Source organism: Zalophus californianus, chromosome 8 (assembly GCF_009762305.2).
Source record: "Zalophus californianus isolate mZalCal1 chromosome 8, mZalCal1.pri.v2, whole genome shotgun sequence".
NCBI lineage: Eukaryota > Metazoa > Chordata > Mammalia > Carnivora > Otariidae > Zalophus > Zalophus californianus.
The window spans coordinates 113,360,687-113,585,041 of NC_045602.1; the positions used below are offsets into that span (position 1 = coordinate 113,360,687).

General features: G+C 47.2%; 5 protein-coding genes, 1 long non-coding RNA gene and 1 other non-coding gene across 18 annotated transcripts; 4 read left to right on the forward strand and 3 right to left on the reverse strand.

Annotated features, from left to right (window-relative positions):
* Nucleotides 1-21,040: 21,040 nt before the first annotated feature.
* On the forward strand, nucleotides 21,041-22,268 carry ID1 (inhibitor of DNA binding 1, HLH protein). Its single transcript, XM_027622162.2, is given in 6 exon segments — nucleotides 21,041-21,197; nucleotides 21,199-21,360; nucleotides 21,362-21,430; nucleotides 21,432-21,515; nucleotides 21,517-21,576; nucleotides 21,818-22,268. Coding segments are annotated over 6 exon segments (708 nt in total). The 5' UTR covers nucleotides 21,041-21,149; the 3' UTR covers nucleotides 22,103-22,268.
* A 20,729-nt stretch (nucleotides 22,269-42,997) lies between these two features.
* On the forward strand, nucleotides 42,998-52,165 carry LOC113936988. Of its 2 annotated transcripts, XM_027620589.1 has the most exons (6): nucleotides 42,998-43,047; nucleotides 44,330-44,366; nucleotides 47,428-47,509; nucleotides 48,848-49,012; nucleotides 49,962-50,093; nucleotides 51,924-52,165. In XM_027620589.1, exons 1-6 carry the CDS (start codon nucleotides 43,013-43,015, stop codon nucleotides 52,058-52,060), a joined length of 588 nt encoding a protein of 195 aa, XP_027476390.1. In that variant the 5' UTR covers nucleotides 42,998-43,012; the 3' UTR covers nucleotides 52,061-52,165. The 2 variants fall into 2 exon arrangements, with proteins under 2 accessions (XP_027476390.1, XP_027476391.1); XM_027620590.1 differs by lacking the exons at nucleotides 42,998-43,047; nucleotides 44,330-44,366 and adding an exon at nucleotides 46,209-46,340.
* On the reverse strand, nucleotides 50,688-65,107 carry LOC113936989. The gene is made up of 3 exons (XR_003524443.1): nucleotides 62,247-65,107; nucleotides 51,918-52,032; nucleotides 50,688-50,708 (listed from the first exon to the last, which is right to left on the reverse strand). It is a non-coding gene; the product is annotated as an uncharacterized LOC113936989 (long non-coding RNA).
* A 253-nt stretch (nucleotides 65,108-65,360) lies between these two features.
* On the reverse strand, nucleotides 65,361-117,779 carry BCL2L1 (BCL2 like 1). Of its 6 annotated transcripts, none has more exons than XM_027620588.1 (3): nucleotides 117,647-117,779; nucleotides 115,422-116,097; nucleotides 65,361-67,602 (listed from the first exon to the last, which is right to left on the reverse strand). In XM_027620588.1, exons 2-3 carry the CDS (start codon nucleotides 115,983-115,985, stop codon nucleotides 67,465-67,467), a joined length of 702 nt encoding a protein of 233 aa, XP_027476389.1. In that variant the 5' UTR covers nucleotides 115,986-116,097; nucleotides 117,647-117,779; the 3' UTR covers nucleotides 65,361-67,464. The 6 variants fall into 6 exon arrangements, with proteins under 6 accessions (XP_027476389.1, XP_027476388.1, XP_027476385.1 ...); XM_027620587.1 differs by having other exon boundaries at nucleotides 115,422-116,115; nucleotides 117,647-117,768; XM_027620584.1 differs by having other exon boundaries at nucleotides 115,422-116,115; nucleotides 117,533-117,683.
* On the reverse strand, nucleotides 73,210-73,282 carry TRNAW-CCA. Its single transcript has one exon. It is a non-coding gene; the product is annotated as a tRNA-Trp (tRNA).
* An 11,496-nt stretch (nucleotides 117,780-129,275) lies between the features above and the next one.
* Nucleotides 129,276-188,968, forward strand: TPX2 (TPX2 microtubule nucleation factor). 6 transcript variants are annotated; one of them, XM_027620580.2, is made up of 17 exons: nucleotides 129,276-129,379; nucleotides 144,532-144,708; nucleotides 146,554-146,676; nucleotides 151,594-151,720; nucleotides 159,110-159,238; nucleotides 160,560-160,688; nucleotides 162,638-162,759; nucleotides 163,838-163,989; nucleotides 165,032-165,200; nucleotides 167,600-167,741; nucleotides 168,411-168,627; nucleotides 179,223-179,318; nucleotides 180,345-180,521; nucleotides 180,911-181,057; nucleotides 183,957-184,068; nucleotides 184,994-185,160; nucleotides 187,298-188,968. In XM_027620580.2, the coding sequence occupies exons 2-17, from the start codon at nucleotides 144,603-144,605 to the stop codon at nucleotides 187,406-187,408; spliced, it is 2,226 nt and encodes a 741-aa protein (XP_027476381.1). In that variant the 5' UTR covers nucleotides 129,276-129,379; nucleotides 144,532-144,602; the 3' UTR covers nucleotides 187,409-188,968. The 6 variants fall into 6 exon arrangements, with proteins under 6 accessions (XP_027476381.1, XP_027476376.1, XP_027476382.1 ...); XM_027620575.2 differs by having other exon boundaries at nucleotides 184,973-185,160; nucleotides 187,298-188,967; XM_027620578.2 differs by lacking the exon at nucleotides 129,276-129,379 and adding an exon at nucleotides 129,390-129,633 and having other exon boundaries at nucleotides 184,973-185,160; nucleotides 187,298-188,967.
* A 14,004-nt stretch (nucleotides 188,969-202,972) lies between these two features.
* MYLK2 (myosin light chain kinase 2) lies at nucleotides 202,973-215,799 on the forward strand. The gene is made up of 13 exons (XM_027622817.1): nucleotides 202,973-203,024; nucleotides 203,496-203,573; nucleotides 203,628-203,970; nucleotides 204,889-205,190; nucleotides 206,800-206,905; nucleotides 207,515-207,608; nucleotides 209,840-209,949; nucleotides 210,034-210,175; nucleotides 212,457-212,527; nucleotides 212,651-212,779; nucleotides 213,347-213,499; nucleotides 213,716-213,848; nucleotides 214,847-215,799. Exons 1-13 carry the CDS (start codon nucleotides 202,973-202,975, stop codon nucleotides 214,925-214,927), a joined length of 1,794 nt encoding a protein of 597 aa, XP_027478618.1. The 3' UTR covers nucleotides 214,928-215,799.
* The last annotated feature ends 8,556 nt before the right edge of the window (nucleotides 215,800-224,355 follow it).

The following is a 224,355-nucleotide window of genomic DNA, read 5'->3' on the forward strand; positions in this document are numbered from 1 at the left end:
GGAGGTTATTCAACCCATACCTGTCTCACTCTTAAAAATGTCCTAAGACCCCTGAAGCAGCCCTGGGCCTGGTGAGGTGCCAGAAAGATCCTAGGTTTCTAGGCGCCTGGGTGGCTCGGTCAGTTAAGCATCTGCCTTCCGCTCAAGTCATGATCCCAGGGTCCTGGGATCCAGTCCCACGTCAGGCTCCCTGCTCAGCAGGGAGTCTGCTTCTCCCTCTGCCCCTCCTCCCACTCGTTCTCTCAATCTCTCTCTCTCCCTCTGTCAAATGATAAATAAATAAAATCTTAAAAAAAAAGCCTAGATTTCCAGCGGTTTGAACTGACAGGACCCAGGACCAGAGTGCAGGACAGGGTGAATTGAGATGGTGTCAGCATCTCCCACCAAGAGGCTCTGGGCCAAAGACCTGGCTCCTGTTTGCATACACTTGTGCATGTAGCTGATGCCCCACACTTTGGGGGGACCTTTATGCGAGCGAACCTGCGTGTGCGGTCAGCCTAGGGGGACTGGGGCAAACCCTTCCCTGCAGGCACCCAGGAGGCGTGCAGTCCCTACTGGGCAGTATAAACAGAAACCTGCACTGGAAGATGAAGAAGAGCAGCTATCCTTGGGGCGAAATGGGTGGTTCAGTGGGTTGTGTCTGCTTCGGCTCAGGTCATGATCCCGGAGGAGTCCCAGGATCGAGCCCCAAGACGGGCTCCCTGCTCAGCCGAGAGTCTGCTTCTCCTTCTCCCTCTGCCTCTCCGCTTGCTCACGTTCTGGCTCCCTCAAATAAATAAAATCTTTTTTTTTTAAGATTTTATTTATTTGACAGAGAGAGACACAGCGAGAGAGGGAACACAAGCAGGAGGAGTGGGAGAGGGAGAAGCAGGCTTCCCGCAGAGCAAGGAGCCCGATGTGGGGCTCGATCCCAGGACCCAGGGACCATGACCTGAGCCAAAGGCAGACGGTTAACGACTGAGCCACCCAGGTGCCCCATAAATAAAATCTTAAAAAAAAAAAAAGGTGCAGCTACCTTTATTGAGCACTTACTGTGTGCCAAGCACCACTCCAAGTGTTTACATGCATTACATCCTTAAAGCTCACGTCACCCTCCACATGACAAGTCTCCATTCCACAGATAAGGAAATAAAGGCCCAGAGAAGGGACCTGCTCACACAGCGATCAAGAGCCTGCCCAGGCTCTGGGCTCACGTGTGGCCACCCCCTCGTCATTTTTTATATCATTAAATAATCATTTACAAAAACCTTTCATTATCCAGAAGCTGTTTCCATGCCTTGGAGAAGATTAGAATATGTGTAAAAAAAAAAAAAAAAAATGGGGGAAAAAAAGCGGTATATTCCTGTCACCCAGAGATTATTGCAATTGACACTTTAACATACACTTAAGATTTTTTTTAATGCTTATTATGTCTTTTTTTGTAACGCAAATTATATCTACTGCGCATCTATTTTGACATCTATTTTGTTTCCACAGTTAACAACCTTCCCCTTCCCATTTTGGTCAGTGGTCCTCTCATCTAATACCCTGACTGCATCCAACCCTTTTGTCATTTAAAGGCAGACCAGGTGAGACAAACAGGCTATCTGCATGTGAAGGCAGACCCCTGCGTGGCGGATGAGGCCCGCTGGGCTCTGCGGTGAGCCCTTCCTCCCCTCCGCGCCCTGCCCGCCCCAGAGCTGTGGAGTGGGGGGGCCGGCCCTGTGCCCGCCTGGCAGCAGCCCAGCGTGGGGAGGAGAGGGGGACCGAGAAGAATGAGCCCCTTGGCTCTGCATTCAAGGCCTCCACGTGCCTGTCCCTCGCAGGGAAGGGACCTGCTCACACAGCGATCAAGAGCCTGTCCAAGCTCTGGGCTCACGTGTGGCCACCCCCTCGTCATTTTTTATGTCGTCAAATAATCATTTACAAAACCTTTCATTATCCAGAAGTGCATGCAAGAGCTGCTGAGAGCTGGGTGCCCACCGCTTCTCCGGCTCCCCCAGGGTCCAGTGAGGGCCCTGGAATAGGGGGAGGGGAGGTGGAGGCACCTGAGACCCTCGCGTCACGGATGTGGGGGGGGTAGAGAAGACCCCAGGGGCCAAGGCTGGGAAGTGGGAGGGCGGGGAGGGGCCGAGCCCCTGTCTGCCTGACCCAGGTGCTTTCTGCAGGAGAGGTCCTCTGCGCTTCTCTGGGGTATGTGTGTGTGCGCGCGAGAGGGAGACAGAATGTGTTCTTGGGAGAATCCCTGCCTGCCCGGGTCTGGACAAGCGTGCAGGAAGCATGAGGGTGCTGACATCTTCTGTGGAACAGTGTTGTGCATGTGTCCCCTCCTGGTTGCGTGGACGTGTACTTGTGTGTTTAAGAGTGTGTGTCTGTGAGGACACTGTGAGCAAAGCAAATAACTGCATTGGTGTGCGTGTGAGAGAGAGCAAGATCATGCGTGGCTGGGAGAGTGTCTGGCTTGTAAAAGGGTTTTTGGAAAGGCTCGGCGCAGAGGAGCTTCTACAACCCCCTTCCTGTCCATGCGTGTGTGAGTCCGTGTTCCAGGTCTCATTCTCTGGTCCCCGCTCCCCTATGCACGGGTCACTCCGAAGCCTCGGTTCCCTCATCCGTGAGATGCAGATCCTTAGTCACTGGACATCGTTGTTCTGATCACTCCTACTCTCTCGCCACGGCCTGCCTCCTTTCCAAACTCTGGCCAGTCCTTTCTGCTGCAGCCAAACTGATGACATCTTTGTTTCTGAAGCCTAAAACCTGCTTTTCCCAATTTGCTCACCAACTATTGGCTAATCCCCCTGGATTTACCTAGGACAGATTTTACAGGAATGAAAGAGCCATTCAGGGAAGAACAGACTGGAAAATGCCCCCACAGAGCTGCTGATCGGGGCCGCATGCCGCACAAGGCTCGGACTTCAACTGTTCAGGCCCAAATGTGCACGCTATCAACGGGAAGGGGAAAAAAAGAGGGTTTTGTCCTTTAAAAAAATCTTTTTGTTTTCAGCCTGTGTCTCTCTCAAGCCCCACAGGATGGAGATGTCCTAAAATAAGAAATTAAACAAGAGGGGAAATCCCATTATCTAGGTTTTTGTGATGAGTCCCTTAGGATTCCACGGGGACCCCCTTCCCAGCTGCTGTGTGGTCCAGGCCTGAGAACGCCAAGCCCCCCGCCCTGGGGCCCACGCCCACCCACCACCCAGCCCTAGCGGCAGTTTCCCAGGATTCACATGGTAATGAAGGCATCCATCTCCCAGACACACACTGGGCCCTCCGACCCTCCCAGGCCCCCCGCACAATGGCCCCCAGCGCCTCGGCCTGCCACCTGTTGGACTTTCCCAGGGAAGGGAGGGAGAGGGTGGAGAAGAGCCCCTTCCTCCCAGCCCCCAGCCCCATTTGCCCCTGGTCCTGGGAGTCAGACAGGGAGAGCGCCCTTGTCCTCAGCTGCCCGCCCTGCTCAGCAGTCTAAGCCCTCAGTTTCCTCATCTGCAAAATGGAAGTGAGGGTCCCTGGGTCCCAGTGTGGCTGGAAGGATTCCTGGGGTAATGGCGCTAAGAGCCAGGCTCCAGGAAGCATGGACTGTGGACAGCGGAGGGCCTGACAGATGACAAGCTGTTAGTAATCACTGCGTCCTTGTCACTGTGTGTCCCCACCACAGCCCTTCAGAGTGGCGCCGCTAGGATCCCGTTTGCAGAAGAGGACACGGAGGCCCAAGGAAGATGGGCGGAGTGCCCCAAGCACCACCATCCCCCAAAGAAGCAGAGCCACAGTTGGAATCCAGTTTTGCCTCACCCCAGAGCCTGAAGTCTTAACCACATTAGATCATTACCATCATTATTACCATCACAATTACTGAGTTAGATAATGATCCTGGAAAAGGTCACAGAAAGTCCTTCAAGAAGCTAGGAAGGGAAGAAGGCCAACATGTTACTCATCTCTGTCTCCCCAGGACTTGGCCAGAGAGCCTGACACACAGTAGGTGCCTAATAACTGAGGCCTGAATGGGGGAGGTAACTGAGAAATGAAGCAGAAGCCTATTCTCTGGGTAGTGGAGCCGGCTTCCTCATCTCCCCCACTCTGCTGAGCATCTCCCGCATGCCGGGCCCTTTGCCCTGCCTGGTTTCCCAAACTCTCCACGTTGCTTACTCTTTGAGTGAGACTAGCAGTGTTATCCCTATTTGGTTTCCACCCCCAGGAACTCAAATGCTCCTGAATAAATGATTCTGCCTTGCGACAAGTTACAGAGACGAGAGTGGGGCTACAGGGGGAGAGCATTCCCAGCAGGTCTCCGGGAGGAGGGAAGAGTTACCAGTTACAGCAAGCAAGAGAAAGTCAAAATCACTGCCTCTTTATTTTTTTATTTTTTTCACTGCCTCTTTATTTATTTTTATTTTTTTAAAGATTTTATTTATTTATTTGACAGAGAGAGACACAGCAAGAGAGGGAACACAAGCAGGGGGAGCGGGAGAGGGAGAAGCAGGCCTCCCGCCGAGCGGGGAGCCCGATGCGGGGCTCAATCCCAGGACCTGGGGATCATGACCTGAGCCGAAGGCAGATGCTTAACAACCGAACCACCCAGGCGCCCCTTCATTGCCTCTTTATTTATTTATTTATTTATTTATTTATTTATTTATTTTTAAAGACTTTATTTATTTATTCATGAGAGACAGAGAGAGAGAGAGAGGCAGAGGGAGAAGCAGGCTCCCAAGAGGCAGGGGGCCCGATGCGGGATTCGATCTCCTGGGATCATGACCTGAGCCAAAGGCAGACGCTTAACCATCTGAGCCACCCAGGCGCCCTTCACTGCCTCTTTAAATGGAGTCTTGGGGGCACCCAGCTGGCTCAGTCCTTTAGAGCACGTGACTCTTCATCTCAGGATCCTGAGTTCAAGCCCCACACTGGGCGTAGAGCTGACTTAAAAATAAATAAATAAATAAAGATATTACCTATTCGAATAAATACATAATAAATAAATGGAGCCTTGGGAATCGCTGGATTCTGCCCCCACCACCCCTGCTGCTCCCCAGTGGAGAAATTGCCTTCCTGCAACTTGCCCCAGTCCAGCACCCCAGGCACACATTTGAATATTCAGAGGTTTTCTCTCTGCATTTATGAGTGCAAGAATAGGATTAAGGATGATTTTAATTTTGTTTAGAGTTGATCTGTATTTCCAAATTCTCTATAATGAGTATGTGTTATCATTTTAATCAGCTTTTATACAAAGAATACATTAGTATGAGAAAGCAGATCATACAGAAGTACACACAATGAAAAGGAAAGGTCCACCTTCAATCTGGGACCTCCGAGTCCCCCGCTTATATGAAGTATCCAGAATAGGCAAATCTAGAGACAGAAAGTAGATAGTAAGGGGGTGCCTGGATGGCTCAGTCGGTTAAGCGTCTGCCTTCGGCTCAGGTCGTCCTGGGATCGAACCCCGCGTGGGGCTCCCTGCTCAGCCGCGGGTCTGCCTCTCCCTCTTGCTCTGCCCATCTGTGCTCTCTATCTCTCTGTCAAATAAATAAAATATTTAAAAATAAGTAAATAAATAAATAGATAGAAAAAAGAAAGTAGATATAGGTTAGTGGCTGCCAGGGGCTGAGAGGTTGGGGTAAATGGAGCGTGACTGCTAAGAGAGTGGGGTTGCTTTTTCTTTAGAACATCTTGATGAAGGGACGCCTGGGTGGCTCAGTCGCTAAGCGTCTGCCTTCGGGTTCAGGTCGTGATCCCAGGGTCCTGGGATCGAGCCGCTCATCGAGCCCCGCCCACATCGAGCCCCGCCCACATCGAGCCCCGCCCACATCGAGCCCCGCCCACATCGAGCTCCGCATCGAGCTCCGCATCGAGCTCCGCCTCAAGCTCCGCATCGGGCTCCCTGCTCCGGGGGAGGCCTGCTTCTCCCTCTTCCACTCCCCGTGTTTGTGTTCCCGCTCTCGCTGTCTCTCTCAATGTCAGATAAATAAAATCTAAAAAAAAAAAGAACATTTTGATGAAAATGTCCTACAATTAATTGTCATGAAGTTGTACAAATCTATGATAGACTGAGAACCACTGAGTTGTACACTTGAAGTGGGTACATTGTATGATATGTGAATTGAAATTCAATAAAGCTGTTAAAGAAAAAAAGGAAATTCTAGAGAGGCCCTTGTCTCTGGGCCCTTAGCCTAGAAACATGGGGGGATCGTTCACTACCTCCAAGCGCCACCCCCTTCTGGGTCCCACTTCCAGGTGGTTCTGATTCTGAGGTGCGTTTCTCGTACTCAGTGTTCCCAGGTGTCTCCAAACCACACAGTCCCTCCTGGGATACAGCGCTAGCACTCTCCTTTCATCTTGTCTGGGTCTAGACCTCTCCCCTTTACGTTTTCATTTCATTTTTGAATACATAATACAAGCTTACAGTACAACACTTTAAAAGTGTAAACATCTCACTTTTCCTCCTCAGAGGCAGAGACGGTGATCAGTCTCAAAGTGAGATACAAGTAAACTTGAAACAGGTGTATGTTGTATGTTGTTCTTTTCTTTTTCTTCTTTTAATTATTTGTTTATATTTTTTAAAGATTTTATTTATTTATCTGAGAGAGAGCGCGTGCCCAAGTGGGGGAGGGGCAGAGGGACAAGGACAAGCAGACTCCCTCCTGAGCAGGGAGCTCCATATGGGGCTCACTCAACCCCAGAACCCCAGGATCATGACTTGAGCCGAAGGCAGACACTTAACCGCTTAACCGACTCAGCCACCCAGGAGCCCTTCTTTGAATTTTAAAATATTTTTTTCTTTTTAAAATATAAATGGTGGCAGTCTATGCATACTGTGCAACTCATTTCGTTTGGGGTTTATTTCCACTTAACAATGTACCTTGGAGATCTTAGCAGATGCAGATAGGAGGCAGCTTCCTCCTCTTTTACAGCTGCTTGTATTCCGTTATATGGGGAGAACATCCTTAATTCAAGCAGTCCCCTAGTGATGAACATATGGGTTTTTTCCAATTGTCTGTTCTTCCTGTACATACATCATTTCCCACATCGGAGTGTGTCCTTAGTATAAATTCCTGAAAGTGGAAGTGCTGTCTCATGATTTCCCAGGGCCACATGGTATTTCATAGTTTATTTAACCATTCTCCTTTTGATGAACACTTAGATTGTTTCCAATTGGTTGCTCTTATGAACAAATCTGCTATGAACACTTTAGACAGCCCTCCCAGACCCCTCTGGCAATGTGTTAGAAGCTGTGGATCCTTCCCCACACACACACCGGAAAAAAAATGCATCAAATTCACCCAACTTTGGGGTGCCTGGGTGGCTCAGTCGTTAAGCATCTGCCTTCGGCTCAGGTCATAATCCCAGGGTCCTGGGATCGAGCCCCACATCAGGCTCCATGCTCAGCAGGAGGCCTGCTTCTCCCTCTCCCACTCCCCTTACTTGTGTTCCCTCTCTCACTCTCTCTGTCAAATAAATAAATTTTAAAAATCTTAAAAAAAAAAAAGAATCCCACCCAACTTTGACCTACCCAGAAGCATCAAAGTGAAGAAACTCTGATCTAAACCAAGGGCTGTCATCATTCAAATGGAGAAACATAAGGCCCCAGGTGGGCAGGGCCATGCCTCACACAGTGGGGAGAGAAACCTTGCAGCGGTAGCATCAGAGCTGAGATTCAGCACAGAGTCAGGTCACTGTCCTCTCTGCTCAAAACCTGCCCATGGCTCCTGCCTCACCCAGAGTAAAAGCCAGAGTCCTCACTGGGGCCTACATGATGCAGCTATGGCCACCACCCACTCCCTCATATTTCCTTGACCTCACTTCCTAGCACCCTCCTCCTTGCTCGGTCAGCTAAAGTCACACTGGCTTCCTGAGCACACCAGCACAGTTCTTAGTCTTAGCCTCAGGACCTTTGCACTGGTTGTGACTTCTGCATGGAATGTTTTTCCCCTGACAGCGGAAGGATGTGAGAGAACAACTTCTTTACTGAAATATCACCTTCTCAGAGAGGACTTTGCCGACACCGCCCCGCCAAACCTCAGCCCTCCCTATCCCCTACTTCCCTGACTTACTTTTCTCCACAATATTTATCACCAGATAAGATATACTGCACTGACCCTGTCCACTGTGTTCCTCCCTCTCCCAAATACAAGCTCCCCAGGACAGGGACTTGTGTCTGTTGTGTTCACGACAATACCCCGGCGCTGGCTCAGAGCCAGGCATGCAGTAGATGCTCCACGGACACTAGACGATGGAGCGAAAGAAGGAGGTTCCTAAAGCACTTAGCCCACAGGAAGAGAAAAGAGGTGTGGTATCCAGGAACCCACATGCTCTGAGAATCCTGAACGCCAACCCTAGCCCTGCCACAAAATTGCTGGGACCTTCCCCGAGTCACTTATCTACTTCAGGACCTCCATGTTCATCCTCCCCCAACTGGAAGCGGTACTTAGCGCAACTTCTGCACGGGAGCGGGGGGGGGGGGGGGGTGGTGGTGACTGTGACAACTTAAATAAGGAAATGATTTAAAGCCCGATAAATGCTTAATAAATGCCCGCCAGCATTGCTGCTATGACGGCGACGGTGGTGTAGCCCCGGGGGTGCGCACGGACACCTCCACCTGTCCACCTGCAGGCGGCCGCTCCAGGACCCGAGGCTGGCGGGGGTAGGGCGGAGGGGCAGGGCGCTCCGCCCAGATTCCTCTCTGGCGCTTCACAGCCGAAGAGTGGGACGGTTGAGGGCGGGGCCAGAAGTAAACTACTTTTCGCGAGAAGCCCTTAAACGCCCGCCCCCGTCTCCCCCTTCCTGGTCGCCCCCGGCGGTGGACACCCCAGCCGCACCTTGCTCGCGGCACGCCCTCGGCCGCCGCAGGGGGAGGACGGCGGGAGAGCAAGCTGGGTTTTCCCAGGCTCCCCCCATCCCGCGAACATCTGGCCGCGAACATCTGCCCCGAGCCTTTGTCGCACGGCCCCAGGCCGGCCTCGCACCCATCTGCCGGCGCCCGCGGCCCCCGCCCCCATCTGCACGCGCCCCCCCACCCCACCCCCGGCCCCCGGGGCGGTTCCCGGCGCCCTCGCCCCCGCCCGCCAGGCTCGGTTCCCACGGGTCGAGCGCGGGAAGCCGGGCGGCCCATCTGCCCGGCGCGGCTGGTCCAGCCGCCAGGCGTCCCCAAGGGGCGGGGCGCCGTGCCCAGGAATGCCTTTCAGGCGGGTGCGCGCCCCGAAACAAAGCCCGGGGTGCGGGGCCCCGGCTGCCCGGCTGGGCCCCCAGTCCCCGCCCCAGGCTGCCCGGCCAAAGAGCGGCCGGCGCTAGCCCCCCCCCCCCCCCCCCCCCCGCCTCCCTCTCGTCCCGCTGGGCCCGTTTGCCAACCTGCCCGCCAGGCGCCCGCCCCCACCACCACCACCACCTCTGCTGCCCGCAGCCAACCGTCCGGGTGCCGCTGCCCTTTTCTCCGAGACTTTTTGCCACCTCCTCCCCAGCTAGCACCATGACCGGGCATGTTCCCTTATACTTTTACTGCACATAAATGTGTTAGCGTTGCTTGTGTGTGTGTTTCTCTGTTTATGCTTTTTAAAGAATCGTTCTGCATGTTCCCTAAGCAACATCAGATTTTGCGTGTATCCAGCAGAATACACACGGGGCTCATTCATTCCCACGAACTGCTGTCTGTCGACGTGCCACCCCCGTTTTATGTGTCCATTCTGTGGTGGGACGCTTGGAGGGGGAGGTTTCCATTTGCTGCTACTCTAGACACAGCCGCAGTGTTTCATGCCCATGTCTTTGGTGTCTTGGGCGCAGGACTTCGAGGGGAATGTCCGTGGGAGTGCACTGCTGGGTCAGAGGGTGCTCCCGTGTTCACTTTTACTCAGTATTGCCAAACTGAGCTCTGAAGTGATCCTACCAGTTTATGAACTCACCAGCAGGGGATGGGAGTAGTTTTCCCACATCCTCACCACATTTTATATTATCAGACTTCCAAGCTTTTGCAGTTTGATGTGGCAGCTGGGTCCCTTGCACATCCCTGATGTGCAAATGCTGGGACTCAGGGGCATCTGCCTGGTCCTTCCTCCCCTTCTCTCTTCTCAGCTGGGGTAGGGATACTGCCTCCTCCTCCAAGAAGGCCCTCCCTGACCTCCCTTGGTGAACTGAGGCCTCTCCCCGGCCACACTTCCCCGGCCCCTTGTGCGTCCCCATCACAGAACTGGGGATTGGCAAGTGGCCGGCTCCCCCACCGGACTGGGAGCTCCCCGGGCAGGCCCAGATTTGCAGGGCCCCCGAGCAGGCTGTGTGCAAGGAGCACGAAGAGGTGACAGAGAGTGCCCTTGGGAAGGTTTCATCTACTCAAAATAAAGGGCTTCTCTTTCTAATTCCTACAAAAGTGCCCCCTTGGGCTGGCAGCAGCCCACATTTCAGGGGCATCCATGTCCCCAGCACGTGGACTCAGCTGCCAGGAACCAACCACCTGGTCAGTGCCGTTCATTTCCACTTGGTCACTCCCAGGTGAACACGGCTGGCTCCCTGAAAAGCGTGAACCCACATCGTGTTCTTTCACTGCTATGCCTAGTACCCAGTGGTGCGCGCTAATGGTTTATGGGATGAATGGTTGGCACTTAACGATTCTGAAGTTTTGTAATTCTGTGGTGGAGCATATACCCAATTGCTTAACAGGGGTTACCTGGAGGAGAGGCAGAAGAGTTACAGCTCTAATAACAACTAGAGTCGGAGCACCTGGCGGGCTCAGTTGGTGGAGCACGTGACTCTTAATCTCAGGGTCATGAGTTCAAGCCCCATGTTGGGCAAGGAGCCTACTTTAAAAGGAGGGGGGCAGTAATAACAACTAGAATCTATTGAAGGTTGACTTTGCCAGGCACTGTTCTAAGCTCTTTGTGTGACTTAACTCTTTTAAGCCTCATAGATATGGGAGCTCATACCACACTCACGTTCACAGATGGGGGCAGGAGGCCATGAAGTGACTTGCGGTCCCACAGCTCAGCCAGCAGTCTTCAGGATGTCACCCCAGGCTCTTTGGCTCTCTGAGAGACCTCACACTTGCAGTCTTCTAGGAAAAGGGTCCCTTTCTTCCGTAAGTGTTTCTGAAATGTCACTTCCTTTTAACCAGGACAGCTCTGCTTTTGCATCAGCAGAAAATAATAAGCCTTTTTAAAGACTTCAGAGATTGTCATGAGTCATAGTATTTGAGGAGTATAACCACTCCTGTGACCTGAGGCAAGGGTGCAGCTGGAGGTGCCACCCCCTAGTGACAGGGTACTTAGGGTTGGGGTGAGCTGAGAGGGTGGGGACCGCTCCAGGCTCTTCTGGGTGGGCAGGGAACAGGGCTGGTCCTGAGAGGCGCAGCCTCCTCCGGTTCCAGGTTCCAGGTTCCGGGCCCTCAGGCAGCAGGAAGAGCCAGGTGGAAGGCAGGTGAGTCAGGGGAGGGCTTGGCTGGGCACCTGGCAGGAGAGGTGGGAGAGGTGCTACTTCTGGGAGGGGGGGCCTCTGGGGCCTCCTGCCCATCCCCCGGACGGCACGGGGGGAAGCCACTGAACCCCCCCGGAGGCCTCTTGCCCAGTCTCCCCCATCCCACCTGTAGCCCTGCATGAGCCTTACAGCAGGGCCAGTGATCTCTGCCGGGCTCTGCAGGGCCCCCGACTTGGGGCGCTTCTGGCTGGTGGCATCAGCTTCTGGCTGCCACGGTCAGACCAGGTCCCACACCTCTGGCCTGGACAAGACTTAGGCCTGCACTCCCTGGCCTGAGTTCCCTGGGGTCTGGAGGGGTATGTTGGAGTGGTGTGTATCCTCGGGGTTTCTGCAGGATTCTGAATTGTGTGTGTGTGTGTGTGTGTGTGTGTGTGTTGTGGGGGGGGGTTGATGTCTACACCTAAAAAGCCTGATGTGGGAGGAGGCAGTATGGGGGCTTGAACTGGGGAAGGTGTGTGTGGGCCGGTGTGTGCATTGTGGGGAGGAGGTGCGTAGCAGAGGCTGTTTTGTTGATTTGCAGAGGGTTGTTTGCTCTGAGGCTGTGGGCATGGTCTGTCAGCACTGTGGTGCGAGCGCTCATTGTGTTTGGTGAGTGCGCGTTGCAGAGTAGGGGGTGTGCGTCTGTGCGCTGTGTGTGTTGAGGGTACCGGGGTGGTGTGTTGCTTTACTGTGTCTCTGTGTTGCCTTCTTAGTCCCTGTGTGCTCACTGGTGTGGGTGTGTGGGTGGTGCAGATTTTGATGGTCAGCGTGTTGGTCGTATGCACGGTGTGTAGCCATGTCGTGTGCATTGGCAGGTTGTGCATAGTGAGGTGCTGCTGTCGATGGACGTGGCAGTTTGCACACATGTGCTGTGTAGGTTGTGTAGATGTGTGCCTGTTTCGCTCTGTCGGTGTGGGTGTGGGTCGCATGTGTTTGTGTAGCCCTGCGGGTTTGGCTTGTGCTGAGTGACCTAAGATGGGGGCTCCCTGGGCCCCAACTGCCCTTCCTCTCGGCCCCTGAGACCCCAGGACAGCAGTGGTCCTTTGTCAGGCCACAGGAAGGCCCCACCCCCCTCCATCTGCAGGGGACCCAGGGAGGGGCCCAGACTGGCGGGCTCCAGCCTCCCTGGCCATTGTTCTGGGGCCTCTTTGGAAAACAGGATGAGAGGCAAAAGGTGGACCTAAACCTGGACCCCTCTCCTCTCTGAAATGACCCAGGAGTCCAGCAAAGAACCCCTGGGGAGGAGGGTCAGCAGCAGATGGGGAAACCAAGGTCCAGCATGAGAAAGAAACTTGGCAGAGGTTTCACAGCTGTTAAGGACAGAGAACTTGAAGCCTCCACACCCTCATGTGCCCATCCATGGCCCCTGCTGGGTTTGGGGGACAGAGAAATGAAACCCCTGGAAGGACACACAACTGTGTTCTGGTTCCCATTTCTGAGTGCTTACCATGTGCTGAGGACTGACTCTGTCATAACTGTAGGTTAAGTTGAAATTTTGTCCCCATTTTGTACATGAGGAAACCGAGGGCCATAAGGTAATAATTCATTGGTTCAACAGATAGTACTCTAAATATTACTCTATTCTACGTACCATGCTGTGTGACTTTGACATCACTGATAATTAGTGCAATCTCACACCTGTTTTTTGTTTTTTTGTTTTCAAACTCACAACCCTGAGATCAAGAATTACATGCTCTACCAACTGAGCCAGCCAGGTACCTCCTGTGCTGTGTGACTTTCAACAAGTCACTTACCCTCTCTGGGCCAGGCCCTGCGCTTAGCTCTAGGGACATAGCACTGACCAAAGGAACCATGGTTCCTGCCCTCCTAGAGCTCACAGCCTGGGGAGAGCATGGGGTGGAAGAAGATGAACAATACCCAAGAAAACAAAGATCATTTCAGGTGGAGATAAATTCTATGAAATATTAAGACCATGAGAATGTGCAAGAAAATGAATACCCAAGGCAGGTTCTGAGAAGGCCTCTGAGGAGGTGACATTTAACCTGAGACTTGAAGAAGGAGAAGTCTTGTGAAGATCGGGATGAGTGTTCTAGGGAGAGGGAGGAGCAAGGGCAAAGGCCCTGAGGTAGGACCTGCTCGGTAGTAAAGGAGGCCTGAGGCCTGCGAGAGAAAGGGCGGGCCAGGCACTGAGGTCTGTAGCGGTGGGCAGGGGCTGCAGGCTGGGGAGGGGTTTGGATTTTATTCTCAGTGTGATGGGCAGAGAGGCAGTGTTGGCAGAGACATGGTTCTGGGGGAAGAGTTGGGGGGGGCTTGTCGTCTCTCGTTACAAGGGAGGGGGTGGGGACAGTCAGAGCCAAAGGTCTCTCCCCCGCAGCTCCGGCAGTCCCAGCCCAGAGGCGCCGGCCTGGCGGCTGGAAGACCATGCTGTGGGCACATCTGGGGAGCAGCTGCCGGGCCGGGGCCAGGTCACGTGGCACAGGCAGGCCCGCCCTGGAGCCTACAAGGCCAAGACTCCGGGGCGGGGGGGGGGGGGGGGGGGGGGGGGGGGTGAACGTGCCGGACATGAACCCGCGTCAAAAAGGATGCACTCTGCAGTGTAGACACGCATGCATGCAAGTCCCTCAGCCCCACACAGCCCCTGCCTTGGGAGCCAGACCCCCTAGATTCAGGGTCACATCCCAGCTGTGTGATCTGAAGCAAATTGCTCAACTGCTCTGGGCCTCAGTGGCCTCAGTGGTAAAGGGAACATGATATCACTACATAGGTCATGGGTTGTTTTTCCTTCGTTCGACAAATATTCCCTGGGTACCTCCTGGGTGCCAGGTGCTCTACCGGGCCCCGGGTGACAGCAGGGAAGATGACAGTGTGGTCCCTGCCCTCCTGAGCTCACTGTCTTTGGTTAAAACTTGTACTCATGCCTGATACAGAATGAGCACTTAGAAAATGGGAGTCCCTGAGCCCTGGAGGCCACAAGAGGGAACTTGAAGGCAGAAAAGGAGATGTGGAACCGGAGAAATAATGTCCCTTCTCAGCATAGCTTATTCACTCCCCCAGCCACTGTGCCAAAAGGGCTAAGCATAATCTCCATTTCACAGATGAGGAAACGGGTACAGCCTGCTCCCAGTAGAGGAGCCAGGATGTGAAGGTGTAAAGGGCCGGTGGTCCCTCTTCCTCTCCGGCCCCAGTCTTCCCATCTGTGAAATGGCACGTGAGTAACAGAGCTGCTGCCAGGCCCCGGGGAGGAGCTGGGGAAATCAGATGGTGCCAGGGATGTGTAAAGGGCTTCCAAAGAGACCACGGCCACGAACCCTGGGTTGGGACCACGGGGGTTCTTTTAATGAGTCCTCCAAATTTCCTGGCCATCAAAAGACTAGTCTGTTTTCCTCAGCTGACCTGGTACGTAGGACTGGGAGAAGAATGCCCCCCCCAGGGGACACCCCCAGGGAGAGGGCAGGAAAAATGCCCATTTGGCAACCAGATAAACAGGCAGTCTTTATTTAAACTCCTTGTCAGGCCTTAAAAATGTAAGAGATGATAACCAATGTCTGGGAGTACTGAACATTTTCGGGAAAGGAATGAAGCCAACTTTTCCCCGTGGGCCTGGGATGAGTGTGAGTACAGGAGGGTGTCACTATTTCAGTTGGGAAGTCTGAAGGCAGCACAGTGAAGAGAACATTTCAGGGGGCTCTGGAAGCCCATCTCAGAGCTCCCTCAAAACCCCTGGAAGTAACCAGATGGGTCCTAGCGGCCTGGCCTGGAACTGGCCAGTTGCTACTCCCATCCACTGTTTAGTAAGCACCTACTCTGTACCAAGACTGTGGCAGGCACTTTACCAGCCTAATCTCAGTGACTCCTCACAGTAACCCAGGGAGGTGGGAGCTTCTGTCATTTTGCCAGTGGGGAAGCAGAGGCTCAGAGAGGTGAAGGGTGTTCCTCCAGGTCACACAGTATAATAAGGATTTGAAGCCTGACCTGATGGACCCTGAGCCCCAGCCCTTTCCACTTTTCCACAGCCAGGTGTCTCTCCTCAAATTGTCAAAGTTTGTCCAGACACCAGTGCCCCCACCTGTCTTCATTCAGGCCATTTCTCCTTGTGCTTTTCCTACATAGAATGCCCAGAGGATGAGTCACCTCCTCTAGGGAGCCTCCCTGATTTCCTCCAAGGTAGAACTCTTCCTTTCTTTGTGTTTCTAAGGCACCTAGCAGGAAACTTTCATAATATAGTCTTGATGTGAGAATAATTCCTTTCTAGAGCCCTGCGGCCAGCGCCGGACCTGGGAGGAGGCAGGTGTTCATGAATGTTAAGTGCATTTAACTACTGGGGGTCCCAATTGTCCCTTGACTTCCTTTCCTATTTGTCTGCAAAGTGTCATTGACATTCAGTCTCATCCTGACCAGCAGTCGGGCTAGAAGGAGGTACACTAAACATTGAGAGCTGGCTTTTTATTACACAAAGTAGTACATGAATACATTTTTGTTTAAAAATATATTCAAGAGGGGTGCCTGGGTGTCTCAGTTGGTTAAGTGTCTGCCTTCAGCTCAGGTCATGATCCCAGGGTCCTGGGATCAAGCCCCACGTCGGGCTCCCTGCTTATCGGGGAGCCTGCTTCTCTCTCTCCCTCCAACCCTCCCCACTGCTCATGCTCACTTGCTCTCTCTCTCAAATAAATTAAGTGAAATATGTATATATTCAAGAAATGCCCATGTGGGGCACCTGGGTGGCTCAGTTGGTTAAGCGACTGCCTTCGGCTCAGGTCATGATCCTGGAGTCCTGGGATCGAGTCCCGCATCGGGCTCCCTGCTCGGCAGGGAGTCTGCTTCTCCCTCTGACCCTCTTCCCTCTCGTGCTATCTCTCATTCTCTCTCTCTCAAAATCAATCAATCAATCAATCAATCAATCTTTAAAAAAAAAGAAATGCCCATGTGTAATCGATCATAGACTAAAATGTAAAACCTAACACTATAAAACGTCTGGAAAATATAGGAGGATATTGTGATATTGAGTGAGGCAGCGATTTCTTAGATATGACACGAAAAGCGTGAGCTATAAAATAAAAAATTGATACGCTGGATTTTATCAGAATTTAAAACTTCTGTTCTTCAAAAGATACTATTAAGAGGATGCAAAGGACAGACACAGACTGGAGAAAATAGTTGCAAATCCTATGTCTGGGGATTTTTGTCCAAAATAAATATTTTTATTTTTATTTTTATTTATTTATTTGAGAGAGAGAGAATGAGGGATAGAGAGCACGAGAGGGAAGAGGGTCAGAGGGAGAAGCAGACTCCCTGCCGAGCACGGAGCCCGATGTGGGACTCGATCCCGGGACTCCAGGATCATGACCGGAGGCGAAGGCAGTCGCCCAACCAACTGAGCCACCCAGGCGCCCTATCCAAAATATATAAAGAACTTATAACTCAATAAGAAGAAAACAAACAAATGAAAAGAAACGGGCAAAAGATTGGCAGGTAGCACAAGGGACCTCTGTGATGGAATTGTTATTCTGTGTCTTCACTATGGCGGTGGTCACGTGGATCGGCATGTGTGATAACATCGCATAGAACTAAACACACGCAAATGAATACGCTTAGTAAAGCTGGTGAAATGCAGTTGGAATATTGTACTGCCAGAAGCTGCCATTGGGGGAACTGGGTGAAGGCTATAAGGGATCTCTTTGTATTATTTCCTTTTTTTTTTTCCTTAGATTTTATTTATTTATTTATTTGAGAGAGTGAGAAAGAGAGAGAGAGAGAGCACATGAGAGGGGGGAGGGTCAGAGGAAGAAGCAGACTCCCTGCTAAGCAGGGAGCCCGATGTGGGACTGGATCCCAATGTGGGACTGGATCCCGATGCGGGACTCGATCATCATGGCCTCAGCTGAAGGCAGTCGCTTAACCAACTGAGCCACCCAGGCGCCCCTCTGTATTATTTCTTATGACTACATGTGATTCTACAATTATCTAATTTTTTTTTTTTTTTTTAACGAACAAGTGAATGACCCTTCACCTAAGAAGATATATGGATGACATATAAACACATGAAAAGAAGCTCAACATCTTTGAGTCATTAGAAAAATGCAGATTAGGGGTACCTGGGGGGTTCAGTCATTAAGCGTCTGCCTTCTGCTCAGGTCATGGTCCCAGGGTCCTGGGATCGAGCCCCATATCAGGCTCCCTGCTCGGCGGGGAGTCTGCTTCACCCTCTCCCACTCCCCCTGCTTGTGTCCCTGTTCTCTCTCTCTCTGTCAAATAAATAAAATCTTTATATTAAAAAAAAAGCTGAGGAAGTATATGTTAATGTTCTTGATTGTGGTGATGGTTCATGGGTATATATGCATGTCAAAAGTTATCAAATTGTACACCTTAAATATATGCAGTTAGCGTGTGTCAATTACACTTCAATAACACTGTTTAAGGGAAAAATGTAAGAATGAAATACCTATGTGAAGATAAGAGTGAAGGTCCTACTTCATATTGTTCTTCCCTGTCTTCACAGTGGTGAGTGATATCAGGAATTTGATGTTTATCTTTTTTTTTTTTGCTTTCTAATATTTTTTGTTGAATGCAATTTATTTATTTATTTTAATTTTTTAAAAGTAATCTCTACACCCAACGTGGGGTTTGAACTCACAGCCCTGAGATCAAGAGTCCCATGCTTCACCGACTAAGCCAGCCAGGCACTCCTATTGAGGTGCAATTTAAATACAAATGTGCAAAAGTATATAATCCACTGTGTTTTGACTAATTCATGCACTGTGTACCACACACCTCATCATCATATAGAACATTTCCATCATTCCAGAAGGTTCCCTCACACCCCTTCCCTGGCAAGCAACCACCATTCTGATTTCTTTCACCAAAGATCAGTTGTGCCTATTCTAGAACTTCATATAGGAGACATCACACAGTACTGTGCTTGAAATTTTTCCCACAGCTTGATTGCCTCTCTTTTTAAAAAATTTATTTACAGATACACTTGTACTTGGGAGCAGTATGTTTGCTGTTTTACATGTAAAAGGTCCTACCTTGACCCCCAGTCTAACACTTGGTCTCTCCACCAACAGTAGAATCTAGATATCTCTCAGTCCCACTTTCCACCTGCTACATAGACATTCCACAGCATGGATGTTCCATTCATAGTGCATATGTTTCATTCATAGTTCATATAATGCCCCTGTTGAAGGACATTTAGGTTACTCTGACTTCCCCTCTTGAAAATAGGGAACCTCAGTGAACATCCTTGGGCAGACATCTTTGTGTCTATGTGTGTAGGTTTCTCTGGAATTGATGCCAGCAACTAGAATTGCTGGGTCAATTAATAAACACTGGGTAATGAATTAATATTCTAATTTCCTCTGGCTGGTCATTGTCTTTCCAATTCTTTAGCAATAGTTTTGCACAGGAAAATGTTCTCTCCAGTCATTAGAAGATTACTAAACAAGGCTTAGGGAGTTTGGAGAGTTTGGGGGGTGTGGTAAAGGGGATGAGGAGTCCAGTTAATTAATTAATAATGTTTCTCCCCTTTGAAGCTGATCTCACTGATCAGTTTTCCTGGTTCCCCCACGTGGAGGCAGAGGCCAGGTTTACTGGCCCTTGCCTCAGACTTCTGTGGGAAAAGGAAACCTGCTGATACCCAGTGAATTAATTGCTGGGGGGTGGGGAGGAGGAGGAGGGACCATAAGCATAGTATCAACTCACTCCTTGGTGGGCACAGTATTTTAGTCCTGCTAGAGTTGTGTGCCCTCGGGTGGCTATTCTAAACCTCGGTGTCCCCCGCTTTAGCCAATCTAGGGCTCTGGAGGCAGACTGCCCACCCTGGCAGGAAGAGATTGCATTACAATACAGTGTCCCTGTTATAATAATGCAGCCATTACAATAGCTATGGCTCTTGGGAGGCTTTTTGAGCCTCAGTTTCCTCCTTTGCATGAAGAAACCAAAGAACTGGGCACCTGGGTGGCTCAGGTGGTTAAGCGTCTGCCTTCGGCTCCGGTCGTGATCCCAGGGTCCTGGAATGGAGCCCCGCATCGGGCTCCCTGCTCAGTGGGGGGCCTGCTTCTCCCTCTGACCCTCCTTCCTCTCCTGCTTTTTCTCTCTCTCAAATAAAATCTTAAAGAAAGAAAGAAAGAAAGAAAAGAAAGAGAAAGAAAGAAAGAAAGAAAGAAAGAAAGAAAGAAAGAAAGAAGGAAGGAAGGAAAGAAGGAAAGAAAGAAGGAAAAAAGAAAGAAAGAAAAAGAAAGAGAAAGAAAGAAACCAAAGAGCTCCCCTCTAGAGCTGTGGCCAGGGTTACAGATGATAAAGGCAAAGGCTTCACACACAGTGAAGTACACAGTGCCTTGCAAGAACTAAGAGATCGATAAACCACTTCTGCCATTATTATCAAAATACCAGGCAAATACTGTATGAGGAATCAGAGAGGGTCGGAGACAACTAACTTCACCCAGCAGCAGAGTTGGGATCAGAACTCTCCCCCAGCGGGAGGGGGAACCTAGGGGTGCGGCGGAGGAGGTGAAGAAACGTCCCAGTGGTCTGAGGTGTGAGCCTGGGGGGGCGAGTCCCAGGTGTGGAGCCCGGGAGGTAAGGTGACCCTTGCCCAGCGACCGCGCCCGCGAGGAGCGCATTCCCAGCTTCCCGCCAGAGGTCCGCAGGTGACTGGTCGAGCGCGGCGCAGTGGGGGAGCGCTCTAGCCGGGTTTGCCGTCTCCATGGCGACCGCCCGCGCGGCGCCAGCCTGACAGCCCGTCCCGGTTTTATGAATGGGTGACGTCACGGGCCTGGCGTCTAACGGTCTGAGCCGCTTGTTCAGACGCTGACACAGACCCGCCCGGGAGGTGTGGGGGGGAGACTCGAGCTCCGCAGCTGCCGCGCCGTGGGAGGGAGACCCTGATCGGAGGTCTTTGGGGGGGGGGGGGGAGGAGGGACAGGAAACAGCCAAAAAAGGGAGAAAAATTCTAAAATCACTAGTTGATGCGGATTTGGGGAATTTTTGCAGGGGATGCAAATTCAGGATAGCATAAGGGGTGCAGCTCCTCTCTGGGCGCCTTCTATCCAGTTCATGTCCCAGAGGATCCGCCCCCAATCCCAGAGGAAGACTTTCCGGAATTAGTTGCTCCCACCCCGAGGGGCCTGGGTAAAGCCTCCCTGGTTCCAGAAACATTAACCAGCAACTTTCTCTGGGAATTGAGGAGCAGAGTGTAAAGGAGGGCCCGCTTTAAGTTTCGGCCCAAAGAGCCGGGAGGTCAGGCTCCCAGAAGCCCAGGCTCTAGTCCTGCACTCTCTAGATAACCCAGAGCTAGCCGCTTCCCCAACCGAGCCTCAGTTTCTCTCATCTGTAAAATGGGGCTGGAGAGGTGAGAAAATGAACCTGAGAAAAGTGATTCTTGAAGTCTTTTCGTTGTCCGCAATGCCTCCTTTGCGAGAAGCCCAAGGTAGCCCTCGCCTCCACTAGCCACCCCGCCCCGTGCCCTCCCACTCTCTATTCTTGAGACTCGGGTTCCCTTTCCAAGGCCGGGAGGGTGCACTAGTAGAGCGGGAGGCGGGACCCAGAGGCACCGGAGGCCACGCCTCAAGACCGCCCATTGGCTGCTTTTTGAACCTCTGAGCCCGCCTCTGGCGGCTGGGGCTGTGGGCGGGGTGGGCGGGGGGGGAGCTGCGGCGTCTCTATAAGAACGGCTGCGGGTCTCGGCCTTCGCATTCGTACAACCGTCTTCTTTCCACTCCGAGGTTTTTGCTCTCGCCCGGCGTCCGCGTTCTCCGTGCGCTTCGCCTCCCTCCTCTTACTCCGACGCCAGAATCATGAAGGTCGCCAGTGGCAGTGCCGCGGCCGCCGCGGGCCCCAGCTCGCGCGCTGAAGGCCGGCAAGACGGCAGGCGGTGCGGGCGAGGTGGTGCGCTGTCTGTCCGAGCAGAGCGTGGCCATCTCGCGCTGCGCGGGGGGCGCCGGGGCGCGCCTGCCCGCCCTGCTCGACGAGCAGCAGGTGAACGTGCTGCTCTACGATATGAATGGCTTGCTACTCGCGCCTCAAGGAGCTGGTGCCCACCCTGCCCCAGAACCGCAAAGTGAGCCGGGTGGAGATCCCTCCAGCACGTCATCGACTACATCTGGGACCTGGAGTTGGAGCTGAACTCGGAATCTCAAGTCGGGACCCCTGGAGGCCGGGGCTCCCTTGCCCCGGGCTCCGCTCAGCACCCTCAACGGCGAGATCAGTGCCCTGGCGGCCGAGGTGAGATCCGAACTGGAGACGCGGGAACACATTTTCTTTCTACAGATGGGTAAACTGAGGCCCAAAGGGAGGCGGTTGGGGGGGGGTATTTGGCTCTGCGTCCGTCCCATCCTTTCGGGTACCTGGCTATGCAAGGATGCCCAAGGAGATCGGAAAGAGCGCTCTCATTAAAGTGTCTCCTGGGGAAGGGCTTGCAGTTTTGTCCCCTCCGACCCGCCTGTCTCACCTCTCTCTTTCACAGGCGGCATGTGTCCCGGCGGGACGATCGCATCTTGTGTCGCTGAAGCGCCTCTCTCAAGGACTGGCGGACCCCAGCCCTCCAGGGGGCGAGAAGAATTCATGCTCTCTGATCCTGCCGAGCGCCTTGCCGGAGCTGGGGAGGAACAAGATTGAAATCAGCGACCGTGGGGGCGCTTGCTGGATCCAGCCCAGGGCCGGGGGACTGACGAGGGCAGGCCGACCCTCCCTCCACACCTACCCAGATACCAGAGACTTGGGGGACCCCCAGTGTGTTTCTATTTTTTGAAAGCAGGCATTTTAAAAAATGGTCACGTTTGGTGCTTCTCAGATTTCTGAGGAAATTAATTGCTTTGTATTGTATATTACAATGATCACCGAGAATATTGTTTTACAATAGTTCTGTGGGGTGGTTTTTTTGTTGTTGTGTTATTAAACAAATACTTTAGACTGCGGTAAGTTGCAGTGATTTCTTGGATTGAGGGGAGGGCCTTGGGATGCTGGTGACCCCTGACCCTTTTCGCAGCTGGTGCTGGGGAGGGGGGAGGGGGACTAGAAGGCCACATCTGGACTGTCGCTTTATACCGACCTGAACTGAGCGTTTTCCGGTGTCTTTAAAGGTCCATTCTTTCCCCATCACTGGCCATTTCCCCGCTCCTCCGGTGCCATAAAATTAAATCCTCTAGACCTCTAGGGTCTCTCCAAGTGGTCTTGGGCCATCTGGGCCACCTGGGGAGGTTGTTAAAATGCAGATCAACCTGCCAAGTTCCCCTCTCGGTTGAGTATTCCACAGGCTATGTGTAAGTTGGAGAACCAGGTGACTGAGCCGCCTCCATCTTTGCCAAGATAGGGGAAGGGGAGGACCTTAGAGGAAAGGCTTGCCCAGAGTTTATCTGAGGCAGGACTTCTGTCGCCCCATTCCCCAGTAGGAGGTGCTTCCCCTGTTGCGGCTATCTAGCCCTGGATTGTAGCAGGCAGCCCCGGGGCTCCCAGCTTGTCCAAGTGGGTGAGCAAGTTGGCAGGGCCATCCTGGGCACAGCTGCTGGGCCACCTGCTCTGGGTCCAGGCTCGGCCCCCTCATCCTGGCCTGGGTATGCGAACAGCTCACACAGACCTCTCTCCCCCAGGGTTCCCGTGTGGGCTGAGGAGGATGGGAGTCAGTCCCCAGCTCTTGAGCAGGAGAAAGATGTCATTGCAAGGGACTATCTGCCTGGACATGTTGCGAGTTGGTACACGGGGGGAGTGCCTATGAGTGTCTGGGCCTGTGTTAGTGACATAAGTGACTGGCAGATCCCCCCTTTGGGGCTGGGTCATCTGCTGGTATACAGGCCTAGGGGTGTGGGTAAGGATAGGCATGGGGGTGTATGCAGAAGGGCAAATGCGAGCACATGTGTTCTGCAGATAAGTGCAACCTCCAGCTGTTTGGGCTTGTGTGTTCTGCCTCAATGCATTATGGGCATCTCTGCATGGGTTTGGCTTGATGTGATGGGTCTGTGTGTCCGGGAGCTTCCGAACCACACTATGGGTTTCTAAGTGTGTAATTGTTCTGTAAGTTGGCTGGCGTTCCTGGGTCTCTGCTGGTCTGGAGGTGGGGGGCAGCCTGTGTTCAGGCAAACCCTCCCTCAGAAGTTCAAGTACCAACCCTCTTGAGCAATTGTTAGGCCCTGGGGACACCCACCCCTCAAGTATCCCTACCACCTCAGTTCCCATGTAGTACCCAGGGAAAAAACCGAGCCCCAGCAAGGGCAAAGGTCTTATCCCGAGAGGGCAGGGACCATTAATGCATTTTTGCCAATAAACAGAATAAACTAGCACCTAGCACCACCAGCCGGATCCATGCTCAACTCTTTACATAGGGGATCCCACGGATCCCTGCGGGGCTAAAGGCAGGATTCTGATCCCAGGTTTACAACAAGAAACCGAGGCTTGTAAGAGATGAACAGCATCAGGGACAAATGCAAGATCATCACCCGCTGAGCACTAGCACTGAGCCAGGTGCCACTCCACCCCAAGCACGTTATGGACTTAAAGAACACAGTATATGGAGGTAAATTATGCCCCTTGCTACTCCCCACTCAACGCCCCACCCCGCTGCTGTTTTGCAGCATTCACCTCTCCGAATTGTAGAGAATAAACGGAGTGAAGCATTTAGCACACAGCGTTGGATAGTTACAAATTATCATTATTAACTGTCGCCTGTGTGTCCTTGGAGTGTCCTCAGAGGGACACGTGCGCACCCATTCCCTCCCGGGGCGGCCCGGCTGCGAGCCCACCCACGGGCACGTAGGCGTGTCCCCCGCGCGTCCTCCCACACGCGGCAGGGCCTCGTTCCAGGAGAGGAAGGGGCTGTGGCGGGGGCCTCGGCCACCTCCCCCCCACCCCCCCGCCGTTCAGGGCGCACTCTGGCTTCCACGTTTCCCTCTTTTCCCCTTTGGCCGGGGCCCAGCCCATCTGGAGGCCGGCTCGGCGGCGGCCTGGGAGCGTTTCCATCAGCTGGGCCCGAGGAATGCGGAGCTATTTAACCTGAGCATCCCCAGGTGTACGGAGGCGCCTGGCTGTCTGGGGCCCGCCGCCTTTGGCACGGCCGCGCTAGACAAACAGCGCCGCCCCCGCCCTGCCCCTCCGCCCGCAGCTGCAGCCGGGCCTGGGAACGGGCGGGCGCTGGGCTTGCATCAGGCTCGCCTCGCGGGGTGGGGGTGGGGGGCACAAGGGGCGGCGTGACAGTGTAGTGTGTGTGTGTGTGTGTGTGTGTGTGTGGCACGCACGACCCTGCTGTGTATGGAGTATGCAAAACTCTTATGTGTGTGTAGCACCCAAACCTCTGCTGCGTGTGTGTGTGTATCATGCAAAGCCCTGCTCTGTGCGTGTGTGTATCATGCAAAGCCCTGCTCTGTGCGTGTGTGTGTATCATGCAAAGCCCTGCTCTGTGCGTGTGTAGCACACAAAACCCCCGGGGAGGGCTGTGTGTGTGTGTGTGTGTGTGTGTGTGTGTGTGTTGCAAAGCCCTGCTCCTTTCAGTGCTACTTGGGAAATCATTAACTCCTTAACCCCTCCTGAGCAGGGTGCAGGGAGGAGCTAGGGCAGAGGCCACGGAAACCCCCAGGTTTTCTTGAAACAGGGTTTTTTTCAGGAAACAGGGTTTCTTGGGCCTTGGACCCTGCTTGCCCAGGGCTGTGGGCCTAAAACCTGAAATATTTTTTTATTTTCTTTAACAAACACTTATGGAGCACTTATTATGTGCCAGGTATCATACTAAGCTCTTTTAAAACTTAATTCATTTAAGCCTCCTCACAGCTGTACAAGACTGATGCTGTCATTCTCGTTTCAATAAAAATAACCAGAGCAACAACGGTAATAATAGGTTCACGCTTCAGTCAGGAGGCCGCCAGAACACAGCCTCTGGATCAGCCTTGATGCTCATCCCTTCACCTGTTTCCACCTCCGTTTTCTCATCCGAGAAATGGGACCCAGAACCGTGGCTCCACGGATCAACTGAACCAGTGGCGCATAAAAAGTTTAGCACCATGGGACGCCTCAGTGGCTCTGTGGTTGAACGTCCAATTCCTGATTTCGGCTCAGGACATGATCTCAGGGACCCAGGATCGAGCCCCGCCTCCAGCTTCGTGCTGAGCAGAGCCTGCTTGGGATTCTCTCTCCCTCTCCCCTTCCCTCCACTCTAAAAAAAAGAAGAAGAAAAAAAAAAGCTTAGCACCGTGAGTGGCTCATAGTGGACACTTCGTGTACCTCGGTGTAAAATGTTCTAAGCCCTTACTGTGGGGACTGACTCAGGCCTGTAGGCCATTGCTAGTTCTGCTTTTCAGCTGTTCACCTTCAGAGAGGTGAGGTGACCCACTGAACGCCACACTGGGATACTGACTTAGAGGGCTTTTCAGAAATCAGGTTGGTCTGATCAAGGCTTATGAGGGGCTTCAGGTTCTCATAGGACATCCAGCTGAGCTGTTTCATCATATTTCCAATTGAAATCATACCTGGTCAGTCTATATTTTTGTTTTAAATGCATTAGCTGGAAAAATGCAAGACACATAATACCTATCAAAATTTTTGCAACCCACGTTTTGGCATTTCTTTAAAAAAAAAAAATCTAACTACAGCCTCAAAAGATGGAAATGGCCGAGGCTCTGTTGACCTCTGAGAGGTGCTGGGCCAGGTTCTGTGTGACTGGGTCATGAGAAGCAGGTCACACAGCTAGACACGGGTCTTGAATCGGGTAGCGACCAACCAAATGGTGGAAATGTCTACTTCTGTCCCAGAGGCTGAGGGGTCACCCGGGCCGCCACTTCTCCATGCACACCCTCCCCTCCATAGGGGTAAGGGTGCTTCACATGCAACCAACCTTATACCTGCCTGTTTGAGTCACCCAGAGCTCAGAGTTGGCTTAATAAGGAGATGCCCTGGCGCCCCCCACATTTTGTCTCCTGAGACTAAGTCTCAGCCATATAACCTTTACCCGTGCCAGCTACTCATGCTGAGCTCCAGGAACTCCTGGCCAGATAGGGCTATCCTCAGCACAGGGTCACACAGCAAGGCTTTCCTGGGACAGGCGGGCCTATGATCCCAGCCAGGCTGCCAGAGGGAAAGGGAGGTGAGTCATGGCCAGGCCAGGGTCCGGGAAAGGGAAGGGAAGGGAAGAGAGGAAACCAGAAGGCCTGGAGGCACACGTGGTTGGAGGGGGAGCCCTTATCTTCCCAGACCCGCCCCTGGCTGGTGCTTCTGCCCCAGCTCTTGCAAAATCTTTTTCCCAGCGCTGCCCCCAAGGTGGGCGCCTTGGGCTAATACATAGTTGCATCAGGGGCTTGTGCAAGGGGCAGCTGGAGAGTGGGGAGTGGGGAGGCAGTAGCTGCAGGCCAAGAGGGGCAAGAAAAGGCAGACTTGGCTTCTAGTCCCAGTGCCACTTCTCATTGGGCACTTGCTTCACCTTCCAGACCCTTGGCATAACTCAGCTTTAAAATGGGTGTTATGGTCACTGTTCTGAGCCTTCAAGTGAGATCATCCTGATCCCATCCACTCGTCAAAAGTCTCGGTTGAGTGACTGCCTTTGGCTCAGGTCATGATCCAGGGTCCTGGGATCAGTCTGGCATCGGGGCTCCTTGCTCAGTGGGGAGCCTGCTTCCCCTGCTTGTGCGCGCTCTCTCTCTGACAAGTAAATGAAATCTTAAAAAAAAAAAAAAAGCCCCAGGCTTGGCCATTGTCATCTCTACCTGGAAAACTGTGCCAGCCCCAAGTGGTTTATTCAACAAATAGTTATAAATCTTCTCCCATGTGCTAGGAACTAATGGGGTTGCAGGAGCTAAAAATTTAGGTAAAAATCCTTGCCCTCTTGAAACTTACATTCAACTGGAAGAAGACCTACAGTAAATAAACATGCACACGTGGAATCAGAGGCGTATTTACCCTGCAATGACTGAAGCTTAAACTTCAAGCCTTCTCGTCTGGAAAGAGTCTTAGCAACAAGCGTTTTTCTATGCAATTTTGTAAAATTTTGTAAAATTGGGAAACCATTGTGTCCAGGTTGCAAAAATCTAGTTTCCACAAAACCTAGATTCTCCTCTGTATATCCAAAGGGGGTGGTGTGACAGGATCCAAGCTTGAAGGCTGCAGGAGGCGCAGCAGAATCAAGTCTACGGGTGTTATTCGTTTCTTCAGCTTGAGACCCCAAGCTCCCCGAATGGCAGGGAAAACCGGGTAGATTATTATTATTTTAATAAAAAATATTTTATTTATTTATTTGACAGAGAGACACAGCGAGAGAGGAAACAAAAGCAGAGGGAGAGGGAGAAGCAGGCTTCCCACCCAGCAGGGAGCCCCACGCGGGGCTCGCTCCCAAGACCTCAGGATCATGACCCCAGCCGAAGGCAGACGCTCAACGACTGAGACACCCAGGCGCCCCAAAGCCGGGTAGATTAAAACACTCCAGCGCATAGCTGAACTCGCTCGCGCACCAGCAAACGTGGGCGCCCCGTCCGCTTCGGCTTTCTTCGGGTCACTGGCGCCCTCTCCCGGAAAGATCCAGAAGTGCGCCGGCGCGGGCGAGAAACGCTGCCAGGGGCCTGTGGGCGGCCAAAGTTGGTGCCTTGGCGGCCTCTCGCGGACCATCTGGGAACTGCAGCTGGAGCTGTGCGTGCGTTGGAAGAGCATTTCTGTGTCTCCTATGTGGTGTGTCTGCCTTCTTGTACACAGCGAGCGACCAATCTAGAAATCTCCGCCCTCAGCCCTTGCTTTTATCAGGGCATTAGCTACCCTTTCGCCCACTATCTCATCCTCTTTGTTCTCCCTTGCTGTGTGACAGCCCCCTCTGAGACTTCATTACCTCATCCATAAGAACAAGAGATCTTGAGGGCGCCTGGGTGGCTCAGTTGGTTAAGCGTCTACCTTTGGCTCAGATCATGATCCCAGGGTCCTGGGTTCCAGTCCCACATTGGGCTTCTTGCTCCCCCTGCTTGTGTTCTCTTTCTCTGGCAAATAAATAAAACCTTTAAAAAAAGGGAAAAAAAGAGCAAGAGATCTTGGGCAAATCCCTGAACTTTTTTAAACAATTGTGAAATGTATATATACAGAAGAGCAGATACTGCTGATGTATACAATTTAAAGGTAATAATAAAAGGAACACTCAGGGACCAGCCACCCAGCTTAAGAAATGAAATATTAGTTATTTTGAGGCCCCTGTGTGCCCCTCTGGATAAAATCCCCACCCTCCCGGCAATATATCTCGCCAGTCTTCAACTTTGTGATGATCAATCATTTGTTCTTTTATTTTTTTCCACATACGTACCAGTATGCATTCTTAAATAAGAATTGTTGCTTAAGGGCGCCTGGGTGGCTCAGTTGGTTGAGCGACTGCCTTCGGCTCAGGTCATGATCCTGGAGTCCTGGGATCGAGTCCCGCATCGGGCTCCCTGCTCGGCGGGGAGTCTGCTTCTCCCTCTGACCCTCTTCCCTCTCGTGCTCTCTCTCATTCTCTCTCTCTCTCAAATAAATAAATAAAATCTTTAAAAAAAAAGAATTGTTGCTTAATTTTACCTGCTTTTGCCTTTTATATAAATAGAATCAGGGGCGCCTGGGTGGCTCAGTTGGTTAAGCGACTGCCTTCGGCTCAGGTCATGATCCTGGAGTCCCGGGATCGAGTCCCGCATCGGGCTCCCTGCTCGGCGGGGAGTCTGCTTCTCCCTCTGACCCTCTTCCCTCTCGTGCTCTCTCTCTCAAATAAATAAATAAAATCTTTAAAAAAAATAAAATAAATAGAATCATACTCTGTGCAATTTTCTGTCCCTTGTTTTTCTCATGCAATGTGAATGACATGAGGGTCATCCATGGTGATGTGTGTAGCCTTAGTTCACCTCTTCCACTGCTGTATCGTATTCCACAATGTGATTTACTTACCCAGTCTCTTGTTGGTGAACCTTCGGGTTGTTGCATGAGTTTTGCTATTATCAGTGGTGCTGCTCTGAATGTCCTTGTGCACGTCTCCTGGTGAATGTGTGTGAGAAGGATGGGCATGTCCAGTTTAAATGTTACTAGGTTGGACTGGAGTCTGACTAAAGTCAGAACTGGGAGGTCCCTAAGGCATCACTTTACCCAACACACCTATTGTAGTGATAAAGAAAGGGAAACCCAGAGAGGTGAAGTGACTTGCCCAAAGTCCCACAGCTTTGGTGTCCTGGGCTAAAGTCATGCCCCAGGAATAATTTGGGGGATATTTCCTTCCCATTTTGAGGATTAACAAGATTATTTTACATTTATTTTGTTTGTTTGTTTTAAAGTTTATTTATTTAAGTAATCTCTATACCCCACGTGGGGCTCGAACTCATGACCTGGAGAACAAGAGTCACGTGCGCTTCTCACTGAGCCAGCCAGGAGTGCCTATTTTACCTTTAAAATTTTCCTCTGGGCTGGTTTTAGAATTCTGGACAAAGTAGAAACACAGACTGCTCCTTGGACACCGTCCCACGGGCAAACACACACACTCATCCAGTCTCCAAGTCCTGCCAATTTTTTCTTATTTTTATTTTATTTTATTTATTTATTTTTAAAATTTATTTATTTATTTATTTGAGAGAGAGAGAATGAGAGACAGAGAGCATGAGAGGGAAGAGGGTCAGAGGGAGAAGCAGACCCCCTGCTGAGCAGGGAGCCCGATGTGGGACTCGATCCCGGGACTCCAGGATCATGATCTGAGCCGAAGGCAGTCGCTTAATGAACTGAGCCACCCAGGTGCCCTCTTATTTTTATTTTTTAAAGTTTTTTTTTTTTTTAAGATTTTATTTGTTTGACAGAGAGAGACACAGCGAGAGAGGGAACACAAACAGGGGGAGTGGGAGAGGGAGAAGCAGGTTCCCTGAGGAACACTCCATCCCAGGACCCTGGGATCATGACCTGAGCCGAAGGCAGACGCCCAACAACTGAGCCACCCAGGTGCCCCTATTTTTATTTTTAAAGATTTTATTCATTCGGTGATTAACATAACAATAAAAAAATTTAAAAAAGATTTTATTCATTCATTTGAGACAGAGATACAGAGACAGAGCACAAGCAGAGGGAGAGGGAGAAGCAGACTCCCCGCTGAGCAGGGAGCCCTACATGGGGCTCGATCCCAGGACCCTGGGATCATGACCTGAGCCGAAGGCAGTTGCTTAACTGACTGAGCCACCCAGGCGCCCCTCCTTGTGGAAGTTTTTTTAAAAATAACCACACACACACACACACACACACACACACACACACACACACACACACACACAAACCCACAAATTCTTTGACACTCCTTCCCATCAAAAGGAGGCTCTATATCCCCTCCCCATGAGCCTGGATGGGCTTTTGTGACTGCTTTGACCAACCGATGACAGCCAAAGTGATGCTACCTGTCTTCCAAGGCCAGATCATGAAAAGCCATTCAGCTTCTGCCTGGTTTTCCTGGGGTGCTCACTCTGGGGCAAGCAGCCACCCTGTAAGCCTGCCATGAGACTGTCACCCTGGCAAGGCCCTGTGTAGGCTCCGGAGGACACTTCCAGCTGAGCTCGCCTTCCGGTCACTCACGTCTGAGTGAAGCTATATTGGATCCTCCAGACCAGCCTGTCCGTCAGCAGAGTCCCACTGAGAGATTCCGGTTGATGCCACAGGGAACAAAAGAATCACCCAACCAACCCCTGCCAGAATTTCTGACCCACAGAATCTCTGAGATATAATAAAATGGCTGTTGTTTTAAGTCATTACGTTTGGGGGTAGTTGGTTGCAGAACAGTATATAACCAGAACAATCCTGTTTGCTTCCTCATTTATCCTATCTCCTTTCTCTAGAATAGGTGCTCCATGAGATGCTTTGTTCTCTGCTGTATGCCCACCGTCTAGCACAGAGCCTGGCACACAGTTGGTGCTCAATAACTACTTGGGGAATAAATGAGACAATGAGTGAATAGATGTATGCACACCACACTAGGGTCCAGCTCCATTCACCCTGCAGGGTAGAGTTTCTGGGATAATCCTGCAGATACCTTGGCCTTGGGAAAACTTCTAGCTTCTGCCATCCCCTGGCAGTCCAGTCCCTAACCCTGGAAGGGGGTACTGAGAGTAGCTTTGTTCACTAAAAGTCACGGTGGCATCATTTCTCCCCACTAAGCACCACCTGCCATGGCCTCTTTTTGGTGTTCCAGCCTCCAGTCTTCACCTAAGGAGGCCTCCTTTATCTGAGGTCACCTGCTCCAGAAAGCTAGTCAAGTTTGGGAACTCTCCCAAGCTCCTTCTGGCTTCTAGAAACCCTACTCCCCCTGCCCAGCTTCCTGATCACAGACAATTGCTGGGATTCGTCTAAGATCATCCCCACCCAGGGCCTTCAGAGCATGTCATTGCCCCATGTTGCCACCTCCCAAGCTGCACGTAGAGCCCTCTCTTCCACAGTTCAGCCCTCCAACAATGACAGTCCCATTCCAAGATACCTACTATGTGTCATGCCCTGTGCTGGCTATTTTGCTGCCAGTACCTCATTTCAACATCTCCACACCCCAGTGGGAACAGATTCATAATTACCCCATTTTACTTATTTATTTTTTTAAATTTTATTTTTTTAAGTAATCCTGACACCCAACGCAGGGCTTGAGCTCAGCCTCGAAATCAAGAGTTGCACATTCCACCAACTGAGCCAGCCAGGCACCCCAACCCCATTTTATGAGTGAGAAAGCTGAAGCTTCAAGAGGAAAAACTAGTTCCGGGTCATGTCATGACTGGCAGGTGCTCTTCTGGGATCCAATTCATCATGATCATCATCATCATCATGACTGAGGCTCTTTTTTTTTTTTTTTTTTGGTAAGTTCTACACCCAACATGGGGCTTGAACTCACAACCCCAAGGTCAAGAGTCATATGCTCTTCCACTGAGCCAGCCAGGCCCCCATGACTGTAAAGAGAATGATCCACTACAGGATGCTAAATTTAATGGGTTAAACTTGAAGTGGACACAGGATATTTTCATAATTTCAAAGTATCTCCCTTAATACATTTAATAATTACAAAGAGTAAAACAGTAATTTTATAGTAGAGAAATCCAGCAGATAACACCTCAGCCAAGTGGTCAAGGTGAACATCACCAGTTAAACACGTCAAACTCAGGGACCCCCAGTGGAGGGAAAGAGAAAGGCATGACATCAAGTCTGGGGTATTTTCCCCGACAGTGCATAACCTCAACCTGATCGTGAGAAAAACTTCAGACAAACCCAAACTGACAGACATTCTACAAAATAGCTGGCTTGTCCTCTTCAAAATTGTCAAGGTCATGAAAAAGAAGGAGAAACTAAGGAACTGTCACCGACCGGAGGAGCCTAAGGAGACATGAGGACTAAATGTAATATGAGATCCTGGATCGAATCTCAGAACAGAAAAAGGACGCACACTGATAAAATCCAAATAACTTCTGTACTTTAGTTAGTAGTAATGTACCGAGGTTAATTTCTGAGTTTTGATAAGCGTTCTCTCATGTGCGACGCTGACAAAAGGAAAAACCGGGTGAAGGGCATACAGGAACTCTCAGTAACTTTTTTATTTTTCTAACTGCTGTAAGTTTAAAAATTATCTCAAAAGGAGGGGCGCCTGGCTGGCTTGGCCGGTGGGGCACACAATGCTTGATCTCGGGGTCATGAGTTCAAGCCCCACTTTGGGGACAAAGATGACCTAAAAATAAAATCTTAAATAAATAAATAAATTTATCTCGAAGGGGAAAAAAAGACATTTAAAATTAAGAAAGAGGGGGAAATAATAAAGACTAAAGCAGAACCAGGAAACTAAGCAGGAGCAATCCTACTACAGCCTATCTCTCCACAGATTACAACTGAAAACTCAACAAATACAAAAAGCAGTTACTGAAAGAAGAACTCTGTAAAGTAATAATAGAGAACAGATTGGGGTGAAAGGTCAAAATGTGAAGAACAACTAGTGTGGCAGCAGTGAGTTTCCTGGTAAATTTTTTTCTTGTGGGAGCCTGGGTGGCTCAGGCCATAATCCCAGGGTCCTGTTTTCGAGCCCCCCCACCCTGCCACATCGGGCTCCCTGCCCCTTGGGAAGCCTGCTTCTCCCTCTCCCACTCCCCCTGCTTGTGTTCCCTTTCTCTCTATCTCTCTCTGTTGAATAAATAAATAAAATCTTTAAAAAAATTTTTTTCTTGTGTCTTCTTGCTTTGACTTAGGGTGCTCTGAATCAGGAAACTGCGTGGTTAAGCAGGGCAGCAAAAATGCCAAGCCTGACGTTCTGGCCAGAGAACCAGGAAACTACCCCATCCTGCCCCCAGGAAGCTGGAGGGTGAGGGGAGTCCTAGTCACGATTTGTATTTAATCTTGGTTGCCATCTGGTCCTGCCCCAGGGCAGCCCCAGTCTGCTCTGCTGTTCCCAGTCCTGTTGACAGAAAACCCACCCTCTAGAAGAAAGAACAGGGAGATGGGTTCCTTGGGATGTGAGTAGTATGGGAATCCTCCAAACGCAGGCCCAGCAGCTAGGAATTGGGAGACAGCTAGCAGTTACAACTCCAAGAGAACTTCATTTTTTTTTAAGATTTTTTTTTTTTTTTTGAGGGTGGGAGAACCAGAGGGAGAGGGAGAGAATCTTAAGCAGGTTCCACCCCCAGCACAGAGCCTGATGCAGGGCTTGATCCCACAACCCTAGGATCATGACCTGAGCCGAAATCAAGAGTCAGACAACTGACTGAGCCACCCAAGTGCCCCAAAGGTTTTATTTTTAAGTAATCTCCACACCCAGCATGGGGCTTGAACTCACAACCCCAAGATCAAGAGTGGCTTGTTCTACAAGCTGAGCCAGCCAGGTGCCCAGAGAACTTCATATTTTTGACCAGAGGACCAGTAAAAGGGGACCCTGGGAACAGAGAACATCCAGAAAATCTTGGAGAGGAGAAAGCAGATAAAGGGAACCCTGTAACTCTCTGTAGGAACCAACACAAATCCTGGGCTCAACCTCAAGCTGTGCCTGTGTGGAACACACCCCAAGAAGGATGACAAAGGCTTTGCATACTGAGTCACCATCGAAACCACTGCCCAAGTCCCAGACTAAGCCCTGCACCAGGGTTTTGAAAAGAAAATGGATATTAGAATCACTGCCCCCAGAAGGTGACATAGAACATGAAGTCTGAACCTAACTAGGTTTTCCTGCTAAGAAAAAAATTAAGTTCTCCAGAGGTTTTTTTTTAAGATTTTATTTATTTATTCATGAGAGACAGAGGAGGAGAGAGAGAGGGAGAGAGAGAGAGAGAAGCAGAGGGAGAAGCAGGCTCCCAAGGAGCAGGGAGCCCGATGCGGGACTCGATCCCAAGACCCTGGGATCATGACCTGAGCCGAAGGCAGACGCTTAACCATCTGAGCCACCCAGGCGCCCTCTCCAGAGGTTTTTAACAGTACCCAGAGTCACACAAGATAATATTTAAAATATCCAGGATACAATGCAAGGTTATTCAATAAGGAATACCCAACTGATTCTCAAAGAAAAAGACAATCCATAGTCACCAACCATGAAGAGACCCAGATGTTGGAATTGTCAAAGACATTTGTAATCATTCTCCATGAGGGAAAGATGAGTGCTTGAGAAATGAATGAAAGAACAGGTATTCTCAGCAGAGAAATAGAAATTATTATTATTTGTTAAGATTTTATTTATTTATTTATTTATTTGACAGAGAGAGAGACAGTGAGAGAGGGAACACAAGTAGGGGGAGTGGGAGAGGGAAAGGCAGTCTTCCTGCTGAGCAGGGAGCCCGATGTGGGGCTCGATCCCAGGACCCTGGGATCATGACCTGAGCCAAGGGCAGATGCTTAACTGACTGAGCCACCCAGGTGCCCCGGGGAAAACATTTTTAAAAGATTTTATTTATTTATTTTTATTTTGAAAAAATAAAATAAAAAAAAAGAGAACCCTTTATGGGTGCCTGGCTGGCTCAGTTGGAAGAGCATGTGACTCTCGATCTCAGGTTGTAAGCTCAAGCCCCACGTTGGGTATAGAGATTACTTAAAAACAAAATCTTTAGAGAGAGAGAGAAAGAAAAAAACCACTTTACAAATAGGTTAACAATCATTCGAATTACTATATATTTCTCATCAGAAACCATGGAGGCCAGGGGTCTGCTCAGGTCAGTGATCTCAGGGTCCTGAGATTAAGCCGTGCTTCCAGCTCTGAGCCCTGTGTTCGGAGCTCAGCTCAGAGTCTGCTTGTCTTTCTCCCTGCTCCTTCCCTCTTACATTTGAGTTGTTTCTCTCTCTTTCTCTCAAATAAATAAAAAAAAACACCTCAAAAATAAGAAAGAAAGAAAGAAAGAAAGAAAGAAAAAGGAAAGAAAGAAAGAAGGAAGGAAAGAAAGAAAGACAGAAAGAAAGAAAGGAAGGAAGAAAAAAGAAAGAAACCACGGAGGCCAGAAGACAGTGGAACAACCTCTTTAAAGTGGTGAAAGGAAAAGAATGGTCAACCCACAATTCTACATCTGGTAAAAATATTCATTCGGGAATGAAAGCAAAATAAAGACCTTGTCAATGAAGGAAACTAAGAGAATTTATCATCAGTGAGTTTTTTCTAAAAGAATGGTAAAGGAAATTCTTCAGGCCAAAAGGATATGATTTCAGAGGGAAACTTGGAACTTTGGGAATTAAAAAAAAAGCAACAATTTATTTATTTATTTATTCATGAGAGACAGAGAGAAAGAGAGAGAGAGAGGCAGAGGGAGAAGCAGGCTCCCAAGGAGCAGGGAGCCCGATGCGGGACTCGAACCCAGGACTCTGGGATCATGACCTGAGCCGAAGGCAGACGCTTAACCATCTGAGCCACCCAGGCGCCCCTTTCTTTTTTTATTATTATTATTTTTTTTAGTAGGCTCCACACTCAGTGTGGATGGAGTCCAATGTGGGGCTTGAACTCAAGACCCTGAGATCAAGACCTGGGCTGAGATCAAGAGTAAGGTGCTTAACCGACTGAGCCACCCAAGCACCTGTCATGTCAGATTCTTGAAAATATATATGCCTTAAAAAAAAAAAAAAAAAAAAAAAAAATATATATATATATATATATATATATATATATATATATATATGCCTATGCCTTGCAAGCGCAAATCGGCATTTTCTGGGGTGTTTCAGTGAATGTAGATGTAAGACATATGAGAGCTGAAACATGAAGGGAGAAGGTAAAGGCACCCATGTGGTTGTAAAGCTTCTTTGTTTTACCTGAAGTGGTTAATTATTAGCACTAAATAGACTGTCAAAAGTTAAGTAGGTATAGGGGCCTGGCTGGCTCAGTCAGTGGAGTGTGGGACTTCTGATCTTGGGGTTGTGAGTTCGAGCTCCACATTGGGTGTAGAGACTACTTAAAAATAAAATCTGAAAAAAAAAGAATAATAACCTAGCAGACCTAAATTTGCACTTCAATAATTACATAAACATACTAATTATTACATAAATGCACCAATTAAAAGCCAGCAATCGTTGGATTAAAGTTAAAAAAAAAAGCAAGACCCAACTATATTCTGCCTACACAAAGCCCACTTTATTATTTTTTTAAAAGATTTTATTTATTTATTTAATTGACAGAGAGAGACAGCGTGAGAGGGAACATAAGCAGGGGGAGTGGGAGAGGGAGAAGCAGGCTTCTGGCTGAGCAGGGAGCCCGATGTGGGGCTCGATCCCAGGACCCCGGGATCATGACCTGAGCCGAAGGCAGTTGCTTAACCAACTGAGCCACCCAGGCACCCCCAAAGCCCACTTTAAATATAATTATATGGGTAGATTAAAAGAAGGATGGAGAAAATATACCATGGAACCACAAAAAAAAAAAAAAAAAGTTGAAGTGGCTATATTAATAACAGACAAAGCAGAATTCAAGACAAGAAAAATCACCAGGGATAAAGAGGGACATTATATAATGATTAAAGGGTTAATTCACCATGAAGACATGACAATCCTGAGTGTGTCTATGCTTATCAACAAAACTCCTAAATATGTAAGGCAAAAACCGATAGATCTGAAAAAAGAGGGGCACCTGGGTGGCTCAGTTGATTAAGCGTCTGACTTCAGCTCAGGTCATAATCCCAGGACCCTGGGATCAAGGGCTCCTTGCTTAGTGGGGTGGGGGTGGGGGGAGGTGGTATCTGTTTCTCCCTGGCCCTCTGTCCCTCCTCCCTGCTTGTGCTCTCTCTCTCTCTCAAATAAATAAATAAAATCTTTAAAAAAAGATCTGAAAAAAGACATAAAGTCACAGTTATACTTGTGAATATCAACACTCCTTGCAGTCACTGATAAAACAGTAATTTAGCAAAAATATGAAGGATCTGAACAACACTTTTAGTGAACTTGACCTAATTGACATTTATAGAGAACTCGACCTAATAGCACAGAACACATTCTTTTCAAGGACACATGGAACGTTCACCAAGATAGACCATATTCTGGGCCTTTTTTTTTTTAATTTTTTTTAAGATTTATTTATTTATTTGAGAGGGAGAGAGAGAGAATGAGATCATGACCAGAGCAGGGAGGAGCAGAGGAGAGGGAGAAGCATCCCCACTGAGCAGGGAGCTCTGGGCCTTCTATATTGAACAAATGTTTAAAACTGTAAATGATACAAAATATATTCTCTGATCATAGAGCAATTTAAATTAGGAATCAGGAACTGAAAGATATCTGGAAAAAAACCCAAATATTTGGAAACTGAACAACACACTTCTAAATAACCCGTGGGTCAGAAAAGTTTCCAGAGAAGTTGAAAAATGTTTTGAGCCAAATTAAAATGAAAATGTAACATAACAAAATTTGTGAGAGGCAGCTAAAATAGAGAATTTTATGGCATTAAATACTTATATATCAAATCAATAATACAAGCTTCCATCTTCAGAAACCACAAAAAGAAAAAGCAAATTAAGCCCACCCAAATAGAAAGAAATGAAGAGCAGAAATCGATGATAAAGGACACAGATAAACGATGAAACCAAAAGCTGGTTCTTGGAAAGATCAGTGTGACTGGTCTCCTTATAAAAAGGGGAAATTTGGACACAGAGACACTCCTAGACAATATTAAGAGGCACTGGAAGAAGACAACAAGCCATAAACCAAGGAGGTCTCTCTTCACAGATGCCGGAAGGAAGAAAAGCTGCAGACACCTTGACTTTGGACTTCTAGCTCCCAGCACTGTGAGACAATACATTTCTCCTGTTTGAACTACCCAGTCTGTGGTACTTTGTTATGGCAGCCCCAGCAAACTACTACAACCAATTAATGAATTTTACAGGGTCAGAGGATCTAATGTCAACATACAAAAGTCAATTGCATTTCTATATAATAGCAGTGAACAACTATAAATTGGAAAAGTTTTATTTTATTTATTTTTTTAAAAGATTTTATTTATTGGGCGCCTGGGTGGCTCAGTTGGTTAAGCGACTGCCTTCGGCTCAGGTCATGATCCTGGAGTCCTGGGATCGAGTCCCGCATCGGGCTCCCTGCTCGTCAGGGAGTCTGCTTCTCCCTCTGACCCTCTTCCCTCTCGTGCTCTCTATCTCTCATTCTCTCTCTCTCTCAAATAAATAAATAAATATTTTATTTATTTATTTGACACAGAGAGACACAGTGAGAGAGGGAACACAAGCAGGGGGCATGGGAGAGGGAGAAGCAGGCTTCCCGCGGAGCAGGGAGCCCGATGCAGGGCTAGATGCGGGGCTCGATGCGGGGCTCGATGCGGGGCTCGATGCGGGGCTCGATCCAGACCCTGGGATCATGACCTGAGCTGAAGGCAGACGCTTAACGACTGAGCCACCCAGGCGCCCCGACAGTTGGCTTCTTAATTGCAACCCCACAGGGCAGAGGGGAAGAGGAAATTCTCTGGGATCTCTTTTGTAAGGGTCCTAAACCCTTTCATGAGGGTTCCACCCTCATGACTAATCACCTCCCAAAGGCTTCACCTCCAAATGCCATCACATTGGGAATGTGATTAGCATATGAATTTTGAGGGGACCCAAACATTCAGTCATGGCACCACGAGATCCCACTTCATCCCCGTCCAAGAAGTGGAGGGACATGAGGGAACAGGCCTGGTATATAAAGCATGCAGGCCACTAATGCTGTGAGTTTCTGTGTGCACTTTTGGGAAACAAGACGTGCTGGGAAGAAAATAGATGTAGACTGATGAGGAAGGGCACTTTCCATAATGTCAGGGACAGTCTCTCGGAGGTGGTGTTTGCGCTGAAACTTAGAAGAAAATGGTTGGGTTTGGGGTGTCAATACTTAACATCCTCTTTCTTGCTTAAGTTCTGAAACAACTGCGTCACATGAGGGGTCAGGTACATGGAAATCAAAATAACATTCGATTCCTGTTGCGGTTACTGTTGCACATAACCAACCACCTGAGGGGCGCCTGGCTGGCTCAGTTAGAGGAGTGTGGGACTCTTGAACTCAGGGTCGTGAGTTCCAGCCCCACGTTGGGTACAGAGATTACTTGAATAAGTAAGTATTTTTATAAAACAAAACAAAACCACCTGAAAACTCAGTCTGTAAAGCTGTGTCTGATGCTGATGGATCCTGTGGGCAGGAATTGAGAAAGGTCACAGCAGAGATGACTTGTCTCTGCGTCAGTGTTTGGGGCTTCAGCTGGGAAGACTTGGCAGCTGAGGGAGCCTGTGATGGCTGGGGGCTGACATCATCTGGAGATGTACATGACTAGAAGGTGAGGCTGGCTGTGGGTTGGCATCGAAGCTGGTCTGCCAGCCAGAACACCTACAGATGACCTCTCCATATGTTCTCTCCACGTGGGCTAATTTGGCTTCTTCACAGCATGGCTGCGTTTGAAAATCGTGTCCCACATCAGGACATGGCACTTTTAGGATCTAGCTTTAGAGGTCACAGAGCATCATTTTCACTATGTTCTGTGTTTAAGGCCATCGCAAAGGTACACCCAGGTTTGAGGAATGGGGACATAGATCCCACCACCTGACAGCAGGAGTGTCAAGGTCACATTGTAAAGAGTCATTTGGAACTGGAGCTATTGTTGAGGCCACAAGTACTGACAGACTTGTTTGTGGAGCATAACTTAGTCTGTGGGTGTTGGGCCAGTAAAGCTTTCTCAGATGGAAACATGAGAGTGGAAATAAACGAGTCTTGCTCTTGAGAGAAGAGCATGTCAGCAGAGGGGAGAGCAATTACAAAGGCACTGCTGCGGGCAAGAGCAGAGTGTGTTCCAAGAGCTAAGGGGCAGCATGGCATGGGCAGGGTAGGAGAGGAGAGGTTGATGGGGGAACTGCATTTGGAGAGCTTGGCAGGGGGACCTTGAACATCAGGCTAAGGAGTGTATTGGGAGGCCAGTGGGTGCTAATGAAGGTTCAAGGAGGCCATGAGGCTGTCCCCACAAATGCCTGGGCCACATCAGGGGGCCTTATGACCATGCCCATGAGCCCCCCAGAGAAGACAAGAGCCCAGGTCTTGGGGTTTGGCCAGGTCCCTCCCCCTGCTCTGTGCGCCCTGTTTGGCCTGTGGTACAGAAGGCGCTGGGAGAGCCGGAGCAGAAGCTGCAAACCGTTCTAGGTTAGTGTGGGGCCCCAGAGCAGGATCTGCAGGGATCTGTGCCTACCCCAGGACTGGTCTGAGCCCCCAACTCCGCCCCACCCTTTGCCAAGTTGGACTATTTCCTGGTGGTGATGCTGCTGCTCTGCTCTGAGGTGGTACCCACCCCACCCACAGCTCCATCCATAGCTTGGCTGATATGTCACTGGTGTGGGCGCCTCTGCGACAATCCCTGCTCAGACCATGCATGGCATTCTCCCTCACAGCCCATAAGCAGAGCTTAGGTTTTTTTTTTTTTTTTTTTTTTAAAGATTATTTATTTATTTATTTGAGAGAGAATGAGAGATAGAAAGCATGAGAGGGAAGAGGGTCAGATGGAGAAGCAGACTCCCCGCTGAGCAGGGAGCCCGATGCGGGACTCGATCCGGGGACTCCAGGATCATGACCTGAGCCGAAGGCAGTCGCTTAACCAACTGAGCCACCCAGGCGCCCAAGCAGAGCTTAGGTTTGACTGACATTGTGAAGATGTGGAAACCGAGGCCATGGGGGGAGTGGTGGGGAGGGAGCGGGGAAGAGGGACTGAAACCAGCAGAGTATGGAGCTGAGACTAGAATCCTAGACGTGGGCCTCCCAGGGGCCCAGCTTCACCGCCCCAGGTATTAGTTAGGGGGTCGTTTGCCTGGCGTTTGTATATATCTGCCCAGGTGAGGGGGCGGTGATGAGGACCCAGACCCCGGGGTTTCATTGCAGCAAGTTCTGACAAACCCTCACCCCCTTCTCCGGCTGGTGGCGAGCGGCCGCTCCGCTCTCTCACCGCGGTCAGAGCCAGCCCCGCCGTGGGACCGCCTCCGACTCCTCCGCCGCTGCAGCCGCCTTCCCCTGCTTCCCTACTGACCGCCACGCGGGACCTGAGCTGGCCGGGGGCGGGGCTCGGGGGATGGACAGGGCGAGGCTGGAGCTGGCGCCGGCCGGAGAAGACAGAGGAGTGACTGTCCGCTAGAGCCTCCGGGGGCGGGTCCGGGTGTGTGTGTGTGTGTGTGTGTGTGTGGCCGGTGTGTGTGTGTGTGTGTGTGTGTGTGTGTGGCCGGGGTGTGTGTGTGTGTGTGTGTGTGTGTGTGTGTGTGGCCGGGGTGTGTGTGTGTGTGTGTGTGTGTGTGTGTGTGTGTGTGTGTGTGTGGCCGGGGCGTTAGGCGGCGAGCAGGATGACAGCTGGGCAGGGCAAGGGAGTGGAGGCGGTCGCCGTGGGGGGCCAGAGAGGACTGAGAGAGCAGGGCTGAGGCCAAGGGCAAGGGTTTAGCGTGGCTGGTGAAGCAGGGCCGGACGCACTGACAGGGCCCAGGCGGCCCGCGGCTGAGGGATGGAGGAGGAGCTTGTCACGGTAGGGGCGAGGCCAGCGACCCGGTAAGCCCGGAAGGCCCGCCCGGCTGGGCGGGGCCGGCAATGACTGACAGGACAGGGTCGGGCGGGAGATGGCCGCGCGCTGGGCCGCCAGGTGGAGCCCAGCAGGAAGGGGGCACAAAGATTGTCCGAGGGCCTGGGTAGGGATGACCCGCAAGCTCGAGGTCGGGAAAAGAGGGAGGAGACGAGGGACGTAGGTGGCGTAGTATCAGTGACAAGGCAGGTGGCGAGACCTGGAAGAAGGACCGCTTGTGGGCGGGGCGGGAGGACTGACGCCTCTGGGGCGGGGCTAAGGGGCCTTGAGTGACAGGCAGAGGGGTCCGCCCCAAACATATCTCCGGCTGCTCGGCAAAAAATTCCCCTTCCGCTGAACGCGGCGAGTTTCGCGCATTTCGTGTGCCAGGTGGGGGACCAGTCGCCGTTGCTGCCTGGCTGCCACCAGCCGGACCCCACCCTCAGCCCCGCCGCCTCCTTCAGGGGGCTTCGGCCCTGGGGCCGGAGCGGTGCAGAGAGGTCAGACCCGCCTGAAGGAGGTTTCCTCCGCCTGCCAGGCCAACGGTCCCTTCCCGTCCCAGCGAAATCCACCCAAGGCGTCGTTCCCAGGGCCGAGATACCCGCCATTAGAGGCCTTCTCCGTGGCAGCCCTGCTTCGGCGTTGGTTATGACCCGGCCCGCCTGCCCACAGTTGCGGAAGCGCTTTCTGGACTGGCCCCTGGAGCTGTGGGTCTTCGCGTGACGTTCTCCGAGCCCGCGCTGCAGCCTGGGCATCGTCATGCTGGCGCAGCCCGTCTCCCCGCAGGCCTCAAGGTTGGGGAATCTCAGGCCCATGCACTTAGCCCGCCTTCCTGCGGGAGACCTGCATAGGCCTCGCCCTCCAATCCTGACCATGCCTTCTCTGTTCACCCACCCGTCCAACTAGCCCCAACCGCTTTGTGCCTCCGTTTCCCTGCCGTTCCCGGGCCCAGTTCTTACACTGCAGTCCCCGCACCTAAGGATGTCGCTCACCCTCGCTTCCCTCCCCCCCCCCCCTCCCCCCCCCCCCCCGCTCCTCTGTCCTAGACTCGGCCTATCCTACCTCTCTGGCCCCGCCCCTCCTGTACCAGACCTCCCCTTATTCAACAGGCTCCTAGGGCTCCTGAGAGGTGAGGGTAGGGGTCCCCGACGTTTTGTCCAACACCTTTTCTACTTTCGCCTTTGGGTCCTGCGTGAGGCCTAGGTCTTCCTCAGTATTCCCTCTGGGTTGGGGGCCCGGAGGTGGGTCCTGTCCGAAGCCTGAATAGGCTGGGGGGAAGTGGGGGTCGGGGGTCCTACCAGCAGGATGCTGAGGCCGTGGCTCAGGTCTTTGTCTTGGCAGAATCTCCGGGCCTCCCTGGATCTGATAAAATGAGTGAGAGCTGCCCCTTTCTATAGCCTCCCACTGAAGGGTCAGAGCAGCGGGGCCGGTGGGGAAGGGACAGATTCCTCTCACCTCCCATCCCTGCTGTTTATGCAGCCTCAACCTGCATTTCCATGTAGGGGCCATCGCAGTAGCTAGCCTGTAATGTACCATCGGGAGCCCCTCCCTTCTAGTGCCCTCCAAGGTTCCCAGGGGAGACTCCTGCTCCTCAGCCAGGGCCCCCTGAGTGACCTGCCTTATGAGGGAGCCTGACTATTCCCAGGTTCCGGACCATTGCCCTGCAGGCGGTTGTGCTGCCCCATATCCATCTTGAGCCGCCTGAGGACTGCCTCCCTCTCCTCATCCTCAGCCCTGGGACTGGCTTCTCCTACAGATGTTCCTCATCATAGCATCACCCAGCATCTGGGGCCTAGAGTTCCGACAGAAGCGGGGGTTGGGGGGAGCGGGCAGGGCAGAACAGAGGGTCACATTCCCCAAATGCCTTTTCGTGCAAAGCCCTGTGAGGGATGGGAAGACTGAGGCCCAGAAATGATGCAGCTTGGCCACCAGCATAGCAGCATCAGAGCCTACACATCAGCCACTCACTCCAGTGCAGCCAGTGCTAGCCTACACCCTGGAAAGGTCTGACAAGACTTACGGCGTGCTGTCCCCAGGTTGTCTGAAGGAGGGTCTTCCTTTGTCCTTGGTCCATAGGGCTACTCTTCAGGACACCCTGGTTAGCATCCAAGAGGTAAGGTGGTCCCCTTGGGGGGTCTCTCAACTCGAAATTCTCTTGGTCATGGGGAAGAGGGAGGAGCAGCTCCCAGGAGTAACCATGGCCAGTCCTGGGAGCTGAGGGTTTCATGTCGTGGAGAGCCAGGAGCCTCCCACACTGCCTTCCCATGGCTTTGTGCCTGTTGCTGCTGAAGTTCAGAATGGAGACGCACATCCTGCCCACCCTAGGGTCTCCCTAGCACCTTCCCTGAGTCCCTGCCCTTCTAGGCTCATCTACCCCCTGGGGATTAAGCCCCTCCATCCAGACACTGGCTAGAGTGGGTCCCTGTAGCCAGTGAGGCCACAGGGACCCTGATGGACAGGTGGGCACTGACCCATCTTGTAGGCCCAGAGCTGGCAGACATAGAAAGCTCTGGACCCAGGCCACAGAAGGGACCCACAGCCTTCACTCATCAGTCCACCATTAGTATTCTAACAATCGCACAACACATTTCCTGAACTCATGCTCTGTTCCATTTTACCATATCACTTCCAACTTACCTCTGGTGGCCTCCCATCTTTAAAATAAAATCTAAGGGGCATCTGGGTGGCTCAGTTGGTTAAGTGTCTGCCTTCAGCTCAGGTCATGATCCTGGGGTCCTGAGATTGAGTCCCACAGTGGGCTCCTTGTTCCGTGAGGAGCCTGCTGCTCCCTCTGCCTGCCTCTCCCCCTGCTCTGACGAATAAATAAATAAAATCCTTTAAAATAAAATAAAATAAAATAAAATCTAGGATCCATACCACGGCCTATGAGGTCTAGCCCCTCTCCAACCCTTTTCTTTGCCTGTCACACTCAGGCCAAGATGGACTCTCTCTGTTCTTTGAAAACACCTGTGTTTTTCTGCCTCTGGGCCTTTGCACAGGACTTTCTCACTGCTTGGAACTGGATTGTGAGCCCTAAAAGTTCAGGGACTGTTTTTAGTTTTGTTTGGCTCTATATCCCCAAGCACTTAACTTGGTAAACAACAGACACTCAAAATGCCAGTAATAAGTCTTAATAAATAAATCTTGGGTTAATGTGCCTGATGCTGTTCTGTTGACTTATTTAATCTTTACAACAGCTATGTCAGGTAGGTACTATCATTAGCTTCCTTTTCTAGAAAATAAAACAGGAGCTCAGAAGTTAGGCCATTTGGGACACCTGGGTGGCTCAGTCGGTTAAGCCTCTGCCTTTGGCTCAGGTCATGATCCCAGGGTCCTGGGATCCAGTCCTGCATCGGGCTCCCTGCTCAGCGGGGAGCCTGCTTCTCCCTCTGCCTGAAGCTCTCCCTGCTTGTGCTCTCCCTCTCTCTCTGACAAATAAATAAAATCCTATAAAAAGAAGAAGAAGGAGAAGGAGAAAGAAGAAGAAGTTAGGCCATTTGTTGAGGGCCACACAGCTAAGATTTGAACACCAGAGGGAGGCTTTTTTCACCTCCTCTGGGTATATGGAGGCATGGGAGCAAGGTGATACGCTACAGACCAGCTCCCAGGTTCTAGATGCTTGTGGGCTTCCTGGAGCAGGAGGTGTTGAGCCTGGGCTGGAAAGTTGGCCACACTTGGGTCTGCAAAGTCCCTAAGAGAGCATTCCAAGCGCAAAGAACAGCAATGAACAAAAGGTGTGGAGGCAGGATGATCCAGCTCCTCGGACTACCAGACTCAGGGCTGGGCCGGCCCAGGACACACCGCCAGCAAAGTCCCAGGCGCTGTTGGCGGGAGGTCTCTAGAGACAGGACGCCCGTGGGCGGAGAAATTGAGGCGGAGAGTCACTTCGCAGTGCCCCTCCCCAGGCTGGGGGCCGGGGCGCCGCTCCCAGGGCGGGCCGAGGCAGGACGTTCCCACGCAGGGGCTGGCCTTGGGGAAGGCTGTGGGCCGGGCCCGGGGGCGGGCGCCCCGCGCTCTGGTCCCTCTGCGGCCCATTCTCCGTTACTCGCTCTGCAGACCCAAGTCGCCCTCGGCGCTGAGCCGCGAGGTGAGTGAGTGGGTGGGTGGGAGAGCCTGGCTGCCCGAGCCCGGCCGGGTGAGGGATGCGGCTTGGACCCGAACTTTCGTCACCGGTCGGTCAGGGCCGGTGTGGTTCCTGCCATCGAGGAGGATCAGGGGGCTTCGGGAAGTTCAGAGTCGAGGACTCCTCCGGGAATTATCCTCTGTCCGTATGTGGGGCGCCATCTCTTTCCCCAAATGTAGCTTACTCTTTCCCTCTCTCCATATGTGGGGCTACTTATCACTGACAGGGAGCCCTTCCTTCCTAGATGTGCCCCCCACATATGCTACAGCCCCTCCTCTCTAGTTATTGGGTGCCTCTCTCTTTCCCCAGATGTGGGGAGCCCCTTTTCTTTCCAGAAGTGGGATACTCCCTTCCTCTCCCCAGATGTGTACTCCTCTTCCTCCTTCTGACCCAGTTGGGTCCTTACCCTCTAAATCCTCTCCCCACCCCCACCCCCAAACCCGCTGGGATGCCAAACCCTGAGACTTCCCTGGGGCGGTAGGGGGTTGGGCTCAGCCTGTCCCCTCGCCCCACCAGATTCAGCAGAGCAGGCTCTGTGAGCACGTAGGCAGCCAATTAGGGGGGAAGGGGTGGGGGCCAGACCGGCTGTGCGGAGACCTTGGCAGATGGCCCTGTGAGGAAGAGAGGTAGCACTGGGACCTGCTCCCTCCCTACCTGGACTCCCACCCAGTTTCCTCTGGGAGGGGGAGCCAACAGCTGAGGGAGGATTCCCAGCTTGGCCTGGATGAGCTGGGGCTGGAACCAGAACCCAGGCTCCCAGCCCCAAACTGTTGAGACCCTGCCTCAGGAGTTAGGCCTCCTCCCACTTCTCAGAAGGTTAATTGAGGTTCCAGGAGGGGGGCTCCAAATGTCTAGGACCCCCATCCACCTCTATCAGGATAGCAGACAAAAGTAGAAGGGTCAGGGGCATGAGGGTGACTTTGAAATTCTGGGACGCCCCCCACCATAGCACCTGTGGAAAAGTTTCTCTGTCTGGGCTCCGTGGGTAGGGGCAGAGGGCAACGTGGGGCAGAACTCACACACACACACACACACACACACACACGCACAGATGTTCTTCAGAGCTGCCTGGAGCTTGGTACTGAAGAAAGCAGCACCCGGGCCGCGGTGGATGCACAGCCCAGGAAGTGCTGGTAAGACCTGCGCGCCTCATCCCTGTCCAACTCGGAGGCAGGGTGGGCTCCTGCCTGCTGGCTGCCCTGGGCCTGCCCCAGACCATTTCCCACAGTCCCACTCCTTGGTCCTGGGCCACATGCCTCCAGGACATGGAGCTCTCATTTGACAGCACCCCCTTCCATTCGAAGCTTCCTCAGGGCCTGACCCCCAAACCTCAGGCCCCTAAGGACTTTGTGTCCTGAGGCGGAGGGTGCTGACAGAAGCTTGCACCTTCTTTCCAGACCCTAGTCAGAAGAAAGGGGCCTAAAACAGGAGAGACTTCAGCCGGATATTCTTCCAGACCCCCGGAAGAATAACATTTATTGAGCCCTTACTATGTACCCCAAGCTGTGATCAACATTTCACACAGATTACACACTCAGACTTCATGACAGCCATGTGAGGTGGATGCTGTGCTATTATCTCCATTTCTCAGATGAACAAACTGAGGCCCGGGGACCTAGATATTAAAAGGGTCAAAGTAGTCCCATGCCGTCCTGGCAAGGTAGTACCAAGGCCTTCCATGTGGGCGTCTCTGGTATCAATAAACAGAAGCTTTATCGAGACCCTCCAGCCTTGCTCTGGACCCCCTGGACACCCACGCGGAGCCCTTGAGGGCTTAGCCATCAGGGAAAGCTTGCAGGAAAGGAAGCCAGTAGTAAAACCGACCTCTAGCAGTATAACTTACGGAGCATCTACTGCAAGGCACTGTGCTAACCCTTTCAAGTATAGTGTCTTGAAACTTCCCACAACAGGGTGAGGTAGGCTCTCTTACTATCCCCACTTTCCAGAGGAGGACATCGAAGCACAGTGAGGTCGAGGGGCTTGCTGGAGCTGGGGTGGGTGGAACTGGGGCTCAAACCCAGCTGACTCCAAAGGCGTGCCCTCAACCAGTGGTCAAAGGCATGTGGATAGCACCCTACAGTTTGCAGAGCAGTTACACATCTGCCATCTCAGGTTCATCTCACTCAGCCTTTGTCCACCCATTGCCTTTACCTCACCTCAAATCTTCCCAGAGAGCATGAGATTTGAAGCCAGAGGGGCTGAATTACAGCCCTGGCCATGCTCCTTATTGCTCTGTGAGTTTCAGCAAGTCACTTAGCTGTTCAGTTTCTCCATCTGTAAAATGGAGAGATAACCGTCTCAACCTGGCTCGGAGTGATGTGGAGTAAATGAGTCAATTCACCCGAAGGCCTTAGAATGGCTCCTGGCACAAAGTAAGTGCTCAATAAATGCAGCCCTCTTTTGAAATATTATGGGTAGAACTGGGATGTCCCAGGGGCAGCCTGAACTCAGCTGTTCCGTTGTGCCTGCAGCCCACAGTGAGCAGAAGATGCCCCCTTACAGCAACTACCATGCCCAGCGCTCCTACCCCATGCCTGATGAGCCCTTCTGCACAGAGCTCAATGCTGAGCAGCAGGCCCTGAAGGAGAAGGAGAAGGGCAACTGGACCCAGCTGAGCCATGCCGAGAAGGTGGCCTGTAGGTGTCAGGGTGGGGCTGGCTGGGGAGGGTGGGCTGGGGGGTGACTTTGAAAAGAAGGGCCTCCACCCAGGGCACCTGTGTGGCTCAGTCAGTTAAGTGTCAGACTCTTTGGTTTTGGCTCAGGTCATGACCTCTCATGCTGCATCTGCTTGAGATTCTCTCTCCTTCTCTCTCCCCCTCTGTCCCTCCTCCACCTCTCTCTAAAATAAAAATAAAAGTAAATAAAATCTTAAAAAAAAAGGAAGGGCCCCCACCCAAGACCCCAGAAATCCCCAAACACCTGAATGCCTACCTGAGGGGTGAAGTTCATCATTTGTTCATTTATTCTTTTATTCAGTCAGCTGTTTGTGCACAGCCAGATGCTAGGTGATGCTGGGGACATAGCTGCCCTGGTGCTCCCAGGTCAATGGGAGAGCTGACACAAACCCGGATAACCGTAATACAGGCTGCGTGGCTAGGGTGAGGTGTGTCCAAGGGGTTGTGAGGACCCAAAGGAGAGAGAGAGAGAGAATCCTGGTGGGCCTCCCAGAGGGGGGCATGTCCTGGCTGGCCTTGAATGGTGAGGCAGAGGGTGTTGCCTGGCAGTGGGACCAGCGTGGGGAGGGATATGGAAGCAGGAGAGCATGGAGCATCCTGGGTATCACTGAGTCGTGCGGGGAGATGGAGCAGAGAGGCAGGTAAGGTGGGTGGGGGGGAAGGACCTGACCCTGGGAAACAGGAGGGATGTGTCCTGCCCACCAGACATGCCCCTAAACGACTCTGATATTTGCAGCCTGCTCCTGGCCACGCTTTGCATACAGTAGATGCTCAATAAGAATTTGCTGAATGGACAGTATCTGCTGCAAGAGTGGGGAGGCTGGGGATTCCTGAGGCCAGGACTCGGCCCAGGGTTCTTAGAAGGGATACATGCAAGGCCCCTCCTTCCCCACCCCTCCTCTGCCTCCAGTGTACCGCCTCCAGTTCCATGAGACCTTTGCAGAGATGAACCGTCGCTCCAATGAGTGGAAGACAGTGATGGGCTGTGTCTTCTTCTTTTTTGGATTCACAGCTCTGCTGATTTGGTGGCAGCGGGTCTATGGTGAGTGGCAACCCCTCACCTTGCTGCAGGCCTGGGCCGTGCCCTTGGGGTCAGAGCCACCAGCCCAGCTCTTATAGGGCAACTATGCTGGCACTCCTCTGCAGAGTTTTGAAAAGTCCCCCAAGGAGGTGTAGGGTGAAGGGCAGATCGTGGCTGCCCGGGTTGGGATGTAGAAGCTCTACCCCTCTGGGCCTCAATTCCTTCATCTGTAAAATGAAAATAATAGTGCCCACATCACAGGGTTCTTGTGAGGATTTAATGGCTGTAAGCCAGTGCCTGGCACATAATCATGAATGGTGCTCTTACTGATTGCTGTTATTAACCATTAATTTTTCTGTAACAGAGAGTCTCCAACATACAAGAGCTTAAACAAGATACAGGTTTTGTTCCTCTCACAAAAAAGGCCAGGGAGAGTATGGAGACTCTGCAACGTCAGGCTCCTTCTGTGGTGTTGCACTGCCGTCCTCCACATGTGCTTCCTTCTTGCCATCCAAGATGGCCGCTCCAGCTCCAGCCAAGAACAGGGAAAGGGATGCACTCCTCTTTAAGGTCCAGAAGTTGCACTTGTGCCTTCTTCTCACCTCCTGTTGGCTAGAAATGATCACATGACCATGTCTAGCCACAAGGGAAGTTGGGAAATGTAGTTTTTAGCTAGCTGGTCACATGCCCAGCTAACAGCTTATGACTACAGAAGAGGGATTCTCAAAGTGTGGTCCCTGGACCAACATCATCATTTGGGAACTTTTAGAAATGCAGATTCTCAGCCCCAGTCTGGATCTACCAAGTCATACACTTTGAGGGTGAAGCCCAGCCATCTGTGTTTTAACAAGCTCTCCAAGTCATTCTGATGCCCACTTAGCTCTAAGAAGCACTGCTCCGGAAGCAGGGGAGGGGCTGTTGGGGAAGGGCTGACAGTTTGTGCCCCAGCTCTTCACCTCCAACGGCCTCACCTTTCTTCTTCTGTAAGACTGTGATGGGAATTCCCACCTCCATGAGGATGAAATGAGGATGAATTCTAGTCTAGCCCAGTGTTTGGTGCTGATGGGTGCCATAAAGATCTTTTACTTCTTTCCCACCCACTGGGCTAGAAAGTTCCAGTGAGGAGGTCAGACAGGCTGAGTCAGCCTCAGGGGCAGATGGACCAGGAGGTAAGGTCTGAGCAGTGTAGGGAGCTCCACCTCCCCTGATGCACACATCAAGGCACCTAGAATGCCTCTTGAGTGCCTCAGCCTTTTAGTTAAGTACTGCCCTCCTCAGATTTCTAAAGTGAACGCCCCTTCCTCGCCTCCTACCTCCAACCCCCTTAGGAAGCAAAAGAAACCATCTCATCCTGGGCTCTTCCCAGTCAGTGGGAGCAAACTTAGTAATTATAATCACTACCATATATTATGTACTTAATATCTGTCCCACATTGTACCAGTTGCTTTATACATACTCACTCATCCAATCCCCACAGCTGTAGGAGATAGGACCTGTTTTTGACAGGGAAGGAAACTGAGGCTCAGAGAGATGAAGTGACTTGTTCAAGGTCACACAGCAAGGGAGGGTGGAGCTGGGATTTGGATCCATTCCACTGGGCCATAAAGTAAGGAAGCAGGCTGAGAAAGGGGAAGGACCTTGGCCCAATTCCCACAGTGAGTCTAAGGCAGAGCTGGGACCAGAACCCAGAGGTCCCTGGAATGAAGCTTTAGCAGGGAGTCTGGTGGGGGGACAGACAGGGTGGAAGGGATGTCCTAACCCTGTGACTGGAGACCCTGGCTCAGGGGGACAGGGTGGAAGACTTGCAGGGTCCTGAGCCACCCCTGTCCCCACCCCATGCCTTACCTGCAGTGTTCCCAAAGAAGCCCATCACCCTGACGGATGAGTGGAAGGCCCAGCAGCTCCAGCGCATCCTGGATATGAAGGGCAACCCTGTGCAAGGCCTGGCCTCCCGGTGGGACTATGAGAAGAAGGAATGGAAGAAGTGACGTGGCATCCGGGCTGCCCTCCCTGCAGTTCCACCCCGGCCTAGAGCCTGTGGAGGGCCCTTTCCTCTTCTTAACGCCAATAAAGCTGGCCTGTTCTCTTCTGTCTTCAATCTCCACCTCAGTCTTTACCTGCCACAAACCCTACAGTATACCTAAGATTGAGTACTGTGGTGAAGGAAGGGCAGGAATAAGCCACTTTCCAGGGGCCCAGAGCCCAGCCAATCAGGGAGGGCTTCCTGGAGGAATAGGGGCTAGGTTTTAGTCTTAAGGGATATGTGGCATTAGGAAAGGGAGGAAGGAGAAGGGAAGGTATTCCAGGTGGAGGGAGTGGCTTGAGCAAAGGCAAAGACACTCCTTTATTCAGTCAATTATTAACAAATATTTGTTGAGCACCTACTGTATGCCAGGTACTAATCCAGGCCATGGGGATGCGGCAGTGAATAAGATAAAGTCTCTGGCCCCATAGAGGAGGCATTCTTTTATGGAGGGAGACAGAAAAATGAATATGTGATGAGTGCTGTAAAGGAACAAAACAAAGCAGGATAAAGGGACGGAGTTAAGGGGCGTCTGGGTGGCTCAGGTCATGACCTCAGGGTCGTGGGATCGAAACCTGTGTTGGGCTCCATGTTCAGCTCCAGACACCAGTTGGGTGTATGAAAATTCAACTCAATTCTGACACGCACTTCAAAAATAGCATCAGCTACCACAGGTCAAGGGTTCAGTCCTACAAGAAGCCCTGCCCCCGACTTTTAGACACCAGTCCCCAGCCCAGGTTACCTGTGCTTCCAACCGACTGGCTAGAAATCAAAGGATGCCACAATCCCCTCCTTGGGTTTGATTAGTTTACCAGCACAGCTCACAGAACTCAGGAAGCCCGTTTACTCACTGGATTACCAGTTTCTTATAAAAGGACAGAACTCAGGAATAGCCAGATGGAAGAGATGCAGAGGGCAAGGCACTGGGAAAGGCATGGAGCTGCTGTGTCCCGTCCGGGCACTGTTCTCCCCCCGTCTCCACGTGTTCACCAACTCAGCAGCTCTCCGAAAAACCTGTCCTTCTGGAGTTTTATGGAGGATTTCATTACAGAGCCATGATTGATTAAATCATTGGCCATTGGGGAATGATTCAACCTCCAGCCCCTCTCTCTCCCCCCGGAGGTGGGGTGGGTGTGGGGGTGTGGGATTGAAAGTTCAACCCTCTAATCACATGGTTTGTTCTCTGGGCAATCCTTAGGTGGGGTTCAAAAGTCACCTCGTTAACATAAGAAAAGACACCTTCCTTGCTCTCATTACTTAGCAAATTCCAAGGGTTTTAGGAACTCCGTGCCAGAAACTGGACTAAGATCAAATATATATATTTCTTATTATAAATCACACTATCACAGGCTGCCATAACAAAATACCACAGGCTGAGTGGCTTAAACAACAGAAATGTATTTTCTCACAGTTCTGGAGGCTAGAAGTCCAAGATCAAGGTGTTGGCAGGATTGGTTGCTTCTGATGTCTCTGTCTTTGGCTTGCAAATAGCCACCCTCTTGCTATGTCCTCACATGTACTTTCCTCTGTGCATGCGCATCCCTGGTGTCTCTCGGTATGTCCAGATTGCCTCTGCTTATAAACACGCCAGTCCGATTGGGTTAGGGCCTTTCCTTTCATTTTAACTTCATCGCCTCTTTATTTTTATTTTTATTTTTTTAAAGATTTTATTTATTTGTCAGAGAGAGAGAGCACGGGCGAGAGAGAGTGAGCGAGAGTATAAGCAGGGGGAGAAGCAGGCTCCCTGCTGAGCAAGGAGCCCGATGCGGGACTCGATCCCAGAGCACTGGGATCATGACCCGAGCCGAAGGCAGCCGCCCAACCGACTGAGCCACCCAGGCATCCCTTCATCGCCTCTTTAAAGACCCTACCCTAAGACCCACAACATGCTGAAGTATTGGAGGTTAGGACTTCAATGTATGAATTTGCAGGAGACACGACTCAGCCCGTAACAGTTGGGTTCAAAATTATTCCATGTGTCTCCTTGTTCTGGGAGCAGTGGGCACCCAGGGCATTTTCTTCTCTTGGCAGAAGTCAGAGACTGCCGAGGGGGCATGGGGATGATTAGGGACCCAGGATCCTCTTAAAGCCCAGGCTCAGAATGAGCACACACAGAATCGGCACCACATTCCACTGGTCAAAGCAGGTCCTATGGTGTTCCAGTTACTATTGCTATATTACAAACTACCCCAAAACTTAGTGGCATAAAACAGCCATTTTATTATGCTCGCCAATTCCGTAGGTCAGGAATTCAGTCATTACTGTTTGCCTCTGTTCTAGAATGTTTGAGGTCTCAGCTGGAAACACTCAAAAGGCAGTGGCCAGAATCTTCTGGAGGTGTTTTCACTCTGGTGGTTGATGCTGGCTGTCAGCTGGCTGAGCCTGACAGCTCAGTCAGAGCTGTCAACCGGACATCCTTCTTTTGTGGCATCCCCAGGTGGTCTCTCTGTGTGGGCTAGTTTGCACTCCCTCAAAGCATGTTGGGTGGGTTCCAAGAGTGAGAATTCCGAGAGAACAAGAAAAAAGCGTATTGCATTTTTATGATCTAGCCTCAGAAGACACATAGCATCCCTTCTGCTGAACCCTGTTGGTTAAGGCACTCACCAAGTTCCACCTACGTTCACGAGGGAGAGGACATAGACTTTCCTGCTTGATGTCACAATGCGAGGTGTAAGATGCATATGAGATGGGAGATACTGTTGTGGCCATCTTTGGAAAATACAGTCTTCCCACCCACAGCCAAGCCCAACATCAATAGGCAGAGAAGTATCCTCCATCAGATTACTCATGGTGAGTGTGGAGTAGGGAGAAAGGCAGAATTGTGAGCAAATACTACATCCTATCACTGATGGTGTAGAAACAACCAACACAAAATTATGTTGATAGAAGCTAAAACTGACCACATCTAATCAGTTGATATACTAAAATTCAAACAGATAATAACATTTTGACATTTAGATAATCAAATTTGACCTGAAAAATCAAACCAAATGGAAATAAAGGACAAGAGCAGATAATGCACAATGGCAGAAAACCAGTGAAATCAGATGTGGATAAACAAGAGTGAAAGAATCACATCCTCGTGGTGGCATTCCCTCCATGAAGTCAGGTTGGTTGCAATGAAAAAATAATTTTGTAAAATTAAATTTATAATAGCAAACATTAGAAAGAATTTAACTTTGGTCATAAAATAACTGATTGAGGAATAAAATTGACTTCATGCAGCTTGCTCAAGAAAGGGCTTTCTTAAAAAAAAAAAAGCACTATTGCTCTATTAGAATTAGTGTAATTCTGGGGCACCTGGCCCGGTCAGTGGACCATGTGACTCTTGATCTTGGAGTTTAAGTTCGAGCCCCACGTTGGGTGTAGATATTACTTAAAAATAAAATATATATATTTTTAGATTTATTTACTTATTTTATTATTTATTATTTTTTTAAAGATTTTATTTATTTGACAGAGAGAGACACAGCGAGAGAGGGAACACAAGCAGGGGAGTGGAGAGGGAAGAAGCAGGCCTCCCGCCGAGCAGGGAGCCCGATGTGGGGCTCGATCCCAGGACCTGGGATCATGACTTGAGCCGAAGGCAGACGCTTAATGACTGAGCCACCCAGGCGCCCCTATTTATTTATTTTAGAGAGAGAGTGCCTGAGTGTGGGCAGGAGCAGAGGGAGAGAGAGAATCCCAAGCAGACTCCCCACTGAGCATGGAGCCCAACTCGGGGCTCAATCTCACAACCCTGAGATCCTGACCGGAGCCGAAATCAAGAGTCAGATGCTCAACGAAGTGAGCCACCCAGGCACCCCCTAAAAATAAAATCTTTAAGAAAAAAAAAAAAGAACTAGTGTAATTCCGATAAAAATATTTGGATTCAAAACTCACAGTCAAGGGGCGCCTGGGTGGCTCAGTCGTTGAGCATCTGCCTTCGGCTCAGGTCATGATCCCGGGGTCCTGGGATCGAGCCCCGCATCGGGCTCCCTGCTTGGCGGGAGGCCTGCTTCTCCCCTCTCCCACTCCCCCTGCTTGTGTTCCCTCTCTCGCTGTGTCTCTCTCTGTCAAATAAATAAACAAAATCTTAAAAACAAAACAAAACAAAACCTCACAGTCAAAATAGTCTTGGGATAAACACATCCATGAGGTCAAAACATTTGGGTCAAAACGTCCTGTAATAGTAAAGTTCTCTGTAAAAAAAAGAGAGAAAGAAACTAAAAGGAACTAAAAAGGTGAAAAAGGACTGGTTTCCTTAATACACTAAGCAAAACAAAACAAAACCAACAACCTAACAAATCAGTAAGAAAAAGATAAATGCACTAGAAAGTGTTGCAAAAGTTATGACCAGGAAGATTACAAAGAAAAAGGTGTCCTGGGGCACCTGGGTGGCTCAGCTGGATTAAGTGTCTTCCTTCAGCTCAGGTCATGATCCCAGGGTTCTGGGATTGAGCTCCACATCAGGCTCCCAGCTCGGCAGGGGGGCCGGAGGAGGGTCTACTTCTCCCTCTCCCTCTGCCTCTCCCCCTGCTTGTGCTCTCGCTCTCGTGAATAACTAAAATCTTAAAAAAGAAAGAAGTGTCCTCCAAAGTTCTTTTTTTTTTTTTTTTAAGATTTTATTTATTTGATAGAGACAGCGAGAGTAGGAACCCAAGCAGGGGGAGAGAATTGTTTATTTTTAATTTATTTTAATTTATTTATTTATATTTTTTAAGTTTTGTTTTTTTATGGGGGGGAGAGAGAGAGAGAACGCAAGAGTGCATGCACACGAGGTGGTGGTGTTGGGGTAGAGGGAAAGGGAGAATCTTAAGCAGGCTCCATGCCCAGTGTGGAGCTGGACACAGGGCTCAGTCTCACAGCCCTGAGATCATGACCCGTGCTGAAATCAAGAGTCGGACGCTTAACCGACTGAGTCAACCAGGTGCCCCTAAGATTTTATTTTAAAGTAATCTCTGAATCCAATGTGGCGCTTGAACTTACAACCAGGAGATCAAGAGTCGCACATTCTACCGACTAAGCCAGACAGACATCCCACCCCAGAATTATTTTAAATAACTCATGTCACATCATTTCATCTGCAAATATTTCAGTGTGTGTCTCTAAACAATAAGGACTAGGGCACCTGGGTGGCTCAGTTGGTTAAGTGACTGCCTTCGGCTCAGGTCATGATCCTGGAGTCCTGGGATCGAGTCCCGCATCGGGCTCCCTGCTCGGCAGGGAGTCTGCTTCTCCCTCTGACCCTCCCCCAACTCATGCTCTCTCTCTCTCTCAAATAAATAAATAAAATCTTAAAAAAAAAAACCAATAACGAGGGCGCCTGGGTGGCTCAGTCGTTAAGTGTCTGCCTTCAGCTCAGGTCATGGTCCCAGGGTCCTGGGATCGAGCCCCACTGCTCGGCAGGAAGCCTGCTTCTCCCTCTCCCACTCCCCCTTCTTGTGTTCCTGCTCTTGCTCTCTCTATCTCTGTCAAATAAATAAAATCTTAAAAAAAAATAATGACTATTTAATGTATACAACTATAATAGTATTAATATACATAAAAGTTTTAACAATATGTCCTTAATATCAAATATCCAGTCAGTATGCAAATTTCTCTAGTTGCCTCATAAAAGTTATTATTTATTTGAATTTTTTTGGAATGAGGATCCACCTTTTTTTTAAGAGTGGGGAGGGGCAGAGGGAGAGGGAGAGAGAGAATCTTAAGCAGGCTCTGCACTGGGCTTGTCAAAGGGCTGGATCTCACGAGCCTGAGATCAGGACCCTGAGTTCATGACCTGAGCTGAAATCAAGAGTCGGATGCTTAACCGACTGAGCCACCCAGGTGCCCTAGGAATGAGGATCCACCTTAAAGCTAAAGATTGCAGTTGGTTCATCTGCATCTTTGGTTTTGATACCAAGGTAATTCCCTTCCTTTTTCTTCTATTTTCTGGAAGAGATTGTGTAGAAATAGCGTTAATTCTTTACACACTTCGTAGAATTTTCTAGTGAAATCATTGCGGGTGGTGGGGGTCTGTGGGTGTTTAAATTACTGAATCAATATCCTTGATTGTTACGGGGTTATTCAAATGACCGATTTTACATTGCGTGAATTGTGGTAGCTTGCACTCTTCAAGTACTAGGTTGCATTTACTGCGAAAAATTTCCCTCTAAGCACTGCTTTTACTGTATCCCATAAGTTTTGGTATTTTGTTTTCATTTGTCTCTAAGTTTTTTCTAATTTCCTTTGTGATATCTTCTTTGATTTATTGGTTATTTAACAGTGTATTGTTTAATTTCCACATATTTGTGAATTTCCTAGTTTTCTATTATTGATTTCTAGCTTCATTCCACTGTGACTGGAGAAGAAACATTATATGATTTCAATCTTTTAAGTTTATTTAGGAGTGCCTGATTGGCTTAGTCCTAAGAGCATGTGGCTCATTATTTCAGGGTCATGACTTCAAGCCTCAGGTTGGGTGTGGATCCTATTTAAAAATAAATAAATAAATTAAATTAAATTTGTTGAGACTTGTGGTTTAACATACAGCCTATCCTGGAGAACATTTCATGTGCACCAAAGAATGTGTTTCTGCTATTGTTGGGTGGTGTGTTTTACAGATGTCTGGTAGGGCTAATTGGTTTTTTCTTTGTTTTGTTTTGAAGATTTTTATTTATTTATTTGACAGAGAGATAGAGCCAGAGAGCACAAGTGGGGGGAATGGCAGAGGGAGGGGGAGAAGCAGACTCCCAGCTGAGCAGGGAGCCCGACTTGGGACTTGATCCCAGGATCCTGGGATCATGACCTGAGCCGAAGGCAAAGGCTTAACCAACTGAGCCACTCAGGTGCCCGGGGCTAGTTGGTTTATAGTGATGCTTAAATTCTTGATTTCTTCTTATTTCCTTTTGTGTGTATTTTTAAGATATTTTCTTAAGTATCATGTCACCATGGGGATTACAATTAACATCTTTTTAAAAAATTTTATTTATTTGTTTGCTAGAGAGAGAGAGAGAAAGAGAGAGAGAGAGCACAAAGCAGGGGGAGTGGCAGGCAGAGGGAGAAGCAGACTCCCCGCTGAGCAAGGAGCCTGATGTGGGGCTGATCCCACGACTCCAGGATCATGACCTGAGCCAAAGGCAGACATTTAACCAACTGAGCCACCCAGGCATCCCACAATTAATATCTTAAATTGACAACAACCTTGCACTGATATCAATTTAAGTTGAGTAACATAAAAATTGCTCCTACATCGCTCCACGCTCCCCCTTTCTATAGCAAATTTTTGTCACAAATTGTATCTTTATACATTACGTGCCCATTAACATAGATTTCTAATTTTTTTATGCATTTGCATTTAAAAAAAATTTAAGTAATCTCTGCATCCAGTGCGGGGCTCAAACTCATGACCCTGAGATCAAGAGTCACATGCTCCTCCAACACAGTCAGCCAGGTGCCCCTTTAATGCATTTGTGTTTTAAATCATGTAGGAAACAGAGTTACAACCCCCAAATACAAGAATGCTTCTTTTATATTTTCCGATGTAATTACCTTTATCTGATAAGAGTTCTTTATTTCTTTGTATGTCTTCAAATTTCACTGATTTCCCTCCACTCTTTTCCTGATTATGTCCTTCCTTCTGCTTGCTTTGAGTTTACTTTGGTCTTCTTTTTCTAGTTTCTTGAGGTGGGAGCTTAGATTATTGAACTGAGATTTCTCTTTTCTGATGTGCCCATTTATTATACACACTTCCCTCTCAGCATTGCTCTCACTGTGTGCTGCGAATTTTGGTATGTTGTGTTTTCATCTCATTCAGTATATATATTTTTATTTCCCTAACTCACCACCGTGTCATTTCTAGGGTCCTGAGGTCCCTGGCCGGTTTGCCTTCTCATCACCTTTCAGGGTTTTCTTACGCTTGTCCAGGGTTTTTAGTTAGCAAGAGAAAGAGGGAAAAGTAGATCTGCTCTATCTTCCTGGAAGAGTGAGTTTAGAAGCAGGGTCACTTGTCCTGACTAGTTTTCCCCCACCCCCATCTGCATTTTACTGATTACATTCCCATGTAACTGTGCCCCTCCATCCCCTGCGTTTTCCATCAATGGTGGTTACATTTAGAGGCTTTGGTCACATTTAGATCTGACTTTTTGACAAGAATATTTCATGGGTGTGCTGTGTTCCTTGGCCAGGAGGCACACTATGCTTAGCGTCTTTGTGTGCCATTTGTAGCCTTCGCTGGTCATTGTGTGGATTCATTAACTTATCAGGGATACAGATGGCTTTTAAATTATTAAAAGATGTCAACCTCAGTTAGAGTTTTGCAAATGAAATTTTAAAGTATGGGATATGGGGCGCCTGGGTGGCTCAGTCGTTAAGCGTCTGCCTTCGGCTCCGGTCATGATCCCAGGGTCCTGGGATCAAGCCCCACATCGGGCTCCCTGCTCAGCAGGAAGCCTGCTTCTCCCTCTCCCACTCCCCCTGCTTGTGTTCCCTCTCTTGCTGCGTCTCTCTCTGTCAAATTAAAAAAAATCTTAAAAAAATAAAAATAAAAAAATAAAGTATGGGATACTATTTTTTCATCAACCAGATTGACAAAGATCAAAGACTGTGAATGCGGATGTTGGCAAGGGTGCAGGAGACACGCAGTTCCACAGGATGACAGCTTTGGCTGTCTCCAGCAAAACAAATGCGTATATCCTTTGGTCCAGCAATTCTGCTTCTATGACTATCCCGTGGGTATACATGTATGTGTGCAAAATGATGGATACACCAGGTTGTTGACTGCAGTATTGTCTGGATTAGCAAAAGTTGATAACTAGGAAATTGTTCCTCCCTCAAGGCGGGTTTCCCAGCTGGTGTGCTACACGGTTTCACAAGTTGTGAAGATCTGTTGTTGCCACGGCCATGTGCCCTCCGCCCATCCTCAGAAGTCCTGTGCAAATTTGGTGGACAGTTCTCAGTCAAGGAAACAGTCACCTTGTCTTTTAGACATTAGGTTTACTTAAGCTTGGGCCAAGCATGGGGCAGGCAGGAAGTGCCAAATGCTGAGGAGAAATAACAGAGAAGTGGCCCTCAACCAATGAGGGATGGGAGTTGGTGGAGAAATGCCTCGAAGTTCTTGTCCCTAGAATATTCCACAGGTTTTTCAAAGGATCCCCTGGGAAGGAGCCCCATTGTCTGAGGTGGCAACTTACTTGTCACTGCACCCTGTCTTGGCTTCCTGTCCTTCCCTGTCTCACTGTCCCCGCTGTCCTGGGACCACCACTTAAACGACTTGCACCTGAATCCTTACTTTTAGACTTTGCTTTCAGGGGATATGCATACTAAGACACAGAGCCTGGGGCAGGTGGAGCCCCAAGACTAGTCCCCTCTACCACCCCTCTGTACAGCAGTGGTCTAGCCGGTGTGGGAATGGTCTGACGGCATAGCTTAATAACACATGTACAGTGCCGGATGCCATTCTTAAGCACTTAACAAACATACAACCTGCATTAAATCTACACAACCACCCATTACTATCATCTCCATTTTACAGGTGATGTCAAGACACTTGTCCAAGGGCACCCAGCTATCCCAGGAAGTATGGTTTTAGAGCTCTGCTCCTAACCACGACACAGCCTGTCTCTCCTCTAGCCCTCATTGCTTCATCAGGATGAGCTGAGCATGGCCAAGGTTGGGCTCTTCCTGGATATCTACTACAGGGGTCAGCCACAGAGCGCGTGGCCATCCATCTCCACAAGGACCCTCCACAAAGTCTGTGGAGACTCTGGAGGAATTTGTTTTCCAGGTGCCCAAGGAGCTTGGCACGAAGCCCAGGTGAGATTGATGTAAAAGGGATGGCCATCCAGCTGCAGAGCGATGTCCCGCCACATAAATGGTTTGCAAATAAGGGCTTTATTGTTATTTTCATTTATTGCTATTATTTTTACAAGGCAATAGGACGGGGAACAGTTTTTTTGTTTTATTTTGCAGGGGGTGGGGGGCACTGTTTTTTACATCAGTGCAATTTGAGTCAAGCCTTCCTGATGTGGGGACTGGTCATTTCCCCACTCATCAACAAATTTACAAACTATCTTGTTGGCTAGTCACTACATTGTTTATATTCCTTCTTAACAAAGTGGGGCTCAAACTCACAACCCCAAGATCAAAGTCCCATGCTCTACTGACTGAGCCAGCCAGGTGCCCCTTGGTACCTTAGTGTTTTAAGAGTGACTTCCTCAGCACCTGGCTGGCTGTCCGTAGAGCAGGCAACTCTCGATTTCAGGGTCAGGAGTTCAAGCCTCGTACTGGGTTGTGGAGCTTCCTTAAAAAAAGAGTGACTTCCTTAAACTTTAAGATTGACAAATACCATCTCAACACATTTATGTCTTATTTGATTTTTTAATAAATGTCCATGCACTAATGTTAGAATTCTGGTCATATGAAGTATTAATTCCCTCCTAAATTATTTAAACCACCTCATTTCAGTAGGTTCACACATGATTAGCTTGAATAATTACATGTAAAAAGCCTTGTGAATTCTTATGAAATTTAAATGGTCTTACTACACAGTCTGTCCCTTTCTTCTTTCCTTCCTTTTGCACTCTTTCTCTCCCTCCTTTCCTCTCTCCCTGTGCACTGTATGGCCTTGCCCAGGTTTAATAACAGTTACAATTTTCTCAAAAAAAAAAAGGGGGGACTTGAAAGCTTTACATAATTTCCTGTATTCTGGAGCTTATCATTAGTTTAAAGTACCTGAAATGAGGGGCGCCTGGGTGGCTCAGTCGTTAAGCGTCTGCCTTCGGCTCAGGTCATGATCCCAGGGTCCTGGGATCGAACCCCGCATCGGGCTCCCTGCTCCGCTGGAAGCCTGCTTCTCCCTCTCCCACTCTCCCTGCTTGTGTTCCCTCTCTCACTGTCTCTCTCCGTCAAATAAATAAAATCTTAAAAAAAAATACCTGAAATGAAAAAGTTCATTTGGATTTGAAATCCACTTGAATACAACATTATACTTGTCAATTAAATAAAGGGAAGAACTGTTGGAACATTTAAATATAATTTCAGTTGTAAGCTTTAGGATGGTTAAAATTTTTCTTTTATCACCTACTTGTGGCTATGAAGTCTCTTGTTGATGCTGACTACCAAGAATTTGAAGAGATCATCAGTAATAAGCCTTGATCAAGAACTGTGTGAACCATTTTGATTATAAAAGCTCATATAAAATAATGTATTCGTTGTTTCAAAGTTAATACTTCACTATTAAATATATTTCATTTTTCTCCTCATCAAAACTAGTATATAGAAATGGAATGGCTTTTCCCCTAGGACCCACATGGGCAGTCTGAAATCCCTCCCAACTTTCCCTCAGTGTGCAATTTCAATATTTTATGCATGTGCCACGGCACGTTGGGTATCACTGAGTTAGAGGTCTGGCTAAAACACCACAGCTAGAAGAAGTAATGAAGCTGCCGTGAGTGTTGATAACTTGAAGCTGCACGATGAGTACACAGGGATTCATGTATGAATATGGAAACTTCTATAAGATACATTATTTAGGGGTAAAAGGTAAGGCAGAGTGTGTCTGTTACCATTTGTGTAAAAAAAGGCGGGGGGGGCAGTGCGGTGAGGATCAAAATATATTTATATCTATGTATTTGCCTGTATGTGAAAAGATGTTTCCAGAAGGATCAAAAATCTGAAGAGGGGTCCTGAGTGGCTAAGGTAAAAGGTCAGGGGCAAGGGACGCATTGCAGGGGTGGGGGTAGGGGGTAAGGCTGGAGACTTCGGTGTTGAACTAAGGAGAATGATTACCCCGAGTCCCAGGAGAGCCGTGGCAAGCTCTGAATACGGTACCCCAAGATTGGAAGTGTAAAGGTCCCTCTGGTGAGCAGGACGGAGGACAGACACCAGGGAACGCTGGCCTGCTGGAGACAGAGGTCCGGGGCGCCACCGAAGGGCAGCTGCAGTGGGCGTGGCCTCAGGGCTCACCCCACCCTCGGCCACCAGAGGGCAGTCAAGCCCGCTCCTGAAGGCCGGCGGGGCGGAGCGTCCGAGGCAGGCTCCTGCCTCCAGCCCCGCCCCCGGGTGGAGCGCCCGCCCCGAAGTCCTCGCTCGCTTTCCCAGACCCCTCAGGGACAACGACCACCGGCTGCTCCAAGTGGAAGGGCTCTCCTCTGTGGGGAGCCTCTTCTTGTACCTCCGGGGGAGCCCGCGCGATGGTGGGGTCATCGTTGTCGCGCCCTCCCATCCAGTCCTGCCCCAAGCTCTGTTGGGTTATTTCATTGAATCTTGACCACAATCGCGTGAGATGGGTACTGCCCTCAATCCCATTTATAGAGGGGAAAGTTGGAGCAATAGAGAGGGTAGGTAACTTGCCCAAAGTCACAAGCCCAGGAATGGTAACCTAGGAGAACCTGGCCTGCCCACCCTGAGAACCAGAGCCTTAACCAAACCATGGCTTCTTCACTGGTCTCCAGGTTTCCACTGTTCCCTTCCAGAACCTTCTACACACGGGGTGTTTTGTTTTGGGGGCTCTAAAGGGGCGTATCACTCCCTGACTTACAACCTCCCTTTAGCTCTCACTGCCCTCAGGATCAAGTTCACTCCCCTCACCCCACCTCTCTGGCCCAGTCTTGACCCAGGAGCTTCTTTTCAACTCCACACATCAACTTTCCTTCTGCCTGAAGAAAACTCTTACTCACCCTGTGCACTTGCTGCTTCTTGACCAGGACCACTCTTTATGCTTCCCTCATTCTTTTAGTTAACTCATATGGTCTTCTGGGCTTAACTCTCATTATCACTTCTTCTAGGGAGCCTAGACAAGCTCAGGTCCCCATATTAAATACTGTTGGGCACTCACTATGAGCCTCTTGGGTTGCACTGGCCTCAGACATGTGCTTCACTTTTGTAATTATAATGGTGTCATCATTCCAAAAACAATCACCTTTGATTCTTCTTTCTTTCTTGAACTATCTCTATCAGTAAATGGATTGTGGGATCTACCTTTAAAAATGTTACAAGTCTGGAGGTGCCTGGGTGGCACAATCGATTGAGTGGCGACTCTTGGTTTCAGCTCAGATAAAGATCAGAGTTGTGAGATCGAGCCCCACATCAGGCTCCCCGTTCAGCGTGGAGTCTGCTTGAGATTCTCTCTCCCTCTCCCTCTGCCCCTCCTGCTCATGCTCTCTTAAATATTTTATTTTAAAAAATACTTATTTGAGAGAGTGAGTGAGAGAGAACACGAGTGGGGGTAAGGGACAGAGGGAAGGAGAGAAGCAGACTCTCCTGCTGAGCAGGAAGCCCAATGTGAACCTTGGGATCATGACCTGAGCTGAAGGCAGATGCTTCATGGACTGAGCCACCCAGGTGCCCCAATAAATACATCTTAAAATAAAAATGTTACCTCGAGTCTGACTCCTTCCTACCTCCTTCCCACTAGGTCCTTCATAAGTCTTGCCATTCTTCCTATGGTCACTCAGCTTCCACCTTTGTCCTCCAGCGCCCGGACCCATCCTTATATGTTTGTCTGTCTCCCCAAGAATGGGAGTTCCATAAAGGAAGAGCTTTGTTCACTGCAGAATCCCCAGTGCCTAGGACTGTGCCTGGGCAGAGTCCTTGCCAAGTGGCTGTGTGTTCCCCTAGAATGTCAGTTCCCGAGGGCAGAGACTGTGTCCATCCTGGGCACACACACCCCAGTGCTCAGCACACAGCAGCTGCTCAATAAAAACCCTATCAATGAGCAGGTGGAGACATGCAGGTCCAGAGAGAAGAAGGGACTTGTCCAAGGCCCTCTCCTGAAGGCAGCAGAGCCGGCAGCGGTGCCCAGCTCCCCCGCAGAACCTGCTGGCAGCTGCACAGCCCCTCCTTCCCCAGCCCGGGGCACACAAGAGCCCAGGCCCTTTGCTCACTGAGTCAACACAGTTTATTACTGAACTGCACTTTCACCTTCACACAGACTATTTCAAAGAGCTGGAACAAGTGTGGGGTGGGGGCTGGGGGGGGGGGACAGGTGCCCCTCAGGAGCCAGGACCCCCAGCTGGCTTCCCCAGACCAGGGCAGGGGAGGGAGCATCAGGCCGCTCAGTCTCCGGGCACCAGCTCTCCACGTGCACACGCACAGCAAGCCAGCAGCTCCTCACACATAAATACAGACACGCTTAACAAAAATAGTATATCATCTTCACAAGGAATAAAAACTAGTCTCGAATATGTACAGCAGAGAGCCCGGGATGGCCAGGGGTAGGCCGGTACCCCCAGGGACGAGACAGGCCATGGGTGGAGTAGAGGAGAGGGAGGCCTGAAGGACTCCTGGCCAGGCCACTCTGACCTTGGCAGCCCGGCAGCCCAGGCTGAATGGGGGTGGAGCACACAACTGTTTGGCCAGGTAGGACTGACCCCTCCTCCCACCCCCACCTTCACCCCGTGCATCACGGTCTCCCTCCTGCCCTTCCTGCCTGAGGTAGGGAAGACTCTAGGGCTCCCGCAGCTGCTCCCTGTAGCTCCCCTTCACCTCTGGGCCAAGGCCCCCAAATCCCTGGACTCCATGGGCGGCAGCCCAAGGCAAAGGTGCCACAGGCTGATCATCTTGCAGGAAGTGAGGCAGCTGAGGCCATCAACAGCTCTGGGGCACCTGCCTTGGGCCCAGTTGGTCCCTCAGTTACGGTGATGGGAGCCAAGGGAGGGGGAGGGGAAAGGAACTGGGGTGGTGCTAAACTGCAAGGGCCACCCCAACTTTGGCATGGGGCACTTCCTGCAGCTACAGCCCCCTCCTTCCCGGGCGGGGCTGGCCTTTAGCCAGAGGCTTCTGGAGGACACTGGGATTGGGGTCAGGGACTTTGGCTAGGCCAGAGGTGGGGACGGGGTCCTGGTCCTTGTTTCTTTATTCCAAGCAGCTTGAATCCCTCATTAGTCAGAAGTGGCCCCTAAGTGGCTCTTGGGAAGGTGCGGATGAAAGGAAGGGGAGCCCAGGTCCTGGAAGGGGAAGGGAATGATCAATTCTGAGGCCACAAACATCAAAACGAAGGCAATCTAGTCTCTTCTTCTGGGGAAAAAGGTCAGAAAGCTCTCCAGCTCCCTGGCAGGAAAGCATTCTTCGGAGGCTAAGGGGTCGGGGGTTCCACTAATCAGGCAGGGCCCTCCAGCTCCCAGCTACAAACACCCCCATACCTGCCAGCTTCCATGGGGCAGATTTTGGGGAAACCTTGTGGGTTCTGAGGCCAGGAGAACTGAGGTGTAGGGAAGGCGGCTCTCACAGAAGCATGGTAGATTCTAGACAACTAATTGCGGGGGACCAGGTCTAGGCCCAACCCTGTGATGGGTAGGTGGCCAGAGGCTGCATGTAGTGGTTCTCCTGGTGGCAATAGTGGCTGGACAAAGGGATGTGGTAGGGGCAGGACAGGTAGGGTAGGAGGTTAAGTGGGTGGTCAGTGTCTGGTCATTTCCGACTGAAGAGCGAGCCCAGCAGAACCACGCCAGCCACAGTCATGCCTGTCAGGAACCAGCGGTTGAAGCGCTCCTGACCCTTCCGGCTCTCGGCCGCTGCATTGTTCCCGTAGAGTTCCACAAAAGTGTCCTGAAGGGAGAGAGAAGAGAAAGGAGGGTGCTGTTTGAGTCCTACATCAGTAATGTGGGTGGGTGGCAGAAGGGTGACACCTGCATGCAAAGATGACTTGGAGATTTTTATTTTTCTCTTTTTAAAATTTATTTGTCAGAGAGAGAGAGAGAGAGAGAGAGTGCACACAAGCAGGGGGAGCGGCAGACAGAGGGACAAGCAAGCTCCCCGCTGAGCAGGGAGCCTGATGCGGGACTCAATACCCGGACCCTGGGATCATGACCTGAGTCAAAGGCAGGCGCTTGACTGACTGAGCCACCCAAGCGTCCCTGCAATGGTGATTTGAAAAACTATAGCCATCCATGCCCAGTCTGAGCCAGATAAAGGGTTCAAAGGCTGCCCTCCTTCCTGCTGTCCAGCTGGGAATGACCACCGCACTTTATTGCTGAGATAACAGTGCAAAGCTGGGAAGGGCTTTGTCCAAGGTGAGCTGGCTAAAAGTGGTACTGGAGGACCCGCAGCGGGAAAGAGAGGGGCAGGGAAGTGACAGGAGGCTAGGTGGCTGGAGTGGAGGGTAAGAGAGAAGGGGATGGGGAGATGAGGGTGAAGCGGTGAGCAAGAGCAGGCCCATGTGTGGTCTGGAAGCCGAGGAGGAACATGGGGTTGAGTCTGTGCACAGTGCAGAACCACTAGGCCTTAGCCTAGTGGAGGGAGAGGGGGCAGGGCTAAGTTCCCAGTGATTCAGGGGCAGGCCAGGTCTGGGGACTATTGGCCTGAGGCTCCTCCCTCTGGAGAAGGGAGGGCAGGCTGATGGGTAGACAGGGCAGAGTAGAGGGACAGCTACTCTGATGCAGGACTGGGATGGGGTCTGGGAGGTCCTGTCCCTGTCCCCGGCCCCCCGGGGTGTGACTCAGGGCCCAGAAGGAGGTGAGCAACAGCCCTCAGCCCTGAGGGCAGTCAGGAGGGAAGCACATGATATGGGGATGGTGGAGCTGTGGGTTCAATTACCCAGCCCAGGGTGGAGCCAGCCCGTGGGGCAGGGAGAGGGGGGCTGCAGCACCCTTTAATGAGTAAGCTTTGCACCCCATTTGTCCTTTAGTCCTCCCAACAGTGCTGCAGTGCAGGCTATCTCTCCCCATTTACAGACCAGGAGCCTCTGGGCCTAGGAGTGTGTGTGTCCAGAGTGTGCATGGACCACAGACGAATGAACACAGAGCCCATGGGCCCTCATTTCCACCTGGTCCCAACTGGCTGAGTGGTGGCTGCCCCCTCAGACAACACCTGCCGTCTCCAGTTGGTTCCAAGTTCCACCAGGCCAGTCTGCTCACTGTGAGACCTGCCTGGTCCTACTTCTGGTCTTTATAACCCCACTCAGTTCATGCTCCACACAGAGGATTTTTAAAAACCATAGATCAGATCACGGCACGCCTGGGCTTAAGGTCCTCCAACAGCTTTGCCTTGCACTTAGAAAGCCGGTGTCATTTCTGCTCACATCCCTGGTACCTAGCAGAATGTCATGCACACTGAACTGCCAAGATGACTCAAAGACGCCTCAATATTTATTAAGCCATTAGCGAGGTGGCAGTGACACATAAGCTAGAGCCCTTACCAGAATGTTTACCAGGTATTGGGGGGAAAGAAAACACCAGAAAAAGCCCATTCAGACCATGTCACTCCTTCCCATCTCATCCCAAGCTCTCAGCCTTCCCAAGGCTTCCCATCACCCCTGAATAAAGTCCCCACTCCTTACCACGGCCAGCGAGGTCTAGCAGGACCTGCCCCCTCCCCACTGCATACTCCACTCATCACACCGGCCTCCTTGCTTTTTCTCGAACATCTGCTCGGGAGCTTGCTGTTCTCGCTGCCTGGAGCACTTGACCCCAGATCACCACCTGCCTCACTCACTCCCTCATTTCACTCCTGAATCTGCTCAAATGTCATCTCCTCAGGGAGGCCTGCCTTGGTCACATCTTCTAAAATGGTGCCCATTCTCATCTCTACTTTGCTTTATTCTTCCCAGCACTTTTCATAACCAGATTCGACACGTTGTTTTTGTTTTGCCTCCTGCACTAGGTGTGGCTTGACAAGCGCAGAGATCTTGTCTTGTCTCTATATACTCAGTGCCTGAACAGCGTCTGGCACATGTTGGTGCTCAACAAATACATGAGTGGAGCGAAGGTACTACAAGTCTACTAAGTGCCAGGTAGTACCCATTTCACCTTCATCAGGTAGATTTGAGCCCCACTTCACACTGGATAGGGAAGACCTTGCCTGGGGTCACCCAGCTCACAGGCGGCAGAGCCAGGATCAGAACCCAGGGCCACTCAGCTCCAAAGGAAGTATGGCTAGGGCAGGACACTTCCCTATGTGGGGGGCTGGGATGATCTGTCCTGTCAGTAGGGCTACAATGGATTCTAGGAAGAGGGGTGTGGGGTGGGGTTGAGAGGGAGCCTTGGGTCTGGGGAGAGAAGGGCAGGGTTGTGGCAGCAGGCAGCCTCCTAACTCTTTGGCCTTGTTGCTGCCCAGGCATCGCTGGTGTGGATATGCTTCCCTCTCTTTCCCCCTTCATCCTGGCTAGCCTCATGGGTGGTGGTGGACAAGAAAATCCTTACAAGAGTTACAATTTTTTCTGGTGCTAAGTAAAGTAGGCCCAAATGGAGTCACAAAAAAGATGGATCCATAATGGGGGAGAGTCCTGGACTGTTGGGAGCATGGGAGAAGTGAGACCAAGGCCAGAAGGACCTGACTATCCCAAGGGGCCCAATGTCTCACAAGAAACCAGGGACACTGGGGTTGCAGCCAAAGTGGGAGAGGCCTGGCTCCCTTGATGGGAACTTTCCTAAAGTAGAGGGCTGGCAGCCACAGGAAACTTTCCTCTCTGGGGCTGGGTTGGAGTAAACAGGCCCTGTCCCTGCAAGGGCACAAAGCACTCACTGTCCAGGAACAGTCATTCCAGGGTGGAGGGAACATTCTCATTTTGGTGTCATAGAGAAGAAGACTGACCTGCCCAGCCCCCAACTCACACATTCCTGGCCAGGACAACCTTCATCTCCTTTTCAGGAGCTCCTTCTCCTGGGGAGGGGGGAGTACGATTTCCAGGGGCTGTGGATTCTGGGGACTGCTTCTGCAGACAGAACATGAGCAAAATGGGGTGTGCTATTCCGGGGCGGGTGCTGGGAGGCAGTGGTGTGGGTATATTTAGCTCAAGGTTCACACGACACACTTGGAAACAAACACAGCCATTTTCTCAGTGGGCGGTTGCCCTGGATAAATAAACAGCATTGCAGGGCAGCCTGGTTCTGGAAAAGCAGAGATAAGCCCCAGTGTTCTTCAATGGTTCCCACTAGTTTCAGCCAGAGCTGGCATGGTGGGCAGGGGATGAGATTGTAAGGGGAGGTTGCAGGGAAGGCTCTGATATCACAGAGGCTTTCAGGAGACCCAGGCCTGAGGCTGTCTGCATCCTCAGCTTGGGTGAGAGCAAAGTAGAAGTTTCTCTTTGCAGCTGTGACCACTGACATGGGATCCATGCAGGGGTTTTCAGGGCCACTGGGGACAGACAATGGCTAATGACCTCCATGGCAAGATCATGGACTCCCAGCCAGGCAGACCCCACAAGTTAGTAAGGCCAACCCACCTGCCCATTCTATAGTTTCACATAGCTGGTTTGTGATAGAGCTTGGACTAGGAATTGGTGTCTTCTGACTTGGCATCCGGGCCCATCAGAGGGATGAGCCAAGAACCAGGGTCCCCAGGAGAAGCCAAGGCTGGGACCACTTTCAATGTCCTGCCTCCAACAATCCTGGCCCCGTACGTGGAATGGCCCAACCTGACATACTCCAGTGTGCTTCTCACCCCTGTGTGTCCTTTAACTGGTCACCCTCCCCACATCATCTTCCTCAGTAAGCCAACCCCTACTCAGCATGTAAGACTCCACAACGAGTATCTCCTTTGTGCTTGCAGGGTTTTGGACTCTTATTTACACCATAAATATTTCCTGAGTGCAAACCATGCTCCAAGCCCAGCACTGAAGACACAGCAGTGAATAAGACAAACAAGATCTGCCTTTATGGAGCTTATGTTCTAGTCCACACACTCTCAACAGGAGGGCAATCACCTCCAGTGGGGCAGAGCAAAAAATTCTTGGATACTACAGTGGTTTGTGGCTTTCCATGGGGCCACAGCACATAAAAAGATACAGAGTACAGCTGTGGTATTCAAATGTCATGGGAAGGCAATTAGAACAAGAATGTAGAAAAAGATGCCTTGGGGGGGGTGGCGATAAGGAAAAAAGGTTGAGAAACACTGTCCTGGTGAGAAGCAGAGAGGATAATAAGAAACAAGACAATTTCAGAGATGATGGCGTTTTGAAGACAGTAAGTCATGGGGAGGTGATAGAGAACACCTGCGGGACTGACTGATACAGGTGGAATGGTCAGGGAAGGTCTCTCGGGAAGTGAGGTTTGAGCTGAGAGCTGAAAGACAAGGTGGCAGTAGCCAAGGGAGGATCAAAAAATCTTGGGTAAAACAGAGCATGCTCCAGCGGTAGCAACAAGTGCAAAGGCCCTGAGGCGAGAATGGGAGGCAGGGTGTCCTTAACTTGAGGGCCGTTTGTGTGTCAGTTCTTCCCCCTTAGTCTGGGGGCTCAGTGTAGGCAGGGACCAAGTCTGACCCAAGTCTAAAGCCAGGCCCATCCAGACAGGCACAGACTGACTACAGCCAGATCTCTGCCCACAGTCCAACTGAATAACACAGGCCACAACAACTCCCCTAAGGCAGCGGCCCATCCACCCAGTCAGGGGCTGAAGCACAGTGCCTACTTGAGTCTGATCAGTCCTCCGATGCCCGCCCTTCTCTCTAACCTCCCAGGTTTCCTTTTTTTTAAAGATTTTATTCACTTCTTTGAGAGAGAGAGGGCATAAGCAGGGAGGAGAGGCAGAGGGAGAAGCAGACTCCCTGCTGTGCAAGGAGCCCGATGTGGGGCTTGATCCCAGGACCCCCAGGATGATGACCTGAGCCAAAGGCAGACGCTTAATCGACTGAGCTACCCAGGCGCCCCTGACCTCCCACGTTTCCATGCTGCTTCCTAGTGGTGTGACCTTGAGCAGCCCAGTGTCCTCACTTGTTAAATAATAAAATAATAACAAGTGCTATTATGGCAGCTGACCCTTTATTACACATTTGAATGTTTTACGCTGAGCACTGAGCTAAAGCACTTTACCTTGACTAGGTCATATTCCCTGATTCCATGTATAATCACATTCATTTGAGTATTTTTTGTCCTGTCTCCCCCACTAGACTGTGTCTGGTCTTGTCCCTTGTATCTCCAGAACCTGATGCTGTACCCTGAGCACAGCAGGTGCCATTCTTAATGAATCTATTTTATAATTTTTTTTAAAGATTTTATTTATTTTTTTGACAGAGAGAGAGAGACAGCGAGAGGGGGAACACAAGCAAGGGGAGTGGGAGAGGGAGAAGCAGGCTTCCCACTAAGCAGGGAGCCCAATGTGGGGCTCAATCCCAGGACCCTGGGATCATGACCTGAGCCGAAGGCAGATGCTTAACGACTGAGCCACCCAGGCGCCCCTGTTTTACAATTTTTTTAAAAGATTTTATTTTTAAGTAATCTCACACCCAACGTGAGACTCGAACTCACAACCTTGAAATCTGGAGTCACATGCTCCACCTACTGAGCCAGCCAGGTGCTGCTATAATTTTTTTTTAAGTAAGCTCTATGCCCAACATGGGGCCTGAACTCACAACCCCAAGATCAAGAACTGTATGCTCTACTGACTGAGCCAGCAAGGCACCCCCTAAATAAATCTATTTTATTTTTAAAGATTTACTTATTTAAAGATTTTATTTCTAGAGAGAGAGAAAGGGTGAGAGTTAGCATGAGTGGGGTGAAGGGAAGAGGGAGAAGCAGACTCCCTGCTCAGCAGGAACCCCGATGTGGGACTCGATTCCGGGACTCGGGGATCATGACCTGAGCCAAGGGCAGATGCTTAAGCAACTGAGCCACCCAGGCGCCCCTAAAACTTCTTTATAAAGATTTATTTACCCGAGAGAGAGAGAGAGAGAGAGAGAGAGAGAGAGAGCGCGTGCGGGAGTGCGCATGTGTGTGCAATGAGGGCGAGCGGGGTGGGGGGGGAGCGGGGCGGGGGGGGGACAGAGGGAGAGAAGCTCCAGCCAAGTCCCCACTGAGTGTGAAGCCTGATGCAGGGCTGCAGAGCTCCATCTCACAACCCATGAGATCATGACCTGAACTGAAATCAAGAGTCAGACACTCAACCGACTGAACCACCCAGGCGCCCCTAAATGAATCTATTTTAGGTGAACATTTAAATGAAGGACTATTTTCATTTAATCCTCATACTATTTATCAATGGCCTCGTTTCACAGATGTGAAAACGGAGGCCTCAGAGTTCACCCACCCTCTATCATGGAAGTGGAGGCACTGGGATTTGTCTGAGTTCTGACCTGCCCATTCTGATGTCTGACCCTGCCACCCCAGTCCCTGCTGTGCCTACCTACAGAGAACCTAACCTACACAGTGGCAGTGGCAGCAGATGCTTTCTGAGCACTTACCCTGCAAGGAAAGCACTCTTCTCGGTCCTTTTTGTAGATCAGTTCACTGAACTGTCTCCATGCAGGGCAGTGGGTACTGTCATTAACCCATCATACAGCTGATGGACCTGCAGCCCTCAGATAATCTGTGACTTACCCGAGGTCACACAGTGGCTGGGTTGCCTGCACCAATAGTCTGGCTCCAGTGTCTTTGCTTCCAACCTCCATAAAGGACTGTGTTCACTTTCTTTCTTCCTTTTTTTAAGATTTTATTTATTTATTTGACAGAGAGAGACACAGCCAGAGAGGGAACACAAGCAGGCGGAGTGGGAGAGGGAGAAGCAGGCTCTCAGATGAGCAGAGAGCGCAATGCGGGGCTCGATCCCAGGACCCTGGGATCATGACCTGAGCTGAAGGCAGATGCTGAACCAACAGAGTCACCCAGGAGCCCATGTGTTCACTTTCAAAAGGACGATACTTTTCAAGGCCCCATCGTGGGCCCGGTGCATGCACTTCTATTACTGAAGGAGGACCTTGATCTACACCCAGGTAAACGGAGGCTCAGAGAGACCAAGAGACCTGCCCAAAGAGGGTATGTGGGGAAGTCAGTTGCAAGGTCCAGTACATGCAGCAGCAAACCCCATATTCCGGGCCAAGGCTATAATCCTGAGTCCCTCTAGGAGGGGGAAGGTTGCCCGAGGCCACCAGCTGAATGAATGAGCTCTGGCCCCTAGCCAGCTGAGGGGAACTGGGTGCCACAGGAAAAGGGTGTGACGAAGACCAGGAGGGAAAGTGAAACCCTTCCGTCCTGGCTTCAGTGGGGGGAACAAGTGCTTGTGCCAGACGGGCCCTTCCTTCCTCTAGGGTGACTCTGGATGGCCCAGGCCCACCACTTCCTTCCTGCTTGGTTATTTTGGGAAAGAGGTAGGTGGAGAAGAGGAAGGGGCTCCTAGCAGCCCAGGGAGGTGCCAGAGACATCAGTGCTGTACTTTGTCTTGGCCTCGTCATGGCCCTGCATGGGCAGGCCATGAGTCACTTGCAGAGTCACTTTCTGCTGCTAGCCTCAGTTTCCCTGAGGGAGAGGCTGATACATGCTTGCTGAATAGATAAATGAGGCCAAGTTAGGAGATCCCTGGGAGATGGCAGGAAGGGGGGATGGGGCAAGCGGAGAGGACTTATCACTCTCTTGGCAGGGAGGTGCAGGCGGAGACTCGGAAGAAATGAGGTTTGTGGTTGGAATCCACTTCCCTTGGCTTTCCTGGGGGAGCTGTTGCCCTCAGCAATGTGAAAGGAACACAGCCTCTCTCTTCCACCAGGGGTGGGGTTGGATTTGGATGTGGGCAATTTAGAGGGGCAGCTCAGTTAGGGCAGAGGCAGAGATGGGTGACCACACCGTGCCAGGGTGACACCAGTCTAGCCAGCCCAGCTGTGGGCACTGTAGCAGGCCTCTCTACTTTGGAGCCTCAGTTTCTCCTACTTTGACCTCCCAAGACAGTGGTGGTAAGATCAGGGGATGAAAGCACTTAGTAAAGCAAGGTGACCTCGCTGTTACTGGCTGAAGTGGGTGTCATGGGGGGCTCAAGCCATCTGGGCTTTAGGGAATATTTGGAGACATCCTCGCAGCAAACTTCATGTTAATCTTTCTCCAACTCTGCCCCTGTCAGCTGCCAGCTTCCCCTCCCCCGCCTCCTCCCTCACCATTAGTTCTCAGAAGCTAAGCCTGACAGATGTGCTCATTTCTCAGAAAAGGAAGTGGTTGTGCAGGGAGGAGATAACACCTCCGCTGGGGAATTGAGAAAGCTATCAGGCCCAGCAGTGCGAGTGTGGGCTCTCCACCTCCTCAGCTCAGAACCAGGGTGCTAGTCTTACAGGCAGAGAGAGACAATTCAGAAAAGCATTTATTGGGGGCACAGATGCTCATTTAGGGGCTCACAACCTCCTTCCCTGGGAGTGATGACTGATATTTACTGAGCACTTACCAGGTACCAGGCATAGTGCTAAGAGCTTAGTTCTGGATACGAATTTACTTAATCCTTGCAATAACCCCATGAAGTGTTATTGTTACTTTCCATGTTAGAAATGAGGAAATAAGGGCAGAGAGGTCAAGGGACCCTCCCAAGGTCATTATAGCTCATAAATCGCAGAGTTGGGATTTGTAATGCGGCAGTCTGGCTCTAGAGCCTAGCACTTAATGGCTCCTGGGAGGCTGCTACACGCTCATATGCATTCATTCTCTGGAATTTTGAGGACTCCCTCATCTCAACCCTCTCTCATCCCATCCCTGGTGATGCCTTATTTTCTCATGAGTAGATAGATGGCCACAGCCTTTCATTCTTCTCCCAGTGTCCTGGATGAGGACCAAGGCTCACACTTGAAAAAGAGTCAGAGACTCAAAAGTGATCTTATAACATAATCATCCAACTTCCCATGTGATACACAAGCTATCCCTAACATCCTCATTTCCTAGACAGGGTTCAGAAAGGTGGAGTGCCAAGGTCACGTAGTATAGTAGGTCTGTTTCACTCCAGATGGTCCAAACTCGTGGGAGTTCACAGTCATCTCTAGGGCATCTCTGCTTTACACACCGAGTGTTTCACTTTTGGACAGCTCTCTGGGAAAACATTTGCCTCTTTCCCTCTACCTCCCCCCACTGGCTGGCATCAAGTTTGGTCCCCTTTCTTCTGCTGCTTTACTCCAGCTCTGCCCCAAGGGCTGCCTAAGAAGTCACCACAGCCTGGCAGAGGAAACTTTGCTGGCCTTGCTCTGGGCCCCGGACTGGTTGTGCTCCTCTCCGATAGAATTTCCTCACTGGTAAAGCGGCAGTGCTATCTAGATGAGGCCAAGGCTGGTGACAAATTAACTTCTATTTCTCTACTGAGCAGGGTTGCCAGAGCAAAGAGTAGGCAGGTACCCAATAAGTCCTGCAACTAGACTTAAGATGTGTTGGCTTTGGACATCATCTATAAAATGGAGATTAAAGATGTGCTTATTTCACAAGAATACCATGAGGATTCAACAGGAATACACATAAGGCTCTTACAGCTCTGCATGGCACAGAGCAGACTTTGGAATAAATGTCAGCTATTATTACTGTTTTTATTATTAGACCAGGGCTCAGCTTGTGTCTTAGAGCCTTCTCCGGGGTCTGTAAGCCCCTGCAGGATTTCCTCAGCTTTGTCTAGGGCCAGGCTGCTTCATTCTTCACATACCATGTTCTCTTCAGCCTCAGGACTTTTGCCCATGCTGATCCCTCTGCCAAGGTATCTCCTATTTATCTCTTAAGTCGTCACCTCCAGGTCACTTCTTCAAGGAGGACTCCTGCTTTCTGCCTCCAAGTCTCCTTCAGCTCCCTTGCCAGTTTGTTGAGCTGTTCATTTTTTTAAAAGCTTTTGTTTAAATTCCAGTTAACATATGTGTGGTATTAGTTTCAGGTGTACAATATAGTGCTTCAGCACTTCCACACATCACTCCGCTCCTCACGACAAGAGCACTCCTTAACGCTTCACCTGTTTCACCTAACCCCACCGCCCCAAACTTCAGTTCTCTATAGTTAAGAATCTGTTTCTCGGTTTGCCTCTATTTTTCCTCTATGATCGTTTAAGAATCTGTTTCTCGGTTTGCCTCTATTTTTCCTCTCGGTTTGCCTCTATTTTTCCTCTATGATCGTTTAAGAATCTGTTTCTCGGTTTGCCTCTACGATCGTTTAAGAATCTGTTTCTCGGTTTGTCTCTATTTTTCCTCTATGATCATTTGTTTCTTAAATTCCATATATGAGTGAAATTATATGGTATTTGTCTTTCTTTCTCTGACTTATTTTGCTTTGAGCTGTTCATTTTTGACCATGAGCTCTGTCTCTTCAGGCCTAGCCCAGTGCTGGGCCCAGAGAAGGTGCTGATGAGTATAGCTGATTGGTGGACAGTGAGGAGGGTAGGGAAGAAAGGCCAGTTCCCTCTCTCTTCATCCTCACCCTCACTGCCTAGCAAAACTAGGAGGAGGCCCCGAGACACCAGGTGATTGGGCAGGGTAACCAGGACTCCCCAGATACCAAGTTCCTCCAGGCTTAGGGAGGGGGACAGGAAGTTTATGGGAAGGTTCTGGAAAAGGCATCTTCTGCATTGTGTTGAGGCAACAGGCAGAAGGGACTGGGGTTAGCAACCATCAAAGAATAGGGACTTGGTCCCTAGGGCCAACCCTCTCCCTAAAACTTGTTTCCTTCTGGGGTCTATGCCTCCAAGTACTCCATGGTCCAAAACAGCCGTTCCCTTCTCATTTCCCAAAGCTATCCCCACCACCTCATCTGGTGCTGATCAGTGCCGCATGCTGTTAAGAAGAGAACACCAGGCAGAGAGTCAGCAGATGTGGGTTTCGTGTCCCAGCACTATCACTGGCTTGCTTAGGCCCCCTATCTGGGATACTGGGAAAGTCTGGGACTTTCCCCATCTGTAAAATTAAGGGGATCATCCCAAGGGCTCCTACTAGTGCTGCAGCATGAAGAGGATGAAAGTAGCTCACCCAGGGACAGCTGAGTGACTACTTGAGTTGTCTCTGAAGGGTATTCAGAAGACGGAGTAATTAGTGTGGAAGGTAAGAGGCAACATTCTGGAATAGAAGGACATGTTGCCATAAAAGAGTCTGATTCTCCTCCACATCGAAGCCTGCTGAGTCTTGCCCTCAAACCTGTAGGATTCTAGGGGGAAAGGGCAATGCACATCTGTGACCCAGGGCAAGCTCCTCAGAGGCCAGATCTTGCAGGGGCCTCAACCTCTTCACCCTAGCACCACCTCCAACCAGTCCAAACAAGTCCCGGGTATTTTCAGCCACCTTTATCTGATCGGAAATGTTTGGAATTCCACAGCAGAAGGCAACAGCTCTGGAGGATTTGAGGATGGGAGCAAATCCCTGTAACACCCTTCCCTCCCCCCTATACATATGAATGCTCACACATACACCCCTTGTAACAAAAAACTCAGAGCTGAAGGTTCCTGCTAGGTTGCATTTCCTACATTCTGGTTCCGTCTAGTCTTCTCAATTCATCCCCAGCCTAGTCCAACAGTGGCCTCAAGGTACGGAATAGCAAGATGCCTGAGATGGTCCCAGGAGAGCTGGACTACTGTCTGCAGCACGGTGATGGGGGGGAGGTTCAGTCAACACCCAGAGCACCAATAAACTGCACAAGACCACCACCACCAGGAGGCCCCAAAGCAAACTGCTGTCCCATCTGATGCGACACATGGATCACTCAAGAATTCATGTGTCATGATCCTGTGGTTCAGAGATGTCTAGTTCAACTCCCTCCCTCAACAGATGGGAAACTGAGACCCATAGGGAGTAAAGGGACTCCTCTGAAAGGCCTCCTGACTCCTGGAGTCGGACAGTATGGGTTTTGGCCTCAGCTCTATGACTGCCTACTTGACAGACCTGGGGCAAGACCCTTTACCTCCCCAGGCCAGGGTTCCTACCTATAAAGTGACAGCACTGTGGGGCACCTGGATGGCTCAGTCGGTTGAGCGCTGGACTCTTGATTTTGGTTCTGGTCGTGATCTCAGGGTCATGAGATGGAGCCCACATCAGGCTCCGTACTCAGCAGGGAGTGTGCTTGAGATTCTCTCTTCTCCCTCTCCCTCTCCCACCCCCCCAGTCCCCGCGTGCATGTGCACACGCTCTCTTAAATAAATAAATAAAATCTTAAAAAAAAATAAAGTGAAAACACTGTGCTTACATCACAGGCTTGGCAGCAAGAAGTAAATGGTTCACAGAACTCAATAAATGTTAGCTGTTGTTATTTTTTTTTATAGCTAAAAAAGAGTGGCCTCATTTGTGCCTCTGATCATGCAACTCAATTTTTACAGCTACAAATACACAAAACAGCTAATATTTACTGAACCCCTGCTTGAATTCTCAAAATCTTGCAAGTAAGCACGGTCCCCATTTTACTAATGAGGAAGCTAAGATTCAGAGAGGTGATGAGATTTTGCCTAAGATGACCAGCTACTGAGTGAGGGGGTCTGACTCCAGAACATGTTAAATTTGCCAGTGCAATAGGACAGATGCAGAGGGATGTTGCTAAGCTCCTCCTTCCTTTCCCCTTTCACCTGCCCACTATTTCATGAAGATCTGCTATTTTCGGGCCCTGGAAGTCAGAGATAACTTTGAGGACAGGGAAGAGAAGAGGCATGCTCCCTGGGTCCCTGGGTGCTTTGTGGGTGGGAAAGGGAGAGGTGTGCCATGGCTGCTCAGAGCTGCCCCCCACCCAGCCTCTGCAAGGCCAGTCCCTCCCTTTATCTGCCATTATCTTGGAAATAAAAGTGTGCCAAGTAGCTCTGGTGGAGCTCTTACCTGAGTGAGTTTTCTAAGACAGATCATGACCCCTTTGTGGGTTGAGCTGTGAGGCTATAGGAAGGACCAGACAAGCTGCCCTGCTAGCTCTGGACACTCATTCATTCCATAAATCTTTACTAAATACTCACTAAATGCCAGGCACTGGTGATAAAGCAGTGACTAAATCAGATGAAAATTCCTACCTACATGAGTTTACAATTTAACGGGAGGAGATAGGCAATAAATAAATGTGTCAGATGGTGATAAGCACTAAAAGGGTTAGACAGAAACATGGAAGACGTGAGGATTAGAACTTGTAGTCTGGGAAAGGTTCTTGAGGAGGTGACATTTGATCAGGGCCCTGAATGAAGTGAGGGTAGAGGCATCACAAGGATCTGAGGAGAGCAGTGGGAAGAACAACTGCAAAGGCCCCAAGGCAGGAATACAGGCACTCCAGGAATGCCAGCCTGACTACAGTGAAGTGAATGATGGGAGAATGGTAGCGATGGGGTCTAGCAGTAGACAGACTATGCAGGGCCTTGAATGCCATTTAAGAACTTGGTTTTGTCCTTCGAGTGACATAGGAACACTGCAGGGACATGATCTAACTTTGATTTATTTTTTGTTTTTTTAAAGATTTTATTTATTTATTTGTCAGAGAGACAGCGTGAGCACAGGCAGGGGGAATGGCAGGCAGAGGGAAAAGCAGGCTCCCTGCCAAGCAAGGAGCCCAACGCGGGACTCAGTCCCAGGACCCCGGGATCATGACCTGAGCCGAGACGCTAAACTGACTGAGCCGCCAAGGCATCCCACTTTGGTTTTAACAGGTTCCCTCTGGCTGCTGGTGGAGACCTACAGGGTCAAGGGTGGAAGCAAGAAGTCTGGTGAGAAGGTGATGTAGTCATCCAAGGGAAATATGGTAGCGATTTAGCTAGGATGGTGCCAGGGAAGCTGGTGAGCAGCAGTCAGATCAGAATTTATTTTTAAAAGTAGAGGGGCCGTGCTCACTTCGGCAGCACATATACTAAAAGTAGAGGGGTGCCTGGGTGGCTCAGCTGGTTAAGCGTCTGCTCAGGTCATGATCTCAGGGTCCTGGGATGGAGCCCCGTATCAGGCTCCCTGCTCAGTGGGGAGTCTGCTTCTCCCCCCTTCGTGCTCTCTCTCTGAAATAAATAAATAAATAAAATCTTTAAAAAAATAAAAGTCGAGCTGAGGTTGGTAAAGCATATGGTTCTTGATCTCAAGGTCATGAGCTCAAGTCCCAGGTTGGGTATATAGCTTACTTAAAAAAAAAAAAAGAAGAAGAAGTAGAGCTGAAAGGATTTGCTGATGGACTAGTTGTGGGCTAGGGGAGTTGCTAGTCTCTCTGGCCTTGTTTCTCACCTACAAAAGGCAGGCGGAAAGGCCTTTGAGGGTTTTTTTTTTTTCTCCAGCTTGATAACTATGGGAACTCTATGGGATGAAGAAAGAGACAAAATCATTTCTCTCATGGAAGCAAAGCCATTTGCTCTCCAGGCCCCGAGGGGTGGATGGCAATGAGAGGAGGAAGGCAGGGGCTGGACAGAGACAAAGGAAGGGCAGGGTCTGACTACACTGTGGCCACCCACTTTCAGCAGACACATCACCCAACCACTAGGGACCTGCAGGGCCACAGAGGAGCCAGACCCGGGTGGGGGTGGAGGTAAAGATAGAGAGCAGGGGCATCAGAGCCGTGCCGTGTCCAGGGCCTACTAGGCAGAAGGTGCCCAGTGGGTGAGCGAGTGAATGAGGCAGTGCCTGCAGGCCAGGATGTGTGCAGGAACTTCCCAAGTCGTTCCAAGGGGTAAGCCTGACCCAAGGGATTCATCTCCTGTCATTCCTTCTGCATTGATTACATTCTAGGCTGAGTCTCAAGTTCCCATTCTTCATGAATGGATGACTGCGCGGTCTGAAATCACCAAAGCAGCCTTTTAGAGCTGAAAGGAAGCACAGACACATCTCGTCCACTCTATCCACAATTCCAGCCATCACTGTTTTGGCCTTATTCATATATCATTGTTCTTATTAGCATTTTCCTATCAATTGATTCAACTTAAAAAAATGTAAATAAATATATTGAAAATTCTCAACCCCCTCTCCCTACCCTCCAAAAGGGACCCTGTTCTTTCTGCAATCTTTTCCCTTTTTAGTAAATGGTGGTAGTTTCACCCTTCTAGGTGCTGAAGCCTGGAACACCTTAGAGTCATTGCTAAATCCTCCCTAGTTCTGATCTATTAGCAAATTCCTTTGAATTTGTATTTTTAATTTATCCAGAATCCCACCACTTCTCACCACCTCCACCGCGGTCATTTGGTTCAAGCCAACACCATTTTCTGCCTGTATTGTTGTAACAACCTCCTTACTGGCCTCCCAGCTTCTCACCTCCTCCCCCAGGGTCCTTCCCCAGAGCAGCCACATTCCGTCTAGTCAAAACACTCCACTGCCTTCCCATCTCACCCAGAGGAGGAGCCAGCGTCCCACCACGGCTCACATAAACCTTCACCTTCTACCACTTTCTCCTCTGCTCACTCTGTTCTAGCCACACTCACCTCCTCTGCTCTTCCTCAAACATACCAAGCATATCCTTCTCAACTTGAGGCCTCTGTACTTGTTCCCTGTCTGGAATGTTCTTACCACAGATTGATACATGGTTTGTTCCTTCAGATCATGTAGATGTCTGTGCACATGCCTCCTCCTCAGAAAAGCCTTTTCCAATCACTCTCTATTTAAAACAAGAAACAAAAGGGACGCCTGGGTGGCTTAGTCAGTTGAGTGTCTGCCTTCAGCTCAGGTCATGATCCTGGGGTCCTGGGATCAAGTCCCGCATCAGGGGGGAACTTGCTCAGTGGGGAGCCTCCTTCTCCCTCTGCCTGCCGCTCCCCATGCTTGTGCTCTCTCTCTCTCTGACAAGTAAAACCTTTAAAAATGAATAAAATAAATAAATAAAACAAGAAACAAAACCCAACCCCTCCCCCAAATGCTGCCTCGCCACCCTCCATTCTCCATGATCACTCTATCTTTTTAGAATATAAACTTCACGAAGGCAGATATTCCCAGTAGCTAGAATGGTGCTTGGCATGGAGTAAGATACTTAGTAAGCATTTGCTAAATGAATAAATGAAATGAAAAGGCAACATATGTTATTGCTACTATAACTAGAACACCAATATCATTTGCCACATATGGAAATCAACAGAAAATAAAAACAGAGACTATTAGAAAAATGCCTATTTGCATATCACCTGTAAGTTACCTTGAAGGTCAATGGTATACGTACTGATCTTGGTCCTACACCTTTACAAAAGAGACACATGAGGTCCAGGGCAGGAGAAAGCTCCGGACAGAGCAGCCAGCCAGCTGGAGGTCAGTTCAGAGCAGCCACACAAGTAACCCCTCAGTGCCTTGAAACCACAGCCCCACCCCCAGAGCGTACACAAAGCAACTAAGTCTTGGGAAGGGTACAGCTAGGATGAACCAACAGAGCCTGTCTGAGGGGCCAGGAAGTCTCTCCTCTGGGCCAGGCACAGAACTGGAGGCTCTGCTGGAGAGAACAAAGGCCAAAGAGGAGTCTTCCAGGCTGGAGGAGTCTCATGGGGCTGCACTGCGGGGGACGGGCACGCACAAACCTGTAGGTGAGGTCCGTGGAGACCAGACAGCTGAGAGCAGAAATGAAAACAGGCTGGGTCCCAAAGGGTAGTAGCTTCAATCCCGTAAACACCAGACAGGCACGGGGGTTCCGGTGCAGGCCTGGGGCCCAGCTGAACTCAGGGGGTTGGATGGGACCTTCCCAGCCTCCTCTGTCAGTGACGATGACTCTAAGCTGTTATGGAGTAGAGACACTGCCAATCGTGCCACTAGTCACAGCAGATGTTCAGGGGGAAAGAGACAGAGAGCTACCCTCCTAGTCCCCACATTCCTGATGGTCTTCTCCAAGTCCCAGCCAGCTCCACCCACATGGGCCCTTGAGGATTCAATCTCTGTTCGGAGGGGAACATCCCTTTCCCATCCTCATGGGGCTTAGCAAACACGGCTGCAGGTGCAGGGAGTAAAGCTATTGCTGTTGTAACCGCCAGGCCAGCAATGCCTGACCTACATCTCTATGGTTGGTTGCATGTGAAGAAAAATACCAGGGATTTCCGTTGGTGTTCACCAGATGCAGCTGCCAAAGGAAGGTGGGCCTTCTGAAGGCCTGCTGTGAGTAGGGCAGGACAAATGGTGCGGTGGCTGGGATAGATGAGGCGGCCGGCCTCTAAATCATTTCCTGGCTTTCCTCCCTAGATTTCAGAGACTCTATCAAATGTTTATCTTTTTTCTACCAAGGTCTTCCACTGAAGCTTTTTTCCCCTCCTCTTCTAGTATCTTACCCTAAAAACTGAGAAAAAGAGGGAGAGAGAGAAAGAGAGGGAAAGACAGAGAGAGAGAACAAGATTCTAATTTGGAAAAAACTACCCAAACTCAACAGTTGTTCCAGCTGTAAATTATTGGCATTGGAGTGAGGCTTTTTAGATCTGCACAGAAAATAAGCCATCTGGAAGTTTTGCATGGCAGTGTAAAAAGGCCCTGGGACTTCAGAGTCAGGACACATGACTCTTACTCCCGCTCTGCGGTGGTTCCATCTGGCTGCAGACATGTCAACTGAGGACCCTCAGCCTCACTTTCCTCATCTGTCAAGTGTGGACAAAGGACCAGATGATCTCTCTGGCTCCAAAGTGCTGTGATCCTATCCCCAGGCCTTCCCCCTGAGCCCTCTCAGGGGTGCAGTGTACAGAAAGAGCTCTCTTAAGGAGACAAGAGACTCAAATTCTAATCCCAGGGTTGCCTTTTATTAACTCACTGTGTGATCTTGGGCAAGTCACTTCACTTTTTTTTTTTTTTTAAGATTTTATTTATTTGACACAGAGAGAGAGAGAGAGAGAGAGAGAGACAGCAAGAGAGGGAACACAAGCAGGGGGAGTGGGAGAGGGAGAAGCAGGCTTCCCGATGTGGGGCCAATCCCAGGACCCTGGGATCATGACCTGAGCCGAAGGCAGACACCTAATGACTGAGCCACCCAGGCGCCTCCACTTCACTTTGTTCATAGGTAAACCAAAGACTTGAAAGTGCATTGAAAAAAAGCACTACAGGAACTTTGGTGTTATGTCTCCCTTATGTCATTCATCCCTTAGCATATGGGTGCTTCCCAAAGGGCTTGTTCTTTACTTGGAATCACCCCAGTTTGCAAACCTTAAGATCCTAGAGACACAAAATGGAGGAGGTAGGAGTTCAAACCCAGGTCTGTCTGATTGCAGAGAATGTGTTTTCCCACTCTAGAAATGTGGAGGGCAGGCATGGATGGTGGAAAGGACTTAGGATTTAAAGTCAGAATACCCCAGTGCCCTCCAAGGCAAGAAGACCTTCTCTGCTTCCTAGGATAGTCAGAGGCTCAATGAGATAACACATGGACGCAAAGAAGTACTAGACAAACCTTAATGATCCTGTGCTATTACTTTATGACCCGACCCTGGGTTTCCCCACATTCAAAAGGAGAGCTTAAGGTACAAGCCATATCATCTTAGGAATATTACAGCGCCACATCTCAGGCTTTCATCCTACATCTTGACCTCCCTTCTTGTCCATATGAGGCCCATCCTTCCAGACTCCCTTTACCTGGAGCTCCCAGGACACCCAGCACAGAGCACACAGTGCTCTCCCTTGAGAGGCCGTGGAGGGTTCAGAGTCCTCACTCTGATACTTATTTGCTGTACAACTCTGGGCTTATCACTCAAACTCTGAGTCTCAGGGTCCATGTTTATAAAATGTGCAGAAGAGCTACCCTATAGTATTCCATGACTGTTTGCCTCTATTATCATCATGCTATACTTCCTCTCTCCTATGAACTCTTCTGATCCTTTTAGTGTTTTCCATTTACTTTGGTATTTGCGGTCTCATAATCTAAATTATTGAGAGCTAGGCCTATACTTTATACTCCTCTCCCACTGGAGCAGTGAGCACACGACAGGTGTTCAAAGAACACCTGTTACACAATTGGGAGATGAGTCCTTTCTGAGACAGTATCAGTGGGTACAGACAGCCATCACCAACCCTCAAGTGTCACGTGGCAGCCTGCTCTTTGGCTACCCTGTGCTAAGCAGTGGGGGTAGGGGTAGGGGATATGGGGTAAATGGAAGCTAAAGGGCCCTTTCCTCTAAAGTATTCAGCATGAACTGGAGAAGCCAGACTCACCCTCTGGAGAGAGCACCAAACAATATGGACAATTAGAAGAGGCAGAGAGAGCCAAGGGAAACCCATGGACACCAGAGTGAGTGAGGGCTTCTGAGTCTAACAGATTGGATTTGGATTCTGTTCTTATTAGCATTCGACCATGGGACTATTACTTAACTTGTTTTATTCTCAGTTTTCTAATCTGGACAATGGGAACAATATGTTTCCCTGGCCTTTTATATAGCATCTTACACATGGCAGGTACTCAATAAATAGCAGCAACTATATTGTTATTAGTATTATTAATCACAGATTGGTTTTGTCTATGGGCACCTCTAACAGTCAACAGATGCACACAGAGAACAGGTGACTTATGGCTCTGTATAGCAACTGGAACTCTGGATGGAGAAGTTCTTTTTTATTTTTTAATTTTTTATTGTTATGTTAATCACCATACATCATTAGTTTTTGATGTAGTGTTCCCATGATTCATTGTTTGTGCATAACACCCAGTGCTCCACGCAGAACGTGCCCTCTTTAATACCCATCACCAGGCTATCCCATCCCCCCACCCCCCTCCCCTGTAGAAACCTCAGTTTGTTTTTCAGAGTCCATCGTCTCTCATGGTTCGTCTCCCCCTCCGACTTACTCCCCCCTTCATTCTTCCCCTCCTGGAGAAAGTTCTCTTAACAGAATCCTAATGAGATCTGGACATTCCTTTTTTTTTTTTTTTAAAGATTTTATTTATTTGACAGAGAGAGACATAGTGAGAGAGGGAACACAAGCAGGGGGAGTGGGAGAGGGAGAAGCAGGCTTCCCGCAGAGCAGGGAGCCTGACGCAGGGCTTGATCCCAGGACCCTGGGATCATGACCTGAGCTGAAGGCAGATGCTCAACGACTGAGCCAGCCACCCAGGCGCCCCGAGATCTGGACATTCTGTCCATGCAAGGAAGGGAGGCAGCTCAATACAGACCATAGGCATTAAACGGACGTTATGTGGGTCTCCCCTGGGGACTCCATAGCTTCCTGGCTGTGTGTTCTCTTGGACAGTTAATTCTCTCTGAGCCTGATTCCTCACCTCTGTTAGACTCAGACCCTCTGTTATTTCTCCTGAGAGGCAGTCAAGGGTGTTCTTTAAGAGCACAGGTGTTAGAGGATTCAAATCTGGGGTTAAATCCTGCTCTGCCACTTACTAGCTTGGGTCAGTGGCCATGGCACCATTTAACCTTTCTGAGCTTTAGTTTTCCCACCTAAAAACCTTCCTTGTGGGCGACTGGGTGGCTCAGTCAGTTGAGTGTCTGCCTTGGGCTCAGGTCGTGATCCCAGGGTCCTGGAATTGAATCCCACATCGGGCTCCCCGCTCCGTGGGGAGCCTGTTTCTCCCTCTCTGTCTCTCCTGAATAAATAAATAAAATCTTTAAAAAATTAAAGTAAAATAAAATAAAAACCTTCCTTGTGGTATTACCAGATAATGTGCCTGTGCTTGCTTGGCATACAGTAACAATTTTACTTGATACATGAAAGTGTTATCTTTGTATCCAGGACCTGGCACTGGAAGGCACTCAATAAATGTGCTGAATCAAACCCAGACCCCGTGGAAGAGGTGTGTAGAGAAAAGATGCTCCTGTAAACTGGCACCACTGCTACACGCCCAGGTTGACAATATCTATCAAAATCATAAGTGCATACATCCTTTGGCCCTGCAATTCCACTCCTAGGAATGTATCCCCCATAGGCACCCTGTATTCACACATGGACCAAATAACAAATACGGCAGAGCTATTCATTGAACATCACTATTATAACTGCAAGAGACTGCAAAAAAAGGGCCTACCAATGGGAACTGGTTAAACAGAGGATAGTACCATGTATAGAATACTATGCAGCTATCAAAAAGAATGAGAAACCTCTTGAAGGACTGATACTGAATGATCTCTGAGACACTGTTAAATGAGAAAAATCAAGTTACCAAACTGTGTGCATCAGTGCATGACTATCTGTGTAAAAACTGGATGAAACATATAGGTGTTTGCTTAGGTCTACCAAGTCTATTTTCCCAGGAAGGGAACTGTAGCTAGGAGACACAGGTGGGAGAGACATTTTGAATTCTGAATTTTGAACCACATGAATATATTACCTATTCTAAGAAAATACATCAAAATTAAAGAGCGGGAGAGAAAGAATTTGGTTCTCCCATGAGAAGCATTTGGGCCTCCCCAGAGACTGACTCTTTGGCCAGTTATTACACTATGAGAAGAAAAATGACAACTCTGGTATTTGCATGCTGTGATGCCAAAATAACACCACTACTATGTGATTAACTGCACCAGGGTTGCCACCATCTCTGACCCTTTGTCCCAGGATGCTGTTAAGATGGAAGAAGACCAGAATCCTTGATGAGGCTCCATTATCTTCTGGATTAAGGCTGTCCAGGTAGAATAAGAGGGAAAGAAGGCTCTGGTTAAAATAAAAATCATCCCTAATAGCTTAAACAAAATGAAGGGTGGGAATGAGCCTAGTCCTGGAAGGAGTAGGGGTAGACTGGCTATGGCCTGATCATGATGGCACATACCATCTTTTTTCCCCTGAGCCTCTGCTGCTGTTTTCCTTAACAATTACTCTCCTGCTTGCCTGCTGGGAACACTCTATTGGGGACTCCTGGAAGTAGATGGAGACCTAACTGGCCCTGGACTAAATACAAATGGCTAATAAAGTATAAGAAAAGATGCTTTACAGGGCACCTGGGTGGCTCAGCTAGTTAAGCATTGGACTCCTGGTTTTGGCTAAGGTCTTGATCTCAGAATCATGAGACTGAGCTCCATGTTGGGCTCTGCACTCAGCGGGGAGTCTGCTCCAGATTCTCTCTCCCTCTCCACCTCCCTCTGCTCCTTCCCTGGCTCCCATGCATGTACACGCGTGTGTACTCTCTCTCTGTCTCTCAAAATCAATCAATCAATTAAAAAGAAAGAAAAGATGCTTTATCTCGTAACTCTGGGAATAGTCCTTGGATATCTTACATTTATTATAAAACTATTTAAACATGGGGGCACCTGGGTGGCCCAGTTGTTAAGTGTCTGCCTTCAGCTCAGGTCATGATCCCAGGGTCCTGGGATCGAGCCCCGTACTGGGCTCCCTGCTCCGCGGGAGGCCTGCTTCTCCCTCTCCCACTCCCCCTGCTTGTGTTCCCTCTCTTGCTGTCTCTCTCTGTCAAATAAATAAAATCTTAAAAAAAAAAGAATATTTAGACATGTACAAAAGTAGACAGAATGATAAAATGAACCACTATGTACCCATCACTCAGCTTCAATAATGATCAACTCAGTACCAATCTGATTTCATCTGTTCCCACTCTCTCTCACCTCTGTGTTATTTGGCAGCAAATTCCAGATATAGTTCAGTATATACATCTAAAGATAAGTAATATTAAAGAGAAAAAAACATAACCACAATACCATTATCATATTTAAAATCTGAAAAAAATCTCTAAAAAAATCTTAGAAGGGCTTTAAATGTGATCAAAACTCTTTCCCAAAGAGGGCACCTTTAGGGCGCCTGGGTGGCGCAGTCAGTTAAGCGGCTGCCTTCAGCTCAGGTCATGATCCCAGGGTCCTGGGATAGAGCCCCTGCGTCAGTCTCCCTGCTCCGCAGAGAGCCTGCTTCTCCCTCTCCCTGCCGCTCTGCTTATCTGTGCTCTCTCTGTCTCTGTCAAATAAATAAATAAAAAATCTTAAAAAAAAAAAGAGGGCACCTTTGTTCAATATGAAATTTTAATGCAGTGTACATAATAAGCTCTAGCTACAACTCAAAGTATAAATAATTCAGATTTGTAGACGTTTAAAACCTACTGAAATAAAGGTATCCCACCAACAAAAATATTAAGGTGACATGAGAGTCAATTCCAGATCTATTAAGGACTTAAATGTGAAAAGTAAAACCTTAAAACTTTTTGAAGAAAATATAGGCAAATGTCTTTAGGACCACTGGTTCGGGGATGATTTATTTCTTCAATAAAACATAAAAGGTGTAAATCAGGGGTGCCTGGGTGGTTCAGTCGGTTAAGCGTCTGTCTGCCTTTGGCTCAGGTCATGATCCCAGGGTCCTGGGATTGAGCCCCACATCCAGCTCCCTGCTTACGGGGAATCTGCTTCTCCCTCTCCCTCTCCCTGCCACTACCCCTGCTTGTGCCCCCCCATCAAATAAAGAAATAAATCTTAAAAAAAAGTGTAAATCATAGAAGAAAACACTAAACTAGGTTAAATTAAGAAATTCTAGTCATGAAAAGAACACACAGAAAGTGAAAAAACAATCTACAAACTGAGAGCCTGTATTTTAACACATGTAGATAAAAGATCAGTATTCAGAATATATGAAGAATTTCTACAAATCCCTGAGAAAAAGCCAATCAAAAGAGACAAAGACTTGAGCAAGTACTTTACAAAAGAGGAAACATGAATGGTCAATAGAGTAAGGAAAGATTCTCCACCCCACTTGTAATCTGAGAAATGCAAATTAAAACCACAAGATACCATCTCACACCTACCAGCTCTATAAAAATTTTAAAGTCTGACCTTATCAAGTATTATCAAAGATGTAAAGCAATGGAAACTCATGTGCTGCTGGTGGCAGTGTAAACTCTTAACACACAGGAAAGCAATCCAGGCATTACCTTCCATCAAGCAATTCCATTCCTGGGTGCACGCCCTACAGCAATGATTTTCACGGGGCACCTGGCTGGCTTAGCCTGTAGAGCATTCGAATCTTGATTGCAGGATTTTAAGTTTGAGCCCCATGTTGGATATAGAGATTACTTAAAAACAAAAACAAAAACAGAAACACCAAAAAAACAAGCCCTCCAGGTGATTCTAATAGGCCATCTAGTCTGAACCACTGCACTAGAGAACATGTGCACGTGGAGGAGACATATACAGATTGTTCAAAACCCCATTTGAAAGAGCAAAAACGGGCGCCTGGGTGGCTCAGTTGGTTAAGCGTCTGCCTTCGGCTCAGGTCATGATCCCGGGGTCCTGGGATCAAGCCCCACATCGGGCTCCTTGCTCGGTGGGGAGCCTGCTTCTCCCTCTTCCTGCCGCTCCCCCTGCTTGTGAACTCTCTCTCTGACAAATAAATAAAATATTAAAAAAAAAAAGAAATAGCAAAAACAAGGGAACCCAAATAACCATGACAGTGGAATGAATGCATTAAACTGAGCCATAATCATACAAGGGGCATGAAAATGAACAAACTATAGCTATACACTTAATACTGGTGAATAAAAAAAAGGAAACTGCAGATGAATACACACACAGTATGATATTTAAATGAAACTGAAAAGCATGCAGAATACTCTTTATATATAGTAAAGCTATTTTTTTTTTTTAAAGGCAAGGGAGGGGTGCCTGGGTGGCTCAGACGGTTGAGCGTCTGACTCGATTTCGGCTCAGGTCATGATCTGGGGTTGTGGGATCCAGCCCTGCATGGGGCTCCATGCTCAGCGGGGAGTCTGCTTGGGATTCTCTCTCTCTCTTTCTCTAAATGAAAACAATATTTATTCATTTTAAAGATTTATTTTAGAGAGAGAGCAACAAGCGGGGGGGGGGGGGCAGGGAGAGAGGGAGAGACAGAGTCCTGAGCAGACTGCATTGAGCTCAGAGCCCGACATGGGGCTCGATCCCACAACCCTGAGATCATGACCCAAGCTGAAATGAATAGTCAGTCGCTCAGCCACCCAGGCACCCCTAAAGAAAATTAAAAAAAAAAAAAAATTAAAAGGCAAGGGAACAATAAACACAGATCTCAGGAGAATGGGTAGGGGATGGCTGTGACTAGCGAGGGGCACATGGGAGTTTGAAGATATTCATAAATGTTTAATTTCTTAAACTGGGAGGTAAGCTTATAGGTGATCATTTTTCCCATTCCTGAAACCTTATACATGCATTACATATTCTGTTGTATTTACAATAACTTTCTTAAAAATGGTGTGCTGGGGGCGCCTGGGTGGCTCAGTCGTTAAGTGTCTGCCTTCGGCTCAGGTCATGATCCCAGGGTCCTGGGATAGAGTCCCGCATCCGGCTCCCTGTTCGGCGGGAAGCCTGCTTCTCCATCTCTCACTCCCCCCACTTGTGTTCCTGCTCTCACTATCTCTCTCTCTGTCAAATAAATAAATAAAATCTTTAAAAAAAAATGGTGTGCTGGAACAGTGCAATACTCAGAGTCAGAACTGCAACCACTAACTCTGGCTACATCTGCGGTATCCAAAGGGTTAAGCCTGTTTCTCTGCCTGTGGGTGGGAGGGCAGGCAGCAGCTGGGGCACAATGGGAGTCCCTGGCTCCAGCTGGCTCCAGCCTGGATCCGCCTGGATCAAGCGCCACGCCTAGGAACTGGCACCTGGGGGTGGGGGGGGGGGGGCTCTGGACAGGTGGCACCTGAAGCCCTTGGTGACCTGATACATGAGAGCGACTCGGCTCAGTCAGATAGATGGCAGCTTCCTCCTTTTGGAGCCTCTCCATCTGGTAAGGAAGTGTGCTGGTGACAGTTGGAGCTGGTGAGAAGGGGAAGAGGGTCTGGGACTCACGGTGGGGGTGGAAAAGGAACTGGGTGGGCTGGGCTCAGATACCAAGGGAGGCTGCTGGGATTAGCACCTGCTGAGAATGAGATTAAGTTTCTTGGGAAGGGCTCATCTATCTAATGCCCCCCGAAAGCTGTCTCCCTGTGGCTTTTCTCTGCTGGACAGATGGTGTCTGAGCTGCTTCTTGGAGGGTGGGCTCCTTCAGGGGGTGGTGGAGGTGGGGTGGGACCTACAGCCTGCTTGGTGGTCATGGGATTCCCTGCCCTCCACAATAATAATAAGAGCTAACTCCTGTTGCTGAGGACCTAGTATACACCAGGCAGTGTCGTAAGCCCTTCAGAAAAATTACCCCCATTTAGTTTCCACAGCACCCAACTGCCGGTGGCCCAGACAGAAGGTTTACATTTGAGGAAACTGAGGCTTGGTGAAATCAAACACTTAACAAAAGTCAAACAGCAACCAAACTAGGACTTGAATGTAGGCAGTCTTACTCCACAGTCCTTTCAGTAAACTACTACCGGCCATGACATCCTCCCCTTCTCATTAAATGGCAGCAAGCTCCTTCTAGGTGCTCAGGCCAAAAACTTGGGGACTCCTGTCTCACTCCTCTTATCCAATCATCAGCAAATCCAGTTGGCCCGACCTTTAAAATATACTGAAGCTCTGACCACTGCTCACCACTTCTGCCACACCTCCACCCTGGTACAAACCAGCAATGTCACCCGCCCAGCTTCTTACTGGTCTCTTACTCCTGCCCTTGCTCATCTGCCCAGTTTCTTTTTAGTCTCCTGCTTCTGCCCTCGCTTGTACAGTGAAAATAGGGGATTTGGTTTGTTCACACTGTATGCCCAACCTATAGCTCAGTGCCTAATGCATGGCAGGCACTCAATAAATATTTGTTAATGAACAAATGAATGAATCACCAACATCTCTCAGGAAATGACTCAGATACAGAGAGGAGGAAGGAAGGCCTTCCTTGGCTTCCTCAGCCCTGTTGACCTTCAAGAGCCCCAAGGCAGTGGTCAATGTCCTTCCGTATTGTGAACTGTCCTGGGTGCATAGCATCATCACTGTGTCATCCACTTGTGCCTGCACACAGGCACACACACAGGGACCTGGGAGCAGGGCTGCTTCTGAGAAGGAATAAGCTGAGGGCACTTATTTCTAGGGAACTGTCCTCCATCTGCCTCTGCACTGTATACACTTTTATTCTTGTGAATGACGAGTCTTTGGAGGGTCTTGAACTGAAGAATGACAGGATCTAACTTCTATTTTAAAAAGATCACTGGTTGCTATATGGATGACAGATTAGAGGGGGGCAAGGGCAGAAAGAAACAGAGAGACAGCCAATCGAGTCGCCCAGGGGAGAGAAGGAATGAGCAACAGCTAGGCCTTTCCACATCCCACTTCCAGTCTTTACCCAGGCGAGTTCCCCTGCCAAATTAAGAAACAGCAATAGCACATGCTGGAGAGGGACTCTATTCAGTGGTTTCCATTATTCATATAGCACCTTATTAACCCCCTCAGTAGCCCCGTGAGGTGGATTCTAGCAGGACCCACATTTTACAGAGAAAATCGAGGCTCTGAGAGGTAAAGTCAACTGTCAAAAATTACACAGCAGACTATCAGCATCTATCCACAGTGTGTCCAGGCTCCAAAGTCCAGTTCCAAGCCCACTTTTCCCAGAAAGCCCTTCCCGACCTTACCCAATGGCCTGGCCCTCTTTTGAGAACCTATCTGCAGGGCTACCATTTATTGAACACCCCCTGGGTGCTGGGTGCACTGCTGAATGCTCTGCATGTGTTTGGTAATATTCTAATGACCCAAGGAGCCATCACCCTGGTGAAATCCGTTTTACACATGAAAACAGTGAAGCTGAGAGAAGCAAAGTCATAGAGCAAATAAGCCATCTGTTGTCCTACTCACCTGGCACTGAGCCATCTTTTTATTACTTTCTTCTGATTTTCTTTCTTGTTTAAATGTATTTCACTTATTTTTTTCCTTTACAGTCACTGGGTCAAAGGGCGGAGGCTGGTATCCAATAGAGCATAGTGTGGTGGATGCTCCGCAAAGAAATCTAAGTTTTTTGTCCCCTTGACCAGAGACTAAATGCTATAAGGCCAAAGTCCACAAATAACATTTTTGTTTACCTATCCTATAATGCTGGGCCTGGGCCTCGGACTTACGCAAAAGAGATCACAAGGGTCAGGAGTTCTTGCTGAGGTCACATGGCTGAATGAAGGTGGAAGTGAGGCACCGGGGCTCTCCTGGGAATTCCGCTATTCCTCAAGGGCACTCTGATCCTTTCGCTTGAGAAGCTTTCAGAACAGCTTTCTCCAAGAAAATGAGCTTTCCAGCTCTCTAAAAGTGGGGATCACTGTTCCAGCCAACCCCCTGCGGACAGGCAGAATACCTGTACTCCAGGCTTGTTCTGAGACTTGCAGAGCCGAAAGGAAGGGGCAATGACTTTCAGTTCCTGTTAACGTGTCTAGAAGCAGCAGCTGATTCAGCTAGATGATGTCACCTTCCCAAACCTCCTGACCAGCAGCTGAGATGGTATAAGCAGGAAACTGGGGGATACTCAGCTGGGTAAGTCCGAACATGCCTCTGGCAAAGGCCAGCAGTAACCCCAGGCTCTGGGGGCATCCTCCTGAAGACGAGCAAAGACAGTCCTCTCAGTTGGCAAGGATAACTGGCATCTTTCAAGACCCTTATCCCAAGATGCTTCCCCAACTCTCCTTTTGCTAAGCAGCTTTCTGTACATCTTGAACTAACAATGCTTCATTTATTCCAAAGGTGGGGCAATGGAAAGAATTCTGGTTTTAGAGCCAGACCAATCTGGATGTGAATCCAGGTTCTCCTGTGTACAAGCTGCAGGATCCTGGGCACAGAACTTCACCACTCCAAACTTGTTTCCTCACTGGAAAAGAAACTGGAGCCAACAGACCACTTAGACCACTTACCACACAGGCTGGGTGGGAGAATGAAATGAGAAAACGCATAGCGTACTCGACATGGGCTACGTGCTCCAGTAAATGGCAGTTACCATTATTCCCTTTGGATCTCTGTGAGGGAGGTGTAAAGATGTAAAGATCATCTTCATCTCTAACATTTCCAAGGGAAACAAAGGCCCAGGCTGGCTTGCCAGTGTCAGAGCTGAGTATCTTTGGCCCAAAGCTTTGACAAGCCAAGTTCAACCCTGTCTTTTCTGTTTGCAAAATCTTTGCTTCAAATCTTCCCAGGCTGGCTCTTTCTCCTTAATCTACTCTCAGGTCAAATGTCACCTCCTTGGAGAGGCTTTCCTTGACCTCCCTATATAAAGTTGCTTCCCTAGATACTCCATTACTCAGTTTCATTTTCTTTACATTGTTTAACCTTCTATTTGAAATCATCTTATTTGTTTGTGTTTCAGGCTAGCTATCTTTCCCACAAATATAAGAGTTCTGTGACAGCAGGGTCCTTGACTGCCTTGTTCATCACCACACCCCCAGCACTTAACACAAGGCCTTGGCATGTAAATGATGCCCAATAAACATCTGCTGAATCACCAAAATGAATGAATGCACGTGGGATGGCCAAAGTCTGAACTGACAAATGCCCCACACTTACTCTTCTGTTCACTGTCAGTTCAAGGTCCTGGCTCCCATTTCAGACGCTGGCACTGCTACCTGGGAATCCGTGGACTGACAGGCAGTCAGGACGGGCATCAATGCTGGGCAATGACTCATCTATTGGGATACCAGGGCTGCTGAGGGCCTCGGAGTCTTTCCTTGGCATCTGCAGCTCCCACAGACCTGGCTCCAGCTGACCTTTCTGGCTTTATCACCCAAGAGGGGCCCTTCCACGCATATCCAAACTGGATTACTACTGCTTATGGGTCTCTTTTTTAGAGTCCATCCCAGCTGGCACATCTTAGCTAACATGGACCCCTTGCTGGGAGCACCAGCCCTCTTTTTCCCTGACTACGCTAAGCTCCAGCTCTAATGGTCCCTCTGCTGTGACGTGCTTCTCTTATTTGGCAGTTAGCACTTATTGGTGGGTTTCACAAGATCTCTTTTCATGTACATTATGTCGTCTCTCTCTAATTCTGTTCAAAGTGTCTTGAGAGAAGAACTGGGTCTTCAATGGCAATATCTCAGTTAATAAATCTTCTGGGGAAAAGGCTCTTTGAAACAAAGTTGGCTGGGTCCACTGAGGGGTTGGGACAAGAGCCAGGCTCCTCCCTACTGGACTGGCTCTTTTGGTAAATGAGAAAGAAGAGATCATGCTGTCTCAGTCCAGGAGCCCAGCTGATGAGGTGGTGAGGGAGCCAACAAATCCTGGACTATTATATGCAGTCTGGGACAATCCCAAGGTCATGTGTGTGCTTGGATTTTATTTTATTATTATTATTATTTTAAGTAGGCTCCACCCCCAAAGTGGGGCTTGAACTCACAACCCCAAGATCAAGAGCCGCATGCTCCACCAACTGGGCCAGCTGGGTACCCTGTGGTTGGATTTAAAAAAAAAAAAGAAACAAAAAAACATTTCAAGAATCTGGGCATACTTTACTTATCAATCATAACAACAGTAGAAAAACTTTGCTCAGTTCAAAGTGACTCATGTATCCATTTCTGTGGACTTATTTTAGTTCTGGCTCTTGTTTTCTTACCCATACTTTTCTTTCACCTGACGCCCCCAGCTAAATCCTTCTAGTTACATGAATTTTCATAAGTTGCCTCCAACTCTTTGTAGAACAGAATGAAGTTCCAATAAAAAATAAGAGTTGGTCTAGTTTTCTTTTAAATGCTGTAAAGGTATACAAAAAATGGTGTTCCAAACAACTCATTATAAACAATTAAAGATAAGTGACAAAAATAATGCAAATAAATCACTGAATATAGTGCTTGGCACTTAGTGACCATTCAAAAAGTGAGTTGAAACAACCCTCTCAATTCTTAATGGCTTCACTTCTCTGGGCCTCAGTTTTTTCATGTGTAAAATGAAAACAGTATCTCAGGTTTGTTCATTTATTCAATCCTTCATTCCAAAATCATCGTTGAATGTTTACTACCTGCAAGGAACAATTTTAGGAACTACAGATAAAATGATGAACAAACGAAAGTCTTTATAATCATGAGGCTTGTATTCCAGGAGAGGAGACAGACAAAAACCAAGTAAACACACAAAAGGAAAATGTCAGATAGAGGTCAGTGCTATGACAAAAAATACAAGCAGGTAAAACACTAGAGAATGATTTAGAAGTAACTCAACTGGGTGTTATACGCAAACAATGAAGCACGGAACACTACATCAAAAACTAATGATGTAATGTATGGTGACTAAAATAACATAATAAAATAAAATAAATAAATAAATAAATAAAAGCAGCTCAGCTACTTTAGACTAAAGGTCAAAGAGAACCTCTCAAAGGAGGTGACCTGGGAGCTGAGTCAAGGGAAAGAACCAGCAAGGCATACAGCAGGGCAGAGCATTCTAGGTAGTGGGAAGAGCAAATACAAAGGCCCTCAGGCAGGGACAAGTGTCACAGGAACCAGGGAGAGCAGAAGCCCCTGTGGCCAGAGTATAGAGAGGGAGTGGTGGAGTGGATGGAGGATGGACAGGCAGCCAGGACCAGATCATGCAGGCCTTAGAGGATTTGGTAAGGACTCTGGGTTTTATTCGAAGTGGATGGGGGGCTGTAAGCAAGAATGTGCTAAGATCTGAACCTGGTTTTTATTTTACTTTTTTAAAAAGATTTTATTTATTTATTTGAGAGAGACAGAGATAGCAACAGAGACAGAGAGAGAACGTGTGGGGAGGAGAGGGGGAAGCAGGCTCCCTGCTAAGCAGAGAGCTGGATGCAGCGTTCGATCCCAGGACCCTGGGATCATAACCTGAGCCGAAGGCAGACGCTTAAACAACTGAGCCACCCAGGCGCCCCCTGAACCTGGTTTTTAAAAGACCACTCTGGCTGCAGTGCTAGGGCAGTAGTGATTTTTTTAAGGTCCCTTCCCAGCTCCAAACTTCTGATTCTTTTTTTTTTTTAAAAGATTTTATTTTATTTATTTATTTGAGAGAGAGAGAGCACATGAGGGGGGGAGGGTCAGAGGGAGAAGCAGACTCCCCGCTGAGGAGGGAACCCGATGCGGGACTCGATCCAGGGACTCCAGGATCATGACCTGAGCCGAAGGCAGTCGCTCAACCAACTGAGCCACCCAGGCGCCCCGAAACTTCTGATTCTTTCCCTGTCATTCTAGGCTCCCACAAACTGGTTGCAAGAGCAAGAAAGATGCACCTTCTTCACTCGAGAGGGCGCAAAGAGGAGTGGTTTCTGCCTAGGGCAGGAGTAGGGAATCTGTGCCACCTTGTTCTGCAGGAGATGGAGGGAGTGGCCCAGTGAGGGAGGGGTGGGAATCCCAGCTTGGAAAACATCCCCAAGCCACCTGTATTGTTTCTGCCTCCTGTGTGGAAGTTTCTGCCAATGACACAGAGCTCTGGAATGCCTCCCCCCCCAACCATACACACACCCAGTCTTCCGTTTACAGAGGCACAGTTGTACTTTGCATTCCTCCCAGGATTTAGCTCAAATCTACTCTACAGGAAATGGTCGATAAAGAGCTACTGATTGATTAATGAAGACAGGGAATATTCTTAGCCATTAAGCAAATATTAATGAGTACTATGTTGGTCTTCGGGGATGCAAGGTGATTAAGATGGGTTTCTTGCCTTCACTGAGCTCAGAATTCAGTAGATAGACCAAAAACCAGAGACAGCTACAATGTTGGATACAAGGTAACAGCAGCAACATTTACAGGGCCCTCATGCAGTGGTAGAACATGGGGGCTTTGGAGCCAGCAGGCCTGGGTTCAAATCATGCCTTTACCACTTAGTAGCTGTGCATCTTTGGGCAAATCCCTTAAACTTCCTTATGCCTCACTTTTCTCCTCTGTAAAAGGAGAATAATAAGAGTACCTACCTCAATAGTACTGTTTTGAGAATTCAAAGAATTAATAATGTGAAACACTTAAGTGTAACTGCACAAGAAATGTTAACTATTGTTGAAGTTACTCTAACATCTGTGCTGAGTCTCACATGTATGAGAAAACCCTTTGAGGTACATATTACTGTCTCCATTTTTCAGAGGCTCAGAGAAGGGGGGAAAGGTGCCCAAGATGACAAAGCTGGTACATGATGGCACCCAGATTCAAACTCAGCTCTGTCTGACTCCATAACCCATACTCTCCCAATAACAAAATGATCTCATTTTCTTAAAAAGCCCCCACCACAGTGCTCAACCCACAGCAGGGGCCCCATAAAGGGAGCTATGACTATTATTCCACTGTCTCTGGAAATCTTCCAGTAGGAGTGCTGTGGAGCCCAGAGTAAGGACTTCTTTCAACTGGAAGGAGGCTGCTAGGGGTTCAAAGGTACTGACCGGAGTACCAATAACAGGCTTTGCTCCGGAGTTCCATGGGTTTCCCTCACTGAGGCTTGGGGTACTAATTTGGAATGCCAACTTCCACCACTAAATCAGACCAGAAACTGCCTCCAGGTGCCCAGACACCTGCATGGACAGGCAGGCAGTTTCCTCTGGGTTGACTTCTTGTCTGGCCCTACACATCTCTCAGTTTCGTCACTTAGCCGCCAGCCTGGGGCCTCAGGCCTGCACCTGCTGCTTGACCCGGTCCCAGGAGACCCTGAGCCTTAGACTTGGGCTCCCTCCCTTGACCCTAAGGGACATTTCTGATGACTCCCTGAAGATTTCTTTGATATGGTAACCCCTAGGGTTCCATATGAATGTGGGTGCTGTAAGCAAAGGGAAATTTTTCTAGCTGAGTAGCAGACAGAACAAGGGGTGGTTGTTCTTGTTCTGAATCAGAGGTGAACGTGGGGTGAGGCCTGCTGTGCCTCACAGTTTTATGTTTAAGCAGCACTGATCCTGGCTGGGTCAGAGTTCCCACTCAGCAGTCCAACCTAGGCAGGCGAGGACATCCTGAGGTTGGGAGTTAATACTAATTTCTATTTCCCATTTGAATCACACTCAGAATTCTGGCCTTGTCTGCAATGGCTTAATGTCGCTAAACACTCAGCCACCAAGTGCTAGGCCGAATAGTAGTTGATAACAGCGAATGAGACAGTTTTCAGCTTCAATAAGCTCAGAGTACCTTACTTTAGTCTTTCTCCCAACAATCCTGTGAAAAGAATATTATTTCCATTTGATAGATGTTCAGACTTAAAAAACTAAAGTAACTGTCCAATTTCATGAAGCCAGATAAGAGAGAGCTACCTAGGGGCGCCTGGGTGGCTCAGCTGGTTGGGCGACTGCCTTTGGCTCAGGTCATGATCCTGGAGTCCCGGGATCGAGTCCCACATCGGGCTCCCTGCTCAGCAGGGAGTCTGCTTCTCCCTCTAACCCTCTTCCCTCTCGTGCTCTCTCTCATTCTCTCTAATAAATAAATAAAATCTTTAAAAAAAAAAGAGAGCTACCTATTGTTTCCATTCAAAAAACGTTGGTTGAATGAACGAATGAACGAATGAAATGACATAGCTATGGCTGTGACCTCAGTCAAGGAGCAACAACAAAACCAAATATTTATAGTTCTCAAAGTGCTTTTTCATCTATCATCTCCCCGAGTCTCACAGCTAGCCCATGAGGGAGGCAAGGCGGGTGTTATCTTTCTACAACAGATGAGGCAATAGGCAGAGCTTGGGCAAGAGGCTTATGGCCACACAGCAAACAAGGAGTGGAGCCATCCTGGAAAAACTCAGAGTCCTCACAGTACCTTGTTTAATCATTCAAACACGTGTCATGCACCTACTATGTGCTAGGTGTGCTCCTATGTACTTTATTTATTATTATTATTTTTTAAAGATTTTATTCTTATTTTTTTTAAAGATTTTATTTGAGAGAGAGAGAGACAGACCGAGCAGGGGGAGAAGTAGGGGGGAGGGAGAAAGAATCTCAAGTAGACCACGCACTGAACTCACAGCCTGATGTGGGGTTCGATCTCACAACCATGAGATCATGACCAGAGCCGAAAACAAGAGTCGGATGCTTAACGGACTGAGCCATCCAGGCACTCCTAAAGATTTTATTTTTAAGTAATCTCTACATCCAACATGGGGTTCAAACTTACAACCCCAAGATTAAGAGTCACATGCTCTACAGACTAAGCCAGACAGCACCCCAAGTCCTATGTATTTTAATATTCAACTAAGCCTTCCACTCAGTTGACAATAATGACTGAGTGCTTTCTATGTTCCGTTCTGTGGCAGGTTCTAGGGACACAGCAGTAAATAAAGCAGAGGAGGAGGTCCCTGCCTTCTTGGAGGCACTTGGCAAAGATCGAAGAAAATAGGCCCTATTGCCAAATGCTGGGTCGGCAACACTTACTGTATACAAAGCATGACTTGGGGCACTTGTGGAGGACATGGAGGACAAGGTTATGGGCCACAGTCCTCAGCTTCAGGAATCCTATAATCTCCAAAGGATATCCACATACTCTCTCAGCCTAAAAGTTTGCTCTTGGAGAGTAGCTCCAATAGTGATCACAGCAACTTGATCACCTGTGAAGACACTGAACAATAGCAGTAAGAGTAGCTGTCATACTGAGTAATTACAATATGCTAGGCTCCATGCTAAGTGTTCCATGTATCTTACTAGTTATTTTCATGCTCCCAAGAGTCTTTCAAGAAAAGCACTACAGGCAGCATTTTCTGCCCACAGGTCCTGTCCCCGAGCTTTAATAAAACCACCTTTTTACACCAAAAAAAAAAAAAAAAAAGAAGAAGAAGAAGAAAAAAGTCCTATATATTATCATCTCTTTTTTATAGATGAGGAAACTAAGGCTGGGGGAGACTAAGTAACTTGTCCAAGGATAACTATAGAGCAAGTAGGATTCAATAATTGGTTTGGCAAATTTTGTACCTAACTTTTTTTTTTTTTTTAAAGATTTTATTTATTTATTTGACACAGAGAGATAGCGAGAGAGAGAGAGCACAAGCAGGGGGAGCGGCAGACAGAGGGGAGAAGCAGGCTTCCTGCATGAGCAGGGAGCCCGATGTGGGGCTCGATCCCAGGACTCTGCAATCATGACCTGAGCTGAAGGCAGCAGTTTAACCAACTGAGCCACCCAGGCGCCCCATGTACCTAACTCTTAACTGATGGAATTTGTCCTAGGGAGGCCATGGAGAGGCAGACACCAGGAATACCAGGAGTAGCTACTGCCTGGGAGGGCTGGAGCCTCCAGAGCCCCCAGAAGATTCTTCCTCACCCCCTTCCATCAAGTCTGAACATCACACAAATGAGAAGGTAAGGAGGAAATGGGTATGTATACTAAAGCTATTTCTAGGGCAATAGGAGTTCTCTCCCTCTCTGCTAAACCTCCAGGGAAGTTTGTGACCTCTATTTGCCACCCATCAACCCCCAGAGAGAGAGAGAGAGAGAAGTAGGCAGAGGTGGGGGTAGGGCAGTCTTTTCTGGGATTGGGTAGGTGGGGGGCACATCAGGGAAGAAGGGAGAAGCCTGATTGGACAAGAAGCCTGTACATGTGATATGGTTGATGTCCTTCACATGGAACCCTCTTGGGGGAATGCCAGGACACCTTTTGGACCCAAGAAGCCTCAGAGAGGAGAGACTGGTACAGCCCTAAACTGCAAGTTAAGCTAACAAATTCTAAGCAGTGTAACTAGGTCATCAGGTTCCTAGAGAAGCCAGCTGTGGCTGGGGGATGGGGAGGGAAATTTTGTAGTCTACCAAGATCCCTACTTCCCTTCAGGCCCCGCCCTCCCTGAAATCTGCACCTGCTCCCAAACTGACCCCTTCCCCCAGCTGGGCCCAGCTGTCAACGGCTCCCAAAGCCCTACCCCTGCCTTCCATGGGCCAGAACCACAGGGCCCTCTTGGGCAGGAGGTATCTAATCGCCACCTGAGCCCTTCAGAAAGGGGGCTGTAGGACAGGAAAGGAGCGGCCTCTCCTGGTGGGTACTTCTTGCTCCATGAGGGCAGCAGGAAAGTCGGGCCCCTTGGGCCTGCCTAGGGTACCTTCCTGGCATTGTTGCCACAGGTGGCAGGAGACAGGTGATGTTTACCCTGCTGAGACAAGAGTTGCCAAAAGGCTTCAATCAAGCCTTTGAATCTGCACCTGGCCCAGAGCCCCAAAATAACAACCAGGGCAGTCTACCTGATCCACAGGTCGCAGGTGCCTCTGGCTTTTATCTCCCTGCAGTTCTGCCTGCTGTGCCCCAGCTGGCAAGGGATTCTCTTTCCCAGGGGTTACTGGAGACCTGGCTGCATCCCTCCAGTGTTGGGCCTCTCCTCATTGGCCCCACCTGTACTGTCAACCATCGCCATCCCTCTGCCCTGAAGCCTCCACCATCAGTCACTGCTCCCTTTTCCCTGACCAGCTTTACTGACAACCCAGACCATTTCTCAGCCAGTCTGCCTTCTCACTGCCTCCCAAATGCATCATATACTTTCTACCCTCCAGATCTGCCTGGGAGGTTCTTACCTACTGAGGCTGCCTTCATCACATTCTTTCCACCTACTGAAAGCCTTCAAATGGTCCACATCTTCCTAACAGGTAATAATGATGCCTAACATTGACTGAGCATACTATGTCAGGCACTGTGCTAGGTGGGCTACAGGGTCACTCACTCACTCACTCATTCAACAAATATTTGCTGAGTGTCTCCTATGTGCCAAGCACTCTGCTAGATGCTGGGGAGGAAGGAAAAAATGAGACAAAACCCCTACACTCTGGGCGCTTAGATCTTACTGGAGGAGACAGACAGTAAACATGTAAATATGCGTGGCCTCTTGAGAGGTGATATTTAAGTTGAGACCTAAATGGTAAGATGACAGCTCTGATCAGATCTAGAGAAGAGTGATCCAGGCTGAAAAAACACAGCACGCCTATGCTCACTTCGGCAGCACATATACTAAAAAACACAGCACGCTTATGAGAAAGAGATTGCTATTGTCTTCATTAAGGGATGACTATTATCTTCCTTTTACAGATGGGGAAACTGAGGACTCAGTGTGAACTACACAAAGCTACAATGCTAAGAAAGTTATTATTCAAGCCTTTAGTGATCTATCCCCTTCCTGACACTTTCCACTATTGGCACAGAAGAGGGTCTGGGTTGGCGATGCACCTGGCAAAGGAGAAGGTGCATACTGATGATGCAGCCTGAGAGTAGAGGCCTTGGGACCGAGTAATCAACTGAATAGCTGATGGTGGAAGTGGGCCGGTTTGGCAGAGGTCCAGGGCACCTGTGGGATGCAGCCAGTGGGTTTGTCCTCTTCTACTTCTGGAAACTACACCACAGACTTGGCACAATTTGTCTGTAGTGTTTTGGGTCTATTCCTCCTGCTGCAAATGAGTTTGCTTCCTTAAGGACAGAGACATTTTTGTCACCTAACCTGCATCTAATAATAACCCTTCACGTTCATTGAGCAGATGCTGGCTGAGCCCTTACCCAACCTCAGGCCCTGTGCCAGGAACTCAGGGTAAAATAAGCCAGTCTGGACCTGCAAAGAAGCAATGACACAGTGGCTTGAGGGTAGGCTTTGGCACCAGATACATCTGGGTGCAAGACCCAGATCTGCCTCTTATAAGGTATGTTAGTGTGGACATGTTATAGAGCCTCTGGAAGCTCTGGATTCCCTGTCTTTTTTTTTTTAGATTTTATTTATTTATTTATTTGACAGAGAGAGAGAGAGAGACAGTGAGAGAGGAAACACAAGCAGGGGGAGCAGGGGAGGGAGAAGCAGGCTTCCCCCTGTGCAGGGAGCCTGATGCAGGGCTCGATCCCAGGACCCCAGGACCATGACCCAAGCTGAAGGCAGATGCTTAACGACTGGGCCACCCAGGCGCCTCAGGATTCCCTGTCTTGACACAGTTGTGAGGACCAAACAAGATGATTATGTCAAAGGGCATAAACATAGCACTTGGCACAGAGCAAACACTCAACACACAGTATTTGTTATTATTATTAAAAAATACTTTTGCTTATTCTGATGGGTTGGTATTATTGTCTCAGATTTAAGGGTGAGAATTTGAAGCTGATAATGCCTAGTACTATACCACAAGCAACAAATCAAGCTAAACTTCAAATCTGAGTCCAGACTTTTACCTATGGGTGTATGGAAGGTGATCAATACACACCAAGTATAATGAACCTTGCTTGGTGTGTCTGGCAACAGAGGGGGTGGATGGGTGATACACATAGCCTGATTCAGATGGCAGAAGGATATCGGCAAGGCCCAAGGTATGGGGGGCATGGAAATAGACCACTGAGGGATGGGACCCAGATCCACTCACCACAGCATCCATAGCATCCCCAGCACTTAGCACATATAAAGCATTCATCAGTATTTGTTGATTTAACAAATGAAACAAAACTCTGAGGACAGCTCCAAGCAATGAACAGCCTTAGGGAAGGCAGGCATGGTCAATAACACTGCGTTAAAAGTCAGAACACGGATTCTAAGTCTGATTCTGCCATTTACTGTGGGACAAGCCCCCTTGTCCTGAACTGGGACTGAACATACCCACCTCACCTACCTCACTGTGAAATGATGTATACAAAAGAGTCTGGTAAATTATAGAAAAGCGTTCACACGCACATAAAAGCTACTATCATCACGCTCCAGACTACTAAAGCAGTAAAGTGCTGAAGGTGTCATCTCAAGTCTGAATCCCAGATCGCCCTGGTATTTATTAGCTTGAGGTCCTGAGCACATGTCATTTTTATCTGAGCCTCAGTTTTCTCAATCGATAACCTTGTAGGGTTTTAAAGGAGGGTAGAGATAAAGAACACAGGCTTTGGAGTAAGGCAGTCTTGGTTTGAAATCCTGACTCTGCCTCCTGCTAACTAAGCCCTCCAAATCTCAGTGTCTTGTAATGATCAAGTTGGTTGGGACAGTAACACAGAGATGATGTTGGTAAAAGGCCTGTCGCATAAGTGGCACTGGATAAACACCCACCGTCATCTAGCTGGTAGTGAGGGGGAGGGGGCAGAGCACAGAATTTAAAAGTGGGAGCTTGGAGCTTACTAACCGTGCTACCTTGCATAAGTTGTTTAACCTCTCTCTACCTCAGTTTCCTCATTTGTAAAATGGGGATAATAATAGTACCAACTTCAAAGTGCTGCTAAGCGAATGGAATAAATAAATACATGTAAAGCACTTTGAACAATGCCTGGCATAGAGTAAGCACTTGATAAATGTTAGGTACTATTAATAGTAATGTTAACAATAATATTAATCACCAAGTGGAATAAAAGGGAGGGGCTGTTTAATCCTGCGATGTGGGCATCCCGTGGAATAATTCCAGGGAAGTCCCTGGACAGCTGTTTGTAGGCAAGTTTTCAGCCTCTGAGAGAAAGGGTCCCCATGGAAAGGACAGGAGACTGGGGGGGGTCCCTGAGCTAAAATCCCAGTCCTGCTGACCAGGAGGCCAGCCTCTAGGGAGGCAAGTCAGGCTCCTTGGAAGGGACACTGTGTTCCTGGCTCCGCCTGACCGGGGGAACAAAGGCACGTGTGTGTGGCCAGGGAGGAGGGAGGGGAATGTTTCCCTTTCAAGAGCGGAACAAAGGATCTGAGGCATAGTTGAGTGCGTTCCAATCCCCTCCCAAGCTAGCTCCCATTCCTCAGATGATTGTCCAACAAGGTTTTCAACCTTTCTAGCTTCCTCCTGAAAGGTGAAGGGGGGAGGGGCCGGCTCCACTTCACTCTATCCTCTGTCATCAATCTCCAAGAGGCAGGATTTACATGTGCCAAACCTCTAAGATCTCTCTTAGGAGTCTCCATCCTGGGCAGGGGGAACCTCTGAGGAAACTCAGGGTTAATGGATGAACAAGGCACTGCAAGTGACAGGCTTAATGTCCCTCTAGGGGGAGTCCCAGACTGAAACTGCTACTGAGTGATGGAGCCATGGAGAGAGCTCAAAGAGTTCTGACCAGCCCCCCAGCATGGGATGAGGGAAAAAGCCTGACAGAACTAAGTGGAAATGCATTTTCAAATCTTAAAGGGGCGATCAAGGGCTGGAGAGAGAAGCTAGGTGAAAGGTGAATGGGAGAGGGAGCAAAGAAAGTAACTGACAAGAGGAAAGGGAGGGACATGTCCAAAAAAAGCAGCTTGTGGGGAGCGGGGGAGCCTTTAGGGACATGACTTTCCAGTTTCTACACTCTCCCCAGCAGGAATCGGCTGCAGGGCTGGGACAGGAAGCAGTCCATGGAAGTCATTGCAATGGCATTTCCTGAAGAGCGAGAGAAAAACCTCTAGTTCCGAGGGGAGCTCTGGAGTCTGCCCAAAAAGCCCTGTAGCTTGGAGCTAGCTGTAAGGCTCCAGCTTGCACCGAGAGCCTCATCAGAGATGAAACCAAGTATCAGAAGGTCCCAAAGGCAGTTTCTTTCTGCAAAAACACTTATTTGCAAAAATCAGTATGTAATAAATGGGAAGCCAGAAGGAGCCCTAGGATGCAGCTGATATTCACTGCTGATTCGAATAGTCACTGTTTCGAGGGCCTTAAGATATGGATTAACTCACTGAGACTTCAGAACAAGGCACTATTATGGCCATTTACAAGTTAAAAGACTGGCCCAAGGTCACAAAGCAAAGAAGTGGTCAAGCGCAGATCTGAAAATCCAAAGCCTTCCTCTTCCTCCTGATGTGTGACCTTGGCAAGCCACTTCACCTTTCTGAGCTTGACTTCCCTCCTGCTCACCTCCCTGGGTGGCTATACACATAAAAAGGCATGGTGGATATGAAAGCGCTTTCTGAGCTGTAAGTGCTACATAAATGTGGTTTATTATTATTATTGAGGGGTCAGTGAGAAACTACCCTACATTGACACTGGGATTACTTAATTTTTGCAGTTAAAGTGTAGTAGCTATTGATAGAAAAGAGCCATCCTCAAATGTAACTAATGTGAAATAGGGCCTTACTGGAGGAACTGGCCACAAGGCTTAACGCCAGTGACAACCAGGATTCACAGAGTTATCAACTTCAACCCTCCATCCTACAGATACAGTGGAAACTAGAGCCTGGGGGTGAAGTGAGTTGGCTAAGGCAAGACAGTGAGTCTGAGCAGATTGACAGAAGAACAGGGATCCTGACTTTAAGACCAGTGCTTGTACCACCATGATACAGGAACACCAAGAGCTGCTGCCATGACAGAACACTGCTAGGACCGGTCTGCCTTGAGGATGTGTTGGAGGGGCATGCAGTCCAAAAAAGGAGAATGGATGCTGAATGAGTTTCTGATGTGAGTTCTGTGGTGAAGATAAGAATTATAATACCAACATGTGCCAGGCTCTACACATCTCAGGCATGCCTCATTAGGTCTTTGCCATGACCTGATGAAGCAAGTATTATTTGCCCCAAGGTTCAGAGAATTCAAGGAGCTTGCCCAAGGTCACACAGCTAGATGTGGGTGAGCTGGGACCTAGGCCCAGACAAGCTGCAGTTACTCAGACCGAAATATTCCTAGAATGGAGGAGGACCATTCAGGATACCACATTCAAAGAGAACGATCCCTGAAGAACATCTAGCTTATTTAGCCTTGATTTCATGACCTCCAAGTGGTTAAAAAAGGTGGCTTCCATCAATACACCAAGTGCAAACCTGGCCATATTCTCTAGTCACTTCTCACTACTTCCACCTCAGCCTCCTGATCCAAACCACTCTTCTTTCTCACTGGGCAGTTGCACCAGCCTCATCACTGGTTCCTCCTGGCAGCCGCCCTTGCCGAATTCAGATCACTTCACCCCTGCTGCAAACTCTCTCCTGGCCTCTCTCGCATTCATCCACAGCCAAGTCCTCAGCATGGACTGTAATGCACTGTGTGATCTGGCCTTTGGCCACCTCTCTCCCCTCTCAATCCCAACCACTTTTCCCTCTTGCTGTTTCTTCTCTAGCCACATTCTTCAGGTCTTGGCTCAAACACTACCTTTTGGTGATGCCCTCCCTAACCTCTCTTAAAACTGCAGCCCTATCTCCCTTGCGAGGCATGCCCTTGACCTGCTTTATTTTCTTCATAGTGCTTACTATCACCTGATATGTTTTATATACGTATTTACATGCTTATTGTCTATTTCTCCCCACTGGAATGTGAGCTTCATGAGGACAGAAACTTAATTTAAGGCAGTAGTACCCCTAATATCTGGGACAGCCTGGACATAGGAGCTCAATAAATATCATTTGAATCAATAAAATTCCCATTACTATTATTCTGGTTTGATAACTGTTTCTTCAGAAATTTGGTGGGCATCTCTCATTAGATACCTGCTATGCCCAAGACCTCTGCTCAGTGCTGAGGAAACAAGTGTGGACAAGATGTGGACTCCAGGGGCACCTGGGTGGCTCAGTCGGCTGGGTGTCTGCCTTCGGCTCAGGTCGTGATCCCAGGGTCCTGGGATCGAGCCCCATGTCGGGCTCTCTGCTTGGCGTGGAGTCTGTTTCTCCCTCCCCCTCTGCTGCTCCCCCTGCTTGTGCTCTCTCTGTCAGATAAATAAATAAAACCTTAAAAAAAAAAAAAAGATGTGGACTCCACCTTCAGGAAACTGCTAAATCTGGTAGAGATAAAATAATGTGAGAAATGTCTTCTTTACACTAAGTTCATGCTACCACTGTTATTTTCCTCTCATTCATCCAAGTTCTGTTGGGTACTCTACCAATAAAAAAGGTGTAGCCCCTTTTCTTCCAGATATTTGAAACTGGTGATCATATTCTCTTGAGTCTTCTCTTCCCTAGGCTAAACAAAAAGACCCAGTGGATTGTCTGACTCAGGTCTGCCAACTGGGAATGGGGAAAACAGACTGTCGGCTGGAGGGACAGAAGAGAAGCTGCTCCAGGAGTAGAGTGACTCCTTCAAAGAAAAGAGAGGGAGTCCCTAGGGAGGACTCTGTGCAATTAGGTTGGGGGTAGGAACAGGGCCCTGCTAATTAAGGAAGTAGATTATACTTCTGTCGAAGAGCAGCTCACTGAGAATACCCCTAAATCTATCCATGCCAAACCCAGACAAGACCATGGTTGCTGAAAGAAAGCCCCATGATGGAAATCTGAGGACACTGGAAAATGCTGAAGCCTACTGGTGTGAGGACAGATACCTGCTGGGGAAAGGACAGCTGACAACCGCTGCTTCCTGCAACCCAAACAAATCTGGTGACTGCCCACACAAAAGTCAAGAAAACCCTCTGGGTTCTGTTGGGACCCCCTGAAAAAACACCTGGGTAATTTTCTACCAGAAGCTAAAGGGCTCTATGGGGCCACTGGGGAAATTAGTCCCAGGAAGTCTGGAAAATCCTGTGATGGTGACAGGGTTTCAAGAGCAACCTCAAATGTACATCCAGAAGAACTGGGTGTTTTGAGGTGGAGTCCTTGAGACATTTCTACCTCACTTTAGGACTTGAATGAGATTACTAAAAATTTCCACGTTTGGGGTTTCTAATGGGGTTTCCCCAAGAAAACCACAGAATTGCCAACAGCTGCTGAGATCTGCAAAGGTCACTGAGGTGCTTCAGCTAGCATATACCCATGCCAAAGAAGCCAGAATAGGCAAGAAGAAACCTATAGAAACTAGAAGATCACAGAACCATGCAGCCTGGGAAAGGCCAAATTATGTTTCCTCTCTCCACACACCGTTCATTGCTCCTGACAATGGTTTTCCATCAAGCTAAGGGGTTTCCCAGGGACTTCGAACCCAAAAGGGCTTGCCCACCTGGGTCCTCACCCTAAAATTGTCCACATTCCCATTGGAAAGCCCCCAAAACACTCTGTCCCTACAGAGAAGGTCATATCATATTCCATTCTAGATGAATATCTCAGGAGTTGGCTTTGTCTCTTGAGAACTCTGGGGCCAAAGTTTTCTGAGGCAGATGGTCCACTCATTAAAAGAAGTGCGTCCACCCTACAATTAAGGCCCAGGAAGGGCTTTTGTTCTAGATTCTTTACTAGAGTCAAGCTATGGCAGGTGGCTGTCATTATTCTATTTTACAGGTAGGAGAGATGGATGGACAAGAGAGACAAACAGGTTGAGCATTTTGCCAGGTGACTCCAGGCAGGCAGTGGTGTGGCTACATGTGGAATTCCAGTCCTTGGAAATCACCCACAATTAAGTAGATATATCTGAAACAGGTCACCTTCTCCCCCCGCCCCCCACGATTCTTATCTACTGGCAGGGCCCGAGAGGGTTTAACAGTGAAAGAATTAACAAGAAGGCCACTCTGGGCAAAACCCTGATGCCTACTTGAGTTTTACCAATGCCAGAATCTGAGGCTACTACACACGTGCCTTTGGGAACCTGCTACTGCCAACAAAGGCACTGTTCTACCTGAGGCTTCCGGAACAATGTCACGGACCAGAGTGAGCACCTCCACGGGCATGTTTTGTTTGGCCCAACAGCATTTCTGCCCTTCTGTGCCAGCCTGTCTGGGTCACTTTATTACTCCTAGGACAACCTTATGCCGATGGAAAAGACTTTAGGCTTCAGACTGAGGCCGACCTAGGTGTAAATTCTCACTCAGTCACTTAACTGGCTGAGGGATACCTGGAACCAGTCATTGAGCTATCAGGAGTTTCACATGTAAACTGGGAATAAACCCACCTACCTTGAAAAGTTATTGTGTGGGATATATGAAATAGCACATCATTTCCATGAGGGAAGGTATCGTGTGGCTTACTGTCAGCACAGTGCCTGCCTCATAGTAGACGCTCAGTAAATTTTGGTTGCATAAGTAGAAGACCCAACACAATGCCTCATACATAGGATGTACTCCATAAAGGCTCATTTCCTTCCTCTTTTCTGCAGGGATGCTAAATTTAGAGTATATCTCAGGGTGGTAATGGCCCATAAGTCCTATACTCGTGGATCCGCCACAGCCTCCAGGAAGGTTTTGAGATGCCACTGTAGTAGCCAATCTGCGCAGCTCAAACAGGATGGTACTTGACAGGGAAGTGTGTGGGTAGCTTCTATCCAAAGGATCTCTACTCAAATGTTCTTTACCTCCTGGCCTCAGGGAGCATGTATGCCCAGAAATGGTGCTGACATAACTGGCTTCTGCACACATCCCCTCTGTTCACCAGGAGGAAGTAGCATATGGTATGTTGTCTAACGGGCTCTGAAAATTCTTGGGCAAAAGACAAGATGGAATTTCAATACAGGGGTGATCTAATGAACTTGCCTGGTGTTGCCGTGTCTAAAACCTCTTTCTGTATACAATGCTGGGCGACTGGCAATCCTCTGATCCTGGTAGCCCTCTGCAGAGGCTGGCCGACAGAACAGGCACCTCTCCCAGACTGCCTTTTGTTAATAGCTGGCAACAACCCACCTGGTATTAGCACCCCTGGCCAAAGACAATAGTCAGGCAAGGTAGGCACAAGGCCCATGTCTCTACTAGGAGATGCCTCAGAGGCTGCGTCTAAAGTGCTGGAATCCTGTCCCTCCTGTAATCAGCTGAACAAATATTTGCCCCCAAAGAGAATCAAAGCAGAAGGGAACAGGCGAGGTCATCACACAAACCAACAGGAACTATTTAATCATTTATCCCCCCAGGGAGTTCATTTACAGAATGGCTTTCAAGTCTGGTCAGCCTTAGCTCCGAGAGCTCTCCACTTTTACCTCCCCCAACCCCACCCCAGTCATCTGACCTCTATTGACTTGACCCCTTTGTATTTTACAAGAACTGGCAGCAAGAAGAGTTAATGAAGTTGCAAAGAAATGGGAAATAAGACAGGGGAAGGGCAAACTAGGCGGTCTCTGGCTCAGAGGTAAACTGAAGTGCCACGCCCTAGGCCCAGCCTATGGATAATTTGCATTCTTGACATTCCTGAGTCCGTGCTGCAAGGCCCCTTCCACCTCAGCTCCTTCAATAGATGACTTATTTCCACGGCCTGCTCAATTTTCTGGATATTCTGAGGGGACCGAATACCTCTCATAAGCCCTGCATCTCCCCTAGGTAGGGAGATAAGCAAGGAAATCAGGACTGAGTTTGCTGTAGAAGAGCAAACATTGCCTACAATGACCACTGGTAAGAACCTCTCACCACTAACTGCTCTGAAGTTGCTGATGGGCAAGAGAATTCTCCCTCCTAGGAAAGGAATGAGGGCACGACTCCTTCGTCTGGAACCAGTAACAACTACTACAGGGACTTGCTGGTGCCAGTCACTGCTCACATTAGCTCCAAGATTTACAATATTCTGCAAGGCCAAGAGAGCTTGCCGCCTTTTTTTAGTGGAAGAAACTGAGGCTCAAGGTAAACTGGCCTGTCCAAGGTCACACAGCTGGCTGAGTGACAGGGCTGGCACTCACACCTATGTCAGTTGTTTCTGAAGTCTGTCACTGAATCTCTATATCCCAAAGAGTCCCAGAGACCAGGTTCTTGCTTTGCCATCCAACAGTGCTCCGTGAAGAGGCCCTAGGGCCCTGGCTGCAAAGCAACAGGCAGAACAGCTGGAGCTCCCCAACCGACCCCAGGCAGTGAGGTGCAAAGTCCCCGGGCTTAATGCGTGACACAGCAAGAGCTCCACAAACAGGCCAACCATGCAGAAAGTTGCACACTTCAGAGCAAATGAACAGAGGGGTGCAGCACAAACACAACCAGCCCAGTGGCATAGCTTACACTGCCCTAAAAATCTGACAATCCTCAGCCATCCAGGCCAGTGGGAACTTCTGCCTGGCCCTGCCCTGTTCTGAGAGTAGAGGAACACGTATGCAAACTCTGAAATAAAGGGAACTTGATTTGTGGGAGGGAAGCCTAGGACAAGACTGACATCCCTGGGGGTTAAGGATGCAGGGGCTCGGAGGCATTACACTCATCAGCCCTTACTGTGGTGAGCCATTTTGTCAGGGTGAGGGGGAACACTGGAATAACTTTCCACTCACAAAGATTTGGGGCCAAATAAACACACCGGCTATGTTTTCCTCTGCTGAGAAACTGGAACACAAGTATGAAAGAGTAGGGTCATGAAGGTGACCAGAATGAAGGATGCCTGGTCCCTCAAGAACTAGGTCATCTGTATTTGAGAACAGTTAACCTCTTGTGGTGCAATGAGGCCGGTCACATCTCCTTAACAAACGGTCTCCAATAACCACCCAGCATAACAGAAAGAGATACGGGGCAGAGGCTGTTAGACATCTCTCTGACTGGAGGCCAAGGGAAAGGTACATACAAGGGGCGTGGTCCTTACCCAGCCGCCGTTCTCCTGGATCCAAGGCTCTAGGTGGTCGTTCAGGTAAGTGGCCATCCAAGTCGCGATCCGACTCACCAATACCTGCATCTCCTTGTCTACGCTCTCCACGCACAGTGCCCCACCGAAGGAGAAAAAGGCCACAATGCGACCCCAGTTCACCCCATCCCGGAAGAGTTCGTTCACTACCTGCTCAAAGCTCTGATATGCTGTCCCTGGGGTGATGTGAAGCTGGGATGTCAGATCGCTGAATGCCCGCCGGTACCTCAGTTCAAACTCATCGCCGGCCTCCCTCAGAGCTTGCTTCACCGCTGCCATGGGGATCACCTCCCGGGCTTCCAAGCTGCTGCTGTGGCCAGTGGCTCCATTCACCGCAGGGCTGTCCGCCAAGTGCCAGGATGGGTTGCCATTGATGGCACTGGGGGTCTCCATCTCTGATTCAGTCCCTTCTGGGGCCTCAGTTCTGTTCTCTTCCACATCACTAAACTGACTCCAGCTGTATCCTTTCTGGGAAAGCTTGTAGGAGAGAAAGTCAACCACCAGCTCCCGGTTGCTCTGAGACATCTTTATAATAGGGATGGGCTCGACCAGTCCATTGTCCAAAACACCTGCTCACTCACTGAGTCTGGTCTCTGCTTAGGGGTTCTCTTCTGAGATCCAAAGCCAAGATAGGGTTCTGATGGGAGAGAAAGAGCTTCAGGAAAAAAAAAAATTAATATGCATGCCATTTACCCTACAATATCCCATTCCCCTTCGAGGTACCAGAACTGGTTTCTTTGTGGCTCTTAGGAAGGTCTGGGTCTAGCTTCCAAAAGACTTCAATGAAGTCAAATTGAAAGCACCCGTGGGCTCTTTCTGAATCACCACACCGGCTTTTTTTTTTTTTTTTTTTACCCCAGCCACCCCCTTTTCTCCGAAATGCCTTCGTTCAGAAAGTCACCCCCACGAGCAGTCTGCCCCCCACCCCCACACCACCTACATTCAAATCCGTCTCAGGCAACCGCAGGCAGGTGCAACCCCCGGAAGATCTTTTGTAACATAGGTCGGGAGAAGAGGTGGCAGCCGGGATGCCGGCAACTCAGCCGGCCTCACGGCGGCTGGCAAAAAAAGGAGCTCCGGCTGGAGGGATCATGCGACCCGGCAGGCTGGGAGCCCAGAAGGCGACACAGGAATTACGAAGCTCAGGAACCGGCCCCCTCGCTTGCTTCCTCCTCCATCGCCCGGATCGAGGGCGGCCACTCGGCAGCGGCCTCCTGCCACCCGGGAGCCCAGCCCCCTCGCTCTTGCACGCCCCTTGGCTCTCCGCCTCCTACTGGGAGCCAGGAGAACTCTCCCGGAGGTGGCTGGTGTGGGGTTTAGGGGTTTTTGTTGTTGTTGTTGTTGTTGTTGTTTCTATTTAAGTACCAGCTCAGGGTAAGGCTTCCGAAACCCTGCAGGGACTTCTCAATGGGGCTCAAGGTTTCGAGAAGGGACAGAGGGAGGGGAAAACTGCCTCGGATCTGCGGTCTGACTTCGGAAAGGCCATCCCCGGGCCTTTCCGGGAGGCTGACGGCCGGGGACCCCCCAGAAACACCGCTGATTTTCTAATTCCCCAAAGGCCCTGGACGTGGCGGCGGTGGAGGGGGATTGCCGGGTCCTCCATTCCCCGCACGGACACAATGGCCGCCGGCGCCCTGCACAAAGACGGGGTGAGGGTGAGGCGCTGGGCCTCTCCTCGGGTCAGGGAGAGGGACTGAGGCCTGCTCGAGCCTCCCCCCACCACAACAGCTGAGACCACGTTTTCCTGAGGACAGGCCCAAGGCGGCTTCCTGGCGCCCCCGGGAGGGCTTAGGGGCCGGGGGCTGCACCTCTCCCGAGCCCGGGGCGGGTGGGCTGCGGCCTGGCGGCTTCTCCCGCGCGCTAGGCCGGGTACCCGCCAGGCCACCGCCCCGTTGCCAGGCAACAGCTCTCCCTCAGGGGCGCCCCCTAGTCCTTTCAGGGAGGAGGGGTCTCGCCCCCGGCGGCCCGCCCCGGCGTAACCAATCAGCGAGCCCAGTCAGCACAGAAGCGGGACGGCGAGGGCTCCCATTGGGCGCAGCGCCTGCCACGCACAGGGGAGGCGGCGCTCTCACCTGCGAGCCCCGCGAGCCATGGGGGGCCACATCCCCCCTTCATCGGCCAGGTCGTTTCCAGACGCGAGGGCTCTTCGTGGCCAAGTTCCGCGCCGCGGACCCGGGCCGGCCTACCTGGCTGACGACTCGCGCTGTCTCTTCCGAACGAGCCGGCCTCAGTTTCCCCTGAAGAGACCGGGGGGAACTTGCAAGCTCAGTCACTTCCGGTGCCGCGGCAGCGCGCGCGAGCCCGAGACGCAAAGGGAGTGCGCGCCTTAAGGACTGGCGTCAAGACCTGGGAGAGGGCGCCCCCTTGCGGCAGATCTGGGGAATCTGGAGACACACAAAAAATCAACGTTTATATTCATATTTCCATGAGTTCGTTCGTTTAGTCAGTTTCATCCATCTGCGAGGTTATATATCTAAAAAGCGTCGTGTTGTAGCTAAGAACCTTGTGTCTTGGATTCCAACTCTGTTAGTTGGCAAGTTCTTCAACCGCTCCGTGCCTCAATTTCCTTAACTGTAAAATAGGTAAAAAACCAATCTCCCTCATTGAGTTATTGTGAGAATTGGAAGAGTTATTTATAAAATCTGTAGCACAGTGTATGGTGTGTAGTACGTGTTGCATAAATTTATTCAACAAATGTTTATTATTTGGGTTGCTGAAGATAGAAACAAGACAAGACATGGCCCCTGCTTTCATGGAGACAAACGGAGAGAGACAGTAAACAACTAAGAAAATACACAAACAAGGTAATTTCAAATAGTGACTAGTGCTATGAAAGAAGTGAATCAGGGTATTGTTATAGAGAGAGTGAAGGGAGGTACTTATTTAGACTGGCTGGTCAGGGATGTAAACCCTGCCCTGCCTGCTCAGCGAGTGAGAGGCATTTATTCAACAAATTGTTTATGTAGGGTGGCCAGGGATGGCCTCTTTGAAGAGGTGACACAGAACGCAAGACTTGAAATGCAAGAAAATGCTGGGGCACCTGGGTGGCTCAGTCGTTAAGCATCTGCCTTCAGTTCAGGTCATGATCCCAGGGTCCTGGGATGGAGCCCTGCGTCGCGTTCCCTGCTTAGCGGGAAGCCTGCTTCGCCCTCTCCCGCTTCCCCTGCTTGTGTTTCTTCTCTTGCTGTGTCTCTCTCTGTCAAATAAATAAATAAAATCTAAAAAAAAAAAAAAGAAATATAAGAAAATGCTGACCCATGGTAAGAACCTAGAGAACAGCAGCTTGGGAAGACGGAACAGCTTGTGCAGAATGTCCTGAGGCAGGAAGATCTTGGAATGTTCCAGAAACTGAAGGAGAAGCAAGTTGACTGGAAGGTAGTGAGGGAGAGGAAATGTGGCATGGGAGGAGGTTGGAAAGTTGACCATGGAAGTGAGTTAGACTTGATCCTAAACATTGAAAGGTGTTTTATGTTAATTTAATTGATTAAAAATAGGTGTACAGGAACACCGAATATTAAAAATATGCAAAGAGCATAGAATGGAAAAGTTAAGTCCTTTTCCCACCCCTTCTTTCCAATCCACGGGTCCCCCCACAGCGATCATCATTTTCGTCTGAGGTCTTTCAGAGATGGTCACTGTAGTCACAGGCAAATTACTTGTACAGATTTTTTTACACAAATGATAGCTTGCTATAAACACTTCTACATCTTGCTCTTATGACTGAGCTCCACATTTTCGATCTGCCTCAGTTTTTTAAATTAATACACAGCTTTATAAAGACAAGCCATAATTTACTTGCCTAATCTATTTGTGAACACTTAGTTTCCATTCCTTTCCTATTACAAATAGTGCTAGAACTTGTCCATTTGTTATTTTGCATACATGGGAGTTTATCTGTTAGGTAAATTCCTGGAAGTGGAATATCAGTAAATGAGTATATGAACTTGTTTTTGTTTTGTTTTAATGGATATTGGCAAAGTACTCTCCATAGGTTGTACCAGTTTGCCCTCCCATCAATAAGAGAGTGCCTCTTTCCTTACATCCTGAACTGCAGTGTGTTATCAAACCTTACTTTCCTTGCCAATCAGAAAGATAAAAACCAACAGGCACTTTTATTTTTCATTTCTTTTTTTTATTAAAGATTGTATTTATTTATTTGACAGAGAGAGCGAGAGAGGGAACGCAAGCAGGGGGAGTGGGAGAGGGAGAAGCAGGCTTCCTGCCAAGCAGGACCCTGGGATCATGACCCTAGCGGGGAAGGCAGACACTTAACAACTGAGCCACCCAGGCACCCCTCATTTCTTTTTATTAAGAGAGAAGTTGAGCAATTTTTCGTATTTATGAGCCTTTTTTGGGGGGAGTTCTGGCGAATTCTCTGTTCACTTCATTTGCCCTTTTTTCAGTTGGTCTTTCCATTGAGCTTTTCCTTGTTGATTTATAGGAATTTTTATCCTTTTTTTCTACACCTAAGATGTAAAGATTTTTCCAGTTTATTATTTATTACCATGGACAAACTTTTATTTTGTATGTATCTCAATTTATCAGTCTTTTCCTTTGTGGTTTCCAGGTTCTATGTCATTCTTAGGAAAACCTCCAATTCAATATTAGAAAACAAATTCTCTACTTTCTTCTAGTTTTTACATGGCTTCATATTTTACATTTCAATCTTGTGCCATCATAAAGTCACTTCGGTGTGAGGCAGGAATCCACAATTTTTTTCCAAATAATCAATCACCTAGTTATCCCAATAATTTCATTTTTTCCCAACTCGTTTGAAATGTCTCTATTATCATAATCTTCATTCCCAAGTGTATTGGGGCCAATTTCTGAACTTTCTATTATGTTCCACGGAAGAGTTTTGTTTTGTTTTTTAAGATTTTATTTATTTATTTGACAGAGAGAGAGAGAGCACAAGCAGGGGGAGTGGCAGAGGGAGAGGGAGAAGCAGGCTCCCCGCTGAGCAGGAAGCCTGATGTGGGACTCCATCCCAGGACCCTAGGATCATGACCTGAGTCGAAGGCAGAGGCTTAACCAACTGAGCCACCCAGATGCCCCCCATGGACGAGTTTTGAACTGAGGCAGGATGTGATCTGATTTGTGTGAATCTGTGAAACCTCCAGTGTCACAATTATTTCAACGTGAAAATTATCATTATGGAAGTCTATGATGTGCTTTGGGGGCCCAGCAGAGGGCAGATCAGCCCTGCCCAGAGACATGGGCTTTATTGAACTGGTCCTTAAAAGAATAGGATTTTGCCTGGAAGAGAAAGGAGGTAAGGGGCATTTTAGGTGGAGGGCGCTGCCTCAGCAAAGGCATGGAGATCTAACGTGAGTGTCCATGGTGTGATCTAGAAATAAATTGGGATGGCTTAGAGGGCAGTGGTGGTAGCAGAGACTGAACATAAATGTGCATCTGCATGTGCAGGACACTGCATACACACCAGAAGAACCAGCCAGGCTTTTTGAAGGGAAAGGACATGAAGAAATTTATATTTTGGAGAGATGGATAGGGTCTTTTGGGAAGGGAATTTTGCAATATTTACCAAAAGCCTTAAACACAGGTCTGGAAAGATCATTGAGAAATGATCTTTGATTGGAATTGAATTTAAGTGAAATGCATCCAAAGAGTTATCTACAGAGATGTCTGTGCAAGGTTATTTATAACACAGGAAAGAAAATTAAAAATTAAGAAGGTCAATAAATAAGGTGATGGTTTACATGGGTTAAATTTCCACATTAAAATTGTAATTGAGTAATATTTAATGAAGTGGGAAAATGCTCAAAGCATAACACTTAAAAAAATAAATTGCAAAACTATACTGAGGATTATGATTTATAAAAAATGTACATTACACACAAAATATAGTAGAAGGAATTCTGCCAGAATGCAAAAAGGTAGTTATTGCTGGGTACGCAAATTATGGGTAATTTTCTTTTCCTTTTTATACTTTTCTGTGTTATCTAACGTGACTATTTTGTTTTAATTGGAAAACACTGTTTTAAAAATTTTTTTTTAAAGATGGTATTTATCTATTTGAGAGAGAGAGAGAGAGCACAAGTAGGGGATATGGAGAGGGAGAAGCAGGCTTCCTACTGAGCAGGGAGCCCAACATGGGGCTTGAAACTAGGACCCTGGGATCACAACCTGAGCCAAAGGCAGATACTTAACCGACTGAGCCACCCAGGCACCCCAGAAAACATTGTTTTAAAAACATGTTTGCTGAGATTTAGATGATGAGGAAATGCTTGTGGTGTAATGTTAAGTGAAAATAAAAGTATACAAAATTAGTTGTGTGACACTCTAAATACCATGCATAGGAAAAAGGCTATAAATCAATATGATAAAGACAAAACAAAAGTGGAGAAAATCCTTGCATAGATGCTACAGAGAAAACAGAAACAGAGTGGTCAATAAATCTGAAAAGATGCTCAACCTCACTAGTTATCAAGGAAAATGAAAACTAAAACCTCAGTGAGATGCCATTTCACACCCACCAGACTGGGAAAAATGGGAAAATCTGATAAAATCAAGTGTGGTTCAAGAATATGGAATAACTTTGGAAAAAAAATGTATTGTTACCTAGTAGAATTGATGATGCCCACAACCTATGACCCAGCAATTCTATTCTTTGATACATGCTCTAAAATAACTCTTGCACATGTGCAGGTATAAGAATGTTTATAGCAGCAGGGGTGCCTAGCTGACTCAGCTAGAGGAGCATGCAACTCATGATCTCGGGGTGGTGAGTTCTAGCCCGACATTGGGTGTGTAGAGATTACTACTAAAAAAAAAAATAAGTAAACTTAAATAAACTTAAAAAAAATGTTTATAGCAGCACTACTTGTTTTTTTTTTTAAGATTTTTTTTTTTTTTTTTTGTCAGAGAGAGCACAAGCAGGCAGAGCAGAGGGAGAAGGAGAAGCAGGCTCCCTCCTGAGCAAGGAGCCTGATGCAGGACTCAATCCAGCCTGATGCAGGACTCAATCCCAGGACCCCGGGATCATGACCTGAACTACAGACAGATACTTAACCCATTGAGCCACCCAGGCGTCCCAATAGCAGCACTACTTGTAATAGCAAAAATTTGGAAACTACTCATAGGTCCATTATAGCAAAACATTTAAACAAATAGTAGTATATTTATACTTAGTAATATGATACAGTGAGAAAATAAGTGGATTTAGTTACACACAACATAAAAGAATCTTAGAAACATGTTGCATAAAAAAATTGTAAGAGAACAGTGAAGTATGATTCCATTTATATGTAGTGTGAAAACAGGAAAAACTAATCTACATACTGTGTAGAGTTTGTGGTAGCCAGCCGCATCCAAGATGGCCCCCAAAGATCCCTCCCTCTTGGTATTCACACCCTTGTATGGTCCCCTCCCACAATATACCAGAGTTGTTCTATGTTATTGATGGCAAATGGCAGGGATGATGGTATGTCACTTTCAAGACTAGGTTATCTCTTTCTCTCATCAATCATTCTGGGGGTAGCCACCTGCCATGTTATGAGCAGCCCTACAGAGAGGCCCATGTGTGGTGAGGAACTAAATGAAACCTCCTGCCAATAGTCATGTGAAGATCCCCCTGCCCCAGCCAAGCCTCCAGATGATTATAGCCAACAGCTTGACTACAACCTTATCTGTGACCCAGAGCCAGAACCACTGTTATTAACCACTGAATCTCTGACCCTCAGAAACTGTATAAAATAATATATATTTGTAATTTTAAGCTAAGTTTGGGGATAATCTGTTTTGTAGCAATAGATAACTAATACAGGGATATATATCTATGTGGTAAAATTATAAAGAAATAAATAAAATCTTTAAAAAAAACAAAATTCAAGATAGCTATTGCACATTAACAGGGGTGGGTTCAGGATGAATTGGGGAAACAAATAAAATTGAGAGTTTGAAAGATAATGGAAATGTTCTTATTAAATTGAATTGTACATATGTATATAGAATTTGCCTCTCTTTCTTTCTTTTTCTTTCTTTCTTTCTCTCTTTCTTACTTTTTTTTTTAAAGATTTTATTTATTTGAGAGAGAGAGAATGAGAGACAACACAAGAGGGAAGAGGGTCAGAGGGAGAAGCAGACTCCCTGCTGAGCAGGGAGCCGGATGCGGGACTTGATCCCGGGACTCCAGGATCATGACCTGAGCCGAAGGCAGTCGCTTAACCAACTGAGCCACCCAGGCGCCCCTCTCTTTCTTCCTTTTTAAAGATTTTATTTATTTATTTGACAGAGAGAGACACAGCGAGAGAGGGAACACAAGCAGGGGGAGTAGAAGAGGGAGAAGCAGGCTTCCTGCAGAGCAGGGAGCCCAATGCAAAGCTCGATCCCAGGACCCTGGGATCATGACCTGAGCCAAAGGCAGACGCTTAACGACTGAGCCACCCAGGTGCCCTGTTGCCTCATTCTTTATACAACCATACGTTTTACATACATATATTTATATTTGTATCTACTGAATATCTAATACATTTTAAAAAGACTGGAAGGAAATATACTAAAATGCTAATAGTGGAGATGGTGCTTCTTCTAAAGTCTATGTAATAGTTATTTTTTGTTTCTTCTTTATTATTTCCTATATTTTCTAAGTATTATAAATAAGAAAGTATTACTTTTAAAGTGAGAAATTAAAAATATATAAACACATATATAAAAATATAAAAATACCTAAATGTGTACATGTATGAATATAGATATATGAGGGTTTGTATTTTTATGCAAAAATCTCTGAAAGATACATAATCATCTTTTAACACTAATTTTTTTTAACCGAGGGAGAGGGATTGGCAATGGGGTGTGGCAGGAGGTACAGGGCTTTTTCACTTTTTACTTCATATATGTTTATGAACCCAAATGGACCTGGCTGCAAATCTTAACTCTGCTATGTGATCTTGGGCAGTTCATGTCACCTCTCTAGAGCCTCAGTTTTTTCCATCTGGAAATTGGAAATAATTGCACCTACCTGGCAAAGGTGTTGCAAAGATAAGTAAAGTCATGAATGTACAGCACCTAACATATACCCTCCATTCTGTCATAGGCATGTATTATTTTTGTAATTTTAAAACATATTTTAATATAAAAGATCTCAAATATTAAAGTACCTTGCTGATGTACCAAGCCAGTGCCCACTGCAAATGCAGAGGATGGGATTTCAAGAGATTCTCTTTCCTACTCCCAAAAGACAAAGGCCCCACTTGGGCCTGGCTAGCACTGATTTTACATGAGCTTAAAAGAAACCCCTGCATCATCACTCACTCTCCCTCCCCCCACCCAGGCCCTAGCAAAAATTAATCTACTTTCTGTCTCTATGGATTTGCCTCTTCCAGAAATTTCTTATAAATGGAATTATACAATATTTGTCACTTCCAGTCTGGCTTCTTTTATTTGTATAATGTTTCAGGTTCATTTATGTTATAGTATGTATCAGTACTTAATTCACTTTACTAAAATATACTATTCCATTGCATGGATTTACCACCTTTTATGGATGCATTCATCAGTTGGTGGACATTCAGGTTGTTTCCTATGGTCTTTCATTCTTAATCAGGTTGCTAAGGTCTCTGTAATCCTTCCCCCAAAAGAACTCCACATCAGCTGTGAAGAAAGAGACCAGGAAACACCTGCAGATTTCCCTTTGCTTGGCTGGATGGGAACTATGGAAGACAGAGTGGTGCTCCCTTCTCCAGGGATCCTTTTGATGGCTGTCACCAATGGCTCACACTTGCAACCTTCTCCAGGGGGGTGTTCTTGGGTGATTGCAGCCACCCTGCCTGGAGGTGTCTGAGAATTAGTTGCCACCCAGAGCCAATGGGTGGCTGGTGTCCATTCTCCATGAAGTAGGAGGCCTCCACAGAGCTGGAAGGCAAGTACAGATTTTTGGCCTGGTGGCCACTAGTTTAGATGGCGGAGGGACTGACAGACACAGAGTGAAGGAGCAGATATGGAAGCAGCAAGGGTAGAAGTTGGTTCTTTCTTTCTCCCTTGCTTAAAAAAAAATAAGAGTTTGAAGAGCCTGAATAACTTTCTGATCCACTGGCTCCTTCTCTTCTCTCCTTTGCAGATTTCTCTCCCCTACCAGATTTCCACTATAAAAAACAATAAATTCAAATCACACAAAACTACATGGCTACATTCTTTTCTAAAACCAAGATAAAACTCACATTATCTGTCCTTTCTGTCCACAATCCAGTTTAGTTCCTCCCCTCTGAAGTTCCCACACTTGTCAGTTTGTTGTAAATTTTCCATACCTTCTGTCATATATATATATATCTCTGTTTAGGAGAGGCAATGTAGGGCAGTGGTTAAGGGTTTGGTCTCTGGAGCTGGACTTCCTGTGTTCAAATTCTGGCCCTGTCACATACAAACTGTGTGACCTTTGAAAAGTTGTCTACCCTCTCTGAGCCATAATTTCCTTAATCTATTAAGTGGAAATGATGACATGACCTCACAGAGTTAGTATTAGGATAAAATAGGTTATTATATGTAAAGCACTTCAAACCATGCTTGGTATACGGTAAGTGCCAGATAAGTGCTAGCTGACACTATTTATACACACCCACAAGAAAAGTGGAGTGTTGTTTTGCATATTTTTAAAAAACATAATGGTTTCGGGAGTGCCTGGCTGTCTCAGTCTGTGGAGCATGCAACTCTTGCTCTCGGGGTTATAAGTTCGAGCTTCACAATGGGGATAGAGTTTACCTAAAATAAATTAAGTTAAATTTAACAAAACATAATGGTTTCATAATGAATTTATATCAATCAGCAGCTTGTTTTCTAACCAAAACCGTGTCTCAAAAATACTGCCCCATCAGTCCAGATCAGTTGAACTTTTTTGAACTGAACTGATGCTTAGTATTCCATTCTATAGACAGTTTATTAAAATATCCTCCTACTTATGGACATTTAGGTGGTTTCCAATTTCTCACAACTACAATGCAACAGCCTACTAATTGATTTCCCTTTTTCCATTCCTGTTCTCCTTCCCTCTGTTTCCAGCACAGCAGCCAGAATTATCCCATTAAAAGCAGAGAGCTAATCAATGCTCAAAACCCTCCCAGGCCTCCTACCTCATTCAGAGTAAAAATCAAAGTCCTCACTATGGCTCAGTTGGTCTGCCAGAATATCTCCTGACATTCTCCTCCTTGTCCAGTTGATTCAGCCACTGACTTGCTAGCTATTTCTAAAACATGCCTGCTATGCTCCTATCTTTACACTTGTGGCTCCCGCTGCCTGGAACACTCTTCCTTCAGCTATCTATATGGCTCACTCTTCACCTTCTGGTGGTCTTTTTCCAAACGTCCCTGAACTACTCTACTTAAAATTACAAACCCCCTTCCCATGGATAAGGCCAAAACAGTGATGGCTGAAATTGTAGGTAGAGTGGACGAGATGTGTCTGTGCTTCCTTTCAGCTCTAAAAGGCTGCTTTGGTGATTTCAGACCGCGCAGTCATCCATTCATGAAGAATGGGAACTTGAGACTCAGCCTAGAATGTAATCAATGCAGAAGGAATGATAGGAGATGAATCCCTTGGGTCAGGCTTACCCCTTGGAACAACTTGGGAAGTTCCTGCACACATCCTGGCCTGCAGGCACTGCCTCATTCACTCGCTCACCCACTGGGCACCTTCTGCCTAGTAGGCCCTGGACACGGCACGGCTCTGATGCCCCTGCTCTCTATCTTTACCTCCACCCCCACCCGGGTCTGGCTCCTCTGTGGCCCTGCAGGTCCCTAGTGGTTGGGTGATGTGTCTGCTGAAAGTGGGTGGCCACAGTGTAGTCAGACCCTGCCCTTCCTTTGTCTCTGTCCAGCCCCTGCCTTCCTCCTCTCATTGCCATCCACCCCTCGGGGCCTGGAGAGCAAATGGCTTTGCATTTACCACCTCCTAATACACTATATTTATTTACCTTGTTTAGAGTCTGTCTTCTCCGGTAGAATGCCAGGTTCCCAAGGACAGAGATTTTGTCTGTCTTTTCATGATTCTACCCCCACATTTAGTACAGTGACTGACACATGGTAGGTGCTCAGTTTATGCTGTGGTGACTGTGCCTCTCTGTGCCTCTATGTGAAAGTAGATGAGTGTGCCTTTTGGAACTAAACCTAGAAATAGCAGTCCTAGGTCACAGGGCATACATGTTTGACATTTTAACAGATGTTGCTAACTTGCCCTCTAAAGCAGCCAAACCCATTCATTCCCTACCTTGCAAATCCTTGATACCATTGAACTTTTAATTTTTAAACAATATGACAGGTGAAAATGGTACCTTCTTGTTTAAATTTAAATCTAATTTAAATTTCAGTGTTGCTAGTTGAGGCCAACTACCTTTGCATGTCTTTTTTTTTTTAATTTGAATATCTAATTGGCTTTATTAAGTGATTCCTGAATTGGGCAGCATCCCATCTAGCAAGTAGAGGGGAGTCCCCATTTGCATTATCTTTAATGGCCAATTTGTTTCTTCTAAGAACTGCCCATTTCCCCCATTTTTTTCCTATTGAGTTTTTGTCCTTTTCTTACTGATTCATAGACTTTTTTTATTTATACAATTAACTATACTTTAAAAATTACGATATTTTGGGCGCCTGGGTGGCTCAGATGGTTAAGCGTCTGCCTTCGGCTCAGGTCATGATCCCAGGGTCCTGGGATTGAGTCCCGCGTCGGGCTCCCTGCTAGGCGGGGAGCCTGCCTCTCCCTCTGCCTCTGCCTCTCTCTCTCTGACTCTCACGAATAAATAAATAAAAAATAAATAAATAAATAAAAATTATGATAATTTAAAAATATGTTAATGTTCATGAGAGCTGGTATGGCAGTCACCCTCCTTCCCCATTATTTTTCAAAATTCAGATGCCACATCTTGTGCTTTCCTCTTCTAGATAAATTTTAGAATCAACCTGGCAAGTTCAAAGACAAAACCTATTGCGAATTTCATTGGAATTGCCTTGAACTCTTCATATGGAAAATTAACAGCTTTACAGTATTGGATCTCCCCATCCACTAATAAAGTATATAATCTCCTTTACTTATTTTTATAGTTATTTAACTGTTTTACAGTTTTTAATTTTCAGATAAAGGTCTTAGGCTTATTTTCTTAAACGCTGTAGTTTTTTTTACAGTGATCTTTCCCCCCTTGTAGCTGCTATTATTTTCTGACTGATTATTGATGATGGGCAGGACCAGACGTCCTTAACTCAAATTCCACCTCCTCTACTTATTTATCTTAGACAATTCACTCAACTTCTCTGAGCCTTTGTTTTCTTTTCTAAAATACGAGGATGATAAAGCAAGGGACGTAAATGGAATTGAAAGGGAAGGACCAACCAATCATAAAACGCCGCTTTAAGCCAGTAATATCAGGGCATGGGCTCAATAAAGACTTGGAGAGACTCCTTCACGGTTGGGAGAATAGCTGAGGGCGAGTCCATGTTGTATACAGGGGATTGTATTAAAACTCGAATTCCTATGAACATTCAAAGCACCATGCACCACTGTAGGAAGAATAATAAAAAATTTTCTTTCGTGAAAGTTTTGGGGAGGTCCAGGTGCGCGCCGTTCTGTTACCTGAAGCGACTCCTTATTTCTTCAGTTGGTACCACCTCTCCCGAATAATTTGGAGTCGAGCATTCTGGGCTTTGTAGTAACTTCCTTATTAGAGTTGTTCCAAAGGGCTCACGCAGTTGCATGAGACTACATTTCCCAGGAGCCTTCCGGGTCGGTTGTTTGCTTGTTCCTCATCCTGACTTCCGGCGTCCTTGGATCCTCTGGGCCAATCCGGAGGCTAAGGATTGCCGGTTCCCGCACTCTGATTGGTGCATTCGACTAGAGAGCCTGGGTTCAAATTTTCAACGGTACTGAATGAAGTCCCGCGGCTGATCTTCCGGGCGCTCGGTTGTCAGAGCTGAGGCGAGGTGAGCCTTGGGGAGAAACGGGGAGCAGCTGGGGCGCGGCCTGCCTTTTCCCTGATTTTTGAACGGCTGGAGGTCGCCCCCAAGCCCGTAGCGCCTCCAGGAGCCTCTTGACACTGGCGTCTGAGGCGGTCGTATTGTGTGGGCGCCGCCCTGGCCAGGCGGAGAAGGAGCCGGGTATGGGACCACCCTTCTCTTGGTGACAGGATTTTCCAGTGAAGTGTGTCCCGACCGAGACTAGCGGGCTGCATCTGGAGGTAGAGGCCGTGGGAAATAGGGGGAAGTAGGGGTTGCTGGAGGCTGTAAGCTAATAACGGTAACTACCATTGTTACCACGCACAGATGAGATAAGCTTTCACTGGACTAAGCACTCTGCGTGCGTTTTCTCACTTAATTATCGCACGAAGCCAATGAAGCAGGTGCTATTCCTCGTCCCACTTTATAGAGGAGGAAACTGAGGCTCACAATCTAAATTTCAAGAAATGGGTGAAACAGTAGCCCCGCCCTCAAGAAGTGTGGCTTTGGTGGAGGAAAACAGATGTGGTCACAGACAACTAGATTTACAAAGTATTGTGTGGGATAGAAAGGTAATAGAGATGGTGTGAGAACATAATTGCGGGACTTTAATTCCAGTTGGAGTTGTTTTTCTGTTTGGGATTTAAAATTCATCCTGTTTATTAGCCCACCCCCTTTGTAACGATTATCTAGGTATTATTGCCTTTCTAATTTTCTGTCCTAGAACATTTATAGATTGAAGAAGAAAGGAAAAGTGTGAACCAGACTATAATATGGTAGGATTGTTTTGCCCCCTTTTTCTTGATGTATGGTTTCTTTGTCTCATGTACAGTTTTCTTCTCCTAGTTAAGTACCAAGGGTTTGCCCAATCAGCCCTGCTTAGGACGAGGCGGCATTGAGTGCTCTGCTGATTTTGCTCGGAGGTCATCCTTTATGTACTCCTAGGTTCATTCAGTTTTACCTTGTCTTGACATCCTATGGCCTTTCTTTGTATTTGTCTCACTCATCGGATGTCAGAATTTGAACTATTTACTGCTATAATAAGGATATTGTGTTGTGTCCTCAGTGTATCATACATACGCTGTCAAGCCACCCCTATATCGCCCTTGGTTTTTTGGAGTAGCACTGTTGGGTGTGGTAGCTCAGTATTAAGTTACCAGTCTCAGGATAAAAATTTTTGTGGCTCCCAGCTCACTTAGCTAATTAATTGACTTGAGGGTGTACTGTGCACTCAGATTGGTGTTAGATACTATGGATATTCAGATGTATGATGTTCTCATGGGTTTTCTGGTATGCTTGAGGACAAAAGACTGATTCAGATTGACAAGTGACAATCAAGGGGCGCCTGGGTGGCTCAGTTGGTTAAGCGACTGCCTTCGGCTCAGGTCATGATCCTGGAGTCCCGGGATCGAGTCCCGCATCGGGCTCCCTGCTCGGCAGGGAGTCTTCTTCTCCCTCTGACCCTCTTTCCTCTCGTGCTCTCTATCTGTCTCTCAAATAAATAAATAAAATCTTAAAAAAAAAAAGTGACAATCTGAACAAGATATGACAGTGTTATGTATTGTAGGTGCCCTGGCAATGTAGAGGTGAGGGAGATAAATGAGGCTTAAGACAGGCAAGGATGTCTTTGTGAAGCAGATGGGACACAAACTGGCTCTTGATAAGCAGAGTTTGGGCGCCTGCGTGGCTTGGATGGTTGGGCGTCTGCCTTCGGCTCAGGTCATGATCCCGGGGTCCTGGGATCGAGTCCCACATCAGGCTCCCTGCTCCTTGGGAGCCTGCTTCTCCCTCTGCTTCTCTCTCTCTCTCTCCCTCTGTCTCATGAATAAATGGATAAAATCTTTAAAAAAAAAAAAAAAGCAGAGTTTGGTTAGACAAGAACTAGAACAGTCTTGGTGCACAGAAATTGCCCACTTACTATCTGCTGAACTGGATAGGCAGGAGGGCATTATCTAAATTGACTACAAAATTTCAGGTATGAAAAACTGGATGTAGGGCGCCTGGGTGGCTCAGTTGGTTAGGCGACTGCCTTCGGCTCAGGTCATGATCCCGGAGTCCCGGGATCAAGTCCCACATCGGGCTCCCTGCTCAGCGGGGAGTCTGCTCCTCCCTCTGACCCTAACCCCTCTTGTGCTCTCTCTCTCTCTCAAATAAATAAAATAAAATCTTTAAAAAAAAAAACTGGATGTATTCAACTAGGTTGGTAAATTTGTTTAAACTTTTGGTTTTGGGGTGCCTGGGTGGCTCATTTGGTTAAGTGCCTTTGACTCAGGTCATGATCCCAGGGTTCTGGGATTGAGCCCTGCATCATCGGGCTCCTTGCTCAGCAGGGAGCCTGCTTCTCCCTCTCCCTGTGCCGCTCCCCCTACTTGTGCTGTCTCGCTATCTCTGTCAAATAAATGAATAAAATCTTAAAAAAAAAAAAACTTTAAAACTTTTAATAAAATAGGGTTGTTTTGGCCAGGCTTATGCTTAAGTCTGTGTATTCGAAGCTTAATAAAGTTAACTTACCCTACATTTGCAATTAAGCTTCTCCAGGAGACAGAATTATGTAGGAAAGTCCTTCATTTTTTGTTTAGGTGCCAGGAGATGTTCTGAAGTTTTTCTATATCTCCTACATATTTTTTTCCTTCAGCCTTTCCTGGGTCTCTTCCCTAATTCTTTTTTGAATTGCTGGGGAAGGAAGGAAGAAAGAAGAGATCTAAATGCCCTTTGGCAAACTGAATTTTCTTTGCAATGAGTAGAGTTAGGAAATAGAATGACCACTGGGAGACTGAACAGCCCAAACAATTCTATGAATAGGTCTGTATTTGAGACAGAGACCTAGAGATCAATGGTTCAAGGTACCTTTTTTTCATATTATAAGTGTGCCTACTATTTGTCCTGATGTTTGAATAGAAGTGTAGCCTATCACCCCTTGGTGTCAGTGTTCCTAAATTGCAGATTTTGGAAAGGTAGTTTTAAAACGGGAGTGTATAATATTAAAGACACCATGAGACAGCATATGTATAATCAAGAAACTTAAGCTGAAACAACAATTAAGTTTGGCATTTGGGTAGATTTATGCTATTTAGATCTTAGCTCCCAGAAGCACTCTTTGGTTTTGAGAGTGGGTATCCTTGCTGTTTTGTAGCCCTTTCCTGTTCTCTGTTTACCATTTTTACTACAGAGAACATGAACCTGTTATATCACCTTTCTCTTTCTAATAGGTTCTTGATAAGAAGTATTTGCTAGACTTCAACATTTCAGAAGAGAGGTGAAAAAGTATATTGCAACTCTGAATCAAGCCTGTAGGCAGGTGGACTGATAGATTAAACCACATGTAAGGCTATGTCCACAGTCAGTTACATTAAAAAGGAATAAGAGGAACATTAATATATTACCATCAAAAGTGTTTCATGTATCTTCAAAAGTAACATTTTGGAAGAAAATTTATTTAATACAGAAAAGCAAAAGAAAGCTATCACTCACTATCCTACCTCTCAGATAAAGTATTGCTAATATTTTGATAGATTTCTTTCCAAATTTTTCTGTGCCCATATTTGGTTTTAAAAATTCATACACTGGGCGCCTGGGTGGCTCAGTTATTAAGCATCTGCCTTTGGCTCAGGTCATGATCCTGGGGTCCTGGGATCGAGCCCCACATCAGGCTCCCTGCTCAGTGGGAAGCCTGCTTCTCCCTCTCCCTCTCCCTCTCCCCTTGCTTGTGTTCCCTCTTTCACTGTATCTCTCTGTCAAATAAATAAAATAAAATCTTAAAAATAAAAGTCCTACACTAAAAATTTTCATTATTTTTTTCAACTTAATAATTAGGTTATGAACATTTTTTCATGTCATTAAAATTTGCTACAACTTTTATTTATTATTTAAAAGATTTTATTTGTCAGAGAGAGAGAGCGAGAGCACGTGCACAAGCAGGGGGAGCAGCAGGCAGAGGTAGAAGCAGACTCCCTGCTGAGCGAGGAGCCTGATGCGGGACTCTATCCCAAGACCCTGGGATAACTGACTGACCCACCTAGGCATCCCGCTACAACATAATTTTAATGGCTATGTGGTATTCCATTATATGGTTCTGCCATAGTTTTTTATGCAGTAAAATCATTGGTCAAAGGTTCATATTTTTAAAGCTTGGGTATGTAACACCAAATTGCTTCATAGGAAAATTATGCTGATTTACATACCCACTTAATAGTGTATATTCACACAGGTACAAATTTATATTTTAAAAATATGTGAGGGCACCTGGGTGGCTCAGTTGGTTGAGCGACTGCCTTCGGCTCAGGTCATGATCCTGGAGTCCCGGGATCGAGTCCCGCGTCGGGCTCCCTGCTCAGCAGGGAGTCTGCTTCTCCCTCTGACCCTCCCCTGTCTCATGCTCTCTCTCTTTATCTCATTCTCTCTCTCAAATGGATAAAATCTTTAAAAAAAAAATGTGATACATTCATTCACATGGTACAAAAATCAAATAGTATAAAAAGTTTCATAGTTAAAAATCTTCTTTCAACCCTGTCACTATCTACCTCACTTCCTGGCATCTCATAGGTAATCACTCTTTGAGGTTCTTGGGTATCTGTGTATCTACATCCCAAGAAGGATACCTTTTGAACGATATAAATCTTTACAAGACTGAGTGATTGAGATTTCACTAGGAATGTAACCTCCTGCTGCCCCACTGTCAACCCTTACAAACTCTTTCAGCTTGTTACTACTGAAACAGCAGAACATTTTGATATTCTACAAAGATTTCCTGATATTCTACAAAGATTTCCTTTTAGTGTTCTACAAAGATCTGTGTCATTATTTGGTTTGAAGGTAAATGGCATCATTGATTTTTATCCAGGTCTTATTAGTTGTATAAGAGCAGTTGTTTATAGAGTTGTATGGATAAATTAAATAAAGCAGAACTGAGTTCATAATCCATAACTCACGAGTTTGGGAGAGAGATGATAAAAAATATATGTGCTTGAGGTTTCTAGACAGTGATGAATTACAACAAGTGTCCATGTGTCCTGTGCTGACTTGTGAGTGCTTGGACAGTGAGGGATTGTCATTGGATTTTAAATTGACCCAATTTTGGAAGCTTCGCGGATCTGTTTCTGTAAACAGATCCAATTTCAATGTAGAAGTTAGCAAACATAAATGTGGAAGCACAAAGTCCATTAACTTCCTTTAGACTTAGTTTGTGACTTTGATTAACAGTTAAAATTGCATGCTGGATTATGTTGCCATTTACTGACTCGTGCTAATCCCTTATGTACAAAAAAAAATGTAGGTGTTTTTTCCCTGGGTAAGATGAAAATAACTCAACTCTATTTAACTTGTGGTACGGTAACAGGATCTCTTATCCCTTGTGAAAGTAGGAGAGTGTGTGCCTGGGGAAATGGCACCATTTGGGATGGGACCATTTAACTAATACACTTCTAATCTTGACTTACTCTTACTCTGTTTATTATATTATCAGTTAACTCATGATTTTTCTTCCAATAGAAATAGGTACAATGCAGCTCACAAGGTGGATAGTGAAGTGCTTCAGAGCATCTGTCACACCAAAGTCTTTGTTTTGCTTAGGAGCTGCTAGTCTACTATTTCAACCTTGCTTAGAATGCACCCTTTTGCAGTTTTCCCCCACCTCCTCTGAACCTGCACCTTTTGATTTATAGAGGTTGTCAAGTCTAGTTATTTTTGGTTTGAGAGTGAAGAGGGACAGGGCATGATGGAGGTTAATTTCAAATGAATGTGGAAACAAGTTACATTGCTTCTTTTGCAGTCTTCCTCAATTAAGTGCTTTTCCCACATTTGTTTCCCCTTTTCATTTATCTCTTCCTTTAGAAAAAGTCAGTATTCATCCTTAGCTTTTGTTGTTGTTGTTCTTGTGCATATCTTTTTTCTTTTTTTAATTAATTAATTTATTTGACAGAGACACAGTGAGAGAAGGAACACAAGCAGGGGGAGTGGGAGAGGGAGAAGCAGGCTTTCCGCGGAGCAGGGAGCCCGATGTGGGGCTGGATCCCAGGACTCTGGGATCATGACCTGAGCTGAAGGCAGATGCTTAACGACTAGGCCACCCAGGCGCCCCTCTTTTTTTTTTTTTTTAATTTTTGACTTGAGTATAGTTGACACACAATGCTACATTAGTTTCAGTTTCCAATATAGTGATTCATCATCTCTATAGGTTATGCTATGCTTACCACTGTCTGTATCTTTTAGGCATCACTTCTACCAGGTACCTTTCTCTGACCCTCCTGGTCCCCTTCTCTGTACTTCCACAGTGGCCTTGGTTTTTCCCCTGTTGTAGCAAGGATCACCCTCTATCACAGTCGTCTGTATTCTCCACTCAAATACGAGTTTCTTAAGGAAAGAGATTATATGCATCCTTTTAGTCTTTGTTTGCTGGAAACAAAAATGAGCTGTATGATATGATGATGGCTCTTAATAGGCAGTTTTAAAAGGAACCTAAGTAGTTCATAATATGGGAGAGGCTTTTTCCTCAGTTCTGTTGTAGGATTATTGGTCTGAAAGAGCTATTTCTTCACTCAGAATGTTCCTAGTTTTGCAGGAGTCTAGAGCTGTGGTAGATTCAGATAGTTTTGAAATGTGAAGCTGGTTCTCTTGCTTGGCAGTCTGATTTGTTCAGGGGAATGTGGTTGACGCATGTGCCTTTTTTCTTTCTTTTTTTTTTTTTCAGTGAGACCTGTTGACAGAAATTCAATCTTGATTAAGGGGTGCAGGAAGGCATCCAGTTCCCATCATGCCTGGGGTGCTCTCATTTAAACAGTTGGCCCAGGCCCTAGTCTGTTCCATTTCCCACTAGGCCTTGTGCTTTTTTTTTTTTTTTTAAGATTTTATTTATTTATTTGAGAGAGAGAGAAAGAGAGAGAGAACACATGAGAGGGGGGAGGGTCAGAGGGAGAAGCAGACTCCCTGCCGAGCAGGGAGCCCAATGTGGGACTTGATCCAGGGACTCCAGGATCATGACCTGAGCCGAAGGCAGTCGCTCAACCAACTGAGCCACCCAGGCGCCCGGCCTTGTGCTTTTTAATTTTTGAAGGTTTCACATCTTCATTTTATTCTTTTTTTTTTTTTTAAGATTTTATTTATTTATTTATTTATTTGAGACAGAGAGAATGAGAGAGAGAGAGAGCACACGAGAGGGGGGAGAGTCAGAGGGAGAAGCAGACTCTCTGCCAAGCAGGGAGCCCAATGCAGGACTCGATCCAGGGACTCCTGGATCATGACCTGAGCCGAAGGCAGTCGCTTAACCAACTGAGCCACCAAGGCGCCCATCTTCATTTTATTCTTTGTGGGAGAAGCAGCACGGTGAAACCAGCATAACCCAGTAGTTACTTTTGTTTTTATTCATGTACTTGTGCTATCACCTTTTATTGAAGAGAGTCCGACTTCTCAGTGGATATATATTTCATTTACTTGTTCCCTTTTTAGGGGGTTTGTGGGGGTGGTCTCCTGAGTTGGTCATACTGGACCAAAAGATAGCTTAAAAGAAGCTTTTTAAAAAAGAGGTCATGTTAGAAAAATAGTATTTTGGTTTTACATTTTTCACCTAAATAAAGATAAGGTATATTTAGTTTTGAGTCCCTTGCCTTTTGACCCCCATCAATCAAATGCACTCTTAGACCTCAGAAGATATCCCTCCTTCTGATTGTTTAAATACCGTCTTCTTTGTCTTTTACTCTAGAATATCCACTGAGAGGTTCAGACTAACTTCCATCCTACGTAGAGCAAAAACTTTATATGCAAGAGTACAAACTAAGAAAAAGAGAAATTAAGGAGTGGTGTTTTACTTTATGGGATGATTCAGCTCAGAACTTTCCCAGTGTATTTAGAATAGGATTCTTAATTTACCAGTATTCTTTTATGAGCAGTTTGTCAGGGATGCTTAGTTTTATGTAAAGCAGAGTTGATTTTTGCATTTGTCTGACAGATTAGTATGATTTGGTTACCTACCTCGTCTTTAAAGTAATGTTATAGGAAAAACCTGTACATTATAGCGACTCTAGATTTTGGAATCTCACAGACCTGGTCTTAAAACTCAACGCTGTTACATACAAAGTTGGTCATCTTGGAGTAGCTTAATTACTCTGAGCCTGTTTCCTTATTTGTAAAATGGTGATGAGGATGTATATCTACCTTGTATATTGTTAATGAAATTTAAATGAGATGATTTATGTCAAGTGCCTGGTCAGGTACTTGGCCTGTAGTAAACAGTATTTGGAAGTTATTATCTACAAATGGTTTTATCCCTTGTTCCTTGACATTTCATATTAATTACATAAATATCTATCTTTTAAATAAATATGAGAGTAAATAAATAAAAACAAACAAATGCATAAAAATACACACACACACACACATGCACGCACACACGCACAAGGGGGCCTGGCTGGCTCAGTTGGTAGAGCACATGGCTCCTGATCTTGGGGTTGTGAATTCGAGCCACATATTGGGCATGGAGATTACCTAAAGAAAAAAGTTAAGTAAATATGAGAGGTAGTAGATAAGGACACACCCTTTAGGGCCTATGTGAGTTCAAATGCTGACTGTGCTACCTCTTAGCTGTGTGGCCATGAACAAGTAGTAAAAAAAAAAAAAAATCTCTCCTTGCCTCAGTTTCCTCATCTGTAAAATGAAGATAATAACAGCGCTTACTTCATAGGATTATTGGAAGATTTAGTGAGTTAATACATGTAAAATACTGTCAACAATGTCTGGCATGTCATAAGTACTCAATAATTAATAGCTATTATTATAACTTTTTTCAAGTTTATATACTTTTATTAAGTCAATACCCAGGAGCATTTTGTTTTTATACAGAAACATTAAAAAAAGAAAGGATGGATAACATATGGATAAGTGCAGTTAGTAGCCAATTTATAGACCACGTAAATGGGAAACCTTATTTCCAAAATCAAGAGGTTTAGCAATTATTGCTGGATTACCAAGAGTACATAATAAATAAAAAATTCCAGAAAGCCCAGTGACTTATGGGCTGTAAACACCAATGTAGGGGAAAATAAATACTGCTTAACTAGTTCTTTAAACTGAAAATGTGTGTGTTTATAAAACATATTCAAAGAGTATGAAAGTTCATATAGTGGAAAGTCTTTTTTTTTTTTAATTTTTAAGATTTTTTATTTATTTGACAGAGAGAGCACAAGCAGAGGGAAAGAGAGGGAGAAGCAGGCTCCCTGCTGAGCAAGGAGCCCGATGTGGGACTTGATCCCAGGGCCCTGGGATCATGACCCGGGCCGAAGGCAGCTGCTTAACCGACTGAGCCACCCAGGTGTCCCCATATAGTGGAAAGTCTTCACCTGACCCAGAACTAGCTCTCTTCCCAGACCCAAATACCGTTAACAGTTTTATGTCTCCTTCCACAATAGTCTTATGTGTGTACCAAGGTATATATGAGTATATATTACCCCTTTGCTTCTTTTTAACATGAATGGGAGTATGTGCTTTTATATTTTACTTTTCTTAATAGCTCTTGGAGCTCATTATGTACATATCATCACATATGCAAAGTTACCTAATATTAAAGTTACTTAATATTTTATTATATGATTGTGTCATAATTTATTCAACCAGTCTTCTATTGGTGGAATTTTGTTTTTAGTTTTTTGGCTTTTATGAACAATACTATAGTATTTTTACATTTGGCAAAATCAAAAAGAAAGATGCAGTTGCCCTCCAAAGAGGGTAGCCATGTAGCTCCATAATTAAAAAAAAAAAGAGTGTGAGGGTTAAATTTGAATACTTTCCAGGTGGTTTTCAGTAGCATGCTGTGGTGGAAATCATGATTTTTAGGAAGCTAAGTGGGGTTGTTGCATATTACATTCCTGCCTTTTCCCTCCCCCAACTTTTTCATTACATTCCTGGGAAGTGTTCCCAGTGACCTGGGTTAGGCATTAAGATCATGGGAATCCAAGATTTTCCCATGTCTTCCAGCATGTTTGTTCACAAGAACAGGAAAACTTATTCCTTGCAGCAGGGGAATTTTAATCACTGTCAGTCACTGGGGAATCTTTCAGTGAGGGTCCTTTGAATACAAATGTGGTCAAGGAGAGGAGAGGTATCAGTAGGTCAAAAGGCAGTGATAATATCTTACAGTAGTGTATTTTATAGCACTTGAAATGCTTTCTCATTTGTTTATGGGAAGTAGGTAGGCAGAAAGGTAGAGTGACTTGCCTGTTGTCATCTACATCTAGTAAATGACAGAGACAGACAGGTCTAGAATTCTGGACTTCTATGTTGGGATTGTTTTGGTCTCTAAGTGACAGAAAATGTGACTATAATGACTTATACAAAAAGAGTATTATTGTCTGGAGGTAGGTGGTTGCTGATATTTGATCAATGGTCAGTATCTCAGCAATGTCAGGGCAAATGTTATTTTCTTGGCCAACCACTTGTGTGCATGATAGCAGCTATATCTCTAGCCATTGCATTTGCAAGAAGAAAGGTGAAGGGAGACGGCAGGAACAAGGTTGTGGTTGTATCAGGAGAGTAAGTTTTCCTGTGAATCCCTCAGCAGATTCCTGCTTTGTTCTCTTTGGCCAGAACTGTCCATGGCTACTCCAAGCCTGGAAGGTGGTGATCAAGGTGGTGACTTTCATTATAACAGTGGGTACTTCCTATTATTTAGATGATGTTCAATGAAAAATATTTAATCATAACTTAAGCCATATTAATTTCTAATTCTCTTTATACCTCTAGTTTATACAGTGTAATTTGAATATTTTTAAAAAGTTGAATGAAAGTTTATTTTTTTATTTATTTTTATTTTTTAAACATTTTTTTATTTAAATTCAATTAACATATAATGTATTATTGGTTTCAGAGTTACAGGCCTGTGATTCATCAGTCTTATATAATACCCAGTGCTCATTACGTCACATGCCCCTCCTTAATGTCCATCACGCAGTTACCCCATCCTTTCATCCCCCTCCCCTCCAGAAACCCTCAGTTTGATTCCTATGGTTTGTCTCCCTCTCTGGTTTCGTCTTGTTTTATTTTTTCCTCTCTTCTCCTATGATCCTCTGTTTTGTTTGTTAAATTCCACATATCAGTGAGATCATATGATAATTGTCTTTCTCTGATTGACTTATTTTGCTTAGCATGATGTAATTTATTTTTTATTTTATTTTACTTTTTTAAAGATTTTCTTTATTTATTTGAGAGAGAGAGAATGAGTGAGAGAGCACATGAGAGAGGGGAGGGTCAGAGGGAGAAGCAGACTCCCTGCCGAGCAGGGGGCCCGATGCGGGACTTGACCCAGGGACTCCAGGATCATGACCTGAGCCAAAGGCAGTCACTTAACCAACTGAGCCACCCAGGCGCCCAGCACGATGTAATTTAAATACTATATACTATCTTATTTATTGGGTGTGTTGGGACCTTAGCTCCTATCCAGATTTTAAATTCCTTTGTATCTGAGACTAGATCTACTTTGTATGAGACATAAGTGTCTTATTCTTGAGTATTAGTGAGAAGGGAGCTCCAATATCATCAAGCCCACATCTTAAGGCCCCTAGTTAGTGTGTAATAAGAGTGGACTGCTAACAAATAGCTTATTGAGTTAAATTGAATAATGAAAGTAGAAATAGGGGAGAGTGAAAAATTTAGAATGAGAATAATAAGGACTCTATTCAGGGCAAAAGACTATGGGGAATGGCTTTACTAGGAAATACAGTACTATTATGCAATTAGAGGCCTTAATTATGTTAATATGCTTCTCTGATTCACAGGGTGAGAGGGCAGAATATGGAAAGAACATTGTATTGGAATTAGGAGCCTCAGTTCTAGATCTACTTCTACCATTATATAACTGTGTGATATTGGGCAAGTCATTTCTCTCTTCAGCTTCCTCTTGTAGGAAGGGAATAATAACTTCTGCTTTACAGGATTTTTGAGAGTATTAGAAATAATATGTATTTAGTACTTCATGGTACCTGGTACGTGTAAGTACCTTTGGTAACTGTTTTTACCATGGTTGTTAGTATTTCTGTTGTATGATCTTGAAAGAGCCTTCTTTAATCCATTTCTATAAACTGCAAAAGTTAGGTGTTATTTAAGGTTCCTCCCAATTCCAAAATAATCATGTTTCTACCTAAGTACCTCAACTGGGGCATTGTTATGAATGTATCTGTGGAGTTCTGGCTGCAGTGAGTTCATACGAGAGACCATGGGAAGATGAAGTTCTCTGGTATATAGATTGATGTCACTATATAAACCAAATATTTATTAGAACAAATGTTCTGAAGCACTCAAATAACCTTCGGAATTACCCCAGTCCACTGAGAGAAGCTACTGAAATACTGGCCAAACCACTGAGCAATGAAGTTGGGTGTAACTAATCTCATGATTTATCTCAGAGTATAGGCATAGTGGTGTAATATAAAGAAAATGAGCACTTGAGAGTTATTAGTGCCCAGAATTGGTGATGGTTTGGGGAATTGGCATACCTCTCTGGTAATATAAGTGATTATTGCTCTTTTGAGGAACATTTTCACAGTTTGAATCAAGAGCCAGCAATTCCATTTTTTTTTTTAAGATTTTATTTATTTATTTGAGAGAGAGCACAAGCTGGGGGGAGGTGAAGGGTCTGAGGGAGAGGGAGAAGCAGGCTCCCCACTGAGCAGGGAGCCCAACACAGGGCTTGATGCCAGGACCCTGGGGTCATGACCTGAGCTAAAGGCAGATGCTTAACTGACTGAGCTGCCCAGGCATCCACCCCCACAGCAATTCCATTTTTAAGAATTTATCTTAAGGGTAAGATTATGGATGTGTACAGAAATTGAGCTATAAGGATATTCTTCTTCTTCTTTTTAAAAAATTTTATTGAGAGAGCACATGAGAGAGAGAGGGAGGGAGGGAGGGTACTTGCATGTGGGGAGAGGGAGAGGCAGGAACAAGAGCAGACTCCCTGCCGAGCAGGGAGCCCAACACAGGGCTCGATCCCCGGACCCTGGGACCATGACCTGAACCAAAGGCAGTCACTCAACCGACAGAGCCACCCCAGGCAACCCCGGATATTTTCCTAGTAGTGTCTTTAAAGTGAAAATATTGGGAAATGCCTAAAAATAGGGGATAAGTAAATTATGGTACAGCCATCAATTGATAAAATATCTATATGTATTGACATGGAAAATGCTCACAATATGTGAAACAGATTCATATATATGTATGTATATTTATATATAGAAAAAGAATGAGAAAGAGATAGACTGGAATAGTGTGGCATTGTAGATTTTTTTTTAGATTATTATTATTTTTTAAAGATTTTTATTTATTTATTTGAGAGAGAGAGAATGAGAGATAGAGAGCACGAGAGGGAAGAGGGTCAGAGGGAGAAGCAGACTCCCCGCCGAGCAGGGAGCCCGATGCAGGACTCCATCCTGGGGCTCCAGGATCATGACCTGAGCTAAAAGCAGTCGCTTAACCAACTGAGCCACCCAGGCGCCCTAGATTATTGTTTTTTTAATAAGAGTTTTTTTGTGATCTAATTTCCTTAATGAGCATGTATTTTTATAATAACATAAAGGCTTAAAGAAGGTACTTAATTTAATAAATGTGTATTCCAGTGATTACTGGTATCTACTTCTCTTCCAAGATACAGAATACTTTAAGTACATGTTGTTCCTGGATGAAGACAAATGGCTCATTGGGTTTCATAGGGAAATTATTTGCCAGTGAGTGTGTCCTTCAGGCTGTTTTTCAGACTACTTCCAGATATTTTCTTAACCATAGAGGGCCAGAGTGGGGGTTGACTTTAAACCTACACAGGTTTCTATAGGACAGTGTAGAACTTTGTACATATGACTAGGGATGGGCCCATATCTTTGACTTGTTCCTTTGACCTAATCTGCATAGTGTGCCTTTTATGTTTTGTTTTTTTTTTTTTAAGATTTTGTTTTTAGCAATCTCTACACCCAATGTAGGGCTCGAACCTACAACCCCAAGATCAAGAGTCACATTCTCTACTTTGCCAGCCAGGCACCTCATTTTATGTATTTCTTAAAAGTCTTTTTCTTCATGCCCAGGAATAGTATTTTTATGAAGATATTTCTAAGGAAAGAAAGCCTGTAGTTGGCAAAATGTATTGAGCTCTTACTATACATAAGATACTGTTCTAAGCACCTTGACGGATGAGGTATACACGAGTGAGTAAAATCCATCCTTGACTTCAGGAACTTACAGTCTGCTAGGAGAGTCATTTCCATAGTTAACTAATATAAAATTAGATGGTAAACAAAGCACTATGGCTTTGGAGAGACAACAGTTCATATGATAGGTGGAAACTGGGAAAGTTTGTAGAGAATTGCAGTCAAATGCTCTACCACTGAGCTATACCGCCAGTTTGTAGAGAATTGAATTGTACTTTGAATGATGAATAAGATTTTAGTTGGCAGGTATAAAATTTAATGGTGTGTTTCAGAAATTGGATTATTCAGGGCAGAGAGAGAGAGAGTAAATTGGTTGTGGGAGAGGCTAGAAGTGAGAAAATGGTAGATTGAGGGAAAATAAAATAATGAATGTAAAACACCTAGTATGGTGCCTCCCTGGCATGTTGTAGGTGCTCACCAAACTTTGCCTCTTTCTAATTCCAACATATTTATCTCAAGGGGTGTCTTCAAGTTACCAAAAAAAAGTTGACTTTGGGGTGCCTGGCTGGCTCAGTTGGTAGAGCATTCGACTTTTCATCTTGGGATTGTGAGTTCGAACCTCACGTTGGGTGTAGACATTGCTTAAAAAAAATTTTTTTTTAAAGCTTTTATTTATTTGACAGAGACAGTGAGAGAGAGAATACAAGTAGGGGGAGTGGGAGAGGGAGAAACAGACTTCCTGCTGAGCAGGGAGCCGGATGCGGGGCTCGATCCCAGGACCTTGGGATCATGACTTGAGCTGAAGGCAGACACCTAATGACTGAGCCACCCAGGCGCCCAGCTTAAAAATTAAAAAAAAAAAAAAATCTTTAAAAAAGAAAAGTTAACTTTTAGTTTGGTTTGAAAAGTAAGGCAACTTGTCCAGGTCATTTTCAGAATTGCACATGCAGTAGTAAAAGTAAAGTAATTGCTGGGGAATCAGTAGATTAATGTGCAACCACGTTTCTGAACCATTTCTTTCATTAGAACGTGATCTATTGAAAAAAGTGACACGAGTATTGGGAAAAACCTGCTCTTCTGTGCCAAGGCAGGGGACAATGTCACAAGTTAAAACTTCCTATTCTTATGATGCACCCACGGACTTCATCAATTTTACCTCTTTGGACGATGAGGAAGATACCCAAAACATAGATTCTTGGTTTGGTAAGTGTCTGCTCTCTCTGGTTATTTTAAGGGTTTGTGGCTTGCTTTGTTCTGAGTACCTTTCAAAAAATAGAAGGAATTGTAAGAAAATAACTAAAATATAAATTCTTTTTTGCACCAAGATAGTTTATCATCCATGATATGATAGAAATAATTGAAATGCCCAGTGTTTTGGAAATGGACTATCAGTACAAATCAATGTTATTTTGCAGTTAAGAATGATAAGTATTAATCTTTAGGGATATATGGGAAAATCCATATGAAACAAAGTTGAGTGAAACTCTAGGGCTCAAAACGTTTGTAGTGATGGCAGCCACATAAAAACTTGCTCTACTGTCATTGGGCACAGAATATAATATTACAGCTAGGATATTGACTTTGATACAATCTACCTATCTTACTCAGATTTCCTCAGTTTCACTTGTACTCATATTCATTTGTGTAGTAAGTTCTATGCAATTTTATCACCTGTGTAGGTTTGTGTATCTACTCCCACTGTCAAGATACTGAACAGTTCTAACATCACAAGGTTTCTTGTGGTGCTTTTTTGTAACTATAGTTACCTCCCTCTTGCTTCCCTTTACCAATTCTTTTTTGGTGGGAGGGATTATGCTACTCAGAACCCAATCCCCAGACAGATGAGATTGCCTGATGTTGGGCCATATGATTTGACACAAACTCTGACACCAGTCCAACAATAAATAAGGATGTGGTTATGTTTTCATATTACTTCGTAATAATATGGTGAGGCCACTGATATATCAGGCTAGTAGTTCCTGGGATCTCTTCATTTTATTCTTTCTCATGTCCTTATCCTCTGTATTAAAAAAAAGTCAGTATGTGATGGGAGAAAAAAATGAGTCCATTGCAGCTGCACTTATTACTAATAATGCAGTATCCAAATGTGATGGTACATGCCATTTCTTCTTTAATGGTATGCAGTGGGGATCCTGAGAGGAGGGATCTGTTGGAAGTGGTGTTGAGGAAAGGTGGAGAAGGGGGCCAGCTGCCCTACAGGGGTGTTCCCTGTGTCTTTGCTTTACTGAAACTCCGAGGAAAAGTCTGGGTTGTCTATTTCTTTTTTTAAGTTTCTTTAAAAACAAAATAGGAAATATTAGTACAATGATACTATTAAATATAATGTAGAAGAAAAAAAATTCATCCCACTATTCTTTCAAAACCACCTTAGTTCTAATATATTATTTTCTAATTCTCTTCCAAATAATCATCTTTTTACAGAGTGCAGTCGGGGTATGCATGCACAGTGTTATTGCTGGGGCTCACCACATTCCTGAAGCTTCTGTCTATTGGTAGGCTGTTGGTAGAAGAGACGTTTCACTGCTTTGGGCTAACTTTTGGGCTAAGATAAAATTCCTTGAGAGAGCCCTAGGTCTTTTCCATCCCCACACACCCACCTCTTGCCATTCCAGCTGAAGAAGAACCTCAACTCAAATAGACCATAAGATGTCCCTTGTAAGCCCTGCAGATCTTAATGGCTACAGTTTTCTTTAAGAGGAACATGATGTATTAGGCCACTTCATACGTGTATGGTCCAAATGTATATCAAGCAAAGATAAGTAGCTATTCACAATGCAGAGTCTGCACTTCTTTTCTATGATACATTGTTCAGTGTTGCCAGTGTTGTAGTGATAGTTTTGATAGTTTTTATAGTCTCTATCTCTGACGTATAATGTGTACTCATTTCCTTTTGATCAGTGGAACTTTGTTTGTACTTGCCAAATGAATTAGAAGTGTACGAGTAGAGGGGTTTAGGCCCCATTTTAAGTGCAGGGTACTGATTTATTTTGCTTCCTTGCTGATTGTGACACTCTTACCTTTTCACAGAAGAGAAGGCCAATTTGGAGAATAAGTTTCCTGGGAAGAATGGCATAGCAGGGCTTTTTCAGGGCAAAACTCCTCTGAGGAAGCCTAATCCTCAGCAAGCTATTGTCACACCTTTGAGACCAGGTAAGAAAGATCATCTTAGAAAAAAGGTCCTTGGTAGAATGGTGGAACAGTGTATTAAGAGCCTGAGGGATCTGGAGGAATTACCTAAATGCTGTATCCTTTGCTTTATTATTGGTGAAGTGGGCTAATTCATTTCATGGTGAATGTGACACTAATGATGCTCTATACTTTTTTTTTTTAATCTCTTGGAACTTAAGCTAACATCGACTTTTATTGCCAGATATATAATTCTTTTCTTTTTATGACAAGATTTAACCTAACCTGAGTCTGACTGGGAACAAAAGAGTAGGAGAGAAGAATGTACTGTTTGTCATTGTACAAGGATTCTTTGAGTCATGTATCTGATTTTAAAAGATAATTGACATTTAGACTGGTGGTTACTAAGTCTGCAGAATATTGTCTGTTTGATCAGAACAAAAGAAGCATTTTTAAAGAGATCATAAATACTTAAAAATGATTCTTTTTTAAAATAATAGCTATATTTAGATAGAATTCACCTGTACAGATCACCTAAAGTTACGTTTCAGTGTTTTTTATATTACATTCATAGAGTAGTTATACAACCATCACCACAATTAATTTAGAACATTTGAAAATTACTCTTATAGGTAAATCTGAAACTGGCTTCAATTAGACCATTAACTAGAGGAGCCATACCAGGAAATAGCTGTATTTTTAGTGAACTTTTCTAGTTTAGAAAGTCTAAGCTGCTAGGATGACTTTCAAATAATTAATTCATGAGCACAGATGACATCTGTTGAATTTGGGGTCAAGAGAAGGACACTGAACTTTTGCATCCATTATCTTTCTTGCAGAAGGGATTAGAACTGTATGGCATGTTTCACTTGACATGCTTGGACTGCCTGTGGCCTGAGTGCTGTGTTCTCAGGTGAATTTCATTAGTTCATTATGTGTGGCAGATTTTCTGTTGCTTTGGTGGTCTTTGTGCTCTTCTTGAATTGAACGAATATGTAATACTACCTAATTTGTCAGTTCAAGACTGTTTTGTCAACAGTGTGCCCCAAAGCAAGAGACTTCTGCTGGGCCTGTCATGTGCCAAAGACCATGGACATTGCTTACATACATGCCCCTTAGGCCCCTCAGAGTCTGTGTTCTTTCATATTGCATATTCTCACCTGTCTATTAGTGTTGTTTCCTCTGCCTCTTAATATATCTGAAAAGTTCCTACTCATCATTCAGGGTCCAGCTCAAATACCCTTTTTTCTCTAACTGATTTCCTGTATTTGTATTCCCGAAGTTGTTTTCATACCTCTATTTTAATTTCAGTTTCCTATTGTATTGCTAATACAAAGACATACAATTAATTTTTGTATACTGATCTTTTATCCTACTACCTTCTAAACTGACTTATTAGTTTTAGTAGCTTTTTTATAGAGTCCATCAGAGTTCTTTTATTTATTTATTTATTTATTTATTATTATTATTTTTAAAGATTTTATTTATTTGAGAGAGAGAGAATGAGAGATAGAGAGCACGAGAGGGAAGAGGGTCAGAGGGAGAAGCAGACTCCCTGCTGAGCAGGGAGTCCGATGTGGGACTCGATCCCGGGACTCCAGGATCATGACCTGAGCCGAAGGCAGTCGCTTAACCAACTGAGTCACCCAGACGCCCTTTATTTATTTTTAAAGATTTTATTTTATTTGAGAGAGAGAGTGTGAGTTGCGGGGGGAGAGAGAGAGAGAGAGCACAAGCTGGGGGGAGAGGGAGAGGAAGAAGCAAACTGCCTGCTGAGCAGGGAGCCCAATGCAGAACTCAGTCCCAGGACCCTGGGATCATGACCTGAGCCGACGGCAGACGTTTAACCAACTGAGCCACGCAGGTGACCCTAGATTCCATCAGACTTCTAAATAGATGATCATGTCATCTGCAAATATGCCTTTTATTTCTTTTTCTTGCATATTGCACTGGCTAGAGCCTTTAGTAGGATATTGGATAGGAGTGGAAAGGGTAGACATGCCTGTTGTTGCATTTAGGCTTTCACTATTAAGTATGACATTACTTAATGTAGTTGGGGTACCTGGGTACCTGGGTGACTGGGTACCTGGGTGACTTAGTCAGCTGAGCATCTGAATCTTGATTTTGGCTCAGATCGCGATCTCGAGGTGGTAGGATTGAGCCCCTCATGAGACTCTGCACTCAGCCTGGAGTCTTCTTGTCCCTCTCCCTCTCCCTCTGCCATCCCCTCCCGCAACCCCTTGTGTGTGCGTGCACGCCCTCTCTCTCTCTCTCTCAAATAAATAAATAAAATCTTTTAAAAAAAGTATGATGTTAACTATAGTTTTTTTCATAAATACCTTTAATCAGGCTGAGGAAGTTCCCGTCTATTCTTGTTTTGCTGATAATTTGTAATGTACGTGAGATTTTGTCAAATGCCTTTTCTGCTTGTATTGAGATGATTATATGATATTTTTCTCTTTTTTTGGTCTGTTAATATGTTGAATTGCACTGATTTTCCAATGTTAAGCCAGCATTTCTGGGTTGAATCCCAATTGGTCATGATGGTATTTTTCTTTCTATATGTTTTTAGGTTCAGTTTGCTACATTGTTGCTGAGAACTTTTGTTTATATTATTCATGAGGGATATTGGTCTGTGGTTTTCCTTGTGATGCCTTTGTTTGATTTTGATAGAGTAATGCTGGCCTTACTTTAAATATTCCCTTCTTTTCATTATTCCTGGAAGAATTTGCATAGAATTGATACTATGTCTTAAATATTTGGTGGAAGTCACCATTGAACCCAAATGGATCTGGAGTTTTCTTTGTAGAAAGGTTTTTTGTTTTTTTTTTTTAACATTTTATTTATTTATTTGTCAGTGAGAGAGGGAACACAGGCAGGGGGAGCGGGAGAGGGAGAAGCAGGCTTCCCGCTGAGCAGGGAGCCTATGTGGGGCTCCATTCCAGGATGCCGATCCAAGGACACCGGGATCATGACCTGAGTGAGCCAAAGGCAGATGCTTAACGACTGAGCCACCCAGGCACCCTGTAGAAAGGTTTTTAACTACAAATTCAATTTCTTTAACAGATATAGGTTATCTCTTCTTGAGTGAGTGTTGGTAGTGGTATTTCTACTAGTTCCAAGTTACCTAAGTGTTATTTAGAAGTGTGTTATTTAATTTCCAAGTATATGGGGGGGGGGGCGGTTCTAGAAATTGTCTCTGTTACTGATTTCTTGAGGGATTTAATTCCATTGTGGTTAAAGAACATTACTTGTGTGACTTGAATCCTTTTAAATGTATTGTTTCATGGCCCAGAATATGGTCTGTCTTGGTATATGTTCTGTGTGCACTTCAAAAGAATGTGTATTCTGCTGTCATTGGGCGGAGAGTTACATAAATGTCAGTTGGGTCAAGTTGGTTGATAGTGTTGCTCAAGTCTTCCATTTCCTTATTGATCTTCTATCTAAGTGTACTATCCATTATTAAAAATGGGGATATTGAAATCTTCAACTATATTGTTAAATTGTCTATTTCTCCCTTTAATTTTTTTCAGTTTTTCCTTCATATATCTGGGGCTTTGTTATTTTATATATATATATATAAATATATATGCATATATTTATATATACACACACACACACGTGTGTGTGTGTTTGTAATTGTTATGTCCTCTTGATGAGTTGACTGCAACATATTTTTGTTAATGAAGTTTTATTGGAATACAGCCATACACGTTTGCTCATGTTATTTATGACTATTATATTCTTATGATTTTTCTGTCAATGTGGTCCATAAATTAGAGGGAGAGATTGAAATTTCAGGCTATACTTATGGTTTTATCTATTTCTTACACTTTTTGCTTTGTGTATTTTGAAGCTCTGTTATTAGGTACATAACTGTTTAGGTTGTTATGGCATCTTGAGGAATTGACCATTTTATCATTTTGAAATGGTCATCTTTATCTTTGATGATATTCTTTGCTCTGAAATCTGCATTGTCTGATGTTAATATATCCTTCCAGCTTTCTTTTGATTAGTGCTCCATGATGTGTCTTTATATTTTAAGTGCATTTTTTATAGACAGTTTATAATATATATTTTTTTAAGATTTTATTTTTAAGTAATCTCTACACCCAACATGGGGCCTAAACTTACAACCCTGAGATCAAGAGTCATATTCCCTACTGACTGAGCCAGGCAGGTGCCCTGTAATCTTTTATTAATTAATTAATTAATTTATTTTTATATATTTTATATATATATTTATATATATTTTCTCCCCTCCAGAAAAAAATTTCTTTAGGGAATGAGCCAAATGATTGTTTTCTGGAATAAATAATGCATGAAATGTGTTTTCATAGCCTAACTTTTCTTCCATTTATTTGGTTGGATTCTTTTTCTTTTTCTTTTATCAAGGCTCAGTTCATAAGCTATACCAGCAAATGCTATTTCTTTCATGAAGCCTTTACTTGATTGTTCTTTCTTCTTCTTTTTTTTTCGCTCCTTATTCTTATAGTACTTTTTTGTTTCTGTTCCATGATGGCCATAGTAACATCAGAATACTTTATGATAAAATATTTCCTTCTCCTTCCCACCCCTACTTCCCTTCTCAAATGCTACATCTTTTAACTCTTAGTGTTTTTAATTTCTGGAGGGGAGAAAAGCTGGTGATTATACCCATAATGCCAGATAATATGATTGTATCAGCATTAAATGTCAGAGATGCTTTTTTCTAAGGTGGTGACTTAGGCTGGCAGATAGGTCCTGGATCCTACATTTCTGCTTCAACCAAAGTAGATTTTATAAATTGGTCTTCTCTATAAGATGTCACTGGAACTAATGGTTCCACTGCTTAGAAGGGATACACACACACACACACACATATAGATATGTATGTATAAATATGTCTCTCCAACTTTTTCCTTGGGATTTGAGTGCTGATTAGTTTTTGCTCTCCCGTAGTTGACAACACTTATTACAAAGAGGCAGAAAAAGAAAATCTGGTGGAACAGTCCATTCCATCAAATGCTTGTTCTTCCCTGGAAGTCAAGGGAACCACCTCAAAAAATACTCCAGTGCAGCCTCAGAGGTAAGACTGTTTCAGGGCTCAAAGTGGTGGTTATATTAATGGTGTTCAAAGAATAATTATTGTCAGAGTACCTATTATGTGTCTCATACTATATTAGACTCTTTATATTACCTCATTTAATCTTCATAACATTTATGGGTTGTAGACAGTATGCTTAATTTATTGATAAGGATTTAGAGGTACTAAGTTGCTTAAACTTTATATCAGAGCCAGAATTCAGACTGATCAGTTTGGTTCCAAAGGCCTTGCTGTTTGCACCATCAATATGGGTTGCAATTTACTTGTGTGGATATATGACAGATATTTTTTTCCTGTTTATAGGTTGTAAGTCGATTTCATAAGGGCAAGCATTATGTATTCTTACTGTGTCTAACAGTGTCTGGCAGGAGCAGAAGCTGAATAAATACTTGATGAATGAATGTATGGATGGATGGATGGGTGGGTTAAGCTGCAATCTTGGCACTGTGATCTTAAAACATTTAATCTCTTTGAATGTTGTATTTGTATCAGTATCTTTTTTTTTTTTTTTTTTTTTAAGAGAGGGAGTGAGTGTGTGGTGGGGGGCAGAGAGAGAATCTTAAGTAGGCTCCATGCCCAGCATGGAGCCTGATGCAGAGCTCAATCTCACAACCTTGAGATCATAACCTGACTGAAATTAGGAGTTGGATAGTGGTTGATAGTGTTGCTCAAGTCTTCCATTTCCTTATTGATCTTCTATCTAAGTGTACTATCCATTATTAAAAATGGGGATATTGAAATCTTCAACTATATTGTTAAATTGTCTATTTCTCCCTTTAATTTTTTCAGTTTTTCCTTCATGTATCTGGGGCTTTGTTGTTTTATACACACACACACACACACACACACACACACACACATATACAGATAATAATATGTATTGTTGCTCAGAAGTGATAAAATTACCCTTTGCAAAGCTTCATGTTGGCATAAGGGTATTGCCTTTTGAGGATAGTATCATACAAGCTTATCCTAATCTTTTTTGATAAAGAAGCCCATTTTATTATTTTTTTATATTTATGTTTTTATTATTTTTTTAAAAGATTTTATTTATTTAGTTATTTGTGAAAGAGAGTGGGCATGTGAGTGGGGGAAGAGGCAGGGGGAGAGGATCTCAAGCAGACTCTGTGGTGAGCGTGGAGCCAGATGTGGGGCTCGATCTCACATTATGAGATCATGACCTGAGCCAAAATCAAGAGTCAGATGCTTATCCAACTGAGCCACGTAGGTGCCCCGAGTAAAGAATCCCGTTTAATCAAAGAGTTCTATGAAATCTCAACCAACCATATATCACAAGAGTCTTAAGAGATTACTACTGGTTGAGTCTGTGGTTTCCGTTCCATGTTTAGATTGTGAATGAGGCCTACAGAAAAGGGATCCAGTGTCTTATAGATTTCTTCAGAATTCAGGAAATTGTTAGTGTCTTCACTTCTCCATTTTGTGTATGATTGCTAAAATTGTCTTTCATCCTGACTGAATTCTGAATGCTTTTTGGAAGTGATGGTGTGACAGGAATCCAGCTATTCTCAGAGTTAGAAGACCTGAGTGGTTTTTTGTTTTGTTTTATTTTTAAGGCAAGTACCTCTACCACTCAAAATCTCAGTTTACTGAGAATAACCAAATCCCTCAGGCTTCTTGTCAGAAAGGGCCAAATAAGATGGCATGTGACAGTACTTTGTAAATGATACTGCATTATGAAAATGCATAATAAGAGGTAAAACATTAGTGCCATTAATCTCAGGTCTCAGATTTATCTGAGTCCAGAGTTGCCTAATCTGGAAAGGAATGGCAGCTGGGATAGAAAGGTATAGTCTTACAAATTCCCTACTATTTTATTTTCACATGGTTTCAATAGATAGTCTAAAAGATGGCCAAAACTTTATTTTTTTTTTAAAGATTTTTATTTATTTATTCATTTGAAAGAGAGAGAGAGAGATAGCGAGAGCGGGAACACAAGCAGGGGGAGTGGGAGAGGGAGAAGCAGGCTTCCCGCTGAGCAGGGAGCCCCATGTGGGGCTCAATCCCAGGACCCTGAGATCACGACCCGAGCCGAAGGCAGACGCCTAATGCCTGAGCCACCCAGGCACCCCGGCCAAAACTTCTTTGACACAGAATAGTTAAGAGTCAATAAGGCATTAGTGTGTCATAATAATTTTTCCATGGAGGTGTTGCTTTACCACAAATAAATGTTTTAATTTTTGGTATCTCATCCCTTAGCCATTTCTCCCTAAAGACACCCAGCAATTCTTCTCTTGACTTCATAACATTACTGTATGTTGAATTTAAGTCATGGTCCGAAATGGTTCTGTATTAATGTGCTTTGCCTTCTTTCTTTCTAATTTTTATGACTCCCAGTTCATTTTTAAAAATTAACTAATTTTGCTGGGTAATAATTTGCATATAGTAAAATGTACAGATCTTGAGTGGTATGGTCTGATTAGTTTGACAAATACGTACCAGCATACAACCATAATCTCACAATCAAAATATATAGAACATTTCCAACACTTCAGAAAGTTCTCTCATTCCTACCTCGTTATAGTCAATCTGTACTGCTTTGTCTGCCTTCTCACTCTCTCACCTCCCATCCAGAGGCAACCACTGTTCCAATTCCTGTCACCATTGATTAATTTGTCCTGTTCTAGATATTTTTTTAATTAATTTATTTGAGAGGGAGTGAGAGCATGAGGGGGGGAGGGTCAGAGGGAGAAGCAGACTCCCTCCCAGGTGGAGAAGGGAGCCTGATGTAAGGCTCGATCCCAGGACCCTGGGATCATGACCTGAGCCGAAGGCAGACGCTTAATGACTGAGCCACCCAGGCGCCTCCAGATATTTTTATAAATGGCATTATATGTACTCTTTTATATCTGACTGCTTTCATTTACCATGTGTTTTTGAGATTCATCCATGTCATTGCATGTATTGGTAGTTTGTTCCTTTTTATTGCTGATAATAAGTTCTATTGAGTGGATATGCCACGATTTATTTATCCATTCAACAGATGATGGACATTTGGGTTGTTTCCAGTTTGGGGCTATAGAAAGCTGCTATGAGTAGTTGAGGACATGCATTTCTCTTGGGTAAATACTTAGGAGTGCAGTTGCTGGGCCATAATGTTAAATGTATGTTTATAAGAAATAGCCAGAATGTTTTCCAAAGTGACCGTACTATTTATATTCCCACTAGCAATATGTGAGAGTTTTTTTTTTTTAAGATTTTTTATTTATTTATTAGAGAGAGAGAGAATGGTAGAGAGAGAGCATGAGAGGGAAGGAGGTCAGAGGGAGAGGCAGACTCCCTGCTGAGCAGGGAGCCCGATGCGGGACTCGATCCTGGGACTCCAGGATCATGACCTGAGGCGAAGGCAGTTGCTTAACCAACTGAGCCACCCAGGCACCCAATATGTGAGAGTTTTAGTTGCTCCATATCCTAGCCAACTCTTGGTATTGTCAGCCTTTTCAATGATATTTCATTGTTTTTAATTTGCATTTTTCTGATGACTAATGATGTTGATCCACATTTTCATGTGATTATTGGCTATTCATGTATTTGCATACATAGCTTTTTTAGTCTGGCTCCCTGCGGTCTCCTCTGGGTCTACAAAGGTTAGAGGTCAGCCAAGACTTTGAGTTTATATTCAGGTTTAAGTGTTCATCCTCTCTGTGGTTTTCTTGCTTCTGGAGTTTTGCCTCTAAATTTTCAGCCCTCTTGCCAGCTCTGATATTTGTCTACTGACAATTCAAGCTAGTAAGATGTTAGCTTTGTGCTATCCTACTATATACACAGTGGGGAATACACTTAATAAAAAAAGCAGCAAACTCACCAGTCTTATCTAGGCAGTAATGTCTTTTAAGTTGGACACCTCACCAGTTTCTGCTTGCCTTTTTGCTGGACCCCCTAGGTTTTCTCTAACGGTTTAGCCATCAGGCAGGAATTGTACAGAGTTTTTGGTCAGATTTTGAGTGAAATCTTTTCTGTAACTCTTTTACTTTCAGGATTTTCCTCTAAATTTCCAGCTGTTATACTGGCCTTGAATTCTATCTTCTGTTATCTCTAACCAGTGAGACTGGAATTTTCTGCTATTGGAGGTGCTATGTTTGGGGAGTACCTCGGGCAAAAAAGCTACTAACTCATAATTCTTACCCTTTGCAGTTGCTGTTTTTCATGGATAAATGTTCCTCTGTTTTCTGCCTGCTTTTGGTCACTTTCCAGTGCCTTCAAATAGTTGTAGTTTTGTGTTTTGTCTGTGTTTTGTAATATGTACTCTTTATTACTCATTCAGTACATCCATTACTTCATTCCTTAATTGAATAAATTTGCTCTTTATTACTCCATGTATTTTTTTTTAATGATTTTTATTTATTTGAGTGAGAGTGAGAGAGATCACAGAGGAAGAGGGAGAAGCAGACTCGCCGCTGAGCAGGGAGCCCAATGTGGGGCTCGATCCCAGGATCCTGAGATCATGACCTGAGCAGAAGGCAGACGCTTAACGGGCTGAGCCACCCAGGCGCCCCTCCATGTATTTTTTAACATGTAATTTCTTTTAGAGATTATTAATATGAAATATTTGCAGATGAAAGATAGACATTTAGTTAGGATTTGCTTCAAAATCCAGAAGAGTGAATGGAGGGAAAACTGATACATGATTGGCTATGAGGAGATAATTTCTGAAACTAAATGAGTACTTAGTAGTTTATTATATTATTCTCTTTATTTTTAAAATATGCTTGATATTCTCCATAATAAAGATTTATAAAAATTGTTACTCTATGTAGTAGCATAAAAGTCTGAATATGTAATAATGTCTTTACAGTGTTTAGGACTTTTTTTTTTTCAAGATTTTATTTATTTATTTGACAGAGAGACACAGTGAGAGAGGGAACACAAACAGGGGGAGTGGGAGAGGGAGAAGCAGGCTTCCCGCTGAGCAGGGAGCCCAATGCGGGCCTCGATCCCAGGATCCTGGGATTATGACCCGAGCCGAAGGCAGAAGCTTAATGACTGAGCCACCCAGGCGCCCATACAGTGTTTGGGACTTTTATAAAGAAAATGTTGAGAGAAATTAAACAAGACCTAACTAAATGGCAGGGCATACCATATTTATGGTTGGGAGACTCAGTATTGTAAAGATGTCAATTCTCCCTAACTGATCTAGAGATTCAATGCAATATCCATAAAAAACCCAGTGGTTTTCACTTTGGACATTGATAAATTGATGCTAAAATTTATTGAGAAATGCAAGGGTCTAGAAATAGCCAGATACTTTTGAAGTGTCTGGTACATAGAAAGGCATATTATTATGAAGCTGCAATAATTAAAGCTTTATGGTAATACTCAAGGATTAATGAGACCAGTGGAATCAAATAGAAATTCACCTTCCCATATATGGCCATGATTTATGACAAAGGTGGTACCACAGATCTGTGGGAAGCAGTGCTCCCTCCCCCCCTTCAATAAACAATGCTTGGCTAGTGGATATCCAGATAGAACAGAATGAAACTTGGTCCCTACCTCACTCCATATAAACGTCAATTCTTTCTTTCTCTTTTTTTTAAGTTTATTTATTTATTTCTTTAAGTAAACTCTATACCCAACATGAGGCCCGAACCCACAACCCTGAGATCAAGAGTTTCATGTTCCTGACTGAGCCAGCCAGGCACTCTAAAACAGTCAATTCTATGTGGAATTATAGATCCAAATATGAAAGCTAATGCTCATATAAGGAAATATGGGTGAATATCTTTATGACCTTGGAACAGGGAAGATTTTTTTTTTTAATAGAATACAGTAAAGCACTGACCATAATGGGGAGGGCTATTGATGTATTTGAGACATTTATTTAATCAAATGATACCATAAAGAAAGTAAAAAGCCAACCCCCAAAGTAGGAGAAGATACTTGTGACACATAAAATCTACAAAGGGCTTATATTCATTATATATAAAGAATTCCTACTAATCAGGAAAGGATTGACCACCCAGTGGAAAACAAATAAGAGACTTGAACTAGCACTTTATCAAAGAGGATATCCAAATGGCCAGTAAAAATGTGAAAAGTTGCTCTGTCTCACTGGTAATCAGAGAAAAGCAAATTAAAACCACAGTGAGGGGTGCCTGGGTGGCTCAGTCGGTTAAGTGTCTGCCTTTGGCTCAGGTCATGATCCTGGGGTCCTGGGATCGAGCCCCCGCATCAGGCTTCTTGCTCAGCGGGGAGCTTGCTTCTCCCTATCCGCTTGCTCCTCCTCCCTGCTCATGCTCACTTGCGCTCTCTCTCTCTGTCAAATAAATAAGTAAAATCTTTAAAAAAAAAAACAAACCCACAATGAGATTTTACTAGATACCAGCTAAATTAAGTCATCTGACAATATCAAGTGTTCAGGGGGGTGTAGCACAATGCAGACTATAATGTAAACTTGCCAGGGTAAGCATAGATTGGTACAGTCACTTTGGAAAACAGCTTTAGTTGATATAACCAATGTCCTTATGACCTAACAGTCTTACAACTTATTACACCCAACAGCAACATGTGTACATGTGTACCAAGAGACATATGTGAAAATTGGCAGTAGACTGGATAAATAGTGGCACATTACTACAGTGACTGTTATACAACATTGAAAATCAGTGAATTAAAGCTATGTGAATCATGGTGGTTGAATCTCATAAACATAATGTTGAGTGAAACAAACCAGACAGAAAAAAATACATGCAGTAGTCTGATATATTATCTAAAGGGGTTTTTTGTTGTTGTTATTCTTTGCTTTTTGTTTTCTTCCCAAACTAATGTACCATGTTTATGGAATGCATGCTAAATGGCAAAACGATAAAGAAAAAGTAATGATTACTATAAAACAAGTTAGGATAGTAGTGCTGCCAGTGTTCTGTTTCTTAGCCTGGGTTGTGATTTCATGAGTCTTTACTTTGTAATCATTTAACTTAATTTTTATTTTGTGCTCTTTTTGGTATGTGTTATATTTTACCAAAAAGGAGTGATAAAGGAAAAAATAAGCACCTTAGTCAGTTACCAGGAGACCCGATCTCAAATGTCAAGTCTGACAGCAATTAGCTATGTAACAGGGTCAAGTCACCTCATCTTTTTTGACTTTTACCAATAAAAGGAGGGAGTTGTACCAGGTGATTGCCAGTACCTAAAAAAAAAAAATCAGCTGCATTTAAGTACCAACATTTTATGATGAAATTTCAAAACCTATCAGTAAGACAAGACGAGATTAAGTTTTTAGAGTGGAAATAATACCATTAAACTCTTTGTAGCCTTGGCAGTTTGACATACTTTAACATTTGTGGGGCACAATTGCATATCTGTAGTAGATGTATTCATTTGAGATAAATTTTGTCAATTCCTGTATCATAGAAGATCTACTAGACTCTCTGCTCAGAAAGATTTGGAACAGAAAGAAAAACATCATGTAAAAATAAAAGCCAAGAGATGTGCTACTCCTGTAATCATCAATGAAATTCCACCCTCCAAAAAAATGAAAGTGTAAGTAGCTACAGCTTCTGTCAGTTGGCATAGGTTTTTAACTCCTGTTTGCTCCTATGGTTAATAGCAATGGTGCTTGTTCTTATTTTTATTAGTTAGGAATGTATTTTGCTGTAAGTAATAGCCCATTCAGCTAGAGTAGTCTATTTTTAATTTTAATTTTAATTTTTTTTTTAAGATTTTATTTATTTATTCATGAGAGACACAGAGAGAGAGAGAGGCAGAGGGAGAAGCAGGCTCCCAGGGAGCAGGGAGCCCGATGCGGGACTTGATCCCAGGACTCTGGGATCATGACCTGAGCCTAAGGCAGACGCTTAACCATCTTGAGCCACCCAGGCGCCCCTAATTTTTATTTTTTTAATATTTTATTTATTTATTTGAAAGAGAGACAGCAAGAGTGAGAGAGGGAACACAAGCAGGGGGAGTGGGAGAGGGAGAAGCAGGCTTCCCGCTGAGCAGGAGTCTGATGCAGGGTTCGATCCCAGGACCCTGGGATCATGACCTAAGCCGAAGGCAGACACTTGATGACTGAGCCACCCAGGCACCCCTCTGCTAGAGTAGTTTAAAGAATAGTGATTTCTTTGCTTCACAGAAGTTTGCTGTTGGCTTTGGTTCAGTGACTGAACAATGCCAGGGCAACATCTCTGTGTTAGCTTTTTTTCATGCTTGTTACTCAAGATGGCAACTCTGTGTTTCTCAGCTTCTTCCTTGTGCTTGTTGCCACATTCTCACAAGGTAGCTGCTATATTTCTAGGTATCACATCCAGTTCAAGAGAAGAAGGAGGGTATGGCAAAGGATAAGGGACAGCACCCATATCACAAAAGTGAAAATATTCCAGAAACCCTGCTTATACTTCAGTTGCCCTACTGTGTCACTTGGATTCTCCCTAGTTGCAAGAGAGGCTGTTGAAAGAAGTACAGTAATTTTGCCTTTGGACATTGCTGCCCCAAACAAAATTGGAGTTCTATTAATAAGAAAGAAAGTAGAATAGATTTTGGGAAGATGGTTAGCTATCTGCCATTTGTGCATGTGATGATGAGCAGTTGGAATCCCTCCCCACCCTTCTGAACCATCATCAGACAATTCTCACCTTGACTTTTATTGGTGTGTTCTCGAAGTTTACCCATTGTATCCATTGGTACATATGATCTAATGGTGCTATTGGAAGAATCTTGCGGTTGAGACATGCTTGTTGTCCTAAAGAATGAGAAAATTTAAGCCGTATGTGGTAGATTTGGGGAGGAGAGTACAGCAGGGTATGCTTTAGGGAATGAGAGTTTTTTTTTTTTTTTTTTTTTTTTTTGTCCTTTTGAACTGAAGTTCTAACAATAAAAAGAAGCCAGAAGAAGAGGAAGAAGGCAGTGCTCATCAAGATACTTCGGAAAAACATGAATCTTCCCCAGAGAAAGCCAAGGGCAGACATACTGTGTCTTGTTTACAGCCTGTGAGGTATGCTTCTTTCCTGAATTTAAACTTTAGAGTCAAAAGAGTAAAATTATAAGTGGGTATGTCTGCAGTCTGGAGCACATGGAACTTGGGAAACTCATAAAGCTGTAATCATGGTGAGGTGAATTGTTTTATATCTTGGGGGATGCTCATCTTAAAAGTTGAGAAGAATATGCTATTAAAGCAAATTAATCTGGGAAACAAATTGAGGGTTATCGAAAGGGAGGTGTGGGGGGGGACGGGGTAACTGAGTGATGGGCATTAAGGAGGGCATGTGATGTGATGAGCACTGGGTGTTATATGCAACTAATGAATCATTGAACATTACACCAAAAACTAATGATGTACTATATATTGGCTAATTGAATTTAAATTAAAAAAAAAAATTAAAAAAAGGCAAATTAAAAGAAATATAAAAGGAAAAAGTTAGTAAAGGTTTTTACTACCTGAATTGAATGGTTTTTATTTTGCCAAGCTCCCTTCTGGTCTTTACTCAAGCAAAAAATATATTTTCATAATCAGTATATAAGCAACTTTGGATTCTGTTTTCCTTGCTTGCCACGAGAGTATTTCATTTTTTTTCCTGTACTACTATAAAATCTTCACATTTATCCTTTTTTAATAGTTAATAGTCTATCAAATTATATTTAACCATTTCCTGTTGAAAATGCAGTTACCAATTTTTCACTATTACAAAGAATCAGCGAACATCTTTATTGGCAGGGACTTTTCTTTGAGTAGTCTCTTCGGGCTAAAGAAAGAAAAATTCCTTGATTAAAGGATATGACTGGTGTTATGGCTACTGATATTAATTGCCAATTTTCTTTTTTTAATTTTAATTTTCTTTTTTAATACATATATATTTTTAGAGGGGGGAGGGGCTGAGGAAGAGGGGGAGAGAGAGAATCTTAAGCAGACTCCCCGCCCAGTGCAGAGCCTGATGCAAGACATGATCTCACAACCCTGATATCATGAGCTGAGCCGAAATCAAGAATCAGAGATCCAACTGACTGAGCCACCCAGGCGCCCCACCCAATTTTATTTCTGAAATGAATGTATGAACTTACAGTGCCATCAGCTTTGGATGAATATTTTTATTTCTTTGTACTCTCATCCACATTGAATTTGTTTTTTTACATTTAAAATTGTTTCAAATTTACTTGATATAATGTTGATGGCATCAACTTATTTCAATTTTTACTTGATTGCTGATAGGATTGTGTTACTGTAATTGTAAACATCTTTTCCATATTTCCTCTTGGGTGAATTGTCTGTTTCCTTTTCTATTTATCTGTAAAGTGGTCTTAGTGATAGTCTCATTGCTAAGAATGGCTACTCTAAATTGAACCTTTACTATGTGTCAGGTACTTCGGAAATATCCGATTTAATAGTCACAAATATTCTGTGAGAATAAATATTTGTATTATTCATTTTACAGTGGAGGTAACTGAGGCTCAGAGGGATTAAATAGTTTTCTCAAGAGCACATAGGCAGAAAATGAAATGTCAGGGTAGGCTTTGAGCTCTGGTTGGTTTCCCTCCTAAGTCTGTCCTTTCTTATCACAATGTATATTTTATGTATAATAGACTTTTGTCATATTTCTTATAAATATTTTCCCCATTCTGCTGGTATTTTAATCTTACTTCTTCTTGTGGCCTAAAAGCTAATGACTGTATAGTCAAATTTATGAGTCTTTTGTTGTATCTTCTATAGTCTGTTTTAGCTTTTTTTTTTTTTTAATTTTCGATATTTTGGTATAAATTGTGAATCGGGTTTTTTTCATAGTGTTCCCTAATTAAGTCAATATCAGTTTATCAGATAATACTTTTTGGTTTTGATGGTTATTTTATCACAGGTTAAAAATCTGATCTATGTAATACCTTTAGACTCTTTTGAATCACAAACCTCTTTCTTCTCTCCTCTCTCATTTCCTTTACTGATTTGCCCCTTAGGCAGAAGATTCTCAAAAGTACTGAGGAGCAAGAGTTGGAGAAGAGAATGAAAATGCAGCAGGAGGTGGTGGAGATGCGGAAAAAGAATGAAGAATTCAAGAAACTTGCTCTTGCCGGAATAGGTTAGCTTGGCTCTCGTTGAGTCTGATTTATGAAGGGTGCTTCTCATTATCTTGGTAGGGTTTCTGAAGTCTCTAAAAGGGAAAAAGGCTTTCCTGGTTAGTAGTCAGTAGAAAAAGATGTGTTTATTGGACAGCTGGTACCCTTTATATCCCAATGACCGTTCCCTAGAATGTTTTATATACATTGGACCAGGGTCCCTGGCTGGCTCAGTCAATAGAGCATGTGACTCTTGGTCTCAGGGTCGTAAGTTCAAGCCCCAAGTTGGGCATAAAGACTACTTAAAAAAAAAAAAAGGCATTACATACATCGGGCCTTTCTTAGAGCACACTGTTGCTCTCTGCCTCTAATTATGGGACTCACACCCATCTTTTACGGCCTTTTTCCGTGAGGTCTTCCCTCATTTCTTCAAGTAAAATTAATTCCTCCCTCCTTTTTCTTCCTAATTCTTTTTCTTTGTATTAGAAAAAGAAGGCATTAGGATTGAGACAGAAGATAAAGCCATTGGGCAGGCCAGGTTTTTGTTGTTGTTTTCCCATTTTAATCCTAGACAGAGGAAAAGAAAGCTGAGCAAATTCAGTTGTAGCTACAGAGGAAGAGTAGGACTGAGGGAGCCAAGGGGTCAGAGTTCTGCTTTGCTCTTAACTAGAGTTATTATTGGTGGAGTCAAAGCTATAAAATAGCCCTGCAAAAAAGCACCCCTGGAGTTTATAGGGTTTCCCTCTTAGACATGTTTAGTTAAGTATGCTTTTTAAGTCAATTCATAGCTTTTTCTGTCAAAAGAATTCCAGTTACTGTGTGTCTCCAGAGCTATGACCACACCTGGGAGATGGGATTCTCCCCTTGTGCCACCTCTTTGCAGTTTGCATCTGATCCAAGGTCCTCAAACCAATAGTACTCAATGAATAAGGCACATATATTAGTGCCCCTGAGGACTGTTTCAGGGTTTGGGTGATGTGTAGAGAGTGAACAAAGTTAGATCCATGGTGATAGAAATACTGAAAGGACTGGATAAAGGAGATTTACTGATATTCTCTATTCTTAGTGTTACCTGTGTGTTTTACTCTGCTTCTCACTCAGGGCAACCTGTGAAGAGATCAGTGAGCCAGGTAACCAAATCAGTTGACTTCCACTTCCGCACAGATGAGCGAATCAAACAACATCCTAAGAATCAGGAGGAATATAAGGAAGTGAACTTTACATCTGAACTGCGAAAGCATCCTCCATCTCCTGTAAGTTGACGGGATCAGTGGATATTCTTGTTACTGATTCATCAAGGATTCAGGTGTAGTAGTTCTGGTCACTACTTCTAATAATATAATTGAGAGAAGCATGTTTTTGAGTTAAGATAGATCTAAATCCTCACTTTGTCCTGTTTGCTATATGATCTTGGAGAAGTCACTCTGTTATTCTGGGAAGCATCTTACGAAGTTGCTGTGAAACTGAGTTGAGAATGTACATAAAGCACATAGAATTATGTGTGGCAAACTGTAGGTCCCAGCTTGTTGCAGTTTGTGCTGTTACAAAATTCTTTAAAAAAGTCTTGTGTTTACAGAATTGTGTACAATATATGACAGGGCTTATGGGAAAAATGGTGTTGGGGCAGACCACTCAAATCTAACAGAAACAGAAAGAATCCTAAGTGAAAGTTCTAGTACTAAGAATTTCTACTTGCATTTGCAGTGTGCATCATCACTTGTTGAAATCAGTCCTTTGTAGTCTTAAACCCTGGGGTTATGCTTCTTCCTTTGAGATGTCAATCCTTAAAGAGTTTTGTTTCCAATCAGAGATCAATTTTATGAAAGTTAATCATCCAAGGACTAGGCTTCTTCATCTCTTAATTTTGGGAAAGATGTCTGTAGAGATTCTGATTCAGGCAGCTACCTGGCCTGATCCAGATCCAGAACCCAAATCAGCTTTTTCTTGATGGGATTGGGGGTGAGGGCAATACCTTTGCAACTTTTATTTTCTCTTTCTAATTCTCAGAAAACTTGTTCTTGCTAGCTTTAAAATATTGACATGCTTGGGAAAAATCACCTTATTTACTATTGCAGAACAGACAATTTGTTAAGTGCTAGATCCTTTCTCCCTTTTTTAAAAGATGGGAGTGGACTAGTTTTAACCCTTGCTCAAGGACGGACAAATTTAAGAATAATAATTTTGGCTTCACCGCAGGTCTTTTTTCTTTTGATCCTCTGTGCTGAATATGCAGCTTGGGGTAGATCTGAGCTCTTCCATAACACTTCATTGGGAGAATAACTTCTTTCTTTACAGGCCCGAGTGACTAAGGGATGCACCATTATTAAGCCTTTCAACCTGTCCCAAGGAAAGAAAAGAACATTTGATGAAACAGCTTCTACGTACGTGCCCCTTGCACAGCAGGTCGAAGCCTTTCATAAACGAACCCCTAACAGATACCACTTGAGGAGCAAGAAGGATGATAGTAAGTTTCATACCAATGTTATAGCCTCCCCTAGAATTCCCTTTGCTTATACAAATTTGCCTTTAGTTGAAATCCTAGCTTTTGAACTAAAGTATGGCATGTGCCTGTATGCAGACAACAAATGTACCATTGAGCATCTCTGAACTCCCCCACCCCACCCCGGCTATCTGTCTACTTAGACCCATCAACCACCTTGATCCTCCTGATCAGTAATTGGCCAGGGGTTATACCTTCGCCATGTGTCAAAGTGTCATGGTGCAGCTAGTGACCTATAGAAAATGAAAGCATTCCATTCATTCAGGGTTGTGTGCTTTTGTTCAGCCATTCAACAAACTTTACCACTACAAACCAGGCACTGTTGGGTGTAGGGGGTATAGCAGTGAATAAAATGGACTTGGTGCTGCTCAATAGCAAGTTTCTAACTCAGTGAAAGGGATAAATAGATCATTACAAGTTATGGTAAGTACTATGAATGTAGAGGGGGATTAAGAGTCAAGAGAGCGGGAGGTAGGTAGAACATGTCTTTGTCCTGAGAAGTCCCTGGCAGTGAAAGCAGTTGAAGATCCAGAGCAGAAAGGAGATAACCAGTGATTGATACCTGCATGAGCAGAGTAGGGGAGGGATACTTAGCTCCCGAGGAGTGCTTGTTCTCTGAAGGGAGTGTGGAAGCAAGAGGAATGGATGTAAATGCTGGCAGGTTTGTAGTCATTTGTCAAATTTTAGATTAGAAAAATAATGAAATGTTTTTTTTTGTTCTAATGGAAATTTAAATATTAAACATGACTTTCCAAATAATATATGACTTTTAGAGTCTGATATGCCCTGCTTTTAGAATCTTGGTCCTGGTAAATAGAAAAATTATTTTCTGCAATTTAAAAAAACATTTAAATTCCAGTATAGTTAACATATGGTGTTTTATTAATTTCATGTGTGCCAGCAATTCTCCACATTACTCAGTGCTTATCATGATAAGTGTACTCTTAACCCCCATCACCTATCTCACCCATCCCCCCACCCACCTCCCCTCTGGTAACCATCAGTTTGTTCTCTATAGTTAAGAATCTGTATCTTAGTTTGTTTCTTTTTTCTTTTGTTTTGTTTTTTAAATTCCACATATGAATGAAATCTTATGGTATTTGTCTTTCTCTGACGGACTTATTTCACTTAGCATTATACTGTAGGTCCAACTGTGCTGTTGCAAATGGCAAGATTTCCTTCTTTTGTATGGCTGAGTCATACTGCATAGTGTGAGTGTGTGTGTGTGTGTGTGTGTGTGTGTGTACATTATGTCTTCTTTATCCACTCATCTACTGATGGGCACTTGGGCTGCTTCCGTAATCTGGCCACTGTAGATAATGCTGCAGCAAACCCGGGGGTGCACGTATCTCTTTGCTCTGCCTGTGCTCTCTTCTAGGATTTTTATGATTTCAGATCTGACATTGAGATCTTTAATCCATTTTGAGTTTATTTTTGTGTATGGTGTATTTTCAGCAATTTTTATTTAAAACTTTAGTTATAAATAATGGTTGTATGTATACTTGAAGACTGGCTTATTTCTAAAATAAATAGATTTGGCTTTTTTTTTTTTTTGAAGATTTTATTTATTTATTTGACAGAGAGAGAGACAGCAAGAGCAGGAACACAAGCAGGGGGAGCGGGAGAGGGAGAAGCAGGCTTCCCGCAGAGCAGGGAGCCTGATGCAGGGCTTGATCCCAGGACCCTGGGACCATGACCTCTGCCTAAGGCAGACGCTTAATGACTGAGCCACCCAGGCGCCCCTAGATTTGGTTTCTGTCTCCTGCTGTTATGTGTTCAGATCTAAATTAGAGGATTCATTCTACATAATTATGAAACTTGACAAGGTTGCCCTGGTCAGGTGAATCAATGTTTTCCGTGAATGGTAGTGAAGGTCTTAAGATTGATGCTTTGACATATTTTTTTTTACTTTCTCTATTTGAGTTTCTGTGAGAGGTGTTCTTGGTGTTTTGATATAGATGCTTTTAGGAAATTCACAAAATTGGGAGTTCATACTTGATCTTTAGAAAAGTCTTATTTTAAAGCTGGAATAAGCAACAATCTTATGTGTCAAGAACAACCAAAATAGTTGGCATTATCAATAGAAAGGCAGTACATGCCTTTGCAGTGATGACTCCATCAGACACAAATGGATTTTAAGTTCAGAAAATGATAGTAGAGTTACCCAAAGACAGCCTTCATCATACCCCTCAATAAAGAGTGACTGGCGAGGAGGGGGCTGCACGTTTGTCAGGTTGGCTGACATGAGCTGAGTGTGGAGAGCAGCCACTCTGATTTGGCATCATGGGCTGCCTAGCCGAATCAGCACTTACAGTAAACAGGGTCTCAGAGAGCTAGGTGAATGTCTTGGTCTTGCTTTATAGCTCTGTTACCCTCCAAATCTGCTGTGGTCAAGATATCCAGAGACCCACAGACTCCTGTGTTGCAAACCAAACAGCGCACAAGGCCTGTGACCTGCAAAAGTGCAGCGGATCAGGAGGCAGAGGAGCTCGAGAAACTGCAACAGTAAGTCCCATCGGCAGTATTTGAGGAAGAGTTCCAAGTACCTGCTTTCTTTTCGGTTCTATAATGGGGATAGTTGCTGTTTTTCTTGCCATTGGAATTTATGACATTTGAGTTACAGGCTCTCTACAGTCTGTGCCCCTGCCTCAGTGATTAAAAAATTAGAAGTGGGAATATGGAGATATCCTGGAGTATAAACTGGTAAAAAAACAAATGCAGAGGTTGGGGTGGGAGAACTTACTCAGGATTCTAATTAAGGAGTGCCCTCTGAACTTCGTTTAGGTAGATCCCACCCTTTATGGCTACCCAAGGGCTCATTACAGCTATTATTGGTGGAGGAAACTGGAACATAATGTGGTAGCACTGGAGTTTGTCTCCTGTATTCTGCTTTCATTCCTTTTTGTACTTCTTTTGAGGGGCAGCTTCCTCTGGGAAGAGAAACCCCAATCTTTAAAGCGGTGGGAATGTTAGGACTGGCTCCTTTATTCTTTGCTCTGGAGGTAGAGACAGAAACTATGGAGAGAGTTGAAATTTTGCTATGCTTGGGTAATTGTAATAATTACTATTTTTCTGTTTTGGTCTTTGTTCTGTTTTTACTTTGTTGTTTGTGTAGCTTTTATTTTATTAACAAAATTTTTTTTTGTGGTTGTCATTTAAACTCTCATCTTACAGATACAAATTCAAAGCACGGGACCTTGATCCCAGAATTCTTGAAGGTGGGCCCATCTTGCCCAAGAAACCACCTGTGAAGCCACCCACTCAGCCTATTGGCTTTGATTTGGAAATTGAGAAGAGAATCCAGGAGCGGGAGTCAAAGAAGAAATCAGAGGATGAACACTTTGAATTTCATTCCAGACCTTGCCCTACTAAAATCTTGGAAGATGTTGTGGTAAGAACGGTTGAGGCTCTGCATGCTGGCAGAAACATCCTGCTCGTGACCAAATACCCACCTGTTCACAAATGTTTGAGTAGATACTATGATCAGGGCATTGTATTAGGAGCTGTAGGTGATAAAGAGACACATCAGAAGTGGATTTTGCTCTCAGGAAAATAAAGTTGAGTAAGGGAGACAACATATGTGTAAATAATGTAAAATTAGAAGTGTTCTAAGAGGGGTGACAGTTGAAAGTGCTATAGGAACTCAAAGGAGATAATGATTTCTTCCAGACAGAAGGTTCAGGGAACGCTTTGTGGAGGAGGGAGCATATGACCCAAGCCTTCACATCATCATCATCATCATCATCATCGTCGTCTGTTGTTACTGTCGTAATCACTGACAGTTTCACTGTGTGCCAGGCACGCTCTAAGCCCCTTCCATGTATTAACCCATTCATTTTGACCACAACGCCTTCAGGTGATTTACTGTAATTATCACTGGTTTCACATGAGGCAGTTGAGGTGCAGAGAGTTAGGTGGCATTCCTAGGGCACTCTGCTAGTGAATGGTGGAGCAAGGATAAGAATTCAGGCACTCTAGCTCCAGAGTTCCTGATCTTAACACTTCATTATATTGCCTCTCCATTATATGGTAGAATTTGGACTTGTAGAAATGCAGGTGAAATGGACTGGCAGAGCATTCCAGGCAGAAGTAACATAAAAGCCTGAAGGTGGGAAATACGGTGGGGAGGTTACTGGAAAGTGGGTGGGGTCAGTTAAGCTAGAGAAAAGAAGTATATCAAGAGGAGCAAGTGGAAACTAGTTCAGAGAAGTGGGTTGTGTGTTGGTGGGCTTATAGTCAGGATTTTAGAGAAAATTACAATTAGGAAGAGATGCCACAAAGAATAAGTAATAGAGTTCATCTACATAAGTGCAAAGATGGGTTTTAGATAATTTCTGTGCAGATGGGGAAATATCCTCCTCCTGCATTGGACTGACTTATGTCCAGGTACTAAGAATTTTCTTTTCCCATTTTCTTTCTTTTTGCTTGTCCTTTTGAGTCATCATGGTTTTAAGTGAAACTGTGCACCAATATATTACCTTGGACTGTGTACTTAGTTTTGTTTACTCTATTTTCTTAGCACTAAGTCAGAAGCAACCCAGAGTTATATTTTCCAGGCTTTAAAAAAGCATCATAAAGCTTAGAAATAGTTCTTTCCCTGTTCCCACCCCTTACCTTCTTTCAACTGAGAGCTTTCTGCATATGAGACCGCCTTCCTTTCTTTCTCTCTCTCTTTTTTTAAATAAAGATTTTATTTATTTATTTGACAGAGAGAGAGAGCAGGAACAAAAGCAGGGGGGAGTGGGAGAGGGAGAAGCAGACTCCCTGCTGAGCAGGGAGCCCAATGTGGGGCTCGATCCCAGGACCTTGGGATCATGACCTGAGCTGAAAGCAGACACTTAACGACTGAGCCACCCAGGCACCCCCCTTTCTTTCCCTCCCTCCCTCCCTCCCTCCCTCCCTTCCTCCCTTCCTCCCTTCCTTCCTTCCTTCCTTCCTTCCTTCCTTCCTTCCTTCCTTCCTTCCTTCCTTCCTTCCCTCCCTCCCTCCCTCCCTCCTTCCCTCCCTCTTTCTTGCTTTTTCCTTCTTTCCTTCTTTCTTTCTTTCTTCTTTAAGATTTTATTAATTTATTTGTCAGAGAGAGAGAGAGAGCACAAGGCAGGCAAGGGAGAAGCAGGCTCCCTGCTGAGCGAGGAGCCTGATGTGGGACTCAGTCCCAGGATCCTGGGATCATGACATGAGCTGAAGGCAGACACTTAACTGACTGAGCCACCCAGGCTCCCCTGACTTTATATATTCTTAAAATCAACTCATTTTTAAGGTAATTTTAAAGGGAACATTTAAATCACTATATAAATGGAACACCAGTAGTTTTTACCATGAATAACAATAGTAATAGCTAATATAAAGCTTATTTGCCAAGTTTTAGTCTAAGCTCTTCAATTTATATAATAACTTATTTAATTCTCATAATAACCCTATGAGGTAAACACTATAGGTCTTATCATCTATCTGTTTTACAGTTAGGAAATACAGAGATTAAATAACTTGCCCAAGATCATAAACTAACCAGTGGCAGAGCTGAGATACTAGGTAGTATGGTTTCAGGGTCTGTGCTTTTATATTAAAATAGAAGATACATTTTTATTTTTATTTATTTTTATTTTTTATTTTTTTATTTTTTGTGAGTAAAGCGATGGAAGTTTATTAAATGAAGATACAGAAAAAGCTCTCAAGAGTGAGAGGGGTCCTGACAGAGATGCCACAGGGTTGCCAACGAGGGCCTTTAGGGTTGGGTTTTTTTTTTTTTTTTAAGATTTTATTTATTTATTTAACAGAGAGAGCGAGAGAGGGAACACAAGCAGGGGGAGTGGGGGAGGGAGAAGCAGGCTTCCTGCTGAGCAGGGATCCCGATGTGGGATTCGATCCCAGGACCCTGGGATCATGACCTGAGCCGAGGGCAGACGCTTAACGACTGAGCCGCCCAGGCGCCCTAGGGTTGGTTTTTTAAAGAAAGCTAACCAGGGAACTTAAATCCTTTTGACATCTCTATTGATAACACCTTCAATGGCTTGCTTCCTTCTTAGGAGGTGGTTATTCTTTGTTGGTCACAGGTGATTATCATAAAGACACCCACCGCACACCCCTAGGGCAGGGTGGTCCTCCACACCACCCCACACACCTAGGGCAGGGAGAAGGTACCTTTTTAAATGGAAAGGTCTGAGGAAATATGTGACTGTTAAAAAAAGCAGTCTGCATCCCACCTAACATCCCCTTCCATATTATCCGTCTTACCTGAACTTTATTTTTAAGAAATGCTGATTTAGGAAATTGAGCTGGCAGTTTGTTTTACTTTGGACATGCTAGGGTAAAGTGGTACGTGTGGAAGGGTGCCTAGAGTTCAGTAGGAGTTAGTTAAGTGAGATCTTAAAGTAGCCTTGTACCAGGTTATGCCTTGTTGAGAATTCTGGATAAGTAGATCAGCAATGCACTAGGTAAGTAAGTAAGATGCAACCGAATTGACGTGGTGATCCAGGGAAGCGTTTGCCAAATCCAGCAGGTTCTCAGACTCTTCTGGGGATCTTATTACATAAACAGATTCCTGGGCCCCACCCCTGGAGTTTTGATTTGTTATGTGCAGCATAGATTAGAGAGAGCCTCAGTGAGAACTTAGTGTCTGACACACAGTAAGCAGTCATGTTGTTAATAGTAATAACTGTCATTTTATCGCATGCTTACCTCATACCGAGTGTTCTATGTAGATTATCGTACTTATTTCTTGAAAAATTCTTAAGAGATAGGTTTTATTTTTAGCCCTATTTTTGGGATAAGGAAGAGACATTAGGAGGTGTCTAGTATGCAGAACCAGGATTTGAACCCATCATCTCCTCCAGCACTATTATTCTACCCCACAGTGCTGAGTTACCATTGTTTATTTTAGCAAACCCAGTTTTTGAGTTTGACACTGGCCATTTGTAGTTCTCCCTTCTAAAATTTCCAGTGATTTCACTTCAACTCTTGGTTTCTAGAGAAGCAAAGCATAGGAGACCTTAGGTGTCTTCTCTCTCACCCTCTTCAGTTTTTAGAAAGCGAGGCTTTGAAAAGGGAATGTGGCTTGCTCATGCAACCATTTTTAAAAGTTGGTGGCAGAATTGAGATTAGGTCCTGTAACTTCTAGTTTGGGATTCTTCTAGCAGAACAGAGGCACCTGCTTCCCGGATCCCAAATGCAGCTTGTCTGTTTGCCACTGTTGTTCTTCATCCATGTCCCTCTGGTGCTGAAACTCTTTCCCCGTGTCCTTATGGTATTTCTTGTGCTCTTAAACTTGTGGTTGATGGGTGGCAAGGAGACAACAGGGCTGATGAGAGATGGGCTTGGGCAGCAGTGGGCCATGAGGCAGAGATGAAAAAAGGGCTCTTGGGGCAGAGGTGGAGTGATGAAAACCTTGAGCTCAAGGGTGTGAAATGTGAACCTGGTGCCGACATCTAGTGGGGAGCTGGGGCACCACAGAGGTGGATGTGGTATCAGTGAGGCCAGTGAGTAATTTAGCAGTGATATTTTAGGGATGACTTGGGGAGACCAGCAGGCTTTTTTTTTTTTTCCATACTCCCTGAGATAACATTGCCTCACAGTGATTTCCTAACTGCTCTTGTCCCAGGGCATTTGGGGGAATATCCTGCCGTAGGGAGAAGTGCTTACCCCTAACACCCCCTCCCCCATCCTGGGCTGCTTTCCCTAAATGCGCCATCTGTCCACCCACACTGCCCACTTCTAACCACATACCACTTCTCTAGAGCTATCTTCCCAGAGCTTCCCATTAGGAGCTTCCTCCCATTATCCTCTAGCTGCATATTCTGCTAGGTTTCTTCAGAGCACTTTTTGAAAATCAGGGAATACCTGATTTGTTACCTTTTCGTTGTCTCTTTTCCTCCACTAGAATGTGAGCTCCCTGAAAGCAGGGACTGTGTACCTCTGTCTTAGTCACTTTTATATCCGCTGCACCTAATATCACTGCAGAAGCACTCTGATATTGGGTAATTGAGTGAGTAACAGTACCAGCTGAAATATACTGGCCTAGGCTGTGTTAAGTACTAGGAATTCAAAGATGGGGGAAAACACATCACTCCTCAAAGTTTTCCATTTGGTGGAGCAGATTGATATGTAAACAAATAAGGACAGTACTGTTAATCAGCATACATTCACCTAACTAATTACTACTTCTTGTAGGTCCTGTGGAGAATGCAAAGGAATGTAAATGGCGACATTCCTACCCTCAAGGAGCTTACAACTAGGAAAACTTAAAATAGCAAAACAGGAAGCCTTCTGTTTTTAGAAACCCAAAATTCATTTTTTAAATTTTTATTTTTTAAAAAATATTTATTTATTTATTTACCTATTTATTTATTTATTGAGAGAGAGAGAGAGAGCGCATAACCGATGACCAGAGGAAGGGGTAGAGGGAGACAGAATCTCAAGCAGACTCTGTGCTGAGCACGACACGGGCTCAATCTCACAACCCTGAGATCACTACCTGAGCCGAAATCAAGAGTCTGGCACTTAACTAGCTAAGCCACCTAGGTGTCCCTGTTTTTTTAAATTTCTGATTGAGCCCCCAGTTAGTGTTGATTACAGTAGAGATGGGGTGTGGGTGGGTAATTGCTGCAGAGTTGATATTCATAAATCACCTTTTCCTCTCCCCCAATTAATGAGGATTGAGCCCACTCCTAGATAGCTCTTTCGTGGCTTATTTATTAGAGATTTCCGTTGCTCTTTTATTTTATTTATTTTTTTTCAAAGATTTTATTTATTCATTTGACAGAGAGAGAGAGGCAGTGAGAGAGGGAACACAAGCAGGGGGAGTGGGAGAGGGAGAAGCAGGCCTCCCGCGGACCCGGGAGCCCAATGCGGGGCTCGATCACAGGACCATGGGATCATGACCTGAGCCGAAGGCAGATGCTTAACAACTGAGCCACCCAGGCACCCCTCTGTTGCTATTTAAAAAGGCATATCTCTGCTGGGTGGATGTAGAGAGGGGAAGAAAGGAAAGGGGGGATTATTTTAGAACTAAATTAATCCTCAGGTTTTTATTTCGATTACTTTATGAAAAGAAATGAGCTGGGTGGCTCAGTCAGTTAAGTGTCTGACTTTGGCTTAGGTCATGATCTCAGGGTCCTGGGACCAGGCTCCACGTTGGGCTCCACACTCAGCAGGGAATTTGCTTCTCCCTCTCTCTTGCCTCTCCCCCCACTCGCTTTCTCTCCCCCCCACAAATAAATAAAATCTTAAAAACAAAAACAAAAACAGGGTGCCTGGGTGGCTCAGTTAAGTGTCTGCTTTTGGCTCAGGTCATGATGTCAGGGTCCCTGCTCAGCAGGGAGTCTGCTTCTCTCCCTCTGCTGCTCCCCCTGCTTCTGCTCTCTTCTTAACACTCTCTCTCTCAAATAAATAAATAAAATCTTAAAAAAAACCCCAAAAACCCAAGGCCAAAAGGCTCTCTATAATGTGCCCCAAGTTATGCAGATTAGAATCAGAGCAGGGCTGGAACCAACCTCTGAGCCTTGCTTCATGTTCTTCCCACTCAGACATGCCCTGAGTGTGCTCGAGCAAGAGGCTGGTGGCCACTTGTAGAACAACAGACTCTTGTTGTTCTTTGGTAAGCATTATTTGAAAACCCATTTCATGGACTTTTGTCACTCTCATTACAATTTCTGTTATATGGGATTTCACTGTTCCTAGTGAGCCTGGATTTCTTTTTTTTTTTTTTTTAAGATTTTATTTATTCAGGACACAGAGATACGGAGAGAGAGAGAGAGCACGAGCGGGGGGAGAGGCAGAGGGAGAAACAGGCTCCCTGCTGAGCCAGGAGCCAATGTGGGGCTCGATCCCAGGATCCTGGGATCATGACCCGAGCCAAAGGCAGATGCTTAACCATCTGAGCCACCCAGGCACCCCTGATCCTGGATTTCTTTAGAAAACAGCTTCCACAGCAGAATGAGCATTCTCTTTACAGTGGTTACCTTGGCAGGGTATAAATTCTTTTCAATGACTCATACTATACAAAGCATTTTGGAAAAGCCACTTATCTTGGAGCCTGTGGCACAGTCTTAGATCTCTTCAGCAGTGGCAAATGTTCATATTTTAAAGATTAATTTGCTTTTAAGAGCTAATCTAAATCATTTGTAACTAAAACTAAGTAGTCCAAGATAATAGAGCTGGAAATAGTTTTGCTTAATTAAAAGTAAATATTGAGCCACTACCCTGCATTGCTTAAAAATTAGCTTTGAAGGCCACTCTAAGACAGACTTTCCAAACATGTTTTAAGCAGTCACAGCATTGTTGGGATTAAGGAGAAGTCTCTCTCCCAAGGTATAAATTAGAGTTCAAGAGTCCAAGGTAGAAATTGTTATTCAATGAACATTTACTGAATGCCTTATACTTGCCAAGGTCCTTGTTAGGTACTAGGGATTAGTGGAATAACAGTCCGCACTCTTGAAGGCTAGCAGGAGTTGAACATCTAAATACACAAGTGCTGTGAAGTTTTTTATGTACTGTCATAGAACTATATATAGGGAAAGAGGGGTCATTTCATAGGTTCTGGGAGTGGAGAGATCAATTAAAAGCCTTTATAAAAGAAGAGATGCTTCAGTGGAGGCTTGAAAAAAGGCTTAGGTGCTTCCAAGCAGCTGGGACATTTCAGGAGAACACAAAGTTATTGAGAGAACCAGCGTTAACGTTTTGGCAACTGCCAGTAGTTCATAGTGGTTTTAGGGTGAGCTCTAGGGAGGGGCAAGAGATAAGGCTGGAGACTCACGCAGGGCACCGTATCATGAGGCACCTTGTACTTCATGGCAAGGAATTTGTTATGCTATTGTAGGTAGCCTAGGAGCCATTAAAGAACTTTAAGTCAGGAAGTTATGTGATGTGATGTGTCTTAGACAAATAGTTCTGACTGTATATAGGAAGACGGATTGGAGGAATGAGATGCGAACCTGAAAGACTATCACAAGGCTAGTGGAATGGTGCAGGCAATCAGTTGTGTGGCCTTGTATGGTGGAGAGGAAACAGAATAGAGGGCAGAGGGAGGCAGCATACACATGTGAATGTAACATAAGGGTTTGATCTTACCATTTTATTTTGTTTTATTTTTTCAAAATGATAAGTGTACTCTTTAACCCTCATCCCCTATTTCTCCCATCCCCCCACCCAACTCCCCTCCCCTCCAGTGACCATCAGTTTGTTCTTTATAGTTAAGAGTCTCTTTCTTGGTTTCTCTCTCTCTTTTTTCCTTTGCTCATTTGTTTTTTAAATTATGCATGGGAGTGAAATCTTTTGGTATTTGTCTTTCGCTGACTTGTTTTATTTAGCACTCTACTCTCTAGCTCCATCCATGTTGTTGTAAATGGCAAGATTTCATTCTTTTTGTAATGGCTGAATAATATGCCATTGGTATTGGGTGTGTGTATACACCAATACAGATTGGTGTGTGTATACACACACACCACAGCTTTTTTAGCCATTTATCTATCAGTGGATACTTGGACTGCTTCCATGGTTTGGCTGTTATAAATAATGCTGCAGTTTTTATTTTTATATTTTTAAAATTGATCTGGTCATAACCCTTCATTCAAAAAAGCCCAAGAGATGCCATTTTGTAGTTAGGATTAATTGCCAGATTTGTGATAGAGTATAAATTCTGTGAGAATCAGAGAGTGCTTATGGAACAACTTTCTAAAATGTGTTAGTCTTGAATGACGTGCACAGTATCATACATGTAACTCAGCCTGCAAGGATTTAAAATGTTGGCAGTGGGCGCCTGGGTGGTTCAGATGGTTAAGCATCTGCCTTCGGCTCAGGTCATGATCCCAGGGTCCTGGGATCAAGTCCCGCATCAGGCTCCCTGCTCAGCGGGGAGCCTGCTTCTCCCTCTGCTTCTCTCTCTGCTTCTCTCTCTCTCTCTCTCTCTCTGTCTCTCATGAGTAAATAAATAAAATCTTTAAAAAAAAATGTTGGCAGTGTTTTTGGAATCATGAAGGGAAAAATCTTCAGAGTAGTTGAATGTATGACAATTATGGAATATAGAAAATTCATTGCTTCCCTTAATCTACTCTCAAAGAGGTATGAGAGTTAACGACTGTTCTTCCCAGATTTTATTTTCTATGCTTAAATTAATTATATATATTTTAAAAACAAAAAAAAAATTCTCTATTTCAGCAACTTGTCCCTCTCCCCTCAATATTATGAACACTATGTCAGTAATAAAGATTTTTAAATTCTTTTTCATGGCTGTATAATATTCTTTTCTACGGATGCACCACAATTTAAAAAAGGATTTAACTGATCCTTTCTTGATAAGTAATTTAGTTATCTGCAATTTTTAATTCTTTTAAAAAATATTGAAATAATACCTAAAACCAAAAACTAAACTAGAGATCAAATACTAAAGGTGGAATATTGGGTGAGAGAGTATGACCATTTAAAAATTTAATAGGTAATTCCCACCCTCCTCCGTCAAATGAATAAATAAAATCTTAAAAAAAAAAAAAGGAGGGAGCGCTTGGGTGGCTCAGTTGGTTAAGTGTCTGTCTTCAGCTCAGGTCGTGATCCCAGAGTCCTGGAATCGAGCCCTGCATCGGCTCCCTGCTCAGCAGAGAGCCTACTTCTCCCTCTTCCTCTTCTGCTCCCCCTGCTTGTGCGCACTGTCTTGCTCTCTCCGTCAAATAAATAAAATCTTAAAAAAAAAAAAAAAATTAATAGGTAATTCCTAAAGGTTGTACCAATTTATGATCTATACTCTTACCCAACTATATGTGAGTGCCGACTTCTCTTTTGTACATGCCAACACTGGTATTAATCAGTCTTTCAAATATTACTCAATCTTATAGATGAAAAATAACCTGAATTAATTTATATTTTTAAAAATTATTGAGATCGAGTCTCTTGTGTATCTTTGTGAACTGCTTGTTCTTGTTCTTTGTCTATTTGTTTGGCAGAAGAAAATTTAGCTCTTGCCCAATACTTTTTCCCATTTGTCTTTTGAGGGTGATTTTTTTTTTTTAAGATTTTATTTTTAAGTAATCTCTACACCCAATATGGGGCTCAGACTGGCAACTGTGAGATCAGGAGTCACATGCTCCACCAGACTGAGCCAGCCAGGCACCCTGAGGGTGATGTTTTTGAACATAAGTTTTCATTATAGAGTTGTATGAGGAATAAGTTTAAGAAAATGGACAGTATCTATTCTGATCCTAGATACATTTGGAAGTCTTTATTTTTATTTTTGAGTGATTAGAGTTTAGAAAGGAAGAGAAACAAAAAAATACTGGCACTAATTTGTTTTCTGTTGTGGTGTTTTTCATAGGCACTAAAAAAGATTGTGATGAATCCTATTTTTACTGAATATAGGACTCCAGCCATGCCCTTGTTATTTGCTGCTCTTCTGTATGATAATCCACCTTTGGAATGCTACTGTGTTTCAGTATGCTGGGTAAACAGCAATATACTAAAGTACTAGCCTTTTGGGCGCCTGGGTGGCTCAGTTGGTTAAGTGACTGCCTTCGGCTCAGGTCATGATCCTGGAGTCCCGGGATCGAGCCCCACACCGGGCTCCCTGCTCAGGAGGGAGTCTGCTTCTCCCTCTGACCCTCTTCCCTCTTGTGCTCTCTATCTCTCATTCTCTCTCTCTCGAATAAATAAATAAAATCTTAAAAAAAAAAATAAAGTACTAGCCTTTTTTTGATTCCTGGTATGTGAACTCCCCTTTAAGAGAGGGATTTGATCTTTTTTTTTTTTTTAGATTTTTATTTATTTATTTGACAGAGAGAGAGCACAAGCAGGGGGGGCGGGAGGCAGAGGGAGAGGGAGAAGCAGACTCCCCACTGAGCAGAAAACCCAAGCCGGGGCTCAATCCCAGGATCCTAGGATCATGCCCTGAGCCAAAGACACTTAACCGACTGAGCCACCCAGTCTCCCCGAGAGGGATTTGATCTCACCACACAGCCTAGTAGAGATTGTTCTGGGATGTCTAATTGAATTGCTTACTCCTTGCAGGGTGTTCCTGAAAAGAAAGTACTTCCAATCACTGTCCCCAAGTCACCGGCCTTTGCGCTGAAGAACAGAATTCGAATGCCCACCAAAGAAGATGAGGTGATTCCCTGGGATAGAGGGAGTTTTCTTCCTTCTACCTTATCAGTTTAACATTCCTCTTTCTTAAGCTTAATGGAATTCAAAGCCAGTCACTCTTATCTGGAGTTGTCTTTAACAGTGGGTATGAACATTTGATCATCTTTTTTGCTCCCCCAAGAGCAAAGTAATTGGTAAGGGTATGAATCTTCTGGCTTTCAGTAGTGACTGGTTATGCAAGTTATTGGATGCTTGTCCATTTTTATAGCATTGAAAATCAGCCTGTCATAACTTGAATCAAAAGTCGACAAGCCCTGTATTTTATTTTGCCTAAGCTATTGTCACCATTCAGTGAGGGACTTTCAAAATTCACACTGAGCAGTTATGTCCTCCCTGTCTGATCTCCACTAACCCAAGGGTTGCTAAGGTTACTGTGTAGTGATGGTTTATGAAATTAGAATACATAAACTGTCATTGATCAGGCTAGTATCTTGTTACATCTCCCATTTTATCTATAAATATCCAGAGTTAGGGTAATTTTATAGCAGATCTCACGCATAAACCTTTTTATAGGTTCATTTGAAACTAAAATACACCGTAATCTTATGTTACCAGCTTGAACCCAAACAACTTACTTGGTCCTATTCTGGGTTTGGCAACCAGTAACTCCCAGTCACATGTTTTAGTGGAGTCTGGAGGCTGGGTCAAAGAAGAGGCCAAGGTATATGCTTACTTAGTACCTTTCCTCTGTTCTTCATTTTGTTCACACTGTTTGATCTCATTTCATTTTTACAACCTTCCTGTGAAAAACTTTAGATCCTTTAAGAGTAATTGTGTTAGTCCTTTATCAAATGCTTTCACACTGGTCTCACCCCTATGAAGTGGTAGGTGACTTAGGTATTATCCCTCTTTGATAGAAAAGGAAGCAAAGACACCTAGGAGGTTGAGTAACTTGCCTTAATTAATGATTTCTCTCAAATACTGTCTTCTGACACCACATTCTGTGGAGGTGAGAGAGAGCTTGTGTCTAAACTACAGTTTTTCCCTTAGGAAGAGGAGGAGCCGGTAGTGATAAGAGCTCAACCTGTGCCACATTATGGGGTGCCTTTTAAGCCCCAAATCCCAGAGGCAAGAACTGTGGAAATATGCCCTTTCTCTTTTGATTCTCGCGACAAAGAACGTCAGTTACAGAAGGAAAAGAAAATAAAAGAACTGCAGAAAGGGGAGGTAGGTGTTTCAATTTCTGCAAGTAGCATAATACTATCTTTGATCTGTCACAGATAATCTTTTATGTTGCACTTTTAGCTATAAAATCACTGACTTCCTTTGATCCCTGTAAGAACGTTATGAATATAAATAGGGCAAGTTCTTAGTAACCCTACTGGCGCAAGGAGATTAAGTGACTTTCCTGTGATCGTGTTGCCAGTTATTGGCAATATTGGGAGGACAACCTAGATTTCCTTTTGAGCCCCTTACTCTTTCTGTTATACATACCATGCTGCTTTGAAAACTGGCCTTTCCTATATTTCAGATTCATCCAGATATTCGGGAGCAGCTCTTGCTTTCTGGCTAGAGAGACCTTAGGATCTTAAATCTTATGTTTTCTTTTCTGTTAGGTGCCCAAGTTTAAGGCACTTCCTTTGCCTCATTTTGACACCATTAACCTGCCAGAGAAGAAGGTGAAGAACACAACTCAGATTGAGCCTTTCTGCTTGGAGACTGACAGAAGAGGTGCTCTGAAGGCACAGACTTGGAAGCACCAGGTGGGGGATGGGAGAGCAGCTAAAATGTTCATTGCTTCATTATTGGTTTGTTAGAGTAGGTAGACCCACTACACTAAAATTCATCTGAGAACTAACATACTGGATTATTTCAGGGACTCTCACTCTAAATCAGGGATCAGCAGACTTTCTATAAAAGACCAAATAGTGGGCTGCCTGGGTGGCTCAGTTAAGTGTCCAACTCTTTGATTTCGGCTCAGGTCATGATCTCAGGGTCCTGGGATCGAGCCCCACATCAGGCTCCCCGCTAAGCAGGGAGTCTGCTTGTCTTCCTCTCCCATTGCCCCTCCCCCTGCTCATGTGCATGCGCTCTCTCTCTCTCTCTCTCTCTCTCATATAAATAAATAAATCTTTAAAAAAATAATAAAAAATAAAAGACCAGATAGTAAATATTTTAGATTTTGTAGGTTACATATGGTCTCTGTCACATGTTCTGTGTGTGTGTGTGTGTGTGTGTGTGTGTGTGTTTATGTGTTTATGTGTTTCAACCCTTTGAAAATGTGAAAACTAGACTTACCTCAAGTACTATACAAAAGGGATTGCAAGCTGGATTTGGCCTGCAGGCTGAAGTTTGCTGACCTCTGCTCCAAGTGATCATCTGGGGAATGTGAGAACCAACAGGCTCTTTTTGCATCAGGAGTTTAAGATCTCATCTATTCCATCTGTTAGATTTGTTCCTTACATGTTCACTCCTTTCTGTTGGTACTTTGATAAGAAACAGTATGGTGAGAATAGATCCTCAGTATGGTATGCTGTCTTCTTAACATAGTGTGCTCTTTGTAGATGACAGGTGATTAAAAACAATTAATTGGTTGTTGGCTGGTATAATTGGGGTCTAATTCTGCCCTATTTGGAAAAAAAATTCCCCCGAATCCCTAAGTTTGTCAGTGTTTTTATATCATCACTTATCTGGAATCTGTCCAAAAGGAGCTCTGGGCTAATCTTTCTAGGAAGTCAGGAGATGCGATTGCTTACATGACTGCACATAGGTCCCTTGTTGGTGGTGTTCCCTAGGAAAACCGTTGTTTTGGAAGTAGTAATGAATCTCTTTCCAGGACCATGACACAAAATGTCTGTGTGGGGTATTTCCTATCATTTTTTTTTTTTAAGTTTTTCAAACATACCCAAAAGTAGAGAGGATAGTATAATGATCTTCCATGAACCTGTCACTTGGTTCTGTAATGATCAAAACATGGAAAATCTTATTTCATCTGCATTTCTTTTTTTTTTTTTGGAGATTTTTATTTATCTGAGACAGAGCATGAGCAGGGGGAGAGGGAGAAGCAGACTCCCCGTTGAGCCAGGAGCCCAACATGGGGCTTGATCCCAGGACCCTGGGATCATGACTTGAGCCAAAGGCAGATGCCCATCCATCTGAGCCACCCAGGCACCCCTTCATCTGCATTTCTACCTACTTAACCTCTATACTAGATATTTCTACCAACAAAGGACTACTTTGAAGCAAATTCTAGGTATCACGTCATTTCATCCAAAAACAGCAAGTAAAGATATATATGTATCTTTATATCTTCAGTATATATCTTTAAAAATATAAGTATTAAAAAAACCCATAATACTATCACACATAAAAAGATTAATATTAATCCCTTAATAGTGACAAATAGTGTTCTTATATCCCCAAATCTCATTATTTATTTACTTATTTATTCATTTTTAAAGATTTTATTTATTTGACAGAAAGCACAAGCAGGGGGAGTGGCAGGCAGAGGGGGAGGGAGAAGCAGGCTCCCCGCTGAGCGCAAGGAGCCCGATGCGGGGCTCAATCCCAGGACCCTGGGATCATGACCTGAGCCGAAGGCAGTTGCTTAACGACTGAGCCACCCAGGTGCCCCTCATAATTTTTTTAGACAGTCGAATTGCTCAAATCAGGATCCAAATAAGGCCCACATATTGCATTTGTTTGATAAATCTCTAAATCTCTTTTTCTCTGTAGGCTCCTCTAGTTATATATTACTTGTGGAATAAACTGGCTTGTTTGTCCTATAAATTTTCCACAATCCCAATTTTGGTCATTGTATTCCCATGGTGTTATATAATATGTTCCTGTACTTTCTGTATTTCCTATAAATGAGTAGTTAAATCTAGAGGCTTGATTAAATTCTGGTTAGATTTGGGGCACCTGAGTGGCTCAGTTGGTTAAGCATTTGCCTTTGGCTCAGGTCTTTTTTTTTTAAAGATTTTTTTTTTTTTTTTTTTTGAGAGAGAGAGAATGAGAGAGATAGAGAGCACGAGAGGGAAGAGGGTCAGAGGGAGAAGCAGACTCCCCGCCGAGCAGGGAGCCCGATGCGGGACTCGATCCCACGACTCCGGGATCATGACCTGAGCCGAAGGCAGTCGCCTAACCAACTGAGCCACCCAGGCATCCCTGGCTCAGGTCTTGATCTCAGGGTCCTGGGATTGAGCCCCACATTGGGCTCCCTGCTCAGTGGGGAGTCTGCTTCTCCCTCTCCTTCTGCCTCTCCCCCACTCCCCTCCCCATCCCACTCATGCTTTCTCTCTCTCAAATAAATAAGTAAAATCTTAAAAAAAAAATTCTGGCTAAATTCTTTTGGGGGTTGGAAGGGAGAATACTTTATAGATTATCCCATCCAAAAGTATATAATGTCCACACATTTATTTTTGTGATGTTCAGTTAGGCCTTAAAAGTACCTTAAAGATATTCTCTACTTCTCAGTGGATTCAGAGGTTGTTATGTTAGTTTGATCCCCTTAGTGTAAAGGGGGTTTTAACTGGGGTTTAGATGAAGTCATCTCCTGCCTTTATTGATGAAGCCATTTAGAAACATTAATTCTCAAGCCACTGAGGCAGCAGTTATGAAGGATTGTGCTGTTGCTTATCTAACAGACTGTCTTTCTAATAGCTGGAGGAAGAACTGAAGCAGCAGAGAGAAGCAGCTTGTTTCAAGGCTCGTCCAAACACAGTCATGTCCCAGGAGCCCTTTGTTCCCAAGAAAGAGAAGAAATCCGTTGCTGGTAGTATTATATGTACTCTTGGGGGATCAGGGTAGAATTGTCAGACTTCCCAGGGGGGATGCTGGGACTCAGTTATGTCAGTATCAGCTGTGTCAACCAGAAGCATTTTCCTTTAGAGGATCTAGTTCTCTTCTTAGACTGGGTTTTTTGTCTTTGTTGAACCGCACGCCTGTGTTAAGTTTGCAGCATATGTTGAGGCCAGATTCACAGAACAAGAGCCTGGGCAAAAGCTGCTGGCATTTCAACAGCGGTTATGGGCTTTACTTTACAAAGAGTAGTAAGTGAGGGAGGAAGAGCCAGGACTTCTTTCTGGAGTTCACCATGAAGCAAGCCTTAGGTATAAAACGTTTGATTCCTTAAGCTCTGGGTAAGGTGTCAGAAAATTGGATTCTCCTCCTACATCTGTCTCAGAATCACTATGTAGTTTTGAGCAAGCTATTTCATCTGTGTGGGTCTTGCTTTTCTCCTAATTAGATGGTTTCCAGGAGCCCTTCCAACTGTTAAAATTCTAGGATTTTTTGGGGCGCCTGGGTGGCTCAGTCATTGAGTGTCTGCCTTCGGCTCAGGTCATGATCCTGGGGTCCTGGGATTGAGCCCCGCATCGGGCTCCCTGCTCAGCGGGAGGCCTGTTTCTCCCTCTTCCTCTCCCCCTGCTTGTGTTCCCTCTCTCACTGTGTCTCTCTCTGTCAAATAAATAAATAAAATCTTTAGAAAAATAAAAAATAAATAAAATAAAATTCTAGGACTTTTTGTATGTGGTGTGCTCCACCTTTCTGCTAACAGGGCTTCCCTAGAGTTTAACCTTTCTGTTGCCGTGCATGTCTGTGCCACTTGCTGCATCCAGGGGGCTAGGTTTATGTAGGTCCTGCTTGTGCACCAATATTCTCTCTCTTTCTGTACTCAGAGGGCCTCTCTGGTTCTCTAGTTCAGGAACCTTTTCAGCTGGCCACCGAGAAGAGAGCCAAGGAGCGGCAGGAGCTGGAGAAGAGAATGGCTGAGGTAGAAGCTCAGAAAGTCCAGCAGTTGGAGGAGGCCAGGCACCAGGAGGAAGAGCAGCAGAGGGAGGAGCTGGCCAGGCTACGGAAAGAACTGGTAACTGGGCAGCATGAGCACTCACTAACCCATGGTTGTCTTTATTTTGTTTTATCTGTACCTTGCCTTGTTCCAGAAAGGATCTAAGGTGGCCTACCAGGACATATCAAAGATGAATGAAGGAAAATCACACAAACCAAGAACAGTGACAAAGTTGTGATGTGAACAATGTTAAAGATGTGCACATTGTGATCCATGTGTCTGCTAAGTTTGAGCCATAATTTTAGCTCTTTTTAGGAACCAACCTGTTGGTTACAAAACTAACAGTGTTCATGAGATACAAACAAGGTAGTTGTTAAAAAAAAAAAAAATTTAGTCTTGATTCTGAATTCAGATAGAATTTCTTCCAGGGGTCTTCATGAGGAGGGTATCATGTGGTATAACATGCACAGTGATGCATTCCTAGGGTTTGTTTATCTAACTTATTATTTTCTTTAGACTTAAGAAAACCAATGTGGTTTTACAATTAGACAAGAATACATAGGTAGGGAAGGACTTGGGAATTATGTGGCAACTGTATTTTCGTTTTCCTCTTAATAATTGACTCAAATTCCTTGAGGTTATAGCACATATTGGTCCATGTGACCCTCAGTGCTAACACTAGCATAATGATTTAGATATTAAATTATCCAAGATAGAAAGCTTAATTCACATTAAGGACTTTTTCACTCAGAGGGCAACAAGCTGCATTAATGAGCAAAGAGACAGTTTCAGATGGAACTTCATGTGATTGATAAAAGGATGATTATATAAATACATAAGTTTTTGCGGTTTTGTCTAAAAAGGCTAGGCCAGCTGCTGATACAGCTTTTGGCAGTAATGACTGTGGCCTCAGGAAGGCTCTAGGGACAAACTATTAAAGGGACTAGCTTCTTGGCAAAATCCAAGCTGCCGTTTGCTGATTGGATGAAAAAATGATACAGTCCCCACTCTAGATATGCTCACAAAACCAGCCTTTTTTCCAGCCTGAAGTTCTTTGATTTTTCTTCAACACTTGGTACTGCCTCTTGTGTTTGTCCCCATCATAGAGGTGTTACTTAGAGTGATTCTCAGTATAGGCTGATATCAGCATCCTAAAGCATAGTTCAGTCAGTGCTAGTTAGCTCTCAACTAACCTGACTTAATTCAGGATTGTTTTAGACTACCCAGAAGGAAGGATGGCCTTCTCCCAGAAACTCTTCCTGGTTATCATTTTTGTTTGTTTGTCCATGGTTTTGGTGAATATTAAGACTCAATAAGCTTAAGATTGTACTCTGGGAGATTTTTTTTTTTTAAACATATAGTATGTTATTAGTTTCAGAGGTAGAGTTCAGTGATTCATCTGTCTTATATAACACCCAGTGCTCATTACATCACGTGCCCTCCTTAATGTCCATCACCCAGTTATCCCAGCCCCCTACCCCCCACTCTGACAGATTCTTTTTTTTTTTTTAAAGATTTTATTTATTTATTCATGAGAGAGAGAGGCAGAGGGAGAAGCAGGCTCCCAAGGAGCAGGGAGCCCTATGCGGGACTCAATCCCAAGACCCTGGGATCATGACCTGAGCCGAAGGCAGACACTTAACCATCTGAGCCACCCAGGCGCCCCACTCTGACAGATTCTTAACATGTATCTCTTTTCTGCTGCAATTGTGTACAACCCTGTTAAACCTAGTAATAAACAGGGCGCCTGGGTGGCTCATTTGGTTGAGCGACTGCCTTCAGCTCAGGTCAGGATCCTGGAGTCCCGGGATCGAGTCCCGCATCTGGCTCCCTGCTGCGCAGGGAGTCTGCTTCTCCCTCTGACCCTCCCCCTCTCATGTGCTCTCTCTCTCTCTCACTCTCTCTCTCAAATAAATAAATAAATAAATAAATCTAAAAAAAAAAAAACCTAGTAATAAACAGTCAAGCTGGAGTTAGGCTTGATGTTCTTTAGTGCAAGCTGAGGGACCCCCAAGACCTGAATAGAAACCTACGTGGGCTCCAAAGCTCACATGCTTTTCCATTATGCTGTGTTGTGTCCCCCCCCACCTTTGGATGGTGACTTGGATCTCTAAGACTATACAAACATTTTCTCAAGAAGAAAAAAATAAAAACAACTGTATGCATAGTTCTCTAACATCCTGATCAGTGGTAACTATCTTTCCTTATTCTGTAGGTGCACAAGGCAAATCCAATACGCAAGTACCAGGGTGTGGAAGTAAAGTCAAGTGACCAGCCTCTGACTGTGCCCGTTTCTCCCAAGTTCTCCACTCGGTTCCACTGCTAACCTCAGCCAGTGAGCAGCAGGCACCACCTGGGAACAGGAGCTGCTCTTTTCATCAAACCAGAAGCCTTTCTTTGTTACCAGGGCATGGAGAGAACCCCTTTCTCTAGACTTTTACCTGCCCATGCCCAACAGAGCATACCTGACAAGTATGGACTCCGATTTTGTTGAGAATTGTTTTCCTACATTATTGAGGCTAATAATGAGACTCAACTGATGCACGTCTCGCTGACTCCATGTAGTTATTTCCTTTGAACCATCAGTCGACCTTTAATATGTGTCTTAACTCTGCCTAGAGTTTAAAGTCTCTGTATCAGCACAGTATACTTTCTATTGCTTCTTTACCCACTCCCCCTTTTTTTCCTGTTTTAATCAGAAAATAAAGATAGTTAAATACTAAGATAGGATTTAAGTGATGGCTTACCTGAGGAACAGTCAGTATATTAGATTCTTTCCTTATCTGCACAAAATAAATTTAGAGTTAAGGAGCCTGTCTCTACAAGGGTGGAAGCCTCATTAACTGCACTACCACGAAGAAGACGGTGGACCGACCGGGCGCCTCATAGCAGCCATCGGCAAGCTTTGGGGCAGAGCTGCTGTTAAGGCACATTCTTCCCTTGTCAATGCTGATAACGGAATGCTGTGCAGTACACATTTTAAGTCCTCTGATAGACTGGAGTAGAATAAATATGTTTGTCTTCCCCTCCCTGATTTTGTTACTTCATGTTTTTAACTCTGTCAAGCCCCTTTGGAGGTCACATCTTATTGGAGAAATGGGTACTTTGAGAAGAGGAGGGTCCAGGAACTTTTTAAAGCATAGGCTCTGTCCTTAGAGGAAAGTGCTTTGTAACGTTTTTCTGTCCTTCTGTATTTTGTTAACTCCCTTCCAGGAACCACTCTGGAAGGAAGTGTTGTTATGCCTTCTTTGCTAAATGTGTTTTCTCTCATCTGGTAAACTTCCTTATAAGACTAAGGAAAATCTTTTTCATAAATCCCTCCTTGACCACCTGACCTCTGCAGGCAAGATGATCACTTCCTTCTGTGTGCCTCCCAAATGTTTCTTGTATATGTCTCTAGTAGAATAGTAATACTGCTGAATTACTTGTATTTGTTCACCAACTGGTAGAGACCCAGATACCTAAAATTTTCTTAGTCCTCGAAAATAAAAATTATCTTAGTCATCTCTGTATTTTTTGTAGCTGGCACAGAATTTGCTAGATCCATGTCAAATAGTGTATTTTCTTTTAGACTTGGCATTATTTACGAACTCTACTCTTTATTCGTCCTCTACTCCTGCGCTAAAGGATATGAAAGCATCCATATTCTGCCCAGGCCAGTCCTAGGCACCATAGATGATAGTAAACCTATTTTATATTCCTTTTGTTTATTCATTCAATGAGCATTATGAAAAGGCTGTTGTAGATTCAGTGATGGATGACAAAACAAGACATGATTTGCAGATCCCTGAGCCTCTTGAAGACCCACTGACTGATGCAAGATACAGTTCCTTTATAATAATTTCCTAGAAGTCTAGTATACAGGTCCATACCTACCTTATGTAATTCATTTAACAACTGTTTACTTGGTGCTAAGTGTATATACCTTGGGACCACTTAGTCTCTGGGAATACAGCAATGAACAGAAAGAGAAGAACTTGCCTTCATGGAGCTTACCTTTTAGGAGGGAAGACAGACCATAAGCAAGTAACTGTCCTCTCTTCTGTCATGTGGTAAATGTTTCTCTGACTGCTGTGTGGAGAATAGACTGGAATGGGATGGAAGGCATGTAGGTGAGAGCTCATAGGAGCTTGGGCTGGGGTAGCAGCAGTGGAGGTGGTAAGAAATGGCTGGGTTCTGAGTGTATCTTGGAGTTGTAACTGGCAAGAGTTGCTTACATATTGGACGTGGTGTGTGAGAAAGAGGGTATTTGAGATGGGTACACAGGTATCGGTCCTGTGAGAAATCCAGTTCCTCCTCAGTCCTATCTCTTTTGGATTCCTGGAGGGTTTTCATTATTTCTGGTCACCTCTTGCTTGGGTTTTTCTCCTGTTCATCTCTTGAGCCCCTCTGTGTCTGTCCTCTATAGCTTTACCCCCTCTCTTGTATCAGCAGTTTTCTGACAGTTCGCTGTCATTCATGTATTGCCATCTGGTATCAGGTGTTTTACATATGTTGCCCATTTTTTGGTTTTGGTCATTTCAGGTAGGAGAATAAATCCAGCCCTCAAAATGAGGGTCCTGGAAAGAGTATTAGTGAGAATTATGGACCTAGTGGATCCTTCTGAATTACCCTCTCCAGACAGGCCCATGTTGGGGTGGTAATGTGTGACAGTCTTGGAGAGGCAACAGAGTGGGATTACATTACTTCAGAACAAAGAGCTTAGAATTGAGATACAGACATCCATTGCCTCCTGCTTCCTAGAATTCCTGTTTCCCAGCAGTTGGCTGTCTCTCCTCAGCTCAGTCTGTTTGGTACTGAATTCTCTTAACGGGACCGCCTCACATGACCCTCATTTCTAATATAGTCTCCCATTTCCTCCGAAGCTCAAAATTTCCACTTTTATCTCATGGAGGAAGTCAGGTTCTTTATCCCTTCAGGCCATATTCTAGCGAGAGCTTCTCTTTCAACACTCAGAGGTTGCTCTGAAATTTTCCTAAGCAAAGAAACTGTCCTCTGATAGGAATTTACTGAATTTTACTGAGAAATCTGGCTGTCACACTTCGCTTGGCAATTTTGCAAAGCTCCTAGCTCATGCGCACATGCAGATGGTTAGAATTCCCACAATTTCTGGGAAGGACTCTGTTTTCAGTGTTGTTTTGGCTTGGTCATGGTTTCCCATTGCTAATAGTCTTGTGCTCATTAACATAGTTGTAAGATTACTGTTCACTCTTACTGTGGTTGGTCGTTTCGTCCTTGTGTGATTGCTTTGTTGCCATCTTGACTGCTACTTATTCCTTGCCGGTTCTTTTCCACAGAGTTTTGTCCCTGGAAAGTGGAGCTTGAGTGGTAGACAGGCCACCGTTGCAGCTGCTCCCGAGTTTGACGGAGATGATTCCTGTGTATAGGGTGTTGTAATGCAAGATAAGATGTGACTGAGTAATGTGATACACTGAAAGTACTGAGGGAGTTCAGAGATTCTTTTGGAGGTGAGGTTGCAGTTCTTAAAGATATTTCTTTTTCTTTTTTTTTAAGTAAAAATTGCGAAAATAATATAGTATGTCTTTTGGAAACAATTAAAATAATACAGACCATATAGAGTAAACCATTCAAGTGTCCTTATTTCCCTCCTCCCATTTCCCAGGAGTACCCTATTAATAACAGTTGCATATTCTTCCAGAATGTTTTTATGTACACACATAGATTTCTAGAGCATTTTTCTTTTTTTGTAATAATAAGATTATAGCATTCTGCATTTGTTTTTAATTTATTCTTTGAAATGTTATACATTCACATGGTTCAGAATTCACAAGCTACAAAGGTAAAGTTCTCCACCTTTTCTCCCAACTGTTCAGGGTCCATCCTCAGAGATATTGTTACCAGGTGTGCTCCTTTGCAGAGATAGAGTCACCATAGATGTATTTCTATCTCCTCTCTCCTTTTATTTTTATACAAATAGTATCATGCTTTACCCTCTGTACCTTGCTCTTTTCATATGTGTTCTGGATTGAATGATGTTGTTCAGGTGCTACCTTGGACATGTCCTGGCTTTCCCCTGACTGAAGGATGAAGCCTCTTATGAGAACCTAGTGACATGGAGGCAGACCTGTAGAGGGGTCTAGATCCTCTGCAGATATCCTAGGCTAGTGACTTGAGGTTCCAAGGACTTGAGGACAGGTCAGCGACACCTGGTCTTTTACCTCCTCCTGGCCTAGCTGAGCCTTGGGGGCTTGTTGGCTTGAGTATCTGGTTAAACCTGTGCATCCCCTTGGATAAATCTTGACATTGCTTCCTTTTCAGTTCCCTTCTGAATTTTATCTGCTGGGAAAGTTCCTCATTGCTGAGAGTAGCAGTTAAAAAAGCTGTTAGCCACGTGGCTGGGCTCCTATTTCTGCACAGGCAGGCTGAGTTACGGCGTGGTGATGTGGATCCAGGTAGGAACCAGTCAACATTCTGAGTCCTGAGCTGCCATCTGCCTTGCAGCCTGCTGGGATGCTCAGTTTAGACAACATATAAAGTTTCCTGGATATGGGACAAACCCAGGCCTATGGAAAGAGCAGGAAGGTTAAAGCGTGTGGTACTTTGAGTGGTGACGAAGGCGTAACCAGGGAGCTGACATGTTTGCACCAACGCCAAGAATTCCAGGACAATTTGTTATCCAGCTGAAGCCAGTGTAGTTGCTACAAAAAAGAAGCCTGGGGACAAAACATACTTTTCCCTTGTTTTCCTTTGTCTTCTTGCATACCCACTCTATTTCCTAGCGCTGCAGTGAAGGATACTGACATTGAAAATGTCTTATGGTGTTTGTTATTTTCATTCTTGCAAGAGAATAAGAGACGGGGCTCGGGTCAAAGCAGGGCTCTTATGTGCTGAGGGTATCAACTTCCTGAAACGGTTTGGCAGATGCTGACATTTCACCCAGAGAAACCATAGTTGGAGGGTAGGGAAAAAAGGCTTAAGAAAACTCTGGGTTTTATCGGGAAATATTTCACCAGACTTAACCTTGACGTGAAGGCATCAGTTACCCTCTCCCTTTCCCTTAAAATTTTGTTAGCCAGAAAGGAATAAAACCTGGCCTGTCGGATATGCTGAGACCCATGTAGTTATGGGACTAGTATCCCAGAACATCTCAGGCAAGTATGTGAATGTGCTCAGAATTGTAGCCAAGTGCTGTTGCTCAGCTTGTTTTGGCACCAAAGCTATTCCCAGGTTTTCTTTCAGGAGCAAGGGTGGGAGATGTAGTTTTCAGTGGGTCAATATACAAAATAGAGTCAGTGGTCATAAACTGTAATATGAAAAACAGTTTGGGGCAGCATTGTTCAAGCTTGCTCGGTGGTAAGGAGAGTTGAAAAGCCTCTAGCCCGGGGGCACCTGGGTGGCTCAGTTGTTAGGCGTCTGCCTTTGGCTCGGGTCATGATCCCGGGGTCCTGGGATCGAGCCCCACATCGGGCTCCCTGCTCCGCGGAAGCCTGCTTCTCCCTCTCCCACTCCCGCTGCTTGTGTTCCCTCTCTCACTATCTCTGTCTCTGTCAAATAAATAAATAAAATCTTTAAAAAAAATATATAAAAAAAAAGAAAGCCTCTAGCCTGACGCTGACATGCTCCCACTCAGGAGCGCGCGCGCGCGCGCGCGCACACACACACACACACACACACACACACACACACAGCGCGCGCGCGCACACACACACACACACACACACACACACACACACAGAGTGTCCTAGAGATAACCTGCTAAGTGACCAGAAGGTGACTGAATTTGCTCTATGCAAAAATATTGAGTGGGTTTTACAACACTTTTTTTTCCCCAGTTTTTAAGGTAGGGTAGCTAATTATATACCATTCGGACAATACCTGGTAATAGGAAGAAAGAGAAAAAAAATATGTCATCCACCTTGATCACTGGTACTTCTTTGTATAATGTTTTTTTCTTGTATGAAACTTTAGTCTATTTCTTTACACTGAAGGATTTTTCTCTACACTGAAGGGTTTTTCTTATCACATCCACATACTTGCCTGGGATGTTCTGGGATGTTTCTGGGAGATTGTGTGTGTGTGTGTGTGTGTGTGTGTGTGTGTGTGTGTGTGTGTGTTAGCATAGTAGTAATTCAAATGTATTTCCATATTACTGCATGCTTTGTAAATGCCAATTTTAACAGCAGCATACTGTTCCATTGTTTTGAGTTTGCTTCTTTTCATTGAAAATGCTTGTTTTGCAAAGAATTTTTCTAGACTCTATTTATAGGACAGATTTGTTTGTGCCTCTAATGTATCCCATCTCTAAATGAAATGTTTCAAACGATTTTCAAGCTTTGTAATTAAGATTTTAAAAGAAAATATAAACCCCTCCCCAAAGCATAGTTAATGACATTATCCTGGCATACACATTTTCAAAATGGAAAGCTCCTTTTGGCTGCTGGGATGTCAATGTTACTGGCACTCATGCCTAGAGAAAACGCTTATTGGCCTTTGGCAAAGCCTTTCTGGAGACAACTCTCTTGTTATGTTATTTTAAAGTCTTGGAACTCTGCATTTTCAGACAAACTTACATAGTTAATTGTTGTCTCCAAGCCTTCAGATCAGATTTGAAAAGAGAACACCCTTTGTCTTTTTTAACTCTACCTGGGGCTGTGATGTGTCTTTTGGGAAGAGTAGGGGCAGGGAATCTAATCTCACTTCTGTCACTGACACACTGCGTGATTTGTAACAAGCCACTCCTTTTCTGGACTTGTTTCCACATCTTTCAAACGAGGAGATTGAATCGGAAAGATCAGTAAGGCTCTTTCAACTTGAGTATTTTCAGAATTTTTTTTTTAAGATTTTTATTTATTTTTTATTTGACAGAGAAAGAGAGAGAGCACAAGTAGGCAGAGCGGCAGGCAGAGGGAGAGGGAGAAGCAGGCTCTCTGCTGAGCAGGGACCCCAATGCGGGGCTTGATCCCAGGACCCTGGGATCATGACCTGAGCCGAAGGCAGCTGCTCAACCGACTGAGCCACCCAGGCACCCCTATTTTCAGAATTTTTTTTTTTTTTAAAGATTTTATTTATTCATTTGAGAGAGCGAGAATGAGAGAGAGAGAGCACATGAGAGGGGGGAGGGTCAGAGGGAGAAGCAGACTCCCTGCTGAGCAGGGAGCCCGATGCGGGACTCGATCCCGGGACTCCAGGATCATGACCTGAGCCGAAGGCAGTTGCTTAACCAACTGAGCCACCCAGGCGCCCTATTTTTAGAATTTTTAACAGGCCGTTTGTTCTAACCACGCCAGGCCTTTCATATTTATATTTTTCTGTAGCCACCTGGTCAATCACTGCAAGAGGGCACTTCTAGGGAGCTCTCCTGCCCCTGGATTGCCATTTGAACTTCAATGAGGTATGTTGGAGACCAGTGTGGTGTCTTCTTGAGGACTTTCCAAGGGTTGTTCTGAAAGCGGAAATCTAGCCCAGATCACTCCAGGGGACTAATCCCTGAATAATGTCCTCTGACACACACACATATTTTCTGATGTTTCTCTTGACCTTGGAACTGGTTAAAGACTGCACAGAATGTTCAACGAATTCTTACTACCACAAGGAAGTCCCTCCCATCCTTGGCTTTTCCAAGATGTGAGGTTATCTAGTAGTGGTTTTTCTGTTGTTGGAAGCAGTTTAAGGACATCACAGTAAAACTGATACCTTGCCTTGTTGCTCTTCTGTTTGTCTCCACTGCAGGTTTTACATTGTTCATGGTCAAGGGGACTTGGATTGCTTTGGGTTAATTGTCACAGGGTTCAGGAAGAACACAGTATTTAGTGGATAAAGCCCTAGATTAGGAATTGAGAGAGTGGCTTCTGGCTTTCTGACCTTGAGCATGTCATTTGAATTCTCTAGGTTCAATTTCCTCATCGTAGAAGTTAAAACAATGTTTCTAGAAAGGACCTTTTCCAGCTCTTTGGAGGACAGCTTTAACATGACCCAAAGGCACTCGGAGCAGTAATGGTGACTGTCCCATTGGGCACTTGTTCCTGTTGGCCAATGTGACTCAGTGTGACCATGCTTGAGTCATATGCTCAGTATTAATTATCGATGGGTATGTGTCACCAGGGGTTGCCAGAAGCCCCTGCTGTTTACCCAAAGATAACAACCTGACAGGACAGGGCCAGCAGCTGCAAGTTAACCAGCAAAAGGAGCAGAGAGACCTCTTAGAGACTCCATGGGAGTTTGTGCAGGCAACACCAGAGAGGGATTTCAGTTGAGCCTGTAGAAATCACCCTTACTGGCTGGAGGTTGATGTCTGTGCTGGAGGCTCACTGATTGTTACTGCTCATTAGCCTTTTTCTTTTCCCTTGTGGTAATTTGTTACTGCAGCAGTAGGAACAAATCCAAGAAGCCACACAGTGCAAGCGCTCAGAGAGGAGTGGGAAGGGGCTGCCAGGACCCATTGCCCTTCACGGCTTCGGTTTTTGTGCAGCTCCTTCTCCTTGAAACATCTGTCGTGACAACTGAGAGTTTCTGCATTTTCCTCACAGAACATTCCTATTACTCAGAGGCCTCAGGAAAATGGGTAGGAATTAAATTGCAAGCTCAGCAAATGGGGCTGGGGGACTTTTCCTTGGGACAGCAGTCCTCTGGGGGTGGTCTGTGGACCTGCAGACCAGGCTCATCAGGACTAGAAATGCGAATTCTCCAACCCCACTGCAGACCTCCTGAGTCAGACACTCTGGATGTGGGGCCCAACAATGGGTGTTTTAATAAGGACCGATGCATGCCCAAGTGTGAGGACCGCCGTGCCAGGAAGGACCTGCTGGTCCTGAGAGACAACAGGTTTCCCAACTCAAAGGTTCTATGGGCCGGGGAGCCAGCAGCCATTCTCTCCCATGACCCTTGGTGCCCAGGCCAAACAGGAGGGGATCTGGTGAGCAAGAACACTCCTCCCCTCTGGAGCTCCCTGGGGTGTCACCTTTGTGAGATCTGCCCATGTGACACAGGAGAGCTGCTGATTTGTTGAGTAGGTATTTATCCCCCTAGCCAACATCCATTACCAGAATAAAGGAGAGCAGGAGACTTTTCCATGGGGCCTTCCAACAAGTCATATGACAGATGAGGAAACTGAGGCTCCACGCTTAAATTACCGTTCCCAAAGTCACACTGCTAGTAGGTGGCAGAGTGTGGATCCAGGTCTGTCTGCACCGCACCAGGTGCATCCCTTGAGTAGAGCCAGCTGTAAGGGATGGGCATTCTCGGGCTCCTGGCTCTTTTTCAAACTGGGTGACGCTTGATGAGTGACCCCCCTGGGTGAAGAAGAGATTGTTTCTGTCAACCTCCAGGGCCAGCAACTGAGGACTTGGGAGCAAGTGTCTCGTGAAGGTTGCAGTTTGGGCTGGAGCCCTCACTCAGCTCTTGACTTTGCAATGGGAACCTCCAGCAAAGCATCCCAGAAGCTGGGAGGCAGGTCCTCTTTCCCCACTTTGCACAGCAGGCATCTTAGACCATGCTGAATGCTTGGGTTCCTGTCAGGGAGGTGGTGGCTGCCAGTCAATAAAGTCACAAGCTTGCCAGGGTGGTCAAAGTACCAGGAGGTGCTTTGCTCCAGCCCCCTCCTCATCCCTGGTTTGGATGCCCCTGGCCATCCCAGGCAAGGCTGCTGCTTGCAGCAGTTGCTTAGAGTTTGCCATGCACCCCCTGGTTCTTATGGGAACCCCGTTTAGCAAATGGACCTCAAGTTTTATACATAGCACAATGGCAGGCTGGGAAGCTGTCCTGTGCAACAGGACAGAACATGCATTCCCCGCTTTTTGAGCCATTTCCTAGGCTTGTGTGACAGGAGTAACTTCTTGTGCAAAGTTGAATTACTTTTGACTCCCAGGTCTATACTCCGTACTTGGGTCTTGCTTCTGCTCTTTTATGTGTCTGCGTTTGTCCCCCGCCCCCACTGGCCCTGCCCTCCTGAAGTGGTGCTTCCAAGTCTGCTTCTGGGACGTTTCCTGTTCTTGGAACAGCTGCACCAGCCTGGGGTACCCTCCTGCTATTTGATCTTATAGGGAGGTGTCCAGTGGCCCTGGGTAATTTTCAGATGACCTTGTTCCTCTGACGTCACTACCTGGCTATTTTTGGCTTTGCTGTTTATGCTGCAGAGTTGGGCTGAGACGGGGGACAGGGAGAAAGTGAAGGTTTCCCATCGTCCCATGGCCCCACCAAAGTGGGAGCGCTTGCTCTTCAACACTTATAGAGCACCAACCTGATGACGCAGATTAAGTCTCCTTCACTCACTCACGAATTCACTCTCCAGCAGGCATTTAGTAGTGATTAAGCATGAGGGCTCAGGAGCCGAACAGCTGGGGTTTACATTCCCGAGCCACTAGAACACTATCTCTGAAACCTTGGGCAAATTACTCCTCTGTGCCTCGGTTTCCTCTTGGAAATGGGAGTGATAGCAGTATCTACTCCAAAAAGTTGGAGTGAAGGAGTCAGTATGGCACACGGTAAATACACAATAAATATTTGTGGCTATTACTATTACTAATGGCACCCCTTTTTGCACTAGGTCTTTGGGATTCAAAGTTGACTTACATGGTCCCTGTCCTGAGGTGGATCTGGATCTAGATCCCCAGAGCCCCAGACACTGAGACAGTGTGCACGGTCCACATAACAAGTCAGAAGAGAATGCCTGCCATATGCCACGTTTGTACCCGAACTTGGAGGGGCATTTCAAAGAACCGAGGTGACATTCTTGTCCTGGGGGAGCCGCAGAGCAGTGGTTCTCAACCCCGACAGCACATCAGAATCTTCTGGGGAGATTTAAAATCTACCAGCATTCTGGGCTGCCCTTCCCAAATACTGTGCTTTAATTAGCCTGAACTCAGGAGGGGCTCAGGCTTCGGGAGTTGTGAAAGCTCTCCAGACATTTCCCATGTGCATTGGGGCTGAGAAGCCCAGCCCAGGCTCTGGAGCTGCACCAGCCAGGCTCTCTCAGGAGGGCCTCAAAGCTGGCCCTCTGACTTGCGGGTTCTCAAACTTGGGTGTGCATGAGAACCACCTGAAATGCTGGTTCAAGAGAGAGTCCTGGGGCTGCCTTCTAAAGAAGGCTTCTTTGAAAACAAACTCGGGGGGCCTGGGCACTGAGAAAGCCTGCCGGAGCCATGCCTTCATCTGAGAAGGCATCCCTGACCAGCAGTCCCAATCCATGCTGTTTTTATATCTCCTATGCAGCTTGTACCACTTTCTGTCTTGAAGTATAGAAATCTGTGTACATACTGATACATTTCAAATTATTTATTAATCCGTTTAGAGTCACAAATGGTCATTTTGAAAAAAATGGAAGATCCAAAGAATAAAAACCATCTCTACTCTCATACCTACTAATATGTATATTTATATCCCTCCAGACATTTTCTCATTTTCCTAATAAATTTTTTTTTTAAGATTTTATTTATTTGAGAGAGAGAGACCATGAGCAAGAGAGCAGAAGCAGGGGGAGCTGCAGAGGGAGAGAGAAGCAGGCTCCGCGCTGAGCAGGGAGCCTGATGAGGGGCTCGATCCCAGGACCCCGGGATCATGACCTGAGCCAAGGGCAGATGCCTAATCGACTGAGCGACCCAGGCGCCCCCTTAATAAATGTTTTTAACAACAAGAAAGGATCCTACTTCATGAATGACTGAAATTGCACCATGTGATGATTCTATCGCTATTCTTCAACACCTCTGTGCCCCCAAAGTGACCACGTTAGCCCTTGCCACAGATTAGAGCTTTCAGTAAGTAATCTTAGCAATAAAACTCCATGATTTCAAGATGGATCAGTGTGTCATTTGGGCTTCCAGAGGGATCTCTGTTCAGTTTGCACACAGAGTGTCCATAGACTCTGCTTATCAACCTTGGAAGGAAGGACAGGGTCTTACCTAGGCCTCCCCCAGAGGCCTGAGAGGTACTGCCACAGCCCCGGGTTTAGGGACCGGAGGTGGGAGAGGGCAGGAGAAAACAGCCCTGGGTGGCTCCCATGTCAGGACCACAGGAAAGCTGTGAGGGGAATTGGCTGCTCTTTGGAGTCAGAAAGGTTACTCAACTCCCTGGATTTTCCATCACAGCCGAGCAGGGAGAGGGTCAGGCCGGGAAACGTCTTTTCTGAGCAGGGCCTTTTAAAGCCTCTTGGCTGGGTCAATTTCCTTCCAGGAGCCAGGGAAACAGTGCCCAGGGAAAGTTAACCCCTCCACTCCCAAGTAATTCTCCCAGGGATGGGTGAGCCTGAGAGCCCAGGCTTCTGGAATGCAGAGCCATCCAGGGCATGAGGCCTAAGGAGCCGTGAACTCTGGCTGGAGAAATCTTCCTTCTGGCCTTGTTAAATCCAACAGGCATAATTGCATCCTGCTGACCTTAATTTCCCTGGCGGGTTTAATTGGTCCTGGCATTGCCCCACTTCCTGCCCTGCCCCTGGAGAGGCAAAAAGGGTGGCTGCACAGCTGGTGCAGGGCGGGAAAGCCCCATTTTAAGGGTGGGCAGGGTCTCTGGCAGCCCCCGGCCGGGAGGAGGAGGTTTCCCCAGGCCCCTCCCCTGTGCCTCCAAGGGCGTGCTGAGAAGCCCGGGGACTCCCAGGGAGCAGCTGGCCCAGCTGAACTTAACCCTGGGCAGGCGAGCAAGCTGCAGGCAATCCCGTGGATCCGGAACCAGGCCAGCCTCTCATCCCAGCGGTAGGGACCGCGGAGGAGCCTGCCGGGACAGCTGAGCCCTCTACCTGGGCTGTCCACTACATTATCTAGAGCCCACAGTGCTGCCGGTGCTGTGCCAAGCGCTCTACATACCGTGTGCTCACTAAGTGTTCCCAGCCACCCTGGGAGAGGCAATGGGGCAGAGTGGTTATTGAGCTGAGCCTGGGCTTAGACGGTTCAAACCCAGTTCTGTGAGTTTGCCCTGTGACTCAGTTTTTCCTGTCACATCTGTGAAACGGGGAGAAAAGAGCTGACACTTATACAGCACTTACTGTTCTAAATCCTTTATACACCACGCCTATGAGGAAGGGGCTCGTCCTGTAGGTAAGGAAACAGTGACAGCGTTTGTCCAAGCCTTGGTTATTAGTCTCAAAGCTCCTTAACCACTGCTCGGTAGGTTAGTTGTCATGAAGTTGCTTACCCTGGGGCCTGACCCACTTAGTAAGAGTTTAAGAAATGCTACTTATTTGGGAACCATAACAGTAACAAATGTAACAAATAAAGCCCCTTACGTTGTCTCAACAAGAGGTGGTGCTGGATTCAAATCCGGATAGTTTGCCGCTATTCAGTGGCTGTGTGACTCTCTCAGGGGCGAGCCCCTTCCCCTCTCTCAGCATCAGCTTCCGCACCTTTAAAGTGGCCTAATCCTTGGCCCCGCAGTCTTTTGTGAGGAGCCAGTGAGCTGGGTAAAGCCCTTGGCAGAGTCAGGCCTGGCCCTGAGTGCACACTCAGTAAGTATGATGCCGACAACCATGGTTAATAACAAGGGGATGTCAGCAAGGGCCGTCGTATCCGAGTAATCCCACAAACCCAGTCCAGAGCCTTGCTAGTCAGTCGCTTACTCACCAAACACTGCCTGACAAGTACACTTTGTGCTGGGGACGCACGTGAGCATCATAAAGCCCTTGCCCTCAAGGGGCTCCCAGAGACCATCAATGGTGGGATCAGCCTGGAACCAAAGGAGGCCAGAGGAGGAGGGCCCAACATCTCACGCGAAACCAGAACATGCTGTGGGAACGAACAAATAGAGGGCTGGGGGCTCCCAAGAGCAAGCACAGAGAGGAAGCGTTGCAGCCTTCAGAATCCTATCAGACCATAAAGGGGGCACCGGGCAGGGAGAGACAGGTGAGACACAGGCTGGGAAATTTGGGGGAGGAAAGAGGACCTTGGGTTTTGAAGAAGGACATTTCTGGCTCAACTCCCTCGTGGAGTGACTTTGGGCACATGACTCTTTTGATCCGCCATCTTCATCCAGGAAACAGGATGGAAGCTCCCCACAGAGTTATTATCAAGATGAAATTTTCAGACAACATGCATAGAGCTAACCGCAGGCCCTCATAAAAATGGGAGCTCCCTTCCCCTAGGAGAGCCTGGGTTCATTCAGACCCTAGTTCAGTCCCTGACAACAACCCACATGGCTTTGGATAAGTTACGGAACTGCTCTGTGCCTCAGTCACCCCATCTGTAGTAGTACCTACCTCATTGGGTTGTTCTGAAGATCACATGAGTGAATCCACATAAGAGCACTCGGAGTGAATACTAGACAGGCTTTCATTAGTATTTTTGCTCCCCAGAAGAGGCAGACTGTCACCTGCACCTGGAAGGAGAGAACCGGAGGTGAGGAGGGCCAGGAGGGGCAAGAAGTCACCGAGACCGGGGAAGGAACCCCAACTTTGGTCTTTGCTAGCCTCTACCACCAACAACCCCAACATTTGCTCACTTAAAAAAAAATCACTCATTTTGAATAGTATTCCATTCACATATTTCATGGTGCAAATAAAAAAAAAGTAAAAGGGTGTGCCGTGATGTCTCCCTCCCACCCCTGCCCCCCAGTTTCTTGCTTGTCATCCCAAAGAAATTCTTATGTGTATAAGGTGAAAGTTTATATATTATTATATATATTACCCCTTTTGCCCAATGATAGCATATTGTACTTGCTGTTCTGCACATGGCTTAAATTTCTTTCTTTTGTTTCCCCTCCATTTGGGAGGTTGCTTCGCATCCTTTCATTCCCGGCCTCGTCCATCTTGTTTACAGCTGCATAATTTTCCTTTGGTCAGACCTGCTGCTTTCTCCAGTCATTTCCGCCTCCCTCCCTCTGGGGGAAGGGGTGGTGTCCTCCATGGGAGAGTTAGAGTTGGAGGGGAGGCCCTGAACCCAGATGCCCCCTGCAGAGCTGTTTCCAGTGCACTCAGCCCAGCTGGTTCTCAAGGCCCCCCTCAGAGACAGGCTCTGGGCAGGCAGCCCCTGGATGATGGAAGGCTCTCCGGATCATACCTCTCCCCATCCCATCTCAGCTTGATCACCTCGGGCTTGAGTGGCCCCCAGTTCCCCACTGTAGTCAAGGATCTTTGGAAAAGACTCTCCACCAGCCCCCCTCCTTCCAAGCAGGCCAGCCTCCGTCTCCCCAAGAGCCTAAGAAAAATACATTTTCCAAAAGAAAATGCTTTCAGGCCCGTGGACATGTTGAGCAAGTGCCCCTGGGACAATTTCTTCCCCAAAGATGCCCCCAAGCAGGTCTGGAGGCCAGGAGCAGGGATCATGGGCACAGAGCTGGGCAGTGGGGTCAGGGTGATTATCCCCTGGGCCTGCGTGGCTCTCACCAGCTTCTGGGCAACCCCAGGAGACGTGGCATGCAGGTGGGCAGAGCCAGGGCTCAGCCTGAGCATAATCTTGTCCTCTGGCCCTGCTGGGGAACCCCTCTTGTGCCAGGCCCCCTGCCTGATCCCGTCCAAGCCAGCGATACTGGGCAAGGCCTGGGGAACGGCTGCTCCCTCAGGGGCCCAGGTGTCCCCTCCCTTTTCTCTTCCTGCTTGTTCCAACACTCTTCTCCCCCCTCCCCCCACCCCCGGTCGGGCTGTGGGAAGAATGCCGTGTCCTCTGAATGGGGGCCAAGAGTGACAGGTGGTGGCGGTCCGGGCTGCATGGCCCCTGGTGTAAGAGATCCTCTCTTCCGTCCCCGCCTCCCCTGCCTGCGCCCCTGCCTCCGCCTCTGCCCACCCAGCCCAGTCCCTTACAACTGCCCCAGGAGAGCTCCTGGGCAGCCGCTGCAAGTCAGGCGGCCATCAGGTTGCCCCTCTCTGCTCCGGGTACCTCTCTTCCCTCAGTCAGCTGGCCCTGGCTCTTCTCTGCCAGGCAAGAGGAAGAATCTGACAGCCTGACACACCTCACTCTTCTTTCTGCAGCTAGAAAGACTTGAGTTAGACAAGCAGAAGCACACGCCTCCCTGCCTCATGGCGACAGAAAACGGAACAGTGGAGCTGGGAATCCAGAGCCCATCAACAGGTGCCAAGCTGGGGCAGGAGACAGAGGGAGGAGCCTGGGAAGGGCTGTTGGACTCCAGGGCCGGGCCCATTCCTCAGCGGGAGTTCTGGGTCCCAGGCCTTTTTGTATGGTGCGTGAAGGACCCAGAAATTAGAACAATCTCTGGGTAAGGTTGGGCTGGGTCGAGGGCCGACCGGAAGCCCTCCCCGGAGAGACTGGGAAAATGTGGAGCCCCCCGTGCATGGCGCCTAAACATTCAGGGCGAGCGATGGTGGGGTCATCAAGGTGTGTTAGAGGACCAGAAGTCTCCCGCAGGGGCCTCCAAGGCCCCAGCAGCCCATCTCTAGAGCCCATGAAACGGCCCCAGAGCCTCAGTGGGACAAGTATTTGCAAACTGCTGCCTAGGTGGGGACTTGGGCCTAGAGCTGGTCACTGGTCAGCCTGGCTGGGGGAAGACGGTGGACCCTGACTGGGATCTCACTTCCTCTGCAGACGAGGCACCTAAACGTACAGCAGGTGAAGGACCTCTGGCTGCAGAGAAAGCGTCTGGTCCACCAGATCCAAAGAAAGGCCCTGGGACCCCAGATGCAAAGAAAGAACCTGGGACCCCACATCCAAAGAAAGAGCCTGATCCACCCACCCTGAAGAAAGACGACAAAGCTGCCGCCCTAAAGAAAGAGGATGGTGCCCTGGCCCAACCCTCCACCGGCAGCGAGGGCCCCAAGGGAGAAGGCGACCTGGGTGGGGGCCCTGCGGAGGGCAGTGCTGGGCCGCCAGCAGCCCTGCCCCAGCAGACCGCGACAGCCGAGGCCAGCGTCAAGAAGCCCAATGCCAAGCAGGAGGCCTCGGGCAGCCAGGGCCCCGGAGAGCCCAAGGTTCACAAGAAGGCAGTGGAGGGCCAAGCAGGGGCCAGGAGGGGCTCGCCCGCCTTTCTGCACAGCCCCAGCTGCCCCGCCATTATCTCTAGGTGAACGTCCCCTGTCGGGCAGTGGGGAGGGGTTTGAGGCTCTGCAGTCGTTGCGTTTAGCTCCTCTGTCTTGGGCCTCATCATCACTGTGTTCCATGCTGGATTGGGCAGTTTGGATGTTTAGCATCTGTCTCGGGCATTGGCTCTCCTACCTTGTGCCCCTGCAGAAACCGGGACTTGGTGATAGTTCATAGACACCTGGAATGTCAAGACAGAGAGGTCCTTGAAGACCTCTTCACAAAGCATCTGGAGGCCAGCGTCTCCCTTACTCCATGAACTTGGTTCTAGCCGAGGGCAGGACTGAGATATCAGGAGGAAAAGATAACCATTTTTCTTACTATAATATGAAATAATGACTAATCATCAGATTGATAGATCATTACTAATGCTTTCATAACCATAATATAGCACCAGTCTTATAAGGCAATCCATTAGACTTACCTTAATGCTAATCACATGAATGATATTAGTGATAAATTGCAAACCACAATACTACCACTACGTCAGGCTGAATTATGTATTGATATCAATTAATACATTGGTATCACTGATGCATTAATCAATTGCATTGCCAGAGTTTGTGTGAATCAAGAGCTCCATAATCTCCCTAATTGTAGCCACCTAATGACTAACCAGAACAACAATCCTATTAGTAGATATTAATGATCTATTAGTGCATTGATAGTCAAGGTAATGGCCACAGACCTGCATGGTATTATTAACGTCCCTTGATTTCGTATAAAGTGAATTTGGATGCCTCACCCCATGCATTTGAGGCTGTGGTGGGGACTGGGGGTGGGGTGGGGGGTGGTTGTATCAGCTCCAGATTGCAGAAGAGGCTCTGGAAGCATCGAGGCCTCCCGGAGGCAGAAGCAGTGCTAAAGGCATCACCTCTACCTCTGTGTTCTCACATTCTAGACCTGAGAAGCTGCCAGCTGAGAAACCTCTGAGTGAGGCATCGGAGCTTATCTTTGAAGGGGTGCCTGTGACCCCCAGCCCCACAGATCCCGGGCCCGCCAAGGCAGCAGAAGGAGGGAAGAACATCCTGGCAGACAGCCAGAAGGAAGCAGGAGAGAAGGCTCCAGGCCAGGCTGGCCAGGCTAAGGTGCAAGGGGACACCTCGAGGGGGATCGAGTTCCAGGCTCTTCCCTCGGAGAAATCGGAGGTGGGGCAGGCCCTCTGTCTCACAGCCAGGGAGGAGGACTGCTTCCAGATTTTGGGTAGGCCAGGGGCAGGTGGGGACTGGGGAGGGCACGGGGCTCCCCAGGTATCCCCACGTCTCCCGGTTTAGAGGACTGAGCTGCTCTGAGCCACGCCTCACCCAGGCTGACCCATCTAGGTGTCACACAACTCTAAGAAGTATAAATCCCTAGTCCTTTTGATAGATGGGAAAACGGAGGCTCAGGGAAAGGGAAATGGAGTAAGTGCCCCAAATCCACAGCTAGGATGGGATTTGAACCTGTCCAAACAGACCCACTTCAGAGCTCACTTTTGACTTTCTTCTACTTTGTCTCTAACGGGGTTTTGAAAAAAAAAAAAAAAAAAAGCAGACAGGTTTTGGAGCAGCACCAACTCTCTGGACAGTGGAATTTGAAGTCAGTCTGTAGAAGGGCTCAAAGGCCAGGCTTTGGTAGTTAAAGGACATCCTGGAGGGGGTAGGGAGGGTCAAGAGAGCCATAGCGGGTTCATGAGCTGAGGAGCACAGGTGCCTGTGTATGGGAGCAGCAACCAAGGAAGCTGGGCACATGCGATGGGGCAGGACTGTGAAGCCGCCTCAACTGATGATCAGACAATGAGCTGGTGGTTGGGTGGTTTAGTCAGTGGGCAGCAGGAGCCACTGGGCACGAGCGAGCTTGGAGAGCAGGTGAATAGGGAAAGGGCCCGGGTGGGGGTGCGGCAGGGCTGGGGGTGGGGTGAGATGGGGTCAGAAGAGCCCAGAGTGTCCTGACACCCCCCTCCTCCAGGCTGAGGTGCCCTGGAAGCCCGGCCGGCCTGCCGGGTCAGCAGCACAGTGCCACCAAGACGGGGTGGGAGGGCCTGGTGGCTGGGCAGCAGCCAGGAGCCCTGCCTCCTCCCCCAAGCAGCAGCAGAGACTTCTGCCCTGCCCCCTCCAGAAATCACATCCTTGGGGTGACGGGACCTGAACAACCTCGAAGGGCCGTCAGATTCATCACCAGTCAGGCTTCCCTGCTGCCTCTTGCTATTTATAAAGAGGTTTCCATTCCCCATGACTCAGCCTGTGAGCCGCCAGGGCCCGCTGTTCCCCGTGGTTGCCGCTAGGTGGCAGCCTCTCTCTACCAAACATCTGGGTCCCGGTCTCCTCCCTGGCCCTCCCCTGCCCTTGGGTCATGCCCACGTTGGGCAGCCGTTCAGGAGGAGGGGCCAGCTTGTGGTGTAATTAGAGGGGATGGTAGGCAGGTCCCATCACCTACCCCATCATTCAGACATAGCCACGCCTCTCTGGCGCTCCACCATGATCATCCCGCCCCCCACCCTTTCTTTCTTTGATGGAAATGGAGATAGCTTGGGATGGAGACTTCATTCCTTATCATGTGGGAGGGTCTGAGAAGTCCAATCAGCTGTCCCCATTGTTGTGCCAGGAGACACTGAGCCCCCTCTGACAGAGTCCCAAGGCCATTTTGTGTGTTGGTAGTAGAGCTGAAACTGGAAACTGGGCCCCCTGCCCCTATCCCGGAGCCAGCTGTCCCCCAGGTATCACTTGGTGAACTTCCCTGGGTGGGGCCCAGGCCAGGCAGGAGGGGGTGGTGCTGGGGCGCCTCCCCAGCAGCCCCTGGCACTGACCGTGGTGGCTCTGCTCTGCCTCCCCAGATGATTGTCCGCCACCCCCAGCCCCCTTTCCCCACCGCATCGTGGAGCTGAGGCCCGGGAACGTCAGCAGTCAATTCAGCATGAACTCCAAGGAGGCACTGGGCGGGTGAGAGCTGGGACCCCGAGCCCCTGGCCCATGGGCAGGAGAGCATCGAGCCCCAGGGCCTCACATCTTTCCCGTGCAAGGCCCAGACACACCCCGATTGGACATGATCTACATGGACACAATTACTTCTGCATGGTTACTTACCCCCTCGTATGCAAGCTGTCACATGGGTTGCTATGCACTCGGTTCACTGTCTCGCACACAGACACACCATTGATCATTGATTCATTTCCCATAGGAAGCGAACAGTATTTTCCTGTCTGTTTCAGTTACAGGCACCACCGTGACCCCCCTCAAAGAGCTTCATAAAAAGCCCTCCAGGTGCCTTCTCCTAGGGCCCAGAGCCCCAGGGCCCATGGTTACCACGAGGCTGTGAGTTGTCACATCAGGGGCCAGCCTGTGGATGAGTCTACCCATCCTGTGCCCATGGTTGGTGTGGTTCAGCCACGGTCCCTGCCACAGAGCTCCCAGCTTCAGGAGGGAGTCAGGCTGGCTGGGGCAAGCGTCCCAGCTCACAGAGGGGGACCCAGACAGGAGCAGAGCACAGACGCCCTACTTCAGCCCTGTGCCCCTGGAAACCCCCTCACTCCCCACCTCTTCTCTCTTCAGTGGCAAGTTTGGAGCAGTCTGTACCTGCACAGAGAAAGCCACAGGCCTCAAGTTGGCAGCCAAGGTCATCAAGAAACAGACACCCAAAGACAAGGTAGTAGGGGCTGGCTACGTGGGAAGGGGAGGGGGTCCTTTGAGTGGGTACCTCTCACCTCCCTCCACCCATATGTCTGCCCCAGGGGCTTGGTGTGTGAACCTTGATGCGCTGAAGATGTCATTCAGATAGATGGACAGACAGACAACCCTGCCACAGGGACCTGAAGCCCCTACCCATAAACAAGACACTTCAGTTGGTGAACTTATCCTGGGGACTTCCCCTTCTAGGCACAGGACGTTCCTGTCTTCTGTTTGGTTCAGTCCAGCAAACGCTGATGAGCGTGGGCTCTGGGCCAGGCCCTGCGCTGGGCACGGGGTTCCCTAAGTGAAATGAATATGGTTGCGCCCTCACCAGGGAGTGCCAAGGTAATCAGGCTGCGTCTAGAGCTGTGCCTCCACACCTGGCCCAGGCCTAGTTCAGAGGACGCCGAGGCAGTGTTTGTTTAAGGAACGAATGAAAGAGTGGATGAATGAATGAATGTAGGCAGAGGCTCATGTGGTCAGGGGGTCAGGTGTGTGAGGGGGTGATAACCACCTCGCCACCTGTTGTGGTGAGGGCGTAGCTCAGGAAAGCTAGGGTGGGGGTCAGACGGGGGTCAGGTGGAGGTCAGGCAGGGGTCTGGAGGGGGCTGTGGAGGAGCCTCCAGATTCAGCTGGCCGGTCTCTCTCCAATGAAGGCTCAAAGGAGGAGCTGGTTCCCGTGGAGAGGCGGGGAAGAGAGCCTCAAGCTGAGGGGACTGTGAGAAGGAAGGAGTGAGGCCAGGAGTGACAGAGACCTGTGGGGGACCCTTGGGTTGAGTCAAGGGAACCGAGACGGGAACTTATGGGCATTTGGGGCAGAGACACAGCATGCGCGGAGGCCTGGAGCCTGGGAGGGGCATGAGGAGAAGCTCCAGAGCCCTGCGGTCCTGCTTCTCGATCATGGCTCTGTGCACATCAGGAAGGCATGTGTTTTCCACGTGACTCCGCCTTTCTCCAGCCTTCCACTTGACTGCGGGGTCTCCAGGCCTCTGTCATGGACCTGGCTCAGCGTAGATGCTCCAGACATATGTGCTGTGGAGATTAATTGGAGTCAGCTCTTGATTAATTAATTAGTGAGTACTTTTTCTGGGCCATTCACTGTGCCGGGTGCTAGGGAAGCGGCAGGGAAGTGTCTTGAGTCCCTGCCTTCCTGGGCCGACACGCTCAAGACAGGGGCAGACAACTCAACATGACCCACACAGAAAACATGGCGTCGGGAACTGAGCGGTTCTAGAAAGGAAAATAAAGCTAGGAAGGGCACAGGGAGTGTGGGGCCGATGGGGGCTGTTAAGATAGGGTGGTGAGGTCAGGCCTCTTGAGGAAGCGGTGGGTAGAATGAGATGTGAATGAAGGAATAGAATCACGGGAAAAATGGAAAAATTGGGGCACTGATGTGATGCTGGGGGCTGAGGGGACGGGCAGGGGGAGAGGCCCGATCTGTAGCTTTTAGCCATTTCCCTGGTGTCAGTATTCCTACCACGGCCGACTTCAAGCTACCATTGTGACGGTTGGCGTTCACCCTTTCTGAAAGTGACAAGTAATGGCAGCCTAGGCCAGGAAGGCAGTGGTGGAGCCGGCAAGAAGTTACTGGATTTGAAATCTAGAGGGATTTCCCTCTAGACGGGTGTGAGAATGAGAGGAATCTGGGACAGCTCCTGGCTTTATGTCCTGCACCCCTGGGCGATGGGGCGGGCGCTCTTGCTGACAGGCAAGCCGAGGGCAACTCAGCTGTGGGGCGGGGGCCGTGGCAACGGTTTCATTTGGACCTGAGAGATCCAGGAGATCTCTTAGCCATCCCAGGGGAATGGCAGTCAGGCCGTGGGAGCCGTTGGTGCCTGCAGTTCAAGGGCGCGCTCAGAGGTGGAGATGCGTATTTGGGAATCGGTCACATCTGCATGGAATGGCATGTCCTGGGACTTGAGGAGAAAGCCCAGGGAGAGGGTGCAGTGGGGAGAGTGGTGAGCGGAGGACTGGCCCTCGGGCACCTGAGTATTCAGGCAGGAGGAACAGTGTCCTGGCCGGAATGACCGGTGGCGTGGACACGGGCTCCGGGTGGGGAAAGATGGGAGGCAAGGAGGCCAGCAAGGAGGAGGCCGGGCAGTGGTCTAGGCCAGGCCTGACAGGGCCAGTCAAGAGCAAAGGTATGGAAGGGGAGAAGGCAAGGAGCGGTGACACTCAGCTGGTGCCCCTGGCTTCCCTGGTGCCCAGGAAATGGTGAAGCTTGAGATCGAGGTGATGAACCAGCTGAACCACCGCAACCTGATCCAGCTCTATGCGGCCATCGAGACCTCGCACGAGATAGTCCTGTTCATGGAGTAGTGAGTGTCGGCAGTGGGGCAGGGGGCCGGGTGGGGGTGCCAGCCGGCCCGGAAGCAAGCCTGTAGAGGGCTCTGTGCACACAGCATCGAGGGCGGCGAGCTCTTCGAGAGGATTGTGGATGAGGACTATCAGCTGACTGAGGTGGACACCATGGTGTTTGTCAGGCAGATCTGTGACGGGATCCTCTTCATGCACAAGATGTGGGTTCTGCACCTGGACCTCAAGGTACTGGGGCCGGGGCCTCCTGGGAGGGCTCGGGAGCAGAAGCTGACCCCCTGAAACCAGAGTTGCAACCAGCCAGCCCTCTCCCCTCCCATCCAGCCTAGTCTCCTTCCCTCCACCCTTCTAGCTGTAGATCCCAAAGGTTTATTGAGGCTTTGCTAGGTACCAGGAGTGAGGTATCCAACGGAGAGTAAACAAGCTTAGCCCCAGCTCTCAGGGGCTTCTAGTGTAGTAGTACTAAGCACACAGCCTCTGTCCTGCGAGCCCCAACCAAGCTCAGCATCTCACGCATAGAACTTGCTAGGCATTGCTGAAGTGTCTGCCTCGGTGCTGGCCCCTCACAGGCGCTGTGTTTGTTCATGCATCCTGCAAGTATCTGTCGAGAGCCTACTCTATGGCAGGCAGGGTTCTAGGTGGTGGAGATCCAGCAGTGAAGGAGGTAGACAAAGATGCCTGCCCTCCTGGAACTTACGTTCTAGAAGGGGAGTCAGGAAAACACGTCCGTGAGGTATAGCCTCAGCGCAGCAACATACACGTGCTAGGCACTAGCAAAAACGTTCCGTGAAAGAATATTTTGTATCTCTCCTCCGACCTTGCTCAGTGCCTTGCGCAGAACGGGTCAGGGAGAGCCAGCAGGCGTGGTGCATTCAGCCAGCTGTGGCCACACGTGGCAGCGCCTGGGATGTGAAGTCAGCCGCGGGGTGGGGGGTTACCATAGGGATGACGAAGGACACGCCTCTGTCCCCGGGAGCCTACAGGTCAGTGGGGGAAACAGACATTCCTACAATAGATCCTTTTAAACCGTGCCAAGTGTCATGAAAAGCACATGAGAGGAACGGGGAGACAGACAAGGTGAACTTGGAGAAGCAGGCAAGGGCCAGAGCCTTCGAGCAGAAGCAGGCAGGGGACCGGCCCACACCGGCTCCAGGCTGGTTCCAGGTCAGAGCTGTTGGGGCTGTAAGAGCCTTCTGATGGCCCCCAGGGCAGCTATGCAGGCCGGAAGCCAGGAGGGTAAGGAGATGGGTTTCAACGGGCCAACATGGCAGCAGGGGATCTGGGAGTCGGTTGTCATGACCAAGGGCAGAGGTGGTGGGGGGCTGGCACCAGTGGCCGTAGCAGAGGGATGGGAGGTGGCCAGACAATGGGTATGTTCTGAAGATGGAGCCAACCTGATCTGCTGATGTGGGAGGGGGTAGGAGACAGGGAAAGGAAAGCATAGGGTGACTCCTGAGCTTCTGGTTGGAGCTGCACAGAGCGCTGGAGGCCTGCTGGTGCCCCGTGAAAGCCAGTGGCTCTGGGGGCCGAGCAGGGTCCCCAGTTAAAGCATAGTGCCCCGGGAAGAAGCTGTCTTAAGGTTCTTTATCCTAAACTGTGTTTTTTCAGGGTAGCAATAAGTTTCTCATCAAAAAGCGGTCTCACGGTCAAGTAAGTTGGGGGAACCATGGCCTGAAGGCCCTTCCCAGGGCTCCTCAGGAAGTCTTGTGTCCTCCAGAAGGAGGTCTGAGTCTGCCTCGCACCCCCAAAAGATCGTACCCTGGGACCTTTCTTTTCTTTTCCCTGTTTTGCTGGAACACCCAGGTTGAGCTGTTAAGGTCATTAGAGGTTTGCGTCCGTTCAAAAAGCACTTTCCGAATGCACGTTGTCAGGGCCCTCTAGTCAAATGCCCACGGAGCTCTGATGAATAAGGGCCTGGCCTGGGGCAGTGGAGGACCCGGGAACTGGGGGCCGAGCGCCCGGCTCAGGGGACAGTGGCGACACACACCAGGTGCCGTGTGGCCACATAGCTAGGGCTTCTGGGGTTTCAGGAGGTGTCGAAGATCAGGAAAGCAGGGTTTTTGTGTGAAGTCTCCTGCCTTTTAACCATTGTTAACTACTTAAAACGCTTCTGCCTTGCAACCTCAGATTAGTCCTGTGTCCTTGTGTCACGTGAGGAGGAAATGGAGGCCCAGAGCAGGGAAGGATTGGCCTCACAGGAAAGTCATTCATACACTCACCTGTGCTGGGGCCACACGATTCCCAGGAGCCTTAGCTGAACGGACACCGGTGGGGTGGGGGTAGGGGGGCAAGGAGGCCAGGAGAGGACAGTCCCAGCCCTGGAAGTCCTTCGCAGGGCTTCAGGGTCCTCATCTGTGCCTGGAGCAAGCAGGTCTGGGGGTCTCTGACAGGCTGCCCATTCTGGCAGCCTGGGGCTCTGGTCCAGAAAGCCTGGGCCCTGGGTGGACCTGGGTGGGGAGGCAGGGTGAGCTGGGTCAGAGGTCAATCCAGGCCACCCCCTTCTTCTCAGCCAGAGAACATCCTGTGCGTCAACACCACGGGCCATTTGGTGAAGATCATTGACTTTGGCCTGGCACGGAGGTACCCCCTTGGTGGGTGGGGAGGGCAGGGCAAGCGTCTGAGGTGGGCAGGGGACAGGGGAAGAGCAGAGGTTGCGGGGAATGGGCTGGGGGCTGCGCTCTGAGCTCGTGCTCTCACTCCCAGGTATAATCCCAATGAGAAGCTGAAGGTGAATTTTGGGACCCCAGAGTTTCTGTCACCTGAAGTGGTGAATTATGACCAAATCTCCGATAAGACAGACATGTGGAGTATGGGGGTCATCACCTATATGCTGTGAGTCCTGAGGGAGTGTGGTATTTATGGGATTGGGGCACATGGGTGGGCAGCTGAGGCCAAAATTGGCCTTGGGGTCCTGGTGAGGTCGGTTCTACCTCCCCACTCCCTCGGTCAGGGTTTTGTTGGGATTTTGGGTGTGCTAGGGGGAACCAGGAAAGGGGAACTTTGTACCCATTTTGTAGATGGAGAAATGAAGGCCCCGAAAGGCATAGTGTCCTAGCCTAGGTTCCTGGACAGCAGATTCTCGATGACCCAGGGTGGGCGCAGGGAGGCAGCAGACTTTTTTTTTGTACACTCATCATTCCTCTTCTTCACTGTAACCCTGGGAAGCTGGGATGATTATGTCCATTTTACAGATGAGAAGAATGAGGCTCAGAGAGGGGAACTGACTTGCCCAAAGTCACCCAGCCAGACTCAAACCTGGGTCTGTCTCCCTCAGGAGGCCGGGGCTCTTTTCAGCACATAGTGCTGCCTCCCAGGATCTGCCTCCATCCCTTGAGCCCCCAAAGGTGACTCAGTATCTCCCATATCCCCTCCCTGCCCCCTGACACCCCATCTCTCCAGGCTGAGCGGCCTCTCGCCCTTCCTGGGAGACGATGACACGGAGACCCTGAACAACGTCCTCTGCGCTGACTGGAGCTTTGACGGCGAAACCTTTGAGGCTGTGTCTGACGAGGCCAAAGACTTCGTCTCCAGCCTCCTTGTCAAGGACCAGACGTGAGGCTCACATGAGGACACAGCCCCCGTGTGTGCAAGCCCAGTGTGTGTGTGTGTGTGTGTGTGTGCGTGCATATGTGTGTGTACGTGTGTGTGTGCGTGTGTGTGTGTGTGTGTGCATGTGCGCCAGCAGGGCAGGAAGAAGGCCGGGACTGGCTGGGTTCTGGTGCTTCACAGGCATGCCGCCCGCCCTCACCACACTGCCCCCTCCCACAGGGCCCGGATGAGCGCTGCCCAGTGCCTTGCCCACCCCTGGCTTAACAACCTGGCAGAGAAAGCCAAGCGCTGTAACCGACGCCTTAAGTCCCAGATCTTGCTTAAGAAATACCTCATGAAGAGGCGCTGGAAGGTACCACTGGGCGGGTGGGGAGGTAGGAGGGGCTGCAGGCGGGAAGAGCTCCTGGCAGATCCCAGGCCCCACCAGCCCTGCCTTGGCAGCTTCTATGGACCAGGCCTAGCCCTGTCTGGGAAACAGGGTTGGCTTTTATCTCTTTGTTCCGGTACCTGTCCTGGAGCAGTGACCCTTCACCCACCACCTCCACCCTGGGGAGGGGTGTCCATTTGAAGCTCAGGCTCAGGAAAAGATCTCTGGCCCCATCACAGGCCCCTTCCCTTCATTTTACAAATATTTATTGAGCATCTACTACTTTTAGGCACCAGGAGTACACCAGTGGACAAAAGAGACAAGGATTTTAGTCTTTGTGGACTTAGTTTAGATAGAGGGTGGGGAGTTATTAGAAGGGGTTAAGGAAGGGCTCTAGAAAAAAATAAGGATGGTCAGGAGTGCCAGGCGAGAGGTTGCACTTCTAAGTAGGGTGGTCAGGAAGGGCCCACTGAGAAGGAACATGTGAACAAAAAACCTGAAGGAGGTGAGGAGTTAGCCATGCTGGTACTGGGAAGAAGAGTGTTCCAGGAAGAGGGAACAGCCAGTGCAAAGGCCCTGAGGCACAAGCATGGTTGGCAAGCATGAGGAACAGCTAGGAGGCCAGTAAGGGTGGAATGGGATGAGCAAGGGGTGAAGAGAGATGAAGGCAGAGCGGAATGGGAAGCAGGGGGTGGAGGGACTCATTGGCCATGGCAAGGGGCTTACATTTTAGTTGGAGCGAAATAGGAACCACTGGAGCATCTAGAGCAGAGAGGTGTTCAGGTCTGGCTGCCCTACCTGCTGAATGAAGGAAGGGGTCCTGGAAGATATGGTATCATGGCACCTCCTGTGGCCATTCTTGGTACTGCACCCTCTCTAGCCTCTGGCCTTTGGGGAATGAAGGAGGTCTTAGGAGCCGCTCAGCAGTGCCAGTTTCTCCTCTGCCCTGAGGCTGACTGGGATCCTTCTCCCTCCTCCCCCAGAAAAACTTCATTGCTGTCAGTGCTGCAAACCGCTTCAAGAAGATCAGCAGCTCGGGGGCACTCATGGCTCTGGGGGTCTGAGCCCCAGGAGCTGCTGAGGCCTGGACGCAGCCGAACAGTGGCCGGGGCTGAGGCCACACAGCCCAGAAGGCCAGAGCAGACAGGCCAGATCCCCAGGGTGGGCTGGCTAGGACAAGGCTGCGCCAGGCTGGGAGGCTCGGGGCTCCCCACGACCCCGCGCAGCGACTGCTTCCCCGACGTGAGCCGCCTCAGATGTGGCCTGAATCGATCCTGCTAATGCCTCCCCAGACAGGGCCCTGGCCCCGTGAGCCACAGCCCAGATGCCACAGGCCCTGTTGTTCCCTCCCTGGCTCCCCCTCTTGGAATTGCTGCCCTGGTGACCCCTGCTTGGCCTCACCTGGGGCATCCCTGGGTTGGGCTTGCTCCTAGCTGGAACGGGAAGGCTGGGGGTCCCAGCATGCGGGGCTTCTGCAGTTGTGGATGGGAGGCCCTTGGTGGGGCAGGAAGGTAGCAAGGCCAATTCCTGAGGCCCAGCTGCCAGGGGAGACAGAGCAGGCTTTGTGAAAGAGGACCTCCATGCCCCCGCCCTCCTCCCCACTCCCAACAGATAAGACCGAGTACACACCATCTGGCCTGGGCCCGGCCCCCGCCCACCTTCCTGACAACCACCAACACACAGGAACTCTGTGTGAGAGAAGGACGCCCAGCCCAGGCCTGGCGGAGGGGGAGGGGAGAGGCCTGGGGGACAGGGAGACCACCCCCGAGCTTGCCTGAGGGCCAGGCGGGCCCAGCCCAGCCACTCGGGGCCCTCAGCCCCAGGGTCACCCATGGCTTTGGATGATGGGGTCAGCAGGCCCAGGGGGAGTGGGAAAGCCATCAGGCAGTCCCCCACCTGCTCTCAGCTTGTGCCTTGTAAATAAATGTACAGGTTGGATGTGGCTTCCTTCCCTGGGTGTGTGCATGCACTTGGGTGAGGTCAGAGATGACCACCGTTCCCCTAGCGCTGCTGTGGGCCGGGCCCTCGAGGGGCCCTTCAGGGCGCAGCATGGTGGCCCCCGGTGCAGCCTCAGGAACCAGGCTGCCCAGCTCAGGCTCTGGGCAAGCGGCTTTCCCACTTTGGGCCTCAATTTGCTCCTCTGTCACAGCACCATGCAACATGTATTGGGTGCTTACTGGGTGCAAGGCTCCATTTAAGTGCCTATACGGGTATTAACTCATTTATCCTTTGCAGCAAGCTTATGAGGAGGACATTATTATTATTCCTATTTTACGTGGCGGGGGGGGGGGGCGGCGCATGGAAACTGAGGCTTAGAGAGGGGAAGGAACTTGAAGGCTATTCAACAAGTCAGAAGCTGGACCTTAAACTCTGGTCTCCCAGAGCAAGGCTCTGCGCACAAGCCCACACTGCTTCACCACAGAACGAGGTGTCAGCAGAAAGCAGAGTCTCCAGGTGGAGCCAGAGGTTTGGGCAGGCCTGTGGCACCTTTGCTGGACCTGCAGTGGTGGGGGTCTCCCCAGACGCCTTGGGGGAGAGAGCTGTTCTCTGCTCTTTCCTGCCGGGGGCCTGCAGTGCGGGGGAGGGGCTCCCATCTGCTGCAGAAGGCAGCTCAGAGAGCGGGAGAGCTTGACCCGAAGAGGGCACAGCCTTTCTGGCTGTGAGGACAACTGAGTCAGAAGTGGGACTGGCCTCAGCGGGGCAGCTGATTTGCCTGCTTGGGGTGAATGGGTTCCAGCAGGTGTGGCAGCGACAGCCGTTCACGTGCATGGCGCGCTGCTGGGTACCAGCCCTGCTCCAGCTCCGCGTGTTCATGATCACGTTGACTGCTCACGGTGATCCTGCCCAGCAGGCATGGTGTTAGGCCCATTTCTCAGATGCGGAAACCAAGCCTCAGGGAGGTTAAGCCCCTTGCTTAGGGTCGCACAGCAAGTCGAAGGCCAAGCCAGGACTGATATCCGGATAGTACTGGCCCAGAGCCCCTGCTCTTAACTGCTGCACCGCCCGCCTCTTGAGAAATCTTGGACTTGACCACAGACCAGGACCCTGTTCATCCCTATCTCCCCTGACTCCATGAATACTGGCCTGGAGGGCAGGGCCGGGGTTGTCAACCCCACCCCTGCCCTGTACCAGCAGGTGGGTGCAGCCTCCCACTGCAGCAGGTGCCACATGGGGTGAGGTGGGGCAGACTTTGGGGTCTAAGCCTGGTGGGTCTTACACTCAGGGTTTGGGGGGCCTGGGGAACCTGGGTTGGGGTTCTTGGTGGGACTTGTGCTTATAGACAAGGCCCCCAGGGCCGTGGATCCCTGCCTGCCTGCCCGCCTGCCCGCCCGCTCGGCACCTGCCAGCTGGGCCAGGCCTGTGGTTTCCTCTGAGTTCTCTCCGCATTGCTGGCCCCCACCCAGGCTGAGCCTCGGCCACACAGCGTGATGATGAGGGCTGAGTCACAGCCGTGAGGCGGGGTGGGGGGGGGGGTGAGGAAATGAGGTCCAGCCACAGCAGAGATCCAGGGCCTGGATCCAGCTGGGGAAACCGAGGCCAAAACGAGGAAGGCCCCTCAGCAGAGAGCAATAGCTGGGACTAGAACCGAGGACCCCTGACTCTCAGCACAGGTCCCAATTTCCTCGTCCATAATATGCAAATGACAACCACGGCTCTGCTCTCCGCGGCCACTCCTAGGCCTTCATGACAGTCGCAAGACAGGATAGGGCGCTCATTCACCCTATTTCACAGATGAGGAAACAGGTTCTGAGAGGGAAGGTAACTTGCCCGAGGCCACACAGCAAATTAACCTTTCCTAGGAAGGAAGCCCACCCAGAACCATGGAACAGGCCTGATCACTGCTTTTGTCCTATCGCCTCCCAGGAGCACATCCTGAAAGGCTCTTTTTGATTTATCAGGGGCCTCCTTTGGCCTCCCCTGGTCCCTGGAGGTAAAGGATATAGACCCGACAATATGGGTGACAAAATGGGGGTTCAGAGAGATTTGTTCCTTCCAAGGGCCACAGAAAACACACAGGAAAAAGTCACGATGGGGCTGAGTTTCTGCCTCTTCGAAGGCCTGGGCCCCGGCCCCACTACCATCACTAGAACTCCCATCCCCAGGGGCCTTGCAGGAAAAAGCTTTTCACCCGAGGAGCCATTCTGATGGAGGGAGTGAATCCATGGCTCTTTGGGCCAAGGTTCTGGGCTGTGACTCTTCAAGTCCCAGGTACCAGGCTGGGTGCATCCCCTGCCCCTTGCCTGGTGTGCCCTACCCACCACAGTGCTTGGTTGTGGGCCCCTTCTGCATGGTGCCCATTACAATGATGACACTACAATCTTCCCTGCAAGGTGCATGGTGCCTCCTGGGGCCGGTGCCACCAGTTTCCCCTGCCCGGTGTCCTGGGCACCCCCTTGTGGGCTAAGAAGGGTTAACACCCTCAACGGGACAGCTCCTCCGGGCGGGTTCCAGCCCAGAAAGCGTTCCTCCAAGACTATTTCCTGCCTCTGGGCCTTGGCCAGGCCCACAGTGACCACCCCCATGGGTCTGAGGCCGCATCTGGTTTGGATTACGCTGGGCCTGGTGACGCTGCCTCTTCCTGTCTACGTCCAGTGGCCTTGAATTCCACTGGCCACCTTGGACCCAACAGGGCAATGGTGGGAAAAGCTTCGACCAGTGACAGGGCGGCCCGAGGGTGTCCAGCAGCCAGGGCTGTCCTGAAGGATGTGCCTACCTGCACCAAGCTCCCAGTTGCACGGCTGCGCACGCACCTGTTCCTTTCGGCACATTAATGGCTGTTATTTACTGAGCACCGGGCACTGTAGCAAGTGATTTCCATTTATGAACTCATTTCATCCCCACCCTATAAGTGGGTATTTTCATTAGGGATTTCATTAAGATGAGGAAGCTGAGGCTCAGGGAGTTTATGGACAAGTCCCTGAATCCCCAGCCAGTACGCGGTGGGGTCACTGTGCAAAGCAGGCGGTCTGACTTCTGACACGGCCCAATCATGTCACAGCTATTTGGAGAGTCCCTGCTCTCGGCCTGGCCCCAAGCTAGAACCCGGAGGTGAATTAGTCATGGTTTCCAGCCCCCCCACCCCACCCCACCCCCGCTCAGGGAGCTCACACCCTCTGGAACCCCACCGGGTGGGAGCTTGGGGGTTAGGGTGAAGCTGGAGAGACATGGAAGGAGACACGAACTCCTATTCTCTTTTCTCCCGTGGCAGGAAGTGACATCCAAGCTGAGAGCAGTTGAGGGGCAGGCCTTTTCCAGTTGGAGCAAGGACAGTGTTCCAGGCAGAGGAGATCACGTGTCCAAAGGCTTGTGGCTAAGAGCAAGATTGTGTTGGAGCCTCCCAGTATGGCTTTTACATATGATGAAGCAGGAAATCAGTCTGGAGAAGTTGGCAGGGGCCTCAAATGCCAGCCTGAATCAGGGCAATAGGGAGACACGGAGGCGTTTTGAGCAAAGGAGGCACATGGCCAGATCTGTGGTTTACAGGGATCCCTTGTAAACCAGCGAGGTCAGTGAGTGGGAGAGAGAGGCTGGAGGCAAGGAGGCCAGAAGGAGGCCGGGCCAGGTCTGCTTGAGCGGTTGAGAGAAGTGGGGGGACAAGAGGGAGACACAGGTCTCATGTGCCTCTAGGGGGACAGGCAGATGACAGAGACTGGGCTCAGGTCACACAGAACGGGGTTCAAATCTACTTATTTGCCCTCTCTGAGCCTCAGTTTCCTGTCTGTAAAATGGGGGTAATTATCATACGTGCCTCGTGGGAACAATGCGTCCCACGAGGGATGAAGATAGAAGAGGTGGCCCAAGATGCTGAGCTTCTATTTGTTCCACAACTATGCCTGCAGACCCTCCTGTGTTCCAGAGAGCATTCTAGGTGCTGGAGGGCAAGCAGCCAGGAGGTAGAAGTCTCTGGCCTTATGGAGCTCTATTTGAGGTGGGAGAACTCTGACCAGGCAGTAGTGAATTTAGAATGTGCTGGTGGCGTGGGTGGGGGCAGAGTCTGGGAAGGCTTCTCTGAGGACAGCGTTTGAACAGAGATCAAAGTGTACTCTGGGGGTTAGTAGAAGACTGTTCCGGGCAGAAGGAAGACCAAGTGCAAAGGCGGTTTGGAGTGAGGGTAGGGCTAGCAAGGACGAAGCTGGATGGCGCAGGGCCCCTAACTTGGGCTTTTGCTCTGAGGAGGTCACCAAGCCCCTGGGGGCTTCTCTGAGATTTAATCCATGGCGAAGGGATGAACGGGTGGGTGGCCATGACTCCATTCATCCACTCAGCAAACCTTTATCGAGGGCCTTCTGTGTGCTAGTTGCCGGGTTAGGAAAGTGGATCCAATGAACAGGGCAGACCAACCCTAGCTCCCTGAAGCTTGCATTCAAGGTCAGAAACACAATAAAAAGTGAACACGCCTTGAAATGCACAATCCCACTTTGCAGTAGGTGCCTGGTGGAGGAAGCAAATGGGATGCAGGAGATGGACACTAATCTGGAAGCATCTAATCAATTAAGGGGGTGAGGGAAGGCTCTCTGAGCAGGTGATACTTGGCCTCTGGATGTTGAGAAGTCAGCCAGCAGGGAGGGAGCATTCCAGGTGGAGGGGACAGCAAGTGCAAGGGCCGAGAGGTGGAAACAGCACCCACCAGGGAGTTGGCTGTCTTCAGGAGCAGGAAGGTCAGCCTCTCATTTGTATCCAAGACTGATCAGGGCTCCCTGAGGGCTGTGGTCAGGAGGAGGCAGGCGCCACCAGGCAGGATTCTGGCTGTGTGACTAAATGGGCCTCTGGCCTGTTTTTAGCCCGGAGCCACTTCCTTTGGCCCCACCAGCTGCCTCCCTGTCACCACCCAGTTACCAGTGGGGCAGGAGCAGGGATTGGGCCCCTCTGGCTGTGCGGGGACAGAGGTTTGCCACGTGCAAAGGAAGGGGCAGAGCGACTGGGCTGAGGTACCAGGCCCCTCAGCAGGGCTGTCTTATGTTCTGGTATCATTGTTGTTGGCCAAATTGTACGCACAGTGTGTGGGACGAGGTTTCCCCCATACCGGTCCTGGGGATTGACAACATTACCCCCATTTTACAGGTGAAGAAAACGATACTCAGAGAGGTGAGTCTACTTGCTCTAAGTCACACGGCAAGGAAGTGGAGATGCCAGGAATTGAACCCAAAGCCTGTCTCTGTAACAGTCTTCCCTTCCCCTCTATCTCCCCATCTTCTCCTGGGGAGTAGATCAGGTTAAGGGGACTTGCCCCTGGGACTCAACTTTTTAAAAAAATTTAAACACATTGCGGTTTCCTTGTGCCCGACCGGGTTCTAAGCACTTTGCAAATATTGACTCATGTCATCCTCACAACAACCCCATAGACTCCCACTGTTAGTGTCCATATGTTTTGGATGAGGAAAACACAGAGAGGGGAAGCAACTTGCCCGAGGTCACACAGCTAGGAAGCGACAGACCTGGGATCTGAACCTAGGCAGCTGGGCTCCAGAGCTCCTGCTCTTAGAGCTGTGCCTTCTGCCCCTGGCAGATGGGAATCACCTGGGTGTCGTCGGGACAGGATGTTTTGGCTGAAGACTGGATTGCGAGGTCCCATACACTTTCTGCAGGCGGACATGCCTCCCCCTTCTCCCTCACCACTGTGGCGGCCTCAGAGTAGCCAGGGTCTCTAGGCCCCTGGCTCAGGCGCTGTCTGGGTGTGGGGAGTGTTGAGCTCTGGGCAGTGGAATGCCATAAACCGGGGAAGGAAGCGGGTGGGCGGGAGAGCGGAGGGAGATAAGATGTGGAGGGTGGAGGAGTCTGAGGAAGGCCCAGCCCTGTGGGTGGGGGTGGCCTCCCTGGGGCCAGGGAGAGCAGAGACCAGAGGACCAGCAGGTGAAGCTTCAGAGCTGCCAGGCCTGGGCGGGAAGGGGTCGCCTCTGAAGGCAGCGGGCTCCCCTTTCCTGGAACCCCATGCGACTTGGTACTTGGTGTAGAGGGGGTTCAGAAATTGGGCAAGAGATATGCCAAGAATCTAAGCTGCTGTGAATAAAAACTCTGGAATATTCTTAAATGCCCCTGATTCTACCATGTCGGAATTTGATTTAGCCTGACTCTACAAGGCAACTCGCCACCCTTTTCCACACTAACCTGCTGGGGACGAGTTGGAGGGGCTGGGATCCCCTCCTGGAGATGACAAGCCTCCAGGGAGGAGGAGGGTCCCTGAGGCAGAGTCAAATGGGACGGCCCCTGTCCTCTAAGGGCTGCACAGTTAAGGCAGCGGAGGGGTTACCAGTTCCTGCTTTGCTGTGTGACCTTGGGCACGTTGTTTGCCTTCTCTGGCCTTGGTCTGTCCATCTGTGCTGAGGTGCTCTCTGGGTTGGCCTGGCTTAGGCATTCTGAATCTCTGCTAAGCACTGTCCTCCCCTCCAGGTGGGGGTGGCCAGGCAGGAGCCACAGGGCGTCTGTTGGTCATGGAAAGAATGCGAGGGCAGGAGGCCCAGTGGGTGGGGTCCCCGGGCCGGGCAGCCAGCAGAGGGCAACATGAGATCATGGTGTCTGGGCCTCCTGGTCCAGCACCTCTGGGGATGGGACCCCCTCCAGGCAGTCCCCCATGTCAGACCCTCCCCTGGGACCCAGACTCAGAGTCAGGCTGCCCTTTCCCCAACCCCTGCTGGGCAAAGGGAGTGAAATCAGGGCCCAGAGAGATGGGCGCTCAGCCAGGTTCAGACAGCGAGTTCAAGGCAGGCGCCGAGCCCAGGGTCCTGCTTGGGAATTGGGACTGAGGGGACTTGTCTTCACTTCTAGACTATGTTGGGGGGTCAGAGAAGGACATGGAGAGAGGGCTCTGGCCCATAGCTGAGTCTGTGCACCAGCTGTAATTGATCCTTTTTGGTATGTCTCCCCAGGGCAAAGGGTGGGACGTGGCTTCCTTTTCCCCAAGCCCCCACCCCAGTTCAGATGCTAAGCTCCTTAGAGGATGGCTGGAGCAGGGTGCAGAGGTGGGGGCTCCCTAGTCAGGCCAGCCTCCCCATCCTCCTACAAGCTCAGGACACAGGCTGGGAAGGGACTGGGGTCACCAGGTCTCCACAGGAATGCGCCACAGGGAACAGTGCCCGGCAGAGGCCTCTTTCCCTGACCCAACCGAAAAAGAACACTTACCCCCTGAATCTGTTTGTCCCTGTCTCTGTAACTATCTGTTTGTCTCTGTGCCTCCCCCCCACACACACACACACACTCACACACACTCACACACACACACACACACAGGCACACACCTTGGAACAAACCCACAGAAGCATCTCCTTCCCCTCTCCTCACTCATGCCCCACTCACACAGAACGTCGCTCTACTCTTGGCCCATGAGGCCTCCTGCATGTGATGAGACAGGACAGACCCTCTCTTCTTCTGCCCATTGCTAGATGGATTCCAGGTTGGGGTCCGGCGTGCATGGTGGGGTGGGGAGGGGCCCCACAGCTGGCCAGGCATTTTCCCAACCCCTTGCGGCCACAGTGAGCCCCCACCCTGCAGGTCCTCCCTCCACCCTGGAGGCTCTGGAGTCTGTGGGAACCAGACAGTTGGGACTGTCCAGCCGGGCTCGCTTCCGCCCAGGCCCCAGGGGACCTGCTGAGGGAGGAGGGAGCAGCAGAGACTGAAATCAGCATGGCCGCCTGCCTGAGTGTAGGCCTCTGGAGGGACTGGGCTGCCTGCCCGACCAAGGGGTCTCCAGCCCCCTGGGTGTCACCTCGTGGGACGGGAGACCCATCAGGCCCCTACATCAAATGCCAGAAAGGGGGTTCCCCCAGTATCCCTGGCCGCTTTCTTTTCTCCCTCTACCCAGGATCCAGATGGGGGTACCAAGGCTTCCAGGAGGAAGCCCTTTGCCTCAGCAACTCTGGGTATTGAAGGGTGTGGGGACAGGGAGCTTTCAGGTCCCTGAGTCTCTTCCTCTGATAGGGGCCATGAGTATACCCATTTCTCCCGCTTCTGCCCAATGGGGAGGCTAGAAGAGGCCAAAGGTCAGGGCTCAGTCACTTCTGATCCGTACCCAGGACAGCCACCCACTCCCCCGCATGACAGAAATGCTTTCTTAAAGAGTCATCAGGAGGCCTTTGGAGAGCTGTGGGCTCAGGGAGATCCCTCATTCGTGTGGGAAGTGCAGACAAGGGGCCTGGTGCCTGCCTTTTGAGCCTCGGTTTCCCTGTCTGTGCAAGGGGTCAGGGTGTCTTTTTTGTAATAGCGTTCCAGGATTCCATAAAAGCGCCCCCCCGCTCTGGCGGTCAACACCAGCTCTGCTCCTACCCTGTGTGCCACCCCCGTGTCCTCACTCAGACTGCGGGACAGGGGCTGGGGGGTATAGATACTCATTTGCCATCTGGACCCCAAACTCTCTGAGCCTCAGTTTCCACCGCTGTAAAATGGGGATAACATTCCAAATTGCACAGGGCTCGGGGAAAGGATATAGACAAGCCCAGGACAGAATAAAATGCCACAAATGGTCACAGTTATTCTGACCACTCATAATGGGGGGTGGTGG

Bases quoted from the DNA above. Each gene is read 5' to 3' on its own strand.
- LOC113936988 (XM_027620589.1), top strand. From the start codon at position 43,013: ATGCTGGCGCAGCCCGTCTCCCCGCAGGCCTCAAG. The intron at 47,510-48,847 runs GTAAGACCTGCG...TTGTGCCTGCAG, and splicing joins GCACAGCCCAGGAAGTGCTG to CCCACAGTGAGCAGAAGATG. The intron at 49,013-49,961 runs GTAGGTGTCAGG...CTCTGCCTCCAG, and splicing joins CCATGCCGAGAAGGTGGCCT to TGTACCGCCTCCAGTTCCAT.
- BCL2L1 (XM_027620588.1), bottom strand. From the start codon at position 115,985: ATGTCTCAGAGCAACCGGGAGCTGGTGGTTGACTTTCTCTCCTACAAG. The intron at 67,603-115,421 runs GTAAGGACCACG...CTCTCCCTTCAG, and splicing joins TCCAGGAGAACGGCGGCTGG to GACACTTTTGTGGAACTCTA.
- TPX2 (XM_027620575.2), top strand. From the start codon at position 144,603: ATGTCACAAGTTAAAACTTCCTATTCTTATGATGCACCCACGGACTTC. The intron at 163,990-165,031 runs GTAAGTTGACGG...CTTTCTTTACAG, and splicing joins GAAAGCATCCTCCATCTCCT to GCCCGAGTGACTAAGGGATG. The intron at 185,161-187,297 runs GTAACTGGGCAG...CTTATTCTGTAG, and splicing joins CCAGGCTACGGAAAGAACTG to GTGCACAAGGCAAATCCAAT.
- MYLK2 (XM_027622817.1), top strand. From the start codon at position 202,973: ATGGCGACAGAAAACGGAACAGTGGAGCTGGGAATCCAGAGCCCATCA. The intron at 203,971-204,888 runs GTGAACGTCCCC...CTCACATTCTAG, and splicing joins TGCCCCGCCATTATCTCTAG to ACCTGAGAAGCTGCCAGCTG. The intron at 213,500-213,715 runs GTGAGGCTCACA...CCCCTCCCACAG, and splicing joins CTCCTTGTCAAGGACCAGAC to GGCCCGGATGAGCGCTGCCC.